This window comes from Hemicordylus capensis, chromosome 2 (assembly GCF_027244095.1).
Source record: "Hemicordylus capensis ecotype Gifberg chromosome 2, rHemCap1.1.pri, whole genome shotgun sequence".
Taxonomy (NCBI): domain Eukaryota; kingdom Metazoa; phylum Chordata; class Lepidosauria; order Squamata; family Cordylidae; genus Hemicordylus; species Hemicordylus capensis.
Window position 1 is genome coordinate 243,397,471 of NC_069658.1, and position 243,605 is coordinate 243,641,075.

The 243,605-nt window shown below is 45.2% G+C and overlaps 10 protein-coding genes, 1 long non-coding RNA gene and 1 pseudogene across 80 annotated transcripts; 1 reads left to right on the top strand and 11 right to left on the bottom strand.

Moving 5' to 3' along the window:
* Positions 1–1,932: 1,932 nt before the first annotated feature.
* LOC128343907 (uncharacterized) lies at positions 1,933–39,293 on the bottom strand. The gene is made up of 10 exons (XM_053293337.1): positions 39,162–39,293; positions 34,082–34,942; positions 31,294–31,417; positions 29,480–29,734; positions 28,929–29,343; positions 27,957–28,270; positions 18,717–19,394; positions 8,347–9,269; positions 6,117–6,246; positions 1,933–3,054 (listed from the first exon to the last, which is right to left on the bottom strand). Exons 2-10 carry the CDS (start codon positions 34,823–34,825, stop codon positions 2,264–2,266), a joined length of 4,374 nt encoding a protein of 1,457 aa, XP_053149312.1. The 5' UTR covers positions 34,826–34,942; positions 39,162–39,293; the 3' UTR covers positions 1,933–2,263.
* On the bottom strand, positions 27,624–28,909 carry LOC128347543 (zinc finger protein 22-like). Its single transcript, XM_053302481.1, has one exon. It carries the CDS (start codon positions 28,813–28,815, stop codon positions 27,853–27,855), a length of 963 nt encoding a protein of 320 aa, XP_053158456.1. The 5' UTR covers positions 28,816–28,909; the 3' UTR covers positions 27,624–27,852.
* A 6,202-nt stretch (positions 39,294–45,495) lies between the features above and the next one.
* Positions 45,496–112,952, bottom strand: LOC128347446 (zinc finger protein 665-like). 4 transcript variants are annotated; one of them, XM_053302137.1, is made up of 6 exons: positions 103,234–103,631; positions 100,253–100,332; positions 93,325–93,451; positions 89,735–89,821; positions 80,066–82,423; positions 45,496–49,813 (listed from the first exon to the last, which is right to left on the bottom strand). In XM_053302137.1, exons 1-6 carry the CDS (start codon positions 103,253–103,255, stop codon positions 49,344–49,346), a joined length of 3,144 nt encoding a protein of 1,047 aa, XP_053158112.1. In that variant the 5' UTR covers positions 103,256–103,631; the 3' UTR covers positions 45,496–49,343. The 4 variants fall into 4 exon arrangements, with proteins under 4 accessions (XP_053158112.1, XP_053158109.1, XP_053158110.1 ...); XM_053302134.1 differs by lacking the exon at positions 45,496–49,813 and adding an exon at positions 112,905–112,952 and having other exon boundaries at positions 77,315–82,423; positions 103,234–103,305; XM_053302135.1 differs by lacking the exons at positions 45,496–49,813; positions 103,234–103,631 and adding an exon at positions 101,537–101,571 and having other exon boundaries at positions 77,315–82,423.
* On the bottom strand, positions 49,713–60,379 carry LOC128347530 (zinc finger protein 445-like). 2 transcript variants are annotated; one of them, XM_053302444.1, is made up of 4 exons: positions 59,825–60,379; positions 54,593–55,633; positions 53,258–53,409; positions 50,095–50,233 (listed from the first exon to the last, which is right to left on the bottom strand). In XM_053302444.1, exons 2-3 carry the CDS (start codon positions 55,400–55,402, stop codon positions 53,341–53,343), a joined length of 879 nt encoding a protein of 292 aa, XP_053158419.1. In that variant the 5' UTR covers positions 55,403–55,633; positions 59,825–60,379; the 3' UTR covers positions 50,095–50,233; positions 53,258–53,340. The 2 variants fall into 2 exon arrangements, with proteins under 2 accessions (XP_053158418.1, XP_053158419.1); XM_053302443.1 differs by lacking the exon at positions 53,258–53,409 and having other exon boundaries at positions 49,713–50,230.
* On the bottom strand, positions 110,734–113,303 carry LOC128343908 (zinc finger protein 664-like). Its single transcript, XM_053293339.1, has 2 exons — positions 113,285–113,303; positions 110,734–111,310 (listed from the first exon to the last, which is right to left on the bottom strand). The coding sequence occupies exons 1-2, from the start codon at positions 113,301–113,303 to the stop codon at positions 110,772–110,774; spliced, it is 558 nt and encodes a 185-aa protein (XP_053149314.1). The 3' UTR covers positions 110,734–110,771.
* On the top strand, positions 113,079–135,019 carry LOC128347479 (zinc finger protein 883-like; annotated as a pseudogene).
* On the bottom strand, positions 124,381–136,816 carry LOC128347611 (uncharacterized). Of its 3 annotated transcripts, XR_008317611.1 has the most exons (5): positions 136,440–136,816; positions 135,010–135,146; positions 134,726–134,843; positions 128,223–128,326; positions 124,381–125,137 (listed from the first exon to the last, which is right to left on the bottom strand). It is a non-coding gene; the product is annotated as an uncharacterized LOC128347611 (long non-coding RNA). The 3 variants fall into 3 exon arrangements; XR_008317610.1 differs by lacking the exon at positions 134,726–134,843; XR_008317609.1 differs by having other exon boundaries at positions 134,726–135,146.
* A 14,231-nt stretch (positions 136,817–151,047) lies between these two features.
* Positions 151,048–163,700, bottom strand: LOC128347501 (zinc finger protein OZF-like). 12 transcript variants are annotated; one of them, XM_053302351.1, is made up of 4 exons: positions 163,334–163,700; positions 161,832–161,952; positions 157,594–157,718; positions 151,048–153,561 (listed from the first exon to the last, which is right to left on the bottom strand). In XM_053302351.1, the coding sequence occupies exons 3-4, from the start codon at positions 157,706–157,708 to the stop codon at positions 151,904–151,906; spliced, it is 1,773 nt and encodes a 590-aa protein (XP_053158326.1). In that variant the 5' UTR covers positions 157,709–157,718; positions 161,832–161,952; positions 163,334–163,700; the 3' UTR covers positions 151,048–151,903. The 12 variants fall into 12 exon arrangements, with proteins under 12 accessions (XP_053158326.1, XP_053158327.1, XP_053158325.1 ...); XM_053302352.1 differs by having other exon boundaries at positions 163,272–163,700; XM_053302350.1 differs by having other exon boundaries at positions 163,075–163,700.
* LOC128347480 (zinc finger protein 883-like) lies at positions 161,885–181,971 on the bottom strand. Of its 16 annotated transcripts, none has more exons than XR_008317573.1 (4): positions 176,176–178,041; positions 171,913–172,037; positions 167,502–169,557; positions 161,885–161,952 (listed from the first exon to the last, which is right to left on the bottom strand). XR_008317573.1 is itself a non-coding variant. In XM_053302236.1 (4 exons), the coding sequence occupies exons 3-4, from the start codon at positions 172,025–172,027 to the stop codon at positions 167,624–167,626; spliced, it is 2,049 nt and encodes a 682-aa protein (XP_053158211.1). In that variant the 5' UTR covers positions 172,028–172,037; positions 176,176–176,296; positions 181,848–181,971; the 3' UTR covers positions 167,383–167,623. The 16 variants fall into 16 exon arrangements, 14 of the variants coding, with proteins under 14 accessions (XP_053158211.1, XP_053158209.1, XP_053158208.1 ...); XR_008317574.1 differs by lacking the exon at positions 161,885–161,952 and adding an exon at positions 165,817–165,831; XM_053302236.1 differs by lacking the exon at positions 161,885–161,952 and adding an exon at positions 181,848–181,971 and having other exon boundaries at positions 167,383–169,557; positions 176,176–176,296.
* LOC128347486 (zinc finger protein 883-like) lies at positions 181,729–196,341 on the bottom strand. 13 transcript variants are annotated; one of them, XM_053302280.1, is made up of 4 exons: positions 196,218–196,341; positions 190,546–190,666; positions 186,279–186,403; positions 181,729–183,917 (listed from the first exon to the last, which is right to left on the bottom strand). In XM_053302280.1, the coding sequence occupies exons 3-4, from the start codon at positions 186,391–186,393 to the stop codon at positions 182,008–182,010; spliced, it is 2,025 nt and encodes a 674-aa protein (XP_053158255.1). In that variant the 5' UTR covers positions 186,394–186,403; positions 190,546–190,666; positions 196,218–196,341; the 3' UTR covers positions 181,729–182,007. The 13 variants fall into 13 exon arrangements, with proteins under 13 accessions (XP_053158255.1, XP_053158252.1, XP_053158251.1 ...); XM_053302277.1 differs by lacking the exon at positions 196,218–196,341 and adding an exon at positions 191,986–192,410; XM_053302276.1 differs by lacking the exon at positions 196,218–196,341 and adding an exon at positions 191,789–192,410.
* On the bottom strand, positions 196,099–207,169 carry LOC128347485 (zinc finger protein 883-like). Of its 13 annotated transcripts, none has more exons than XM_053302264.1 (4): positions 206,759–207,169; positions 204,911–205,031; positions 200,649–200,773; positions 196,099–198,287 (listed from the first exon to the last, which is right to left on the bottom strand). In XM_053302264.1, exons 3-4 carry the CDS (start codon positions 200,761–200,763, stop codon positions 196,378–196,380), a joined length of 2,025 nt encoding a protein of 674 aa, XP_053158239.1. In that variant the 5' UTR covers positions 200,764–200,773; positions 204,911–205,031; positions 206,759–207,169; the 3' UTR covers positions 196,099–196,377. The 13 variants fall into 13 exon arrangements, with proteins under 13 accessions (XP_053158239.1, XP_053158238.1, XP_053158245.1 ...); XM_053302263.1 differs by lacking the exon at positions 206,759–207,169 and adding an exon at positions 206,562–206,740; XM_053302270.1 differs by lacking the exon at positions 206,759–207,169 and having other exon boundaries at positions 196,099–198,284; positions 204,911–205,992.
* Positions 205,016–226,799, bottom strand: LOC128347483 (zinc finger protein 883-like). 14 transcript variants are annotated; one of them, XR_008317577.1, is made up of 4 exons: positions 226,716–226,799; positions 222,353–222,448; positions 210,873–212,942; positions 205,016–205,031 (listed from the first exon to the last, which is right to left on the bottom strand). XR_008317577.1 is itself a non-coding variant. In XM_053302249.1 (3 exons), exons 1-3 carry the CDS (start codon positions 226,753–226,755, stop codon positions 211,033–211,035), a joined length of 2,043 nt encoding a protein of 680 aa, XP_053158224.1. In that variant the 5' UTR covers positions 226,756–226,799; the 3' UTR covers positions 210,754–211,032. The 14 variants fall into 14 exon arrangements, 12 of the variants coding, with proteins under 12 accessions (XP_053158224.1, XP_053158223.1, XP_053158225.1 ...); XR_008317576.1 differs by lacking the exon at positions 205,016–205,031 and adding an exon at positions 209,167–209,199; XM_053302249.1 differs by lacking the exon at positions 205,016–205,031 and having other exon boundaries at positions 210,754–212,939.
* Between the last annotated feature and the right edge of the window lie 16,806 nt (positions 226,800–243,605).

A 243,605-nucleotide genomic window follows, 5' to 3' on the forward strand; every position in this document is an offset into this window, starting at 1 on the left:
TCATGGCTATATTGTCTGATTTAAACATTCACATTGTATTTAGAATAATTGCAAATATGCAGCTTGACTAGGCATTAACTGGATTCTTAGAAGCACAGACAAAATGTATTAATAATTAAAATTCTTTTTGCATTTCTGATAAAATTAAAAAAATAGGAATATTTTCTAATTTTCTCATATTTATATCCTACTCTTCTTCTAAAGAGGTCAGAGCAGCTTATAGGAGGATGTTTCCATGTTATCGTCACAACAACCTTGTGAGGTAGGTTAGGCTGAATGGTAGTCCAGATGAGCTTTAAAAAACTACTCCAGATGAGCTTTAAAAAACAACTGAGCAGGAATTGGAAGAGTAGCCATGGTCTAGCATTCTATGTCCACACACATAATGGGATGCTTCCCCAGATAAGACAGACATTTCTCTCTACTCCCCAACACTAACAGAATTGGATTGGGGGGGCCTGTCCTCTCCCCTCCCTTTCTTAGCTCCAGCACTTGTAGCACCTAGTACTTGTATGCTTTTACCACTATCTTCCAGGGATTCAAACCTATCAAAAAGAGACCAAATCTTGATTGGTACATAGGAAACTGCTTTATACAGAATCAGGCCCTTGGGCCACCTAACTCAGTACTGTCCACTCTGACTGGCAGCAGCTCTCAGTCTCCAGGGTTTCCAACAGGAATCTTTCCCAACTCTACCTGGAGGGACTGAACCTGGGATCTTCTGCCAGCAAAGCAGGTGCTCTACCCCTGAACTACAGCACCGTCCCCACTGCTTTTGGGGAGCAAAATTTCAAACATGATTTGACAGTCTCTCCTGAGCTCCCTTATAGGCATATTAGCCATGATGGTTTGAACTACTGAGTTGCAGCCAGTGCAGAATGCAATGGTTATCAAGCTAGGAGGTAAAGATTCTAGCAGCATAAGGGTAGATGGGGGAAGAGAACTAGATTTAAATCTCATAAGAACATAAGAACAGCCCTGCCAGATCAGGCCCAAGGCCCATCTAGTCCAGCATCCTGTTTTGCACAGTGGCCCACCAGATGCCGCTCAAAAGGAACATCATCAATGCACACACATACACACCTTAAAACAGATTATTTTTAGATCAAGTAATAATCCAGGATCCGTGTAATTTCCCCTGTTTTCCTCCATCTTCTTTCCTCCCTCCTCACGTATTCTAGCTCCCTGTACAAGCTATAGCCATTTCTGATTTGTACATTTCCATGTAAACATATGAAATGCCAGACCACAGTACTGCAATGATATTAATCACCTGACATAGTTTTCTTAAATACATTCAACAAGAGTTTTCTCTAGGGTTGCAACATGTGGGCAGTTCCCTGGTTAAGTTGATTAAAAATGCACCCTCTGTTATGTAGGCACCACGTTTTGTAAAGATGGTCACTAACATCCCTACTAATGGTACAGAGGCTCTGCGTGCAAAGTGCCTGCACAGTATTTAATAATCCAGATCTTAGTAATAATCCAGGAGGTTATAATAATTATTCCTAATTATACAAAGATAATTCTTTCTAACCACCATAGAGATTATTTCTAATAAGCACAGGATGCCAATTTAGAAGAGTGATCCTACCCCCATCTCACTCTCTGGGTTGGTGCTCATCATCTGTTTACAGGGAATCTGAAATCTCCAGGGCGTGCACACATTTACAAGAGATTGGTAATCTAAGATCTGAACTCAATAAATAATGACTTATCATGAAATTGGGGGTGAGGGGAGTTCCAGCTCCTCATAACATTCTCCTCAGGGGCACACATGCCCCAAAGATCTCCGATTGCTGTTTAACAGATTTTGCTTTGACCATGGGAACTAGCCCCTTCCCTCCCTCCCACACACTCACACAAAGGAAGATCTTTGCCAAGATGGAGTTGGCTACAATCACACCAAAAAAAGAGAGAGCGTATCTTCCCCCCCCCAGAACTGTTGCTTTTACTCATATGCAAATATATACATTACTTAACAATTAAAACCAAGACTTCATTAATTGGATGACAGCCCTGCTTATCACACATGCTCATAACCAAGCTAATGTGGACATGTACGTTTTTCTGCATGAACCCAACCAGTTTCGTTCTGGTTTCAAGTGTACCCGACCAGTCGCAGAAATGTTATGGGCCTGGTATGGCTTCAAGCACAGCTGAACCCCAATCGGAACTGAACTAGACTGTAACGGACTGACTCCCATATGAAACAAGGCAGATACTCCAATATGGCTTTTCTCCAATGTGGATCCTTTTTCAGTTAGCTTAGACAAAAGTTTTTCCCCAGATCTGGCTGTTCCATCTGCGGCTTCTCCACAGTGTGATTCCTCCGGTGTCTAATCAAGTGGGACTTGCTAATGAAGCCCTTCCCACAAACTGCACATTTGTACGGCTTCTCCCCTGTGTGGGTCCTCCCGTGCGCGAGGAGGTTGGAAGTGCTGCTGAAGCTCTTCCCACAGGCGCAACACTTGTAGGGCTTCTCTCCAGTGTGCGTCCTCTCATGCAGGATCAAGTGGGAGCTCTGGATGAAGGTTTTCCCACAGTATGAGCACTCGTACGGCTTCTCCCCAGTGTGGGTCCTCTCGTGCGTCACGAGGTGCGACCTGCGGCTGAAGGTTTTCCCACAGTAGGCACACTGGTAGGGCTTCCCCCCAGGGTGGACTTGCGGATGTCTCATCAGAGGATCCTTGCAGCTGAGGCTTTCACCATCCTCACATTGATATGTCAGTTCTTGGATTTCAACCTCTTCACATTTGATAAGGCCAGACTCCTGTTCAAAGCCTTCCTCAGACCCACTGAGTGCCGTTTGCTGCAGCAGGCCTTCATGGAGGGGTTTCTCACTTACCCCACAAGAAACAGGATCCCCCACTCCCATCCGTGGGTGGCTCCCCCCTAGCTGCCTCTTTGGTTCACTCCGATCCTCAGAGGAGTCACCCTTTTTCGGGGTCCTGGAAACATTCTTCAGCACTCTTCTTTGGGATGGTTCTGCTTGCTCAGGTCTTCCTAGCCGACGGTTTCTTTCTTCACACTCGTCTACTTGCATGGAATCTGCTGAAATTAAAAAGGAAATATTCTTGATACAACCAATAACAGAGGTCAAGGCTGCAGTTCTGTGCTGGTTTACCTGCAAGCACCGCAGGACTTACTTCTGAAGAGGCGGGCAAAGTGTAGGGTTGCAAGTTGCACGAACTTCCAGAGAGATTAGGAAGTTGCTTTAAACCGAGTCAAACCACTGGCCCATGTGAAGAAACAGACATGTGTAGAGTGTTGGAGAGAGAGGGCGTGAATGAGTGAGCAGAAGTTGTCATGGAAACCCTATGGAATGTTCAGGAAGGGGTTTTAAATAATGACAGGTGGTGACAGGCTGAAGCAGTTGGGAGATGAACAGAACAGAACTTAAAGCAAGAGTGGTTCTGTGCGGTGATTAAACAAGGGAAATTGTTCAGGTTTTGTGAGAGTTCTTGGTCGGTGGATGTACAGAGACTAAATCGCCAGTGGTGCACTGGTACAGTACTTTGGGATTCTGGAGCAATACGCCTGAGGGGGAATCCTGAGAGTGAAAGGTGCCCAGAGGTCAAAACTCTTTGGGGGGGGGGGAACAGACTAAAAGGTCTGGGTCATTACACCAAGTCCCACAATGCTCAAACACACATCTGCAACAATAAATATATTTTAAAAATAAACAAAACAATCTGATGGAGAATCTGACTTATCTGGAAACATTGTAGTGAAGCTTATGTGCCCTGCTTTGCAGAGATCTTTATTTTCAATCTCTTGTAAATCATACACTTGTTCTTATTTGTTCCTACACTTTAAGCTTTGTTTCTTTAAAAGCACTGAACATACATGCCTATCCTGCTCTCACGAGGCTACATGACCAGCGGGTTAATTACTGAGAGAGAGCAGGGTAATCAATGATCATATGGTGGCAGAGAAAGAAAGTAAGAACTTATGGATATAAAAATCATATAAATCACCTCCCTGGACTTGGGAGGGGCATCAGGGTGAGTTTCTAACAGAGTCTAGCTCAGCATTCTTGATAATGACTAGCAGCCACACTCGGGGGTTTCAGATGGATATTTGTCAGTGCTGCTGGAAGATCTGGGACCTTTTATATGCAAAACAAGGGCTCTTCCCCTGAGCTGTGGTCCTCCCCAATTAAGACTTATTTATTTACTTACAACACTTATCTCCTGCTCTTCCTCCAAAGTGCCCAAAGCAGTGTACATGGTTATGCCATCCTCAAAGCAACCCTGTGAGGTAGGCTAGGCTGAGAGACAAGTGACTGGCCCAGTCACTCAATAAGTTGCATGGTTGAACAAGGATTTGAACTCGGGTTCAAATCCTGACTTGAGATGGTATGAGTTGTAGCTCTACAACATCTGAGGGGGGGGGAGGTTGGGAACCCCCCAAGTCCCAGGATAGTTGACAGTGGTATTTACTTCGTATTGTTTCTTTCAGTGACTACATGACTTGCTCATATAGTCATGGGCTGGATCATGCCCTGATTTGGACAGGAGGGTTGATTGTGGCAGGTTCCCTGGCCTGAATTCCTGTGCTGGCAAGGCTACATGACCAAAGGGTTAATTGTTACCCTGCTCTCAGTAATGAACCCTTTGGTCACGTTGCCTTGTGAGCAATAATATGGTGACAGTGAAAGAACGTAATAACTTATTGATATAAAAGTCAATAAGAAAGATAATAACTTATTGATATACACATCAAAAGTAAAAAACATATTGATATCAAGTTCTTCCTTATTAGACCATTCACGTTATGTTCAACAACGATGAGTACACAGGCATAGTCGTTCAGTCATGTTTTAATTGTAAACCGCCCTAAGCCATTTTGGAAGGGCGGTATAAAAACTGAATGGATAGAATAGAATAGAATAGAATAGAATAGAATAGAATAGGATACGCATGTTATCTTGAACACAGATACAGAATTACTCTTCCTATCCATACCACTCATTTGAAGGGCCTGTACCTGGGTTCAAGTTTGCTTATTCATTCATTCATTCGATTTCTAGATCGATCTTCCAAAAATGGCTCGGGGTGATTTACAGAGAAATAATAAATAAATAAGATGGCTCCCTGTCCCCAAAGGGCTCACAATCTAAAAAGAAACATAAGATAGACATCAGCAACAGTCACTGGAGGTACTGTGCTGGGGGTGGATAGGGCCAGTTACTCTCCCTCTGCTAAATAAAGAGAATCAGCGTGTTAAAAAGGTGCCCCTTTGCCATTAGCAGGAGTTAACTGCTAACTGCAGAATGAACACAGGTACAGTCATTCACACAAGCCTGTATGCAAGTGTACAGACATCTGTACACTTGTACAGAATGTCTGAATCGGGCACTGCACCTTTCAGGGAACAGGGAAGCAGAAGGAGCATTTGAGTTTTTAAAAAGGCAAACACTTGGGGACTTACCCTGGATTCACCACACTTGTGCCTTGCAGCTGGTGTTCAGAGGTATTCCTAATATGTTTTCAAAGATTAATCTGAGAACTAAAACATAGGGATGTGCTGAACCACGGCTGCTGACCACGCAAACAGCCGCCAGGCATGCGCAGAGGCCATCTGAACCGCCTAGAGCCTTCGGAGTCAGACAGTATATAAAATAAATAAATAAAGTTTATAAAATAAATAAATAAATAAATAAAGTTTATTGCGCAGTGCGGCATTGCGCAGGAGCAGCTGGGAGACGCCCTGCTGGTGCACGAGACAGAATGGGGGAGCGCCGGGATTACAGCAATGGTGGCAATCGGAGGAGGAGCAGGTATGGACCTGCTCTCCTCTGCTTTAAAGGGGCTGTGTAAGCCTTCATTTTTAAAAGGGATGTGCCCACGATTCGGCATCCGAATCATGTTTCAAGCACATCCCTACTAAAACAGTTGCGGGTTACCCCTTCCCTCTGCCACTTTAGAGAAGTCCAAGGACAATGAAACTTTTCAGAGGGGTTCCCAGGATAACTGGAAGCCCCTCTGGCCAGCCCTGACATTTCCTTTAAGCTTATAGGAAGCGAAATGTCCTTTGTGGGCTGTGGGGACAGAACAACCCCTCAGGAGCCACAGTGGATACCACTCAGGAAACGTCCACACCCTCCTTACCTTGTGAATTCACATCTCCGCGGTCACCCTCTTGCGTGGTCTCCCTGTACCGCCGCCTGTGGACAGGGTCAGGCAGAGCCTGTGAAGATCGGGAGAAACCCGGGGCTGCCTCCTGAAGTGATGCTGGCTTCTGGAACAGCAGAGAAGATGCCTCGCATGACTGAACAGACCAAGCTGCCTTGTATTGTGTCAGATCATTGGTCCATCTGGCGCAGTAGTCTCTACACCAGGGCTGCTCAACTTTGGCCCTCCTGCAGATGTTGGCCTACAACTCCCATAATCCCTGGCTATTGGCCACTGTGGCTGGGGATTGTGGGAGTTGTCGTCCAAAAACATCTGGGGGGCCTAAGTGGAGCAGGCCTGCTCTACACCAAGTGGCAGTAACTCTCGGGTTTCAGTTAGAGATGAGGCTTTCTCAGCCAGGTTCCATGCCAGGGATGGAACTTGGGATTCTCCGGATACAAAGTAGGTGCTTTACCATTGAGCTATGGATTATCCTGGTGAATATACAAACCTGCCTTTCATGGAGAGACTACCTAGCCCAGAACTGACTGCTCCAACCTGCAGCAACCCAACAGGGGTCTTACTCAGCCCTACCTGCAGATGGTGCCAGGAACTGGAACATAGGATGGAACATAGAAAGCTGCCATATACTGAGTCAGACCATTGGTCTAGCTAGCTCAGTATTGTCTTCACAGACTGGCAGCAACTTCTCCAGGGTTGCAGGCAGGAATCTCTCTCAGCCCTATCTTGGAGAAGCCAGGGAGGGAACTTAAAACCTTCTGCTCTTCCCAGAGCAGCTCCATCTCCTGAGGGGAATATCTTACAGTGCTCATACTTCTAGTCTCCCATTCATGTGCAACCAGGGTGGACCCTGCTTAGCTAAGGAGACAAGTCATGCTTGCTACCACAAGACCAGCTCGCCTGAACTTAGGACCTTCTGCATGCAAAGCAAATGCTCTTCCACTGAGCTGCAATCCCCCCACAAAAAACAAACAGTTTTTGTAGTCAAAACCAAAACAAGTCAAAGTATTAGTCCATATAGCTCAGGTTTGTCTACACTGACTGGCAGCAGCTCTCCAGGATTTCAGACAGAGAGGGGTCTTTCCCAGACCTGCCTGGAGATCCTGGCAGGGACTGAAAATGGGACCTTCTGCATGCAAAGCTGGTGCTCTGCCACTGAGCAATGGATGCATATGCGCTTGACTTCTGCCGAGTCAGACTCTTGGTCCATCTGGCTCAGTAGTGTTTGCAGTGACTGGCAGCAGCTCCCCAGGGTTTGTGGCAGGGGCCTTTCCCAGCCCTACCTGGAAATGCTGACCAGGACAGAACTTGGGACCTTCTACGGGCAAAGCAGGGCCATTGCTTATGGTTTATCCTGTCAAGTCTTGGGGTTTTATGTAAACTTCTCATTAGCAGATTCCAGGCCCTCCATTACAAGAAAAGTAGCCAGTTTTTATAATTTCTACCATCAAGGTAAACCGCCCAGAGACGCAAGTTTTGGGTGATATAGAAATTTTAAATTAAATAAAATATTTTAAATAAAGTGCATGGCAAGCCAATATTATCCTGTACTGAGTTATTCTGGTTCCATCTTTCTCTTTCTGACTGCCCTGCAGTTTGCTATATTGTTTTAACTATTCAGTTTTCGAACATTTTTTGTTATGGCTACAGCTAAAACAATAAAGTGATGGACTGATTGCTATAAACAGGCAGAGCTGGAGCGCTACCATCATATGATGTCCCCTCCCCAACTGCTTCTACATGGGGTTCAGACTGAACCTTTTCTTCCTCTGGGAGAGTCACAGCTTCACAAAGGCCACTGGCACTTGGGAAAGATCCTCAAACCTTTTTCAAGGTGGCAGGCTGACAAGGAATCAGAGAATGCTGGACATTCTCTGAAGGCCTTGTAGGACAGGCCTACAAGGAATCAGAGTTGGAAGGGATGTTGGAGTCCTTCTAGTCCAATCTGCTACTCAGCGCAGAGATCTACTACTGCATGGATTGGAAGGGCTTTATTATCTTATACCCCACCATCCCCGCAATAAGCAGCCCCACTGCAGTCTATGGGGAAGGGATGGAAATTGAGTCATTTTTCAATCCTGGTTAACACCATGAAAAAAAGCAGGCAACAGACTCCCACAAAAGAGTTGCTCCTTGATGGGCCAAGATCTCAACTCACATTCCGCACCTTGGGAAATCCACAAATGTCAGGGTGAAAAGGCCTCACCTGCTTTTCCTGTCTCTTGGCTTCTAGCTGCATCTGCAGGAAATCCTCAGCCAAGGTCACGGCCTGGGAACAGGTCTCTGGGCCACAATCCCGCACCGAGCTCTGGATCTCCGGTGGAAGGATGGCCAGGAAGTGCTCCAAGATAAGCAGCTCCAGAATCTGCTCCTTTGTCTGCTTCTTTACCCTTAGCCACCCATGGCAAAGTTTCTGCAGTCGGATGTAAGCCCCTCTCGGCCCCTCAGCCTCCTGGTAGCAGAAATGCCTGAAGTGGTGACCCCACCTTTCCCGGGCCAGAGCATCCTGTCGTAAGATGGCTGCTTTCACCTTCCCATAATCCTCTCTGTCTCCGATCTCCAGCCTGTCAAAGGCCTTCTTGGCTTCTCCACTCAGAGCTGGCAGGAGCTGGGTCACCCACTCTCCCCTGGGCCATTGACAGGCTTCGGCCACTTGCTCAAAGGAGGCCAGAAAGGCCTTAGTATCATCCCATGGAGCGGGCTCTTCTGTCAGCTGGGGGATTGCCAGTCCAGAGCAAGGGGACTCCACTGTCTTCAGAAACTCCTGCCATTGGGCATCCCAGTGCTGAAGAAGACCCTCCTCTGGTTCCTGTTTAACTTGTTCTCCGGGAATCCTCTGCAGGAATTCCTGGAGCCTTCCAACTTGGAGGACAGCTTTTCCTGTTCCCTCCGATTCCTCCTTTGGTGCAGGGCCTCCTGGGTCTTGTTCCTCCATTTTCACTCCCGGGGACATCCAGTGCTTCTGCACAGCCTGGAATGGGAAGTCCGGCTGCTTCCCCTGCCCTGCGTCCATATCCTCTCTTTCACTCTCTACCAAAAGAAGCTCAGAGGCAAGACTCTCCGAGATGTGTACAGTGAACAGCAGGGCTTTAATGGTACAGCATCTGGATTTCTCCCCAGCTGTCTCACCTTACAATAATTACAATACTGGACGTTTCAGGGTGACAAACACTGAAAGGAGGAGGAGGAGGAGAAAGTGTTCAAACCTGGCTGAAGGGCCTTCCACCTGAGTGACAAAAAAGAGAGCACAGGAAGAAGAAAGAATGGACAAAAGTCAGCATTTGGGGCTCCCGTGAAGATGGCTGCCAATGTCCCCCTCCCCTGTGAAATGATGGAAGCATAAGACACCAGACCATAACATCATAAGATGCTGGAGATGGGGCCATTTCCTATTGTTGTTCCTGGCATCTGGCGTTTAAAGGTATACTTCCTCTGTTCACGAAGGTTCAATTCAGCTATCACGGTTACTGATAAGAGTTGTCTGCCATGAATTTACCTAATCCCAGGATTCTCAAACTAGGGTCCCCATGTGTGGTTGGACTACAACTCCCAGCACAAAGGCAGCAATCGTAGCTAGGGATTATGGGAGTTGTAGTCCAATCACATCTGGGGACCCAAGTTCAAGAACCCCTGGTCTAATCCTGTATAACAGCATAAGAAGTGCCCTTCTGAATCAGATCATACATCAATCTAGTCCAGAGCTGCAAAACCTCACCCTCCAGTTGTTGTTGAACTATAACTCCCATCATCCCTGACTACTGGCCACTGTGTGAAGGGCCAAAGTTGTGCAGCCCTGATCTAGGCCAACATCCTATAGCCAGCCAGGTTTTTCTGGGCATGTTTCACTGACAATGGTCACTAGTCTAGATGGCTTGAAAAGGTGGGGGACAAAATCATGGAGCAGGATAGGTTTATGCATGGCTATTAGGGATGTGCACAAAATTTGCATATATCGATTTGAATCCGAATAGAATCTGAATTGAAATTGATTTGGAACCATTGAATAGAGTTGAGATTTGTTTGAATCGATTCAAAGTTGGGCAAATTCAAATCGATTCGAACTCCACTCTATTCAATGGTTCTAAATCAAATCGATTTGAATCCGAATCAATTCATGCAGATTTCATGCACATCCCCAATGGCTACTAGCCTTGAAGACTAGAAGCAGAATACACCTGAATACCAGTTGCTGGAAAGCATCTGAGAGAGGGCTATTTGTCTGTATGTTCTGCTTCTGGGCTGCCCATCAACTTGGCCCTTTTAGAAAAGAGGATGCTGGGAGAGATGGGTCTTTGGCCTGATCCAGAAACACCCTTCTCCTACTCTTATGAAGCCCACCAGCAGGGCTCGAAGGCAAGAACTACCCGCCATTACTTGCCCTACGCAGCGACATGCTAAGAGGTATACAGCCTCTCCATCTGCAGAAGAGCTGTCCAAAATCTGTCCTCCAACCATTTCCTGGCACTTCTCCAAAAGCAAAGCAAATTGGACAAACTGCCAACAGGTAAGCAATAGCACTGAAACAAAAAGGCAGGAATAAAAAGCAGCCACAGTCCTTTACATCTGTCTCACCAGATTTTGCATTTAGCAGAGGGGTCTGTGGCCCTCCTGCAGATGTTGACCTCCCATCACCCCTGGCTACTGGCCATTATGATTGGGGATGATGGGAGTTGTAGTCCAACAACAGCTGGAGGGCCACAGTTTGACACTGATTTAGTGGCACGTACTGCTGGGAATAGGAAAACCTGCACTTTCCTTGGGCACAATCATGGCGGGCCTTCCCACCTACACCGGACCCCCTAAGACCAAGTCATGAGACTATAACAATAATAATAGACTTTATTTGTTAGCCGCCCCGTCACAAATTGTTCTCTGGGTGGCTCCCAACTCATTAAAAAACATCCATTAAAAATACATGAAACACAAAAAATAAGATACGAAATAGAATTTTTTTTTACAAAACTCTCTTACATTTTAAAAAGTCAATTTTAAAAAGCCTGAGTGACTACATGGTGCACTGAGCCCCTCACCAGCTTAACAAGAAGAACTGATGGGGTGCAGGGAAGGGGATGAAAGGACAACTTTATCAAATTTTACAACAGCATATGCACACATACGCCACTTTCTACTCTACAGTGTGACAGCTGTGGGGTTTGAGCACTCTGGATTTCTAATTCTCAAGGTTGTGCAGCTCCAAACTAGGTTCTTTCAGATCCAGTCAAATATCAGCAGCTACACAGGAAGCTGTTTTATCCGGAGTCAGGTCATTGGTCCATCTAGATCACTACTGCCTACATCAGGGCTGCACAATTTTGAAAAGTATTACTTACAACTTTGAGACTGCCAGGTGCTTGCCTCATATTGCAGGGCATCCATTCATTATTACCCTTGCCTTTTATGAAATAATTTTAGAAGTTGAAATTATTCAAAGGGGAAAAAATTAAGTATGAGAAAATCTTCTGGAAAGTTTTCCATTTTAGAAATTTTCCCACTCCACATCTCTACTGGGCTTTTGAGGGTTTGTTTGTTGTTATTCTGACTCTCACAGCTACAATAAACCTACCATTCCAATTATAGCCTGGTCATTTCTGTGTCAGGGGGAAACGGACAAAATCAGCAGGGGATCAAATACTTATTTCCCTCACTGTACCTTGGAGAGCCGCTGCCAGTCAGAGCATACAATACTGAGCTAGACAGACCAGTGGTCCGATTCAATATGACAGCTACATCTGCTTCTCAGGAGCATCCATAATGTTAGAGCACCGGCTCTGCATACAGAAGGTTCGATCCCTGCACCTCTACCTAAGAGGCTCACAGGCAGCCAGGCTGGGAAAGACCTCTGAGCTCAGGACCCTGGAGAGCTGCTACCAGTCCGAGATGGATCAATGATCAGCTCGGTGTAAGGCAACTTCGGGTGTTCACATCAGACTGTTCTATTTTGGGAAGCAGCCACAGTTCCGTAGTGGAGTTCATAGTTCCCCCGGCACATCCAACTAAAGGCTCTCAAATATCAGGGCAGGGAAAGACACCTCTCTCTACCCATGACCTTGCGGAGCAGCTGCCAGTCAGAGTAGACAAGAAGGCCCAAGGGTCCGACTCACGATAACGCCGTTTCACATATTTTCAATCTAACCCACACCGCATGGTTTTCTGCCTTCAAACTCAATGCCATTTTTATGTTGCAAGAACAGGGGCGGGGGAGGAATCCACACATTTAACATGCACAGCAAAAGGACTTCCCTCCCAGCCAAGGGTTTCCCGGGGGGGGGAGCGTGCAAGCACCCTCCTCTGCACTCACTCAGATCCTCCTCCGAGGGGTATGAACGACCAGGATCCAGCCCCAAAACAACAGCTGCCACTCCCGGGGAAAAAGTACATTCAAAAGAGCCCATTTCCGGGGGAGGGAACACCGCAGGAAGGGGCTTGCCAGTTTTTTTAGCCTTCTTCTTCCTAGGAATCGGGCTCTGCAGTTCCACCCTTTGCTAAAGGCAAGATCAAAACTACCCATCAGGCGAATTTCGTCTTGGTGTCTCCTGATTCCCTCGTCTCTAGGTTGGCCGTCTCTGCACTGGCGATCCTTCCCCTAAAAAGCGTTTCTTCCTTTGCATTATAACGCCAACAAGAGCTTCGTGATAGTCGCAACTTCTCGGGCTTGCAAGGGCTCCTGGGAGTTGTAGTTCGCGGCGGGAAAGCAGGTTTGGGAAGGAAAACTCTTTTAATCGGGCTTCGCTGCAATTGCAAGCCTGCTCCTTCCCCTCTCTCTTCTCTAGAGGAGACTCCACTAAAGTTTGTGGTGGTTGAATTGATGTTGGATCGCAAACCTGTGGGCCAAGCCTTAAGCTTTTAGTAATTATTAGTTACACACAGCTTAATGTGTGTAACTAAATTACTAGCTTTTAGTAATTATTAGTTACACACGGCTTCTAACTGCAGTTTTGTTTTATTTTATTAGTGTGTGCATTCAACGTGGTACCGATTTTGTCATTATGAGCCACCTGAAAGCCTAACTGGCCATTGGGCAGGGTAACTATATTTTATTAATTTATTAATTAACAAAAACCAGAGTAATTATTACTCTTTTATTAATTTAGTAATTAATAAAAACCAGGGCTTAACGTCAAAATTAGGCATTTCACGTTTCCACTTCCATTTGCAGAGATGTGCTTTTACCCCTGGACTTCTGAGCCAAAGTCCAGGGCCTCCACAGCCCTTGGGGGCCCCCCCAAATCCTCTTTAGTCTGTTCTGGGTGTGGTGGTCGCCTGGCCAAGCATGATGATGCTTAATTTGCAGGGGAGGGGGGCCTCCAAAGGCCTTTAGGTCCAGGCTCCAAAATCACCTTGTTGTTCCTCTCTCCACCTCCTTCCTTCTTTCCTCCTCTTATCAGGGTGCCACAAGACTCTTTGTTTTCATTGGTAGCTTAACAGTCTTCCAAAGATCTGTACCTATCCTGGAAATCAATTATTATTTCCAATATGAATAAGCTCTTGATTGATTAAGTACCGTCAAGTCGGTGTTGACTCTTAGCGACCACATAGATAGATTAATACCTGGTTTTAATTATGATTTTATGAATATTTTGTAAACGAGGGGGGGGCAGGATTCAGACTAAATTAGTTACAATTAAGCCCCACTGAAATAAATGAGACCGAAAGTTGATCACAATTAACTTATCTCATTAGTCCTTATAGGACTAATTAGTCCTTATTAGTCCTAAGCTTAGTCCTTAGAATTGATCTAGAAGATCCTGCCCACTCTGTGATTTTGAATTCCATTTTTTAAAATTACATTTATAGGAAGTGTAACACTTCTAATATCTGATTATATGTAATTATTTTGGAAATGTTGTCACTAAATACAAAAACAAATGCGTAGGCAAATTTAGCATGGCATCTCCTCCTCCCTGGTCTCCCCACACATTCTGCCACTGCAGGGGGTTTTGTGTTGTGATTTACCTTAATTTTGTTGCAGATATCCTTTTTTCTTCCCTTCTTCAGCCTTAAAAAATGGGAGTCTGGTTCAGTTGGTAATCATTTTTCCACTCACAAGATCAGCTGTGCTGTTGAAGGCTTAACTGCAGATTTTTCAAACTTAATCCAACTGTCAAACCAACTGTCTCGCTTCTGTTCTGTTCTTTGACCAAAATCTTTTCTCAAACATCCTTGCTACCACATTCCTTTCTGCACATGACCAAACCTTTTCTGCCAATGTTTCTAATTCTTTCACCTTCCAATAACTCTCTGCACGGTTTTCAAGAATGCCGTCATGTATACCTTCATTCCCCTGCTAACTGGGCAAAGAGGCACCTTTAACCGTGGTGATTCTCTTTATTTAGCAGCGGGAGAGTAACTGGCCCTATCCACCCCCAGCACAGTACTTCCAGTGACTGTTGCTGGTGTGTGCCTTATGTTTCTTTTTAGAATGTGATCCCTTTGGGGACAGGGAGCCATCTTATTTGTTATTTCTCTTTGTAAACCGCCCTGAGCCATTTTTGGAAGGGCGTTATAGAAATTGAATTATTTATTATTATTATTATATTATCATGATTTTCCTTTCCCTAATGCTTCATCCTAGGGCAGGGGTTATCAAATTTGGGTCCTCAGATGTTGGACTGCAACCCCCATTATCCCCAGCCACTGTGACTGGGGATAATGGGTTGTAGTTCAACATCATCTAGGGATCCACGTTTGATAACTTCTGCCCTGTAGCGTTAAGGGAGTGGGACTTAGCTCAATTCCTACCCCTCCAGCATGGAGTGATATATTCCCAAGTAGAAATGTCTGATTTCCCAAGAGGAATTGTCTCAAAAGCAACAGGTAGGCAAAAAAGAAGAAAACTCACTTCCCATTGCTGGACTGAAGGCATTGGAATTTCGGCTGGCAAAATTTGGCTGAGAGTTTTGAGTTGGTGGGGTGGGAGGGATATGTCAAGCCCCTTCATCCTGATGTCTTTCCATTCCAGTGAGGGGGGAGGTTTTCCAGTCCAGCTCTCCTGGCATCAGAGAGCTACAGAAAGAAAGATCCCCGTTCAGATCTTAACGCTGTGATACACACCAGATCGCTTTAACTAACAGGGGCACAACTCAAATACCCCAGTGGGCCCAAACCAACCATGACTTGGTGTATAGGGGCCAAGGTATATGTTCAGCACATTAACAATTACATTAAAATTAATTATTAAATAATAATTGTTAACCGCCCAGAGACGGAGGTTTGGGTGGTATACAAGATAAATAAATAATAATATTTATTATTATTATTATTCGATTTCTATACCGCCCTTCCAAAAATGGCCCAGGGTGGTTTACAAAGAGAAGTAACAAACAAAGCAATTATTAGTTACTCATTAAAAATATTAAGGAAAGCCATTATTAGTTACCCGTAACATGAGGAGAGACGAGGAGGCTGCTAGCAACCTTTCTTCCTTGTCCCTTGTGTACTTTCAAGCTTGCAAAGATTAATTTTGAAAGGGGTTTGACCACCCCCCGGCCAGGGCCATGGGGCAAAGCAAGATTTTGCACCTCAGGTACCACAAAACTTTGGTCCACCCCTGGGGCTAGCAAAAAAAGTCCCCTGGACTAGATCCGGCCCCCAGACGTTACTTGTACAGGCCCGAGCTAAGCCAACATACCTATGCCTCAGCCTTCCTATCTGCAATAAGGGGATAATAGTTTGGCTTACCTTACAGGTCTGTTGTCCAGCTTGCCAGAAGTTTTAATGAATACACTAAAAGTCTCAGAGGGGCATCAAATTATTACATTTAGTATGAGACAGGCCTCACCAAAGAGAAGGAGCAGAATGGGGGATGGAGCTGTAGTTGAATGGTAGAACATTTGCTTTGCATGCACAAGGTCTCAGGTTCAATCTGGCATCTCCAGGAAGGGCTGGGCAATACTCCTGCCTGAAACCTTGCAGAGCTGCTGCCAGTCAGTGTAAACAATTCTGAGATAGATGGGCCAATCGTCTTGACACATTAGAATCCAGCTTCCTATGTTCCTAATGATTGTAGACATGGTTTGGAAGCTACATCTCAAAGCCACCCGTACAAATTTCTTCCATTGCTCTAAGGCTTCCAGTTGGATGATATTGATTTATGTCCTGTAAGTCATTACCATGCCCTTTAAGTTCTTATAAAGAAATTGATACAGAAAATTAGTTCAGCAAGCAGATCCTGATAAAACACCAGCCTATTTGCTTAAGGTGCAAAATAGCTGCAGCTTCTTAGGTATAAAATTAAAGTAAAGTGGCTCGTCAAGTCGATTTTGACTCCTGGCTCTCACAGAGCCCTGTGGTTTTCTTTTTGTAGAATACAGGAGGGGTTTACCCTTACCTCCTCCTGCACAGTATGAGCTGATGCCTTTCAGCATCTTCCTATATCGCTGCTGCCCGATATAGTACCAGCGGGCATTTGAACCGGCAACCTTCTGCTTGTTAGCTGCACCCTGCTGTGCCACTTAAGGTGATTTATCAGGTACAGAAACAGTATAATATAATATCAAAAGGAAAACCAGGTCAGAAGTTGAAAGCATTAAACAAAGCACATGCCTAGGGAGAACATGTGTGAGCTGTGTTATGGTCACATGTCCTTGGAACAGGCCTTGACAAATTTTCTTTGGCTCTCTAGGAGCCAGCCCAAAAATTTAGGTACCAGATGATGAACATATGACGAAATCACAGGGCTTAGTGACTGACATTGGAGCAGGGAGGGTAAATGGGCTTCTCTTTTCTCCTTTACAAGTAATACAGAACGGGGCTGCCTGGGACAAATAAATATTTTATTAAATAACTCTGCTTCTGAATACCCTAGTCTAGGCACCACAGTTAAATTCCTAGGCACCATAGCACCTCAGCAAATAGGATTTCCCTTTTCTCGCTCATCACCATAATTACCAGCTGACCATCACAGTTACTGCCACCAGCAGGGAAATACAGGTATTACCAATTAAATGCCCCGAACATTTAATCGCTTCAAATGAGAATAGATTGACTCCATTGCTTTTTTACGATCCCTCCCTTGGGATAATTCCAACTGACTATTGGATGAAGAACCAATCCTTTGATATCCCTTTGGGTGAAAGCAATCACAACACAGAAGGGGTCCCCCTCATTTTCTTTATCTACAAGTTAACGGGATATATAATGTGGTGCAATTCATTTCACCAAGAGCAGCAGCCTAATTAAATGCAACACAACACATCTTCATGAAAAAAGAGAAAAGTTTATTAAGTACATGCTTCTAACCAAAGTTACAAAACAGATCAGCAAAATTCTATTTCACAGGCTCATGAGCTAAAGAAGAAGTCAAACTGGAATTCACTCTGGAGCACAAAGTGCAAAACAAAAAGTTACAGATAACAGCTGTAATTTCACCCCATAACCTGTGGGGTGAGATATATCTCATCACAATGAGTGGACCTATGAAAACAAGAGCAGCAGAGAAACCTGGGGGCCCTTTGAACGTTACCTTAGCCCAGGGGTTTCCAACCTTGGGTCTCCAGATGTTGCTGGACAAAAACTGCCATCATCTCTAGCCAATGTTCCCTGTAAAATGGATTCCCAGAAGTTGACTACAACTCCCATAATCCCTACCCAAAGTTGATGTAGTCATTTGGGAATCCCTCATACAGGGAACACTGTCTCCAGCCCAGGCCTGCTCCCCAGCTGTTTTTGGACTACAACTCCCATCATCCCCAGCCACAGTGCCCAGTAGCCAGGGATTATGGGAGTTGTAGGCCAACATCTGCAGGAGGGCCAAAGTTGAGCAGCCCTGCTCCAGCCACAAGGAGCCATTGTTGTGGCTGGAGATGATGATGATTAATTCAATTTCTATACCGCCCTTCCAAAATGGCTCAGGGCGGTTTACACAGAGAAATAACAAACAAATAAGATGGAACCCTGCCCCCAAAGGGCTCACAATCTAAAAAGAAACATAAGACAGACACCAGCAACAGTCACTGGAGGTACTGTGCTGGGGGTGGATAGGGCCAGTTACTCTCCCCCTGCTAAATAAAGAGAATCACCACGGTAAAAGGTGCCTCTTTGTCAAGTTAGCAGGCAATGATGGGAGTTGTAGTTCAGCAACATCTGGAGACCCAAGGTTGGAAACGCCTGCCTTAGTTGTAGATGTTACCCTATCTATACAGGAGCTGTTTTCCCATGAGTAGGTCCCGTATCACTTGCTTTAACATTTGAATGACCCAGGACCAATGTGATCATTCTCCATCTACGTAGCTGGGCCTTTCGAATGGTAACTGAGTTGCTTGAGAGCTACTCATAGAAAAGGGGCTCAGTATCAGCAAGTGGGTTTTGGAGAGAGAGAGAGCGCTCCAAAAATACCTGGCACAGTTCCGAGCATTCTTTAAGAAGAAAAGGACAAGTTAAGAAGATAATTCCAGCAAGCCACTGATCCCGTCTTGGATCTCTGCTGGATCTTTCAGTGAAGTTTCTAACACCGTCAATTTCTGAACAAGGCCTACTTTCTCCTTTACCGGAGGTTTAAAGCAACACTCCCTGCATTCTAGGCACTTGGGTGGCTCTTGCTGCTGTGGCTTCGTTGATGCTTCTTAAGTGTCACTTTACGCCAGAAACCATTCCCACAGTCCACACAGTCATATGGCTTCACCCCAGTGTGGCTCCTCAGATGGCCATTGAGGTGAGTCTTCCGCGTGAATTCTTTCCCACACTCCAAGCATTTGTAGGGCTTCTCTCCCGTGTGGGTCCTTTTGTGTGCCCCAAGGTTGGAGCTTCGACGGTACCGATTCCCACAGTGTGAACACTTGTATGGTTTCTCCCCTGTGTGGGTCCTTTCGTGCTCAATGCGGTTGGAGTTCTGACTGAAGGTTTTCCAACAATATGAACACTTGTAGGGCTTCTCTCCTGTGTGGAGTCGCCGATGTCTCTTTAGGCTGTCTTTGAGCCATAACCTTTTCCCACACTCGGAACACTGATATGGGGGCTCCGTAACTTGAGCGCTGCCCTGTTCAAGATGGCCCCAAGCCGACTCTTCCTTCTGCTGCTGCGGGCTTTTCTCAAATACCTTTTTAACTGCAGCACGGGAAGTTGATTTCACTGTTCTGTTCTTTGGCTGGTCCTGCTGCTGCTTCTTTGACCTGCGCTGACTCTTGGATGGTTCTCCCCGTTCGTGACCCTGGGAGACATTCACCACCACGCTTCCTGAGGCCTTCCCACAACATTCCAATTGTTTAGAAAATTCCCAATGATTATTTTCCTCCTTAGTCTCATTCTCTTGCCAATAATCTGTTGAAATTAAAGGGGGGGGGGAACATCTTGGCATGAGTGAGAGTCCAGGCAAAGAGGTTATGGCTGCAATCCTCTGCATACTTACCTAGGAGTAAGTCCCATGGAACTCAGTGGGGCTTTCTTCCAAGTAGGCATGCAGAGAGTCAAGCTGCATGACCAGATTAATTGGTAGGAGGAAACTGGCTGGCATCCTAACAAAGCGCTTGTGGAAGGGTGGTAGGACGAAGCTGTTGCACTAGCTATTTTGCGCCAAGTCTGGGGCTTGCACTTGCGCAACTGTTGCGCAACCTAGGGCACACATAAAGGCAACTTTTGCACAGGATTTCCTATAGTGCAAGAGCACAATTCCACAAATCCCCACTTTTTAGCACACCACCACAATCTTCTTGCACGAGTGCAAGCACTTCTTTAGGATGTCAGTCTCTGTATGTGTGTTAGTTACTACATAAATGCAGCCTGGCTGGATCAAACCCAAGGCCTATCTAGTCCAGCATCCTGTTTCCCACAGTGGCCCACCAGATGCCTCTGGGAAGCCCACAAGTGGGAGATGAAGGCATGCCTCCTCTCCCACTGCTGCTGCCCTGCAACTGGTATTTAGAGCAGGGGTTCCCAACCAGTGGTACTCCAGATGTTGCTGAACTACAACTCCCATCACCCCCAGCCACAATAAATTGTAGCTGAGGATGATGGGACTCGTAGCTTGGCAACATCTGGAGTACCACAGGTTGGGAACCCCTGATTTAGAGGCATCCTGCCCCTATTAGTTTAACGCAGTGCAAGACTGAGTTGAAATGGATTGAATACATAACTGACAAGTACCATCAGTGAGATAGTGAGCTCCTGGCCTCCAGCATCTGCACAGAACGCATGAAGACCAGTGAAATCATGGCGTAGTTCATAGCCATTGTACTTGGCTATGAAAACGTATGACTCTGCCTTGTACTGAGTGAGACCATTGGTCCCATTGAGCCTAATATTGTCTACTCGGTTTGGTAGGAGCTGTTCAGGAACTGCCAAAGGTCTTTCTCATCCCCTGCTTGTAACTGCAGATGCTGGGATGACCTTCTGCATGCAGAGTATGTGGTCTGCCATAGAGATAAATGAGAGCCCGATTCTCATCCTTCAAGAATGCACTGCAAAATGTTGGGTGGCAAGAAATTTCATTCATTTAATGTCTGATTTCCTTTTCTGGGTCTCAGAAGTTCTCGGCCTTTGTCCCTGTTTCTCTGCTTTCAGCCAATCTATATTAGATGGAACTTCCATGATCTGAGGCAATATACCTCTGAATACTAGTGGCAGGGATCGCAGCGGCAGGGGAGGGCTCTTGCCTTCGCGGCCTGCTTGTGAGCTTCCTGGAGGCATCTGGTCAGCCACTGTGGGAAGCAGGATGCCAGATTAGATGGGTTTTTGGTGTGACCCACCAGGACTGGTCATATGTGATTACCAACTCCTCCAGGGGTTAGGGGCCTCCTAGAAGTGGGTGATTCGATGGTTAGGGGTATAGAGAGATGGGTTTGTAGACCAAATGGTGACTTGCCTGCTGGTATGAAGGTTACAGACATCATGCGGCATTTAAATAGGCTGATAAGCAGTGCTGGAGAGGAGTCAGCTGTTGTGCACGTTGCCACCAACGATGTTGGAAAATGCAGTCGGGAGGTCCTGGAAGCCAAATTTAGGCTGCTAGGTAGCAGATTGAAGTCTAGGGCCCCCAGAGTAGCATTCTCTAAAGTACTACATGTTCCACGTGCAGGACCAGTGAGACAGGCGGAGCTGAGGGGTCTCAATGCATGGATGAGACGGTGGCGCCAAGAGGAGGGGTTTAGATTTGTTAGGCACTGGGATACATTTTGGGGAAAGCAGCCTGTACAAAATGGCTCCACTTGAATCACAATGAAACCAGATTGCTGGCACTTAAAAACAAAAAGGCTGCCGAGCAGCTTTTAAAACGTCTGGGGGTTCCCGACAGGAACTGGGTAGTATCTGGTTCGGCAAGCAAAATCCTCTAAGGTGGAAGGGTGCAAATGTTTCAGATAAAGAAGAAGGAGACAGAGTAGAACCAGGAGTAGAGCAGATGGAAACACATGACAGCTGGCTAAAAAGGTCAAGTGACATTAAGGGAGAGATCACATGCCAACACCAGGTAAGAGACTCAGTATATAGGTGTCTATATACTAATGCCAGAAGCCTCTTGAGCGAAGATGAGTGAGCTGGACTGCTTGGTTGCTAATGAAAACATAGTAATAGTGGGCATAACAGAAACTTGGTGGAATGGTGAGAACCAGTGGGACACTGTTATTCCTTGCTACAAACTCTACAGAAAGAACAGAGAGGAGCAGATTGGGGGTGGAGTAGCACCAACAAACTAGAAAACCTAGGAGGACTGGGTTCCTCCACAGAATCATAGGAACATAGGAAGCTGCCATATACTGAGTCAGACCCTTGGTCTATCTAGCTAACTCAGTATTGTCTTCACAGACTGGCAGCAGCTTCTCCAAGGCTACAGGCAGGAATCTCTCTCAGCCCTATCTTGGAGATGCCAGGGAGGGAACTTGAAGCCTTTTGCTCTTCCCAGAGCAGCTCCATCCCTTAAGGGGAATATCTTACAGTGCTCACACCATCTCCCATTCATATGCAACCAGGATGCGATGGACCCTGTTTAGCTAAGGAGATAAATTATGTTAGCTATCACAAGACCAGCTTTATTCTCTGATTGTCGCCCATCATTGTGACAATGATGGGTTTTGATCCCCTTCTGGATTAAAATGCTGAGAGTGACCTGGAGCTGGAGAAGTAAATCAGAGAGGCATCAAAAAGAGATGGTGTTGTAATAATGAGTGAGAGCAATTACCCTCACATAGACTGGGCAAATTCATGTGTTGGTACTGACAGAGCCGCCAAATTTCTAGAAATGCTAAAAGATTGTGCCTTAGAACAGTTGGTTGCAGAACCAACCAGAGAGAAGACAACCTTGTACTTAATCCTAAGTGATGCCCAGGACCTGGTGCAAGATTTCAGAGCTGTAAAACCATTGGAGAACAATGACCATAGGACTGGGTCTCACAATCAGTGAGACCCGGTTTAGGGCGCTGAGCGAGAAGAGCGGGCTAAGCCCGCTCTCCCCGCTCACAAGTGGGCAGGGAGCCCTGGGTAGCCGGATCGGCCGCCCACACGATGGCCAGCTCCGAGACAGAGCCGGCGGGGGCTGGGGAGCTCAGCAGCCGCGCGGCCCCCGGAAGCCCCAGTATGCCCGGGGGGGAATACTGGGGAGACCCCCAAGCTGGGAGGCTGCTTTTAAGCCTCTTGGCCAGGGGTCTACTCGCGAGTAGCTGCGGCACGGAGCTGTGCTGCAGCTACTCACGAGCAGATAGCCCGGGTTTGCGGAGCACTCGCTCCGCAAACCTGGGCTAAGGGGCGGGCTACAGGAGCGGGTTAGCTGCTCCAGAACCACCGAGTTTGGCTGCGAGCCCAGTGGTTCTTATGATCACAAAAATCGGGCTAGGATTTTCCTAGCCCGGTTTTTGTGATCGTAAGAATAGCCCCACCGTGTGATCCAATTCAGTTTATATCCGAGTGGAGCATTGCCAAGGAGGTCCAACACAGATGCATTGGTGTCCAGAAGAGCAACCTTCTCAAAAATGATGGGACTGCTGAAAGTGAAAGTTAGGAGGGTCAAATCACTCCAGAAAGCATGGAACTTATTTAAAACCACAATAATAGAAGTTCAGTTGGAATGTATACCAAGAAGGAGGAAAGGTACCACCAAGTTCAAGAGAATGCCAGCATGGCTCACAAGTAGAATCAGGGAAGTTTTTAAAGGGAAGAAGACTTCCTTCAGAAAATGGAAGTCCTGCACAAACAAAGAGAACAGAAAGGAACATAAACACTGGCAAAACAAATGCAAGGAGACAATATGGGATGCAGAAAGAGATTTTGAGGAGTATATAGCTGGAAGTGCCAAGAGGAATAACAAAACTTCTTTAAATATATCAGAAGCAGAAAATCTGCCAGGGAGGCAGTTGGCCCCTTAGATGAAAGGGATTATTGAGGCTAAGGAGATTGCAGAGAAGTTGATTGAGTTATTTGCATCTGTCTTCACGGCAGAGGATACTGACCATATACTATCTCTGGAACTGAGCTTCTCGGGCTTAGAGGCTGAAGAACTGGTCAAATTTGAGATGATGACAGAGGATGTTATAAACTGTCTTGAAAAACAAAAAAACAAAACGCCAGGGTCAGATGGCATCCACCCAAGAGTTTTGAAGGAACAAATGTGAAATTGTTGATCTCATAGCAAAAATATGTAACATGTCCTTACAATCAGGCTCAGTACTAGAGGACTGGGAAGTAGCTAATGTAACTCCGATTTTCAAAAAGGGAACTGGGAAATTATAGTTTGGTTAGCTTAACTTCTGTGCTAGGTAAAATTGATGGAAAGCATATTTAAAGGCAAAATGTTTAAACATATAGAGGAACAAGCCTTGCTGAACGAGAACCAGCATGGCTTCTGCAGGGGCAAGTCTTGCCTCACTAACCTGTTAGAGTTTTTTGAGAGTGTCAACAGGCATGTGGATAAATGTGATTTGGTTCATGTAGTATACTTGGACTTCCAAAAAGCATTTGACAAAGTTCCCCACTCTTGAGGAAACTTACCAGTCATGGGATAAGGGGACAGGTTCATGTTTTCACAATGTAGCAAAGTAAGAAGTGGGGTCCCCTAGGGATCTGTACTGGGACCAGTAATTTTAACGTGTTTATAAATGATCTAGAAGTTGGGGTAACCAGTGAAGTGGCCAAATTTGCAGATGACACTAAACTATTTAGGGTAGTGAAATCCAAAACAGATTGTGAGGAGCTTCAAAAGGATCTCTCCAAACTGGGGGAGTGGGTGACAAAATGGCAAATGTGGTTCAGTGTAAGCAAGTGCAAAGGGATGCATATTGGGGCCAAAAACAAAGCAAACCCCAACTTCACATATATACTGATGGGGTCTGGGCTGTCAGTGACTGACCAGGAGAGAGATTTTGGTGTCATGGTGGACAGCTCATTAAGAGTGTTGACTCCGTGCATGGCAACAGTAAAAATAAAAAATAAAAAAGGCAAATTCCATGCTAGGGATCATTAGGCAGGGGGTTGAAAATAAAAATGCTGATATCATCGTGCCCTTATACAAATCTATGGTGCACCCACATTTGAAGTTCTGCGTACAGTTCTGCCCACCGTAGTCAGTGTCCCCTGCTAAGTGAGCAGAGGCACCTTTCTAAAGTGGTGATTCTCTTTGTTCAGCAGGGGGAGAGCAACTGGCCGTCTAACCCCAGCACGGCATCCCTCCAGTGGCTGTTGCTGGTAGCTCTTGTTTCTTCTTTAGATTGTGAGCCGTTTGAGGACAGGGAGCAAATCTATCTATCTATCTATCATATGTTTATATCTGTAAACTGCTCTGGGAACTTTTGTTGAAAAGTGGTATATAAATATTTGTCATATTCATATCTTAGGAAGGACATTGTAGAAATGGAAATGGTGCAGAAGAAGGCAACCAAGGTGATCAGGGGCCTGGAGCACCTTCGTTATGAGTCAAGGCTCCAGCATCTGGGGCTTTTTATGTTGGAAAAGAGGTAACTATGGGGAGACATGATAGAGGTGTATCGAATTATGCATGGAGAATGGACAGAGAAATTTCTCTCTCACACAACACTAGAACCAGGGGTCATCCCATGAAACTGAAGGCTGAGAACTTTAGGACCAACAAAAAGAAGTACTTTTTCACACAGCGCATAATTAATCTATGGAATTCTTTGCCATGGGATGTGCTGATGGCCACTAGCTTGGATGGTTTTAAAAGGGATTAGACAAATTCATGGAGGACAGGTCTATCCATGGCTACTAATCTGGTGGCTATAGGCCACTTCCAGTCTTAGAAGCAAGATACCTCCAAATACCAGTTGCAGGGGAGCAACAGGAAAAGAGAGGGCATACCCTCGCCTCTTGCTGTGGGATTTTCAGAGGCATCTGGTGGGCCACTGTGTGAAACAGGATGCTGGACTAGATAAGCCTTGGGCCTGATCCAGCAGGGCTGTTCTTATGTTCCAGTTCTAAGCCAGACTTGGCTGCAAACCATGAAAACAGGAGGTACAAGTCCAGACGAAAATCACACAAATTCCTTAAATCATAGCTCTTTTAATCTTCCACCAATGGCCCATCTGCTTGTCGATTTAACACATCTCTCAGTGGTGCAGGCCCCTCCCAGCTTCTCAAGCACTTGTTAACCAGCAAGAAATGAGAACAGGGAAATTCAGTTTCAGCTTGGGCTTCATTCTCACTCTTTCAGTGATTTCTTTTGCACGCAAACTTCTTAAGCAAACTTTTGTTCTTTAGGTGAACCTTTTTTTAACCTTATGCCAGCAGGAGGCAACACTAGTAAAATCTGTGTGCCAGAAGGCCACAAGGTTCCTCCTACACTGTTGGGTCCCCACCTAGGAACGTAGGAGTGAGCAGTTGTGTCTAACCAATGGAATGCATGTCACCATGTTACTATTATTATTATTATTTCAATTTCTATACTGCCCTTCCAAAAACGGCTCAGGAATGTTGCACATCAGAAAATATGTTTTTTAAAACCCATAGTTCACTAGAATTCCCACACTCTCCTTCCATTCCTTGCCTGAAGGCAAAAGGATATGCACCAGCAGAATCCAGACTTTTTATTTATCCAGATCCTTTACCAAGACATAGATTGAGTTGACTCACATTGAGAAAATGCCTATATTGTTGTTTTATCTTTGTTGTGTGAAACTACAGCTCATGGGATACAGAAAGAATGGAATGCTACAGCTTTAGTCATGTAGCAACCTGCTGCCAATGTGTATACAAGGGGCTGCATTAAAGCAACACTAGCAACTCATTTCAAATCAATTTAAGGGAAGTGAAACAGTGTTCCCTCTAACAGAGATTCCCAGATGTTGTTGACCACAAGTCCCATAATATCCAAGCAAAAGCCATTGCAGCTGGGGATTCTGGGAGTTGTAGTCAACAACATCTGGGAACCCCTGTTAGAGGGAACATTGAAGGGAAAGCATAAAACCACTGGTCCATCTAGCACAGGATTGGCACTTCTGTGGAATAGCAGCTTGTCTCAAGGAGGCAATGGCCATTCCTAGCTTTGCTACCCGAGATCCTGACTAGAGATACCACTGAACGTGGGGTTTTCTGAAATCCAAAGAGTGTTTGTCACTACTGAGAAAAACAACCTCAGGAAACAAGAGTCATAGAAGTCTTACCTTACCAGGGTGTTTCAAATTACAGAAGAGATAGCTAAGTGCAGGAGATGATAGAGCATGATAAACTATGGTGGGTGGGTTTGCTGGTACACAGGAACACAGGAAGTGGCCTTATACTGAGTCAGGTCCTTGATACATCTGGCTCAGTAACATCTACACTGAATAGGAGCTGCTCTCCAAGATTTTAGACAGGAGCCTTTTCCAGCCCTACCTGGAAATGCCAGAGATTGAACTTGGGTTCTCTTGCATGCAAAGCAGATGCTTTTCTACTGCACTTTGGCTCCACCCCCTAAGGGGAATATCTTACAGCAGACAGTGCTCACATGTAATCACCCGTCCAAATGCAAACCAAGGTGAACTCTGCTTAGCAAAGGTGACAATTCATTCTCACGACGGAAAGACCACCTTAATTCCAAACCAGCTCAATCCCAATAAGGGCTTAATATTGTCCAAACCTGTTCAGCATTTGTTGGAAATCTGCTGCTAAACAGCTAAAGTGATTGCCAAGTACTGGAAAGCTAAATGCCTCCTTTTGATATCAGAATAGATAAGAAAAGTTTTGAATACCACCAAGATGAATAACCTAATTGGCCAGGCACATGTCCAAAAGGAGACATATATGTGGGTGCTAGGAGTCGAAATTGACTTGACGGCACACTTTACCTTTACCTAACCAGAAAGGAAGCTCTGATAAAGAACTAACTCTAATAAAAAGGTGGGTTCCCTTGGTCCAGTTCTGGGATGGTCTTTGTAAAAGTCCAGGAATAATTTCCTCCCCCAATTGGTAAATCTGATTTGACATCAAGCAAGATGCTCAACATTTATATGAACAGTTCTTTCATATGTTATATTTTCACATTATATAACTGCCAAAGTCTAACAGTGCAAATGAACTCCCAGAGTGGTCACAATTATGTTACTCTGTTGCAGCAAAACCAACAAAGAGTTTCATGGCACCTTAGAGACAAACTGATTTATTGCAGCAGAAGCTTTTGGGGACTAGAAACTACAAAAGAGAGCGAGAGAGAGAGAGAATGAGAATCTCCAATTGGTCCTTAGAAAAGAAGCATCTTCCAAGCACGTCTTTTCCCTATGAAGCAACATTCTGAACCATGTCAAAGACATTTGCTGCATTATTTGTTCATCGGTATATTCCCTGTCCCAGTGCCAAGGCACTGTGCTCACACTGCAGCTTTCTCCACCCATTGAGTGTTCACTTGCATCTTGCATGTATGGATTCTACGATGCTTATTAAGGTAAAACTTTTGACTGAAGCCTTTCCCACATTCCGAGCATGCATATCGTTTCTCTCTAGTGTGGATTAGCTGGTGACGTGCAAGGTTTGAACTGCGCCCAAATTCTTTCCCACAGTAGGTGCACTTATATGGCTTCTCTCCTGTGTGGATTCTCCGATGAACTCGAAGTTGCCAACTGCACCCAAAGGTTTTCCCACAATCTAAGCAGTAGTATGGTTTCTCGCCTGCGTGGATTCTCTGATGCCGTTGGAGGTTAAATTTCCGGCTGAATTCTTTCCCACAGTCCAGGCATTCATACATTCTCTCATCAACATGAATTCTCTGATGAGTGAGGAGATCTGAGCTGTGCAAGAAGCTTCTTCGGCTGATTAAACACATCTGTGATTTTCCTCTTCTGAGAGGTCTCTTGGTTTTCCCATAAGAATGGCTGATGTTTTGCCTCTTGCCAGGGTGGATTCTTTGCTGGACTGCAGTATCCCTGAAGTCCTTGTAACCACTCCCACACAGAAGAGAGGCATCCACTCTTTCCATTTGGTAAATTTCCTGCTTCCTCACAGCTCTGCTAGGATCCTCTGAAGCATTTTTCTGCTTATAAAACTGGAAAACATCCTCTTCCATTCCTCTCTTTGACTTCCAGCCTGATCCCACTCGCTCTGACTCTTCTGGTGCATTTCTCTTCCCCTCATTTATGATCAACCACCCTTTACCTGTTGGAAGAACAAGAGAATCCCAAACACAACTCATTCTCTGGATGAGACAAATATGAAACTCAAGACCAGGAAACCAAGTCCAATTAAACTGAAAATGAAAAACTTGACAGAGGAGGAGACAGCTGAATGGGGGATATGAACATGTAAAATCATAATTACTTTTGCCAAGGTAAATCATATAATCAAACTAGAATATACCCAATAAAATTAACACAGATATTTGGAACAGAAGGACTCCTTTAAAAAGAGAGAGAGAGAGTAAGTTTGTCACATACAAGAGGTTTAGCTCACACTGAAACTTTCCCCATATTCTGAACACGTATATGACTTTTCCCCCATATGGATTCTACGATGCCTATTAAGGTGCACTTTCTGACTGAACCTTTTCCCACAGTCCAAGCACACGTAGGGTTTCTCCCCAGTGTGGATTCTCTGATGACGATTCCGATCCGAACTGCAACTGAATCTTTTCCCACAGTCCAAGCACTCATAGGGTCTTTCTCCAGTGTGGATTCTCTGATGAATGATGAGGTCCGAGCTATAAAGGAAGCACTTCCCACAGACCAGACATTTGTATAATTTTTCTTGTGTATGGATCCTCTGATGACGATTACGGTCAGAACCACGACTGAATCTTTTGCCACAATCAGGACATTCATACGGCCTCTCACCTGTGTGGATTCCATGATGAATGATGAGGTCTGAGCTATAAAGGAAAGATTTCCCGCAAATCAAGCATTTGTTCTGTGGTGTTCCTCCCAAGTGGGCTCTCTCATTAATAATGAGGCCTGGACTCTGACTACAGCTTTTCCCACAAGCACCATATGTGTTTTGCCTCTTACCAGTGCAGACTCCTTGCTGGTCTGAGGTTTCACTGGAGTCCTTGAAAGCACCTCCACAAGAAACAGATCCATCCTCTCGCTCTGTTGGGTGGAGTTCATTCTGCCATTCTTGACTTTCAGAGGCATTTTCCTGCTCACTACAAGAGGAAGCATTCTCTTCCATTCTCCGTACCGAGGATCCACAAGGTTCCACCTGCTCGGAAGCTTCTGCTGTGCTCATCCTGTGTGCTTCCTGTGTGCTCATCCACCTTTTACCTGCCAGAGAAATGAGAAAAGTAGGGCAGCTCTGCTTAGTCAGCTGAGTGGTTAGCTTAACAGATTTTAAAAGTGTACTAAATTTTAAGAGAATTATTCTCAGTTAAAAATTCAAGATAGCCTATGGGCTAAGTACAAAAAAACCAAACCCAGTTATCTATTTATGACCCCTTGTTAGGAAATACATGACTCATCACCTGTGAAAAATAAATATGATAACATTGTAATCTCCTTCTTTAATTAATCATTAACTAATTGTAGTTAACTAATTGTAGTTAACAATGTGGGGGGAAACAAAATCAAAAGCAAAGAGCCCATTTTGATCAACTAAAAAGGTGCCCCAATTAATTAGGCTACAGAATTTTTAGAAATTATTTGTAACACTATTATATTTCTATCCCACCCTTCTGCTAAGTAGCTCAGGGTAGCAGCCTCCCTTTCCCTTTTAACCTCACAACAACCCTGTGAGTCAGGTTAGGCTGAATGATGATGACTAGCCCAAAATTACCCAGTGAGCTTCATGGCTGAGTGGGGATTAGAATCCATGTGCAGAGATGTGGGCCTCAGCATTTTCCAGGGGAAATTTCCCCCCTATATTTTGTTTTTCCTGTGGAAACTTTTCCATTTCTAAAAATTCATTGTTTCATAAAATTCATTAGTAACAATGAATGGATGCCAATGCAATATGAGGCAAGTCTGGCCATTCCAAAGTTGTCATTAATGTTTTTCAGGTGATTATCCCTAGGAAGAATGTGAGAGACTACATTTGTGTTTTATTGATTGATTAAGTATTCCAATAAAGATAATTTCTTTCCACATAAAGCTTTAAATTTGTTTCAGTTTAACATTTAAATCACATTAAATATATTTAATGATTCCCTAACCTTCCTAAAAATATTTCAGTTTAGGGAAAACTCACAAGCACTAACATTTATTTATTTATTCATTCATTTCATTTAGGAAATATCTAACCCTTCAGAAAATTCTCCCAGGGCAGCACACAACAACAACAACAACAACAACAAAGGACAACACAGAAATATGCAATGAAACAATAATATACAAGTGATGTACTTAATTCATCATAGGGGGCAAAATTAAAAACTGATCTTACAACCCTCCCATTCTACCCCCATCCCACATTTTCTTCTTCTTGACAAGTTTCAACTTCTCTACAATCAAAATAAATGTCTCAGGCAGGATGTTTGTAAGTTTGTTGTATTGTTGATCTATTGATATTTTCTTTATTTGCTGTTTACATACTTGTAAAAAACTAAAAGTTTTTTTAATAAAAAATATTCGTTAAAAAACAAAACACAACATAAGACCTTACTGAACAGGTCCAAAAAACCCAAGCAGCAGCTAACTAAAAGCCCAGGCAAATAAAAACGTCTTCATTTGGCACAAATTGTCATGCCTTTTGGGTGCCAGGCAAAGATGTTTTTATTTGCCTGGCTTTTAGACAGTAGCTATTGAATGATGAGACCCTCTTGGTCATTGCCTCTCAGCTCTGGAATTATCTGAGAAAGTTCTCCTGGAACCAACCATCTGTAGCTTACCTGCTAGTCTGATATTCCCACCATCATCTTCCTGCTTGGCCTTCATGCACAGCTGCCTCTGTTCAGCATCAGACGGGGCGCCGCTTGTCTTGGAAAAACTCACAGCCTCTTCCTCAAATGCCACCTGAAACAGCAGAGGGGATCCTTATCAGGTTAAAGCAACTGGAATGCAAGCTGCAAGGGCTTGAATCTCCCTCACACACAATCAGGACCTAGTTAATATTGCATCGCCAGATACCACTCTTTTAGTTTAGAACAAAAGATGACTAAAGGGGAGACCTGATAGAAGTTGATAAAATTATGCATGGTGGGGAGATAAGCTTTTCTCCCTCCCTCACAACACTACAACAAGGGGTCATCCCATGAAACTGATGGCCAGGAAATTTAGGACCGACAAAAGGAAGTACTTTTTCACACCGTACATAATTATTATCGTTCAGTGCAAGCTCTGAATGTTTTTTATTGTGTTTATTTTTGTGAACTGCCTAGAGCAGGGTTGCTTAACCTTGGGCCCTCAGATGTTGTTGGACTACAACTCCCATCATCCCCAGACATGGCCTTTGTGGCTGAGGATGATGGGAGTTGTAGTCCAACAGCATCTGGGGGCCCAAGGTTAAGAAACCCTGGCCTAGAGCCTTTGGAGTCAGGTGGCATATAAATTAAATAAATAAATAATATTTATTTATTTGATTTATGTGCCGCCTGACTCCAAAGGCTCTAGGCAGTTTACAAAAATAAACACAATAAAAACAGAATAAAAGCAACTATTAAACAATTATCATTTAAAACATTCAAAGATTACCAAAATTTTAAAACATTTAAACAGCAATTAAAAATGTAAAACATTCAGAGATTATTAAAAGTCTGGCTAAAAAAAGTGTGTCTTAAATAATAAAAATTAATCTATGGAATTCTCTGCCACAGGATGTAGTGATGGCCACCAGCTTCAATAGTTTTAGAAGGGGCTTAGACACATTCATGGAGGGCAGACTTGATGGCTACAGGCTACCTCCAGGTACAGAGGTAGGATGCCTCTGTATACCAGATGCAGAGGAGCAACAGCAGGAGAGAGGGCATGCTTTCCCCTCTTAGGAACATAGGAAGCTGCTTTCTACCAAGTAAGATCATTGGTCCATTTAGATCAGTATCTATACAGACTGGCAGCACCGGCTTCTCCAGGGTTACAGCCGGCCCTATCATTCAGCACTATCTGGAGATACCAGGCAGGGAACTCAGAACCTTCAGCATATAAGTATACAGGTGTTATTCCCAGACCCTGAGGGGAATATCTTACAGTGCTCACATGTGGTCTCCCATTCAAATGCAAACCAGGGTGGACCCTGCTTAGCAAAGCAGAAAATTCATGTTTGCTACCACACAACTGGTGGGTCACTGTGGGAAACAAAATGCTGGACTAGTTAAGCCATGGGCCTGATCCAGCATGACTCTTCTTAAGTTCTTATGGGAGTGCCCTAGTAAGACTCAGCTCTATCCACTTAGCCTGCACGAAATAACCTGCCATTTTGCTGTGCAGAAGCATACCTTGGCTAGGCCCTTTCCCCTGTTTTTCCCCCCAAGCTGTTGGGTTTATGGTGCAGCAGACAGTCCAAAATGTAGTGGTGGTAGTGGGGAGAACAGGAAGAGATGTGGGGTTAAAAGTTTTCTAGAAATTTCCCCTCTACTTTATTTTTCCATGGAAAATTTCAGTTTCTAAAATGCATTATTTCATTAGTGACAATTTCAAAGTTGTAATTAATGTTTTCCAGGTGATTATCCCTAGGAAGTCTGTGAGAGAGAGTACATATATGTTTTATTGATTTGTAGACAGGAAGATAATGTGGTGAGTGATGGTGTTTTTAAACAACAAACCCTAAATATATAAGTCAAACATAAGAACAGCCCTGCTGGATCAGGCCCAAGGCCCATCTAGTCCAGCATCCTGTTTCGCACAGTGGCCCACCAGATGCCGCTGGAAGCCACAGGCAGCCCTCTCTCCTGCTGTTACTCCCCTGCAGCTGGTACTCAGAGGCATCCTGCCAACAACATCCTGCAAAAAAACATGGCAAATTGGATTACAGTCTCCTTACGGCATCAGGGAAATCTGCACAATAAAATTTTCTGATAAAATATATGCACGTTTTGTGCAAATGAGAGAAATTAATTGATTAAGTGCCATCAAGTCGGTGTCGACTCTTAGCGACTGCATAGCTAGATTCTCTCCAGGATGATCTGTCTTCAACTTGGCCTGAGAGAAATATGAGCAGTAAAACCTTCCAAAACATTTCTGAATTCAAGATTTTCTGAAAATCCATATCTCTGGCAATAGATTCAAATCCTATTTAAGAACCACTTGCTGTGATGCACTCAGATTTTTCTGAGTGATGAGAGGACACAGCGAGACACTAGAACACAGCGAGACATGACCTCGCTTGGAGGCCCACCAGAAGCCCTCCTTCATATTGCATCTCAATGGAAAGAGAGATCCATGGCACCTGTAAGGTTCATTCATGTATTGTGAAATGAGCAAACACAACCAGAGGCCTCTTTCATCAGATGCATGATGATGCACTCATCGGCAGCATGAACTGGGTGCATCTGACACAAGGACAGAGTTAACAACCTTGGTAAACCATACTTGAGAGGTGGGCAACAGACTCTTTCCTGGTGCCCCAAAGAGACCTAGCCCAGCTTGGAGCATCGCTTTCCAAGGATGCTCCAAGATGGACCCAGAGAGGGACAGAGAATCCTATTTGGGTGTCACAGGGCTAGCCTCACAAAATGGTCTCACCTGGCTTTCCTGACTCTCGGCTTCTCGTTGCATCTGCAGGAAATCCTCAGCTAAGGCCACCGCCTGGGAGCAGGTCTCTGGGCCAACGTCCCGGACCCAGCTCTGGATCTCCAGTGGCAGGATGCTCAGGAACTGCTCCAGGATCAGCAACTCCAGGATCTGCTCCTTCGTGTGCTTTTCAACTTTCAGCCATTCGTGGCAAAGTTCCTGGAGGCGGCTATAAGTCCCTCTCGGCCCCTCAGCCTCCTGGTAGCAAAAGCACCTGAAGTGTTGGCGCTGCTTCTCCCTGCCAAGGGCGTCCCCTCGCAAGATGGCTGCCTTCACCTTCCCATAATCCTCTCTGTCTCTGGCATCCAGCCTGCTGAAAGCCTCCTCGGCTTCTCCGCTGAGGGCTGGCTGGAGTCGGGTCACCCACTCTTCCTTGGGCCACCGGCAGGCTTCGGCCACTTGCTCGAAGGAGGCCAAGAAAGCCTTAGTGTCATCCCATGGTGTGATCTCCTCTTGCAATGGTGGCACCCCCCATCCTGGATGAGGGGACTCCACTGTCTTCAGGAAATCCTGCCACTGGGCTTCCCAGTGGTGAAGAAGACCCTCGCCTGGCTCCTGTTTGACTTTCTGTTGTGCTGGCACATTTTGCAGGCTTTCCCTAATACTCTCGGCCTGGGCCACACAAGGGGCTTTCCCTGATCTCTGGGGCCTTTCCGCTGCTGTGGGGCCTCCTGAGGCTTGCTCCTCCATTTTCATTCCTGCCTTATCCCACAGTCACGATTTCCCCCAAAGATCAAAAACTCTAAAAAGGCAGGGGAGTCGGGAATATACTGAATGCTCCCTGTATTTTAGACTGTAGTGGTGGGCTTCTTCCTGGGAAGAGAAATGTAAAACAGGAAACAGAACGAACACATCAGCATCTTCCATAGTCAGCTATCTAGGGGAAACACTGATAAATTTCTCACCAGGGATTTTTTAAAAGTAAATTATTTAGAACATCAGAGCTTTGCTGGATCAGACCAAAGGTCCATCTAGTCTAGCAATCTGTTTCCCACCATGGCTGGCCAGATGCCTTCTGGAAGCTCACGAGCAGGGCAGAAAAACAAAAGGCCTCCTGTAACCTGCATTCTGAGATAGCTGTGTCTGAACATGGAAGCTCCACTTTGATCCTAAACCTGCGGCAGAGTAAGGCACCAGGGGACTCAGACCAGTAGAGCCCATGGGCCTTACTGTTTGTGTTCTCTTCAGATGTTATTCCTTTCAGGGAGAGCTAATGCATGAGAGAGGTAGCAGGGACACACCAGCTGGTCACATCTTATGCACCAATACATTTGCAGGCCATGACCCTTGAGTCTCTACATGTTTGCCACTTGACTGCAAAAGGCAGTGCTGAACACAGGAAAGGTTCCTCCAGGTGATGCGGGACCCTTGAACCCAAGTGCAGAAGCCTGAGTGCGTGGTTAGTGATCATGGTGGTTCACTTTATTTAGCAGGGGAGAGCAACTGGCCCTATCCACCCCGCGCACAGTACCTCCAGTGACTGTTGCTGGTGTCTATCTTGTGTTTCTTTTTAGATTGTGAGCCTTCTGGGGACAGGGATCCATCTTATTTATTTATTATTTCTCTGTGTAAACCGCCCTGAGCCATTTTTGGAAGGGCGGTATAGAAATCAAATCAAATCAATCAATCAATAAAATTGATTTTTAAATTTCTAAAAATGTTTTGCATTGTATTTTGTGTGTGTGTGTGTGTGTGTGTGTGTGTTGTGATTTCTTTGTTGTGTTTTCTGTGTTTTTACTGGATTTTTTTAATGCTGCATTTGAGCCAACCAGAGAACAATTTGTTATGGGGCAGCTAACAAAGATTTACTAATTATTATTATTTTTAATTATTATTTATTTTACACAGTCAGACAGGTGCCATTGACTGGCCTGTTCCATCCAGGCATCGAGTCCTTCCCAAGGACCTGGGATGGCTGAATTTTATGGTCAGTGTTGTTGCTGTTGTTATAGATATCGTCGCAGAATATAGGCTGTTCCCAATAAAGTTGCCTTTTGTAATTGGCTGGTGGTGATTTCTGTGGCCCCTATGGTGTTGAGGTGCTCTTCAAGGTCTTTTGGAACTGCACCCAGGGCGCCAATAACCACTGGGATTATTTGGGTCTTTTTCTGCCACAGCCTTTCAATTTCAATTTGTAGATCTTTGTATTTGGTGATTTTTTTTCTATTTATTTTTCTTCTATTCTGCTATCCCCTGGTATTGCTATGTCGATTATTTTCACTTGTTTTTCTTTCTTCTCGACTACAGTGATATCTGGTGTATTGTGTGGCAGATGTTTGTCTGTTTGTAGTCGGAAGTCCCATAATATTTTTACATCTTCATTTTCTTCAGCTTGTTCAATGTTATGGTCCCACCAATTCTTGGCTACAGGTAGCTTGTATTTTTTGCAGATGTTCCAGTGTATCATCCCTGCTACCTTGTCATTATTTATTTATTATTATTATTATTATTATTATTATTATTATTATTATTAAATGATGCTGGGTGTTTGCCAGAGTTTGCCAGAGGCACTTGCCACTGGCAAGCAGATTTGTAGATGCCTGTCCTCCCCTCATGCCTCGGCTCTCCCCATGAAAAACAATATCTGAAGAGGGCTCTCATTTGAGCAAGTTGCTAAATTGGAGCTGTCCAAGGTCCTGCAACTGAGATTCATTTCATTCATGTATTCATTCATTCATTGTTAAATTTACATACTGGCTTTCATTTAAAAAAAAAATCCCAAGACAGTTCACAACACATCATTATTGTCACAAACAATAAAATCATTAAAAAATGAAACACAAAACCAATAAAACACAGCACACATAAGCACCACCAACTGCAAAATAAACAAATAAAGGGAAAATACTATTTCCTTAAAATACTTTTTCCCAAGCTTATTCATCTTGAGGCCCACTTAAACATAAAAGAGGGAGGCACACTGTTCCCTGAACATAGACTCACCGTGTGATATTTACCTACCTATTTTTGCTCCGTTCCTCCTTCAGTCCATGCATTGCTACTGGGCACAAATAGTGCAGGACTCCCCACAACAGCACAACAAATAGCAATTAGCAGCATGCTGTGCTAATTTGCTCTCAGTTGGGTGGGTGGGGGGAATTAAGTGTCAGCACAGTCCACTAGCCAATTCGAGTGGGGGTGGACTCCTGGTGATAACAGAGCCATGTGGTTTCTTTGGTAGAATACAGGAGGGGTTTCCCATTGCCATCTCCCGTGCAGGTCTTTACCTGCCTCTTAAAGGCAATGAGGGAAATCAAAGAGCAGGTGCTTATGGGAAGAGCGTTCCAAAGCCTGGGGGCAATGACCAAGAAGGCCCTGTCCCAAGTGGGGGACTGGTCTTGTGGTAGCAAGCATGAATTGTCCCCTGTTGCTAAGCAGGGTCCACCCTGGTTTCAGTGTTCCCTCTAATCTTTTTCATCTGTGTGTGGAATGAGTTTTGTTCTGAGTGGAAGTATCAAGGCAGTGTGTGCACACTTGCATTCAGGATGGGGCCTTCCAGATTCAACTTGAGCAGGAACTAAAATTAACTGAGTGGACATCACAAAATATGTGAGCATGTGCATGTCTTAGAGGGAACACAGCCTGGTTTGCATTTGAATGGGAGACTACATGTGTGAGCACTGTAAGATACCCCCTTCAGGGGATGGGGCCACTCTGGGAAGAGCACCTGCCTGCTTGCATGCAGAAAATTCCAAGTCGTCCCCCCCCCCCCCCCCGCCGGCATCTCCAAGATAAGGCTGAGAGAGACTCCAGCTTGTAACCTTGGAGAAGCTGCTGCCAGTCTGTGTAGACAATATTGAGCTAGATCGACCAATGGTCTGACTCAGTATACAGCAGCTTCCTATGTTCTTGTCAGGTGGGCAAAACATATGAAGCTACCCTATAGTTAGTCACACCCCACCTCAGGTCCATTTAGTTCAATAATGCCTGCACTGATAAGCGTGGGCACTTAAAAACAACTAACCTTAACCTATCCCATACCCGTCCCGTCTTACTGTTGTCTCTTCAGGGTAGTTATATGGAACCTCCATGTTCAAAGTCAGTATACCTTTGGATATCACTGCTGCTTTTTATGGACAGCCAGTATGGTGCAGTGGGTTAGAATGTTGGACTAACCACAGAAACCTGGATCCAAATCCCCATGCATGCCATGATGAAGCTTATTGATTGCATTTCTCATTCTAACCTGTCTCACAAGTCTGTGGTGATAAAAGGGAGTAAGCCACTTGCCCTGATCTGAGCTTCCTGGACAACCAGTGGACTATTAATGTGAACCCCTGCTAACTTGGCAAAGAGGCATCTTTTAATGTGGTGATTCTCTTTATTTAGCAGGGGGAGAGTAACTGGCCCTATCCACCCCCAGCACAGTACCTCCAGTGACTGTTGCTGGTGTCTATCTTATGTTTCTTTTTAGATTGTCAGCTCTTTGGGGACAGGGATCCATGATATGTATTTGTTATTTCTCTGCGTAAACCGCCCTGAGCCATTTTTGGAAGGGTGGTATAGAAATCAATCAATCAAATAAATGACTGGAGCAACAATTTTGTTTTCAGCGCAAGTAAACAGTTATTCAAAACCGCATCTAGTGAGCCCCAAACGTCCCGTCTGTCAAGTGCTATGGGCAAAGAAAGACAATCCATTTTCTTTCAACCCACCATTGCAAAAGGGTGAACTCAGGGCAAGAAGTGAAGAGAGCTCATCAGCTTTTAGAGGGTCCTGGTCTCCATGAGGTCAGCTGTGCTCTGCCTTTGGATTGCTAAGTACCCAGCTACCTAGGATTTTTGTTTTATTTTTTTGCAGCGGTGCCCACAGAGAAAGAGAGGAAAGGACACTTGTAAAAGATCTTTGCTCCTTCCAAAAATCTGGAAAGAGCTGTGTGTGGTGGGGGAGCAGACCCTGCCTGATCCAGCAACAGACACCCCTTGCTGTCATCATAGGGGGCGCGGGGGTCTTTCTCTCTGGCTGTGTTTATCTCTACACTTTCCTGCTGCTTCCCCAAACCTTGGGGGGGTGCCCCTCCATACTCACCTACCTAGTCCAGCTTCTCCTTCTTTTCCTCCTCCTCCTCCCCTTTCTCCAGCTGCAGAGAAATTCAAAACCAAGTCCCTCCTCTAACAGGAAAAGAGCCTTCATGACGTTACACACACTCCGTCCTCACATCCTTGTTTCCGCTTTTCTACGAAGCCCAACTCGGTAGGCTTAACCCTTTAACCATGGAGGAGAGGGGAGGGTTTACTACCCACCAGCTGGGCAAGGAAGAATCCAGACAGAGACGTCTTCCTTTCCATGAAGCAAAGCTTTGCTTATTGTGTCTCTGTTGAAGGAAAGTGTCAGGTTTCTAACCAGGCTGCAGAAGCCGTATCTTGTGCGCTGGGAACTCTGCTAAAAGGGTTTTCAAGTTGGGTAGGAAGTTCGTCTTGGAGAGAAGCTATCTATGTGGTTGCTAAGAGTCGACACCGACTTGATGACACTTAATCAATCAATCAATCAATCAAAAAGATCGTAGCCACCTAATGGCGCAGCAGGAAATGACTTGACTAGCAAGCCAGAGGTTGCTGGCTTGAATCCCCGCTGGTGTGTTTCCCAGACCATGGGAAACACCTATATTGGGCAGCAGCGATATAGGAAGATGCTGAAAGGCATCATCTCATAATGCACGGGAGGAGGCAATGGTGAACCCCTCCTGTATTCTACCAAAGACAACCACACGGCTCTGTGGTCACCAGGAGTTGACACTGACTTGAATGCACGCTTTACTTTACTTTAGTAAGATTGTGCTTGAGAAGAAACCATAGCTCAGTGTCAGAGTGGGTATTTTGCAAGCAGAAGGTCTCAGGTTCATTTTCTGGCATTTCCAGGTCTGGGTGGTTCAGGGTGCGAGAGTTCTCTGCCTGAAACCATGCAACGCTGCTGCTGCTATGTTTCCAAGCAAAATACAAAGTGCTGGTTATTAGCTAAAGGTAAAGTGTGCTGTTGAGTCGATTTCGACTCCTGGCGCCCACAGAGCCCTGTGGTTTTCTTTTGATAGAATACCGGAGGGGTTGACCATTGCCTCCTCCCATGCAGTATGAGAGGATGCCTTTCAGCATCTTCCTATATCGCTGCTGTCCTATATTGGCAGGGATTCGAACCAGCAACCACCTGATTTTTATTTTATTTTAGTTTAGTTTATTCATTCATTCATTTGATTTAGTCAAGCATTTAGTCAAGCATTTCCCTGCTGCGCCACTTACACCTACAAAGCCCTTAACGGCTTGGGTCCAGGGTATTTAAGAGTGCCTCCTTTGTCCTGAACCTGCTGCTTACTGAGATCTCATGGGGAGGTTTGGTTACACTGCCATCAGCTGGTTTGTGACTTGGGGCCAGGCCAGTATGTGGCTGCCTCAGGGCTTTGGGATGTGCTCCCTGTCAAAATAAGAGCTTCTCCATCTCTGGCTGCATTCAAAAAATCACTTAAGACACACCTGTTTTCTCTGGCCTTTTTCTAAACTATTTTTTAAAAATGCTTTTGTTAAAACTGTTTTTTTAATGTTATGATTTTGAAATTGTTTTGTTTTTATTGAGTTTTATTTGTTTAAAATAATGTACACTGCCTTGAGATTCAGGTGTTAGGCAGTTCATAAATGTAATAAATAAATAGCAGGATTGCCTCCTAATCCTTTCTGCCACCTATTGAATCTTTCAAGCTAATCCAGTTATGTCTGTGTAAAATCTCCTTTACTCCATCTTGTGATAAACTGCAGGATTGACCCAGCTCTCTCCCCCATAACCCGTTTTGCTAATTTAGGCTGAAAAAGGAATCTGGGACATTTCAAAAACCATGTCATGACTTTGTGACATTTTGGTTGATTCAAATAAACACATTATGAGACTGTAACTTTTGGATATTTCCTTATGGACCAACCCGGCTACCTATGATTTCTGTCTCTCAAGTAAGTGTGCACAGATTTACAGTCTGAGATGCTAGAATATACCCTATTTCTGATTGACCCTTTCCTCAAATAAAGTTGTTCTATAATTTTACACTTCTGATCAGAAGGCACATTCTTGTGATCTCCAACATACATTTATTAATGTGTGTGGTGCTATTTTACAGCCATTCTTAGTTGTACACAGAAATTTAATCTGAATAATTCCTCCTTTTCCCATTGCATTCTTATCATTTATTTACAAACTTCCCAAAATACTACAAAAGTTTAAAATGACAGGACCCTGCCCTAAGGCTTACAATCTAAACGTAAACATATCAGGGAGTAGGGTGGGAGAATCAGAAGAAGTGTCAGAAGGCAAGTTCATAAACACAAAGCAGTAACAGAAATCAGGATTCAAGAGGAAAATGCAACACAAATGAGATTAGTTTTTACAAGTTTTCCAAAAGCAGATGAAAAAAGAGTTTGGGTAGATACCAGTGTCATGAATATTACAAATAAAATAATTCCTAATCATTTGATTCAGCTCTGGCCTAGGAAAGGATCGCCTTATTACCTGGAACCTTTTCACCTGAAACGTTATACTTGTGTTTTGCAGGATGTTTTTTCTAATGTAGTTAGCTATCTAGCTGTTCTCCTTCCTCAAATATAATGATTAGTGAAGGAATTTATATATACATGAAAGAGATTAATTCAGGAGCTCTTAAACTTGAGTCTCCAGCAATTGTTGGACTACAACTCCCATCATCCCTGACCACAATGGTTAATGACCATTATATATCTGAGTTGGAGTAACAATAGGTCAAAAGGAAGGACAATGGAAGGCTCTAGTTTTCTATTAACAGAAGGCCTGGAATGCTCCTTACCTAAGTTACTATGTTTTGCTTGATCATGAGAAATATTAAGATGTAAGAATTTAACTCCCAAATGAGGAATCAGGTCAGTGTTCTCTCGAACAGGGATTCCCAGATGTTAACTACAACTCCCAGAATCCCCAGCTGCAACGGCTTTTGCTTGGGGGTTATGGGAGTTGTAGTCAACTACATCTGGGGATCCCTGTTAGAGGGAACACTGAATTGTTTTTCAGCACCTCACTTGACTCTTTTGCAGTTTGTATGGTTGTAATAAAATTTTGAATTTGAGAGTACGCTTATTGGAATTATCTTTAATCAATTCTGTTTTGATGTTTTAGGGTTTGTGTGTAGAGCTGTTCAGACCTGTGTTCAGATGTCTGCACACTCATACATGTTTTTGTGTGAATGACTGCAGCTGCATTCATTTGAAAAGCGAACCTGGGCACAGTTCCTCTGAAATGCATGGTGCAGACAGGAAGTTTATTACTGCACGTTCTACATAACATGATATTGTACCTGAGTACCAATCTTTTCCTGTATACACTATACACTCATAGTACGAGTGCTGAAAAGAACATGTGAACAGGACTTGGGTTTTATATTCAATAAATGTTGTACTAGAAGCTGTATAGAACTAGAATTTTAACAGAAGCGTTGTTTTAACAGAAGCGTTGTCTCTTCAGTTTTTAATTTTGAAATTGTCAGTACAATACCCTATTGCCAGGGGCTTCCAATCTAAGGTCCCCATTTATTTTTGGACTACAACTCCCATCATCCACTGCCATAATGGCCTTCAGAGAGGGGGACGATGTGAAGCAGACCTGAACCAGCAAGAACTCATGCCAGTGATTCTGCAATATCAACAGTAAAAAATAAATCTTACTAATACTGAATAAGAAATCCTGGAAGGTTTTAGCTGCATAATGAGTATGAGAACAGAGAGATAAGAATCAAACAAAATACTGCAACGTTATAAATACTGGAGGAGGGGTACCATCAATATTAACCGCCTTGGGATTGTTTTTTTAATGAAAGGCGGTATATAAATTTAACAATAAATTTAAAAATAAATAAATTAAGCATTACTGGCAAAGAGCGGGGAAGCCCTTAGAACAGTGAACTCACATGCAGTTCTTACACACCGCAGATGAGGGGAGAAACCTGTGTCTGGACTGTAACACCGGAGACTGCAGGTGGGGATTCCCAATACTGAATGCTCCTCCATATAAAAGCACTCTCTTCACTCAGAAAACTAGCCGTCAGGAAGAAAGCACCCATTTTCTTCACATGCTAGTTTTCTGTGTGGAGGGAGTATTTTTGTATGGAAGAACATTGTCACTTTAGCCCCCACCTGCAGTCTCCACCCAGAAACCCATTGACTGCCTTATCTGGAGAGCCAGTGTGGTGTAGTGGTTAGAGTGCTGGACTAGGACCGGGGAGACCTGAGTTCAAATCCCCATTCAGCCATGAGACTTGCTGGGTGACTCTGGGCCAGTCACTTCTCTCAGCCTAACCTACTTCACAGGGTTGTTGTGAGGAGAAACTCAAGTATGTAGTACACCGCTCTGGGCTCCTTGGAGGAAGAGCAGGATATAAATGTAAAAAAAAAAAATCAAAAAAAAAATCTGCCGTTTGTCAGAACGAAGCCTCTGGTTTAACCAGGAGGAAATTGCTTCACTGGCCCTGTCTTACCTCCTCTTGGTTTACTTGATATGCAAAATGCAAGAGAGTCACTGGCTGATATCCAGGTGGGGCGCTTGCACAAATGTTTTGCACTAGTGCCATGCTGTTGTGCTAGCTAGTTGCCCTCAGTCTGGAGCTTGCCTTTCAGATGCATGTTGCACCAGTGCAAACATGTTGGTGCAACAAGGTGCACGACGTTTGCACAGTCATTGCGGTTTCAAGCATCCTCGGGACTTCATGCAGCTATGTGATCTGTCTGCCCTGATATCACCAGCAGACATACCAATGCACTCCTGGCACATCCTTTAATTGCATGAGAGAGGCGTTTGTCTCTCTCAGTTGAAGGGGAGTAACAGCAGGGGAGAGGGCACACCCTCAACTCCTGCCTGTGGCTTCCAGTGGCATCTGGAGGGCCACTGTGAAAAATGGGATGCTGGGCTAGATGGGCCTTGGGCCTGATCCAGCAGGGCTGCTCTTATGTTGTCTGAATTGCCCTGCTGCATGTGCTCCAAAATCCAGATGAACGCCCCTCTCGTGCAATTAAAGGACGCACCAAAAGTGCACTGGCGTATCTGCCAGAGATATCAAGGCAGGCGTGCTCTTGACATGGCCCCGATGTTATTATGTTTGCAAGGCCGTGTTCGTTTGAACCAACCCCCAGTTGGATGTGCAAATGCTTCATGAGCCTGGATGTCAGCCACTGAGCCCTTTTACACGATCAGTAAGAAGGGCTGGAGGGTGGGTGACGGGGAAGACTGCTTAAACCTACCTTCCCAGCAGATGACTGCTTCTCCGTTGCTGGGCACCGCACATCCATACGATCCTCCGCTGCCCCAAGCAGCACAGAGGGTCAAGGCCGGGATCCCATAATGCACTACACGAGTGCACAGTGGTGATCCCAAGAGTGCCAGCTAAAAGAAGCCAGTGTTGCATACAATAAAAAAAACAAGGCTAAGGGGCTTAAGCGAAGCTACTTAACCTTGTTTGAGTAGCGGGCTCCGCAGGTGGGTTTACCGCTGTAAATGGCACCATTGGCACCCGGTCAGCTCCCGCAGGTTCACACACGCAGCCAAGAACCAGCTGGGCTGCCTTAGCCCACTCTTGGCTGCATGTGTGAACAGCCTCACTGTGTTATTTACCTGCAGAAAGATTTTTTTGAAGGGGAGTTTTAATCTTGCTTTTAAAAGTTTTTTTTTTTTTTTTGGTTAGTGTTAACACAACTGTAAATCATCCTTTATCACACACACACACACACACACACACACACACACACACACACACACACATTCATAAACAGAAAATACAAGGAGCACTTCATGGTCATCAGAGATTTTCTCACTTTTTCAGCCTCTGCCTTTTTCAGTTTTTCTTTGGATATATTGTCCGAGGTTTTTGTGGCATTGATGACCTACCTTTCAATCTGATCTCTGGATATAAATACCTCATGAAGGACTCTTGGGCAATTGCTTCCCAGTATTTATGACCTGCCAAATTAACACTTAAAAGGTTTTTAAAGTTTTTAAAAACTTGGTGGAAGCACATGGCACTCCGCAGGGATCGTCACAGGCATTATTCAGACATCTGTGAAAGCTTGTACAAAAAAGAAGTGCACTTTTCCCAAGAGAGGGAAATCGACAAGAATATTGCAAATGGAGAATGAGGTGGGAAGGAGGACCCCTTACAAGGAAGATGTCGGCATGCCATACACTCAATCACTAACATGTGCATCCCTTGCATTACAAACAAATCACATGGAAAGGCCTCAAATCACATGGAAAGTGAAGGCTAGCACACCTTAGAAACTGATGGAAGCCCTTTTGTGGGTAACAACCTTGCTAAGGTGGCAAACATGTCATCTGCTGAACTTTTTATCATCACTGTGGGACTCCACATGGGTATACACGGTGTTAAGAGGTTTATTAAACAGGTATATATACAACTCCTACCAGGACTCCTAACACAGCCCTACATCAGGGTTTCCCCTACTCCAAGGGTAGGGAGAATGCTGTGCTGTACTTGATATATGGGGGGAAGTGCATAGTTAATTAACTGTGCCCAAACACCACATTATAGGTACCACATTTTGTTGAACAGAGGAAACTCATCTATCAATCCTCCCCTCTCTTTCTTTAAGGAACTGCAAACTTTAAATTATTTAACTGGAAACAAATTTCAGTAGAGATTTAAAGGACATACTTTCTGAAGCTATTCTGGTCCCAATGTATTACTGTAATAGAGTGAAGTTCTTTCAGATAGCTTTTACTTCTAAAAATAAAATAGGAGGGTATTTTAATTAATTGTAAGCTCTCTCATGCTTCCTTCAATAGCCACATAAAGCCGCCTGTGCTGCAGTTGTGGTAATATGCAGACATATTTGAATTTAATCAGATTGTTCATAAAGTTTTTAACTGATTAATCAGTGGAGGGGGATGGGAAACCCTTTTAATTAGTGGGCAACCAAAATATATACACACACCCCTTCCTCCTCACCTTCTGAGGATTGCTAATGTGTGTGAGGAAGAAACACCAAAACACTATTCTGCTGCATATGTGGCTTGCTTCACTCTCTGCTGAGGTGCTGACTGCTGTTATGACAGATATATCATATAACACATTCAGCCCTTTAGAGGGGCTATCATTTTTTTTAATGCTTCGATATGAAAGAAAAATATCCTCCATAACAACCAGTCCAGAAGAAAGTGAACCTTTCTTCCTGATTTGCTGCAGAGTTTTCACATGGATTGGCCGCCTTCAGAGCTCCATTCAGACATTATTTTGTACGAGTGTTCAGATATTTGTACACTCATACATGTTTTTGTGTGAATGACCTTATCTGGGTTCATTTTAAGTGAACCTGGTAACAGGCCTTTCAAATGTGTGGTAAAGATAGAAAGTGTACTGTTGTACCTGCGTTCAACATAGCATGTGAATCACTATACCTGTGTACACTTGCTGTATGAGTGTTAAACATAACATGTGAATGGGGCTCAGGAGTAATGCTCTCCAATCTATCACCTGCTGCATATGTAGGTCAGGCTTGAATCTTCACTGTGATATGCAACTCGAGTTGAGGTGAGCTGGGTAGTCCAATGCAAATGTGGTGAATACAGGACAAGTGAATTCAGTGGCTAAGATCCAGACTAATGCTGTGCTAATGCTGCAACAAAGAAAAGTGCACTCATGAAAGAATATTGCATAGCTGAGTGGATGCTTAAAACTGCACAGTCTCTTGCATTTGAAGTCGCATGCACAGCAAGGACAGGGGCTCACTTTTGCATCATACCCTGAAAAACTTATGGACCGAGGAAAAGATTTCAGAGCGGAAGGCGTGCCGTTGCACCAGTGCAATGCTAGTCTGGAATGCCAGCTCCCGAATTAGCAGAACCAGCAAATGAAGTAGCCTTGCATTAGTGAACATGTTTGCACTAGCACAACATTTGTCTGGATGTCAGCCAGTGTGTGTGGTTATGTATATGTCGGGGCTAGAGTTAGTGGTGCTGTGTAATTAGTTCAGAGCTCATCCACCAGGGTTTTGTCTAGAGTGCAGAGAGTGGATAGTATAATGCCAATCCTATATCAGCTTCACTTTATTTATATCTATGCAAGCCACTCTGGGAACTTTGGTTGAAAAGTGGTACATAAATATTGTTTGTATTCACTGGCTACCAGTTTGTTACAGGGCTCATAGGAACATAGGAAGCTGCCATGTACTGAGTTAGACCATTGGTCTATCTAGCTCAGTATTGTCTTCACAGACTGGCAGCGGTTTCTCCAAGGTTGCAGGCAGGAATCTCTCTCAGCCCTATCTTGGAGAAGCCAGGGAGGGAACTTGGAACCTTCTGCTCTTCCTGGAGCGGCTTCATCCCCCGAGGGGAATATAGCAATAGCAATAGCAATAGCACTTACATTTATATACCGCTCTATAGCCGGAGCTCTCTAAGCGGTTTACAATGATTTAGCATATTGCCCCCAACATTCTGGGTACTCATTTTACCGACCTCGGAAGGATGGAAGGCTGAGTCAACCTTGAGCCCCTGGTCAGGATCGAACTTGTAACCTTCTGGTTACAGGGCGGCAGTTTTACCACTGCGCCACCAGGGGCTCCTATCTTACAGTGCTCACACTTCTAGTCTCCCATTCATATGCAACCAGGGCAGACCCTGCTTAGCTAAGGGGGCAAGTCATGCTTGCAGCTCTCCTGGCCAAAATTTAGACTAGGGGATCACAAAATTCCCCTCTCTGTACCATGAACCTGGGCATGACCTCCACTCCCCTACAGAAGGGTATATATAAGGGATAGGGCCTTTTGGGGGACAGTACCTGAGCTACGAAATGGCCACCATAGGAAGGGACACACGGTATCCCAGGAGGAGTCCAAGTTACTGCATTGCCCGAGGCAGGGCTCAAAATGCTGCCTTGCCTCATCTCTTGGTGGGGGCCAAGTCCCTTTCCAAACCAACCTTTGTCAGCTTTGAAAGTGCAGGGGGAGGAAGGAGGGAGGGAGGAATGAAGTTTGCTAGCAGCCTCTTCTTCTCTCCTCATGCTTCTTGAAAGCTTGCAAGAGCTGTGAGGAGAGGTGCTCCTGGCCAAGTCTGCAAGGGTCAGGTTGAAGACCCAAAGAGCTGCTCTGTGGGTGAGGGTGGGGGAGCATCTTGCTGCTGCCGCCGTTCCAATCATATGCCACCAAGGACCAATGCCTTCGCTTGTCTCATGAAAGGGCTACCCCAGGTCCCCTCCACTGCTCACCTTCAGAAGGCTAGTGGAGGCTATGGATTGCATCCAAAGTTTTCACCCTGTGCACAGAACGAGAATTGTGCTCTTGCAAGGGCTCCCGTTAGAAGCAAAACCTTAGATACAACCCACTATTGGTTCAGGGAGCTTTTCAGACCTTTCAAAATGGCCTTCCTGGGATGTAGCTTTATTCTGCTGTGTTTTTGTTAGGATGTCTGCTTTTGTAAGAGTGTGATTTTAATTTAATGTAAGCCGCCTCGAATGACCTTGTGGGAAGAAAGACGAGATGAGGCCATAGCTCAGTAGAAGAGCAACTCCTTTGGATGCAGAAGGTCCCAGGTTCAGTCCTTGGCAGCATCTCCAGGTAGGGCTGGGAAAGACTCCTGCCTACAACCTTAGAGAGCTGCTAACAGTCACTGCAGGCCAGGAGTTCTCAACCAGTGGTACGGCAGATGTTGCTAAACTACAACTCCAGTCAGCTGCAGCTACAATTTATTGTGGCTGGGATTATGGGAGTTGTTGTTCAGCAATATCTGGAGTGCCACCAGTTGGGAATAATGTTCTCTCTAACTTTTTTCATCTGTGTGCGGAATGGGTTTTGTTCTGGGCGGCAGGATCAAGGCAGTGTGTGCGCACATGCATTCAGAATGGGGCCTTCCTGATTCAACCTGAGCGGGGTCTAAAATTAACTGGGCAGACATCCAAAAACTTGTGAGCACAGGCACGTGCGCAGGCCTTAGAGGGAACACTGGTTGGGAACCCTTGGTGTAGGCAATACTGAGCAAGATGGACCAACTGTCTAATTCAGTATGAGACAGCTTCCTATGTTCCTAGGGTACAAACTAACAAACTGCTAAGCTTTCTCCGTATTGTGTTGGCAGTTGGAAATTATACATACTGGGAGTTGTGGCAGAATATCTCCCCCGTATGACCACCATTTCAGTTCATAAAATGATTCATGGACAGTGAAAGGCAAAATGACAAGCATTAGTTATACATATACACTTAGAAATGAAATCAGACCACTGGAGGTTGGAGGTGGATCCTCTGATGTCTGATAAGATGTTTGCTCCGATAGAAGCTTTCTTCACACTTGGCACATTTAAAGGGTTTCTTTCCTATATGACTCCTCTGATGTCTAATCAGGGTGGATTTGTCACAAAAGCTTTTGCTGCACTGTGAGCACTCAAAGGGTTTCTCTCCCGTGTGATTCCTTTGGTGCGTAATAAGGTGCTGGCTCTGGTTGAAGCTTTTCCCACACTCGGAACAGGTAAAAGGCTTTTCTCCCGTGTGGTTCCTCTGGTGTGTTATGAGGTGCTGCCTCTGACTGAAGCTCTTCCCACACTCGGAACACGCGTACGGTTTCTCCCCTGTGTGGGTTCGCCGATGTCTTATGAGGCCAGATTTGTGACAGAAGTTTTTGCCACAATCTGCACATTTATATGGTTTCTCCCCCGTGTGAATTCTTTGATGCGAAATGAGGTTGGTGCTCCGATTGAATCTCTTCCCACAGTTCAAGCATGTATATGGTTTTTCTCCCGTGTGGGTTCTCTGGTGGCTATTAAGGTCCGAGCGCCGACGGAATATTTTCCCACAAACTGAACATTCATGTGGCTTCTCTCCTGCCTGGGCTCGATCAAGGTTCGATTCATCTCGGAAAAATTTCTCACGCGCGGCACCCTTGCCCCTCCTCTTCCTTTTAAGTATCCCCGGTTGAACTGAAATTTCACAGATGGTCCCATCCTGGCGAGTGATGAATTTATTCCTCCACTTCTCTGTTTCATGCCCCAAAAGCTTTCCTGGCCAGTCTCGGTTTCCAATATTTGCTTCCAGTTCCTGACCCATGGCTCTGGCCAATGGCACCCAGTATGGTTCCCCATCATTCTCTCTCTGCCTGCCATCACCTGCTAGAAGAGAGAAGGAGAAGATGGGTAGGGATGCACGGGAGAAACCAAGTCCTGCCATTTTAATCACTTTGGAGGAGGGCAGATTAGAAGAACAGCTTTGCTCAGACCACTCTGCCACTTACACATGGGGAGGCAGGCTCTACATGGAAGAGACCACTAGCTAATAGACAGGACCAGAGAGGCAACATTGGACATTTTCTTCATTTTCCTGTGGAAAGTTTCCCCCATCCAAAAATTCATTATTGCATAACATTCACTGGAAATTAATGGATGCCAATGCAGTATTAGACAAGCCTGGCCATTTCAAAGTTGTAATTAATGATTTTCAGGTGATTCTTCCTAGGAAGTGTGTGAGACAGTACCTATATATCTTATATAGCAGTTCAATAAAAGTAAGTCCTTTATACTGGAAGCTTTGAATTGGTTTCAGTTTAACATTTAAACCACATTAAATGCCTATACTCAACTTTCCCCCAACCAAGTATTTCAGTTCAACTACTTGGCTACTTGAAAAACTGACATACAGTGTGAAAAATTAATATACTAGGGGGTGGTTGGGTGGGGGTTTTTTTACACTAAAAACTAGTGATAGATAGATGTTAAACAACATGCCAAATCAGATCATAGTCTATTTATGACAAATTTTCTGAGGAAAAATTATGTAAATTTTATGTAAGACTTCCAATTTAATTTTTTCTGGAAACCCCCACATCTCTGGTCATGATAGCAAGATGAAACCTCTGAATACCAGCTACTGTCACATTTATGCCCTACTTGTGGGTTTCCCAGAGACACCTGCTTGGCCACTTTGGGAAGCAGAATACTGGATTAGATGGATCTTCGGTCTCATCCAGCATGGCTCATCTATATCAATTTCCGAAAGAGCTGGAAATTAAATGATCTTTATGGACACAAAACCGGATCACCTGCAGGCAAGAGGGAGGAACTAACAACCTCAGGGGAACCTCACATATGTCAGTTCCATAAAAATCAGAAGGAAAGAGAAAGACAAAGGGGGCTAAAAACCCCTCAAACTCAATGGAACGGAATGTTTGCTAACTCAGTGGGAAGTTAACAGACAACCAGGTGGGCAAAGCTAATAGAACTCAGTGACAAGGAGGGTGGGTGGAGAAAGAGGGCTTGAACAAAAAAGAGCAGGAGGTTTCTCAGCTTGGAGAGTACTCCCTCAAGACAGTCACAACAGGATGAAAAGGAGCTGGGACTGAGCACCACTGCCCCCAAGTTTGTTGCTAACTCTACCACCCGCCATGCCCAGCCAAAGGCTCAGGTAACACTTGCATATCAGTGCTATATTGCAACATTTTGTTGTGAGTCCATACTTGTGCCTTCATATGAGACAGACTCCAATGGCTAAATTGTGTCCATCTTGCTTTAATTGCCCAGATAAATCTCACTGGTTAGCTGGAGCAGCTGATCACCTCCTAACCTTTTTCAAGCTAGGTTTTCAACCAGAATTTAGAGAACAGCTGCAAGCCTGAATTACAAGAGGCCCAAACCGTGGCACTCATTCAGTCTGTGAGCAGCACAGCAAGTGAAGTGGGGGGGATGAAGTGCAGGCCTGAGCTCAAGACTGACTCAACACAAGAACTGGGGCAGCTGATCTTCCCATTCCCTACGAGCTGCAACTGCAGTCTAGCTTAGGCCAGAGAAAAAGCTATGGATTGGCTGAACCGTACATTCAAATTTTATTATACTTATACTAAGAGAGAAAGGCAGAAGGAGAGAGAGAGAGAGAGAGAGAAGGGTTGAAGAAATTTGTTTTAAAATGGCTATCTCGTCCTACTACTATAAAAGACCTCAAGGTGACTTACAATAAACATGAAAAAACAACAGTCCAACCATGCTGGAAAAAAGCAGTAGTACAATCATCCCTCACCAACTGCGGGTATCCCAATCGTGGTTCTGAGTATCCGCGACTGGGAAATTGTGGCAGGTCTCGCCAGCCATGAACCAAGTTTCCACGGTCTGGCTAGATTTTTTGGCAATCTGGGGTTGTTGTTTTTTTCATGATTTCTTGGGGTGATTTCCGGGGGTTCCCCTTCACTCCTCTGACTGACTCGTGGCAATTTTTTTCTAATTTTTACTGTATTTTGCAGTCCTTTCACGACAGCGATTCCCCTAACCCCGTTTGGCATTGCTTTCAGTGGCTCGTCAACTGCGAATTCACCAACTGCAAGGTTTTCCTGGAATGGAACCCTCTCAGTTGGTTAGGGCTGACGGTACTGTTTTGTAAAAACCCAGTAGTACAAGATAAAAGCAGGAAAAACCACCAATGTTAATTAAAAGAATGAGTGAGCAGGAATAATTTAGCCATCCAACAGTTGCAAGAGAGAAAGAAAGACAAAGAGGTCATTCACACAATCAAAAACTGTTCTACCCAAGTTTGGGAGCTCTGTGTGCTCCCAATTTTTGGTTGTGTTGAGGTTGTTGTTATCATCATCATCACATTTATATCCCACTCTTCCTCCAAGGAGCCCAGAGCAGTGTACTACATACTTGAGTTTCTCCTCACAACAACCCTGTGAAGTAGGTTAGGCTGAGAGAGAAGTGACTGGCCCAGAGTCACCCAGCTAGTATCATGGTTGAATGGAGATTTGAACTCAGGTCTCCCCGGTCCTAGTCCAGCACTCTAACCACTACACCACGCTGGTTCTTAGGTAGGAGGTTAGGTTAGGTTAGGTAGGAGGAAAACCTAGGTAGTTTTTCCTCCTACCTTGCTCCCACACAATCATGTCTACTCAAGTTTTCCTCCTACCTTGCTTCCACACGTCCGAAAACTGGGAGCACACACAGCTTCCAAACCCAAGTAGAACACAGTTTCTGATTGTGTGAATGACCTCAGAGTCAGACAGTATGTCTGTTTGAAACCCTGGAGAGCCATAATGCATCTTCTTTCTCTATCCTGGTATGACCCTTGCTGTTTCATTTCATGGGATGGAAATGATGGAAATGGAGAGAACACCCTTTAAACACCCCCGAAATTCAGAGGCAACCAATCCTTACCCATTTCACTCACATCCCCTTCATTTTCTCGCTTGACCTCCCTGCTGAGCTGCCTCTGGGTGGTTTCCAGTGATGTCCTCTCTTTACCAGTGAGTGTCATGGTGATCTCCTGGAACAGGCCTGGCACCTGAAATGCACATGAATGCTTGGGCCTAGTGACACAGAGAAGGCATTTGCTTCATAATACATCATTCATTGTCCCCAACTGAGCTACCCACAACTAGCAGAAAGCAGAGATGTGGATTTTTCAGGAAATTATGGATGGAAAACTTGCCAGAAAAGTTTCCAATGCATTTTTCCCTCACTTGCTTAAAATTTCCTCTCAGAAAATTTCACTTTGCACATTTTCCTGATACTCTGCACAACTTTGGCCCTCCAGCAGTTGTTGGATTACAACTCCCATTAGCCCCAACCACAGTGGCCAACAGGCCATTGCTAACTGAGCAAGAGGCACCTTTCAAAGTGGTGATTATCTGCTATATAGCAAGGGGAGAGCCACTGGCCCTATCCATCCCCAGCACAGCATTCCAGCAGTGGTTGTTGCTGGCGTTCACTTTATGTTTCTTTTAGACTGTAAGCCCTTTGGCGACAGGGAACCATTTGCTTTATATTCTTCTGTGTAAACCACTTTTGAGAACATTAGCTGAAAAGTGGTATATAAATGTTTGTAGTCAGAGTAAGGGATGATGGGAGTTGTAGTCCAGCAATAGCTGGAGGGCCAGCATTGTGCAGCCCTGCCCTAAACAGGCTGTGACCCAAGCAATCGTGTTATTTGACCTATATATTTAGTGCTTTCCCTTCACAAGTCCACCATACTCCCTTCCTGTTTACAAATCAATAATCATATATGGACTCTCTCACACACTTCCTAGGGACAATCCCCCGAAAATCATTAATTCCAACTTCAAACTGCCAAGTTTGCCTCATATTTCATCTCCCTGCTGAACTAAGAGCCTCCCCACCTCTGGCAACATTTAAAAAGGCAGTTAAGACACATTTAATTCACCTGGGCTTTTAATTAGACTTACAGTTTTTAACATTGTGTTCAATTTTAAAATTATTTCAACATCTTAATGTTTTAATTTGTACTGTTTTATTGTAAACCGTCTCTGGACACAAGTATTGGGCGGCATATAAATACGTTGAATACATAAATAAATAACTACTCTGGCATCCATCCGCTGTTACTACTGTGTTTTTAATGAAGCAATATATTTTTAGAAGTGAAACATTTTTTCCCCACGGAAAATTAAAGTATGGGAATTTTTTCCCCAAAAAAAGGTTTCCGTGGAAAATTTTCTATCCCACACCTCTGTCAGAAGAAGATGCTCTCACCTGCCGCTCGGGTTTCTCAGCCTCTCGGGGCCTCAGAAGGAAATCCTCTGCTAAGGCCACAGCATGGAGGCTGCTCGCAGAACCACGTTCCTTCACCCACCTCTGCATTTCTGAGGGCAGGATGGCCAGAAACTGCTCCAGAACCACCAGCTCCAGGATCTGCTCCTTGGTGTGTCTCTCTGGCATCAGCCACCGATGGCAAAGCTCCCGGAGTTGTCTGTAAGCCTCACGGGGCCCCTCCGCCTCCTGGTAGCAGAGCTGCCTGAAGCACCGGCGCTGCATTTCCGAGCTGATGGCATCCTCCGCCTTGATCTCTTTGGTCGGCCCATGGTCACTCCTGCCTGCGGGGTCTGGCCTCCTATTGCCTTGCTGCCCCACTGCAGGCAGAAGTCTGATCCTGCTCTCTTCTCTAGTCCACTGGCTGGCAGCCGATGCTGCCTCAGAGGGAGGCAGGGAAGCTTTTGCCTCATCCCTTGGCACAGTTTCTGGCAGCTGCAGGACTCCGTCTCCAGAGCAAGGGGTCTGCACGGTTTTGAGGAACTCCTGCCATTGCGCTTCCCATCGCTGTGATGACAGCCCTTCTTCTGGTTCCTGTTTGATGCCGTGACGCTCTGCCCAGCTCCGATGCTGCCTAACAGCCTCCGGCTCAGCAGCAGGAGAGGCATTGCGTGTTCTGTCCGGGCCCGTGTTCTGTTGGTGGCTCTCTTCCTCCTCTTGCTCCGCTTTCATTTCTGGATTCGCCTCTTCCTCCAGGGCAGACGGGAGGGGGAGACTTTGGGGCAGGAATTCTTCCCCTGCCTCTGCAGCCATTGCCACTACAGGGGATGTCTTCGCTTAGTTCCTCGGCTCTCTGCTGAAAAGGTGGACAAAAAGACCTGGGGTATGAACTTGGAGCCTGCAGTTTGCTTAGCAGGAGGCTCCACAGCGGAGAGGGGAGGCGGGGATCCCCTCAGGGATACTTCATCGTATCGGGTCCCTGGCCAAAGAGAGGGTTGTACTGAAACTGGTGGCTCTTCCCCAATGTCAGGCAAGCCATTCCCCCTGAAGGAAAGGAACAAAAAGAGCAGTGAGGCAATGCACAAAGCAGGGTGATTCTGGACAAGAGCATGTTTAGCCTAAATAAGGGGCTGCAGTTACCTTATTTAATTTATTTATTTATATTATTAATTTTTTATACCGCCATTCCGAAAGGCTCAGGGTAGTTTACATTAAAACACAATTAAAATCAATTAACAATTAAAAGAGAAATGATAAAACAGCATAAAACAATAATTAACAATTAAAACATCACAAAACAATTTAATAGCCAGAACAATTTAAAAACAAGTTTTAAAAAGCTGAGAAAGCTTGGTTGAAGAGATGTTTTCAGAAGTGTTTTTTTTTTAATTTCCAGAGATGGGGAGGCTCGTATCTTAGTAGGGAGCGCATTCCAAAATCTCAGGGCAGCAGCCGAGAAGGCCCATCTCTGCATGGCGACCAAATGAGTTGGCGGCAACTGGAGACAGATTGACACTTGAGTCCCAGCCCGGTTTTGCCTGCTTGAGAACTGCTAGGAGCTGCACAGCTCCTGGCAGCAACCCCACAAGGGAACCCCAGCTGCTTAGGGGATGGAGCTGCTCTGAGAAGAGCAGAAGGTTCAAGTTCCCTCCCTGGCATCTCCAAGATAGGGCTGAGAGAGATTCCTGCCTGTAGCCTTGGAGAAGCTGCTGTCAGTCTGTGTAGACAATACTGAACTACATAGGAACATAGGAAGCTGCCATATACTGAGTCAGACCATTGGTCTATCTAGCTCAGTATTGTCTTCACAGACTGGCAGCGGCTTCTCCGAGGTTGCAGGCAGGAATCTCTCTCAGCCCTATCTTGGAGAAGCCAGAGAGGGAACTTGAAACCTTCTGCTCTTCCCAGAGGGGCTTCATCCCCTGAGGGGAATATGTTCAGTGCTCACACATCAAGTCTCCCATTCATATGCAACCAGGGCAGACCCTGCTTAGCTATGGGGACAAGTCATGCTTGCTGCCACAAGACCAGCTCTCTTCTCCTCTAGATGGACCAATGGTCTGACTCAGTATATGGCAGCTTCCTATGTTAGCCAGAGTTAACGGTGCAAATGCACCATTAGCCCAGGTGAACTGGTCGTATGTTAGTGCCACGCAGCTCCACATGGTACCCACACAGCAGCAGCCTCCTGGCTGGCATCAAAAGGCTCCCCATAAGGCACCATGCACTGACACAGTGCATTATGGGAGTACCATGGGTCTCCTGTCCCCCAAAACTCCCTGCTGCCAGCAGAAGTGGGTAATTGGGCGGCTGATCCACCTGCCCAACAACAAGGAGGTGCTGGGGGTGGATAGTACTGTGCTGGGGGTGGATAGGGCCAGTTATTCTCCCCCTGCTCAATAAAGAGAATCACCACAGTAAAAGGTGCCTCTTGTGTTAATAAAAATTAACACAAACTGAACAATAAAAACCAACTTACAGCTGATCAAAGGCTTGATAAAATAAATGCAACTTGAGAGCTCTTTTAAAACCTGCTAGAGAAGGGGGAACTCTCACAATAACAAGGAGTTCGTTCCAAAGCCTTGAGGCTATACTCATTTGATCTGCTGCTGTTTCTTCTTAATCTTATTGATGATACAGGACTTCTAGAAGACAAAGCAAATATCTTATACCATTATAGAATTATGAAGATATCACGGAGGCGGGGAGACATGATAGAGATCTATAAAATCATGCATGGTGTGGAGAAAGTGGATAGAGAGAAATTCTTCTCCCTCTCACATAACACTAGAACCAGGGGTCATCTCATGAAATTGATTGCCAGGAAATCTAGGACCAGCAAACAATGGTACTTTTTCACACAATGCATTATCCACTTGTGGAATTCTCTGCCACAAAATGTGGCGACAGCCAACAACCTGGATGGCTTGAAGAGGGGTTTGGATAACTTCGTGGAAGAGAGGTCTATCATTGGCTACTAGTCGGAGGGTTATAGGCCACCTCCAGCCTTGAAGGCAGGCTGCCTCTGAGAACCAGTTGCAGGGGAGTAACAGCAGGAGAGAGGGCATTTTATTTATTTGTTTATTTATTTATTAGATTTATATACCGCCCTTCCAAAATGGTTCAGGGCAGTTCACAGCATGCCCTCAACTCCTGCTGTAAGCTTCCAGTGACATCTGGTGGGCCACTGTGTGAAACAAGATGCTGGACTAGATGGGCCTTCTTGGGCCTGATCCAGCAGGGCTGTTCTGATGTTATGTCTTCAAGTCCGGGCTTCCTGCCCAGTGCACAAAACTGCTTTAGAATTCGTGACAGCCTCCATTTGAAAACCTCTAAAGAAGGAGAGCCACCATGGCATGAGGCAGACTGCTTCACGGGTGAATAGCTCTTACATTTAGGAAATTCTTCTTAATGTCTAGTCTAAATCTGCTTCCCTGTAATTTCAACCCTTTAGACTATGCCAGATATTGGCATCAAGTTAATATCCCCCAGTTAAAAGAATGATTGGACAAATTATGGGAATACTCCAAGATGGTGAAAATCGCCAGTTATTTACTGAATGTAATAAAAAATGAGCAAGGCTGGGTGTTTATAAAACTAAGTCCTTTAATCAATTTTTGTAATAACAACCAGTGTTCCCTGTAAGAGGGAACCCCAGATGATGTTGACTACAGCTCCCAGAATCCCTAGCTGCAGTGGATTTTGGCTGAGGATGCTGGGAGTTGTAGCCAAGAACATCAGGGATTTTCTGTTAGAGCGAACACTGATAGCAATGTATTCTGATGATACAAATTAGCTTCCATTATAAACCTTTTGTAACTTCAGAAAATAATAAATCAAATCAAATTTAAAATTAAACACAGAACAAATAAGAAACACCAGAGCTAGACCAAAGCTGGCAACATTTCCCCCAAAATGGTTGGGGGCAAAGGAAAACAGCAGAGCTCCAGAGCTCCTTCCTCTTAAGCCACCTAATGGCACAGCAGGGAAGTAACTTGCCTAGGGAGCAAGAGGTTGCTGGTTTGAATCCCTGCTGGTATGTTTCCCAGACTATGGTGGAACACCTATATCAGGCAGCAGCGATATAGGAAGATGCTGAAAGGCATCATCTCATACTGTGTGGGAAGCGGCAATGGTAAACCCCTCCTGTATTTTACCAAAGAAAACCACAGGGCTGCGTGGGTGCCAGAGTCAATACCAAAACGATGGGACAACTTTACTTTTACCTTCCTTTTAATATGGTGTCGAAGAAGGATTTTTGGCAAGTGAAGTTTGTCACGCAAGATGGAGAGCAGGGCTTTTTAAAAATGTGTAGCCAGTTACAAAACATGCAATTCCCCCACCACTATCAAAAAGTGCAGCTCCTAAGGAACATTTGTGCAGTTCAAAAAATGCAAAAGCGGTATCATGTTAGATGATGTAAAAAACAGCTAATGAAAAAAATCATGCAAATAGCCCAGCCTCCTCTAGAACCCAAAATCTGAACAAGCATACCCATTTCTCCCCACCCCACCCCACCCAAGACACTTCCTGCAGATTCCACTGCTACTCCCCCAAAAAGTCATCCCCACTGAAAATCCCACTCTTCTGCAACAATGCTGTCAAATTCCAGGTTCTGAGGATTTTATTTTTCTCTTACTCTATGTACGCTTCTAAATGATATCAAATATGGGTCAGGGCAACAAAGTTTGTGCATGCAGAATGGGAAAACAGACAGGTGCATGCTCTGACAGTGCACAGATTACACCCACAAACCACTGTGCAGTTCTGAAACTTCCTTTGCCTTGATGGAGATAAGCTTAATTCCCTCCTTTGCAAATGGCCACCCTTACTTCCTCCAAATTCCTTTTTAAACCAATTTCCCCACAAAACCTTTAGCACAACCTCTAAGTTTCCATACCCTACTATCTTTAGTAATTAAGCTTAAACCATTTACAAAAGCACTGAATCCACTGCATAGTTTCCCATTCCCCCCTACCGCTAGTTCCCTTCCCTTCATCTATTGTATCAATATCTAGAACGCAAGCCCTTTGGGGCAGGGACCTGTCCTGTCATTGTTACTAAAGTGCCGTATACATGGATGGCGCTACAGAATAAGCAAAAATCATCTCCTCATTTCCCTTTCTCACTCTTGACTACCAAGATCTGCCACTCTCAGGCTGAAGAAAAGGGACGAGACACCAGCCGAGCTCCACGTGGTTCTTTTTCATTAAGAAGACTGAAAAAGAGACCTACCTTTCTTCTTTCTTTTTGTCCCAAGATGGGCAGCAAGATCTCTCCTTGGGACAGCGTCACAGACCAGGCAGCCCCTCCTGCGACAATGGGGGCAGGCAGTACCTGTGGGTCCTCTCTCTCTGTCTTTTGATCTCTGCAGTGTGCTTAACCTACTTCACAGGGTTGTTGTGATGAGAAACTTAAGTATGTAGTACACCGCTCTGGGCTCCTTGGAGGAAGAGCGGGATATAAAGTGTAAAAAATAAAATAAAATAAATAAAAATAAATAAATCTATTCGCTACTCAACCTTTCCATTCTCCCAAGAAAAACCAGACGCCCCTTCTCTCCCCACTGACTGACCTTTACATGCATCTTTTAGTCGCTGCTTACATCAGACTCCAACCTACAGCTTCCCCGTAAGGAAGCTCAAAAGCCCCTTTTGCAGTGCAGAGGGGTGGTAAACTCCGAGGCAGGAAGGTGCACCGACTATTGACACCCCCCTTGTCTCCAACTTCCTTCCTCTCTAGGAAGCCGACCTCGCCATGCCTGGAAGTAAACATTGCTTTTAACCGGCGATTACGATTAATAAAATCGGGGCTTCTTCTTCTTCTTTTTTTGCAAAATGCACGCACGCTTTCTCGCTCTTGCAGTTTCCCCATCGAGGTTGTGATCCTCTGCACGCTTGCTTGGGAGTAAGCCCTCTTGGAAATAACAGTGTGACTTGCTTCCTGTCCGAGTAAACCCGCATAGCACCGGGTTGGATTTTATGGGTGAGAAGCGGGCATTCTCTGCCTCTTGTTTAGTTTCCTGGAGTTGACAACAAAATCTGTGCATTGCATTGTCAAAGAGCACAAAATCTGTCCAATGCATCCTTAAACAGAATCAGTGCACTGCATCCTGAAACCTTGATTCTTCCTTGGCGGTGGATGATGGGCATGAAAATTATTATTATTACATTTATATCCCGCTCTTCCTCCAAGGAGCCTAGAGCAGTGTACTAGTACATACTTAAGTTTCTCTTTCACAACAACCCTGTGAAGTAGGTTAGGCTGAGAGAGAAGTGACTGGCCCAGAGTCACCCAGTGAGTTTCATGGCTGAATGGGGGATTTGACCTCGGGTCTCCCGGTCCTAGTCCAGCACTCTAACCACTACACCACTCTGGCTCTCTGAAGCTGGCTCTCTGAAAATGAAGAGACAAAAGTCGCACGGCTATAAACAGGTTTATTTAAGCCCAATGTGTGTCAGCCGGAGCCGCCTTCAGGGGCAAAATATTATCCAATGTAATCCTGTTACAAAAACACTTCTTCAAAAACAGGTAACAATATCTTAGAGTGGCCAAAGCTAATGAAGCACATTTGCTGATATCTTCCCCCTTTCCCCCATTAGCTTTGGCTACTCTTTGCATACCATTTACCTTGAAGTCACCAGCCACTTGGGCAATTACCTGTTCACAGGCCACCGTGCCAGGCTGTGTTCAGTTTTTCATACCACTCTCCAGATCGGCTTTCTTGCCTAGCCTGATCTGCCCAGTCTTCCTCGCAAACACAGGAAGCTGGTTCCACAGAGGAAGCACCCTCACCCTCGTGGATTCAGCTCTATCAACTAACCCTTCCAACCTTCTCACCCCTGCCTCTGACTGAGCTGTTTCTGAGGAACGAGGTCCTTCAGTTGTGGAATGAGGGGAAAATGCCTTTTCTGAGAGCTGCTTTGTAATTACTTTGTTCTCATGGAATGGAAAAGTGTCTTTACAATCCAGTGTCTTCGTAATTGTTCCATTCTCCATTTTCCGAGAAAGAAACTGCTCGAAGTTTTAGGGCGGTGGTTCAGCCGCAAAGCGCGTGAGACAGAACTCAGGTTTGCACTGGTCAAGAAATGGTTAATAGGGTTTGTAAGTTGCCTTGCCTGATTGCAAGTTGTAAAACCATAAATTTGCTGACCTGGCTAGAATGTGAAAAGAGGCCCCTCTTATAGTATCTCCTGATAGCCGAGCCTGAAAAATAACACCTCAAGGACACATCTGGCTGGAGGGGGGTGGGAAAGGGAGATGGTTTTGCTTATCAATAGGCAGTAGAAAAGGCTTGATTGTAATAGAGGAATGTTGTCTAATTAGCAAATGATTATATTTGTAATATGACAGACAATGATGCTAACCAATGAAATTTGTACCCACTGAATGTAACTATGCCAAAGTATTAAAAACCTGAGACAAAGGCAGCTGCGCGCGTCTCTCTGGCAGGCCGTGAGGCACAGGGAGAAGCCACCAGCACTGGTTTACTGGTAAATAAAAGGTGATTTTGCTTCCTTCAATCATCCTTGTCGTCTGGTTTATGGGAACTGGGTTCTCCAGGTAACACAGTTGTTCCAGGAGCCCTGAGGTCTCTTCGTCCAGATCAGGTGATATGAACATTTGCCACTCACTGGGCCCATCTCTATCCCATTTTTCTAAATCCAGCCACCTCCCTCTCTAAAAAGCCTCTTTCTCTTGCCAGCCTGGGAATTTATACAAAGGACTTTAAGCTAAAATGCCTCGTTGCAGTTAAATGTATTTTTAATATTTATGTATTTATTATTTAATGTATTTATTGCTTTAACCACACATTTCTTTCCACTGTACCCATAGGAACATAGGAAGCTGCCATTTACTGAGTCAGACCATTGGTCTATCTAGCTCAGTATTGTCTACACAGACTGGCAGCGGCTTCTCCAAGGTTACAGGCAGGAATCTCTCAGCCCTATCTTGGAGATGCTGCCAGGGAGGGAACTTGGAACCTTCTGCTCTTCCCAGAGCAGCTCCATTCCCTAAGGGGAATATCTTACAGTGCTCACACCTTAAGTCTCCCATTCATATGCAACCAGGGTGGACCTTGCTTAACTAAGGGGGAAAGTCCTGCTTGCTTCCACAAGACCCTCCCTCCAATAAAGACTTTCTTTTGATTTTGAAACATAAATCTTTCCTCAGTCCAGTCATTTCCTGGGTCACACATATGTATGTGTGTGTGTGCACACACACACCAGGGATTCTTAAACTTGTTGAACCTACTGACACCCCAGATCCTCTAATATTACCTATAGATCCCCACCCTATTTACATATTTTTATGAACCACCTAGATCTTCCTCATGGATGGGCTTCCAGAACTGGAGCAGGAGATCACTGGCAGCAAAGTAGCACATTATTGAGTGGTAGCTCTGGGCCCTTTTCATTTGCATGGGCTGGGAACAGTAGAGCCCATTATACTCTAGTGTCTCTTTTCAACAAGGGAGGCAAAATTAAAATTCAAGAACAAGTAATGATATGCCGTATTTGATTATAAAATGATGTTTTGGGGAGGTACCTTTAAATACATTTTTAATTTTCCACAGATGGCTATCAATATTGATACCCTGCTTTGAATAAAAAGGTTTTATGATTCTGTCCCAAAATAGCTCATAATCTGAAATGAAACACAAGGCAGACACTAGCAGCAGCGGCTGGAAAAATGATGTGCTGGGGTTAATAGGGACAGTTCCTCTCCCCCCACCCCCATGTCGCCTTAAGTGGCGCAGCAGGGAAATAGCAATAGCAATAGCACTTACATTTATATACCACTCTATAGCTGGAAGCTCTCTAAGCGGTTTACAATGATTTAGCATATTGCCCCCAACATTCTGGGTACTCATTTTACCGACCTCGGAAGGATGGAAGGCTGAGTCAACCTTGAGCCCCTTGGTCAGGATCGAACTTGTAACCTTCTGGTTACAGGGTGGCAGTTTTACCACTGCACCACCAGGGGCTCTTCACCAGGAAATGCTTGACTAACAAGCAGAAGGTTGCCGGTTCAAATCCCTGCTGGTACTATATCAGGCAGCAGCAATATAGGAAGATGCTGAAAGGCATCATCTCATTTTGCACGGGAGGAGGAGATAGTAAACCCACTCCACAGCGTCCCATTCCTTAATCATATGAGAGGAAAAGTATTGCCAGAACCAACCCAATGATTCCCACCCCCCAAAGTGCAATTTATCTGACTTGCAACATTCCCCATTGGTTCACTAGACCCAGATTTTTAATAATGGTCTTTGTGTCTCATATAAAAGTGTTGTTGACCCCTTTTCGCTAAGATATAGGAAAGTAGGTTATCAGTAATCTGAGACAAATTTGAAAGCAAGCTGGCTTTAGTTCAATTGCATTATCTTCATATAAGCCCAAAGAGTAAATTATTCAGTTAGCTATAGCAATAATGGCTACATTTATAATACCTCCATATCATCAATCAAAACAATCATCTTAATATCCTATATTAAAACTAACTTTATTTCCAGCTGTCTACTCTATTTTTATTTTTATTTTTATTGCTTTTATTAGTATTATAATTAGAAACAGAAAGGTTACATCTCTGAGAGTCAAAACCATACAAGTTTACAAACAAGATCTTATCCATCAAACCATACAAGTTTACAAACAAGATCTTATCCATCAAAACCAAGATATAAGAAAAATACAATAGTATTAATTGTGTCTAAAAGGCCCAAAACTAGGCATCAATAGTTATTGATAAAGAATCTTGAACTCCTCAAGGGGGGGGGGGAATCTCCCCCAACCTGATTGGACATCATACTGTCAGGCAGTCTAAAGAGGAGAGAACCAACCCAGCTATGACATACAAAATAGAAATAATGTGAATAATTCGAGCACAGAACCAGATATCCCCAATGCTCTGTGGTATGGGCTCCACCCCACAAACCCACAAGCTCAAAAATGTTGTTAAGTATTAATGATTAGTTTCTATATTCTATAGGAGAGTATATAAGTTCCCTTGCTCCAATTTTGTCCTACATCCGATTTAAAACCTGTATAAATAGGAATAAGGAAACCTAAAATTTATTCAAAAACTTTCATTAGGTGAATTAATTGAATCTTATAATGTATATGTTTAATAAAATATGTTTTATTATGTATTATTCTCCGGTACTAAACAAAGAGGAGATTTCTAAAAGGTCTTGGATCTTCTAATATTTCTGTCCCAGCTGCATTAAATGAAAAATATAGTATATTATCTTATATATTAAGCTGATGGACAGAGAGAATCTAAAATGATCAGAAAACATCCACGAATCTAGCAAAACCAAAAATGAGTTCAGTGAATTTTAAAATCCGTGTTCTATCAAAGCAAGGGTGTAACAAGTTTACGACAGGAACCTCAGCAGCAGACTTCACCAGCAAAATGCTATAAAGTTCAGTTGCACCTTTCTTCCACTTGAATTTCAATGTTATAAATAACAGATGAAGGAGTCTAAATGGAATTCATGAATTCAATCCTGCTAATAAGTACTCTAAAACAGAGATGTAATTTTAAATGTATCTCAAATGTATGTCTCAAATATGTCTTACTATGTAATTTTAAATGTGCTTCAATACACTTTTTAATACCAATACAATAAAGGGGGAGGATCCCTCAGGCAGAACATAAGCTGGTTATGAATGGCTCTGTGCCCAAACCACACCATAGATCACATCAATCACTTCAAACTGGCTCTCTTCTCCAAACACAGTTCAGCACAGCTACCTCCTAAAAAGTCCATGAGAGGTTCAGAAAACAGCAATTAAAAAAAAACACATTAGTATCTGTAGGCTCGACTATAAATCTAATCGTCAGATAAAATAGGGCTTGAACCTCTCACAGAACACTCCCCCTGAGTTTAAGTAGTTATTATTATTTATTTATTATTTATTTATTATTAAAAATTTTATACTGCCCTTCCAAAAGGCTCAGGGCGGCCTACATTAAAACACCATTAAAATCAATTAACAATTAAAACAAAAATTATAAACTGCATAAAATAATAATTAGCAATTAAAACATCATAAAACACCAATTAAATAGCCAAAACAATTTAAAAACAAGTTTTAAAAAGCTGAGAAAGCTTGGCAACTATATATTCAAACGATTCCAATCCAGATTAATCAATGGAGAAGAAAATAAGAATTTAAAAAACCACTAAACTATCTTATTAGGCAACTGCCACATTTCCTTAGGCAGGATAAGGAAAGGATATCAGACAGAAGCTTTGAATCTTTAACACTAGTGTTATAATCATACATAATAAATCATTTTCCTGATCACACAGGCATTATTAAAAAGCATGCGCAGGTTATCTTGTGATAAAAACGTCCAAGGTGGTTTATGGGAATTGGGGGGTGGCAGGGAGACACCATGCCAATTTAAAATAGCATAGGAAAGCCAATAAATCAAGGGTGAAGAGCAGCAAGCTGTTTTAACCAGAGCAGGCAAAACATCCCCAAAGTCTTCTGGAGAGGGGCTGCCTTGACTGACTGCCTCAAGGCCACCCAGAAATGATGCCTTCCCTCAGGTGAGGAGCTGTTCCTACATCTTGATTCCCTTCCTTCATGGGAAAGCAGGGAGAGATGGGAGTGGAGCTGCCAATATTTACAAGTCCCTCCAGCTTTCCTTGTTCATTGGGATAGTGGTAGGAGGGAGACCTCTGGGCTTCTCAACAGCCAGTCAGCGGCTTCCTGTGGGAGCCAACATACTAGGTTGCCAAGTAGGCTTGTGCTTGGTAAAAAATATTGGATACAGTTATTGGGAGGCGTGGCATGCTCAGGGGTTAAGAAGCGTTGGCTCTGTTCACCAGTCAGACAAAAATTGTACTCATCAAGCTATGGTGGTACATTACTTGTCAGGAATTTTTTCCACTTGTGAGGCATCATTTTTCACTCATCACAGACAGAGTAGTGGATATCCTGAGCCTGGGATAAGGTCCCAACAGAACTGTTGGATTGGAATGGAACCAGCCTTGTGTTGGACCCTTCCCTTCTCCCACACTGCCCTCCCCCTTCTCCTGCTTTCCCTTGCCCTCTCCCCATGTCCCTCCCTCACCTGGACCTGAGGACAGAAGCACAAGGTCCTCTTCTGGAGGCTGAGGAAAGTCACCTGGCCACGACTTCCATTTTAAAAGGCACATTTCTTTTTATTTAAGGTTTTTGGAACCCTGGCTGGCCATAAAAAGATCTAGGATTCCCACAACCACTGTGCTAGCCAGAGTCCTAAAGACCTTAGATGGGGGAAAAGATGTGCCTTTTAAAACGGGAGTCATGGCATAAGGAAACAAAGGATATTGTGCTGCCGTCCTCAGGTTCAGGGAAGGGAGAGGCCAGGGGCACACAGGGGAAGGGATGGGGAGAGGGCAATATGGGGGTTGGGGTTGGTGACGGACTTCCTCAATGAGAGGAAAGAATTTCACTGGAATTCAGACAGTTTGAGCCCCCTCCTGCTGTTGCAGAATTCATTTCAATACGGTCTGACAGGGTAGATTGAGTTCAACTGCACAGCCCTGGTAGCCAGCTTCTTGGCCATTTTTGGCCGCCTTTCCAGTAGGCTTCTGACATAATCCAGCATGGTGTGTGTGTATGTGTGTGTCCATTTATGTCTGTGTCCCCATCAACTTCACAATACATGGACCAATATAAACCAAATCAGGTGCAGTTGTAGGGACACTTCAATGGCGTAGTTTTGTGATGTCATCCACCCCAATTCAAGATGGCAGATACATGAATTCTTGAAGTGCAAGTGGGAACCCATTTGGACCAAATTTGGTACAGTTATAGGGACATTTAGGGACATCTCAAACACATAGTTTGTGATAATATCATCCACCCCAATTCAAGATAGCAGATGCATGAATGTTTGAGGCACAAGTGGGCTAACGAGTGAACTGCCAACCAATTTGGATCAAATTTAATCCAGTTGTAGGGATGATGCAAGAAAAGTAGGAAGATTAATTCTTCTAAGTGGTCTCTGTCCATCACACAGATGGGCTTCATGCTTGCGTGGAGAACCTACCGGAACACTCACAAGCTCTTTTTTAAAAAAAAAGGGTAGCTAGGCTCCACCCACTCACACCTTAGTCACATGATCTACACCCTTCTCCTCAGTTCTTTTTTGTCCACCGTAGAGATAGCCTATAGGGACGCTCACAGGCTTCTGTCACGTGACATATATATAGTTTTTCTCTTCAAATTTGTTTTAGTTTCTATACTTTTATTTCTTTCTGTCTTACCCTTGTATATTTCTCTCTTTGAATTTTGCATATTTGTTTTCCCTCAAGTATACTCCTAACTCCCCCTCCCCTCCCTCTCCCCTGTCAGGAGATCGCTGAGGGGAACTTTGGTAATGTATGGCCAGTAAGCTGGCTTTTAAGCGCTGCTTACAGTGTAAGGCATCTTTTCCCTCGTCAGATAGCCATAGTTCGTGCCTAATTTGTCTAGGAGAGTCTCATAGAACCTCAAGTTGCCTACACTGTCAGAAGTTTTCAAGACAGGCCAAATGTAACCGGGCCTCCTGTCAAATCTTTCGCAAATTATATGTCATCCATGGCCAGGTCCCTGCATGTACAACTGCAAGAAGTAGCCCCTTCCACGAACCCTTCACCTTTGGGAAACAGCTATGTCGGCAACGGGTCCAGCAAGCAACGTTCTACCTAAACTGCTAACCAATGTTGGTGCTGTTTCTGCAGCGGTTCCAATGCCGCCAGGAGGGCCTGGGACTCCCTCAGGGACTTCCTCTACCTTCACCGTGCCAACAACTCCAGTCTCGCAACAAACCCTGGAACCATCGGCACAGCCTCCGGCCCCACCTGCATCTGGATCCTCAACTAGATCGATCCTTTGTGGTCTGGGAAGAGCTCTTCTTCTTCTCACACTGCCAAAATCCATAAGAAGGAGAAGGAGAAAGCTCAGTCTCATTTGGCACCAACCGATAAGCTGGACCCGAGATCGGCAGAGTGCAGGTCCCTTGTTGCTGCTTCCACGCATGCGCATTCCAGCTCAAAGTCATTGAAGCACTCTGGACACCTATTGGAGCCCACGAACCCTAAAAAGAAGCGCAAGCACACTCATGGTGCTAAGCACGACAAGCAGAGTGCTTTGGTACCCTCTCAAGACATGTTAGCAGTACCAAGCACTGCAGACGCTCCTCTACCTGCCCCTGTTCCTGCCCAGCAAGCTCTCAAGGCGACTGACAGGGCTTCTCAGTATGAGCAAGGGGACCTCTTTCACTACTCTGATTTAGAGCGCAATTGTTCTGCCTCTGGGGATGACTCTTATTCTGTGGTTAACGTGCCTAGCAATAGGCAGCTGCCTCCTCACCACTATATCAAGTATTATCCAACCCACACTTTCAAATCTTTGGATGAAAGTGAGCAAGTCTATTCTGAGGACAAGAGTTGCTATCACAGTTCTAGGGACTATTATGCCTCCCCAAAAGGGTATAACATTGAGTCTGCAAGCAAGAGATATGGATATCGCATGAAGTCTCCTTTGAAATTCTATAGATCAAGGTCCTGCTCTCCTGTATGACAATCATGCGCTTGTTCTGCTTATAGGAGAGGGTCCCCTTCCTACGGATACTCACTCTTCTCCTGTTGCTCTAAGAGACTGGGAAGTACTGGCCACTGGGACGCGTGGGGCTGCTCGTTCCCCAACCACTCTACCATCCCAGCAACGCGATCCACGGGCACTGCCACATTTGCATGTCCCCAACACTCACCTCCTTTGTCTATGATCCCTGTCTTTCAAGCATGCGGCTCTGCAGTAGCCCCAGCTCTTCAGTCAGCTTGCTGTCCTACTGCTCCTACCACAGAACCTGTTGGTCCAGTTCTACCAGAAAAGATTCTGAATTCATCTGATTCGTCATCCAACGCCGAGACTGATTCTAGCTCCTCTGCTTCTGCTGGTGATACCCCCTCTGCGAAACTATGAAAAAAGGACGTTTCTTTGGCCCCTCCTTCTCCATCAGGGTAGGTCAAATCTTTTGCAAATTATATGTCATCCATGGCCAGGTCCCTGCATGTACAACTGCAAGAAGTAGCCCCTTCCACCAACCCTCTTTTTGATGTACTGGGCAATGGCTCCTCTCTGGTGGCTCTACCCATAAATGAGGCACTGCTGGAGATTACCCAGAGTCACTGGGACAAGCCCTCTGTAGTTCTTCCGACATTTAGGAAGCTTGAGCATTTATACAGGATCCAACCGGAAGGCTCACAGTTCCTTCTCAAACATCCTTCACTGAACTCCATAGTGGTGGAAGTTGCACAAAGTAAATCCAAAAACAACTCCTGTGGATAAGGAAGGACGTAGACTCGATCCGTTCAGCAAACGAGTATATTCAGGCATATCTATGTTTATCAGGATAGCAAATTACCAGGCCTTCATGTCCAGGTAAAATCATCTTCTCTGGGAAAAGTTATCTGAACACTTGGACTCACTCCCACCACCAACAAGAGAGACTGCTATTTCCTTTTGGTTAAGCCAGCAGCTTCTTCATACCTCGAAGCACTCTACCGATTGTGCTGCAAGGTCTCTTACAACATCTGTGTCGTTGCACTGCCATGCTTGGCTTCGATCGTCTGGGTTGCATATGGAAGCTCGTTTCCATATTGAGGACCTGCCCTTTGATGGAACTGCCCTGTTTGGATCTCTGACTGATGAGACGATAGAGAGGGTTCAGAAAATGCGTAAGACCGCAAAATCTATGAGCTTCTCCTCTTCTGGGTTGATGCCTCGTTACAACAGGTCTTTTCGTTCCCAACGTCCGTATCAGTAATATATGTCATCCAACCCAGGCTACGACCATTCCTTCCGCCAGCCACATTTTGGCCAGTCCAACCAACAATACAGAAAGTGTCCATACCAGACCTCTAAGAAGGGACACCAGAAATATAAGTCCACCCTTCCCCCTAAGCAGGCCTGACTATTCTTGAATGACTTCCAGGTTGAGGCCTTACCTCGACCATTGAGAGGCCATTACATCAGATGCTTGGGTTCTGACTATTATACGCATTGGTTATGCCATAGAGTTTTTGGAATGGCCTCCCAACTCCGGCATAAAGCTTACACCTTCCACTGCGGTACTGGAAAAAGAAATACGTACCCTTCTCCAAAAGGGGGACATAGAGAGGGTACCTTCCCATTTACAGGATGGCCTTTTCTCCTGTTATTTTACTGTTCCAAACGGGACGGGGGTCTACGCCCCATCCTGGACCCCCATCTCCTCAATACCTACTTTCGTTATCATCGTTTCCATATGTTAATGATGTCAGAGATCTGTTGTAAATCTGTTAGCTCAGCTAACCCAACAGGATTTACAACCCCCTTCGCACTCCCTAGTAAGATAACAGAAAGCTGCAGCGGAACTGCACGAGTGAAAAATAAAAGGCTCACAAAGAAAACAGTAAATGAATTAAGTCCCCTGAACTGCACTAGGTACCCCACTCTAACAATAACTGAGTAATAAGTGAAAAAATACAGAGCAAAGGAATGAAAATAGCGAAGGACAACAGAGAAAGGAATTAACAGAACAAAGCAAGAAGCATAAACAAGGCAAACTGGAACTTGGACAAAGTTTGGGAATTCAGTGGCACACTGTCTGCAGCCAGCGAACGTGCAAACAGCCCTGAGCAACTGAGAGAGTACCAAATATATAGGGCTCAAGGGAACCAGCAGCCAATCAGACTTCCCTGAGTCAGCACTTCGGCTTCCTCTCTAGTGATCTCCTGTGCCTGCATGACTTCCACTGAGCCTCCCTCTTGAGCCGTCTTCTCAAGACAGGTGAAATCTCAGGCTCCTCCCCATCAGAAATCATGTCTGGCAGCTGTTGCAAATCCTCAGCTCCAGAGTCTGGGCTCCCTGCCAAGTCCTGTTGCTGTGCCTCTGAGCCCTCACCAGCAGGCAAATCCTCCAATTCCTGCCCTGACTCCTCTGAGTCAGAAGTCTGAGGCATGACAAGATCCTACCCCTTCTGGGTGTTTACAAAGGTGATGGTGGTTGTGGTCGGGCACCTTCAACAGCAAGGCATGCAAGTCTTTCCGTATTTAGACTATTGGCTACTGGCTGTGAGCACTCCAGAACATCTGTTAGAGGACCTCCAAATGACAGTCTTGCTTTTGCAGGACTTGGGACTCATGATAAATTACAAGAAATTGCAACTGCAACCAACACAGAACATAAGATTCTTGAGCCTAAATTTCGATTTGGTGGCTGCAAGGGTGTCCTTACCGCAAGATCGAATAAGAAATATTCAGACTCTGGCACAAAAACTGATTCAGGACCCACTCCATGCAGCACGCGAGGTGCAGCGCATATTAGTTTACATGATTTCTACCACTGGGGTCATTCCGATGGCCAGACTCTTCATGCGTCCCCTTCAAAGATGGTTTTTAGATTCCTTCCATCCACTCCGGGACCCCAACTCCAGGAGACTACACATCCCAGACCAGGTCCGCAAGTTGCTTGTGTGGTGGTCACTGGAACACAATCTGGAGCAATCAACTCCTTTCAGAAAGGTTCCTCCCCAGGCCGGCTTACAACAGACGCCTCAGAAGATGGCTGGGGAGCTCACCTGTGTCAGCTTTCCCTCAATGGACATTGGTCTCCACAGGAGTCCGGTCATCACATAAATTACTTAGAACTGTTGGCAATCTTCAAGGCCCTAAAGGGTTTCCTGCCAGAGGTGGAGGGTCGCTATGTACTCGTGATGACGGACAATACCATCGCGAAGTCTTACATCAACTGGCAAGGGGGTACGGGCTCCTACTCTCTCCTTTGCCTTACCTTAGAGATGCTGCATTGGTCTCTGTTCCATGCCATAACACTCACGGCAATGCATGTGAAAGGTCTTGCCAACACGGTTGTGGACAAACTGAGCTGGACAAGGGGTTCCTCCCACAAGTTGCAGTTGAACCCAGAGATTCTGTTGGCCCTTTTCAGTCGCTGGGGATTCCCGAGTATAGATCTTTTCGCCAGCAAGGACAACCATCAATGCCCCAGGTACTGCTGCAGGGCAGGGCAGGGCAGAGGTTTGTTGGGGGATGGTTTTGCGAGAGAGTGGACAAGGGCTTCTTTTACCTGTTCTCACCAATCCCACTCCTACCCCGGATCCTCCAGAAGATGCATCTCAACTCGATGAATTGCATCCTGATAGCTCCTTGGTGGCCATGTCGACTGTGGTTTCTATACCTCTTGCTTTTGTCTTGCAACCAATTTTCCCATCTGTCTCCCTTGCCAAGGTTGCTGTCCTTACAAAAGGGATGGATACTACATCCTCCTGATGTGGAGACACTGCACCTGATGGCATGGAGAAACCTGCCATCTGGCCTTCACAGTTAAGGACCATTCTGGCTGCTTGTAGAAAGCCTTTGACACTGGGTTCTTACAGGTCCAAGTGGAGATGTTTCTCAAGCTTTGTATCCACGGAAGGGAACTGTGATCCTTCCAAAGCATCTGTACCTAGTATACTATCTTACTTGTTGGACCTGAAGCAATCTGGTTTATCTATGTCTTCTGTTCGAGTTCATTTGGCTGCTATTTCTGCCTTTTGGGTTCCTTTAAATAATAATGTTTCTTTGTTTACGATGAAAAAGGTTAAGCAGTTCTTAAAGGGTTTGGCCTATCTGCATCCAGATAGCCCATTGATGGCCCCTTTGTGGGACCTGCCTCATGTTTTGTCTGCTCTTATGGAAAAGCCTTTTGAGCCGATGGCAACCTGTGATCTTAGGTTGTTAACATTAAAAACAGTGGTTTTGGTTGCCATTACATCAGCAAGGAGAGTAGGAGAATTGCATGCTTTGCGCTGTGATCCCACTTACTGAGTATTCCAACAGGAAAAGATGGTTTTGCGAATTGATGTTTCTTTTTTTGCCAAAGGTGGTCTCTACTTTTCACCAGTCCCAGCCAATAAACTTACCTGTGTTTTTTCCTAACCCAGTGACACCTCTGGAACAGAATTTGCACCCCCTAGACAGGCCTTAGCCTTTTATATAGAACGCACAGCCTCTTTTAGGTCTACTACAGCGTTGTTTGTAACCTATGGGCCTGTAAAGGTCAAGGGGCTTCCTCTCAGTCCCTCTGCTTGGATTGTACATGCTATTAAGTCAGTATATGAGGTTTTCTGGGTTGCCCTCTCCCATGGCCGTAAAGGCCCATTTAACTACGGCAGTCGCCACATGTACCGCTTTTGACAGGGGTCTACCCCTGGCTTCTATCTGTCAGGCTGCGACTTGGTCCTCCCCTTCCTCTTTTGTTAATCATTGCACCTGGGCTAGGGGTGAGGCTGCTTTCGGAAGCTCTGTTCTGCAGGCTGTCTGCCCTTGGAAAGTTTCTGTTAGCTATGCCTCACCTGTTTATATGCCATTATATTCCTGTATTTTGTTCTAAATATGTTGAACTAATAATAATATGAACCTTATCTGATATCTGGTGTGCCTTGTTGTTATTGACTGTCGATTACTATCTCACACATTCTGGTGGGTTATTCCTTTCTGTGATTTTTATGGTTGCGGCTCTGCCCCTCCTCCATGGTTCTGGAGCCCAGCTGTGTGATGGACAGAGACCACTTAGAAGAACTGCAAGTTGCTTACCTGTAACTGGAGTTCTTCTGGTGGTCATCTGTCCAGACACACACACACCCAGCCTTCCCCTCTGCAGAGCCTTGCTCGGCGGACTCCAGAACTGAGGAGAAGGGTGTAGATCATGTGACTAAGGTGTGAGTGGGTGGAGCGTAGCTACCTTTTTTTTTTTTAAGAGCTTGTGAGTGTTCCGGTAGGTTCTGCACACCGGCATGAAGCCCATCTGTGTGACTGGACAAATGACCACCAGAAGAACTCCAGTTACAGGTAAACAACCTGCCGTACTTAGTAGAACACTTTTTTGTTCTCCAATCTCATTTCCATGAGGAAGCTCATTTCCACGAGGAGAGGAGAGCTGGTCTTGTGGTAGCAAGCATGACTTGTCCCCATAGCTAAGCAGGGTCTGCCCTGGTTGCATCTGAATGGGAGACTTGATGTGTAAGCACTATAAGATATTCCCCTCAGGGGATGGAGCCGCTCTGGGAAGAGCAGAAGGTTTCAAGTTCCCTCCCTGGCTTCTCCAAGATAGGGCTGAGAGAGATTCCCGCCTGCAACCTTGGAGAAGCTGCTGCCAGTCTGTGAAGACAATACTGAGCTATATAGACCAATGGTCTGACTCAGTATATGAAAGCTTCCTATGTTCCTAAGCTTCTGGGACAGGCTTGCTTCTGAGCCCAAGCAACTAAGAGGCCTGATTTGGCCAACAACAGACAGTCTTTGCTTCACCCTTCACTCACCTGGCCAGAAACTGCATTGGACACATGAATTCTGGTAACACACTTTCATTTTATAAAATGGTACCCAGTAGGGGGAGAGAAGGAATGCAGATTTGTTTCCTGACCTCCTGGCTCCTGCCCTAGACCGTTTGTTTTTCAAAATAAAACAATTCAAAAATGCGCACTGCCACCATCTAGTGGTCCCAACTACCGTACCAGACTGCCTGCAATTCATCTTACAAAAAGAATCAAAAGATCATTTGGTGCACATGCACTGCAGCAGTAATATGGAGTAGGCAGAGGGGGAAATCAAGGCACATCATTGTAATTAGCATAAGGAAACCAAATTTGCAATAAAGAAAATAAGTATTTACAAGACATTCAGACATTAAAGCAAGAAAATATCTAAAACTGGCAAACAAGTTAAAAACTAGAAATATACAAGATCCTTCAGTAAATATTTTTTCATGCTGCCTTGTTCTGGGCAGGATTTCAAAAAACTGGCATAGCTTCAAGAATCCTTTGTTTTCAAGCAATTTCAAAATGGAGACAGGCACGTATTACTTACGCTTCTATATGCCCAGACCAGTATGGACTGCATCTAAGTAGGCATCCCACTCTTTAGACCTGACAAGGAATTGAGTAGCTTTCCCAGATTTAAAAATCTATTCTGCCAGAGAAAAAGGATAGTTTTGATCAACAAGGGACTGAGATCTAGCCAACTGAGGAATAATAGGTAGGGCTAGGATTGTCAACACCCTTGTATAATGAGAGAAATGGATCTTCTCCACTTGTTCAGGTGCCAGGAAATCCACATAAAGCTCGTTGTACATGACAGGCTTTGATATGGGACATGCAACCCCCACAAATACTAATGGACAGGCTCATTAAAATGAAGATCTCAGTTTTTGGTGATTAAAAAAGACAGAACCCAATAAAGTTAAGCTGACCAAACCTGCTGTCACTAATACAATCAAGTCATTCCTTATTACTATATTCTTTACAGTGGCCTCCTTTTGCCTTCTTGGATTCTCTTTAAACTTCTCCTAGCAACTGTAAATGCTTTCCAACTTTTGCCTTATTACTATGACTACGACGAATATTTATATATATCTCTTCAACAAAATGCTCAAAGCGGTTTACATTTAAAAATAAATAATACCTAAATAAGATGGTCCCCTGTCCTCAAAGGGCGCACAATCTAAAAAGAAACATAAGGTAGACACCAGCAACAGCCACTGGACAGATTAGTAGTTATTAGGCAAAATTGCTGTAGAATTTTTTAAATACAGTATTTCACACCACTTTTCTGAGACACTCCTCCTTCAACAGACTAGAATTCTGTCTTCTGGACTCAAGTCTGCTGTTTCTCTTCCTACTCTCATTTTCCTTTTAAAAATTGATTTATAGTAGTCTGTTTTTAAACAACTGTGCCACACAGAATTCTTTGCTTTGCCTTCACAATGGTAGAAATCTAAAATGGTGGAGATAACAACGGACACGCAGACATCAAGTTCTGTACCCAGAGGGATTGATTCTAAGATTTGAACATGACTTGATTCAATATGGGGATGGGGCCAATTTTAAAAGAAGATTATGTTGAGACCACTTCTGGGCTTGTTTATGCTTTTATTATCCTCTATAATAAAACCCTTGAGTGTGATCCCGTGCCGCCTGTGTCTTTTTCGGCAGTTCTGGGCATGCGCAAAGCGCATGCCCAGAACCGCCAAAAAAGATACGGCCGCCCAGACACAGGCGGCCATGTTGGCCAAATCGTCCCAAACAATTCCCGCCACCGACCGCCCGCCCTCCCAGCTGCCCGAGTCCTCCTCTCCCGCCCCCCCCCATGATTAAGGGCCAAATCGGCCCAAACAATTGCTGCTGCCGCCGCCCGCCCACCTGCCCTCCCTCCCAGCTGCTCGAGTCCTCCTCACCCAGTTAGGCCCCCGTCAGTCGGCCGATGAAAGTCCATATTCTGAGAAGGAGAGAGGAGCTCGCAAACAGAGCTCCTCTCCGTGCAAAGCCTCTGCCCAAACTGGTGCTATGGACGCAACAGGCGTCCTTTGCGCCCAAAGCGCCAGTTTGGGGAAAGGCTTTGCAGAGAGAGGAGCTCTGCTTGCGAGCTCCACTCTCCTACTCAGAATATGGTTTTAGATCGCCCGACTGACGCGGGCCAGGGTTGAGGATGACTCGGGCAGCTGGGAGGGAGGGCCAGTGGGCGACAGCCGCGGCAGCAATTGTTTGGGCCGATTTGGCCCTTAATCATGGGGGGGGGCCGGGAGAGGAGGACTCGGGCAGCTGGGAGGGTGGGCGGGCGGCGGCAGCAATTGTATGGGCCAATTTGGCCCTTAATCATGTGGGGGGGCGGGTGAGGAGGACTCGGACAGCTGGGAGGGCGGGCGGAGGGAAATGTTTTGGACGATTTGGCCCTTAAACAGGTGGGGGGCCCCCGAGGACTAAGGCATAAAGGGGGAAAAGCTGAAAAATACTAGTCATGTAAAAACCTATGAAAACAGCACCACAATTGAGGCCAGATTTATCATAGGGCTGGTAAAGAGAAGCAAAGAAAATATATTAGTACTCAACTTTTAACCCTCTCCCCCATTTTAATGTATATGAAATTTTATTGTATTAACTTTTGAAACCACCTTGGGAGAAGTTCTATAAACGACGATATATAAATTGAACAATTAAAAAAAAACAAACTTCTGAATTCTCTGATGTTATGATTTGAACACTCACTGAAGTTCCTTCCCAACTCATAATTTCTACAATTTTCCCCTCTTGGTGGATTCTGTGTGTCATAGGAAAGTTTGATAGATTACAAAAGCTCTTACCATGGTCTGAAGATTTTATAGTATCTCCCCTGCTAACTGAGCAAAGAGGCAAATTTTTAAAGTGGCGATTCTCTTTACTGAGAAGAGGGAAAGCAACTGGCCCTATCCATCCCCATCATTGCATCCCTCCAATGGTTGTTGCTGATGTCTATCGTATGTTTCTTTTTAGATTGTGAGCCCTTTGAGGACAGAGATCCATCTTCATTTATTTTTATTTTTCTATGTAAGCTGCTTTTGGAACTTTTGTTGAGAAGCAGTTTATATATTAATGAGAGGAGAAGCATATGGGCCACCTGAAACTCTTTCAACATTCCAAGCATTTAAATTTTCACCTCTTTGTGGATTCTTTGTCGTGACTGAGCTCTGACTGCTTTTCTTTCTGTATTCTAGGCATGTTTCTCCCCTGCACAGATTCTCTGGTGTGAAGAAACACTTGTGCAATGACCAGAGCTCTTTTCACACTTGAAGTGTTTAAATTTCACCCAGATGTGGGCTTTCAGATGCTTACTGTATTTACCTCAATAAAAGATGATGGAATTTAACGCTACCCTCACACAAAATACAGCTTAAATCCAGGTTATATCTGTATTTACTGAAAATGAAGAGGATTCTGAATTTAAGATGACACCACCACCACCCACCCACCTCCATTTCTAGCATCAAGGAATTTGGGAGGGAAACCTAGCCTTGGACTCAGGTAGATATGATAGTTTTCAATTATGCTTAGCCACAGTTAATTTTCTTTGGATACAACCAAGTGTCTTAATCACAGATATGGCCAAAAAGACGATCTGTTGGGCAAGATCAGTTGACATTTCAGTTGATTCCCTATCATCATCATCATCGAGGTGAGGTAGTGGCTCCCCCCACCAAAAGCGTATTTTGTTACATGCCTCCTACACTGAGCTTATGACAAAATAAATGTGTAAGTTTTTAAGGGGCTACAGGATTGCTTGTGAGTTTGGGCACAGTAGATTAAATGTGGTTCTTTTCTTGGAATTCCTTTATACCACAAATTTTATCCCTGGGCTCTGAAATGTATTATAAGTAGAGCTAGTTCCACACTCTGGGCATATCTAAGACTTCATCCCTGTGTGAATTCAGGGGCGTTTAACAAGGGCTGCCCTCTGATAGAAGCACTTTCTACCCTCCAAGCATTTTTTTGGCTTTGCTGCAGTACTGTGGATTTTTGCTGTGTGGATTTTTGGATGCAAAGTGAGGTATGTATTCACACTGAAGCTCTTTCCATCCTTATAGAATTTCTTCCTTGTGCACTTTCTGATGTGAAGAGCTGAACTCTGGCTGAAACTCTTTCCACATTCCAAGCATCTATATAGATAAAAGGCTTAGGTGGTCCATGGCAAATCCCACCCACACAGTGCTTTACCAATCGGAGGTAAAAGAGCAGAAGCACCATGGTGATTGGGCAGTGGGAATTCTGTATGCAAATAGGGAAGAGGAGCCTGTGATGGTTAAGGTCAGTTGGAATGCAGCCGTTATTAGTGGAAAGATTGTAGAAGAGAGAAGAATCTCTCTATCTATAAAAATAAAAGGATAGCGGGTAAGGGTCTGCAAAGAAAAGGGTTGTGAGGGAGGAAAGAGCTCCTTCAGGAGCAGGAGGCTGCCACTGTGCAAATTAGATGAGGAAACAAGATCCGAACTCAGGAAGGAAGGAAGCGAGGAGAAAGACAGAGGGGAAGAGCAAGTGGAGGAGAGAAAAGAAGGGAGCGGAAAAGAGAAAGAAGGAAAAGTGAAGGAAAGGCCTGGGTCCATCAACGGCCTGAGGGGAATGAGTGGCCATGGCGGTGGCAGCAGCAGTGAGGATGGGCCCAGTCAACCATCACTGCTGCTCAGAGCTACAGAGGCCATTGGCGGAGGCAGGGAGGCAGGCGAGGGATAGGCTCAAGCCTATCAGCATCCTAAGGAGAATGAGCAGCCATGGCAGCAGCAGTGAGGAAGGACAGTCGACCGCTGCTGCTACTCCTTCAGGGAGGAAGAGGAGCAGAACGTGGGTGAAGGTGGGGAAGTCTCTGGGGTTATGGGGCTACAGCTAGACTAATCGGCGCTGGGGTGAGGGCGATGGAGCAACAGGATGGAGGAGCGACCAAGAGGAGTGAGGGGGATAGAAGTAATGGCATGGAGGAGCAGGAGTGCAGCTCAGGTGAGGGTGGAGAGATCTCTGAGGGGAGTGGGCTGTGGCGGGGGTGCGGGGGAGCAATCCAGTAAAAGCACACAGATGCTCTGCGCGAGTTAAGCTAGTTTATAGGTTTCCCTCTTGTGTGGATTCTTTTATGTGAAGCAAGGGGTGAGCTTTGACTGAAGCTCTTTCCACACTCCAGGCATTTATATGGTTTCTCTCCTGTATGAATCCTTTCGTGTGATTTCAGACTTGAGCTGTTACTGAAGCTCTTTCCACACTCCAAGCATGTATATGGTTTTTCTCCTGTATGAACTTTTTTATGTTGAAGGAGATGTGAGCTCTGCCTGAAGCACTTTCCACACTCCAAGCATTTATACGGTTTCTCCCCTGTGTGAGTTCTTTGATGTGCTCTCAGGCTCATGCTGTGACTGAAGCTCTTTCCACATTCAAAGCATTCATAGGGTCTCTCCCCACTGTGGGTTTTTTTATGAGAAACAAGGGTTGTTTTCATTCTGAAGCTCTTTCCACATTCCAGGCATTCAAATGGTTTTGCTCCTGTGTGAATTCTCTGATGGAAAATAAGGCTTTGCTTACGACGGAAGCTCTTTCCACACTCCAAACACGGATGTGGTTTCTCTCCAGTGTGGATTTTTTGATGAGAATTAAGAAACCCTCTCATTCTGAAGCTCTTTCCACACTCCAGGCATTTATATGGCTTCACTTCTGTATGGATTCTTTTATGTGTAGCAAGGGCTGAGCTTTGACTGAAGCTCTTTCCACACTCTGGGCATTTATATGGTTTCTCCCCAGTGTGAGTTCTTTGATGATTACGAAAGGTTTTATGTTCAGTGAAGTGCTTTCCACACTCCAAGCACTCATATGGTTTCTCCCCTGTGTGAATTCTTTCATGCAATTTAAGGGCTGAGCGCTGACTGAAGTTCTTGCCACACTCTGAGCATTTGTATGGTTTTTCTCCTGTATGAATTCTTTGATGGGAAGTAAGTTGTGTGCTCACACGGAAACTCTTTCCACACTCCGAGCATTTATATGGTTTCTCCCCAGTATGGATTCTGTTATGTAAAGCAAGGTTGGAATTTTGTCTGAAGCTTTTCCCACATTCCAAGCATTTGTATGGTTTCTCCCCTGAGTGTATTCGTTCATGTGTAGTGAGATTTACTCTCTGACTGAAGCTTTTTCCACACTCCAAGCATTTATATGGTTTCTTCCCTGTATGGATTCTATGGTGTGAAGTACGGCTTGATTTTTCAGAAGAACTCATCAATCCTTTCTGTGGTTTCTCCCTATTATGGATTCTGTTATGTTCATTAAGGTTTGAGCGCTGACTGAAGCTCTTCCCACACTGCAAGCATTCATATGGTTTCTCCCCAGTGTGGGTTCTTTGATGTACAGTGAGGGCTCCCCTCTGACTGAAGCCCTTTCCGCACTCCAAGCATTTAAATGGGTATTCCCCTGTATGAATAATTTGATGTGCACTGAGGGCTCTACTTTGACTGAAGCCCTTTCCACACTCCAAGCATTTAAATGGGTATCCCCCTGTATGAATAATTTGATGTGCACTGAGGGCTCTACTTTGACTGAAGCTTTTTCCACACTCCAAGCATTCATGAGGTTTCTCCCCAGTGTGGGTTCTTTGATGTTCAGTAAGGCTTCTTCCTTCACTGAAGCCCTTTCCACACTCGAAGCACTTATACGGTTTCTCCCCACTGTGAATTCTTTCATGGTTCTTAAGAGCTGAGCTCTGACTGAAGCTCTTGTCACACTCTGAGCATTTGTATGGTTTCTCTCCTGTGTGAGTTCTTCGATGTGAAATAAGACATTTTTTCATACGGAAGCTCTTTCCACAATCTGAACATTTGTATGGTTTCTCGCCAGTATGGATTCTATTATGTGAAGTAAGGTAGGAACTCTTCCTGAAGCTCTTGCCACACTCCAAACATTTGTATGCTCTCTCTCTGGTGTGGATTCTTTCATTTCTTTTAAGCTTTGACTTCTCACTGAAAGACTTTTCACATACCTGGCGTGGACGCCTACTCTTTCCATTAATTTTTTTCTTGTTTGGTTGGCATGACATAGAAGTCTTATCCTGAGATGTACTGGATTTTTTCCTCTTATTCTTTGTTTGGTTTTCATCGCGAGAGTTTGAGCCACCCTGACTCTCACCATTCTCTGCTGGATGGGCTCTTCCATGTGAAATAAGGTGTGTGCCTTGACTGACACTCTTTTCCTCTTCTACACATTTATCAGATTTCTCTCTCATGTGAATTTTCTGATGCATCTTAAGGCTTGATTTATGGCTGAAAGTTTTTGTACAAACACAGCATTGATTTCCTCCCTTGCCTTTGCGATACTCTTGTAGGGCTGGCATTTCACAGCAGAAACCTTGGTTTACCTCCTGCCTCCTTGATCCCTTGTGATGCCTGGAGATCTCTTCCTCCACTTCATCAGAATCAGTTTCCAACAAAAACTCACACAGTTTCATATAATCCTCACTGTCTTTTTCATCACCTGCCAGGATAAAGAAATAAGGCGAATTATGCCTGTGATTGGAAAATTGAGCTTTAAATCAATGAAAATCGAGCTTCACAAGCGAATCAGTTGATGTGCAGACTTTTTATTCATTCATTCGATTTTTATACCACCTCACCAAAATGGCTCTAGGCAGTTCACATTCACAAATCTAAAAACAGACAAATAACTTATTTAAACAAAAGTAGAACCACTTCAAAAATATTCACACAAGTGTGGTTGCTTGGCCCATTCTAGTCTGGTTTGTGACTTTTCATGTGATGACAGCTGCTTTGGTACACCATTTTTGCTTGAAAAAGTGAGGAGAGGAATGCCACACTTTTCATTCTCTTAGACCTTCTAGGCCCTGTGGATCATCTATTAAAATACTGCAGGCTGCTCACAGAGGATGTGGATAGGCACAGGGTCTCTGCAAGCTCCCATAAAGTGGGAGTAGGGGTTAGGAAGGGACTACAAGGCATGCCCCAAAAGCTGATCTTGGAGGGGAAGCCCAGGGGAAGCCCTTTAAGAGGGCCTTGGATAACTTCATGGAGAAGAGGTCTATCAACGGCTACTAGTTGGAGGGCTATAGGCCACCTCCAGCCTCAAAGACAGGATGTCTCCGAGTACCAGTTGCAGGGGAGTAACAGCAGGAGAGAAGGCATGCCCTCCACTCCTGCCTGTAGGCTTCCAGTGACATCTGGTGGGCCACTGTGTGAAACAGGATGCTGGTCTAGATGGGCCTTGGGCCTGATCCAGCAGGGCTGTTCTTATGTTCTTTTCCCCAAATTAACCCCCTGCCAACCAAAGGAAAGCATGTGCTTACTTTGCAGTCATGGAATGTTCCAACAAAGGCTGTGGTTATTTCTTCTATCAACAGGGCACAACCAATAATACTGGAGTGACAGCAGGTTCCATACAGTATGTACTATCTTACAAGAAGGACTGGAACACCTGGCTGCAACAACTCCAAGTGTACTGTGTGCAGTTTCACTCCTTTTTATCAAACAAAGCAGTTCTTATTGGTGAAACGAGTTCAGCTTGTGTGGAGTTTTGACAGATACATGGGGTCACATCCTGGAGAGAAAAGATCTAGCACACTCTTGTAGCCAGGGGCGTAACGATGGGGGGGGCAGGCAGGGCACGTGCCCTGGGTGCCACTTTTTTGGACCACGTGGGGGGCGCCCGCCTTTCCGGAAAAATCTTTTTTTTTGTTCAACTTTTTTTTTGTGCGCAGCAGGCAGTGCGGGATGCATTGAGCAGTCCCCATCCCCCTCCCCGGGTCCCAGCACCCCCCCATTGCTCCTGGGCGTGGCGGCGCGGCACGGGCGCCTAAATTTGCCTGCCTGCCTGCTTGCTGCTGCTTCGGTGAATCGGCGTCGTCAACGGACCATCATTCATACTCTGCTCACTCCCCGCCCCTGGTCGCCTGCATTCGCACGCGGCGACCACGAGGCAGGGTGTGGGAGTCAGACCAGAGCGTTTTGCTGCAGCACATACAGGAGCGGAGGAAGGATTTGACGAAGGATTCATCATCGCAAAGCAAGCGTAGTGGACAAGCCAAGGACAAGGAGGTGTGTGTGATGATCTTTTACTGTTTGTGTGCTCCTTGTGGAGGAGGGGGCTGAGACAAGACAGCCGCGCCGCGGATGGCAGCGACTACCAAAAAAAGGAAACTACACATGCGTGGTGGGAGCTTGAAACTTTGAGAGAAAGAGAACAGAGGGCGTGCGACAAACACGGTGCGCGCTTCTCTTCATTAAGACTGCAAGCGGAGGAAAGGAGGCTGCTCAGCTAAGTCCTCCACTGGAGACTTCATCCGAGCCAATAGCCAATCAGTGAGTGGAAATGCCGTGCTCGCTCGCGCGCGCTCTCTCTCTTTCCCGGCACCTATGTCTCCCACCTCGGTCGGTCCCCGCCCTCCTCCAAAGTTTCCTCACAGCTGGGTCCCTACTTAGGCCATACACATAAGTTCGAGAGAGGTGACATACAATATGTGACAAGGATGCATGGGAGGGAATGCTGTTGGGCACAGGCTTCGGAACAGAACCCAGCAGAGAGGCGTATATATTAGGCTCTTCCTGCTTATCGGGATTTGGCGGGGAGGAGTGGGGAGGACGAAAACCTTTGCCAAGTTTGTGCAGCTACTGGGGAGGATAGCAATGTGAACGATAAGCACATGAGAAGAGCTTTGCTGGACAGAGGGGGTGCAGGTCCCCCAAGCATTTGAGGAGTTCCTCCTCATTTTACTGACTCCCCCCTCCCCAACCTAATAGCGCGGCTCCAAAGGGAAGAAGAGAGCGGGAAGGGCGAGGGAAGCGCTCGCGCTGTATCCAGAGGGGAGGGGGTCTCGTGGCCTCCTTGCTGCTTGTGTTTTGTTTCCGTTCCTTGTGAGTGTTGGGTGGAAAACTGCGAAGCAAAGCGAAATGCAGCCGCCCGCCCCACATAAAGGGAGGTTTTAGGAAGGGAAGAATCTGATCATGTCTTCAAAAGTCCGTTGTGCACAATAAAATATGGGTGGCGTCTTCTAGGGGGAGGAATGGGACATAACACATAAGTCAGTTCCCTCCAGAGGCGACACAGAAGAACTGTGATTTCCGCCCCCGCCCCTGCATACAGACAGGCTCAGCATATTTCCCGGCTCTTTGCCCGCTTTTCTCCCCCCTAGCTAGTCTGGCAAGATAGACAGGGCGTGCGGTGCGGGTGGCAGGGAGGGAAGGAAGGACAGCTACTTGCAGGTGGAGTCGTGCGCCGGGCTGGTGCTTCTTCTTCTTTTCCTAGACCAGAGAGACCAAAATGCTTGCTTCCTCTTTCCAGCCCAAGATTCCGCATCTTCTACGCATTTTCATGTTATGTATATAGTGCTTTCCCCTTCAGAGCTTGTGAGATTTCTCCTTCACTAAACTATGTAGTGGGTTACCAGGGTCTCCCGTCCCTTCTCGAGGTAAAATGGTCTTTTAATTCCAAAAACCACAACTGAAATTTTGGACTGCCAGTCCAGATTCCTTGACGTTACCTTTCCCTCCCCTGCCCCACTCCAAAGTACAGCCTCTGGCTGAGTTTGTGTCCCACTGGGGCACTTGTTCCCTGCGAGGTATGTGTAGTAGCTTAAAGCTGTTATTACAGTATGTGTTTGATGGCCACAGTTATCTTGCAAGTGGCTTACCACTTACATCTATTAGTAAAAGCCATGTTAGAAATTTGATTTCTCCCTAGCTTCTTCTCATTTTATAAGTGAAGCATGCAATATTGGCCTTGCTATGGCTTAGACAGAACATGAGTGTTATATTTTCTGATTTCAGTGGTGGCTTTTGTGTTGTTAGCATAGCAAGCATGCAACATTCTTCTCTCTCTTCTGTGCATACTGGTGTGGTTCTGAGTACACACAGTTGGAAGTAGGGTTTGTTCACTGGAATTTACCATGAGGTATGTTCTCAGATTGGGATGTCCATTCCTGCTTTAAAGGGCAGGAACTCAATTTGTCAGCAGTAATGTGTTGTCTAATGTGGAACCAGGGCTATATGATAGCCATAGAACAAGTCTGGAAACAAAAAATTGCTGCGGTTTCTGTTGGACAATGCCAATTACAGCAATGTGCATACTTAGCCATGCATTACAAATTTGAATTATGAATGTGTATTCTTGAGTACAGAATTATCTTATCCCAAGGTCTGAGACTTCTTAACACTTGAATGGACTCCATCATAATTGTATAACTTGAGGTGGAAGGTAGGGTAACAGAGTATAGTATAGTATTTTACTTACTTACTTATTTACTTATTTGATTTCTATACCACCCTTCAAAAAACGGCAATTTACACAGAGAAATAATAAATAAGATGGATCCTAAAGGGCTCACAATCTAAAAAGAAACTTGAGACACCAGCAACAGTCACTGGAGGTACTGTGCTGGGGGTGGATAGGGCCAGTTACTCTCCCCTGCTAAATAAAGAGAATCACCACATTAAAAGCTGCCTCTTTCCCTAACAGGGAAAACTATTTAAAAGATTATGTGCACTCATCTTTGATATGCACTCATCTTTTTAGCGTTATATAGGAACTTCCCTTTTCAGCCCATGGTAACTTTGGGGGGGGGGCAATTTCAGTGCTTGCCCTAGGCACTGTTTTCCCTAGTTACACCTCTGCTTGTAGCCATGGCATCCTCAATCAGACTTGTACCGAAAATGACCATGGTTTCCTACACAGGGACCCTGCGCTTGTATTTGTGTTTGATGACTGCAATGTGTGTTACATGGGGCTGCCCTTGAAGAGAACTTGGAAACTACAGATGGTGCAAAATGCCGAATCGACCCATCTCTGTGCAGATGTAGGGACGTGGGAGCACATTCAACCTGTTAACTGAGTAAAAAAGGCACCTTTTTAAAGTGGTGATTCTCTTTATTTAACACAGGGAGAGCAACTGGCCCAATCCATCCCCAGCACAGCATCCCTCCAATGGCTGTTGCTGGTGTCCATCTTAGGTTTCTTTTTTAGGTTGTGAGCCCTTTGGGAACAAGGAGCCATTTTATATATTTACTTATGGAAACTGCTTTGGGACCTTTTTTTAAAATTTAAAGCAGCATATAAATATTTGCCGTATTCGTGTTCTGGAACAATTCTGCCAGCTGCAAGTTAGCTTCCAATTCCAAGTGAAGGTACTGGTATTTATATCACAAGCTTTTTAATCTGATGCTGCTGTTTCTGTTGCACTGATTATGAGAACACTTCTCACATTCATTTTTATACGTGGGCTTCACTAAGCTTAATGAAGTGACAGGAGAGAGCCGCTTTCATAAGGCAATGAAGTGTGGGATATTTAAAGGGTGAGGAGAGCTGGTCTTGTGGGAACAAGTAGGAATGTGCGTGCCAGAAACATCGGCCTTTCACTTTGGAATTCCTGCCCCCCACCACAAGGAGGCAGCCATGCACAGAGCAATGGGCCCCGGGTAGGATGGGGATGGCTGGGTGGGTGTCCTTTAAAAGCCACCCCAGCACTGACACAAGGAAAGCTGGGTGGCTGTGGCAAGTCTCAGGAGTGTCCAGTGAGGGGGAGTGACTCAGGGAAGACTAGGTAGCTGGGAAGCACAGAGATTGGGGGGCGGGGTCATTTCTCCCAGCGCTTCTCCACAGGAGGGGAGGAGCCTTCCTCTAGGAGAACTACATCCCCCAGACATCCCTGCGCTTCCCAGCCACCTCACACATGCCCAGCCTCCTCTGGGTCCCTCCCCACAGATGCTCTCAGCACACCTCAGCTGCCCAGCTTTCCCCACACCAGTGCTGGGATGGCTTTTAAAGGACCCCCCACCCCTCATCCTAGCTGGGGCAGCTGCCCCACAGATGGCTAAAAGCGGTATATAAACAGTTGTTATTGCGGTATAAAAGCGGTATATAAACAGTTGTTATTGTTGAAGTAAAATTCTGATATGTCTGACACACACAACCCTAGTAACAAGCATGAACTGCCTCCTTTGCTAAGCAAGATCAACTTTGGTTTGCATTCGGATAGGAGATGACATGTGAGCACTGTGAGATATTCTCCTTAGGGAATGGGGCCCCAGAACGCCCCAGGTGGGGCTGGGAGAGATCCTGCCTGTAACTTGGAGAACTGCTGCCAATCAGTGCAGACAATACTGACCTAGATGGACCAATGGTGTGGCTCAGTACAAGGCAGCTTCCCATGTTCCAAAGCTTTGACACAAACTCCAAGCACAATCTTACTCCCAGTACACATGCTGCTGCAGGCTTCTGCGCTACCTCTTAGGGCAATCTTACCTTCTGTACACACCAAGCGGGTTGGGGTGATGGGAGGTGAAGCCCAACATCCCCTGGGGCGGAGACCCAAGCTTGGGCACTGCTTGGGAATTCCCATTAATTGGTTGCTCATACCCTTTTAAAATCAGCTTCATTACAAAGAAAAGGAAGGAAGAAGAATAAGAGGCAGCTGGGGATAATGGGTGTTTTAAGTCCAAAAGCATCTGGTTACGCAAGTTGGAGAACACCACTATAAGAGATAAAATCTGCAAAACTAAAAAAAGGTGGGGAAGTCAGGGGAATCAGACAAATTGGACTGGTTGGCTCAGGGTCTGGAAGAAGAATGGACAATCCTGGACGGTTGCAGGTGCACTTTTGTGTTCTAACAGTAAACTCTGGCTGGGGTGGGCATTTCACAGAGACTAGTGGCAATGTATGTTCAGTTCTGCGTTTAGGGTGGTAGATGGAAGTCCACCTCTTCCTGCTTGTTTTGGAAGGATCCCTTCAGTGCAGAAGATTTTGCGCGTACAGGCATGCCTGTCTCACTCTGTGTGCGCTGCTGACATAAACACTAAAGTGGATACAATTTGTGTATACCAAAGTAAGATGGGTATTGTATGGGAATCTGGGAATAGTGGCAAGGAGATTTCTTTTATTTTTTAATTGCATTTATATCCAACCTTTCCTACAAGGAGCCTAGGGTGGTGTACATGGTTATGTTTATCTTCACAACAACTCTGTGAGGTAGGTTGGGCTCAGAGAGAAGAGTTTCATGGCTGAGTGGGGATTTGAACTTGTGACTCCCCAGTCCTCCCCAGCCTTGCTGGATCAGGCCAAAGGCTTATCTAGTCCAGGATCTTGTTTCACACAGTGGTCCACCACATGCATCTGAGAAGCCCAAGGGCTAAAGGTGAGAGCATGCCCTCTCTCCTCCTGTTGCTCCCCTGAAACTGGCATTTAGAGGCATCTTGCCTCTGAGGCTGGAGATGGCCTACAGCCACCCAGACTAGTAGCCACTGATAGACCTGTCCTCCATGAATTTGTCTATCATACTTTGCCTAGGCCACCAAAAATCCTGGGGCTGGCTCTGGGGAAAGCCACTGGAAATTGAAGCAGGGAGCCAGAGGGCTCACACTGCAGGGCAGAGCCAGAGGCCATCTCAATGCATGTAAATCTAATTGTCCTCACAGACCTTCAGCCAATCTGTTTTGCCAGCATCAGATTCTTCACAACCATACATCTTTCTCTGTTATAGTTGGTTTCTCTTATTGTTCTGGATTCCTCCCAAATCCTGCTGCATCTTCCATTTCCACATTCCCAAGACAGAAACTCAGGCTGTGCTCTGCAGGCCTTTATTAAAGACTCCTGCCTGGTATAACATCTTCCCATCTGTTCTGGATAGCACAAAGCTATAAGAAATGTCCATCAGGAGAATTCAAACCTAACGGATCAACCTGCCCCTTATGAAACTAAACCCAATTCAAGGAATCTGTCTGACCTACAAAGAAACTGCACAGCTTCCAGATCACAAAGGGTCCCATTGCATATCTAAGCTGCTACCTGATGCTTTCTCTTCTTCGTCGGAGCTCGAGGCGAACCAATCTTCCCCTTCTTCCAGCCGGGAGACGAGGTCAGGTTTGCTAATTTCTTTGCAGGAGGAAACAAACATATCAGGCACATCCAACTACGTAATATCCGGGCATCCCAAACCACTTTGTTTCTGTGCCTCCTACCTCCTTCAACTCATTGAAAATATCAACCCAGTGCACAGCAGTTGTGAAAAACGTGAACTCCTTCATAGGGATCATCAAAAAGGGGATTGAAATAGAACTGCTAATGTTATAATGCCTTTATACCAATCTACAGTGCGGCTACATTTGGAATATCCCTGCTAACCAAGCAAAGACGCACCTTTCAGAGCAATGATTCTCTCATATTTAGCAAGAGGAGAGCAACTGACCCTGTCCAACTACAGCAAAGCATCCCTCCAGTGGCTGTTACTAGTGTCTACCTTATGTTTCTTCTTAGATTGTGAGCCCTTTGGAGACAGAGAACCATGTTGTTTATTATTTATTTTTCTATATGTGGTTTCACTTTGAGGACTTTGTGAAAATCAGTATATAAATATTTGTGGGTGTAGTAGTGGCATGCAGTTCTGGTCATCATGCTGCAAACTGAATATTATGAAACTGGAAAAGGTGCAGGGGAGGGCAACCAAAATGATCAGGGGACTAGAGCACTTTCTTTATGAGATAAGGCTCATAATATTTGGAGCTTTTCAGCTTTGTTCAGGTGACTAAGGGGATAGAGATTTATAAAATTATGTATGGTGTGCATAGAGCAGGGCTGTTCAACTTTGGCCCTCCTGCAGATGTTGGCCTACAATTCCCATAATCCCTAGCTAATGGACACTGTGACTGGGGATTATGGGAGTTGTAGTTCAATAACAGCTGGAGGTCTGAGTTGAGCAGGCCTGGCATAGAGTGAAGTCCCCCTCTAGAACAAGGGATCATGCCATGAAACTGATTGAGAGGAAATTTAGGACTGATAGAAGGCATGTCTTCAACTCTTGCCTGTGGGCTTCCCAGAGGAGTCTGGTAAGCCAATGTGGGAAACGGGATGCTGGACTAGATACAAATATGAATATGACAAATATTTATATACCACTTTTCAACAAAAGTTTGCAAAGCAGTTTACACAGATATAAATAAATACAGAAAATGGCTCCCTGGCCCCAAAGGGCTCATAATCGGGGGGGAAAGAAACCTAAGAGAGACACCAGCAACAGCCAGTGGAGGGATCTTGTGCTGGGGATGGATAGAAAAGACTTTATTTACAAACTTTGAAAAGGTGCCTCTCTGCTCAGTTAGCAGGGTAAAGGATAGGGCTTGGCCTGATCCGGCAGGGCTGTTCTTATGTTTAAATCTCACAAAGCAAGGAGGAGGAAACCAAACCCATTTAACTCCTGCATGCAACAGGACTGTGTGGATGCAAAATCATTGGTCTGGTGCTGGGAAGGATAACAACAGAACTCATGAAACTTGGATTGAAATGTTATTGAGAAATTCAGCTGTAGAGTTAAAACCAGCCATGTATCTATGAGTAGGGGTGTGCACGGAACTGCGGAGCTGCGGTCCGGCACCGGGGTGGGGGGTTCCATTGATGGCGGGGGAGATTTTACTCACCCCTCCCGCGCTTTCCACTTTTGTCACCGTATTTACTTTAGCAATTGGGCGGCAGGATATTGCCCTGCCGCCCCTTTCTCCCCGCTTGGCTGCTCCGGCTGTTAGAAATGGGGGGGGGGCAGGATATCGCCCTGCCGCCCCTTTCTCCCCACTTGGCTGCTCCGGCTGTTAGAAATTGGGGGGGGGAGGATATCGCCCTGCCGCACCTTTCTCCCCACTTGGCTGCTCCGGCTGTTAGAAATTGGGGGGGGGAGGATATCGCCCTGCCGCCCCTTTCTCCCCGCTTGGCTGCTCCGGCTGTTAGAAATGGGGGGGGCAGGATATCGGCCTGCCTCCCCTTTCTCCCCACTTGGCTGCTCCGGTTAGAAATCGGGCGGCAGGATATCTTCCTGCCGTCCGTTTCCCCGCTTGGCTGAAAAAGGCAGGGAGGTATCCTGCCCGCCCCCCCCCCCCATTTCTAACAGCCGGAGAAGCCAAGCGGGGAGAAAGGGGCGGCAGGGCAATATCCTGCCGCCCAATTGCTAAAGTAAATATGGTGACAAAAGTGGAAAGCGCGGGAGGGGTGAGTAAACCCTCCCCCTGCCCTTAATGGAACCTCCCACCCCATCTTCCCGAACCAAACCACCCCATGTCCGGACCGGTCCGGAGGCTTATAGAATAGCCTCCGGACCGGTCCGGGCACATCACTATCTATGAGCCACACCTTGGTACACAGAAAGGAAGCCCCCAACGAATGGAGTCCTCAGTGTTTCAGGTCAGTGGATCCCTCTCAAAACAAGCACAAACTGCTAATTAACAAAGAGGGGTTTAATAAGAAAACAATAAGATCTGGTTATGCAAACAAGGATTTTGCCAATTTGCTTTTTTGAGGAGGCTTTTCTTATTGGCTTGTACGATGCAATTCAAAGTCCTTTCTTTATACCCAAAGAGAATAAGCCCAAGATGGCATCAGCCACATGCCTGTAGTCACTCCAGTAACACTACCTGGAGTCTAAAACCGCCTAAGCTGGCATCGGGTGAAGGCCAAAGAATCTCTCCCACTTGGGTCCCTCCCCTTTTTCAACATAAAACCTCTCATGTTTTGAGTATCTGGATCAGGTCGGCAGTGCAACGGGCCAATCACAGTCCACTGTGTCACCGGTGACATCAGGCAGAGGAGCTGAGTAACTACGCCCCCTTCAGGTAAGCCTGGCTATTCACATTGCCAGTGAGGAGAGGGACGGCCTCTCTCCTCAACGGGACCAGGCCCTCAACAGTTTGCCAGTTCACTTGCTTTTGCTTTTACTGTTGCATCAATTTCTTTCGTTATTTGACTAGCCACCTTAAACATCTGCAGAAAGGTGAAAGGTTAATTTAATTAATTAAAATTAATTAATTAGACTGAATAGGCCAAGACAGGGCTGCACAACTTCAGCCCTCCAGCTGCTGTTGGACTACAGCTCCCATCTTCCCCATCCACAGTGGCCAATAGCCAGGGATTATGGGAGTTGTAGGCCAATAACAGCTGGAGGGCCGAAGTTGTGCAGTCCTGGGGTAAGAAATTAGATAAGGTAGTAGAGAAAGAATTAAGAGGTCTTTCAGACATGATCAAAAGACCAAAAACAAAACACAAAAACCACCAACAGAAGACTGACTTTGCGAGTTTCTCATCTCCCAAAATGGGTATCAGGCAGTGTTCTCTCTAACAGGGATTCCCAGATGCTGCTGACTACATCTCCCAGAATCCCCAGCTGCAATGGCTTTTGTTTGGGGATTATGGGAGTTGTAGTCAACAACATCTGGGAATCTCTGTTAGAGGGAACCCTGGTATCAGGCCAAGTTCAGGTCTGTAATATCAAAGCAAAGCATACGTGTGCCGAGGACATGGTCTGGCCACCCATTTCCATGGTGAGCTCTTTACGTTGCAGGGAAAAACAGCAATAACCGCCATTCACACCTAGGGACAAAGAGCAGAGAGTGCCTTACCCAGAGAGACCACGTTCTCATAATTCTCCAACATGACTTGCTTGTACAGCACCCTTTGGTCTGCATCCAGCAGGGCCCACTCCCCCTCGGTGAAATACACAGCCACCTCATCAAAGGACACCAGATCCTGAAAAAAGAAAACGAAGACTTCTTGGAAATAATCCCCCCCACACACTTTCATTCACAATCTGAAAGGAGATGCAAAGGTCCTTTCACCATCTCAAAAGAGATGCACTGGTATCAGCGTCGCTAGCACTGGGCACAGGGAGCACATGCCCTAAATTTCTGGCCAGGTGCCTCAAACATCTTGCCAGCCTGACCCCTGCCCAACCTGGTGCTGAAAGGGGACAATCTGGGCTGGAATTTTAAAAATGCACCTCAGCAGGTATATTTAAGAGAGTGCCTTCTTCATAAGCCCGGATGCCTATTAAGGTCATGGCAGAGGAGGTCCAGTTGTGGTTATCACGGGCTCATTAGGTGGTGGCCCAAAACCAGGCCTTCTCTAGGGTTGCCCCAGGGCTCTGGAATGTGCTCCCAAACTCAACCAGAGCCTCCTCATCTGACTGTTTTTAAGCAACATCTGAATACACACCTCTTTTATCCAGCTTTTGGTTCATAATGTTTTATTGATGGTTATTTTAAATCAGGGGTTCTCAACCTGTGGGACTCCAGATGTTGCTGAACTACAATTCCCATCATCCCAGCCACAACAAGTTGTAGCCGGGGGTGATGGGAGTTGTAGTTCAGCAACATCTGGAGTACCACAGGTTGGGGACCCCTGTATAAAATGATCTGTTGTTTTAATGGTTGCTCAGGTTTTAATTTGTAAACTGCCCAGAGGTTTGTTTATGGGGCGGTATAGAAATTTGAAAAATAAAATAAAAATACCTCAGCGAGTGCTCCCCACTGCTACCTGCTCAGTCTCTGAGCCTCCCTGGGCTATCACTTGTAATGGAAAGGGGGAGGGATGGAGCCAAGATGGAGCCTTCTCCCCATTCCCTCTTCCCCTCTGTCCCTCTTTTTCCCATTTGCCCACAAGGGGGAGGTGGCTGTGACCAGGCCTGGCTCTTTCAGTGCATGTTGGGGCCCTCAGCTTCCTGCCCAGCAGCACCCCTGCTACCAGGTTTACTGGCTGCCTACCCCTGCTCTGGGGCAAGGATTTGTTTTATGATGCTCAATTTAAAGGTCAAACAAGCTGCCCAAACCCAGATTGGAATTAATAATTCTCACAAAAACATATAGCTTCGGCTGCTACGCCAGCTGTGTCCATTTCTTGAGATAAATGACCAGTATGAACAGTAGTACATCTGCTGGTCACCTCCAGCCTTGACTACTGCAATGCACTCTGTGTGGGGCTGCCTTTGTATGTAGTCTGGAAACTGCAGTTAGTCCAGAATGTGGCGGCCAGATTGGTCTCTGGGTCATCTCGGAGAGACCATATCACTCCTATCTCAAAACCCCTACACTGGCTGCTTGTAAGTTTCCGGGTAGAGTACAAGGTTTTGGTTATCCTATATAATAAAGCCCTTGAGTGTGCGCCCGTGTCTCTGGTGTCTGCGCCCATGTCTCCCTCGGCTGTTCTGGGCATGCGCAGCGCGCATGCCCAGAACAGCCGAGGGAGACACGACCGCAGGCACCAGGTGGCCATGTTGGCCGGCCCGGCCGAGGGGAGGCCGGAGGCGGCCACGGAGAGGGCAGAGGCGGCAGCGGCGGGTCCAGCCCGGCCGCTGCCGAAGCCAGGCGGGGGGAGGAGGTGGGGGAAGCCGGCCGAGGCAGAGCCGCGGCCTCGGCCAGAGAACACGGTACGGCCAAGCGGCCGCGGCAGGGAGACTGGCCCCGCTGGTGGCGGTGGCTGCTGCGGGGTGACTGGGGCCAATGGTGGCGGCGGCGGCGATAGGACTGGGCCCAGCCTGCTGGAGGCAGCCGCCGCACTCGGCCCCGCCAGAGACGGAGGGAGTGGGAGGAGAAAGGAAGGAAGCTGCATCTGAGCAGCGGACTCGGGGCCCAAGTGAGTGGATGTGATGTGGGGAGGGGGAGGGGGAAGGGCAAGAGTGGGCAGCGGGGAGGGGAAAGGGCAAGAGGGAGTGGGTCAGGAGGCTGACAGGGAGGGGAGGGTGAGAGAGGGGTGGGAGGGCAAGAGAGTGGGCAAGTGAGTCTTCTCTACTAGCGTCTGTTAATGAAACGGGCTTAAAGCTACTAGTAACCTATAAAGCGCTAAACAGCGTGGGCCCTGGGTATTTAAGGGAACGCCTTCTTCGCTATGAACCACACCGCCCATTGAGATCATCTGGAGAGGTTCATCTGCAGTTGCCACCGGCTCATCTGGTGGCTACTCAGGGACAGGCCTTCTCCATTGCTGCCCCGAGGCTTTGGAACACACTTTGTAACACACATTTCCTGCTGAAATAAGAGCCTCCCCATCTCTTACAACTTTCAAAAGGGCAGTCAAGATGCATTTGTTCATCGACGCTTTTAATCAGATACTGTTTTAATTGTGTTTTAATAATTTTAACTTTTTAATTTTAATTGTTGAAATGTTTTAATATTTTATTGTCCTGTAAACCACCCAGAGAACTTACATTTGGGGTGGTATATAAATAAAATAAAGAAAGAAAGAAAGAAAGAAAGAAAGAGAAAGAAAGAAAGTCCAAATCTAGTTTGGATGCTTGACAGGCCCATGAGGAATGATATGGGCTAATATGTCTACATAGAGATAATTCTGCCAGGAGCCCTGGGAGCAGGTTACATGGGGAGGTGGGATTCAGCTTTCACTGGACACATACAGCCTCCCCTAGGGAACTCAGGGCAGCAGCCAGCCCCAACAGGCAAGTGCCACAGGGATACTTTGCAATTATGGACTTTGGCGTTAACAGTTGACAAGTTTATCTCTTGTTTCAATGGACCTGAGTCATTCAGTTTATATATGTGTTTCTGACACTGAATAGTTGCAAGCAAGGTTGTCTTCCTTAGATTTTTGATCTTTGTTGGTTTACTAGAAACTAAGGAACCTCTCCTCTCTGCTAGTTAATTGAAGACACAGCCAACATTGCCCTGGAGAATATAACCCTTGGCTTTTGTATTTACAGAACATTTGGCCATCGAGGGTCATTAGAAGCTGTAAATCTCCTCACAGGAGAGCCGGGAGAGAAAATGGATTCTAAAAATGTATGGCTAGAAGCCTAGGGAAGTTTGCTATCCTCAGGCTTCTGTGATCTCAAGATGGGAGTGCTTTGGAGCACTGATTATTTTTGCATAATTCTCTAAACAGATATTTCCTTTTACACCTATTTTAAAATAGTGACTGTCCTGCCTGGGGGCCCTGAATTTTGGTATCATTGACATCCTTCGGATCCAACAACTGATTGGTTGGGCAACTCTTTGACACAGGTTTGTCTAAACAACATAGCTTTCTGGAAAGCTTACTGCAATCCTAAACGCAGGTCTCTGGCAGCTACCCTGAAAAAGGACCATATGTGATAATCGCTTCAAAAGTATCCTGAAAATTGGCACCAGCCATTCTTCCTGAAGGGTACACAGGCGTGTGTGTGTCCATTCATGACAAATGCACAAGGTACAAATATCACCATGACACCCATTTTATATCTGACTAGTAACTTTAAGCCCATTAGAGGCCACGGCTCCGCCGCCACCTCGGCCACACCGCGTCCTCCTCCACCCTGCCGGGCCCACTGCCTCCTCTGGCCGAGAGTTGGGGCCCTTTTCCGAGAGTACTGCCCCACTCTCCCTCCCTCCCTTCTGCCCCACACTCTTGCCTCTCTTCCCCTCCCTCCCACCCCACTCCCTTTTGCCCTCCCTCCCCCTCCCACCCCTCTTTCTCACCCTCCCCTCCCTGTCAGCCTCCTGCCCCAGTCCCTCCTGCCCTCCCACCGCCCCACTCCCTCTTGCCCTTCCCTTCCCCCTGCCCCACTCCCTCTTGCTCTTCCCCCTTCCCCTCTCGCCTCCCCTACTCCCTCTTGCCCTTCCCCCTCCTCCCTGCCCCACTCTCTCTTGCCCTTCCTCCTCCCCCCTGACCCACTCCCTCTAGGCCTTCCACCTCCCCCCTGACCCACTCCCTCTTGCCCTTTCCCCTCCCCCACTCCCTCTTGCCCTTCCCCCACTCCCTCTTGCCCCTCCCCCTCCCCCTGCCTCACTCCCTCTTGCCCCTCCCCCTGCCCCACTCCCTCTTGCCCCTCCTCCTCCCCCTGCCCCACTCCTCTTTAGCCTGTTATATTAATGGGCTCGTTCTTTGGGGCTGGCTGTTCCCTTCTCTCTCCTGCCCCATTCTCCCTCCCTCCCTTCTGCCCCACACTCTTGCCTCTCTTCCCCTCCCTCCCACCCCACTCCCTTTTGCCCTCCCTCCCCCTCCCACCCCTCTCTCTCACCCTCCCTTCCCTGTCAGCCTCCTGCCCCAGTCTCTCCTGCCCTCCCCACTCCCTCTTGCCCTTCCCCCTCCCCCCTGCCCAGAAGAGTCGTGCGCTCCAGGCCCCGCCGCCGCCATTCCCCCTCCGCCAGCCTCCGTGCCACCGCCGACCTCCCCGGCCAGGCCAGGGCCCCCGCCACCGCCGGCCTCCCCTTTCTGGGCCGGGCCGGCCGCCGCCTGTGGCCTCCGCGGCCGGGCCGGGCCCACTGCCACCTCTGTCCCCCCGCCCCAGTCTCCGGCCAGGCCGCTGCCGGCGTCCACAGCCGGGCCCTTTTCTGCCGGCCTCCACTTCGCTGCCAGCCTCTGCAGCCGGGCCGGGCCCTTTGTCACCAGCCTCCGCCGGCCTCTGCAGCCCGGCCGGGGCCAGGCCGGGCTTTTCGCCGCCGGCCTCCGCAGCCGGGCCTTTCACCACCGGCCTCCACCGGCCGGGCCTTTCACCTCCGGCCTCTGCGCCGCCGCCGGCACCAACATGGCGGCCAGCGTCTGCATCCGTGTCTCCCTCGGCGTGTTCTGCGCACGCACACCATGCATGCCCAGAACACCCGTCAGAGACACGGACGCAGACACCAACCATCGTCAGAGACACGGATGCAGACACCAAGGATCTTATTATATAGGATATGCTTTGGCCTGGGGCATTGCTAGGGTCCTATGGGAATTGGGTCCATGGCACACAGTACTTCATTTTCAAAATTTCCTCCTCTTCGCAATCACTTACTGCAGGCCTGCTCAACTTCAGCCCTCCTGCAGATGTTGTCTTACAACTCCCATAATCCCTGGCTATTGGCCACTGTGGCTGGGGATTATGGGAGTTGTGGCCCAGAAACAGCTGGGGGGCCAGAGTTGAGTAGGTCTGACTTATTGTCATGACCTTGCCCCTGTGTGAAAGCGGGCAGGGGAGACAATTTATTGTACTTTTAAGATCTCCAACCTTTCTCTCTGCTTGTTTTGAGGTGGCATTGCTGCATCACATTTTTTTTAGAACAGAGTTTTGATGCAGAGGTTTGAAGTATTTGTTTTTTACAGAAGGTACCTGCCTCCTTTAACCCACCTAATGGTGCAGCGGAGAAGCAACCTGCCTAGAGAGCAGGAGGCTGTTGGTTCGAGTCCCCGCTGGTGTGTTTCCCAGACTATGGGAAACTCCTATATCCGGCAGCAGTGATATAGGAAGGTGCTGAAAGGCATCATACTGCACGGGAGGAGGCAATGGTAAACCCCTCCTGTAGTCTACCAAAGGAAACCACAGGGCTCTGTGGGTGCCATGAGTCGAAATCGACTTAATGGCACACTTTACCTTTTACCCCTTGTTAGTGATGTGCACGGACCGGTCCAGAGGCCATTCTACAGGCCTTCAGACCGGTCCGATCATAGTGCGGTTCGGCGGTTTGAACACCGGGGTGAGGGTTCCTTTAATGGTGGGGGGAGGGTGTACTTACCCCTCCCGCCACTTTTTCCCCGCCCGCACGCGCTTTTTAGTAAGCATTTGGGGTGGCAGGATACCTCCCTGCCGCCCCTTCCCCCTCTCAGCAGCAAAAGGCTTCAGAAAGCCTTTTGCGTGCGCGCTGCATGACACACGCGCGCAACATGCGCACGCGCAAAAGGCTTTCTGAGTCTTTTGCTGCCAAGAGGGGGAAGGGGCGGCAGGGAGGTATCCTGCAACCCCAAATGCTTACAAAAAAACGCACAATGGTGGGGGAAAAGCGGTGGGAAGGGTAAGTACACCCTCCCTTAAAAGAACCCCCACCCCAGTGCCGGACCACAGCTCCGTGGTTCCGTGCACATCCCTACCTTGTATGCCAGAGCTAGCAATGCTGCTGAGTGACTCCATGATGCCCTCACCCAGGGAGGCTGCCACTGAGACAAGGCTATTCTTGACTCCAAGGAATATCTGACAAGATCAAATCCCAGCCAGACAACGTGGTCAACATCATTTGGCTGGTCAATTGACTAGAGCCCCAGCTGCTCCTTTCATGCAAGAAGCTCAGACAGCACCTTGGATTAGAACTGTGCATGTCAGAATTCCATTTTGGAATTCCCCACCCCTATCATAAGGAGGCAGCCATTCACGGAGCAACTGCCCTAGGTTGGAGGGTGGTGGTGGCTCTTTAAAAGCCACCCAGAAGAACTACATCTCCCAGACATCCCTGCGGCTCCCAGACATCCCACACAAATAATGAGCTTCCTCTTCAACACTCCCTGTTTGCTCACCCACAGATGTTCCCAAGGAGTGTTGTGGCCACCCAGTTTTCCCCACACCAGTGCTGGGCGGGGCGACTTTTCAAGAGCCCACCACCACCCTCCTACCTGGGACAGTTGCCCCATGAGCGGCTGCTTCCTTGTGGTGATGGCTGGGAATTCCAAAACGGAATTCTGACATTTACCAAAGCTTTGATATCTTGTTGCACCAGGAGTCAAGATATGTTCTTTTTAAGTACTTGTAAGTCTCATGACAAAGAATGCGACACTCAAACTGTTCCTTCTGGGCATCCCTGACAATCTGCCTCCTACCTGTGGCTTCACAGGGGCTGCTTTTACTCCATCCCCAAAAAGAGAAGATTCAGAATGTGGCACCGGTGCCCTTCCACTGCCTGCAAGGGAGAGAAAGAGGATGGAAAGACTTTCATTCTCCTTATGCATTTATTTCCATTCTGCAAGTTTCATTCCTCTTCCTGTTTGCTTCAGGGTGCTGGTTCCGAACTAGAAATGCCTGAGAAAAGTGAAACATACCTGGACTGTTTTTCTCCCATTCTGTTCTGATTTCTAGATAGTTCTCATGCTTCTCTGCTCCCCCATTCACCTTCCTCCCCTCCTTGAAACCTCTCTTCAAACCTGACCCCAGGAGAGTAACTGCCAGTCAGTGCAGACACTCCTAGGCTAGATGGAACAAGAGTCTGACTCAGTATTAAGGACGCTTCTTATGTTCATAATTTGCTGCTACAAAGCCTTTCCTGGCCCACCAAAGGGTCACTTTATTTTGTGCTTCACAACAACTCCCTTCTTACAATTTTTTTTAAAAAATCAGGCTCAGTCAACTAGGGATGTGCACAAATTGTGCATGCACAGAGGGCATGTGCACGCTGCCGCCATGGAGGGGTAATGAGAGAGCATGCTCTCCTCACTTTTAAAGGTGCCTAGGCTGAGTGTTGAATCAGTGCACATATCTCGATTTGTGCACATCCCTACAGTCAACAAGTCTGATATGTCCCAGTGTGTCACTGCATGTCTTGTCCCTCAACTAGGACTGCTAGCAAAACTGTGTAACAGGGAAGAGGCCACAGCTCAGAGAACATGGGGAGAGCCAGCATGGCGTTGTGGTTAGAGTGCTGGATTAGGACCGGGGAGACCCTAGTTCAAATCCCCACTCAGCCATGAAACTAGCTGGGTGACTCTGGGCCAGTCACTTCTCTCTCAGCCTAACCTACTTCACAGGGTTGTTGTGAAAGAGAAACTCAAGTATGTAGTACACCGCTCTGGGCTCCTTGGAGGAAGAGCGGGATATAAATGTAAAAATAATAATAATAATAATAATTTGCATTATTATTATGAAAATGATTTCTAACACATTTCTCAACAACTTCTATACCAAGATGATCAGGAGCCTGAAGCAGCTTCCTTATGAGGCAAGGCTACAGTATCTGGGGCTTTTTAGTTCGGAAAAGAGTTAACTACAGGGAGACATAGAGGGAGTTTATAAAATTATGCCTGGAGTAGAGAGAGTGGACAGATAGATTTTTCTCTCTGATCCCATGAAACTGAAGGCCAGGAAATTTAGGATTAACAAAAAGGAAGTACTTTTTCACATAGCACATAATTAATCTATGGACTTCTCTGCCAAGGGATGTGGTGATGGCCACTGGCTTGGATGGCTTTACCAGGGGCTTAGACAAATTCATGGAGTACTAGTCTGATAGCAATAGGCCACCTCCAACCTCAGAGGCAAGACGCCTCTCAATACCAGTGGCAGGGGAGCAACAGCAAGCGAGAGGGCATGCTCTCAGCTATAAGCTGTGGACTTCTCAGGGGCATCTGGTGGGCCACTGTGTGAAATAAGATGCTGGACTAGATAGGTCTTGGGCCTGATCCAGCAGGGCTGTTATGTTCTTAAAGAAGTTCACAAAGTAGTTTACATAGCAAAAGGTTTCTGGTTCATAATCTGAACATCTGAGAACAAAGCTTGAATGGAATTCTATATAGCCCTCTTCAGGATTGTCTTACACACGGACTAGCAATAGTTTTCCAGTTTCAGTTAAGGGTCTTTCCCAGATTTTCACATTTGAACTCTATACAAGGGAAGTGGACAGACTTAAGGCTTCTAGGAGTGCTCTCTCTCTCTCTCTCTCTATATATATATTTGCCAGAACCTTGGGAGTGACAGGCACACAAAAAAGCAGCTGGAGGTGGCAGAGTTAGTCCCAAGAGAGAAGTTTGTACCCACACAAAACCAGAATAGGGGATCCTAACACCTGAATTTCCTGGGAATATTGCTGGAGGGCAGGAGTGGAGGAAGAGGGGCTGCTTTGTGGATGAAGAGCTAGGGGGGTATATTCATAATGCCTGCCCCTGCTCTAGAAAGCACCTTCATATATGTTCAAATGTTAACACTGTTTGGGGAGATGCTGGAGTTAGAAGTCGCCTTCAGGCCTTTTGAGCGCTCTCTGGGGTCACTCCTGCTCCCAGGGGAAACTTGACCAGTCAAGGAATTTAAAAAATGTTTTCCAAGCCAAAAGGCAGGAAGACAACTCTGCCCACTGCCCAAGCTGCTCCCTCTGCAACAGGAGCCCCCTCCCCCAATCAACCCCTGGAGAGCAAGGGAGGTCGTGACATGAAAACAAGTCACAGGCCACTTTGCTGCTGGAATGCACAGCCCTCCCCCACAGACCCCATTTGTCCGTGTCTTTTTCACACACTTCCCAGGAAACTCTGAGGAGGACAAAGGAATGGTCAAAGTTCTCCAACTCTGGAGAACCAGAGCATAAGATCTATTCCCACCCACCCCCAGGCATAACTACTTCTTCTATTCTAGAGCAAGCCAAGGCACCCCTCCCCGCAAATGCCCCATGGAGACCGGATTGAGCTCCCACTCATCTGCAGCATGGCAACCCCTTGCACATTGGACGCTCAAGAGGGTGCTGGGGAAATTGCAGGGAACGCTGCTGAGAGATTGTTAACTGAGCAAAGAGCACCTTTTAAAAGTGGCGATTCTCTTTCTTTAGCAGGAGGAGAGCAACTGGCCCTACCCAACCCCAGCACAGCATCCCTCCAATGGCTGTGGCTGGGGTTTCTCTCTCTTAGATTTCTTTTGTAAACTGTGAGCCCTTTCGGGGGGCAGGGGGCCATTTCATTTATTTTTTTTTAAGTGTAAACCACTTTGGAAACTTTTGTCAAAAAGTCGTATAGCAGTAGTAATAGTCATTGCACGCTCTGCGATTCGGACGGGGCACTTGGGATGCCTTCCCCGCCCCTCCATAGCCCGTTCCCTTCCCGCTCACCTTCCCAATTCTGCATCCTCATCTGTGTGCTCCAGACCAGTCAAGGAAAGAGTTCTCGGGGGCGATGCGCTGCTGCTCTCCCACGCGGCCAGAACAGAAAAGAGCGTCGAATGAGGATCGCAGTCAGAGCAGAGGTTGAGCAATTAGACACGCCGAGCGCTCAGTTGCGTGACCGTTTCCTGTTTGAATCTGCAGAGGAGGGGCGGCTTCTCTAAGTAGACCCTTCCCCGGGCCTCTTTCTTTGCCTTGGGGTCGCCTCACGGTCACTTTTCCTCAGATGCTGAAGCTGGTTTCCTAGCTAGTTCTTTATTCCTCACAGAGACCAGGAACAGCATGAGCAGCAGCTTGAATATGGGGTTAAGTTTTCATGCCGTTGCACCCCAAAATCAGCTTTGGGTTTACTTATTTATTTATTGTTCCATCTCTAAACCGCTTTTCATTAAAATAATCCCAAAGCTGTTTACAAGAGAATTAAAACGATGTGCAATCAAAGTACAAAATACAAACAATATCTCTCTATTTAAAAGTTTGAAAACCTATATAAAACAGTAACACACAAAACACAAAGCAGCAGTTGCAGCATATATTTGTATTTATTTTATTTATTGTTGAACTTATATACCGCCTTTCATTAAAAACAATCTCAAGGCGGTTTACAAAAGTTTAAAAAAACATACAATAAAATGACAATAAAAATATGAAGCTAAAAATATGAAAACAAACCAAATTTAAAATCTATAAAATACAAGCATAAAAACTATACACGGGTAAAAACACATAGAAGCAACAATAAAAACAACCATGTAAAAGCCTGGATAACAAGCCAAGATTTAACAAGCTTTCTAAAAGCTGTGATGGAGTCCGAGGAGTGAATGGCCACTGGGAGAGCATTCCAGAGCTGGGGGCAGCAACAGAGAAGGCCCTGTCCTGAGTGCACGACAGCCGAGCCTCCCTCATTGTTGGCACCTGGAGTAGAGCCCCCTCAGATGACCTCGTCAAGAGGGCAGCAACCATTGGGAACAGGTGGTCCCTCAGGTACCCCAGGCCCAAACCGTTAAGGGCTTTAAAGATAAAAAACAGCACCTTGAATTGGACCCGGAAACGAACTGGGAGCCAGTGCAACTCTTTCAGAATGGGTGTGATGTGCTCCCATTGGGCAGCTCCGGATAAAACCCTAGCTGCCGTGTTTTGCACTAGCTGCAGTTTCTGGATATTCTTCAAGGGCAGCCCCACGTAGGGGGCCATGACATGACTAAGGCATGGGTAACCGTGGCCAAATCTGCCTTCTCGAGAAAGGGACGCAGCTGGCGCACTAGCTGAAGCTGTGCAAAGGCACCCATGGCCACCACCTCCACCTGAGCTTCCAAAAGCAGAGCTGGGTCCAGTAATACCCCCAAGCTGCATACTTGCTCCTTCAAGGGGAGTGCAACCCCATCCAGAACCAGTAAAATCTCCTCATCCCGATTGGCTCTCCTACTGACCAACATTACCTCCTTCTTGTCTGGATTCAGTCTCAGTTTCTTAGCCCACATCCAGCCCATCACGGCCTCCAGTCCCCAACTCGCCTCCCTAGGATCAGGTGACAAGGGCCAGCGTGGTGTAGTGGTTAGAGTGCTGGACTAGGACCGGCGAGACCCGAGTTCAAATCCCCATTCAGCCATGAAACTAGCTGGGTGACTCTGGGCCAGTCACTTCTCTCTCAGCCTAACCTACTTCACAGGGTTGTTGTGAAAGAGAAACTCAAGTATGTAGTACACCGCTCTGGGCTCCTTGGAGGAAGAGCGGGTTATAAATGTAAAAATAATAATAATGAGAGATAGAGCTAAGTGTCATCCGCATATTGCTGACAACTCAGTCCAAGTCCCCGGATGACCTCTCCCAGCGGCTTCATGTAGATGTTAAACAGCATGGGAGACAAGACCGAACCCTGCGGAACCCCACAGGCCAATGGCCACGGGGCCGAGCAGTAGTCCCCCAGCACCACCTTCTGGACCCTCCCCCCAAGAAAAGACCGGAACCACTGCAATGCAGTACCTCCGATTCCCATACTCGAGAGGCGACCCAGAAGGATACCATGGTTGATGGTATCGAACGCCACTGCGAGTTTCAGCAGAACCAACAGGGACGCACTCCCCCTGTCTAGTTCCTGGTGTAGGTCATCCACTAGGCAGTCTCAGTCCCATATATGGGGCGGAAGCCAGATTGAAAAGGGTCCAGATAATCCGTATCATCCAAGACCCTCTGCAGCTGGGACGCCACCACACGCTCTATCACTTTGCCCAAAAAGGGAAGGTTAGATAAAGGTCTATAGTTGTCCAGGTTGGAGGGATCAAGGGAGGGCTTTTTTAGTAGTGGTCTTACCACCGCCTCCTTGAGGCACGGTGGCATCCTGCCCTCCCTTAATGAAGCATTAATGATCACCTCCAACCATCTGCCTGTACCCTCCCTGGCAGCTCGTATTAGCCATGAAGGGCAAGGGTCAAGAGCGCATGATGTTGCTTGCACACTGCACAGGATCTTGTCCACATCCTCAGGCCGCACCAACTGAAAAGAATCCAACACAACAGGACCAGTTGGTACCAGAGGCACGTCTGCCGGAACTGCCAAAACTCTGGAGTCCAGGTCAGCACAGATGCGAGCGACTTTATCTGCAAAGTGGCAGGCAAACTGATCACAGTGAGCTGTAGATGATTCCTCCCTCATTACCTGGGGGGATGTGTGGAGCAACGTTTTTACCACATGAAACAGCTGTTTGTCTGCACTGAGCAGATGCAATGGAGGCAGAGAAAAAACATTTCTTCGCCACCCCCACCGTCACGTAGTCCCTAAAATGGGCTCTAGCCCGTGTTCGGTCGGATTCGTCACGACTCTTCCTCCAGCATCATTCCAGCCGTCGCCCGAGTCACTTCATTGCCCTAAGCTCCAAGGAAAACCAAGGAGCAGATCGGGCTCCACCAAGCCAGAGAGGGCATTTAGGAGCAACCGTGTCAACAGCCCGTGCCGTCTCTCCATTCCAGAGATCAACCAGGGCCTCGACAGGGTCACATATAATACATATATATATATAATTATATACGTATATATACATATACGTATATGACCCTGTCGAGTATATATACGTATATACTCGACAGGTTCATATGAGTTTTCTCATATAAAAGCCTGGGTGAAGAGCCACATTTTTACTTGTTTTCTGAAAACTGTGACAGAGACTGAGGAGTGGCTTGCCAATGCCTAATATGAGAAGAGAGGAGAGGAGAGGAGAGCTGGTCTAGGAGAGGAGAGCTAGTCTTGTGGTAGCAAGCATGACTTGTCCCCATAGCTAAGCAGGGTCTGCCCTGGTTGCATATGAATGGGAGACTTGATGCGTGAGCACTGCAAGATCTTCCCCTCAGGGGATGGAGCCGCTCTGGGAAGAGCAGAAGTTTCCAAGTTCCCTCCCTAGTTTCTCCAAGGAAGGGCTGAGAGAGATTCCTGCCTGCAACCTTGGAGAAGCCGCTGCCAGTCTGTGAAGACAATACTGAGCTAGATAGACCAATGGTCTGACTCAGTATATGGCAGTTTCCTATGTTCCTAAGATATATACCCCCATAACCAGAAGGTTGTCCTCTGTGTGATGCACAAGGATTTACCTGACGCAAAGTGTGGTCTTTGCGCTAAATGCATTGAGACATGGTGCCCCCAAGCAGCACCTACAAATAAGGCATTGGGGTGATATGCCTTCAAACACCCCAGTTTATGCCCCCATACAATCAAGAGATTCTCCCCTACAAGAAGCCCTAGTCCAATGCTTCCCAATAACGTCTGTCTGGTGCCACTGGGACATACTGGGGCCCCAAACCTACCCCTTTTTTGTGCAGCAAACACACACTATGCATGCAGGTTTTTGTTCTCAGTTTTTAGCTTTTTAAAATAACTGAAGTGGAAACTTTTTAAAAATTAATTTTAAATGTTTTAGCTTGGTCTTTTAACTTGTTTAAAGAGGCACCTTTTTCAAGTGGTGGTTCTCTTTATTTAGCAGGGGGAGCGTAGTTGCTCCTAACCGTCCCAAGACACAACACCCCTCCAGTGGCTGCTGCTGGTGTGTCTACCTTATGTTTCTTTTTCGATTGTAAGCCGTTTGGGAACAGGGGTCCATCTTATTAATTTATGATTATCTTCTCTATGTAAACCACTTTGGGAACTTTTGTTGAAAAGCAGTATATATCAATATTCATCATATTCATATTAACCTACTTGTTTAACTTTATTAGTGTTTTATTTTACATTGTATCTATTTTATTAAGGTTGTGAGCCACCTCGAGCAGTAGTGTGCAGGAGGGGTGGGGGTATAAATGTATTAATTATATGTATATACTTAGAGCCAACTTGCTCCCTTACTTGCAAGAGACATGTCTGTGTCATGTAGGATATACTTTCCTCCACGATGGCCATCCCTATCCACTAGGGGGAAATGGTAATAGGCTGCTCAGCCAAATACAGCCCCAGAGCCTGCTTCTTGTGTGCTTAGGGGAAGGGTGGAGGAGGGCAGGTTCTATACTATAGCCTCCTTAGGCCAGCTTGAAACACAACAAAGTGACAGTACAGGACTTGGAAAAGAGGGACACATTCCTGTTATTACTTATACTCCACTTTTCAAATAAAATAAAATAAAACGTTCTCAAAACAGTTTATATAGAAATAAAATAAATACTAATAAGATGGTTCCCTGTCACCAAAGGACTCACAATCCAGTAGCAGCACCGGGGGGGGGGAGAAAAGTGGGGGGAGGGAGAAGGGGCAAAGTGGGTCTATGTGTGGTCCGTCTTGGCAAGGTTTGGAACCTGCTTGCAAAAATGGCATGTTTCTATCTTTGGTGGTCTGGTCTGGTCTGGTCATTCCATATCAGAGTGAGTAACTGAGTCAGTCAGAGAGGCCCAAGCAGCTTTGCGTGATAAATCTGGCCTAATTTATTCTTCTGTTATTATAGATTACTAGTAACTTTAAGCCCGTTAAAATAACGGGCGCTAGTAGACCTTTGGGGCCAGCTAACTCCGCCTCCTCTGGCCAAGGCCGCGGCTCCGCCGCCGCCGCCTCGGCCACACAGCATCCTCCTCCACCCGGCCGGGCCCACCGCCTCCTCTGGCCAAGAGTGGGGGCCCTTTTCTGAGAGTACTGCCCCACTCTCCCTCCCTCCCTTCTGCCCCACACTCTTGCTTCTTTTCCCATCCCTCCCACCCCACTCTCTTGCCCTCCCTCCCCCTCCCACCCCTTTCTCTCACCCTCCCCTCCCTGTCAGCTTCCTGCCCCAGTCCCTCCTGCCTCCCCCCCTCCCCACTCCCTCTTGCCCTTCCCTTCCCTCTCCCCCTGCCCCACTCCCTCTTGCCCTTCCCCCTCCCCCTGCCCCAATCCCTCTTGCCCTTTCCCCTTCCCCACTCCCACTTGCCCCTCCCCCTCTTGCCCCTCCCCCTCCCCCCTGACCCACTCCCTCTTGCCCTTCCCCCTACCCCCTGCCCCACTCCCTCTTGCCCTTCCCCCTCCCCCTGACCCACTCCCTCTTGCCCTTCCCCTCCCCCACTCCCACTTGCCCCTCCCCCTCCCCCTGACCCCCTCCCTCTTGTCCCTTCCCCTCTCCCCCTGCCCCACTCCTCTTTAGCCTGTTATATTAACGGGCTCATACTTTGGGGCTGGCTGTTCCCTTCTCTCTCCTGCCCCACTCTCCCTCCCTCCCTTCTGCCCCACACTCTTGCCTCTCTTCCCCTCCCTCCCACCACACTCTCTTCCCCTCCCTCCCCCTCCCACCCCTCTCTCTCACCCTCCCCTCCCTGTCAGCCTCCTGCCCCAGTCCCTCCTGCCCTCCCCAGTCCCTCTTGCCCTTCCCTTCCCCCTCCCTCTGCCCCACTCCCTCTTGCCCTTTCTTCCCCCCTCCCCCTTTCCCCTCCCCCTCTCACCCTTTCCCCTCCTCCTGCCCCACTCCCTCTTGCCCCTCCCCCTCCCCCTGCCCCACTCCCTCTTGCCCTTCCCCCTCCCCTGCCCCACTCCCTCTTGCCCTTCCCCCTCCCCCAGCCCCCCCCCCAAATCACATCCATAATATACCCGTACACACAAAGCGCGATACACATCAAACAACTCATTCCACCTTCCCAGGAAATGACATTGAAGCCAAATATGAAATACTTGGTGCAACAGCTGACTTCAGGGCCTTTATAGTGCTTCCCGGACATCCTTGGGGTTCATGAAGACACTTTATTTGCTGCCAGAGTTGGGGGGGGGGAACCTGAGGAGCAGTAGCAGCAGCAGCAGATAAAGGATGATGCAGGAGCGAAGAGCCGGGCGAGAGCCGGACTGGCGAGGGCAGATTAGAGGCAGTGCTGGGGAGGGAGCGGGCTGCTTCCCTGTGTGGTCGGTTTAACAGCCGTTTGGTGGCGAGCTACCGGGAGAGTGCGCAGGCGGCGAGAGCCGGAGATGCAGACGCCGACGCCGCCAAGCCCGACGCCGGTGCAGACACCGGCGCATTAACGGGCGCTAAAAGAGTGCCGCCGCCGCTGCGGGCGGCCAGGCCGAGAGGGCCGCCATCGCTGTGGGCGGCTGGGCAGAGAGTTCCGCCGCCGATGCCAAGAGTGCCGCCCACCAATGCCGCCTCTGGCCTCCCGGCCGGGCGGAAAATTCCACCGCCGCTGCCGCGAAGACTGCCACCCGCCGCCGACGCCTCTGGCCTCCCTGCGGCAGGGCCGGACCCGCCGACGCTGTAGTGCCGCCCGCCAACACCGCCTTTGGCCTTCTGGGTGGGCGATGAGTTCCGCCGCCGCCAAGAGTGCCACCTGCCGACCCGCTGGACCCGCTGCCACCTCTGTCCTTTTTGGCGGGCGGGCCAGACCTGCCACTGCCGCCTCTCCTCTCCCCGCGGCCGGGCTGGACCCGCTGCCGCCACCTCTGCCCTCCCCGTGGCCGCCTCCGGCCTCCCCTCGGCCGGGCCGACCAACCGGCCAACATGGCCGCCTGGTGCCTGCGGCTGTTTCTCCCTCGGCCGTTCTGGGCATGCGCTCTGGGAGGCACGGCCGCAGACACCGGAGGACACGGGTGCACACCCAGGCACTTTATTATAGAGGATTATCTATAGCAGTGGTTCCCAGTCAGGGTTCCTCCAGATTGCTGAATTATAACTCCCATTACCCCCAGCCACTACCCCCAGTAAATTGCAGCTGGGAATGTTGAGAGTTGTAGTTCAGCAACATCTGGAGGAACTCTGGTTAGGGTCTGTAATAACAGAAGCATATGTTAAGCCAGGTTTATCACACAGGGTTTGCACCGGATAGAAAAATTTATATTAGTGCTCAGCTTGTGAATTCTCCAATGCTACTGTCTGAGAACGCACTGAAATTCCTTCCTAACCAATAATTTATACAGTTTTTCTCTCTCTGGGAAGTATTTGATGTTTTGGGTAGCCTGATGTATTACAAAAGCTCTTACCATCATCTTAGCATTTTATGATATCTGTGTGTTGTGAATTCTTTGGTGAAAGGAGAAGTCTTTATGCCACCTGAAGCTCTTTCTGCACATCAGGCATTTATATGGTTTTTTCTTGTGTGAATTCTTTGATGCACAATAACCTGTGGACTACTATAAAAACTCTTTCCACACTCCAAGCACTTATATGGTTTCTTCCCTGTGTGGATTCTTTTATGTATAGTAAGGGCTGATCTCTGCCTGAAGCTCTTTCCACAATCCAAGCATTTATATGGTTTCTCTCCTGTGTGAGTTCTTTGATGTGAAGTGAGGTGAGCCCGCACAAAGAAGCCTTTTCCACACGCTAGGCATTTATATGGTTTCTCCCCAGTATGGATTCTCCTATGCACATTAAGTTGCGAGCTACGACTGAAGCTTTTTCCACATTCCAAGCATATAAAAGGTTTATCCCCTGTGTGGATCCTTTCATGTGAAATAAGTTGTGAAGCATGAGTGAAGCTCTTTCCGCACTCTAGACATTTATATGGTTTATCCCTAGTATGGAGGTACGCTGCCACCCCGAAGGTTTTTAGGGGGAAATGGCAACGGCAGGGGGAAAGTGGCGGGAAGGGTGAGTGCACCCTCCCCTGCCCTTATAGTGCCAACCCCCGAGGCCTTTGAACTTCGAACCAGCCTCATGTTCGAACCTGTTCGGAATCCCGTAACAGGGCCTCCGAACAGGTTCATGCACATTCCTAATGGAGAGCACTTTGGATGCTCTGTAGACAAACTGCCTGGTGGAATGGCAAGAGAAATACGTACCCCTCTCTTGATTCTCTTAAACCAGGCCTAGTCAAAGCCCCTTGGCACCTGAGGTGGCATGGTGAGCCACTGCCCCAACTCTTTGATTAATTTCCCTCCACCCCCATATCACTCCACCCCTCTTTCCGACCAGGCTCTCTTACCATCCCTGTCCAATCTTTCACTACATAAGCCCAATTCAGTCATTATGCTGTACGTTAACAGATGCCTGTACACTCATTCATGTGTTTGTGTGAATGACTGTACCTGTGTTAATTTTAAAAGTGAACCTGGATACAGGCGATTCAAATGCATGGTATAGATAGGAAGTGTACCTCTGTACCTGTGTTCAGCACTACATGTGAATGACTGCACCTGTGCACAGATCTGTACCTGTGCACACTGTACACTTGTTGTATGAGTACTGAACATGGAGAGGCAGAAACAGATTCGACACTTCCTATTGTTCCATGCCTCTTGAGGCAGCCATCTCACCCAGCCTTATCAGAGGGCTGGTTGTTTCTTATACCTCTATGCAGCTTTAGATATGCAGACCATAGCATCTTAATGCAAGGTCTAGAACATAAAACTGGTATACCACAAGTATTCCATGAATAGTTTCGTGCTCCTTTTTCAAACTAAGCACCTTCTGGAGAATGCTTATTTGCAAAATTAGTGTGTGGTACCATATGTGGAGCTCCCAAGTGGTCTTTTTATCTCCAGTATTGTCCAGTACCTAAACAAAGTCATAGAGAGAAATCACCTGGAGCTCTGGAGGTGGGGGATCATCAATGAAATGATGCCACCCAAGATATCCAGGTCTTTTATCATTTTAGATTGTGAACCCCTAACATAAGAATAGCGCTGCTGGATCAGGCCCAAAGCCCCTCCAGTCCAGCACTGTGTTTCACACAGTGGCCCACCGGATGCCACTGAGAAGCCCACAGGCAAGAGGTGAGGACATGCCCTCTCTCCTACAGTTGCTCCCCTGCAACTGGTACTTAGAGGCATCCTGCCTCTGAGGCTGGAGGTGGCCAATAGCCACCAGACTAGTAGCCATTGATAGACCTGTCCTCCATAAATGTGCCTAAGCCCGTTTAAAGTCATCCAAGCTAGTGGCCATCACCACATCCCGTGGCAGAGAATTTTACCATTGGGAACCATAAGTGTTCCTATATCTTCACTGAGTAAGTTTGTGTGCGAGTGACCCCTGAGCCATATTACAAAGTTTAGAGAATTCTGAAGGGATTTCCCATTCATTGAAGGAGAAATAGTAAATACACGTGTGTCACAAGTGTAGCTCCTGGTCTTCCCTAGCAAGTGGATGAGTTGGGGAGGATTTTTCTTCTCACTTCCCACCACCTGCAACCCCCACTACTTTTCTTTCCATCTTCTGGCCGGGCATCTTCCCACCCTCTCCCACCTCAACGCGGGTATGAACTCACCAGTGAAACTCAGCAAGACTCGTGGGGCAAACACAAAGTTCACTTTCCAAACTGAGGGGCGGGGCGTGAAATGACGTCGCATATAATGTGTGCGCATGCGGAGTGTGAGCATATGATGTGACGTGAGCAGTCCCTCCCCTCGCCAACCTGCCACTTTAGGGACATGTTGGACTCTTTCCAGAGACCAAAGAGGACTGACTTGGCTACACCATCATCCATGCCCCCAAAGCGAGAATGAAAGAAGTGCGTGCATGAACGTGGAGAACACACTCCTGCAAAGGAAGAGGACAGAGAGAATAGCGGCTTCCTCCACTCTGCACAGAACGCCTGATGGGCGGAGTCGGGATGGGCACCCGAAGTGGAAGTTGTGCGTGTCTCACTCTTGTCTTCGATGTCCATAGTCCTCTTTGAGTTGCACTTGCGTTTAGTTAACCCTTTAGAAGACCGACCAGCAGCCGGCGCCTTGTTCTCGCAAGGCAGGCAGGATCCAATGCCGCGTGTGCAGTGATCGGGCTGCGCTGCTCTTGGTCTCTTCTGGGTACTGACTGAAGTAGTGTTTTGCTCCTGAGGTACAGTTAGGAGGAAGCTGGCAACGGAGCTCTGTTTTGTATGCCACGCCAGTCAAACTTGGCCAGCGGTCTGCGCTGAGAAGAAAGAGGACAGCGCAGTACAGGTATCCTAGAGAGCTGCTGTGCCATCCCATGCCGCATGTAGACCTTGCCCAGCATATGGTGGTGTGCAACCAGGAACCTGAGATGTGGGTTGTGTGTCGAAGTCCTCTTTTTTCTATCTCTTTGATCTTGCCCCAGGCTATGTATCCTTTCGCTTGCATCGGATTGGCGAAGTTCTTCTGCTGACTTTCCCAGGCGGCCAGGATCCGTGGTTAACGCCTAAAGCAGGGGGACGAAAAGAGTTCCAAGTGCAGCAGTTGGGAGGTGAGTGAGAACAGCTGGTGGGGCGAAAGACCCCAAACTCTCCTATTGGCAGGGCTTTTTTTTTTTTTTAAAGGAAAATTCAGAACTATGCGATGGTGTGTGTGCGTGTGAGAGTCTAATTGGCGCACATCGCATGTGCTCTTACAACACACGCATGTGCATTTTCCTTGTTTGCACACACATCCTTTCTTGCCTAGACTCAGAGTCCATGAGTGGGGAAAATCCCCATAATTTATAGCGCTGTTTCAGAAGCCGGCTCCACACACACACACCCCTCACACACATATTGTTATGCCGCCCAAAACTTGTGTCTCTGGGCGGTTTACACAAAGTTTCATTGGTTTCATTGATGGAGATGCTCTGGGAAGTAGCAGTGGAGTCTGCGGGAGGTAACTTTGGGGTGGGGGAAAGAAATAGGTACGTTGTGTTCAATCGGGGTCTGGGTCAGTGTTCCTTCTAATTTTTTTCATCTGAGTGCAGAATTAGTTTCCATCAGGGCAGCAGTGCACAAGTGCATGCAGAGTGAGGCCTTCCTGATTCAACCTGAGCAGGACCTAAAATTCACTGTCTGGGTTTTAAAGGCCCCTGGACGACTTACCTAAGTTACTTGCTTTTTCTTATGATTAGCAGTCACTTTTTAAATCATCCAAGACAATGCAACTTTTACAGGACTTGAATTTTTGAACTGCAGAAGTGCCCTTTGAGAACTGCACTTCCTCTTTTTTTAAGGGCTTCTTTTGTCTGGTTGCACCCTTTGAAAAGCCCCAAGCTGCCGCCTTTCCTTTGCACAGCCCTCCTGCTGCAAACCCACCTTGGAGTTATCTCCAGTCTCCAAGGAATATTTGGAAGGTGGGGCATACAGCGCACCAATAGCTTTGCTGCCTTTGTGTGCCAGAGCTGGGCCGGGGGGGGGGGGGGCGCTTTTGTTAATTCACTTCCTCCATCTCTTCTTCATTGTGAATTTTGCTGGTCTCCACTTAGCATGCCTGACATTTGGGGTTCCTTTCAGGCAGGGGAGAAAATTTTGACTTCAATTCTCCTTTTTTTTTTTTTAATAGTTGGGGGAAATTTTGTTGTTAATTTTTAGCACCTTCCAGTCGCAGGTGCTGGAAGGTTCCTCTTTTCTGCTTCCTCTACATGCTGCTAAGTGTCAATTTTAAGACGTTTAACTTGTTGAAAGAGCAGCAACAGGGGGGTTGGCTTGGGGCAGGGAATCCAGTGTAAGCTGAGGGGGCTTCCCTTCCCACCCTTGTTCGGGTCTCTTGGTTAGGTAATTTGCCAGACACCAGTATCAGAGTTTCAAATCAAAGTTTATTGTGTTAGCACAGAGCTCAAAAAGGGTGGCGGCCACCCAGAGAATTTAGGGCAACCTCCTTATATAGTGTGCCGTATACAACTTATTTTCGCACCTGCGCACCTTAGCTCAACTGATACCTACGTCCATATATGGTTATACACTTGGACCTACAAGCCTTGATTTGCTGAGATAGCTCTTATTGTATCTTTCCTATACAGGTGTCTAATTCCTGCCACTAAAAAAAGGTCAGGCCTATTCCTTGCAATTTCTGTATTGCTGCATATTGGCGTAGTAGCATTTTAGCAAAAGCTACGTCTCGCGCCTGCATAGCAAAACAGTCATTTCCTGGAACACTTTAGTGGTTAAGCTACATTCTGTCGCAGAGACGGTCAGTAACCAACGGCATCCTGTTACAGAGAGACTAATGTCAGCTAATATCACATCAGCTTAAGCTTGAGCAGGAAAATGTTTTAACTTGAGCATGTTTTGAAAAGCTATCACAAATCCCATCAGCACAGAAGGCTATCACATATCCCAACACCAGCAAGAAAGGTTGATCTTGGATGGAGAAGGAAAGGTTTGGCAGAAGCACATTTTTAAAAGCATAAGAAAAGCCCTGTTGTATCAGGCCAGGGTCCACCCAGTCCAGCATCCTGCACAACCAGGTGCATTTGGGAAGCCCACAAGCAAGGGAAATAGGGCAACCATCCCTTCTGTTGGTGTTGCCATGCACCTGAAAACAGGGGCGTAACTATAATAGGGCAAGGGGAGACAGTTGTCTGGGGGTCCACTGCCGGGGGGGGGGCAGAGGCAAGTCACATGACTGACTCTCCCAGCCACGCACCCACCCGGACTTCCTTCAGTTGTATTCATCCTCCGAAATTGATGTGAGTGTTAAGACCTGGAGCTACCAGAACAGCATGTCTTTCTCTAGTACCATTAAATGACTTGCATCGTCCACAATTTACAAAACCTTTTTTGGATGATGATCTATTGTGGCACATAGGTTTGTGTGTGTGTGTGTGAGATAGATAGATAGATAGATAGATATAATTTTACTATGCTTTTTGTTACCACTATTTAGCCTCATTTAAGATTTCTTTACTTCATGAGCTGAGCTTCAGTGAGGGGGTGGCATTTTAAAATCTTGTCTCTGGGCCCACTCCAACCTTGCTACGCCCCTGCCTGAAAAATTTTCACACCTGGCTTCTAGTTCGCTTCTCCTCCGGAATGGAGGTGTGCGTTCACATGTGTTCAACATATCAGCAAAATTTACTCCAAAGACCAAGCAAGCTTTTGGGGAGAACTTCACACACACTTCAGGTTTTTCATTGCACATTAGAGGGTAGCCCAATTTATATCTGGGGTTTTAAAAAATCCACTTTCTGTGTCAGTTTTTTGTGGCAGCTTCAAACTCTACTGTAAAGCCTCGCAGTAAAGCTGCTATCAAGCCTGCTGTCTGGGAAAGCTCCTGGTGGTGTACAGGGGTCTGCCTCCTCTGATCCTGATGGAAGCATACAGCTACCAAGGCTAATTGCTGCTGATAGCCCTATCCTCCATGAATTTGTCTAATCCCCTTTTGAAACTAGATTGGCCATAATGGAATTGTAAGCAGTTTCAAGGACGGGAGGGAGGTAAGTTGATGGGCAGAAAGAGAAAGCACTGCATGGATACAGGAAAAAGGTGGGAGAGAATAATCCAGATGGGTGTAGCTCATCCCAGTCGGGCATTTCTGGATCAGAACCAGTGCCCTGAAGCAAATAGAGGGACTCAAATTGTTGTCATATTCCTCCTTACAGGTCAGAAGATGGTATTGATAAAGCTGCCCCCACTTCACCTTGCATACTGATGTTTCAGTCTTATAGGCAGGGCTTGATTAAAGAACAACAGTGGGAGGGTTAACCTGAGGCACGATGCCTCTCAATACCAGTTGCAGGGGAGTATCAGTAGGAGAGAGGGCATGCCCTCAGCTCCTGCCTGTGGGCTTCTCAGGGGCATCTGGTGAGCCACTGTGGGAAACAGGATGCTGGACTAGATAGGCCTTGGGCCTGATCCAGCATTCTTGATGAGGCAGAAATGCAGCAGGAGAAGAGTTAGAGTTTTGGAGAAGCAAGCCAGTAAGAGCAATTGTTCAAAGAGGGGGAGAGAGAGGAGAAGGCCGGTCCAGGGCATAAGAACAGAGTGGGAGAATGTCAAGCAAGGGCCCACCCCATTCAGCCATTTCAAGATGAGAACCACGACACTGAAGCAAATGGGAAGACGGACTCAGATTCCACAAGGAAATGAAATACTAACTGTGTATGAAAAGATAAAAAGCCTCCCCATCTCCTTTGAAGAGGCTGGACTAGAAGACCCCCAAGGTCCCTTCCAACTCTAAAATTCTATTATTCTGCCTCTCACAGGTAGCAGGATGGCATTGGTGTCGCATTCTAGATCGTCTCCTTGTTGGGCTGGAGTGGAAACAGCTACTATGCAGCCTGCTCAGGTGAGGGGTGAATCACCAAGGAGGGATGCAGATTGGGGGCATCCTTATTTGTTATAGCGGGGCTGAACCAGAACTTCCACTGCACATGCCCTGCAAGTCTCTCTGGATAGATCTTGCCTTTTCGGTTTAGCTGCTCCAATGGGCCCTTTGCTTCACTGCTGGCATGATCTCAAAGAAGCATGGAGCAGAACCACCGTCCATGGCCACAGGTCTAGGGTTGCCAGCTAGCCAGATCTTTGAATGGGACTGGTGGCTGCCTTTCAGTGGTCGTGCTCGTATAGAGATTTATCTGTTGATTGAAAAACAGTTGCCACTGTTTTCAGTGGCAAAAAAGAGCTCAAGTCAGGTTTACATAGTAAAATGGGGTGGGTGGGTGGGTGTGGAATCAACATGTCATGAGACAGCATATGTGAACTGAATGTATAATCAAATATATGAAATAATCCATATTAAAAATTACTGGAAATCAATTGAAATCCATTACATGTATAATCAGAATGAATGGTTGAATGGAGATTTACCCAATGTGCTTGGGAAAGAAGGCATGAGAGGGAAACACCAACACAAGACTAAAGATAAGCAGGAAGGGAAATATGTGGATGCTAATAAGGAAGAAATAAAGCAGTCTTTGTGGCCAAGGGATAGTGAAGATCAGGGAACTAAAGGAAACAAGATGAGTTGTTTTCTGAGAAACAACTGAATCATTTGTTTTACAATGCAGCCAACTTGGGCTCACAATTATGAATCATTCTCACGATCACTGCTGGTGCCCCCAATATTGTATTTAACCCTCACATGAGCAGGAAACAGGAGCATACACAGCTGCTGAACAATCGTGAGAACAAGACTTTTGTTTTTGGGGAAATCAACATGGCAATTTGTTTCCAAAGAAATGACACGCTCTGAGAATAAGGAAGCTGGAGACCAAAAGGCAACAATCACTGAAAGAAAGACCCATCTTCTTAGAGAGGCTTTAAAAATGTTTGTTTTTTCTCTGTTTTAGTGGGTTAAAACAATATAATGGTGATGAAATGTGCTTGACAAAACTTCACAAAAACTTCAAAACAACCTCTTTAATGTGCAAAAACAAGCTGTTAAAATAAACTTACAAACATGTAAGCAAACCAGACTTTTTGGCGTAAAACACCATCACCAAATCAAGGATTATAAACTTCAACTGTGTAGAAGTAGGAGGATAAAGTTTGAGAAAGGGTTGACGGTTTTAAAAATTCCATTTATAACAGATTTACATGGCAGGTACAGGAATTCTTAATAGATATGGTGTTAGGGCTAATGTAGCCACCTTAAGTGGCGCAGCGGGGTAATGCTTGACTAACAAGCAGAAGGTTGCCAGTTCAAATCCCCACTGGTACTGTATCAGGCAGCAGCGATATAGGAAGATGCTGAAAGGCATCATCTCATACTATGCGGAAGGAGGCAATAGTAAACCCTTCCTGTATTTTACTAAAGAAAAACCACAGGGCTCTGTGGGCGCCAGGAGTCAAAATCGACTTGACGGCACACTTTACCTTTATGTTTAGGGCTAATTTATGCACAGCACCTAAGATATTAAAACAACATCTAGTTAAATCCCGATTATATCATGATAAATGTGAGGGGAAGGATGGTTCCATCTGTGAGGAAGATAAGGGGTGGTGTAAGGTGAAGGGGACAACCTATAAGACAAAATGTGTGGAATGCGCAGCATTTTATATTGGGGAAACAGGAAGGCCATTAATGAAAAGATATTAAAAACATTTGGCTGATATGCAGCATAATAAAAATTGAATTAAATAATGGGCAATGCACATGAGGGAAAGACATCAAGGAGAAGTAACAAGAAAAGAAGTGTCAATATTGTCAGTTGAAGGGAAATTAATGGGATGTAAGATTGAAAAGCAATGTTTATAAAGCAGTTTCAGCCAAATATTAATGTAAAGGAAGAGATGAAAGAAGCTATGAGATATATTGGTCCTTGAAAAGATTAAAGGGTTTGCCTGCTTCCTCTTTCTCATCTCAGTTGTTTCTACTTTCTGTTTGATTACTGTATTTAAGGCTTAAAAGCAGTGTTCCCTTTAAGGTGTGCGGATGTGCCTGCCCGAACAAGTTTTTTGATGTCCACTCAGTTAATTTTAGACCCTGCTCAGGTTGATTCAGAAAGGCCCCATTCTGAATGCATGTTCAGTATCAAGGCAGTTCTGAACACACCTTCCTGAATCAACCTGAGCAGGATCTAAAATTAACTGAGCGGACCTCAAAAAACTTGTGCCCAAAGCTTTCTCTCTGGCCCTCTTGCTCCTTCATCAGGCCTGTGGTGTTCACAGAGAAATGATGCTCCCGCCCTGGAAGTGCTTCCCAAGCACTTGAGCCACTGAGCTTAAGATGAGGAGCAAGATAGTACCCGGGGCCATTTTGCAGGGTCTTGTTGGCAGGGCTGCATATGTGCTTGTTGGTCTCCCAGATGCCACCCAGTCAAGGGTAGAGCCTGAGCTTCTTCCTCTCACCTGAAGCACTATCTCACATCTCTCATATGGTCACTTCTTATCAGGGAATAGACAAATTCATGGAAGGTGTTTCTATCAATGGCTACTACGGTAGTATTGATGGCTCTAGGCTACCTCCAGGTCTGGAGGCAGGATACCTCTGAATGCCAGTTGTAGGGGAGCACCAGTGGGAGAGAGGGCATGCCTTCATCTCCTGCTTGGGGGCTTCCTAGAGGCATCTGGTGAGCCACTGTGGGAGAGAGAGTGCTGGACTAGATAGGCCTTGGACCTGATCCAGCAAGACTCTTTTTTCTTATGTTCTTACTTCCCAGGCTGGGCAGTGTCTGTGGCACTGCTGCCCCTTATGTGTGCAGGCTGAAAATGATATGCAGGACACCAGGTTCCACAGGTTAGGGGAGGAAGCATTCCCTTTGCAAGAAAAAAACACTCTGCATGTGTGTGAGGGTGCTTTGCACTGAGATCCTTCTTAGAGAGGCCTCTTGCCCTTGGAATGGAATTCTGTACGTACTCTGAGGCATGCAGGTTGGGGGTGCAGCATGTGCAGAGTTGCTTTCCAAGATCACAAGTGCCCCAAAAGTCAGAACTGCCCCGGACATCCTTGCATCTGCTGCAGGCAGTGGTGCTTCTATATGCAACTTGGCCTGACAGTCTGTAAAGCTTCACAGGGGGAGGGGCTGGATGATGGAGTCCTCCTAGAGTGCTTGAGGTTGGTGTCCTTTGTGTTTTTTTTAAATACTTGAGTGTTTTTTAACAGCCTGGGGTTTATTAGTCCCAACATATGTTGACCTTCCGTGAAGCTTTGAGTCCTGTGAGAAAATATGGTTCCCAGACCTTCCTTGTTCCTTTTGGATTGTGAGTGAAAGTGTGCATCTGTGTGAATTATTTGTGAGGAGAGACTATTTCCATTTTTTTTCAGGGGCTGGTGACCTTTGAGGAGGTGGCTGTGCGTTTCACAGAGGGGGAGTGGGCCCTGCTGGATCCAGCCCAGAGGGATCTGTACAAGGGAGTTATGCTGGAGAATTATGAGAACGTGGCCTCCCTGGGTAAGGTGCTCTTTGCTGATCAATGTTGAAAGCGCCTGCTGCTGCTGCTGCTGTTTTTCACTGTAAGAATCCCCACTGCCCCCCTGGGGAAATGAGTGGCCCAGCCATGCATCCTGGAGTCACCTGCTGGGCTCCAGATTACAGACCCGAATTTGGCCCGAGTCCCGTATTAGGAGCCGTGAAGCTCACAAAGTTTATGTATCTTATAATGTTTACAAGACCTCTTCATTCTCCTTCCTCTGCTTTCTTAGCCCATTTATTTATTTATTTATTTATTTTTACATTTATGTACAAATAAATATGTATATACTTGTAAATATAAATAAATCAATTTATTTATAAATAAATATGTGTATAATTGGCAAGCTGCCTAGGGCCAGCACTGCTGGGGAGAGATGTCTTAATATCCCTTGTGCCCTTCCTCTCCCCACTGGCAGTGTGTAAACAACCAGACTTACCTGAAGGGGGCGTAGTTACTCAGCTCCTCTGCCTGATGTCACCAGTGACGCACTGGACTGTGATTGGCCCATGGCAATGCAGGTCAAATCTGGATAACCATGTGAGAGTTTGGGGTTGAAAAAGAGGTGGGCCCGGAATGACAGATGGTTTTGCCTTTACCTGATGGCCATGGGGGGCAGGGTGTGTGTGTGTTGAATTCAGGTAGAATCACTGGAGCAACTCCAGGGTATGTGGCTGCTGCCATCTTGGGCCTTTCATGTTTTGGTGTTTAAAAAGAACATTGGGCCACTTAATGGAAAGCAATAGAGGAAACCCCCCTTAAGTAATTCTTCACTCTCTTTTCCCATATCTTACTTTCTCTACTTATTGTACACTTCTTTGTTAATTTAAGATATTGTACTCATTTTACGGAGGGAGGGGGGCATTCATAGGTGCCTACACTCTACTTGTGGCAAGCAATAAAGCAAACTTTGCTCTTGGCTTTAGCCTGCCGAATAAGGAGAACTGCCTTCATAGAGGGGGGAAGAAGAAGAGTAGCTTTTTGTCTGGGTCCCCTGCTAACTGAGCAAAGAGGCACCACAACAGGCCCTATCCATCCCCAGCGCAACGTCCTTCCAGTGGCTGTTGCTGGTGTCTATCTTAGGTTTCTTTTTGAGATTTTGAGCCCTTTGGGGACAGGGAGCCATTTTATTTTTTTATTTATAGCTATGTAAACCACTTTGGGAACCTGAGATGAAAAGCGGTATATACGTATTTGTCATATTAATATATTTCCCTTCTATATTAACCCCTGCTAACTTGGCAAAGAGGCACCTTTTAACCTGGTGATTCTTTTTAATTAGCGGGGGGGGCGGGTGGAGTAACTGGCCCTATCCACCCCCAGCAAAGTACCTCCAGTGACTGTTGCTAGTGTCTAGCTTATGTTTCTTCTAGATTGTGAGCCCTTTGGGGACAGGGATCCATCTTATTTCTTTATTATTTCTCTGTGTAAACTGCCCTGAGCCATTTTTGGAAAGGCAGTATAGAAATCAAATTAATAATAATAATAATAATAATAATAGTAGTAGTAGTTATAGTAGCCGCCAATATGTTTCCGGGCAAAATACAAAGTGCTGGTTATCACCTTTAAAGCCCTGGATGGCTTAGATCTCATCTGAGGAGGTCCGTTTCCAGTTACCACTGGTTCGTCTGGTGGCGACTCGGAACCAGGCCTTCTCTGTAGCTGCTCCTGGGCTGTGGAATGCAGTCCCGGCAGAAATTCGCAGTTTGGAATCATTGTTGGCCTTCAAGAGAGCCCTTTAAAACCTATTTGTTTGGTCTGGCTTTTCAGGGTTTTTAAACGGCTTTTAAATGTTTTCAGTTGTGTTAATTAATTATACTAGGGGTGTGCATGGAACCGCGCCTCTGTGGTTCAGCGCCAGGGGGGTAACTGCTTTCCCCTCGCCGGCACTCCTTTTTTAAAAAACTCCTTGGGGTGGCAGCGTACCTCCCTGCCAGCCCTGCCTCCATTTGTGGCTGGAAGTACTGTCCGCTCATGAACGCACCCGTTTGACAAGTGTGTGCGCGCGACTTGCGCATGCGCGGATGGTACTTCTGGCCACAAACAGGGGCAGGGGCGGCAAGGAGGTACGCTGCCGCCCCAAGGAGTTTTTTTTAAAAGCGCTGATGGGGAAAAAGCGGCGGGAGGGGTAAGTGCACCCTCCCCCGCCCTTAAAGAGCTACCCCCGGCACCGAACCTTAGAACCGGCTCCTGGTTGCATGGCCTTCAAACCAGTTCATGCACGTCACTAATTTTATACCCCACGCCTCCAGTACACTACTTCTCAGTGCGGCTCATAATAATAAAATAGATGCTCTACACAATAAAAGTAATAAAATTAATCAAAGTGAGTAAACAAGTTAAAAAGTCAGGTTAAAAACCATTAAAAGTTATTTTAAAAGCTAAAAACTAAGAATTAAAAGCTTTTAAAAAGCTAAACACTAAGAAACCGCCCTGAGCCATTTTTGGAAGGGCGGTATAGAAATCGAATGAATAAATGACTAAATAAATAAATAAATAAGAATTAGCCACCAGTGGTTTTAAACTGCTTTTTAAATTTGTTTTTGTATTGATTGTTTTAAATGATTGTTTGGGGTTTTGTTGTTGTTGTGCACTGCCCAGAGCCTTTGGATGGGGCGGTATAAAAATGTAATAAACAAATAAATATGTCTGAAAAGTGCATGGCTATTTTCAGTTCCATAGCTGAACTGCTCACCTGCATTTCAGTCTAGGTTTCCTGAGCTCTGTGAATATTCTCACCGTGGTGATTCCCTTAGGAGTCTCCCCTTGTTAACTTCTCATGGATGTTCCTTTATCTATATATTTAATTCTCCTGGGTGTGCCAGGCAAAAATGCATCCCGGAAGCCCAGCTGATTGGCTGGGCTGCAGGGGCACCTGATTGGCTGGCGCACCCAGGAGAACAGCGGCAGCCATGGCCGGGGAGCCAGGCGGGCCCGGCCGCGGAGGCAAGGCGGCAGGGCTGGGCGGGCCCGGCTGCGGAGGCAAGGCAGCGGGCCAGCTAGAGGCACAGATGCTCTGTGCCCGGGCCCACTAGTAAAATATATTACTTCTCTTTATGATCGTGCTGCCACCATTATTCTTTAATTCTGGTTAATAATTCTTAAACACCTTTTGATGAGCTTTGGGTATAGGAAAGAACCAAGACCAATAAAGGAGACTAGGTGTCTTTTGATCAGAGGGTATAATGTTTCTTATTATAGAAAAATACCATCTCCTCCCAGTGGTCACTCACACGCACAGGCCTGTGGGTTCCTTGATGCAGGCCTCCGGAATGTGAGCTTAAAAGGCTGCTCTTCAAGGCCATAGTCCAGTCTTCCTTCAATGCAGGCTGTGTTCAGGCCAGACTTTTCAGTCAGGCCCTGTGTCCCCTTGCCAGCCAGGAACCTGGTGTCACCTTCTTCTTCCTGGTCTGACTGGCTGCAGGTTGTCCCTGCTGCAGCAGATATCTTCTCCTTCCTCCTGTCCTTTTGTCAGACTCTCTGCAGCCTCAGGCACAGACCCTGGGAGGCTGCTGTGATTCCAGCTTCTTCCTTCCTCCTACCAAATCAGATCATTGGTCCCTCTAGTTCAGTATTGCCTACACAGACTGGCAGAGGCTTCTCCAAGGTTGCAGGCAGGAATCTCTCTCAGCCCAATCTTGGAGATGCCAGGGAGGGAACTTGAAACCTCCTGCATGCAAGTAGACAGGTGCTCTTCCCAGACTGGCTCCATCCCCTGAGCGGGGTATCTTACAGTGCTTGTTCAGTCTCTTCTTCTAGCCTTCTCCTCTGCCTCAATTTGCCTTCGACCTCCTCAGCTGAACTTCACGGCCTGTGTTAAGCAGCCTTAATCACCTTTTTCTCTCTGGAGCCCCTTTAGCCTCCCTTGGCAACTACTGTCAGCACCTTCTAGCCACACCTCCTGCTTAGCAACCATATCATCCGTGAGTGCTGCTTAGCAGTGGAGTTACCTGTGTCAATAAAGAGTGGCATAGCCTTTCTGAACAGTAAACACAAAACAATGAAGTATCCTTACTGAATTTACTCTGAGGCATAAATGTGACTTTTAACCTCAGAGAATCCTTTTAAAAGCAGATAGATCCCCATGTTCATGAAATGGATGCTTTCGTGCCCACACAATTCTGTTGCCTGTGGGAATTTAAAGACCTTGCCTACTCTCCTCTTGCCTTATGGGATTTCGGTAGGGGGAGGTTGCCTGGATGTTTTGTAATCAGACATGCCTAATCTGCCTGTTTCTTCTCGCAAAGAAATTCCCAAACCTGGTCTTATCTCCTGGCTGGAAGATGGGCTTCGAGATCCATCTGTCTGGAACGTCAGTGAAGAAGAGAAATCATTGGGCAGCTGCTTAGGTATGTAATGGGACCCTTTGTCTGGGAATCGTGCAGATGCCTTGCAAGGCTGGTGGGTTGTTTCAGATTGTGTGTAGTTTTGTAAAAGGCAGGTTGACCCCATCCTGTCTGAATTCTCCAGATGGCTTTTTGCTCTCCCTATCCAGAGCAGATGGGGAGATGCTCTATTAGACAGTAGTCCATAGTAAAGGTCTCCAGAGCACAGTCTGGATTTCTGTTGTGGATATGGGAAGGATCTCTTGTGGTCACAAGCATGAATAGTCCCCTTTGCTAAGCAGGGCCCACCCTGGTTGCATTTAAATGGGGAACTACATGCAAGTACTGTAAGATATTCCCCTTAGGGGATGGGGCTGCTCTGGGAAAAGCATCTGCATACTTGCATGCAGAAGGTTCCAAGTGCCCTCCCTGGCATCTCCAAGAGAGGGCTGAGAGAGACTCCTGCCTGCAACCTCAGAGAAGCTGCTGCCAGTCTGTGTAGACAATACTGAACTAGGTGGACCAATGGTCTGACTCAATATATGGCAGCTTTCTATGTTCCTATTTTGGGGATGCTGAAATGGGAGAAGCAACAGGATTTGGGAGCCACTTGGACATGGGAGGGAAGGAAGGAACCTGTCCCAGCTACAACAAAACACTTTCTTGGGTGATTAAAGTAGTCCTAGGTAATGTCCATCAGTCCATTAGTGTGGTTCACACAACTGCTACAATCAGCATAGGAAGTGGGCCACCACGATTTGCATGATTGCAAGAATGCATGCATTTTCCTCCGCCCTAGGTTGCTCCTGGCAGGACTATCCAGCTTTTATGTTCAGGTTTCTACCAAGGGAGGAGAAGAGCAAAGCCCTTATACCCAGATCCTTCAGTTGTGTGAACCCGAACATTGCTCCCACCTGGACTACCAGTATGTGCCACACCCACACCTTCATGGCAGCCATAGATAACTAAGCCCAGAGCAGCCATCGGCAAGGGTCATGCTAACCGCCAAAGCACATTCTATGCTCCCCCAATCCCCTGCACCTCCAGCAGAAATCTGCCTGGAAACATTCCACATCACCTTTGCCAACCACACCCATCCACATCTGCCTCCCCAAGCAGTCTCTAGCAGGCCCACAACTGGAGCAGATCTAATGGGGTCTGATGTAGGGAGCCCCTGTGTACCCACTCACTGCATCCCATCATGGGGTTCTGAGGCTGCCCCCTGTGATGACTGGATGGGCACCTGCAGTACAGGTACCTGCTCCCTTCCTGAACAGTCCTCATGGGTGGCATGGCCACAATGTCACCTGTGCAGCAGTGGCTTCCTCACTGGAATCCCAGGGCTCACTGTACCAGTGTGGGATGCAGATGAGGATGTGGGGAAGAATATGTTGCCTCTGGATTGGGCAAGGGGTGGCAGGGTTGGGGTGGGTACATGCCACCCACTGGGGTGTGCAGGGTGGTTGTGTGGCTGCACTGTGTGGGGAGGGATGGAGTGGAACAGCAGACTCTACTTGCTCCTAAGTTGTGTGTGTGTGTGTGTGTGTGTGTGTGCGTGTGCTATTTTTGAACCAGAACAGTGGAGACAGAAACCTTCTTCCAAAAATTTGTTTCACAAACTAACTGTCATGCTGAGGAATGCTTGGAAGAGGGGGATCACAAGCATGGTCACTCACTGGGCTGGAGAAGGGTGTGGGCACCCAAGTTGATTAGGCTGGCGGGCACCCACATCTGTACAAGTTCAGCTGCAGAGCAGTGGGACTGCTGTTGACCTCCCCCCCCCCATTTCCTCTGGGCATCTCTGTGTTTCAAATGTGTGCCTTGTGGGATGGGACCTATGCCCCCCCCCACTTACATCTGGCAGTGCCTCTGCTTCCATGGAATGCAGGTGTGCCAACCACCGTGTGCTGTGTGGGTTCAGTTGGCCTATTCCCACCTGGGACTTGTGTGCATGTGGTTTGTGATTGGATTGTTGGGCTGCCTGTGTAGTGTGGGAGTGGCCCTCTTTTCCTGCTGTCCTCCCAGCAATCAGAGGTGGGTCAGAGCAGAGTTCACTACCTCACGAGCCACATGGAGGGCCAGGAAAAGGTTAAGTGCCTTCTCTCTGGGTTCCAGAGGCAGCTAGGAGGTGGGGCTGGAGCATACATCTATATCCACTCAGCAGGGCTGCATCTGTCTCCTGCTCTTTCAGGGCCAATGGGAGGGCAGCTGCTGATGTCATGAAGCTTTTCCATTCTGCTGGCAGCACACAGGTTGCTGGGAATGCATCCAGACCCTTGGAGGACCTTGCATGGAGGGAGGGGGCTTGCAGCTTCTGATTTCAGGCAAGGACCTGCCACCATCTGTGATTGTGGGCCAGCAGAGCCAGCAGAGATGTTGATCACACATGGCTTACAGGGTAACATCTCGCCTGTGCTCTTTTCCACCCCACAACAGTTGTGCGACCAGCCCTAATTTGTCTTATGACTGCTGTGTTTCCTTGGGAAGTGGGAAAAGATAAATTAATTAATTCATTTGCTGCATTTCTGTCCTGTCAGTTCCTAAGCTCAATGAGGCTCCCAACATCTAAAAATGAATATAAGCATACAAATAATAAAAATAAAGCAGTAGCATCAGATTAAAGGACCTTCAGTATTAATATCATCATCTTGATTTGGTACTGAAAGCCAGTGAGATTGTCCCAAGACAGGCTGAATATGCTCCCACCTACCTGCAAGGAGATGGACCGCTGGGGTATTTTGCACCTTTTGAAGCTTCCATGTCATCTTCAAGGGCAACCCCTACAGCATACATGGCAGTAGTCAATCCCAGAGGCTACAAGAACAGGAAGAGTGTGTTAGACCTTTTCACTCCAGGATATGACACCATGTGTCAGCTGTGGTTAAGAAATATTTAGTACTAACAGGCAAGGCCTGTTGTTGACCGCGCAAAGTCATTTTGCATAGATTACATTTATAGGAATTAAGAACAAATATGAAAGCTGAAAAAGGTAACTCCTATCAAGTAAATCTTCCGTTATTCTTTCCGTAATTAATTTGAATTGTGATTTGTATCAGTAAAAAATTTTCTTGCACTAAAATGACAGTTGAATAGGTAACTCCATTTTAATTTTATTAGCAAATATTTCTTCATGAAAATTAAGCATAATGGTCATGACTTGTTTCCAATTAAAAGAACCAGGAAGAGGCTGCTGGCATAGATGGGCTCCTTGGCTCTGCTTTAATTAAAAATAATTTAAAGTAATTATTTATACCTTCCACCCCACATTTCAGTGTTAAAAGCAGAGCATTCAGGTAATTTAAGTGACAAGGTAGTTGATGCAACATTTGGTGTCCATACATCATCATGAATTATAACTATATTTCATATAAACACATCCAGAAACAAACCCTTCTCAAAATATATAATCCATCCAATCACAATAGTCATGACTTTAAAGTATTTACACATTCACCCAGCATATTCCAGTGTCAAAGGTAGTGCACTCAGCTAATATAAGTGGCAGGACTGTGACTGCCAAATTTGGTATCGGTAGGTAATTGGGAAGTATGACTTTATTTCACACAAACTCACTCTCTTCAAATTCTATAATAGATTGGTAAATATTATTGGAGCTGATATAAAGCACTCGTGGCCAGAGGCATAACTAGGGAAAACGGCGCCCGGGGCAAGCACTGCAATGGCGCCCCCCACGCCCCCCCAACATACTACATTATACTTAGGTTTTTCCTCACAAGCGCCCGCTGCCGCCGCCAAGCCAGGCCACTGACTGGCCGCCAGGCGCCAGCAAAGCAATGGGGGGGGGCACAGGCGGCGCGGAAGGGACCGCTCGTGGGGAAGGGGGCACCGACGCGCTCCCTTGACTGCTGCAGCGCTGCTGCACTGAGCAGGAAACATTTGTATTAACAAAAAAAATTTTAAAAACTTTTTAAAAATTTGGTCATGGCGGCGCCCCCCACGTGACCAGAAAAGATGGCGCCCGGGGCACGTTCCCCCCCTGCCCCCCCTATAGTTACGCCTCTGCTCGTGGCAACCAGTTTTCTTCTTGTCCGAGCAAGAAAGAACCTAGAAATGTCTGGCTGGCATGGCACTTGTACCACCACTACCATCTCATCCGCAGGTCAATCTACCCTTCTTCCGTAGCACTGTATTTCCCCACCAGCATCACCTCTGTCTTCTTGTCTGGTCTCATTTTCCATTTAGCCTCATTGGCTCAAAACTGCTTCCAAATCCAGGTTCCAAATCTTATTATTTGTATACTGCTTTTCAACCAAAATTGTCACAGCAGCCTACATACCAAAAAGAATGAGAAGATGGTCCCAAAGTGGGAGCTCACAATCTAAAAAGTAATAGACCTGAGTTATTCTAGACTTCTTGATGACACCCACCTCTGGGGCTCCAGGTGATTTCTCCCTGTGGTGTCATATAGATATTAAATGAAATAGAGGAAAAGGCCACTTGGGATCTTAACTCATGGCTCCTCATATGGGACTGAACTTGTTTGGCCAATAAATGTCCTCCAGCTGGTGGTGTGTTTTGTTTTTTAAAGAGTGAAACCACTCACAAACCATTTGGATTAAATGGATCACCTATTCCAGACCTAGCAATAAGATAGAATGTTCTACAATGTCAAAAGCTTCTGGGAGACCTAAAACACAGCACCAGGAAGAAGAAAAACACCTGAGGGAGGGCACAGAAAGGGCACTGTGCATTTATGGATGGCTGAGCTGTATCCTACATATTAGATTTCTGAAAGAGAAAAGAGATGGGGGCAAGTCACATTTCTGTGGGACCACTTGCCCATCCCTGTCCCCTCCCTCTGGAGCCACCCTTGAGACACAACCAGCCCTCTGATGAGACTGAGTGAGGCAACTGTTTCAGATGGCAGTTTGGTGAAGGTGGCAAATAGCTCACCTACTCTCTCCCCTAGACTGCAGCCTCCAGCTGCCTCAGCAGGCCCACTGCTTCTCCCAAACATTGCCTAGCAATGCATGACAGCCCATCTAGTCCTCCTCCTCCCTCCTCCCTTTCTGCTCATCCCACCCTCTTCCCAAAAAAGCAGGCGGCAGCATGGAGCAACACAAAATGTCTTGAATCTCTCTCTCTCTTTTTAAGGTAGGACAAGAGAAGCAGCAGCCACAGCTGTTCCTGCCACCGCCACCGCCACCAACATCATATAATAGAAGATTGTCAGAACATGGGGCAGAGATGGGAAGAGAGTCGGTGGGGTAGGGGGGAGACTGGGCAGGGGTTATGGGGGAGGGGTTATGGCAGTGGTTTACTGCTGGTGCAGAGGGTGGTCTTGGTCTAAGTCTGGTCTAAGAGAATCAATAGGTAGGAATTTCCCCTGTCAGCTGTCCAAGCAGATTGTCCACAGGCCTACCTATGCTGTCTCCATCTCTTGACCTAGTAAAAAACCTATACCTATGCTGTCTCATGACCAAGTAAAAAACCAGATTAAAAAGAGCAAAGCAATTTGTGTGAATTCTCCACAACTTTCAATTTGCTATTGACCATTGATTTGAGGCTGAGTTTCTCAGTTAATCAGCATCACTTCTTTATTCCAGCAGGTGATGAAAAGGACAATGGCATTTATATGGAGCTGTGTGGGGGCTTTTTGGAAACATCCACTGATGAAGTGGCAGAAGAGACATCCAGAGATCATAAGGGATCGAAGAGGCAGGACATAAACCAAGCAGAAATCCCAGCCCAAGAATATCGCAGAAGGAATAAGTGGCATGTTACTACAAAGACCATCAGTCATACATCAAGTCTTAAGATAAAGCATATACTTCACACAAGAGAGAAAATGGATAAAAGCTTAGCAAATGAAAAAGGTTTCAATCAAAGAAGACTCCTGACTTTGCATCAAAGAATCCACACAATGGAAAATGTTGAAAGTCCAAATAGAGCAAAGACACAGGATGGAAACCAAAGAGAGAATAAGAAGAACAAATCAGATTCTTCTCAGGATGAGGACTTTCAATTCACTCAATGTGCAAAGACGTTCACTAGAAAACCACAGCTTAAGAAACATCTGGGTATCCGCACAAGAGAGAGACAATACCATGGTGGAGACTGTGGTGAGAGCTTTCATCAAAGACTACATCTTCTTAGGCATCAGAGAATTCATGCAGGAGAGAAACCATATCAATGCTTGGAATGTGGAAAGAGCTTCAGAAGAACTGGAAAACTTACTGTGCACCAAAGAACTCACACTGGAGAAAAACCATATATATGCTTGGAGTGTGGGAAAGGTTTTTGTGATAGTTCAGGCCTTAAGTCACATACAAAGATCCACACAGGGGAAAAATCATATAAATGCTTGGAATGTGGAAAGAGCTTCAGTCACAGCTCAGGCCTCACTACACACCAAAAAATCCACACAGGCGAAAAATCATATAACTGCCTGGAATGTGGCAAGAGCTTCAGTCTGCACCACAGCCTCACTTCACATCAAAGAATCCACACAGGGGAGAAGCCATATAAATGCTTGGAATGTGGAAAGAGCTTCAGTCACAGCTCAAGCCTCACATCACACCAAAGAATTCACACGGGGGAAAAACCCTATGAATGTCAGGAGTGTGGAAAGAGCTTCAGTCAGGCTTCACATCTGGTTTCACATAAAAGAATACACACGGGAGATAAACCATATAAATGTTTGGAGTGTGGAAAAAGCTTCACCCAGAGCTCACATCTTAAGGAGCATAAGAAAAAGCATACTGGGGAGAAACCGTATAAATGCTCAGATTGTGGAAAGTGCTTTCGTTTGAGCACATACCTTACTTTACATCTAAGAACTCACACAGGAGGGAAACCATATAAATGCTTCGAGTGTGGCAAGAGCTTCAGTCAGAGCACAAGCCTCACTGAACACCAAAAAATCCACACAGGTGAAAAATCATATAAGTGCCTGGAGTGTGGCAAGAGCTTCAGACAGAGCTCAAGCTGCACTTCACACCAAAGAATCCACACAGGGGAGAAGCCATATAAATGCTTGGAATGTGGAAAGAGGTTCAGTCACAGCTCAAGCCTCACTTCACACCAAAAAATCCACACAGGTGAAAAATCATATAACTGCCTGGAATGTGGAAAGACTTTCAGTCACAGCTCAAACCTCACTTCACACCAAAGAATCCACACAGGGGAGAAGCCATATAAATGCCTGGAATGTGGAAAGATCTTCAGTTACAGTTCAAGCCTCACATCACACCAAAGAATTCACACAGGGGGGAAAACCCTATGAATGTAAGGAGTGTGGAAAGAGCTTCAGTCAGGGTTCACATCTGATTTCACATAAAAGAATACACATGGGAGATAAACCATATAAATGTTTGGAGCATGGAAAGAGTGTTAAGTGAGCTCACAGCTCAATTTTTATTGGTTAATTTACACAGGAGGAAAACCATTTGCATCCTGGCATGCAGAAAGAGTTTCTGGCAGATTGCAGACTTCTCCTCTCAGAGAATGTATAACACAGGGATACCATAAAATGCTCCCCTTGTGGTAAAAATTTTGTAATGCATCAAGCTTTCCTAGCATCAATGGATCTACAGGGGAGAAACTATATAAACCATTAATTAGGAAGAAACTTCAATTACTACTTAAACCATAACATCAGAAAATTCATATGTTGAACACTAATGTCATTTCTCTATTGGTCGCAAACCTTGTGTGATAAACTAAGCCTCATTTATGATGCTGCTGTTATAGATTGTTATACAATTATACAATAATTGTATAAATGAAACCAAAAATCTTCAGTGCCACATTGGCTGATTAGTATAAATGGATTTGCGATATAGCGTTACTAATGAAATTGATATATATTCGCTTATCGATGAGCTAAGGAGAATATAGATGCAGACAAATTTAAGATTTTGATTTTTGTATGTTGAACATTGGAATACAAAGTTCAGTGATTCATATCTATTCTATCCATATATTTTTACATTTTTAGTCCACTTTGCTGTAGGCTTATGAGATCACCTGACATCCCATGTGTCCGTCTGTGTGTCCCCCACTATCAACTTCGCAGCGACTGGACCAGTATGAACCAAGTCAGGTACAGTTGTAGGGACACATAGGGACACCTCAATGGTGTTGTTTGTGATGATATCATCCACCCCAATTCAAGTTGGTGGATGTGTAAATATTTGGGGCACAACTGGGCTAACTTGTGAACTGCCTATCCAATTTGAACCAAATTAGGTATAGCGGCAGGGTTTCTGGCAGGGCTCTTTCCCAGACCTACCTGGATATGCCAAGGATCAAATGTGGGACCTTCTGGTCACTGAGCTGTGACCGTTTCCTTTGCAGCAAACCCAGGGTGGTTTGTGGTGGTATCCCTAAATCAGTTATTTTAAAAAGTAAAGGAGTAGGAATAGGGAAAGGGATGAGCCAAGTGCATAAGATTCCCAGATGTTGTTGACTACAATTCCCAGAATCTGTGGCCAAAGGCCATTGCAGCTGGGTATTCTGGGAGCTGTAGTCAACAACATCTGAATATCCCTGTTACGTATTTCTCTTAGGATTTTCTTGTTGATTATTAGAAATTTTAGGATAAAAAGAGTGGCGGTTCAGAGAAATGTCAGATTGCTTTTAGCACGTCGCTTTATTTTAGTTTGTAAGTAATAAATTATCCCTGACATTATCTTCCATGTCAAGCTCTTTATAATGAATTCTATTTTGATGTTTTATGCTTTGTCTACATTTATTGTCTATAGAAGCTATGTAAGTAAATGAGTATTTTTATGGAAGCTTTTTCTCCACAGTTTTTATACACCTTTAATGACTGTCAGTACAATACCCTACTGAAGATGTACTCATGTTGTATGTATTTTCTAGACTGGGGATTTTGTACTCCTTGGCTAGCTGAATAGTATAAGGCTGGTCTAAATACTAAAGTAAAGTGTGCCGTCAAGTCGATTTCTACTCCTGGCACCCAGAGAGCCCTGAGGTTTTCTTTCTTTTCCCAAGGTAGAATAGAGGAGGGTTTTACCATTGCCTCCTCCTGCACAGTTTGAGATTATGCCTTTCAGCATCTTCCTGTATCGCTGCTGCTGCCCAATACAGTACCAGCAGGGATTTGAACTGGCAACCTTCTGCTTGTTAGTCAAGCACTTCCCTGCTGCGCCACTTAAGGTGGCCTGGTCTAAATACTAAGGATATGAAAATCTATTTGAGGCAATCCACAGCATTAAGATTCTGTACCTTGGGCCACTCTGATCCTTGTATTTTTGAACAATACATTGTTGCCCATGGAAGCACAGGAGATGAAGATGGATAGACATACCCAAGTCCGCAGCTGGAATCTTGCAACAGCGTCCTCCTTAGATATATGAAACTATTGTTTTAATGGAGTTTGGGATTTCACTGGACCTGAATATACCTGTGCTGGATTGTGACTCAAAAAGATATTGATAACTGCCAGGTATTTCCTACATTTTTCAGTGTTTTTATTTGTGCACAGTGAACACAATTTAAATAAAACTGACCTTGCTTTCAACACCTGTCTCTGATTATTGGGAGAAAGCCTTTCACAACCTGGGTATATAGAGCTGAAGACTTTACTTTTGGCATAAAGAGGGCTGTTGGGTATCTGGACAAGGTAATTCATGCAGGAGAGGAAATCCTAGAAAATATTTAATGAAGGAAAAAGTTCTATCAGAGCAACACCATTATATTATGAATCAAGAAAGCCCTTGGGAGTAAGACTAAATAAATGTACTGGGGTGTGGAAGAGCAGCTTCATATAGAGCCAAGATCTTATTGGACATGATCAGAGATACCACCAAAGAAAAGGAATATCAGTATGATGGCACTGCAAATAATTTTATGGTGCAGCTGGCATTACTTTTATGCAGCTGCGCAAAATGGCTCCATGCAAATCAGAAATCAAAATTCCGTGATTGGCAAAGCTGAGCTGTGCAAAATAACCCCCCAGAAAGATAATTCACTGCTGTGTGCACGAGGCTGCTGAGTAGTGATGTGCACGGTCCGGAGCAGTCCGGACCAGCACCGAAGGGGGGCCTTCCTTTTAGGGCGGGGAGGGCTTACTTACCCCTCCCGCCTCTTTGTCCCCTCCAGCGCCCGTATGTCACAGAGTAACGGGGCGCTGGAAACCAGCCCCCCCCCGCCACGAGCAGATTAAGCTAAAAGCTACCACTGCTGTCGCCCGCCAGCCCTCCCTCCCAGCCGCCCGCCCGCCCGAGTCCTCACCGATGCTATTGAAAATAAAGAGAGGAGCTACCGAACAGAGCTCCTCTCGCTTTCAAGTCCTGCAGGCTACTGAGGCTTTGCGCGCGCACATGCACACGCCACAAAGGACACCGATCGCCGGAGGCCCGGTCTACCCGCCGGGAAAAGGCCGGGTAGACCGGGCCTCCGATCGCCTTTTCCCGGCGGGTAGACCAGGCCTCCGGTGATCGGTGTCCTTTGCGGCGCGCGCATGCGCGCACGCAAAGCCTCAGTAGCCTGCAGGACTTGAAAGCGAGAGGAGCTCTGTTCGGTAGCTCCTCTCTTTATTTTCAACAGCATCGGTGAGGACTCGGGCAGGCAGGCGGCTGGGAGGGAGGGAGGGTTGGCGGGCGACGGCGGCGGCAGTGGTAGTGGTAGCTTTTAGCTTAATCTGCTCGGGGCGGTGGGGGCGGCTGGTTTCCAGCGCCCCGTTACTCTGTGACATACGGGCGCTGGAGGGGACAAAGAGGCGGGAGGGGTAAGCAAGCCCTCCCGCCCTTAAAGAAATACCCCCCACCCGGACCCGGACCAGCCAGGTCCGAACCGGTCCGGCAGTTCGGCCATTCTTTAGAATGGCCTCCGGACCGGTTCGGACACACCCCTACTGCTGAGGACGTAACTGGAGGTCTGGCTCCTGTCATAGATCTTGGCAGCTGAGGTGCTCCCTATTCAGAAGTGAGTAAACAACCTGTTAATGACGACATGTCCCTGAACACCAGGTGCTAGAGATTGCCAACGGGAGGTGTGGGGGTGGGGGGTTTACTCGCTTTCCCCCAGTTGTGGGCTGTGGAGAAATGTTGGTTGAATGTAAGTTCCGGTTTGTGTATGGCATCTTGGTTAATGTGGTTTGCTCTTTAAAGAGAAGCAGAATATGGGGTGTGCTTTTTAGTAGAGCAGCCCCTGTGTTGCTAAGGAAACCCTGTATGGAATGTTAGCAGGAGAGGGCAGTTCACAGGCTTTGTCATGAGAAGTTAGTAAGATTTGGTGCCTGACACTCAAGAGATATGCTCTTTGAGAGAAAAGAGCTGTTTTGGAGTTAAGCCTTTACTTCAAGCTGACACCCTTCTCTCCATTCCCTTGGCAACCAAAATGGCCACCTAGCAACCAATGTAAAGAGCCAGTCCTAAGTATAGAGATCTAGCAGTCAAGAAATACGCTGCAGACTAGCACTTGGTAGGGTTGCAATGAAAGCCTTGGAAAGGATATTTAGATCCTGTGACATGTCTACACCTACAAAAATTAGAATAGTTTTGATGTGAATACCGGTTCGTCCCTGGGTCCGCCTTAAGCCAATCAAACAGACACAGTGGGAATCAATTAGAGGCTTGGTTTAATGCTCTGCAGAAGCAGGTAGACAATGGGGCTCACGCTCCACATTGAATACAAATTGGTTATAGGTGCATCTTACATTTATACAGACAATCTGAATGATGCTGACATCCTAGACATAGTATACTTGGCAACAAAATGGTGGACTAAGTATCTAGTACGCATGCGAATGATTCATTGTTCATCTGGTGATCACTCCTTATTTGGTTACATCCTGTTTTATTAACTTGTCAGCAAAGAACAATGAGAATCTTGTGAGAACCAAGTTTCATAGATACATTTTAGTGGAGAGAGATAATGACATTGGCCTGATGTCTCTGAGCTTGGCTGGGGTTACTTTAAGTTAGAATTAGGTTTTCTAAGCAAATTTGGAGATGCTTTGGTATTCTAAGTAAAATGGAGTTACTTTGGTTTTCTAAAACACATCAGTTTGGACAATGGTTTTCCCCGTGACCCTCTATGGATGCGAAACCAGGACTTTGAAAAAGCAAGATAGAAAAAGCATTGACCCTTTTGAACTTTGGTGCTGGAGAAGACTTTTGAGGATACCATGGACAGCCAGGAAAACAAACAAATGGATCATAGAACAAATCAATCCAGAATTTTCACTCGAGGCACAAATGACCAGGCTCAAATTATCATACTTGGGGCACATTATGCAAAGACCCAGCTCTCTTGAGAAGTTTATAATGCTGGGAAAAGTTGAAGGCAAGTGAAGAAGAGGATGACCAGCAGCAAGGTGGATGGACTCGATTACGACAGCAATGAATGCACCACTGAGAGACCTTAAAGGCCAAATTGAAGTCAGATCATCCTGTAGATAATCTATCTATGTGGTTGCTAAGAGTCGACACCGACTGGTTGGACTCTCTATACACAGTTCCCCATTCTACACTGTAACATTGATACACAAAGCCTCTACCCAAACAATACGTTTTCTATCTTGCTTCTTCAAAGTCCTTGTTTCGCATCCACAGACTGTCATGGGAAAAACCATTGTCCAAACAATTCTAATCTTTGTAGTTATAGACACGCCATGGCATCTAAATATCCTTTCCAAGGCCTTCATTGCAACCCAACCAAGTACTAGTCTGTGGCATATTTTATGACTGCTGGATCCTTTACAGTTGATAGTTGATCCCAAAAGGCAGAAGCTATACACCACTTCAATGTCTTCATTATCAATTCTAAGGCTGGTTGCTGCACCCGTTGTCATTAGTTTAGTCTTCTTTGGATAACTTGGTTTGGATAACTTCATGGGGGAGAGGTCTATCAACAGCTACTAGTCGGAGGGCTATAGGCCACCTCCAGCCTCAAAGGCAGGATGTCTCTGAGTACCAGTTGCAGGGGAGTAACAGCAGGAGAGAGGGCATGCCCTCCACTCCTGCCTGTAGGCTTCCAGTGGCATCTGGTGGGCCACTGTGTCAAACAGGATGCTGGACTGGATGGGCCTTGGGCCTGATCCAGCAGGGCTGTTCTTATGTTCTTACTGGTGACTAATGGCTTCAAAACATAGAAGAGAATTTTGATTTGCTTTAGAGAGCATGGAAAGTATACATTATCAAAACTGGAGAGGAAGAGGCTGTGGGCCTGAGCCAAGCCCTGTGAGTCCAGGTCCTGTATCTTTTGTAGTCAGTGCTGAACTCAATGGACCAAGGGTCAGTGTGAACAGAAACCAGCTTGATATGAGGGCACACATGCAGACACACAGTTGGGAATGCAGTATATACTCACCAAATGCCATGTTCCCCTGCTCCGACTCTCACACACGGCATTCTGCGAAACCTGTCCCAGAATACATGACTACATACATGTGAAATAAAGTATATTTTTATTCTTTGTTTTCAACAGAAAAATGCAAACATTAAACAGAGGAAAGAAAAGCAGGAGATATTAAATATTCTGCCATTTTACAACATAGGAATGCATAAGGTTACACTCTGCAATAAAGAAAACAGCAAATACAGTATGAATAGACATTCTCTTGGAACCTATCATTTTAGAACTAGATTAAAAGAAAAACCATTTTCCAATAAAATGGACCCCTGCATCTTTACCTATAATACATGGGCTCCATCAGAAACACTGCTAGACCTCCAGTCTTTAAAAGTTGAAGGACCCAGATTTTTCAGAGGCTGTACATGTTATGGCTGAGATAACTGATGGGTGATCAATTCCAAAGAAGAAGAAAAGACTAAAGTAAAAGGGAGATATGACAACTGTCTTCAGCTGTCTGAAGGGCTGACCCATAGAAGGAGGGCTGTTCTCTGTGGTTCCTGAGGGCAAGACTAGAACCAATGGGGGGATATAATAAAGAAGAAAACCTAGGCTGGATATTAGGAATAAATTCCTAATTAAAAGAGCACCAGCAGTAGAGACTTCCTTGTTGTCACTGGAGATTTCCTAACACAGGCTAAATGAGCATCAGACTGTCAGGAATTTGGTAGCAGTTTCCTGCTCTGAGCAGTGGGTTGTACCAGTCACCCTCCAAGCTCCCTTCCAGCTCTAAAATTCTGTGATTGTATACATGATGTAATCAAACCTCTGTGAGAAACAGCACACAGAACCACTCCAGAAGGTCTTGTGTAGCAGACAGACTCACTCAGGAGTAGGCAGTCCTAAAACTATCTAGGGCCTAAACCACTCAGGGCTTGCACCTTGAATTGTACTTAGAAACAGATCAGACGTCAGTGCAGACCTTTCCAAATTTGAGCGATAGGCTCACTCTGAGAGAAAGAAGAGCCTAGCTAGCCACCACATTTTGCATCAGCTGTAGCCAGGGGTGTATCTAGGGGTAGGGCAGGCAGGGCACGTGCCCCGGGCGCCACTTGAAGGGAGCACCATTTTGTAACATTAATTTAAAAAAAAAAAGGCTGCCAAAATCAAAATGGCCACCGTGCATGCTCAAATGGCCTCTGTGAGGCTCTAGGTCATGCCAGGCTTTGCAGAGCATGCGCGGTGGCCATTTTGTTTTCAGTGGCCTTTAAAAAAAAAAAAGATTATTTTTTAAAACGGCCACTGCACATGCTCAAATGGTCCCTGCGAGGCCCTAGAAGCCAGTGGGGTGAGGGGGAATCTTTGCAAACCCCCCCAGCCTTTCTTTGCAAAAGCCCCCCAAAGGGGCTACGGGTAAAAATAATAATAATAAAAATATAATATAAGACACTGTACACATATTCAGATTGGCACTATGTACAGAGAATCAGGGCTTGTGAATACTGAGCTGACTCTTATGACCTAGGATTGTATTCATTTGCTCTTACTTTGCTTCTTGTGATAAGTGAGTTAAATGTGATGTCTTGCTAATATGGCTGTTAATGGTGAGTTTGTCTTTGAATCAGTGTGAAACCCTTAATATTAAGGCCCACTGGGAGTCTCTTGCTCTCTTTCTCTCATTTTAACTGTCTTTCTGAAAGACTAGAATATATTCCAAGCAGTGACACAGTTTACTCTGCATATCCTTTAATTATGTACAGAGAATCTGGGAAAAGTCAAATTCTCCATTGATTTTTAAAACTTATGTAATGGTGATGCTACAATGCATAGTAGAGAATTAGGCACTTCTGTTTAGTTTTCCAAGAAATGTGTAGTTTTCCAGCGTTTTTTGGTCTGACTAAGTCCACTGCTAAAATAGTTTTTGAAATATTAAAAGATTAACGAGCTTGACTTGTATTTTTCAGCTGATATTATGGTAAAGTTATCTGAAAGATGTGTGTCAGATGCTTGGACGGGGGCACAATTTCATTGTTTGCCCTAGGCGCTATTTTCCCTAGATACGCCTCTGGCTGTAGCTTCCAAATACCTTTCAAGGGCAGCCCCCTATAAAATGGCATGCAGAAATCTTATCACAGAATGGCCGATAGTGACCCAATCAACCTTCTGAAGGGTCGTAGCTCATGGACCAGTGCCTCCACTCACTGTAAGGCAGTTTCTAAGGAACAGAGGCTTCCCTAGGCGGATTTAATCTGGGCTCTTGCCCCTCACTCTGTGCCAGATGAGCAGAGTGTGCTGTGCACCTGGCTGGGTTGAAGTGCAGCAGCCCTGGGTGGGTGGTGTGCCCACCAGTGAAGCTGAGGCTGGCAGAGGTGAAACCTGACACAGCTCCACCGTGGCTGCTTTCCTCTCCCTCTGCTTTTGCCCAGCCTTAACGTGGGCTGAGGGGGCTCTGCATTGACACTCAGCTCAAGTTACAGCCAGAAGAGAAAAGAAGCAGCTACAGATGCCGATTCTGCCCCTGCCAGCCCCATCCCACTGGGACAGGAATCTCCAGGCTGCCATACCTTGCTGGGAGCCCCACACCCCAGTCCTGGGTCCTGCAGCACCATAGGGATGACCCTGTCAAGGATCCTAAAATGGAGGAGAGATCTACAATGGTGGAGATGAGAGACGTCAAGACATTAGATTCTTTGCCTGGAGAGAATGGTTCTACAATCCAAAACTTATTTGATTCAATACAGTGATGAGCCTTTAGCTCTGCCTGAAGACATAAAAGACTGCTGCCAGTTAGTGTAGAGAATACTGAGCTAATTGGACTAAGAGCTTGGCTCAGTTTTTCAAAAATGAAGAAAAACATATGGCTAAGTACTGCACTGAACTCTGTACTCCAAGGATCAATACATAAAATCAAATTATTAAGAAAATTTATTTATTTATTGACTTCCGGTTGGACTGCCAACGAGGCTGCACGCTTCCCGATAGGGGAGACCGAGGAGGAGTATTTTGGGTTTTTTTGAGCCTTCATAACCCCCTCCACACCACCCTGGATTAGAGGGTTTGGATCAAGATTGACCACTGCATCCCCCCGGAGCCTGCTCCTTATCTCAAGGCTGCGCTGGAAAGTACAGCTTTGATTTAAGTTGAGTGGTGGGGGCTGGGATTCATCAAGCTACACTCCTTCATTGGAAATCCAATGGACAGAAGCCGGTCTGGCGTCCAATTTCTTTCGGTTTGGATTATAATTAATGGTTAAAGTTCAAGAAGCTCACCTCTCAGCATGATTAGTGATAAAGTTCTGGAATTTTACCTGCTGTTGCTATAAAGATTGGACAGATCTCAAGCCGTTGCTGTGAAGATGTCTTAAGTCTGCTAACCATAAATTAAGGATGGCTATTCAATCTGTGCATTAAATACTGGAACTTAAAAACTGAACTGAAGTTTCAAAACTTAAAAAACCAAAGCAGTGGGAATTATTAGTTTGGTTTTTTTAGTACCTCCTGAGAGAGTTTAACTTTAAAAAGTGCTTAGTGAGGAACTTGCATTACTTTTGGGAATTACAAGTGAAGAGATGAAACAGAAGAAGACAGAAGGAGAACAGCTTGGGTGGGGCACTGACTGACTGCTGTCTTTGCCCCTGCCCCACCTTTCCTCAGGTGTGTGTAACATCTCCTTGGGCTGCTGCTGGGGCTTTGGCTGCTGCTGCTGCTGCTATATAGGGCAGGCTAGCCCAAGGGCTCTCGTCCTTGTGGCTCTCTGCCGTGGGGCGAGCTGCCTGAGGCCCAGAAGATCTCTCTCCTTCTGCCCTGAAGAGCCATCTTCTCACAATTAAGAAGTCAGCAGGAGACTACGCAAGCCTGGTTTTGTTTTGTTTTTAATTAAGCCAAGAAGCCGTGGTGGGTTAGTCTGGGGAGATGTGTCTGGGGGAGCAAAAAAGTGGGTCTGGAGTGGGGGCAGCAATATCACAGGTAGCGGGCAGAGGGAGGTATGGCGGTGGGAGTTGGGCAGGCCGTTACAGGGGAAAACGGTCCTGTTCCTTTTTCCGGCCCTTCTCCCAACCCTCTGACCCTAGGGAGCTCTGAAATCACTCCTTCGAGGATTAGGGTGCTGCTGCTGAATGCCAGGTCAGTTAACGCAAAAACATCTCTCATCCACGATCTGATTGTGGATGAGCGTGCTGACCTGGTCTGCGTGACGGAGACCTGGTTGGATGCGCTGGGCGGGGGTCGGTCTCTCTCAGCTTTGTCCTCCAGGTTTCCAGCCCTGCCTTGAGGGTCGGGGAGGAGGTGTTGCAGTCATCTTTCGAGAGACCCTCCCCGTTTCCAGGTGCCCAGTCAGGCAATCTCAGAATTTCGAGTGTTTGTCCTTGAGGGTGGGCCTCCGAGATAGGCTGGGGATTCTGTTGGTGTACCGACCACCCCGTTGCACTTCAGTCTCCCTACCTGAGCTGGCGGGGGTGGTCTCGGAGGTGGCCTTGGGTTCCCCCAGGCTTATTGTTTTGGGGGATTTCAATGTCCACGCTGAGGCCCCCCTAGTGGGTGCGGCTCAGGATTTCATGGCCTCCATGGCAACCATGGGCCTGTCTCAATTGGTATCGGGCCCTACCCACGTGGCAGGACACACTCTGGATCTGGTTTTTGCCGACCGGGAAATAAATGATCTGGAGGTGGGGGAATTTGAGACCACTCCCTTGTCATGGACAGATCATCACCTGGTGGGGTTTAGTTTGACTGCTCCGTCTGCCCTCTGCAGGGGTGGTGGGCCGATTAAGATGGTCCGCCCCCGGAGGCTTATGGATCCGCTTGGATTTCAGACAGCCCTCGGGGAGTTTCCAGTGTCCAGAGCTGGTGACCCTGTCGACGCCTTGGTTGATCTCTGGAATGGAGAGATGGCCCGGGCTGTTGACACGGTTGCCCCCAAGCGCCCTCTCCGGCTTGGTGGAGCCCGTTCCGCTCCTTGGTTTTCCTCGGAGCTTAGGGCGATGAAGCAACTCGGACGACGGCTGGAGCGACGCTGGAGGAAGAGTCGTCATGAATCCGATCGAACACGGGCTAGAACCCATTTTAGGGACTACGCCATGGCGGTGGGGGCAGCAAAGAAACATTTTTTCTCCGCCTCCATTGCGTCTGCTCAGTGCAGGCAAACAGAGCTGTTTCGTGTGGTGAAAACATTGCTCCACACATCCCCCCAGACAATGGGGGAGGAGCCATCTACAGCTCTTTGTGATCGGTTTGCCTGTCGCTTTGCAGATAAAGTCGCTTGCATCCGTGCTGACCTGGACTCCAGAGTTTTGGCAGTTCCGGCAGACGTGCCTTTGTTACCATCTGGTCCCGTTGTGTTGGATTCTTTTCGGTTGGTGCGGCCTGAGGATGTGGACAAGATCCTGGGCAGTGTGCGGGCGACTTCGGTTAGGGTTAGGGTTAGACTTCGTGCGCTCTTGACCCTTGCCCTTCATGGCTAATAAAAGCTGCCAGGGAGGGGACAGGCAGATGGCTGGAGGTGATCGTTAATGCTTCATTAAGGGAGGGCAGGATGCCATCGTGCCTTAAGGAGGCGGTGGTAAGACCTCTATTAAAAAAGCCCTCCCTTGATCCCTCCAGCCTGGACAACTATAGACCTGTGTCTAACCTTCCCTTTTTGGGCAAGGTGATAGAGCGTGTGGTGGCGTCCCAGCTGCAGAGGGTCTTGGATGATACGGATTATCTGGACCCTTTTCAATCTGGCTTCCGCCCCGGATATGGGACTGAGACTGCCTTGGTCGCTCTAGTGGATGACCTACGCCGGGAACTAGACAGGGGGAGTGCGTCCCTGTTGGTTCTGCTGGACCTCTCGGCGGCGTTCGATACCATCGACCATGGTATCCTTCTGGGCCGCCTCTCGAGTATGAGAATCGGAGGCACTGCGTTGCAGTGGTTCCGGTCCTTTCTTGAGGGGAGGGTCCAGAAGGTGGTGCTGGGGGACTACTGCTCGGCCCCGTGGCCATTGGCCTGTGGGGTCCCGCAGGGTTCGGTCTTGTCCCCCATGCTGTTTAACATCTACATGAAGCTGCTGGGAGAGGTCATCCGGGGATTTGGACTGAGTTGTCAGCAATATGCGGATGACACTCAGCTCTATCTCTCCTTGTCATCTGATCCTAGGGAGGCGGTGGATGTCCTGAACCGGGGGCTGGAGGCCGTGATGGGTTGGATGTGGGCTAACAAACTGAAATTGATTCCGGATAAGACGGAGGTACTGTTGGTCAGTAGGAGAGCCAATCGGGATGAGGAGATTTTACCGGTTCTGGATGGGGTTGCACTCCCCTTGAAGGAGCAAGTACGCAGCTTGGGGGTACTACTGGACCCGGCTCTGCTTTTGGAAGCTCAGGTGGAGGCGGTGGCCAGGGGTGCCTTTGCACGGCTTCGGCTGGTGCGCCAGCTGCGTCCCTTTCTCGAGAAGGCAGATCTGGCCACGGTTACCCACACCTTAGTCACGTCACGGCTGGATTACTGTAAGGCGCTCTACGTGGGGCTGCCCTTGAAGAATATCCGGAAACTGCAGCTAGTGCAAAACGCGGCAGCGAGGGTTTTATCCAGAGCTGCCCGTTGGGAACATATCACCCCCATTTTGAAAGAGCTGCACTGGCTACCGGTTCGTTTCCGGGTCCAATTCAAGGTGCTGGTTTTGACCTTTAAAGCCCTAAACGGTTTGGGCCCAGGGTATTTGAGGGACCGCCTGCTCCCAAGGGTTGCTGCCCGCTTGACGAGGACATCTGAGGGGGCCCTGCTCCAGGTGCCGACAATGAGAGAGGCCCGGCTGTCATGCACTCGGGACAGGGCTTTCTCTGTTGCTGCCCCCAGACTCTGGAATGCTCTCCCAGTGGCCATTCGTTCCTCGGACTCCATCATGGCTTTTAGAAAGCTTGTAAAGACTTGGCTTTTTACCCAGGCTTTTACATAATCGTTTTTACTGCTGCTTCTGGGTGTTTTATTTGTTGTACTGTTTTATGCCTGTTTTTATATGTTTTTATACTCTTAGCATGTTGTTTTTATTGTGTTTTTATTGTATGTTTTTAACTTTTGTAAACCGCCTTGGGGCTATATTTTGACGAAAGGCGGTATAAAAATGCAAAAATAAAATAAATAAATAAATAAATAAAAAACACCAGATAGATGCAGCTTTTCGTCTGAATTCTGAATTTGCCACAAAAAACAAATTACCTAGGGATTGCATGGTTCAATTCAACTCCAAATCAATTACAGAGCGGATACTGCAAGCACATTTTGCCAAAGCCCTTACCATTGAAGCTCAACAGGTAAAAGTTCTGAAAGAAATACCATCCAGGATTTTAAGGAAACGTAAGGATTACAAATTTTTAACAGATGCTTTAAACCCCAATGGAATATGTTTTAGATGGGAACTACCTGAGGGGCTCTCCTTTTTTTACAAAGGGAAGAAGAACAAATTTACAGAGCTCCTCAAAGCTCAAGAATTTTGGCAGAAATACAAAAAAAACTTTAACCTCTGAGCACCCAGTGCCTTCAACACATAATTCTAATTAGACAAGATGGATCATAAAATAGCTTCATGGAACATTAATGGGTTAAATGACAGAACCAAAAGAGCAAAAGTTTTTCATTTTCTTAAAAAACAAAGTTTGGACATTCTAAGCGTACAAGAGACACATATTAGAAAACAAGACAGAAAATATTTGGTCAATAAGACCTTGGGACAAGAATTTGTTTCCTCTGATAAGAAAAAAAAAGAGGGGTAGTGTTTTATGTGAAACAACAATTTGAACCCAAGTTGATTTTTAAAGATGAAGAAGGTAGGGTGCTAGCTTTGGAAATCTTAGTTTCTGGAATTAAAACAGTGATAATTGGAATTTATGCACCCAATGAAAAAAAAGTAGAATTCTATAAATATCTAGAACAGAAGATGGCTGAGTTATCGAATGTTAATTTAGTCTTACTGGGAGATTTTAATGGAGTTGTCTCTACATCCTTGGATAGAAAATCTGATACGTCTGAAAAGAATCTGCAAGGCAGGCTACCTAAAGCTTTTTTTGATCTAGCAGAACATATGGATCTCTATGACTTGTGGAGAATCAAAAACTCAAATGCAAAGGACTATACTTATTTCTCTGAAAGATACAAATCTCATTCAAGGATAGATATGGTCTGGACATCTAAATCTATTACGCCATGTATAAAAAGAATGGACATTTTGCCCAGAACCTTTTCAGATCATAATGCAATTTGCTTTACATGGAAGAAGAAGGGAACAGTTCCCTTTAGCTGGAGATTGAATGAATACTTGCTGAAAAAAGCAGAAGTTTTGGAGAAAGCCAAAAGGAAGTTAAAGGACTATTTTGAATTGAATTTAAACCAAGGAATGGACAATAAAATTGTTTGGGATGCTGGAAAAGCGGTTATGAGAGGTTTTTTTATACAACAAAATGAATGCCTTAAAAAACAAAGGGGACTGAAAAAAGAGGGATTACTGATGGAGATTTCTAAAAAAGAAAGAGAACTTCTATGGGCTAAGGACAAGAGGAAGACTATTCAAGTCATTAAAGTGCTTCAGCAGCAGCTCTCTATGTTATTATTAAATGAAGTTGAACGGAACCTAAAATATGTGAAGCAAAAGTCATTTGAATTTGCAAACAAACCAGGCAAGTTGTTGGCTTGGAAAATTAGAAGTGAGAAAAAGAATAAGTATATATCCAAAATATTAACAAAAAATGGGCTTTCCTATGATGAAAAGGAAATAAAAAGGGAATTTTTTAGATATTATTCTGAATTATATAAAGGAAACAAAGCAGAAAATACAAAAATTGACAAATTTCTCAAAACACAAAATATTCCAAAATTTTCTAAGGATCATATAGAAATTATGAATGCACCGATATCAATAATGGAAATAACAGAAGTAATAAATCAAAGCAAAGCTAATAAGGCGCCAGGCCCCGATGGGTAACCAGCTTCGTACTACAAATCTTTTAAAGATCAAATATTACAGCCTTTACAATGGACAATGAATGATATTTTGCAAAGAGGAATTATGATGGAGTCTTGGAAGTATGCCAATATTGCAGTAATTCCAAAACCAGATCAAGATTTAACGCAAGTCAAGAACTACAGGCCAATCTCACTCTTAAATAATGATTATAAACTGTTTGCTGCCATTTTGGCAAGGAGAATGAAGGTTGTATTAAGACTTTATATTCATGAAGATCAAGCAGGCTTTTTGCCAAAACGGCAATTAAGAGACAATGTGAGAACAGTCTTGAATGTACTGGAGTATTACGAAAAACATAATGATAAACAGATAGCTATGATCTTTATGGATGCAGAGAAAGCATTTGATAATGTCTCCTGGCAGTTTATGTCAAGGCTACTGGATGTAATGGGAGTTGGAAATAATTTTATTAGGGCTATTAAGACAATATATTCAGAGCAATATGCTAAAATTATTATAAATGGGGAACTATTAGATAATTGTAAAATACAAAAAGGAACTAGACAAGGCTGTCCACTCTCTCAATTACTTTTTATATTAGTACTGGAAGTGCTTTGTAGAAGTATTAGAGAAGATGATCAAATACAAGGCCCAAAAGTTGGGAAACAGGAGTATAAACTTAGAGCCTTTGCAGATGATGTAGTGTTCTTTCTAGAAAATCCATTAGAGAAGATCGAAAGACTCTTAGAAAAAATACAACAATTTGGCCAACTGGCCAGGTTTTATAGAAATAAGATTAAAACGAAGGTGTTGACAAAAAATATGGATCAGAAATCCAAAGACAGACTTTTTGAAATAAGTGAGCTGAAAGTTGAGAAGAAAATTAAATACTTGGGCATCTGGTTGACAAACAAAAACTCTTTTGTTGTTTTCAAATAATTATATTAAAATATGGAATACAGTAAAAACTGACCTGCAAAGATGGACTAGAATGAACTTATCTTTAATGGGAAGAATTTCAGTTGTGAAGATGAATGTTTTACCTAAAATGTTCTTTCTTTTTCAGACCATCCCTATAATTAATACCTTAAGCAATGGCAAAAGGACATAACCAAATTTGTTTGGCAAGGGAAAAGACCAAGAATTAAATTTAAAAATTTAACAGATGCTAAAGAAAGAGGTGGTCTTACCCTGCCAGATTTAAGGTTGTATTTTGATGCTGTTTGTTTGACATGGTTAAAAGAATGGATAACATTAAGAAATCCCAGAATACTTGATCTGGAAGGATTTGATAGAAGGTTTGGATGGCATTCATATCTGTGGTATGATAAAACTAAAGTGCATAAAGATTTTCTTAACCACTATGTGAGAAGGAGTCTAATGAGAGTGTGGGTAAAATATAAAAAATGGTTGGAATTTAAAACTCCATTATGGCTATCTCCAACTGAAGCTTTAGCACGTAAAGAGATAAATATGCAACCTCATTGGGGTACCTATAGGGATTTGTTATGTTTCCAAGAAAAGGGCTGTAAGTTAAAAAACCTAACTGAAGTACAAAATCTGGTTAGTAACTGGTTTCACTACCATCAGTTAAATGATATCTATAAGAAGGATCTTAAAGTTGGATTTGAGGATCAAATGTCGAGATTTGAGAAGGAGCTGTGTGACAATGATGAAAAATTAGTTTCTAAGATGTATAAGCTGCTGCTTCTGGAGGAGACAAGAGATGAAGTGGTTAAAACGACTATGATAAAATGGGCTCAAGAACTGGGTCACAATATAGATATGGCAGCTTGGGGGAAATTATGGAAAATGAATTTAAAGTTTACCGCATGTTATACCTTAAAATAAAATTATTATAAGATGATGTACAGGTGGTATTTTGTAGAATTATGCTAGCTTTGTAATAGTAGTGATATATAATGTACTTGGCTAACTTGCAAGTTATAAAATGCAGGAATATATTAACAATAAGCAATGTATTAATGTTTAACATAGAAATAACTAGCTGAACTGCAAGCTCTCAATCTAAAGATAAGAAGCAATGTATCAATTGTACTAGCTCACTTCTGTAACCCAATGAGCCATGTGATCTTGACAAATTGGAATGCTTAGGTAGTACTTACGAACGGTATGTATGGAGGAATGCATGAGTGAGCAACATGAAGAGCGCCCCTGGCCCCCACTCCCTCTCTAACATAGACAATGTTTGGAAAGACGCCAAGGCCCGAAGGGAACCAGGGAGGACTGCCAGTGACACTGCACGGGAAGAAAGAGGTGAAGGAGACAGGATGGGTACATCTTGTAATCACAGAGATGAAAGTGGACTGCAAATGTACCAACCGGAACTGGACTGGAAACTTCCCTTTATAAGTCAGGCAGGAAACCAGAAGACCCCGGAGAAGCACTAACATCCCAAGCGAGGCCTCTACGCTTCTTCCAACACCCCTTTCAAAGACTGATCACCTTTGGAGTGGGGCTGGGTGAGTATGTGTGTGTGTGTGCATGAGTTAGAAGCTAGCTTGCTGTTTTGTTGGCTATAATAAACATGGATCCTTGATTGAGTAAAACCAGCTGGTGTCTGTGTCTGTTTCCTGGGGCTACCTTGTTGTTGGTGGTGCAGTGCTAAAAGGACTTAGAGTGAATAAAGGTCCCACAATTTGACACCCAAAAAATTAGCATTAATGTATAAAAATGTTCCAAACAAATGCTGGAAATGTGGACACTGTGAAGGAACTTTTTTTCATATGTGGTGGTCTTGCAGGAAGGCAAAGGCTTTCTGGGATATGATATATAATGAGAAAAGTTTTTAAATGACATATCCTAAGAAACCAGAATCCTTCCTGCTGGGAATAATGCAAGGAGAGTTTTCCAGAAGGAATTTAACAATCTTTATGTATGCAACCACAGTGGCTAGAATAGTATATGCGCAGAAATGGAAGAACAATGAAATGCCCTCAAAAGAAGATTGGCTGATAAAAACTTTGGAATATGCTGAGATGGCAAAACTTACAGTACTGATAAGGGATGAAAACCTGGAATGTTTTAAAGAAGATTGGAAACCATTCTTACTATACTTAAAGAACTATTTCTCTAATACTGATTTTTCAGCAGGGTTTGAAATTTAGTAATAATAGCAGGTTGAGTAGAGTAAAATCGAGTTTGTAAGGTATAGGATATATGTTTTGAATTACTATAGCAATGGTTGAATTGTATAATTAGTGATTCGCACAGATTGGCGAGCGGGAAGAACATTGGTTTAATTGGAGATTGTTAAGATATTGTAAAAACCAATAAAATTTTAAAAGCAAAAAAAATATTTTTTTAATTTATTTAGCATATTTTTATACCACCCAAAATGCAAGTTCTCTGGGTGGTTTACAAGACAATAAAAACAACCAATAAAAAGATTAACATATTTCAAAAAATAAAATTTAAAACGTTAAAACTATTAAAACACAATTAAATTTGTCTGCATTTATATTCTCCTTAGCTCGTCCATAATCCATAATAAGTCAATTTTATTAATAATGCTAAACCACAAATCCATCTATACTAATCAACCAGTGCTGGCACTGGAACATTTTTTAGCCACCTTTATGGAGTTATTAATAGAACAACATATACAGCAGCAGAATAAATGAGACCAAGCTTATCATGCAGGGATTGCAACAAATAGAGATATGACCTTAGTGTTCACCTTGTGAATTCAGCAATAACTGTTTTCTTCCTAACATATCATTAATACAGTTTCACACTCTCTCTGTAGATTCACTGATACCAATCAATCAGCTTTTATTTCGATAAAGGACCAGAACAAAAAAGAAAAGAGACATCATAAAATGGCAATACACAACTTGCATGCAATATAGAATTAGTACTCACAATTACTACTCACAATATCAAATTTAGACAATAATAAATCAAGATAAAAGTCATCTGAGCGGCCAGGAAAAGACTTCAACAAAGGTGAAATAAAATCTAAACGGGCATCCCTGTAGAGGTCACAGTAAAGAATAAAATGTGCAGTAGACTCTTTCACTGATACCTAGGAAGGTTTGATACATTGTGAAAGCTTTTACCATTAGGTGAGCATAGTGTCTCTGTGTTGTGCATTCTTTGATGAGAGATGTGTATAGCTCACCAGAAGCTCTTGCCACGCTCCAGGAATTTCTATGGTTTCTCTCCTGAGTGAATCTTTTGGTGTGAAGTTAGGCTTGTGCTGTGACTGAAGCTCATCCCACACTCAAAGCATTTATATGGTTTCTCTCCTGTGTGGATTCTGTGATGTGAAGTAAGGTCTGAGCTACAATAAAAGCTCTTGCCACACTCAAAGCATTTGTATGGCTTCTTCCCTGTATGGAGTTTTTCATGTGTAGAAAGGGCTGAGCTCTGACTGAAGCTCTTGCCACACTCAAAGCATTTATATGGTTTCTCTCTGGTGTGAGTTCTTAGATGTAAAGTAAGACATATGCTCAAACGGAAACACTTTCCACACTCTGAGCATTTATACGGTTTCTCCCCAGTATGCATTCTCTTATGCTCCTTAAGGTGTGAGCTCTGGGTGAAGCCTTTTCCACACTCCAAACATTTATATGGTTTATCACCTGTGTGTATCCTTTTATGTGAAACCAGATGTGAACCCTGACTGAAGCTCTTTCCACACTCCTTACATTCATAGGGTTTTTCCCCTGTGTGAATTCTTTGGTGTGATGTGAGACTTGAGCTGTAACGGAAGATCTTTCCACATTCCAAGCATTGATATGGCTTCTCCCCTGTATGGATTCTTTGATGTAAAGTGAGGCTTTGGCGCAGACTGAAGCTCTTTCCACATTCCAGGCAGTTATATGATTTTTCGCCTGTGTGGATTCTTTGGTGTGTAGTGAGGCCTGAGCTGTGACTGAAGCTCTTTCCACATTCCAAGCATTTATATGATTTTTCCCCTGTGTGGATCTTTGTATGTGACTTAAGCCCTGCACTCACACAAAAGCCTTTTCCACACTCCAAGCATATATATGGTTTTTCTCCAGTGTGTGTTCTTTGATGCACAGTACGTTTTTTACTTGTTCTGAAGCTCTTTCCACATTCCAAGCATTCATATCGTTTCTCTCCTGTGTGGGTTCTTTGATGCACAGTAAGATTTCCAATACTGCTGAAGCTCTTTCCACCTTGCAAGCACTTATATAGGTTCTCTCCTGTGTCAACTGATTGATGTCTAACAAGTTCTGCTTTTTGACGAAAGCTGCCACCACAATCTCCACATTTGTATTGTCTCTCTCTTGTGTGGATATTTTGATGTCTCTTAAGGCTTGATTTACGACTGAAGGTATTTCCACATATTTGGCACTTACTCCTCCTCTTTTCATCTGTTTTTTCTTCCTCAGTTGGAATGTCATGCAAGTTCCCACCCTGACAAGCATCAGATGTGTTCCTCTTATTCTTTGTTTGGTTAACATCCTGTGCCTTTGATCCACCCTGACTCCCAGCATTCTCTGCTCTCTGGGCTCTTTGATGCAAAGGGGACTGTGTGTTTTGAATGACGCCCTTTCCATATGCCAAGCATCTGTCTGTTTTCTCTGCTGTGTGAATCCTGTGATTTATTTTAAAGCTTGGTTTACGGCTGGTCTCTGTAGAAACACGGGACTTATTTCTTCTACCACCTTTGTAATATGCATGCTGGGCTGGAATTTCATGGAAGTCCCTTTGGTTTATCTCCCGCCTCTTTGATCCATTTTGTTTCCCAGAGGCCTTTTCTGCTGCTTCATCATTGGTCGCTTCCAAAAATAGCCCACACAGTCTCATATTGTCCTCATGGTCCTTTCTATCACCTGCTGGAATGAATAGATGGATAGATAGATAGACAGATAGATAGATAACAGTGGTCAAATCACTGATTTGTGGAGTGAACAAATCATGCAGTTGTTTGGTTAATTACTACATGGTTTCTGACTTGTTCTTTAGAGATGGATAAAGATTTGGTAGCCCTATGTACTCTCTGCCTGGAGAAATGCAAAATACTGCCACAATTCCCACCCCCGCTGCCCACTCTAACCCACAGTCTCTCCTCCCCTACCTGCCCCATCTTCTGCCCGCCTCCCATTACTACTAGTAATACTCCTTCTACTATGACTACTTAAATGCAGGAGGTGTGGCTAAAAGGTGCTAACAGTGGTTGCCAAAATGGGCTAAAGGGGCTCTGGAGAGAAAAAGGCAGTTAAGGCTGTGTATGACAGGCAGTGAAGTTCAGCTGGGAAGGTTCAAGGGAGATTGAGACAGAGGAGAAGGCTAGCAGAAGAGACTGTGAGGCAAGACTGCGGAGGGAGAAAGAAGCTGACATCAGAGCAGCCTCCTAGGGTCTGTGCCAAGGAGGCTGAAGGGGGTTCAGCCAAACAAAAAACCAGGCATCTGCAGCAGCAAAAGGCACAACTTGTAGCCAGGTAGACTATAGTCCCATTCTCACCCTCCCAGCAATATTGCAGCTTCCCAGCATCCCATGCGTAGCCTCTGATTCTGATGGAAGGCCCCCCCCACCTTGGAATAGTACCCTGTTTCCCCGAAAGTAAGACCTACCCCGAAAGTAAGACCTAGCAGTAATTTCTGATGTACCACTAATTGCCCTAATGCATTTTTGGGGGCTAAAATTAATATAAGACACTGTCTTATTTTCGGGGAAACACGGTAAGTATTGCCAGTAGGACCCGCCTCTGCATGGCGCCAGTGAGATGTGCATTTCTGTCAGAGATTCTGATGCACAAGCCTAATGAAAATTAATTCCTTTCCACTTAAAGTGTTTTATTTTTCCAGTATAACATTTTATTTTATTTTATTTTATTTTAATATATTTTATACTACCCAAAACTTACATCTCTGGGCAGTTTACAATAAAACAAAACAAATGACAACAGGAAAACTTCTAACATTACAACAATTTAAAATTTTAAAATGATGTTAAAACTATTAAAACAGTATTTAATTAAAAGCCTGGGTGAACAGATGCATCTTTAAAGACTTTTAAAATGTTGACAGAGATGGGGAGGCTCTTATTTCAACAGGGAGCGCATTCCAAAGTTTTGGGGCAACAGCAGAGAAAGCTTGTCCCAGGGGCATAGCAAAGTTGGAGTGAGCCCAGAGACAAGATTTTAAAATGGGCCCACCCCCCACTGAAGCTCAGCTCATGAAGTAAAGAAGTCTTAAATGAGGCTGAATAGTGGTAACAAAAAGCATAGTAAAATTTACACACACATACACACACACACACACACACATCCATCTTATGTGCCACAACAGAACATCATCCTAAATTATTTTTTAAAAGGTTTTGTAAATTGTGGACGATGCAAGTCACTTAATGGTACTAGAGAAAGACATGCTGTTCTGGTAGCTCCAGGCCTTAACACTCACACCAATTTCAGAAGATGAATACAACTGCAGGAAGCCTGGGCGGGTGTGCAGATGGGGGGGTCAGTCACGTGACTTGCCTCTGGGGGGGCCCCCAAAGCAGTGGGCCCCCAGACAACTGTCTCCCCTTGCCCTATTATAGTTACGCCCCTAGCCACCAGACGAGCTGGTGGCAACTGCAGACAGACCTCTGATTATCTCAATGGGCCGTAGTGGGGCTCATAACAAAGAAGATGTTCTCTTAAATACCGAGCCTAAATTGTTTAGGGCTTTATAGGTAATTACTAGCACCTTGTATTTTGCCCAGAAGCTTTATCAGCAGCCAGTGTCGCTCTTTCAATAGAGGTGTAATCTGGTCTTTCCGAGATGACCCAGAGACCAACCTGGCTGTGGCATTCTGGACCAACTGTAGTTTCCAGACTACATACAAAGGCAGCCCCACATAGAACACATTGCAGTAATCCAGTCTGGTGGTTACTATTTAAATCACATTAAGTGTCTTTAGTGATCCCCCCATGCCTTGCAAATAAAATATTCCAGCTGCTGGAAACACATTTGAAATAGCATGGGAAACTAATAACGGTGAGGGGTTTTTTCTCTAAATAATAACCGTCTTGTTCTGTTTATTACATGCTCCTCCGCCCGCCCCCGGGGGCAGGGGGAATTAGGGAGAAGGGGAGTTAGGTTCCTAGATGCCCCGGTGGAAAACCTCCCCTTTTCACCATCTCAAATTAGGTAGGAGTGGCAGCATTTCATTTCCTATAAAAACCAGAGGTAGTTCCCTCATGTCCCTCTTGTAGGTGCGTATTATGCATGCAGGCATTTTAGAATCAGAAAAATATGGTAGTCCAAATAACCTGCCAGATCAGATAATAATCTGTTTAGGGTATCAGGAAAAACCACTTGTCAGGACATTTTGGGCAGACAAAAGGAAGTACCTTTTCACACAGTGCATAATTAACCTATGGAATTATCTGCCACAGAATGTGGTAATGGCCACTAGCTAGGATGGCTTTAAACGGGGCCTAGACAAATTCATGGAGGACAGGTCTAGTCTGATGGCTACAGGCCAGCCTCAGATGTTTCCAAAATACTGGTTGCAGGGGAGCAACAGCAAGAGAGAGGGCATGTCCTCACCTCTTGCCTGTGCGCTTCTCAGAGGCATCTGTTGGGCCACTGTGTCAAACAGGATGCTGGACTAGATGGGCCTTGGGCCTGATGCAGCAAGGCTGTTCTTACGTAAATGCAAATTTTATACAAATGAGGAAGAATTTGTATGAGAAAACCTCCCAGAAAACCCACACCTCTGATGCTAATATAATGACAAGATGGCATCAGCCACATGCCCAGGAGTTACTCTGGTGATTCTGCCTGGATTCTAAGACTTCCTAAGCTGACATCAGGTGAAAGCAAAAGAATCTACCTCACTCTGAGTTCTCCTTGTTTATTTCATTTCTTGTTTCAACACAAAGCTATCATGTGTGTATCCAGATCAGACCTGCAGTGCAACAGGCACAAGCCAGTGTGTCAGTGGTGCCATCAGGCCGGGAGGGCATGAAGCCCATCGCTCAGGGGCAGAGCATCTGCTTGGCATGCAGAAGGTTCCAGGTTCAATCCCTGGCAGCATCTCCAGGTAGGGTCGGGAGAGACTCCTGCCTGAAACCTTGGAGAATCACAGCCAGTCAGTGTAAGCAGTACTGAGGTAGATAGGAACATAGGAACATAGGAAGCTGCCATATACTGAGTCAGACCATTGGTCTATCTAGCTCAGTATTGTCTTCACAGACTGGCAGTGGCTTCTCCAAGGTTGCAGGCAGGAATCTCTCTCAGCCCTATCTTGGAGATGCTGCCAGGGAGGGAACTTGAAACCTTCTGCTCTTCCCAGAGCGGCTTCATCCCCTGTGGGGAATATCTCACAGTGCTCACACATCAAGTCTCCCATTCATATGCAACCAAGGCAGACCCTGCTTAGCTATGGGGACAAGTCATGCTCGCTACCACAAGACCAGCTCTCCTCTCCCTTGAACTATAGATGAACCATGGTCTGACTCAGTATAAGGCAGCTTCCTAGGAGCTGTGACCACACCCCCTGCAGGTATGGCTGGCTATTCACATTGCCAATGGGGAGAGGGAGGGCAGGTAGGATATTAAAACAGCTTTCCTCAGCAGAGCCTGGCCTTAGACATCTCACTGATTCATGGGGGAAGAGAGCAAATCAGGCAAAAGGAAGGGGAAAGATGAGCTCTTGCAAACATTCTCAGTTACGAATGACCGACTGCAAGCTTCACATTTCCCAAAATGGGAGTCAGCACATGTAAGTTCTGGTCTGACATCTGGAGGCAAAGCAGGTACTTCCAGGGCATGTGGCCTGGCCATCCATTTGCTGCAGGGGAGATCTTTACAATGGAAAACAACCCCAGCAGCAACTGATACCTTCCAGCATCTCAGAGCAAAGAGAAACTTACCCAGGGAGGCCATGTTGCCGAAACTCTCTACCGTCACTTCCTCGTGCAGAGCTCTTGGGTCTGGATACAGCAATTCCCCCTCAGTGAAATGCACCACCAGCTCCTCAAAGGTCATTCATTACCTCCTGAAAAAAGGAAATCGTATATTCTCCTCACAAATCATATCTTCCCTCTCCCTCTCCTATACATGTATGCATTTCTGTGCACATTTCTGTACCCTGCTCTTTAAGGGTCAAAACATCAGGTGATGATACAGGCTTGTCCAGTAGGGGCCTGGGACTACCAAATATGGTGGAAAAGGTGCAGCCCTCCTCAGAGGATACAGAGGCCTGGTGAAGAACGTTCCTGCATAGATTGCTCCTGTGGGCTGGTTATTTGTGAAGCCTATATTTATTACTTTCAGGCTTTCAAGAAGGGGAGACAGAAGCAGACTGTGAGGAGAGGAGAGCTGGTCTTGTGGTAGCAAGCATGACTTGTCCCCATAGCTAAGCAGGGTCTGCCCTGGTTGCATATGAATGGGAGACTTGATGTGTGAGCACTGCAAGATATTCCCCTCAGGGGATGAAGCCCCTCTGGGAAGAGCAGAAGGTTCCAAGTTCCCTTCCTGGCTTCTCCAAGATAGGGCTGAGAGAGATTCCTGCCTGCAACCTTGGAGAAGCCACTGCCAGTCTGTGAAGACAATACTGAGCTAGATACACCAATGGTCTGACTCAGTAGGTGGCAGTTTCCTATGTTCCTATGTATATTTTAATGCCACAGCAAAGAAAGAACGCCAAACAAGGCAACAACAACACCAAAAGGAAAAACCTCCGTTTGGACACATGAGTCTGAGCAAGTCTCCGTAACCCTTTTTATTTTATTTTGCTAATTCTGTTGTTTGTATTAAGAAAGACATTTTAAAAGTGCAATTATAATTTAATTGTTGTTATGGTTGTGTTTCATTTATATGGAAAGTTAAAGAAATCACACAAGGCAGGATTACACTGCCAGTTGAAAGATAACTCATGCATGGTGTAAAGAAAGTGTTATATACACACACACACACTTTCACTCACAAGCTGAAAATATAAATGAAGGTCAGATAACAGTATTTACAGACTAAAAACTTCATGAAAGGTTTGCATGTATTAGGCTAATGAACACTCAGCTTAATGATGTCACATATTATCAGATCATACTCACATATTTAAAACACTGGTGTAGTAAATGGCAAAGGACACTGATCACGAATGCGACTGTCTTCTAGAAAACTCTACAGTCCAGGCCCTCCCCCTGTGAAGCTTTACAGCCCACCAGCCAGAAGCCCCTCTTCCCACAGCACAGCCAATTAACTCTTCGGGCAGTCCCAGCTCCTGGCACTTGTGACTTTAGAAAGGGATTCTGCACATGCTCAGAGAGCTATCCCCCCCACCCAGGCTGTGTGCCTCAGAGCTTGGGCAGAATTCTTATAGAAGAAAGCAGGTTTCTTGAAAAGGACCCGAGTGCAACGCTCTCCCAGGACATGAACAGAGTGCCTTTGCCGTGAAACGGGAATGCTTCCTCCCCTGTGTTTTGGAACCTTTGCCTTCCCACATAGGGTGGCAGTGGTACCACAGGCACTGCACCTCATGAGAAGGGGCTGGGGGAGAGGAGTGAGGCAGCCCTTCAGGTGCGAGGAAGAAGCTCGGGCTCTGCTTTCTGCTGGCTGCCTCCAATGGGTGACATCTGGGAGACCACCAAGCACATCTGTAGCCCTGCCAACAGCGCCCTGCAAAATGGCTCCAGCCACTTCCAGGCTCCTCATCCTATAGAGGGGGGGACTGATTGATAGGGAGCATTGCAGTGGCCGTGCTGCTTGGGATGCATCGTTCTTCTGTGGCTGCTGCAGGGCAGACAAGGCTACAAGAGGGCTGGAGAGAGGACTTGGGACCCCCCTGCTCCCCATGTACCTCCATCAAGAGTCCCCAGAGGCAAGAATCACTCATGCTATTGCCTGGTGAGGCCTAAAGCTACAAGGAAGAAGGCAAAGAAACATTAGAGAGAGAAAAGGAAAAGGAAAGAGAGACAATCTGATTATTGCTGCCCAGATTTACTATATACACCTGATCTGAAGTTATTATGTTGAAAGGCATTTCTGGTTCCCAGTTGGACTCTGCCATGTATGGGAAACAGCGTCATGCAAAAAAACAAACCCCAAAAAACCCTTCTACAAGCAGTACACATCAGGGCTGCCCTTGTTCTCTCTCTCTTCACATTAGAGGCCCTCCTCAAGACCAGGCTCTATTTATTTTATTTATTATTTTTATTTTTACATTTATATCCCGCTCTTCCTCCAAGGAGCCCAGAGCGGTGTACTATATACTTAGGTTTCTCCTCACATCAACCCTGTGAAGTAGGCTAGGCTGAGAGAGAAGTGACTGGCCCAGAGTAACCCAGCTAGTTTCATGGCTGAATGGGGATTTGAACTCGGGTCTCCCCGGCCCTAGTCCAGCACTCTAACCACTACACCACAACAGTGAGCTAAATGGTCTGATCTGGGATAAGGCAGCTTCCTATAAGATGGTGGGTGATGTTAGCAGAGCTGGTTCTGAAAAATCCAGACAGAAAAATGTAGTGAAACCTAATCGTGCTGGATGAGACAGCTAAGCTAGATGTGCTGGGATAGAGGAAGTCAGCCTGCTGGAATGCAAGAATTGATTAGCATGTCCAAGGTTGCTTGCCAGGCAACACACACCCCAGCTTATGTTACCTCCAAAAAGTAAGTTAAGCCTTTACTTCCTGGCTGAAAATAATCCATTGCTATCAATTGGATTGTTTTAACACTTTTAATCACGTTAAGTCTTTAAGAGTAGTTTTTAATTTTTTGGAAAACCTCATGGAGACACAGTGAGTGTATAAAAATTGAATGAAAAAATAAATATATGAAATAACCCCTGCTAACTTGGCAAAGAGGCACTTTTTAACGTGGTGATTCTCTTTATTGAGCAGGAGGAAAGTAACTGGCCCTATCCAGCCTCAGCACAGTAGCTCCATCTTATGTTTCTTTTTAGATTGTGAGCCCTTTGGGGACAGGGAGCCATCTTATTTATTTATTATTTCCCTGTGTAAACCTGCCCTGAGCCATTTTTGGAAGGGTGGTATAGAAAGTGAATAAATACATTTTAAACAAAAATCCTACCAAGCATCCCCTCTCATTTTGAGCACTTGGCCTCAGTAACAACAAACACTCTTAGGAGAAGGGGTCATACACCAACCTCAACAACCCATCTGGATTACTTGCTGTTTATCACATTGCTCGGACAGCAGAGCAACCCATCACCTTTGCTTCTTTCCCCATTCGATATTAAACTCACAGCATCAGCAGACTTGCCTAGTGTGTACTGAATCTCAAAGAGGGACTAAATTGCCTATTATGAAAACTGCTGAAAAGTAGTGCATCTTTATGAATGCTGATAAAGAAGTGTTGTGTGTCGCAAGCTAACATAGGTGGAAACAGGGCTTCCCCTCTAGGAATTTACCACATTCCATAGGAGTGCCTGAACCACCTAATGGCACAGCCGGGAAGTAACTTGCCTAGGGTGCAAGAGGTTGCTGGTTCAAATCCCTACTGGTATGTTTCCCAGACTATATTGGGCAGCAGCGATACAGGAAGATGCTGAAAGGCATCATCTCATACTGTGTGGGAGATGGCAATGGTAAACCCCTCCTGTATTCTACCAAAGACAACCACAGTGCTCTGTGGTTGCCAGGAGTCTACTAGAGGGCACACTTTAATTGGATTGCCAACTTTATTACTAGCTGTTGTTCCTGTGCCTATTTCAGCTGCTAAAAAACTATACCCTGTAATCACAGTCACTTTACTTGTGCACCTTTTTTCTACACACATTGCTCATCTTTACGCTTCTGCAGAAATCAGCTTCATTTGCTGACTTTCAGTTATTAAGATGCATAGGAGCAGGCAGAGGTGGCTTTGCTCAGGAAATGAGGAAATCCAGTGAATTTAAAACACTTTCCTTAAAGCTATGAGAATGCATGTTTTCTTTAAAATATTTATTTTGGGGGGAAACTGATGGGAAGTTCTCCTGCACAAGCGCTGTTTAAACATATTTATTTGTCATTTCTTTCACTTGTAACCTAAAACCAGCCGGCACCAGCAGCACACAGAACGTAACACAAACATAATACATGCAGGATCATCAAGGAAGAGGTTTTCCAATAAAAAGAAAATGTACGACACATGAAGATTAATTTCTACTTACATTCCAGAATGGAAATCAGCAATCTTCCTTGCAGATGGATTTCCCCCTCAGTCACAGCAGTCAGGAAAAAGAGCTCTGTCCTCCACAGAGACCAGAGCAGAACGAATACAATCTTTTAAACCTAGGAGTGAATGGTTCAACAATTGTCCAGCTATATCAGACACAATCAGGAGATCAGTCAGACAATACAGGGAGATCATCTGACCTCTCCTTGGAAGACAATAACCTCAATAGGAAAATGGAGGAATTCAGCTATCCTCAGGATGCAAGAGATCACAATTTGCCTTAGGCAATGATCAGTGGCCAAGAAAAATCACACAGGTAATATGTCACCTGGTTGCATCTCTTTGGGCCTGGGTGGAGGACAGCCCAGAGATTGATCAGAGTCATGGCCACAGAATTTTTGGACTCAGCCTGGCACAGTATGGCCAGGCCTGGCTACAAACCTGAGGATTTCTAGTGCAACCCTTTGCTCAGCACAGGAAACTGCCAGAAGATTCCTAACAGATGCTCATGCAGCCTCTGTTAGGAGATCTGCAGTGACAAGGCAGACTGTTCCACTCTCAAACAGCTCTTACAGGTTTTCATTTATTTAAACATTTATATTCCACTCTTCCTCCAAGGAGCCCAGAGCAGTGTACATTATGCTTATCATAGAGTTGCCATGCCCCCCCCCCCGCCGAAATTCCAGGTTTCACCCGGATTTTACGCATCTCACCCAGATTGCTTAGCCCACCCAGATTCTCCAGGATTTCAGCTTTCATTAAAAAAGAAAGAAAGAAAGAAAAAAGCTAATCTCTAGCCCTTGCAGAAGTGGAGTTATGGAGCAAAATGTGCACTATTCTGCTCAAAAATTATTTTCAAGCCAATTTACATAATATGCAAGTTAGGCACCCAGATCTGTAAAACCAGAATATGGCAACCATAGCTTATCCCCACAAGAGCCCTTTGAGGTATGTTAGACTTGGAACATAGGAACACAGTATATGGCAGCTAAGGAGGAGGATGAAGCAAAATGGATGCCAACTAAAAGTCAAGGCTTCATCTGGCAAGGAATTCCTGGTTAGAAGCCATTTATTATTTGAGAAAGAATAAGTTCCAGTGGTTCTCAGCCTTAGGTTCCCAGATGTTGTTGGAGTACAACTCCCTTTCTCCCCAGGCTGTTTTCGCTGGGGGTGATGGAGCACGTTCTAGGAACCACGCTGGGGCACTGTCCCAGCAGCCAAAGACCTGCTGCAAACACCTATTTTGAGGGAGGAGTCCAGGGAGGGCATCTGGGGGAGCTCCCTCATCAGGGAAGGGTTCCAGGAGATGGCCACTTCAAACCCCGAGTGTTTCAGACCCGGGGTTCCAGAGTTCCAAGTGAATCGAGGCCTACACAAACTTTGGACACAGCAAAGCCTTAAGTTCCCATGGGCTAGATTTGTCAGGTTCAATTACTAAGTGAGGGGTTTTCTTCATTCCTGGAGCTGCTATAGACTCGCGGTTTGTTGCCACCCCACCTCCACTGGGAGCCAGAGATGATGATGACACAGAGATAGTCCAGGGTCCCCTGGATTTGGGTTAAAAAACCTCGAGAATTTTCAGGTGTGGCCCCACTGAAAACAATGAAGATTTGCAGCAAGGGGCCTCGGTCCATGGCTTATAACCTGGCGACCGTAACTCCAATCACAATGGGAACACCTGTGTTACAAAGAGAGCCAGGAGAATCCTTGGATACCATGCATGGTCTGGTACCCCTTTTGGGATAACAATTGGAGGGATTCAGAATTCCCCCATGCTGGCTCTAGCTTTCCAGAGGTCCTGAGAACAGCACTCTCAAAAGGAACAATACTGTCGTATATCTGTAAAGTTTATGTTACATCATGTGAATAGTTTTGCCCTCACCAAAAGGGGGAGACTCCCCTCCCGGAAGTGATGCAAATCCTGGCCATGGATGGAAGAAATTACTCCGCCAATTACCTGAATGAAGGCGTGAGAGTTATCTCCCCCGCCCCATACTTTTTGTGGTTGAACCTTTAAAAATCTATAGATATGTGATCTTTAGCTCCATGCCACCTTCTGATGTTTGTAACCTGATTCTCTGTATATATGTATCCTAAAGCAAGTTCTGATCAATAAAGCTGATTTGAGTCCATGCATACACGGATGCTGTGTGTGTGTGCAGGTATCGGGTGCAGGGGAGCTGGGAGGAGCGCTGGTTTTATGGAAGTGGCACCAAGCGGTTATGGACATTCTCTTAAGTTATGGTCTGAGCACTCATTAGTTTTTCCTAATGAAGAATCATTTTGAAAAATGATTTCCATCATTTTTAAATGATTAAACATGTAATCATTTTTTACAGTTTCTCTCTGTGTGTTGATTCACTGATGTCTAGAAAAGTGTGATGCATTACCAAACCTTTATGATTGTATGAGCATTGTATGGTATCTCTGTGTTGTGCACGCTTTAGAGAAGTGTGTGGCTCTGGTGCAGTCTGAAGCACTTTCCACACTCGAAACATTTATATGGTTTTCTCCCCCAAGTGGATCCTTGTATGCATTTTAAGGCCTGTATTCACACTAAAGTTCTTTCTGCACTCCAATCAAATATATGGTTTCTCTCCAGTGTGAGTTCTTTGATGCTTAGTAAGATTTAACTTCTCACTGAATCTTTTTGCAGTCCAAACATTCATATGGTTTCTCTCCTGTGTAGTTTATTTGATGCACAGTAAGTTTTCCAGTTCTGCTGAAGCTCCTTCCACATTCCAGACTACAATTCCTATTATTCTTTGAGGCCATATTCCTGTTTGCAAATATTAGTCTGATCCTTCACCTAATCCTTGAAGATGACCCATATCGCACGACTAGACTTCTGGAAGATTCAGTTCAGTACACGTTGGCTCTGCAGTTTATTAAAAGGTTTTGTAAATTGTGGACGGTGCAAGTCATTCAATGGTACTAGAGAAAGACATGATGTTCTGGTAGCTCCAGGTCTTAACACTCACACCAATTTCAGAAGATGAATACAACTGAAGGAAGCCAGGGTGGGTGTGCAGCTGGGGGAGTCAGTCCTGTGACTTGCCTCTGGTGGGCCCCCCAAGGCGGTAGGCCCCCAGACAACTGTCTCCCCTTGCCCTATTATAGTTACGCTCCTGGGGATGAGATATTAATGCACAGTAACCCCTACCACTCCAATTCAATGCAGTGGTAGGCTGCTGTAACAAGTGATTGCAAAAGAGAGAAGAATGTTAAAATAAAGCAAGTACTGTGGACCAAACGTGCCAGCTGTAACAACGATGTCCTGGTGACTAATGGCTTCAAAACATAGAAGAGAATTTTGGTTTGCTTTAGAGAGCATAATGGCGCAGCAGGGAAGTAACCTGCCTAGAGAGCAGGAGGCTGTTGGTTCAAATCCCCACTGGTGTGTTTCCCAGAATATGGGAAACTCCTCTATCAGGCAGCAGTGATAGGAAGATGCTGAAAGGCATAATCTCATATTGCGCAGGAAGAGGTAATGGTAAACCCCTCCTGTATTCTCCCAAGGAAACCACAGGGCTTTGTGGTTGCCAGGAGTTGACACTAATTCAACGGCACAACCTTTCCAGTCCTTCAGAGAGCATGGAAAGTATAAATTATCAAAAATGGAGCTGGGAGGTTATGGGTCTGAGTCAAGCCGGGTGATTCCAGGTCCTGTATCTTTTGTAGACAGTGCTGAACTCAATGGACCAAGGGTCTGTGTGAACAGAAGGCAGCTTGATATGAGGGCGCACATGCAGACACACAGTTGGGAATGTAATATATACCCACTAAATGCCATATTCCCCTGCTCCGATTCACACACAGCATCCTGCGAAAACCTATCCCAGAATACTTGTCTACATGTATGTGAAACAAAGGATTCCCTTTTTATTCTTTGTTTTCCACAGAAAAATGGAAACATTAAACAGAGAGGAAAGAAAAGCCGTTGATCTGAATTTTTCTGCCATTCTACAACATAGGAATGCATAAGGTTGCACGCTCTACAATAAAGAAAACAGCAAATGTGAATAGACATTCTCTTGGAACCTATCATTTTAGTACTAGATAAAAAGAAAAACCATTTTCCAATAAATTGGACCCCTACATCTTTACCTTTGAAAGGTCTATAATGCATGGGCTCCATCAGAAACACTGCTAACCCTCCATGAATCAGCCAGTCTTTTAACAGTTGAAGGACCCAGATTTTTCAGAGGCTGTACATGTTATGGCTGAGAAAACTGATGGGTGATTAATTCCAAATAAGATGATAATACTAAAGGGAGATATGACAACTGTCTTCAGTTATCTGAAGGGATGTCCCATAGAAGGGCAGTTCACTCTGAGAGAAAGAAGAGCCTAGCTAGCCGCCACATTTTGCATCAGCTGTAGCTTCCAAATACCTTTCAAGGGCAGCCCCCTATAAAATGGCATGCAGCATTCTTATCACAGAATGGCCGACAGTGACCCAATCTACCTTCTGAAGGGTCGTAGCTCATGGACCAGTGCCCCAACTCACTGTAAGGCAGTTTCTGAGGAACAGAGGCTTCCCTAGGTGGATTTAATCTGTGCCAAGGCCCCTCACTCTGTGCCAGATGAGCAGTGTGCTGTGTGCCTAGCTGGGTTGGTGCAGCAGCCCTGGGTGGGTGGCGTGCCCACCAGTGAAACTGAGGCTGGCAGCGGTGGAACCAGACACAGCTGACTCTCTCTCCCCGCCACCCCATCGCTCCACCTTGGCTGCCTTCCTCTCCCTCTGCTTTTGCCCAGCCTTAACGTGGGCTGAGGGGGCTCTGCATTGACACTCAGCTCAAGTTACAGCCAGAAGAGAAGAGAAGAGAAGACATAAAAGACTGCTGCCAGTCAGTGTAGAGAATACTGAGCTAATTGGACTAAGAGCTTGGCTCAGTTTTTCAAAAATGAAGAAAAGCATGTGGGTAAATACTGCACTGAACTCTATATTCCAAGGATCAATATGTGAAATCAAATTATTAGCAAAATTTGTCTGTATCTGTATTTTCCTAAGCTTGTCCAGAATAGGTCAATTTTATTAATAACTAGCTGGGCCGAATAAGTCAATTTTGTTAATAACTAGTGGCAGCCTATCCACCACCGCTGCCTTTTTCTCCCCCCGCCGCAAGCCCACTCGGCTTTCTGGCCAGCCTGCTGGTCCGCTTCTCCCCCCCCCCCTGCGGTTTCTGGCTGGCACTTCCTCCCACCCGCCCGCCCGCCTCCTTCCCCCGGCTGGACCGCCATGATACCTCCTGCTATTCCCGGCGGCCGGCCTGGCCTGCCACAGCCTCCTGCCGGTCTGGCCCGCCGCCGCTTCCTCCTGTGGCTGCCAGCCAGTATCCCTATTTTCTCCCCATCCCCGTCACTATCCTATCCGCAGCTGCTCGCAAACTCTCACGAGAGCTGCCACACATGGGATTAGTGACGGGTACATCTAGGAGGATTAAATATATAGTTTGCTGGTAATGACTGTAACAATAAAGATTTGATTTGATTTAAATATATACATGCTAAACCACAAATCCATCTGTGCATTGGCACTGGAACATTTTTTAACCACCTTTATGGAGTTATTATTAGAACAACGTATACAGCAGCAGAATAAATGAGACCAAGCTTATCATGCAGGGACTGCAACAAATAGAGATATGACTTTAGTGTTCACCTTGTGAATTCAGCAATAACTTGTTTTTTCCCCTAGAAAGCAGTGATTGGTTTCTATACAGTTTCACTCTATCTCTGTAGATTCATTAATGTCTAGGAAAGTCGGATGCATCGTGAAAGTTTTTACCATAGTGTAAGCATTTTCCACACTACAAGCATTTCTATGGTTTCACTCCGGTGTGAAATCAGGCTCCTATTGTGACTGAAGCTTTTCCCACACTCCAAGCATTTATATCGTTTCTCTCCTGTGTGGATACCGTGATGTGTCACAAGGTCTGAGCTACAATTAAAGCTCTTGCCACACTCAAAGCATTTATATGGTTTCATCCCTGTGTGGAGTCTTTCATGTGTAGAAAGGGCTGAGCTCTGACTGAAACTCTTGCCACACTCAAAGCATTTATATGGTTTCTCTCCAGTGTGAGTTCTTAGATGTAAAGTAAGACATGTGCTCAAACGGAAACACTTTCCACAATCTGAGCATTTATACGGTTTCTCCCCAGTATGCTTTTTCTTATGCTCCTTAAGATGTGAGCTCTGGGTGAAGCTTTTTCCACACTCCAAACACTTATATGGTTTATCACCTGTGTGTATCCTTTTATGTGAAATCAGATGTGAACCCTGACTAAATCTCTTTCCACATTCCAAGCATTTATATGGCTTCTCCCCTGTGTGGATTCTTTGGTGTGAAGTGAGGCTTGAGCTGTGACTGAAAGTCTTTCCACATTCCAGGCAGTTATATGATTTTTCGCCTGTGTGGATTTTTTGGTGTGAAGTGAGGCTTGAGCTGTGACTGAATGTCTTTCCACATTCCAGGCAGTTATATGATTTTTCGCCTGTGTGGATTTTTTGGTGTGAAGTGAGGCTTGTGCTGTGACTGAAGCTCTTTCCACATTCCAAGCATTTATATGATTTTTCCCCTGTGTGGATCTTTGTATGTGACTTAAGGCCTGAACTCACACAAAAACTTTTCCCGCACTCCAAGCATATATATGGTTTTTCTCCAGTGTGAGTTCTTTGATGCACAGTACGTTTTTCACTTGTTCTGAAGCTCTTTCCACATTCCAAGCATTGATATGGTTTCTCTCCTGCATGAATTCTCTGATGCTTAATAAGAGCTGATTTCTCATGGTAGCTCTTTCCACATTCCAAGCATATATATGGTTTTTCTCCAGTGTGAGTTCTTTGATGCACAGTACGTTTTTCACTTGTTCGGAAGCTCTTTCCACATTCCAAGCATTCATATGGTTTCTCTCCTGTGTGAATTTTCTGATGCTTAGTAAGAGATGATTTCACATGGAAGCTCTTGCCACATTCCAAGCATTCATATGGTTTCTCTCCTGTGTGGGTTCTTTGATGTACAATTAGTTTTCCAGTACGGCTGAAGCTCTTTCCACATTCCAAGCACTTATATGGGTTCTTTCCAGTGTGAACAGTTTGATGTCTAACAAGGTCTGCTTCTTGATTAAAGCTGTCACCACAATCTTCGCATTTGTATGGTCTCTCTCTTGTGTGGATATTTTGATGTCTCTTAAGGCTTGATTTATGACTGAAGGTATTTCCACATATTTGGCACTTACTCCTCCTCTTTCCATCTGTTTTTTCTTCTTCAGTGGGAATGACATGCAAGTTCCCATCCTGACAAGCATCAGATGTGTTCCTCTTATTCTTTGTTTGGTTAACATCCTGTGCCTTTGATCCACCCTGACTCCCAGCATTCTCTGCTCTCTGAGCTCTTTGATGCAAGGGGGACTGTGTGTTTTGAATGATGCCCTTTCCATATGTCAAGCATCTGTCTGTTTTCTCTGCTGTGTGAATTCGGTGATTTATTTTAAAGCTTGGTTTATGGCTGGTCTCTGTAGAAACACGGGACTTATTTCTTCCACCACCTTTGTAATATGCGTGCTGGCCTGGAATTTCATGGAAGTCCCTTTGGTTTATCTCCCGCCTCGTTGATCCATTTTGTTTCCCAGAGGACTTTTCTGCTGCTTCATCATTGGTCGCTTCCAAAAATAGCCCAAACGGTCTCATATTGTCCTCATGGTCCTTTCTATCACCTGCTGGAATGAATGAATAGATAGAGAGATAGATAACAGTGGTCAATTCATTGATTTGTGGAGTGAACTCACACTAATGCAGTTGTTTGGTTCATTACTACATGGTTTCTGACTTGTTCTTTAGTTGGATAAAGATTTGGTGGCCCTGTGTACTATCAGCCTGGAGAAATACAAAATAAATGCTTCTCTGTTGATTCCCTTAGACCAGGTGTAGATCAAGACCCCACATGCTGCCACAATTCCCACCCCTCCTGCCCACTCTAACCCACAGTCTCTCTTCTCCTCTGTGCCCAATCTTCTGCCTGCCTCCCATTACTACTGCTACTACTTCTTGTTCCAAGACTACTTATATGCAGGAAGTGTGGCTAGTAGGTGCTAACAGTGGTTGCCAAAAGAGGCTAAAGGGGCTCCAGAGAGAAAAAGGCAGTTAGGGCTGTATATGACAGGCAATGAAGTTCAGCTGGGGAGGTTCAAGGGAGATTGAGGTCCAGCACTCTAACCACTACACCATGCTGGCTCTCATAGAACACATTGCAGTAATCCAGTCTGGAGGTTACTATTTAAACCACATTAAGTGTATTTAGTGGTCCCCCCATGCCTTGCAAATAAAATATTCCAGCTGCTGGAAACACATTTGAAATAGCATGGGAAACTAATAACGGTGAGGGGTTTTTTCTCTAAATAATAACCGTCTTGTTCTGTTTATTACATGCTCCTCCGCCCGCCCCCGGGGGCAGGGGGAATTAGGGAGAAGGGGAGTTAGGTTCCTAGATGCCCCGGTGGAAAACCTCCCCTTTTCACCATCTTAAATTAGGTAGGAGTGGCAGCATTTCAGTTCCTATAAAAACCAGAGGTAGTTCCCTCATGCCCCTCTTGTAGGTGCATATTATGCATGCAGGCATTTTAGAATCAGAAAAATATGGTAGTCCAAATAACCTGCCAGATCAGATAATAATCTGTTTAGGGTATCAGGAAAAACCACTTGTCAGGACATTTTGGGCAGACAAAAGGAAGTACCTTTTCACACAGTGCATAATTAACCTATGGAATTATCTGCCACAGAATGTGGTAATGGCCACTAGCTAGGATGGCTTTAAACGGGGCCTAGACAAATTCATGGAGGGCAGGTCTAGTCTGATGGCTACAGGCCAGCCTCAGATGTTTCCAAAATACCGGTTGCAGGGGAGCAACAGCAAGAGAGAGGGCATGCCCTCACCTCTTGCCTGTGCGCTTCTCAGAGGCATCTGGTTGGCCACTGTGTCAAACAGGATGCTGGACTAGATGGGCCTTGGGCCTGATCCAGCAGGGCTGTTCTTACGTAAATGCAAATTTTATACAAATGAGGAAGAATTTGTATGAGAAAACCTTCCAGAAAACCCACACCTCTTATGCTAAAATGATGACAAGATGGCATCAGCTACATGCCCAGGAGTTACTCTGGTCATTCTGCCTGGATTCGAAGACTTCTTCAGAGCATCTGCTTGGCATGCAGAAGTTTCCAGGTTCAATCCCTGGCAGCATCTCCAGATAGGGTTGGGAGAGACTCCTGCCTGAAACCTTGGAGAATCACAGCCAGTCAGTGTAAGCAGTACTGAGGTAGATAGGAACATAGGAACAAAGGAAGCTGCCATATACTGAGTCAGACCATTGGTCCATCTAGCTCAATATTGTCTTCACAGACTGGCAATGGCTTCTCCAAGGTTGCAGGCAGGAGTCTCTCTCAGCCCTATCTTGGAGATGCTGCCAGGGAGGGAACTTGAAACCTTCTGCTCTTCCCAGAGCGGCTTCATCCCCTGAGGGGAATCTTTTGCAGTGCTCACACATCAAGTCTCCCATTCATATGCAACCAAGGCAGACCCTGCTTAGCTATGGGGACAAGTCATGCTCGCTACCACAAGACCAGCTCTCCTCTCCCTTGAACTATAGATGAACGATGGTCTGACTCAGTATGAGGCAGCTTCCTAGGAGCTGTGACCACACCCCTGCAGGTATGGCTGGCTATTCACAATTCCATTGGGGAGAGGGAGGGCAGGTAGGATATTAAAACAGCTTTCCTCAGCAGAGCCTGGCCTTAGACATCTCACTGATTCATGGGGGAAGAGAGCAAATCAGGCAAAAGGAAGGGGAAAGATGAGCTCCTGCAAACATTCTCAGTTACGAATGACCGACTGCAAGCTTCACATTTCCCAAAATGGGAGTCAGCACATGTAAGTTCTGGTCTGACATCTGGAGGCAAAGCAGGTACTTCCAGGGCATGTGGCCTGGCCATCCATTTGCTGCAGGGGAGATCTTTACAATGGAAAACAACCCCAGCAGCAACTGATACCTTCCAGCATCTCAGAGCAAAGAGAAACTTACCCAGGGAGGCCATGTTGCCGAAACTCTCTACCGTCACTTCCTCGTGCAGAGCTCTTGGGTCTGGATACAGCAATTCCCCCTCAGTGAAATGCACCACCAGCTCCTCAAAGGTCATTCATTACCTCCTGAAAAAAGGAAATCGTATATTCTCCTCACAAATCATATCTTCCCTCTCCCTCTCCTATACATGTATGCATTTCTGTGCACATTTCTGTACCCTGCTCTTTAAGGGTCAAAACATCAGGTGATGATACAGGCTTGTCCAGTAGGGGCCTGGGCCCGCATGTTGAATAGGGACTACCAAATATGGTGGAAAAGGTGCAGCCCTCCTCAGAGGATACAGAGGCCTGGTGAAGAACGTTCCTGCATAGATTGCTCCTGTGGGCTGGTTATTTGTGAAGCCTATATTTATTACTTTCAGGCTTTCAAGAAGGGGAGGCAGAAGCAGATTGTGAGGAGATGAGAGCTGGTCTTGTGGTAGCAAGCATGACTTGTCCCCATAGCTAAGCAGGGTCTGCCCTGGTTGCATATGAATGGGAGACTTGATGTGTGAGCACTGCAAGATATTCCCCTCAGGGGATGAAGCCGCTCTGGGGAGAGCAGAAGGTTCCAAGTTCCCTCCCTGGCTTCTCCAAGATAGGGCTGAGAGAGATTCCTGCCTGCAACCTTGGAGAAGCCACTGCCAGTCTGTGAAGACAATACTGAGCTAGATACACCAATGGTCTGACTCAGTAGGTGGCAGTTTCCTATGTTCCTATGTATATTTTAATGCCACAGCAAAGAAAGAACTCCAAACAAGGCAACAACAACACCAAAAGGAAAAACCTCCGTTTGGACACATGAGTCTGAGCAAGTCTCCGTAACCCTTTTTATTTTATTTTCCTAATTCTGTTGTTTGTATTAAGAAAGACATTTTAAAAGTGCAGTTATAATTTAATTGTTGTTATGGTTGTGTTTCATTTATATGGAAAGTTAAAGAAATCACACAAGGCAGGATTACACTGCCAATTGGAAGATAACTCATGCATGGTGTAAAGAAAGTGTTATACACACACACACACTTTCACTCACAAGCTGAAAATATAAATGAAGGTCAGATAACAGTATTTACAGACTAAAAACTTCATGAAAGGTTTGCATGTATTAGGCTAATGAACACTCAGCTTAATGACATCGCATATTATCAAATCATACTCACATTTTAAAAACAGTGTTTTAGTAAATGGTACAAAGGACACTGATCACGAATGCAGCTGTCTTCTAGAAAACTCTAGAGTCCAGGCCCTCCCCCTGTGAAGCTTTACAGCCCACCAGCCAGAAGCCCCTCTTCCCACAGCACAGCCAATTAACTCTTCGGGCAGTCCCAGCTCCTGGCACTTGTGACTTTAGAAAGGGATTCTGCACATGCTCAGAGAGCTATCCCCCCCCCCCGCCAGGCTGTGTGCCTCAGAAAATGGGCAGAATTCTTATAGAAGAAAGCAGGTTTCTTGAAAAGGACCCGAGTGCAACGCTCTCCCAGGACATGAACAGAGTGCCTTTGCCGTGAAACGGGAATGCTTCCTCCCCTGTGTTTTGGAACCTTTGCCTTCCCACATAGGGTGGCAGTGGTACCACAGGCACTGCACCTCATGAGAAGGGGCTGGGGGAGAGGAGTGAGGCAGCCCTTCAGGTGCGAGGAAGAAGCTCGGGCTTTGCTTTCTGCTGGCTGCCTCCAATGGGTGACATCTGGGAGACCACCAAGCACATCTGTAGCCCTGCCAACAGCGCCCTGCAAAATGGCTCCAGCCACTTCCAGGCTCCTCATCCTATAGAGGGGGGGATTGATTGATAGGGAGCATTGCAGTGGCCATGCTGCTTTTGACGCATCGTTCTTCTGTGGCTGCTGCAGGAAAGACAAGGCTACAAGAGGGCTGGAGAGAGGACTTGGGACCCCCCTGCTCCCCATGTACCTCCATCAAGGGTCCCCAGAGGCAAGAATCACTCATGCTATTGCCTGGTGAGGCCTAAAGCTACAAGGAAGAAGGCAAAGAAACATTAGAGAGAGAAAAGGAAAAGGAAAGAGAGACAATCTGATTATTGCTGCCCAGATTTACTATATACACCTGATCTGAACTTATTATGGTGAAAGGCATTTCTGGTTCCCAGTTGGACTCTGCCATGTATGGGAAACAGCGTCATGCAAAAAAACAAACCCCAAAAAACCCTTCTACAAGCAGTACACATCAGGGCTGCCCTTGTTCTCTCTCTCTTCACATTAGAGGCCCTCCTCAAGACCAGGCTCTATTTATTTTATTTATTATTTATATTTTTACATTTATATCCCGCTCTTCCTCCAAGGAGCCCAGAGCGGTGTACTATATACTTAGGTTTCTCCTCACATCAACCCTGTGAAGTAGGCTAGGCTGAGAGAGAAGTGACTGGCCCAGAGTCACCCAGCTAGTTTCATGGCTGAATGGGGATTTGAACTCGGGTCTCCCCGGCCCTAGTCCAGCACTCTAACCACTACACCACAACAGTGAGCTAAATGGTCTGATCTGGGATAAGGCAGCTTCCTATAAGATGGTGGGTGATGTTAGCAGAGCTGGTTCTGAAAAATCCAGACAGAAAAATGTAGTGAAACCTAATCGTGCTGGATGAGACAGCTAAGCTAGATGTGCTGGGATAGAGGAAGTCAGCCTGCTGGAATGCAAGAATTGATTAGCATGTCCAAGGTTGCTTGCCAGGCAACACACACCCCAGCTTATGTTACCTCCAAAAAGTAAGTTAAGCCTTTACTTCCTGGCTGAAAATAATCCATTGCTATCAATTGGATTGTTTTAACACTTTTAATCACGTTAAGTCTTTAAGAGTAGTTTTTAATTTTTTGGAAAACCTCATGGAGACACAGTGAGTGTATAAAAATTGAATGAAAAAATAAATATATGAAATAACCCCTGCTAACTTGGCAAAGAGGCACTTTTTAACGTGGTGATTCTCTTTATTGAGTAGGGGGAAAGTAACTGGCCCTATCCAGCCTCAGCACAGTAGCTCCATCTTATGTTTCTTTTTAGATTGTGAGCCCTTTGGGGACAGGGAGCCATCTTATTTATTTATTATTTCCCTGTGTAAACCTGCCCTGAGCCATTTTTGGAAGGGTGGTATAGAAAGTGAATAAATACATTTTAAACAAAAATCCTACCAAGCATCCCCTCTCATTTTGAGCACTTGGCCTCAGTAACAACAAACACTCTTAGGAGAAGGGGACATACACCAACCTCAACAACCCATCTGGATTACTTGCTGTTTATCACATTGCTCGGACAGCAGAGCAACCCATCACCTTTGCTTCTTTCCCCATTCGATATTAAACTCACAGCATCAGCAGACTTGCCTAGTGTGTACTGAATCTCAAAGAGGGACTAAATTGCCTATTATGAAAACTGCTGAAAAGTAGTGCATCTTTATGAATGCTGATAAAGAAGTGTTGTGTGTCGCAAGCTAACATAGCTGGAAACAGGGCTTCCCCTCTAGGAATTTACCACATTCCATAGGAGTGCCTGAACCACCTAATGGCACAGCCGGGAAGTAACTTGCCTAGCTAGGGTGCAAGAGGTTGCTGGTTCAAATCCCTACTGGTATGTTTCCCAGACTATATTGGGCAGCAGCGATACAGGAAGATGCTGAAAGGCATCATCTCATACTGTGTGGGAGATGGCAATGGTAAACCCCTCCTGTATTCTACCAAAGACAACCACAGTGCTCTGTGGTTGCCAGGAGTCTACTAGAGGGCACACTTTAATTGGATTGCCAACTTTATTACTAGCTGTTGTTCCTGTGCCTATTTCAGCTGCTAAAAAACTATACCCTGTAATCACAGTCACTTTACTTGTGCACCTTTTTTCTACACACATTGCTCATCTTTACGCTTCTGCAGAAATCAGCTTCATTTGCTGACTTTCAGTTATTAAGATGCATAGGAGCAGGCAGAGGTGGCTTTGCTCAGGAAATGAGGAAATCCAGTGAATTTAAAACACTTTCCTTAAAGCTATGAGAATGCATGTTTTCTTTAAAATATTTATTTTGGGGGGAAACTGATGGGAAGTTCTCCTGCACAAGCGCTGTTTAAACATATTTATTTGTCATTTCTTTCACTTGTAACCTAAAACCAGCCGGCACCAGCAGCACACAGAACGTAACACAAACATAATACATGCAGGATCATCAAGGAAGAGGTTTTCCAATAAAAAGAAAATGTACGACACATGAAGATTAATTTCTACTTACATTCCAGAATGGAAATCAGCAATCTTCCTTGCAGATGGATTTCCCCCTCAGTCACAGCAGTCAGGAAAAAGAGCTCTGTCCTCCACAGAGACCAGAGCAGAACGAATACAATCTTTTAAACCTAGGAGTGAATGGTTCAACAATTGTCCAGCTATATCAGACACAATCAGGAGATCAGTCAGACAATACAGGGAGATCATCTGACCTCTCCTTGGAAGACAATAACCTCAATAGGAAGATGGAGGAATTCAGCTATCCTCAGGATGCAAGAGATCACAATTTGCCTTAGGCAATGATCAGTGGCCAAGAAAAATCACACAGGTAATATGTCACCTGGTTGCATCTCTTTGGGCCTGGGTGGAGGACAGCCCAGAGATTGATCAGAGTCATGGCCACAGAATTTTTGGACTCAGCCTGGCACAGTATGGCCAGGCCTGGCTACAAACCTGAGGATTTCTAGTGCAACCCTTTGCTCAGCACAGGAAACTGCCAGAAGATTCCTAACAGATGCTCATGCAGCCTCTGTTAGGAGATCTGCAGTGACAAGGCAGACTGTTCCACTCTCAAACAGCTCTTACAGGTTTTCATTTATTTAAACATTTATATTCCACTCTTCCTCCAAGGAGCCCAGAGCAGTGTACATTATGCTTATCATAGAGTTGCCATGCCCCCCCCCCCGCCGAAATTCCAGGTTTCACCCGGATTTTACGCATCTCACCCAGATTGCTTAGCCCACCCAGATTCTCCAGGATTTCAGCTTTCATTAAAAAAGAAAGAAAGAAAGAAAAAAGCTAATCTCTAGCCCTTGCAGAAGTGGAGTTATGGAGCAAAATGTGCACTATTCTGCTCAAAAATTATTTTCAAGCCAATTTACATAATATGCAAGTTAGGCACCCAGATCTGTAAAACCAGAATATGGCAACCATAGCTTATCCCCACAAGAGCCCTTTGAGGTATGTTAGACTTGGAACATAGGAACACAGTATATGGCAGCTAAGGAGGAGGATGAAGCAAAATGGATGCCAACTAAAAGTCAAGGCTTCATCTGGCAAGGAATTCCTGGTTAGAAGCCATTTATTATTTGAGAAAGAATAAGTTCCAGTGGTTCTCAGCCTTAGGTTCCCAGATGTTGTTGGAGTACAACTCCCTTTCTCCCCAGGCTGTTTTCGCTGGGGGTGATGGAGCACGTTCTAGGAACCACGCTGGGGCACTGTCCCAGCAGCCAAAGACCTGCTGCAAACACCTATTTTGAGGGAGGAGTCCAGGGAGGGCATCTGGGGGAGCTCCCTCATCAGGGAAGGGTTCCAGGAGATGGCCACTTCAAACCCCGAGTGTTTCAGACCCGGGGTTCCAGAGTTCCAAGTGAATCGAGGCCTACACAAACTTTGGACACAGCAAAGCCTTAAGTTCCCATGGGCTAGATTTGTCAGGTTCAATTACTAAGTGAGGGGTTTTCTTCATTCCTGGAGCTGCTATAGACTCGCGGTTTGTTGCCACCCCACCTCCACCGGGAGCCAGAGATGATGATGACACAGAGATAGTCCAGGGTCCCCTGGATTTGGGTTAAAAAACCTCGAGAATTTTCAGGTGTGGCCCCACTGAAAACAATGAAGATTTGCAGCAAGGGGCCTCGGTCCATGGCTTATAACCTGGCGACCGTAACTCCAATCACAATGGGAACACCTGTGTTACAAAGAGAGCCAGGAGAATCCTTGGATACCATGCATGGTCTGGTACCCCTTTTGGGATAACAATTGGAGGGATTCAGAATTCCCCCATGCTGGCTCTAGCTTTCCAGAGGTCCTGAGAACAGCACTCTCAAAAGGAACAATACTGTCGTATATCTGTAAAGTTTATGTTACATCATGTGAATAGTTTTGCCCTCACCAAAAGGGGGAGACTCCCCTCCCGGAAGTGATGCAAATCCTGGCCATGGATGGAAGAAATTACTCCGCCAATTACCTGAATGAAGGCGTGAGAGTTATCTCCCCCGCCCCATACTTTTTGTGGTTGAACCTTTAAAAATCTATAGATATGTGATCTTTAGCTCCATGCCACCTTCTGATGTTTGTAACCTGATTCTCTGTATATATGTATCCTAAAGCAAGTTCTGATCAATAAAGCTGATTTGAGTCCATGCATACACGGATGCTGTGTGTGTGTGCAGGTATCGGGTGCAGGGGAGCTGGGAGGAGCGCTGGTTTTATGGAAGTGGCACCAAGCGGTTATGGACATTCTCTTAAGTTATGGTCTGAGCACTCATTAGTTTTTCCTAATGAAGAATCATTTTGAAAAATGATTTCCATCATTTTTAAATGATTAAACATGTAATCATTTTTTACAGTTTCTCTCTGTGTGTTGATTCACTGATGTCTAGAAAAGTGTGATGCATTACCAAACCTTTATGATTGTATGAGCATTGTATGGTATCTCTGTGTTGTGCACGCTTTAGAGAAGTGTGTGGCTCTGGTGCAGTCTGAAGCACTTTCCACACTCGAAACATTTATATGGTTTTCTCCCCCAAGTGGATCCTTGTATGCATTTTAAGGCCTGTATTCACACTAAAGTTCTTTCTGCACTCCAATCAAATATATGGTTTCTCTCCAGTGTGAGTTCTTTGATGCTTAGTAAGATTTAACTTCTCACTGAATCTTTTTGCAGTCCAAACATTCATATGGTTTCTCTCCTGTGTAGTTTATTTGATGCACAGTAAGTTTTCCAGTTCTGCTGAAGCTCCTTCCACATTCCAGACTACAATTCCTATTATTCTTTGAGGCCATATTCCTGTTTGCAAATATTAGTCTGATCCTTCACCTAATCCTTGAAGATGACCCATATCGCACGACTAGACTTCTGGAAGATTCAGTTCAGTACACGTTGGCTCTGCAGTTTATTAAAAGGTTTTGTAAATTGTGGACGGTGCAAGTCATTCAATGGTACTAGAGAAAGACATGATGTTCTGGTAGCTCCAGGTCTTAACACTCACACCAATTTCAGAAGATGAATACAACTGAAGGAAGCCAGGGTGGGTGTGCAGCTGGGGGAGTCAGTCCTGTGACTTGCCTCTGGTGGGCCCCCCAAGGCGGTAGGCCCCCAGACAACTGTCTCCCCTTGCCCTATTATAGTTACGCTCCTGGGGATGAGATATTAATGCACAGTAACCCCTACCACTCCAATTCAATGCAGTGGTAGGCTGCTGTAACAAGTGATTGCAAAAGAGAGAAGAATGTTAAAATAAAGCAAGTACTGTGGACCAAACGTGCCAGCTGTAACAACGATGTCCTGGTGACTAATGGCTTCAAAACATAGAAGAGAATTTTGGTTTGCTTTAGAGAGCATAATGGCGCAGCAGGGAAGTAACCTGCCTAGAGAGCAGGAGGCTGTTGGTTCAAATCCCCACTGGTGTGTTTCCCAGAATATGGGAAACTCCTCTATCAGGCAGCAGTGATAGGAAGATGCTGAAAGGCATAATCTCATATTGCGCAGGAAGAGGTAATGGTAAACCCCTCCTGTATTCTCCCAAGGAAACCACAGGGCTTTGTGGTTGCCAGGAGTTGACACTAATTCAACGGCACAACCTTTCCAGTCCTTCAGAGAGCATGGAAAGTATAAATTATCAAAAATGGAGCTGGGAGGTTATGGGTCTGAGTCAAGCCGGGTGATTCCAGGTCCTGTATCTTTTGTAGACAGTGCTGAACTCAATGGACCAAGGGTCTGTGTGAACAGAAGGCAGCTTGATATGAGGGCGCACATGCAGACACACAGTTGGGAATGTAATATATACCCACTAAATGCCATATTCCCCTGCTCCGATTCACACACAGCATCCTGCGAAAACCTATCCCAGAATACTTGTCTACATGTATGTGAAACAAAGGATTCCCTTTTTATTCTTTGTTTTCCACAGAAAAATGGAAACATTAAACAGAGAGGAAAGAAAAGCCGTTGATCTGAATTTTTCTGCCATTCTACAACATAGGAATGCATAAGGTTGCACGCTCTACAATAAAGAAAACAGCAAATGTGAATAGACATTCTCTTGGAACCTATCATTTTAGTACTAGATAAAAAGAAAAACCATTTTCCAATAAATTGGACCCCTACATCTTTACCTTTGAAAGGTCTATAATGCATGGGCTCCATCAGAAACACTGCTAACCCTCCATGAATCAGCCAGTCTTTTAACAGTTGAAGGACCCAGATTTTTCAGAGGCTGTACATGTTATGGCTGAGAAAACTGATGGGTGATTAATTCCAAATAAGATGATAATACTAAAGGGAGATATGACAACTGTCTTCAGTTATCTGAAGGGATGTCCCATAGAAGGGCAGTTCACTCTGAGAGAAAGAAGAGCCTAGCTAGCCGCCACATTTTGCATCAGCTGTAGCTTCCAAATACCTTTCAAGGGCAGCCCCCTATAAAATGGCATGCAGCAATCTTATCACAGAATGGCCGACAGTGACCCAATCTACCTTCTGAAGGGTCGTAGCTCATGGACCAGTGCCCCAACTCACTGTAAGGCAGTTTCTGAGGAACAGAGGCTTCCCTAGGTGGATTTAATCTGTGCCAAGGCCCCTCACTCTGTGCCAGATGAGCAGTGTGCTGTGTGCCTAGCTGGGTTGGTGCAGCAGCCCTGGGTGGGTGGCGTGCCCACCAGTGAAGCTGAGGCTGGCAGCGGTGGAACCAGACACAGCTGACTCTCTCTCCCTGCCACCCCATCGCTCCACCTTGGCTGCCTTCCTCTCCCTCTGCTTTTGCCCAGCCTTAACGTGGGCTGAGGGGGCTCTGCATTGACACTCAGCTCAAGTTACAGCCAGAAGAGAAGAGAAGAGAAGACATAAAAGACTGCTGCCAGTCAGTGTAGAGAATACTGAGCTAATTGGACTAAGAGCTTGGCTCAGTTTTTCAAAAATGAAGAAAAGCATGTGGGTAAATACTGCACTGAACTCTATATTCCAAGGATCAATATGTGAAATCAAATTATTAGCAAAATTTGTCTGTATCTGTATTTTCCTAAGCTTGTCCAGAATAGGTCAATTTTATTAATAACTAGCTGGGCTGAATAAGTCAATTTTGTTAATAACTAGTGGCAGCCTATCCACCACCGCTGCCTTTTTCTCCCCCCGCCGCAAGCCCACTCGGCTTTCTGGCCAGCCTGCTGGTCCGCTTCTCCCCCCCCCCCCCCGCGGTTTCTGGCTGGCACTTCCTCCCACCCGCCCGCCCGCCTCCTTCCCCCGGCTGGACCGCCATGATACCTCCTGCTATTCCCGGCGGCCGGCCTGGCCTGCCACAGCCTCCTGCCGGTCTGGCCCGCCGCCGCTTCCTCCTGTGGCTGCCAGCCAGTATCCCTATTTTCTCCCCATCCCCGTCACTATCCTATCCGCAGCTGCTCGCAAACTCTCACGAGAGCTGCCACACATGGGATTAGTGACGGGTACATCTAGGAGGATTAAATATATAGTTTGCTGGTAATGACTGTAACAATAAAGATTTGATTTGATTTAAATATATACATGCTAAACCACAAATCCATCTGTGCATTGGCACTGGAACATTTTTTAACCACCTTTATGGAGTTATTATTAGAACAACGTATACAGCAGCAGAATAAATGAGACCAAGCTTATCATGCAGGGACTGCAACAAATAGAGATATGACTTTAGTGTTCACCTTGTGAATTCAGCAATAACTTGTTTTTTCCCCTAGAAAGCAGTGATTGGTTTCTATACAGTTTCACTCTATCTCTGTAGATTCATTAATGTCTAGGAAAGTCGGATGCATCGTGAAAGTTTTTACCATAGTGTAAGCATTTTCCACACTACAAGCATTTCTATGGTTTCACTCCTGTGTGAATCCTTTGGTGTGAAATCAGGCTCCTATTGTGACTGAAGCTTTTCCCACACTCCAAGCATTTATATCGTTTCTCTCCTGTGTGGATACCGTGATGTGTCACAAGGTCTGAGCTACAATTAAAGCTCTTGCCACACTCAAAGCATTTATATGGTTTCATCCCTGTGTGGAGTCTTTCATGTGTAGAAAGGGCTGAGCTCTGACTGAAACTCTTGCCACACTCAAAGCATTTATATGGTTTCTCTCCAGTGTGAGTTCTTAGATGTAAAGTAAGACATGTGCTCAAACGGAAACACTTTCCACAATCTGAGCATTTATACGGTTTCTCCCCAGTATGCTTTTTCTTATGCTCCTTAAGATGTGAGCTCTGGGTGAAGCTTTTTCCACACTCCAAACACTTATATGGTTTATCACCTGTGTGTATCCTTTTATGTGAAATCAGATGTGAACCCTGACTAAATCTCTTTCCACATTCCAAGCATTTATATGGCTTCTCCCCTGTGTGGATTCTTTGGTGTGAAGTGAGGCTTGAGCTGTGACTGAAAGTCTTTCCACATTCCAGGCAGTTATATGATTTTTCGCCTGTGTGGATTTTTTGGTGTGAAGTGAGGCTTGAGCTGTGACTGAATGTCTTTCCACATTCCAGGCAGTTATATGATTTTTCGCCTGTGTGGATTTTTTGGTGTGAAGTGAGGCTTGTGCTGTGACTGAAGCTCTTTCCACATTCCAAGCATTTATATGATTTTTCCCCTGTGTGGATCTTTGTATGTGACTTAAGGCCTGAACTCACACAAAAACTTTTCCCGCACTCCAAGCATATATATGGTTTTTCTCCAGTGTGAGTTCTTTGATGCACAGTACGTTTTTCACTTGTTCTGAAGCTCTTTCCACATTCCAAGCATTGATATGGTTTCTCTCCTGCATGAATTCTCTGATGCTTAGTAAGAGCTGATTTCTCATGGTAGCTCTTTCCACATTCCAAGCATATATATGGTTTTTCTCCAGTGTGAGTTCTTTGATGCACAGTACGTTTTTCACTTGTTCGGAAGCTCTTTCCACATTCCAAGCATTCATATGGTTTCTCTCCTGTGTGAATTTTCTGATGCTTAGTAAGAGATGATTTCACATGGAAGCTCTTGCCACATTCCAAGCATTCATATGGTTTCTCTCCTGTGTGGGTTCTTTGATGTACAATTAGTTTTCCAGTACGGCTGAAGCTCTTTCCACATTCCAAGCACTTATATGGGTTCTTTCCAGTGTGAACAGTTTGATGTCTAACAAGGTCTGCTTCTTGATTAAAGCTGTCACCACAATCTTCGCATTTGTATGGTCTCTCTCTTGTGTGGATATTTTGATGTCTCTTAAGGCTTGATTTATGACTGAAGGTATTTCCACATATTTGGCACTTACTCCTCCTCTTTCCATCTGTTTTTTCTTCTTCAGTGGGAATGACATGCAAGTTCCCATCCTGACAAGCATCAGATGTGTTCCTCTTATTCTTTGTTTGGTTAACATCCTGTGCCTTTGATCCACCCTGACTCCCAGCATTCTCTGCTCTCTGAGCTCTTTGATGCAAGGGGGACTGTGTGTTTTGAATGATGCCCTTTCCATATGTCAAGCATCTGTCTGTTTTCTCTGCTGTGTGAATTCGGTGATTTATTTTAAAGCTTGGTTTATGGCTGGTCTCTGTAGAAACACGGGACTTATTTCTTCCACCACCTTTGTAATATGCGTGCTGGCCTGGAATTTCATGGAAGTCCCTTTGGTTTATCTCCCGCCTCGTTGATCCATTTTGTTTCCCAGAGGACTTTTCTGCTGCTTCATCATTGGTCGCTTCCAAAAATAGCCCAAACGGTCTCATATTGTCCTCATGGTCCTTTCTATCACCTGCTGGAATGAATGAATAGATAGAGAGAGAGAGAGAGATAACAGTGGTCAATTCATTGATTTGTGGAGTGAACTCACACTAATGCAGTTGTTTGGTTCATTACTACATGGTTTCTGACTTGTTCTTTAGATGGATAAAGATTTGGTGGCCCTGTGTACTATCAGCCTGGAGAAATACAAAATAAATGCTTCTCTGTTGATTCCCTTAGACCAGGCGTAGATCAAGACCCCACATGCTGCCACAATTCCCACCCCTCCTGCCCACTCTAACCCACAGTCTCTCTTCTCCTCTGTGCCCAATCTTCTGCCTGCCTCCCATTACTACTGCTACTACTTCTTGTTCCAAGACTACTTATATGCAGGAAGTGTGGCTAGTAGGTGCTAACAGTGGTTGCCAAAAGAGGCTAAAGGGGCTCCAGAGAGAAAAAGGCAGTTAGGGCTGTATATGACAGGCAATGAAGTTCAGCTGGGGAGGTTCAAGGGAGATTGAGGTCCAGCACTCTAACCACTACACCATGCTGGCTCTCATAGAACACATTGCAGTAATCCAGTCTGGAGGTTACTATTTAAACCACATTAAGTGTATTTAGTGGTCCCCCCATGCCTTGCAAATAAAATATTCCAGCTGCTGGAAACACATTTGAAATAGCATGGGAAACTAATAACGGTGAGGGTTTTTTTCTCTAAATAATAACCGTCTTGTTCTGTTTATTACATGCTCCTCCGCCCGCCCCCGGGGGCAGGGGGAATTAGGGAGAAGGGGAGTTAGGTTCCTAGATGCCCCGGTGGAAAACCTCCCCTTTTCACCATCTTAAATTAGGTAGGAGTGGCAGCATTTCAGTTCCTATAAAAACCAGAGGTAGTTCCCTCATGCCCCTCTTGTAGGTGCATATTATGCATGCAGGCATTTTAGAATCAGAAAAATATGGTAGTCCAAATAACCTGCCAGATCAGATAATAATCTGTTTAGGGTATCAGGAAAAACCACTTGTCAGGACATTTTGGGCAGACAAAAGGAAGTACCTTTTCACACAGTGCATAATTAACCTATGGAATTATCTGCCACAGAATGTGGTAATGGCCACTAGCTAGGATGGCTTTAAACGGGGCCTAGACAAATTCATGGAGGGCAGGTCTAGTCTGATGGCTACAGGCCAGCCTCAGATGTTTCCAAAATACCGGTTGCAGGGGAGCAACAGCAAGAGAGAGGGCATGCCCTCACCTCTTGCCTGTGCGCTTCTCAGAGGCATCTGGTTGGCCACTGTGTCAAACAGGATGCTGGACTAGATGGGCCTTGGGCCTGATCCAGCAGGGCTGTTCTTACGTAAATGCAAATTTTATACAAATGAGGAAGAATTTGTATGAGAAAACCTTCCAGAAAACCCACACCTCTTATGCTAAAATGATGACAAGATGGCATCAGCTACATGCCCAGGAGTTACTCTGGTCATTCTGCCTGGATTCGAAGACTTCTTCAGAGCATCTGCTTGGCATGCAGAAGTTTCCAGGTTCAATCCCTGGCAGCATCTCCAGATAGGGTTGGGAGAGACTCCTGCCTGAAACCTTGGAGAATCACAGCCAGTCAGTGTAAGCAGTACTGAGGTAGATAGGAACATAGGAACAAAGGAAGCTGCCATATACTGAGTCAGACCATTGGTCCATCTAGCTCAATATTGTCTTCACAGACTGGCAATGGCTTCTCCAAGGTTGCAGGCAGGAGTCTCTCTCAGCCCTATCTTGGAGATGCTGCCAGGGAGGGAACTTGAAACCTTCTGCTCTTCCCAGAGCGGCTTCATCCCCTGAGGGGAATCTTTTGCAGTGCTCACACATCAAGTCTCCCATTCATATGCAACCAAGGCAGACCCTGCTTAGCTATGGGGACAAGTCATGCTCGCTACCACAAGACCAGCTCTCCTCTCCCTTGAACTATAGATGAACGATGGTCTGACTCAGTATGAGGCAGCTTCCTAGGAGCTGTGACCACACCCCTGCAGGTATGGCTGGCTATTCACAATTCCATTGGGGAGAGGGAGGGCAGGTAGGATATTAAAACAGCTTTCCTCAGCAGAGCCTGGCCTTAGACATCTCACTGATTCATGGGGGAAGAGAGCAAATCAGGCAAAAGGAAGGGGAAAGATGAGCTCCTGCAAACATTCTCAGTTACGAATGACCGACTGCAAGCTTCACATTTCCCAAAATGGGAGTCAGCACATGTAAGTTCTGGTCTGACATCTGGAGGCAAAGCAGGTACTTCCAGGGCATGTGGCCTGGCCATCCATTTGCTGCAGGGGAGATCTTTACAATGGAAAACAACCCCAGCAGCAACTGATACCTTCCAGCATCTCAGAGCAAAGAGAAACTTACCCAGGGAGGCCATGTTGCCGAAACTCTCTACCGTCACTTCCTCGTGCAGAGCTCTTGGGTCTGGATACAGCAATTCCCCCTCAGTGAAATGCACCACCAGCTCCTCAAAGGTCATTCATTACCTCCTGAAAAAAGGAAATCGTATATTCTCCTCACAAATCATATCTTCCCTCTCCCTCTCCTATACATGTATGCATTTCTGTGCACATTTCTGTACCCTGCTCTTTAAGGGTCAAAACATCAGGTGATGATACAGGCTTGTCCAGTAGGGGCCTGGGCCCGCATGTTGAATAGGGACTACCAAATATGGTGGAAAAGGTGCAGCCCTCCTCAGAGGATACAGAGGCCTGGTGAAGAACGTTCCTGCATAGATTGCTCCTGTGGGCTGGTTATTTGTGAAGCCTATATTTATTACTTTCAGGCTTTCAAGAAGGGGAGGCAGAAGCAGATTGTGAGGAGATGAGAGCTGGTCTTGTGGTAGCAAGCATGACTTGTCCCCATAGCTAAGCAGGGTCTGCCCTGGTTGCATATGAATGGGAGACTAGAAGTGTGAGCACTGCAAGATATTCCCCTCAGGGGATGAAGCCGCTCTGGGGAGAGCAGAAGGTTCCAAGTTCCCTCCCTGGCTTCTCCAAGATAGGGCTGAGAGAGATTCCTGCCTGCAACCTTGGAGAAGCCACTGCCAGTCTGTGAAGACAATACTGAGCTAGATACACCAATGGTCTGACTCAGTAGGTGGCAGTTTCCTATGTTCCTATGTATATTTTAATGCCACAGCAAAGAAAGAACTCCAAACAAGGCAACAACAACACCAAAAGGAAAAACCTCCGTTTGGACACATGAGTCTGAGCAAGTCTCCGTAACCCTTTTTATTTTATTTTCCTAATTCTGTTGTTTGTATTAAGAAAGACATTTTAAAAGTGCAGTTATAATTTAATTGTTGTTATGGTTGTGTTTCATTTATATGGAAAGTTAAAGAAATCACACAAGGCAGGATTACACTGCCAATTGGAAGATAACTCATGCATGGTGTAAAGAAAGTGTTATATACACACACACACACTTTCACTCACAAGCTGAAAATATAAATGAAGGTCAGATAACAGTATTTACAGACTAAAAACTTCATGAAAGGTTTGCATGTATTAGGCTAATGAACACTCAGCTTAATGACATCGCATATTATCAAATCATACTCACATTTTAAAAACAGTGTTTTAGTAAATGGTACAAAGGACACTGATCACGAATGCAGCTGTCTTCTAGAAAACTCTAGAGTCCAGGCCCTCCCCCTGTGAAGCTTTACAGCCCACCAGCCAGAAGCCCCTCTTCCCACAGCACAGCCAATTAACTCTTCGGGCAGTCCCAGCTCCTGGCACTTGTGACTTTAGAAAGGGATTCTGCACATGCTCAGAGAGCTATCCCCCCCCCCCCCGCCAGGCTGTGTGCCTCAGAAAATGGGCAGAATTCTTATAGAAGAAAGCAGGTTTCTTGAAAAGGACCCGAGTGCAACGCTCTCCCAGGACATGAACAGAGTGCCTTTGCCGTGAAACGGGAATGCTTCCTCCCCTGTGTTTTGGAACCTTTGCCTTCCCACATAGGGTGGCAGTGGTACCACAGGCACTGCACCTCATGAGAAGGGGCTGGGGGAGAGGAGTGAGGCAGCCCTTCAGGTGCGAGGAAGAAGCTCGGGCTCTGCTTTCTGCTGGCTGCCTCCAATGGGTGACATCTGGGAGACCACCAAGCACATCTGTAGCCCTGCCAACAGCGCCCTGCAAAATGGCTCCAGCCACTTCCAGGCTCCTCATCCTATAGAGGGGGGGACTGATTGATAGGGAGCATTGCAGTGGCCGTGCTGCTTGGGATGCATCGTTCTTCTGTGGCTGCTGCAGGGCAGACAAGGCTACAAGAGGGCTGGAGAGAGGACTTGGGACCCCCCTGCTCCCCATGTACCTCCATCAAGAGTCCCCAGAGGCAAGAATCACTCATGCTATTGCCTGGTGAGGCCTAAAGCTACAAGGAAGAAGGCAAAGAAACATTAGAGAGAGAAAAGGAAAAGGAAAGAGAGACAATCTGATTATTGCTGCCCAGATTTACTATATACACCTGATCTGAAGTTATTATGTTGAAAGGCATTTCTGGTTCCCAGTTGGACTCTGCCATGTATGGGAAACAGCGTCATGCAAAAAAACAAACCCCAAAAAACCCTTCTACAAGCAGTACACATCAGGGCTGCCCTTGTTCTCTCTCTCTTCACATTAGAGGCCCTCCTCAAGACCAGGCTCTATTTATTTTATTTATTATTTTTATTTTTACATTTATATCCCGCTCTTCCTCCAAGGAGCCCAGAGCGGTGTACTATATACTTAGGTTTCTCCTCACATCAACCCTGTGAAGTAGGCTAGGCTGAGAGAGAAGTGACTGGCCCAGAGTCACCCAGCTAGTTTCATGGCTGAATGGGGATTTGAACTCGGGTCTCCCCGGCCCTAGTCCAGCACTCTAACCACTACACCACAACAGTGAGCTAAATGGTCTGATCTGGGATAAGGCAGCTTCCTATAAGATGGTGGGTGATGTTAGCAGAGCTGGTTCTGAAAAATCCAGACAGAAAAATGTAGTGAAACCTAATCGTGCTGGATGAGACAGCTAAGCTAGATGTGCTGGGATAGAGGAAGTCAGCCTGCTGGAATGCAAGAATTGATTAGCATGTCCAAGGTTGCTTGCCAGGCAACACACACCCCAGCTTATGTTACCTCCAAAAAGTAAGTTAAGCCTTTACTTCCTGGCTGAAAATAATCCATTGCTATCAATTGGATTGTTTTAACACTTTTAATCACGTTAAGTCTTTAAGAGTAGTTTTTAATTTTTTGGAAAACCTCATGGAGACACAGTGAGTGTATAAAAATTGAATGAAAAAATAAATATATGAAATAACCCCTGCTAACTTGGCAAAGAGGCACTTTTTAACGTGGTGATTCTCTTTATTGAGCAGGAGGAAAGTAACTGGCCCTATCCAGCCTCAGCACAGTAGCTCCATCTTATGTTTCTTTTTAGATTGTGAGCCCTTTGGGGACAGGGAGCCATCTTATTTATTTATTATTTCCCTGTGTAAACCTGCCCTGAGCCATTTTTGGAAGGGTGGTATAGAAAGTGAATAAATACATTTTAAACAAAAATCCTACCAAGCATCCCCTCTCATTTTGAGCACTTGGCCTCAGTAACAACAAACACTCTTAGGAGAAGGGGTCATACACCAACCTCAACAACCCATCTGGATTACTTGCTGTTTATCACATTGCTCGGACAGCAGAGCAACCCATCACCTTTGCTTCTTTCCCCATTCGATATTAAACTCACAGCATCAGCAGACTTGCCTAGTGTGTACTGAATCTCAAAGAGGGACTAAATTGCCTATTATGAAAACTGCTGAAAAGTAGTGCATCTTTATGAATGCTGATAAAGAAGTGTTGTGTGTCGCAAGCTAACATAGGTGGAAACAGGGCTTCCCCTCTAGGAATTTACCACATTCCATAGGAGTGCCTGAACCACCTAATGGCACAGCCGGGAAGTAACTTGCCTAGCTAGGGTGCAAGAGGTTGCTGGTTCAAATCCCTACTGGTATGTTTCCCAGACTATATTGGGCAGCAGCGATACAGGAAGATGCTGAAAGGCATCATCTCATACTGCGTGGGAGATGGCAATGGTAAACCCCTCCTGTATTCTACCAAAGACAACCACAGTGCTCTGTGGTTGCCAGGAGTCTACTAGAGGGCACACTTTAATTGGATTGCCAACTTTATTACTAGCTGTTGTTCCTGTGCCTATTTCAGCTGCTAAAAAACTATACCCTGTAATCACAGTCACTTTACTTGTGCACCTTTTTTCTACACACATTGCTCATCTTTACGCTTCTGCAGAAATCAGCTTCATTTGCTGACTTTCAGTTATTAAGATGCATAGGAGCAGGCAGAGGTGGCTTTGCTCAGGAAATGAGGAAATCCAGTGAATTTAAAACACTTTCCTTAAAGCTATGAGAATGCATGTTTTCTTTAAAATATTTATTTTGGGGGGAAACTGATGGGAAGTTCTCCTGCACAAGCGCTGTTTAAACATATTTATTTGTCATTTCTTTCACTTGTAACCTAAAACCAGCCGGCACCAGCAGCACACAGAACGTAACACAAACATAATACATGCAGGATCATCAAGGAAGAGGTTTTCCAATAAAAAGAAAATGTACGACACATGAAGATTAATTTCTACTTACATTCCAGAATGGAAATCAGCAATCTTCCTTGCAGATGGATTTCCCCCTCAGTCACAGCAGTCAGGAAAAAGAGCTCTGTCCTCCACAGAGACCAGAGCAGAACGAATACAATCTTTTAAACCTAGGAGTGAATGGTTCAACAATTGTCCAGCTATATCAGACACAATCAGGAGATCAGTCAGACAATACAGGGAGATCATCTGACCTCTCCTTGGAAGACAATAACCTCAATAGGAAGATGGAGGAATTCAGCTATCCTCAGGATGCAAGAGATCACAATTTGCCTTAGGCAATGATCAGTGGCCAAGAAAAATCACACAGGTAATATGTCACCTGGTTGCATCTCTTTGGGCCTGGGTGGAGGACAGCCCAGAGATTGATCAGAGTCATGGCCACAGAATTTTTGGACTCAGCCTGGCACAGTATGGCCAGGCCTGGCTACAAACCTGAGGATTTCTAGTGCAACCCTTTGCTCAGCACAGGAAACTGCCAGAAGATTCCTAACAGATGCTCATGCAGCCTCTGTTAGGAGATCTGCAGTGACAAGGCAGACTGTTCCACTCTCAAACAGCTCTTACAGGTTTTCATTTATTTAAACATTTATATTCCACTCTTCCTCCAAGGAGCCCAGAGCAGTGTACATTATGCTTATCATAGAGTTGCCATGCCCCCCCCCCCGCCGAAATTCCAGGTTTCACCCGGATTTTACGCATCTCACCCAGATTGCTTAGCCCACCCAGATTCTCCAGGATTTCAGCTTTCATTAAAAAAGAAAGAAAGAAAGAAAAAAGCTAATCTCTAGCCCTTGCAGAAGTGGAGTTATGGAGCAAAATGTGCACTATTCTGCTCAAAAATTATTTTCAAGCCAATTTACATAATATGCAAGTTAGGCACCCAGATCTGTAAAACCAGAATATGGCAACCATAGCTTATCCCCACAAGAGCCCTTTGAGGTATGTTAGACTTGGAACATAGGAACACAGTATATGGCAGCTAAGGAGGAGGATGAAGCAAAATGGATGCCAACTAAAAGTCAAGGCTTCATCTGGCAAGGAATTCCTGGTTAGAAGCCATTTATTATTTGAGAAAGAATAAGTTCCAGTGGTTCTCAGCCTTAGGTTCCCAGATGTTGTTGGAGTACAACTCCCTTTCTCCCCAGGCTGTTTTCGCTGGGGGTGATGGAGCACGTTCTAGGAACCACGCTGGGGCACTGTCCCAGCAGCCAAAGACCTGCTGCAAACACCTATTTTGAGGGAGGAGTCCAGGGAGGGCATCTGGGGGAGCTCCCTCATCAGGGAAGGGTTCCAGGAGATGGCCACTTCAAACCCCGAGTGTTTCAGACCCGGGGTTCCAGAGTTCCAAGTGAATCGAGGCCTACACAAACTTTGGACACAGCAAAGCCTTAAGTTCCCATGGGCTAGATTTGTCAGGTTCAATTACTAAGTGAGGGGTTTTCTTCATTCCTGGAGCTGCTATAGACTCGCGGTTTGTTGCCACCCCACCTCCACCGGGAGCCAGAGATGATGATGACACAGAGATAGTCCAGGGTCCCCTGGATTTGGGTTAAAAAACCTCGAGAATTTTCAGGTGTGGCCCCACTGAAAACAATGAAGATTTGCAGCAAGGGGCCTCGGTCCATGGCTTATAACCTGGCGACCGTAACTCCAATCACAATGGGAACACCTGTGTTACAAAGAGAGCCAGGAGAATCCTTGGATACCATGCATGGTCTGGTACCCCTTTTGGGATAACAATTGGAGGGATTCAGAATTCCCCCATGCTGGCTCTAGCTTTCCAGAGGTCCTGAGAACAGCACTCTCAAAAGGAACAATACTGTCGTATATCTGTAAAGTTTATGTTACATCATGTGAATAGTTTTGCCCTCACCAAAAGGGGGAGACTCCCCTCCCGGAAGTGATGCAAATCCTGGCCATGGATGGAAGAAATTACTCCGCCAATTACCTGAATGAAGGCGTGAGAGTTATCTCCCCCGCCCCATACTTTTTGTGGTTGAACCTTTAAAAATCTATAGATATGTGATCTTTAGCTCCATGCCACCTTCTGATGTTTGTAACCTGATTCTCTGTATATATGTATCCTAAAGCAAGTTCTGATCAATAAAGCTGATTTGAGTCCATGCATACACGGATGCTGTGTGTGTGTGCAGGTATCGGGTGCAGGGGAGCTGGGAGGAGCGCTGGTTTTATGGAAGTGGCACCAAGCGGTTATGGACATTCTCTTAAGTTATGGTCTGAGCACTCATTAGTTTTTCCTAATGAAGAATCATTTTGAAAAATGATTTCCATCATTTTTAAATGATTAAACATGTAATCATTTTTTACAGTTTCTCTCTGTGTGTTGATTCACTGATGTCTAGAAAAGTGTGATGCATTACCAAACCTTTATGATTGTATGAGCATTGTATGGTATCTCTGTGTTGTGCACGCTTTAGAGAAGTGTGTGGCTCTGGTGCAGTCTGAAGCACTTTCCACACTCGAAACATTTATATGGTTTTCTCCCCCAAGTGGATCCTTGTATGCATTTTAAGGCCTGTATTCACACTAAAGTTCTTTCTGCACTCCAATCAAATATATGGTTTCTCTCCAGTGTGAGTTCTTTGATGCTTAGTAAGATTTAACTTCTCACTGAATCTTTTTGCAGTCCAAACATTCATATGGTTTCTCTCCTGTGTAGTTTATTTGATGCACAGTAAGTTTTCCAGTTCTGCTGAAGCTCCTTCCACATTCCAGACTACAATTCCTATTATTCTTTGAGGCCATATTCCTGTTTGCAAATATTAGTCTGATCCTTCACCTAATCCTTGAAGATGACCCATATCGCACGACTAGACTTCTGGAAGATTCAGTTCAGTACACGTTGGCTCTGCAGTTTATTAAAAGGTTTTGTAAATTGTGGACGGTGCAAGTCATTCAATGGTACTAGAGAAAGACATGATGTTCTGGTAGCTCCAGGTCTTAACACTCACACCAATTTCAGAAGATGAATACAACTGAAGGAAGCCAGGGTGGGTGTGCAGCTGGGGGAGTCAGTCCTGTGACTTGCCTCTGGTGGGCCCCCCAAGGCGGTAGGCCCCCAGACAACTGTCTCCCCTTGCCCTATTATAGTTACGCTCCTGGGGATGAGATATTAATGCACAGTAACCCCTACCACTCCAATTCAATGCAGTGGTAGGCTGCTGTAACAAGTGATTGCAAAAGAGAGAAGAATGTTAAAATAAAGCAAGTACTGTGGACCAAACGTGCCAGCTGTAACAACGATGTCCTGGTGACTAATGGCTTCAAAACATAGAAGAGAATTTTGGTTTGCTTTAGAGAGCATAATGGCGCAGCAGGGAAGTAACCTGCCTAGAGAGCAGGAGGCTGTTGGTTCAAATCCCCACTGGTGTGTTTCCCAGAATATGGGAAACTCCTCTATCAGGCAGCAGTGATAGGAAGATGCTGAAAGGCATAATCTCATATTGCGCAGGAAGAGGTAATGGTAAACCCCTCCTGTATTCTCCCAAGGAAACCACAGGGCTTTGTGGTTGCCAGGAGTTGACACTAATTCAACGGCACAACCTTTCCAGTCCTTCAGAGAGCATGGAAAGTATAAATTATCAAAAATGGAGCTGGGAGGTTATGGGTCTGAGTCAAGCCGGGTGATTCCAGGTCCTGTATCTTTTGTAGACAGTGCTGAACTCAATGGACCAAGGGTCTGTGTGAACAGAAGGCAGCTTGATATGAGGGCGCACATGCAGACACACAGTTGGGAATGTAATATATACCCACTAAATGCCATATTCCCCTGCTCCGATTCACACACAGCATCCTGCGAAAACCTATCCCAGAATACTTGTCTACATGTATGTGAAACAAAGGATTCCCTTTTTATTCTTTGTTTTCCACAGAAAAATGGAAACATTAAACAGAGAGGAAAGAAAAGCCGTTGATCTGAATTTTTCTGCCATTCTACAACATAGGAATGCATAAGGTTGCACGCTCTACAATAAAGAAAACAGCAAATGTGAATAGACATTCTCTTGGAACCTATCATTTTAGTACTAGATAAAAAGAAAAACCATTTTCCAATAAATTGGACCCCTACATCTTTACCTTTGAAAGGTCTATAATGCATGGGCTCCATCAGAAACACTGCTAACCCTCCATGAATCAGCCAGTCTTTTAACAGTTGAAGGACCCAGATTTTTCAGAGGCTGTACATGTTATGGCTGAGAAAACTGATGGGTGATTAATTCCAAATAAGATGATAATACTAAAGGGAGATATGACAACTGTCTTCAGTTATCTGAAGGGATGTCCCATAGAAGGGCAGTTCACTCTGAGAGAAAGAAGAGCCTAGCTAGCCGCCACATTTTGCATCAGCTGTAGCTTCCAAATACCTTTCAAGGGCAGCCCCCTATAAAATGGCATGCAGCAATCTTATCACAGAATGGCCGACAGTGACCCAATCTACCTTCTGAAGGGTCGTAGCTCATGGACCAGTGCCCCAACTCACTGTAAGGCAGTTTCTGAGGAACAGAGGCTTCCCTAGGTGGATTTAATCTGTGCCAAGGCCCCTCACTCTGTGCCAGATGAGCAGTGTGCTGTGTGCCTAGCTGGGTTGGTGCAGCAGCCCTGGGTGGGTGGCGTGCCCACCAGTGAAGCTGAGGCTGGCAGCGGTGGAACCAGACACAGCTGACTCTCTCTCCCTGCCACCCCATCGCTCCACCTTGGCTGCCTTCCTCTCCCTCTGCTTTTGCCCAGCCTTAACGTGGGCTGAGGGGGCTCTGCATTGACACTCAGCTCAAGTTACAGCCAGAAGAGAAGAGAAGAGAAGACATAAAAGACTGCTGCCAGTCAGTGTAGAGAATACTGAGCTAATTGGACTAAGAGCTTGGCTCAGTTTTTCAAAAATGAAGAAAAGCATGTGGGTAAATACTGCACTGAACTCTATATTCCAAGGATCAATATGTGAAATCAAATTATTAGCAAAATTTGTCTGTATCTGTATTTTCCTAAGCTTGTCCAGAATAGGTCAATTTTATTAATAACTAGCTGGGCTGAATAAGTCAATTTTGTTAATAACTAGTGGCAGCCTATCCACCACCGCTGCCTTTTTCTCCCCCCGCCGCAAGCCCACTCGGCTTTCTGGCCAGCCTGCTGGTCCGCTTCTCCCCCCCCCCCCCCGCGGTTTCTGGCTGGCACTTCCTCCCACCCGCCCGCCCGCCTCCTTCCCCCGGCTGGACCGCCATGATACCTCCTGCTATTCCCGGCGGCCGGCCTGGCCTGCCACAGCCTCCTGCCGGTCTGGCCCGCCGCCGCTTCCTCCTGTGGCTGCCAGCCAGTATCCCTATTTTCTCCCCATCCCCGTCACTATCCTATCCGCAGCTGCTCGCAAACTCTCACGAGAGCTGCCACACATGGGATTAGTGACGGGTACATCTAGGAGGATTAAATATATAGTTTGCTGGTAATGACTGTAACAATAAAGATTTGATTTGATTTAAATATATACATGCTAAACCACAAATCCATCTGTGCATTGGCACTGGAACATTTTTTAACCACCTTTATGGAGTTATTATTAGAACAACGTATACAGCAGCAGAATAAATGAGACCAAGCTTATCATGCAGGGACTGCAACAAATAGAGATATGACTTTAGTGTTCACCTTGTGAATTCAGCAATAACTTGTTTTTTCCCCTAGAAAGCAGTGATTGGTTTCTATACAGTTTCACTCTATCTCTGTAGATTCATTAATGTCTAGGAAAGTCGGATGCATCGTGAAAGTTTTTACCATAGTGTAAGCATTTTCCACACTACAAGCATTTCTATGGTTTCACTCCTGTGTGAATCCTTTGGTGTGAAATCAGGCTCCTATTGTGACTGAAGCTTTTCCCACACTCCAAGCATTTATATCGTTTCTCTCCTGTGTGGATACCGTGATGTGTCACAAGGTCTGAGCTACAATTAAAGCTCTTGCCACACTCAAAGCATTTATATGGTTTCATCCCTGTGTGGAGTCTTTCATGTGTAGAAAGGGCTGAGCTCTGACTGAAACTCTTGCCACACTCAAAGCATTTATATGGTTTCTCTCCAGTGTGAGTTCTTAGATGTAAAGTAAGACATGTGCTCAAACGGAAACACTTTCCACAATCTGAGCATTTATACGGTTTCTCCCCAGTATGCTTTTTCTTATGCTCCTTAAGATGTGAGCTCTGGGTGAAGCTTTTTCCACACTCCAAACACTTATATGGTTTATCACCTGTGTGTATCCTTTTATGTGAAATCAGATGTGAACCCTGACTAAATCTCTTTCCACATTCCAAGCATTTATATGGCTTCTCCCCTGTGTGGATTCTTTGGTGTGAAGTGAGGCTTGAGCTGTGACTGAAAGTCTTTCCACATTCCAGGCAGTTATATGATTTTTCGCCTGTGTGGATTTTTTGGTGTGAAGTGAGGCTTGAGCTGTGACTGAATGTCTTTCCACATTCCAGGCAGTTATATGATTTTTCGCCTGTGTGGATTTTTTGGTGTGAAGTGAGGCTTGTGCTGTGACTGAAGCTCTTTCCACATTCCAAGCATTTATATGATTTTTCCCCTGTGTGGATCTTTGTATGTGACTTAAGGCCTGAACTCACACAAAAACTTTTCCCGCACTCCAAGCATATATATGGTTTTTCTCCAGTGTGAGTTCTTTGATGCACAGTACGTTTTTCACTTGTTCTGAAGCTCTTTCCACATTCCAAGCATTGATATGGTTTCTCTCCTGCATGAATTCTCTGATGCTTAGTAAGAGCTGATTTCTCATGGTAGCTCTTTCCACATTCCAAGCATATATATGGTTTTTCTCCAGTGTGAGTTCTTTGATGCACAGTACGTTTTTCACTTGTTCGGAAGCTCTTTCCACATTCCAAGCATTCATATGGTTTCTCTCCTGTGTGAATTTTCTGATGCTTAGTAAGAGATGATTTCACATGGAAGCTCTTGCCACATTCCAAGCATTCATATGGTTTCTCTCCTGTGTGGGTTCTTTGATGTACAATTAGTTTTCCAGTACGGCTGAAGCTCTTTCCACATTCCAAGCACTTATATGGGTTCTTTCCAGTGTGAACAGTTTGATGTCTAACAAGGTCTGCTTCTTGATTAAAGCTGTCACCACAATCTTCGCATTTGTATGGTCTCTCTCTTGTGTGGATATTTTGATGTCTCTTAAGGCTTGATTTATGACTGAAGGTATTTCCACATATTTGGCACTTACTCCTCCTCTTTCCATCTGTTTTTTCTTCTTCAGTGGGAATGACATGCAAGTTCCCATCCTGACAAGCATCAGATGTGTTCCTCTTATTCTTTGTTTGGTTAACATCCTGTGCCTTTGATCCACCCTGACTCCCAGCATTCTCTGCTCTCTGAGCTCTTTGATGCAAGGGGGACTGTGTGTTTTGAATGATGCCCTTTCCATATGTCAAGCATCTGTCTGTTTTCTCTGCTGTGTGAATTCGGTGATTTATTTTAAAGCTTGGTTTATGGCTGGTCTCTGTAGAAACACGGGACTTATTTCTTCCACCACCTTTGTAATATGCGTGCTGGCCTGGAATTTCATGGAAGTCCCTTTGGTTTATCTCCCGCCTCGTTGATCCATTTTGTTTCCCAGAGGACTTTTCTGCTGCTTCATCATTGGTCGCTTCCAAAAATAGCCCAAACGGTCTCATATTGTCCTCATGGTCCTTTCTATCACCTGCTGGAATGAATGAATAGATAGAGAGAGAGAGAGAGATAACAGTGGTCAATTCATTGATTTGTGGAGTGAACTCACACTAATGCAGTTGTTTGGTTCATTACTACATGGTTTCTGACTTGTTCTTTAGATGGATAAAGATTTGGTGGCCCTGTGTACTATCAGCCTGGAGAAATACAAAATAAATGCTTCTCTGTTGATTCCCTTAGACCAGGCGTAGATCAAGACCCCACATGCTGCCACAATTCCCACCCCTCCTGCCCACTCTAACCCACAGTCTCTCTTCTCCTCTGTGCCCAATCTTCTGCCTGCCTCCCATTACTACTGCTACTACTTCTTGTTCCAAGACTACTTATATGCAGGAAGTGTGGCTAGTAGGTGCTAACAGTGGTTGCCAAAAGAGGCTAAAGGGGCTCCAGAGAGAAAAAGGCAGTTAGGGCTGTATATGACAGGCAATGAAGTTCAGCTGGGGAGGTTCAAGGGAGATTGAGGTCCAGCACTCTAACCACTACACCATGCTGGCTCTCATAGAACACATTGCAGTAATCCAGTCTGGAGGTTACTATTTAAACCACATTAAGTGTATTTAGTGGTCCCCCCATGCCTTGCAAATAAAATATTCCAGCTGCTGGAAACACATTTGAAATAGCATGGGAAACTAATAACGGTGAGGGTTTTTTTCTCTAAATAATAACCGTCTTGTTCTGTTTATTACATGCTCCTCCGCCCGCCCCCGGGGGCAGGGGGAATTAGGGAGAAGGGGAGTTAGGTTCCTAGATGCCCCGGTGGAAAACCTCCCCTTTTCACCATCTTAAATTAGGTAGGAGTGGCAGCATTTCAGTTCCTATAAAAACCAGAGGTAGTTCCCTCATGCCCCTCTTGTAGGTGCATATTATGCATGCAGGCATTTTAGAATCAGAAAAATATGGTAGTCCAAATAACCTGCCAGATCAGATAATAATCTGTTTAGGGTATCAGGAAAAACCACTTGTCAGGACATTTTGGGCAGACAAAAGGAAGTACCTTTTCACACAGTGCATAATTAACCTATGGAATTATCTGCCACAGAATGTGGTAATGGCCACTAGCTAGGATGGCTTTAAACGGGGCCTAGACAAATTCATGGAGGGCAGGTCTAGTCTGATGGCTACAGGCCAGCCTCAGATGTTTCCAAAATACCGGTTGCAGGGGAGCAACAGCAAGAGAGAGGGCATGCCCTCACCTCTTGCCTGTGCGCTTCTCAGAGGCATCTGGTTGGCCACTGTGTCAAACAGGATGCTGGACTAGATGGGCCTTGGGCCTGATCCAGCAGGGCTGTTCTTACGTAAATGCAAATTTTATACAAATGAGGAAGAATTTGTATGAGAAAACCTTCCAGAAAACCCACACCTCTTATGCTAAAATGATGACAAGATGGCATCAGCTACATGCCCAGGAGTTACTCTGGTCATTCTGCCTGGATTCGAAGACTTCTTCAGAGCATCTGCTTGGCATGCAGAAGTTTCCAGGTTCAATCCCTGGCAGCATCTCCAGATAGGGTTGGGAGAGACTCCTGCCTGAAACCTTGGAGAATCACAGCCAGTCAGTGTAAGCAGTACTGAGGTAGATAGGAACATAGGAACAAAGGAAGCTGCCATATACTGAGTCAGACCATTGGTCCATCTAGCTCAATATTGTCTTCACAGACTGGCAATGGCTTCTCCAAGGTTGCAGGCAGGAGTCTCTCTCAGCCCTATCTTGGAGATGCTGCCAGGGAGGGAACTTGAAACCTTCTGCTCTTCCCAGAGCGGCTTCATCCCCTGAGGGGAATCTTTTGCAGTGCTCACACATCAAGTCTCCCATTCATATGCAACCAAGGCAGACCCTGCTTAGCTATGGGGACAAGTCATGCTCGCTACCACAAGACCAGCTCTCCTCTCCCTTGAACTATAGATGAACGATGGTCTGACTCAGTATGAGGCAGCTTCCTAGGAGCTGTGACCACACCCCTGCAGGTATGGCTGGCTATTCACAATTCCATTGGGGAGAGGGAGGGCAGGTAGGATATTAAAACAGCTTTCCTCAGCAGAGCCTGGCCTTAGACATCTCACTGATTCATGGGGGAAGAGAGCAAATCAGGCAAAAGGAAGGGGAAAGATGAGCTCCTGCAAACATTCTCAGTTATGAATGACCGACTGCAAGCTTCACATTTCCCAAAATGGGAGTCAGCACATGTAAGTTCTGGTCTGACATCTGGAGGCAAAGCAGGTACTTCCAGGGCATGTGGCCTGGCCATCCATTTGCTGCAGGGGAGATCTTTACAATGGAAAACAACCCCAGCAGCAACTGATACCTTCCAGCATCTCAGAGCAAAGAGAAACTTACCCAGGGAGGCCATGTTGCCGAAACTCTCTACCGTCACTTCCTCGTGCAGAGCTCTTGGGTCTGGATACAGCAATTCCCCCTCAGTGAAATGCACCACCAGCTCCTCAAAGGTCATTCATTACCTCCTGAAAAAAGGAAATCGTATATTCTCCTCACAAATCATATCTTCCCTCTCCCTCTCCTATACATGTATGCATTTCTGTGCACATTTCTGTACCCTGCTCTTTAAGGGTCAAAACATCAGGTGATGATACAGGCTTGTCCAGTAGGGGCCTGGGCCCGCATGTTGAATAGGGACTACCAAATATGGTGGAAAAGGTGCAGCCCTCCTCAGAGGATACAGAGGCCTGGTGAAGAACGTTCCTGCATAGATTGCTCCTGTGGGCTGGTTATTTGTGAAGCCTATATTTATTACTTTCAGGCTTTCAAGAAGGGGAGGCAGAAGCAGATTGTGAGGAGATGAGAGCTGGTCTTGTGGTAGCAAGCATGACTTGTCCCCATAGCTAAGCAGGGTCTGCCCTGGTTGCATATGAATGGGAGACTAGAAGTGTGAGCACTGCAAGATATTCCCCTCAGGGGATGAAGCCGCTCTGGGGAGAGCAGAAGGTTCCAAGTTCCCTCCCTGGCTTCTCCAAGATAGGGCTGAGAGAGATTCCTGCCTGCAACCTTGGAGAAGCCACTGCCAGTCTGTGAAGACAATACTGAGCTAGATACACCAATGGTCTGACTCAGTAGGTGGCAGTTTCCTATGTTCCTATGTATATTTTAATGCCACAGCAAAGAAAGAACTCCAAACAAGGCAACAACAACACCAAAAGGAAAAACCTCCGTTTGGACACATGAGTCTGAGCAAGTCTCCGTAACCCTTTTTATTTTATTTTCCTAATTCTGTTGTTTGTATTAAGAAAGACATTTTAAAAGTGCAGTTATAATTTAATTGTTGTTATGGTTGTGTTTCATTTATATGGAAAGTTAAAGAAATCACACAAGGCAGGATTACACTGCCAATTGGAAGATAACTCATGCATGGTGTAAAGAAAGTGTTATATACACACACACACACTTTCACTCACAAGCTGAAAATATAAATGAAGGTCAGATAACAGTATTTACAGACTAAAAACTTCATGAAAGGTTTGCATGTATTAGGCTAATGAACACTCAGCTTAATGACATCGCATATTATCAAATCATACTCACATTTTAAAAACAGTGTTTTAGTAAATGGTACAAAGGACACTGATCACGAATGCAGCTGTCTTCTAGAAAACTCTAGAGTCCAGGCCCTCCCCCTGTGAAGCTTTACAGCCCACCAGCCAGAAGCCCCTCTTCCCACAGCACAGCCAATTAACTCTTCGGGCAGTCCCAGCTCCTGGCACTTGTGACTTTAGAAAGGGATTCTGCACATGCTCAGAGAGCTATCCCCCCCACCCAGGCTGTGTGCCTCAGAGCTTGGGCAGAATTCTTATAGAAGAAAGCAGGTTTCTTGAAAAGGACCCGAGTGCAACGCTCTCCCAGGACATGAACAGAGTGCCTTTGCCGTGAAACGGGAATGCTTCCTCCCCTGTGTTTTGGAACCTTTGCCTTCCCACATAGGGTGGCAGTGGTACCACAGGCACTGCACCTCATGAGAAGGGGCTGGGGGAGAGGAGTGAGGCAGCCCTTCAGGTGCGAGGAAGAAGCTCGGGCTCTGCTTTCTGCTGGCTGCCTCCAATGGGTGACATCTGGGAGACCACCAAGCACATCTGTAGCCCTGCCAACAGCGCCCTGCAAAATGGCTCCAGCCACTTCCAGGCTCCTCATCCTATAGAGGGGGGGACTGATTGATAGGGAGCATTGCAGTGGCCGTGCTGCTTGGGATGCATCGTTCTTCTGTGGCTGCTGCAGGGCAGACAAGGCTACAAGAGGGCTGGAGAGAGGACTTGGGACCCCCCTGCTCCCCATGTACCTCCATCAAGAGTCCCCAGAGGCAAGAATCACTCATGCTATTGCCTGGTGAGGCCTAAAGCTACAAGGAAGAAGGCAAAGAAACATTAGAGAGAGAAAAGGAAAAGGAAAGAGAGACAATCTGATTATTGCTGCCCAGATTTACTATATACACCTGATCTGAAGTTATTATGTTGAAAGGCATTTCTGGTTCCCAGTTGGACTCTGCCATGTATGGGAAACAGCGTCATGCAAAAAAACAAACCCCAAAAAACCCTTCTACAAGCAGTACACATCAGGGCTGCCCTTGTTCTCTCTCTCTTCACATTAGAGGCCCTCCTCAAGACCAGGCTCTATTTATTTTATTTATTATTTTTATTTTTACATTTATATCCCGCTCTTCCTCCAAGGAGCCCAGAGCGGTGTACTATATACTTAGGTTTCTCCTCACATCAACCCTGTGAAGTAGGCTAGGCTGAGAGAGAAGTGACTGGCCCAGAGTCACCCAGCTAGTTTCATGGCTGAATGGGGATTTGAACTCGGGTCTCCCCGGCCCTAGTCCAGCACTCTAACCACTACACCACAACAGTGAGCTAAATGGTCTGATCTGGGATAAGGCAGCTTCCTATAAGATGGTGGGTGATGTTAGCAGAGCTGGTTCTGAAAAATCCAGACAGAAAAATGTAGTGAAACCTAATCGTGCTGGATGAGACAGCTAAGCTAGATGTGCTGGGATAGAGGAAGTCAGCCTGCTGGAATGCAAGAATTGATTCGCATGTCCAAGGTTGCTTGCCAGGCAACACACACCCCAGCTTATGTTACCTCCAAAAAGTAAGTTAAGCCTTTACTTCCTGGCTGAAAATAATCCATTGCTATCAATTGGATTGTTTTAACACTTTTAATCACGTTAAGTCTTTAAGAGTAGTTTTTAATTTTTTGGAAAACCTCATGGAGACACAGTGAGTGTATAAAAATTGAATGAAAAAATAAATATATGAAATAACCCCTGCTAACTTGGCAAAGAGGCACTTTTTAACGTGGTGATTCTCTTTATTGAGCAGGAGGAAAGTAACTGGCCCTATCCAGCCTCAGCACAGTAGCTCCATCTTATGTTTCTTTTTAGATTGTGAGCCCTTTGGGGACAGGGAGCCATCTTATTTATTTATTATTTCCCTGTGTAAACCTGCCCTGAGCCATTTTTGGAAGGGTGGTATAGAAAGTGAATAAATACATTTTAAACAAAAATCCTACCAAGCATCCCCTCTCATTTTGAGCACTTGGCCTCAGTAACAACAAACACTCTTAGGAGAAGGGGTCATACACCAACCTCAACAACCCATCTGGATTACTTGCTGTTTATCACATTGCTCGGACAGCAGAGCAACCCATCACCTTTGCTTCTTTCCCCATTCGATATTAAACTCACAGCATCAGCAGACTTGCCTAGTGTGTACTGAATCTCAAAGAGGGACTAAATTGCCTATTATGAAAACTGCTGAAAAGTAGTGCATCTTTATGAATGCTGATAAAGAAGTGTTGTGTGTCGCAAGCTAACATAGCTGGAAACAGGGCTTCCCCTCTAGGAATTTACCACATTCCATAGGAGTGCCTGAACCACCTAATGGCACAGCCGGGAAGTAACTTGCCTAGCTAGGGTGCAAGAGGTTGCTGGTTCAAATCCCTACTGGTATGTTTCCCAGACTATATTGGGCAGCAGCGATACAGGAAGATGCTGAAAGGCATCATCTCATACTGCGTGGGAGATGGCAATGGTAAACCCCTCCTGTATTCTACCAAAGACAACCACAGTGCTCTGTGGTTGCCAGGAGTCTACTAGAGGGCACACTTTAATTGGATTGCCAACTTTATTACTAGCTGTTGTTCCTGTGCCTATTTCAGCTGCTAAAAAACTATACCCTGTAATCACAGTCACTTTACTTGTGCACCTTTTTTCTACACACATTGCTCATCTTTACGCTTCTGCAGAAATCAGCTTCATTTGCTGACTTTCAGTTATTAAGATGCATAGGAGCAGGCAGAGGTGGCTTTGCTCAGGAAATGAGGAAATCCAGTGAATTTAAAACACTTTCCTTAAAGCTATGAGAATGCATGTTTTCTTTAAAATATTTATTTTGGGGGGAAACTGATGGGAAGTTCTCCTGCACAAGCGCTGTTTAAACATATTTATTTGTCATTTCTTTCACTTGTAACCTAAAACCAGCCGGCACCAGCAGCACACAGAACGTAACACAAACATAATACATGCAGGATCATCAAGGAAGAGGTTTTCCAATAAAAAGAAAATGTACGACACATGAAGATTAATTTCTACTTACATTCCAGAATGGAAATCAGCAATCTTCCTTGCAGATGGATTTCCCCCTCAGTCACAGCAGTCAGGAAAAAGAGCTCTGTCCTCCACAGAGACCAGAGCAGAACGAATACAATCTTTTAAACCTAGGAGTGAATGGTTCAACAATTGTCCAGCTATATCAGACACAATCAGGAGATCAGTCAGACAATACAGGGAGATCATCTGACCTCTCCTTGGAAGACAATAACCTCAATAGGAAGATGGAGGAATTCAGCTATCCTCAGGATGCAAGAGATCACAATTTGCCTTAGGCAATGATCAGTGGCCAAGAAAAATCACACAGGTAATATGTCACCTGGTTGCATCTCTTTGGGCCTGGGTGGAGGACAGCCCAGAGATTGATCAGAGTCATGGCCACAGAATTTTTGGACTCAGCCTGGCACAGTATGGCCAGGCCTGGCTACAAACCTGAGGATTTCTAGTGCAACCCTTTGCTCAGCACAGGAAACTGCCAGAAGATTCCTAACAGATGCTCATGCAGCCTCTGTTAGGAGATCTGCAGTGACAAGGCAGACTGTTCCACTCTCAAACAGCTCTTACAGGTTTTCATTTATTTAAACATTTATATTCCACTCTTCCTCCAAGGAGCCCAGAGCAGTGTACATTATGCTTATGCATTTTAAGGCCTGTATTCACACTAAAGTTCTTTCTGCACTCCAATCAAATATATGGTTTCTCTCCAGTGTGAGTTCTTTGATGCTTAGTAAGATTTAACTTCTCACTGAATCTTTTTGCAGTCCAAACATTCATATGGTTTCTCTCCTGTGTAGTTTATTTGATGCACAGTAAGTTTTCCAGTTCTGCTGAAGCTCCTTCCACATTCCAGACTACAATTCCTATTATTCTTTGAGGCCATATTCCTGTTTGCAAATATTAGTCTGATCCTTCACCTAATCCTTGAAGATGACCCATATCGCACGACTAGACTGTTCCACTCTCAAACAGCTCTTACAGGTTTTCATTTATTTAAACATTTATATTCCACTCTTCCTCCAAGGAGCCCAGAGCAGTGTACATTATGCTTATCATAGAGTTGCCATGCCCCCCCCCCGAAATTCCAGGTTTCACCCGGATTTTACGCATCTCACCCAGATTGCTTAGCCCACCCAGATTCTCCAGGATTTCAGCTTTCATTAAAAAAGAAAGAAAGAAAGAAAGAAGCTAATCTCTAGCCCTTGCAGAAGCGGAGTTATGGAGCAAAATGTGCACTATTCTGCTCAAAAATTATTTTCAAGCCAATTTACATAATATGCAAGTTAGGCACCCAGATCTGTAAAACCAGAATATGGCAACCATAGCTTATCCCCACAAGAGCCCTTTGAGGTATGTTAGACTTGGAACATAGGAACGCAGTATATGGCAGCTAAGGAGGAGGATGAAGCAAAATGGATGCCAACTAAAAGTCAAGGCTTCATCTGGCAAGGAATTCCTGGTTAGAAGCCATTTATTATTTGAGAAAGAATAAGTTCCAGTGGTTCTCAGCCTTAGGTTCCCAGATGTTGTTGGAGTACAACTCCCTTTCTCCCCAGGCTATTTTCGCTGGGGGTGATGGAGCACGTTCTAGGAACCACGCTGGGGCACTGTCCCAGCAGCCAAAGACCTGCTGCAAACACCTATTTTGAGGGAGGAGTCCAGGGAGGGCATCTGGGGGAGCTCCCTCATCAGGGAAGGGTTCCAGGAGATGGCCACTTCAAACCCCGAGTGTTTCAGACCCGGGGTTCCAGAGTTCCAAGTGAATCGAGGCCTACACAAACGTTGGACACAGCAAAGCCTTAAATTCCCATGGGCTAGATTTGTCAGGTTCAATTACTAAGTGAGGGGTTTTCTTCATTCCTGGAGCTGCTATAGACTCGCGGTTTGTTGCCACCCCACCTCCACCGGGAGCCAGAGATGATGATGACACAGAGATAGTCCAGGGTCCCCTGGATTTGGGTTAAAAAACCTCGAGAATTTTCAGGTGTGGCCCCACTGAAAACAATGAAGATTTGCAGCAAGGGGCCTCGGTCCATGGCTTATAACCTGGCGACCGTAACTCCAATCACAATGGGAACACCTGTGTTACAAAGTGAGCCAGGAGAATCCTTGGATACCATGCATGGTCCGGTACCCCTTTTGGGATAACAATTGGAGGGATTCAGAATTCCCCCATGCTGGCTCTAGCTTTCCAGAGGTCCTGAGAACAGCACTCTCAAAAGGAACAATACTGTCGTATATCTGTAAAGTTTATGTTACATCATGTGAATAGTTTTGCCCTCACCAAAAGGGGGAGACTCCCCTCCCGGAAGTGATGCAAATCCTGGCCATGGATGGAAGAAATTACTCCGCCAATTACCTGAATGAAGGCGTGAGAGTTATCTCCCCCGCCCCATACTTTTTGTGGTTGAAACTTTAAAAATCTATAGATATGTGATCTTTAGCTCCATGCCACCTTCTGATGTTTGTAACCTGATTCTCTGTATATATGTATCCTAAAGCAAGTTCTGATCAATAAAGCTGATTTGAGTCCATGCATACACGGATGCTGTGTGTGTGTGCAGGTATCGGGTGCAGGGGAGCTGGGAGGAGCGCTGGTGTTATGGAAGTGGCACCAAGCGGTTATGGACATTCTCTTAAGTTATGGTCTGAGCACTCATTAGTTTTTCCTAATGAAGAATCATTTTGAAAAATGATTTCCATCATTTTTAAATGATTAAACATGTAATCATTTTTTACAGTTTCTCTCTGTGTGTTGATTCGCTGATGTCTAGAAAAGTGTGATGCATTACCAAACCTTTATCATTGTATGAGCATTGTATGGTATCTCTGTGTTGTGCACGCTTTAGAGAAGTGTGTGGCTCTGGTGCAGTCTGAAGCACTTTCCACACTCGAAACATTTATATGGTTTTCTCCCCCAAGTGGATCCTTGTATGCATTTTAAGGCCTGTATTCACACTAAAGTTCTTTCTGCACTCCAATCAAATTTCTCGCCAGTGTGAGTTCTTTGATGCTTAGTAAGATTTAACTTCTCACTGAATCTTTTTGCAGTCCAAACATTCCTGTTTGCAAATATTAGTCTGATCCTTCACCTAATCCTTGAAGATGACCCATATCGCACGACTAGACTTCTGGAAGATTCAGTTCAGTACACGTTGGCTCTGCAGTTTATTAAAAGGTTTTGTAAATTGTGGACGGTGCAAGTCATTCAATGGTACTAGAGAAAGACATGATGTTCTGGTAGCTCCAGGTCTTAACACTCACACCAATTTCAGAAGATGAATACAACTGAAGGAAGCCAGGGTGGGTGTGCAGCTGGGGGAGTCAGTCCTGTGACTTGCCTCTGGTGGGCCCCCCAAGGCGGTAGGCCCCCAGACAACTGTCTCCCCTTGCCCTATTATAGTTACGCTCCTGGGGATGAGATATTAATGCACAGTAACCCCTACCACTCCAATTCAATGCAGTGGTAGGCTGCTGTAACAAGTGATTGCAAAAGAGAGAAGAATGTTAAAATAAAGCAAGTACTGTGGACCAAACGTGCCAGCTGTAACAACGATGTCCTGGTGACTAATGGCTTCAAAACATAGAAGAGAATTTTGGTTTGCTTTAGAGAGCATAATGGCGCAGCAGGGAAGTAACCTGCCTAGAGAGCAGGAGGCTGTTGGTTCAAATCCCCACTGGTGTGTTTCCCAGAATATGGGAAACTCCTCTATCAGGCAGCAGTGATAGGAAGATGCTGAAAGGCATAATCTCATATTGCGCAGGAAGAGGTAATGGTAAACCCCTCCTGTATTCTCCCAAGGAAACCACAGGGCTTTGTGGTTGCCAGGAGTTGACACTAATTCAACGGCACAACCTTTCCAGTCCTTCAGAGAGCATGGAAAGTATAAATTATCAAAAATGGAGCTGGGAGGTTATGGGTCTGAGTCAAGCCGGGTGATTCCAGGTCCTGTATCTTTTGTAGACAGTGCTGAACTCAATGGACCAAGGGTCTGTGTGAACAGAAGGCAGCTTGATATGAGGGCGCACATGCAGACACACAGTTGGGAATGTAATATATACCCACTAAATGCCATATTCCCCTGCTCCGATTCACACACAGCATCCTGCGAAAACCTATCCCAGAATACTTGTCTACATGTATGTGAAACAAAGGATTCCCTTTTTATTCTTTGTTTTCCACAGAAAAATGGAAACATTAAACAGAGAGGAAAGAAAAGCCGTTGATCTGAATTTTTCTGCCATTCTACAACATAGGAATGCATAAGGTTGCACGCTCTACAATAAAGAAAACAGCAAATGTGAATAGACATTCTCTTGGAACCTATCATTTTAGTACTAGATAAAAAGAAAAACCATTTTCCAATAAATTGGACCCCTACATCTTTACCTTTGAAAGGTCTATAATGCATGGGCTCCATCAGAAACACTGCTAACCCTCCATGAATCAGCCAGTCTTTTAACAGTTGAAGGACCCAGATTTTTCAGAGGCTGTACATGTTATGGCTGAGAAAACTGATGGGTGATTAATTCCAAATAAGATGATAATACTAAAGGGAGATATGACAACTGTCTTCAGTTATCTGAAGGGATGTCCCATAGAAGGGCAGTTCACTCTGAGAGAAAGAAGAGCCTAGCTAGCCGCCACATTTTGCATCAGCTGTAGCTTCCAAATACCTTTCAAGGGCAGCCCCCTATAAAATGGCATGCAGCAATCTTATCACAGAATGGCCGACAGTGACCCAATCTACCTTCTGAAGGGTCGTAGCTCATGGACCAGTGCCCCAACTCACTGTAAGGCAGTTTCTGAGGAACAGAGGCTTCCCTAGGTGGATTTAATCTGTGCCAAGGCCCCTCACTCTGTGCCAGATGAGCAGTGTGCTGTGTGCCTAGCTGGGTTGGTGCAGCAGCCCTGGGTGGGTGGCGTGCCCACCAGTGAAGCTGAGGCTGGCAGCGGTGGAACCAGACACAGCTGACTCTCTCTCCCTGCCACCCCATCGCTCCACCTTGGCTGCCTTCCTCTCCCTCTGCTTTTGCCCAGCCTTAACGTGGGCTGAGGGGGCTCTGCATTGACACTCAGCTCAAGTTACAGCCAGAAGAGAAGAGAAGAGAAGACATAAAAGACTGCTGCCAGTCAGTGTAGAGAATACTGAGCTAATTGGACTAAGAGCTTGGCTCAGTTTTTCAAAAATGAAGAAAAGCATGTGGGTAAATACTGCACTGAACTCTATATTCCAAGGATCAATATGTGAAATCAAATTATTAGCAAAATTTGTCTGTATCTGTATTTTCCTAAGCTTGTCCAGAATAGGTCAATTTTATTAATAACTAGCTGGGCTGAATAAGTCAATTTTGTTAATAACTAGTGGCAGCCTATCCACCACCGCTGCCTTTTTCTCCCCCCGCCGCAAGCCCACTCGGCTTTCTGGCCAGCCTGCTGGTCCGCTTCTCCCCCCCCCCCCCCCGCGGTTTCTGGCTGGCACTTCCTCCCACCCGCCCGCCCGCCTCCTTCCCCCGGCTGGACCGCCATGATACCTCCTGCTATTCCCGGCGGCCGGCCTGGCCTGCCACAGCCTCCTGCTGGTCTGGCCCGCCGCCGCTGCCTCCTGTGGCTGCCAGCCAGTATCCCTATTTTCTCCCCATCCCCGTCACTATCCTATCCGCAGCTGCTCGCAAACTCTCACGAGAGCTGCCACACATGGGATTAGTGACGGGTACATCTAGGAGAATTAAATATATAGTTTGCTGGTAATGACTGTAACAATAAAGATTTGATTTGATTTAAATATATACATGCTAAACCACAAATCCATCTGTGCATTGGCACTGGAACATTTTTTAACCACCTTTATGGAGTTATTATTAGAACAACGTATACAGCAGCAGAATAAATGAGACCAAGCTTATCATGCAGGGACTGCAACAAATAGAGATATGACTTTAGTGTTCACCTTGTGAATTCAGCAATAACTTGTTTTTTCCCCTAGAAAGCAGTGATTGGTTTCTATACAGTTTCACTCTATCTCTGTAGATTCATTAATGTCTAGGAAAGTCGGATGCATCGTGAAAGTTTTTACCATAGTGTAAGCATTTTCCACACTACAAGCATTTCTATGGTTTCACTCCTGTGTGAATCCTTTGGTGTGAAATCAGGCTCCTATTGTGACTGAAGCTTTTCCCACACTCCAAGCATTTATATCGTTTCTCTCCTGTGTGGATACCGTGATGTGTCACAAGGTCTGAGCTACAATTAAAGCTCTTGCCACACTCAAAGCATTTATATGGTTTCATCCCTGTGTGGAGTCTTTCATGTGTAGAAAGGGCTGAGCTCTGACTGAAACTCTTGCCACACTCAAAGCATTTATATGGTTTCTCTCCAGTGTGAGTTCTTAGATGTAAAGTAAGACATGTGCTCAAACGGAAACACTTTCCACAATCTGAGCATTTATACGGTTTCTCCCCAGTATGCTTTTTCTTATGCTCCTTAAGATGTGAGCTCTGGGTGAAGCTTTTTCCACACTCCAAACACTTATATGGTTTATCACCTGTGTGTATCCTTTTATGTGAAATCAGATGTGAACCCTGACTAAATCTCTTTCCACATTCCAAGCATTTATATGGCTTCTCCCCTGTGTGGATTCTTTGGTGTGAAGTGAGGCTTGAGCTGTGACTGAAAGTCTTTCCACATTCCAGGCAGTTAAATGATTTTTCGCCTGTGTGGATTTTTTGGTGTGAAGTGAGGCTTGAGCTGTGACTGAATGTCTTTCCACATTCCAGGCAGTTATATGATTTTTCGCCTGTGTGGATTTTTTGGTGTGAAGTGAGGCTTGTGCTGTGACTGAAGCTCTTTCCACATTCCAAGCATTTATATGATTTTTCCCCTGTGTGGATCTTTGTATGTGACTTAAGGCCTGAACTATCACAAAAACTTTTCCCGCACTCCAAGCATATATATGGTTTTTCTCCAGTGTGAGTTCTTTGATGCACAGTACGTTTTTCACTTGTTCTGAAGCTCTTTCCACATTCCAAGCATTGATATGGTTTCTCTCCTGCATGAATTCTCTGATGCTTAGTAAGAGCTGATTTCTCATGGTAGCTCTTTCCACATTCCAAGCATATATATGGTTTTTCTCCAGTGTGAGTTCTTTGATGCACAGTACGTTTTTCACTTGTTCGGAAGCTCTTTCCACATTCCAAGCATTCATATGGTTTCTCTCCTGTGTGAATTTTCTGATGCTTAGTAAGAGATGATTTCACATGGAAGCTCTTGCCACATTCCAAGCATTCATATGGTTTCTCTCCTGTGTGGGTTCTTTGATGTACAATTAGTTTTCCAGTACGGCTGAAGCTCTTTCCACATTCCAAGCACTTATATGGGTTCTTTCCAGTGTGAACAGTTTGATGTCTAACAAGGTCTGCTTCTTGATTAAAGCTGTCACCACAATCTTCGCATTTGTATGGTCTCTCTCTTGTGTGGATATTTTGATGTCTCTTAAGGCTTGATTTATGACTGAAGGTATTTCCACATATTTGGCACTTACTCCTCCTCTTTCCATCTGTTTTTTCTTCTTCAGTGGGAATGACATGCAAGTTCCCATCCTGACAAGCATCAGATGTGTTCCTCTTATTCTTTGTTTGGTTAACATCCTGTGCCTTTGATCCACCCTGACTCCCAGCATTCTCTGCTCTCTGAGCTCTTTGATGCAAGGGGGACTGTGTGTTTTGAATGATGCCCTTTCCATATGTCAAGCATCTGTCTGTTTTCTCTGCTGTGTGAATTCGGTGATTTATTTTAAAGCTTGGTTTATGGCTGGTCTCTGTAGAAACACGGGACTTATTTCTTCCACCACCTTTGTAATATGCGTGCTGGCCTGGAATTTCATGGAAGTCCCTTTGGTTTATCTCCCGCCTCGTTGATCCATTTTGTTTCCCAGAGGACTTTTCTGCTGCTTCATCATTGGTCGCTTCCAAAAATAGCCCAAACGGTCTCATATTGTCCTCATGGTCCTTTCTATCACCTGCTGGAATGAATGAATAGATAGAGAGAGAGAGAGAGATAACAGTGGTCAATTCATTGATTTGTGGAGTGAACTCACACTAATGCAGTTGTTTGGTTCATTACTACATGGTTTCTGACTTGTTCTTTAGATGGATAAAGATTTGGTGGCCCTGTGTACTATCAGCCTGGAGAAATACAAAATAAATGCTTCTCTGTTGATTCCCTTAGACCAGGCGTAGATCAAGACCCCACATGCTGCCACAATTCCCACCCCTCCTGCCCACTCTAACCCACAGTCTCTCTTCTCCTCTGTGCCCAATCTTCTGCCTGCCTCCCATTACTACTGCTACTACTTCTTGTTCCAAGACTACTTATATGCAGGAAGTGTGGCTAGAAGGTGCTAACAGTGGTTGCCAAAAGAGGCTAAAGGGGCTCCAGAGAGAAAAAGGCAGTTAGGGCTGTATATGACAGGCAATGAAGTTCAGCTGGGGAGGTTCAAGGGAGATTGAGGCAGAGGAGAAGGCTAGCAGAAGAGACTGTGAGGCAAGACTGCGGAGGAAGAAGGAAGGTGACATCAGAGCAGCCTCCGAGGGTCTGTGCCTAGGAGGCTGAAGGGGGTTCAGCCAAACAAAAAACCAGGCATCTGCAGCAGCAAAAGGGACAACGTGTATCCTGGAAGACTAGAGTCCTTTTCTCACCCTCCCAGCAATATTGCAGCTTCCCAGCATCCCATGCGTAGCCTCTGATTCTGATGGAAAGCCCCCCCCCCAACCTTGGAAAACAAGTACTGCCAGGAGGATCTGCCTCTGCATGGCACCAGTGAGATGTGCATTTCTGTCAGAGATTCTGATGCACAAGCCTAATGAAAATAATTCCTTTCCACTTAAAGTATTTTTTATTTTTCCAACATTTTATTTTATTTTAACACATTTTATACCACCCAAAACTTACATCTCCGGGCAGTTTACAATAAAACAAAACAAATGACAACAGGAAAAATTCTAACGTTACAACAATTTAAAATTTTAAAATGACGTTAAAACTATTAAAACAGTATATAATTAAAAGCCTGGGTGAACAGATTCGTCTTTAAAGACTTTTAAAATGTTGACAGAGATGGGGAGGCTCTTATTTCAGCAGGGAGCGCATTCCAAAGTTTTGGGGCAGCGGCAGAGAAAGCCTGTCCCCAAGCAGCCACCAGAGGAGCTGGTGACAACTGCAGACAGACCTCTGATTATCTCAATGGGCAGTGGGGTTAATAACAAAGAAGGTGTTCTCTTAAATACCCGGAGCCTAAACTGTTTAGGGCTTTATAGGTAACTAGTATTTTTTAGCCCGTTAAAATAACTGCACTAGAATCTTTTTGTTTGTTTGTTTCCTTTTTCCTTCTCCCTCTCTCTCTCGCCCTCCTTTCCTTCCCTTTTTTTTCCTCGTCTCTCTCTTTCATTCCTTCCTTTTCTCTCCCTCTTCTTCTCTTTCCTTTCCTTCCTTTGTTCTATCTCCCTCTCCCTCTCTCTCCTTTCTGTTTTCTTTCTCTTTTCCTCTTTTCTTTCTTTAACGGGCTAGCTCTTTGGGGCTGGCTGCTCCTCCCTCCCTTCTGTTTTTTTTTTGTTCTTCTCCCTCACTCCTTTCTCCTTTTTCTTTCTTCTTCCTTCCTTCCTTACTTCTCTCTTTCCTACTTTCCCTCCCTCCCTTCTTGTTTCTTTTGTCCTTTTCCTTCCCTTCTCTCTCTTTTCTTCTTTCCATCTTTCTATTGTCCTGGCTCCCTCCCTCACTCCTTCCTTCCTCTTTCTCTCTCTCTGTCTTTGCCTTCCTCCCTCAGTCCCTGCCCATGGTAGCTAGGCGGGCGGCTGGGCCCGAGAGTGTCGCCGGCGCATGCCCAGAACGCCCGAGAAAGACACGGGCGCAGAGACACGGGCGCACACTTTAGCTCTTTATTATAGAGGATTACCAACACCTTGTATTTTGCCTGGAAACTTATAAGCAGCCAGTGTAGCTCTTTCAATAGGGGTGTAATCTGGTCTTTCCAAGATGACCCAGAGACCAACCTGTCTGTGGCATTCTGGATCAACTGTATTTTCCAGACTACATAGAAAGGCAGCCCCACATATTATTATTATTATTATTATTACATTCACATCCCACTATTCCTCCAAGGAGCCCAGAGCGGTGTACTACATACTTAAGTTTCTCCTCACAACAACCCTGTGAAGTAGGTTAGGCTGAGAGAGAAGTGACTGGCCCAAAGTCACCCAGCAAGTATCATCATGGCTGAATGGAGATTTGAACTCGGGTCTCCCTTGTCCTAGTCCAGCACTCTAACCACTACATCATGCTGGCTCTCATAGAACACATTGCAGTAATCCAGTCTGGAGGTTACTGTTTAAACCACATTAAGTGTATTTAGTGATCCCCCCACGCCTTGCAAATAAAATATTCCAGCTACTGGAAACACATTTGAAATAGCATGGGAAACTAATAATGGTGAGGGGTTTTTTCACTAAATAATTAGTGTCTTGTTCTGTTTATTACATGCTCCCCCCAGACCGCCCCCAGGGGCGGGGGGAATTAGGGAGAAGGGGAGTTAGGTTCCTAGATGCCCCGGTGGAAAACCTCCCCTTTTCACCATCTCAAATTAGGTAGGAGTGGCAGCATTTCAGTTCCTATAAAAACCAGAGGTAGTTCCCTCATGTCCCTCTTGTAGGTGCGTATTATGCATGCAGGCATTTTAGAATCAGAAAAATATGGTAGTCCAAATAACCTGCCAGATCAGATAATAATCTGTTTAGGGTATCAGGAAAAACCACTTGTCAGGACATTTTGGGCAGACAAAAGGAAGTACCTTTTCACACAGTGCATAATTAACCTATGGAATTATCTGCCACAGAATGTGGTAATGGCCACTAGCTAGGATGGCTTTAAACGGGGCCTAGACAAATTCATGGAGGGCAGGTCTAGTCTGATGGCTACAGGCCAGCCTCAGATGTTTCCAAAATACTGGTTGCAGGGGAGCAACAGCAAGAGAGAGGGCATGTCCTCACCTCTTGCCTGTGCGCTTCTCAGAGGCATCTGTTGGGCCACTGTGTCAAACAGGATGCTGGACTAGATGGGCCTTGGGCCTGATGCAGCAAGGCTGTTCTTACGTAAATGCAAATTTTATACAAATGAGGAAGAATTTGTATGAGAAAACCTCCCAGAAAACCCATACCTCTTATGCTAATATGATGACAAGATGGCATCAGCCACATGCCCAGGAGTTACTCTGGTGATTCTGCCTGGATTCTAAGACTTCCTAAGCTGACATCAGGTGAAAGCAAAAGAATCTACCTCACTCTGAGTTCTCCTTGTTTATTTCATTTCTTGTTTCAACACAAAGCTATCATGTGTGTATCCAGATCAGACCTGCAGTGCAACAGGCACAAGCCAGTGTGTCAGTGGTGCCATCAGGCCGGGAGGGCATGAAGCCCATCGCTCAGGGGCAGAGCATCTGCTTGGCATGCAGAAGGTTCCAGGTTCAATCCCTGGCAGCATCTCCAGGTAGGGCTGGGAGAGACTCCTGCCTGAAACCTTGGAGAATCACAGCCAGTCAGTGTAAGCAGTACTGAGGTAGATAGGAACATAGGAACATAGGAAGCTGCCATATACTGAGTCAGACCATTGGTCTATCTAGCTCAATATTGTCTTCACAGACTGGCAGTGGCTTCTCCAAGGTTGCAGGCAGGAATCTCTCTCAGCCCTATCTTGGAGATGCTGCCAGGGAGGGAACTTGGAACCTTCTGCTCTTCCCAGAGGGGCTTCATCCCCTGAGGGGAATATCTTGCTGTGCTCACACATCAAGTCTCCCATTCATATGCAACCAGGGCAGACCCTGCTTAGCTATGGGGACAAGTCATGCTCGCTACCACAAGACCAGCTCTCCTCTCCCTTGAACTATAGATGAACCATGGTCTGACTCAGTATAAGGCAGCTTCCTAGGAGCTGTGACCACACCCCCTGCAGGTATGGCTGGCTATTCACATTGCCAATGGGGAGAGGAAGGGCAGGTAGGATATTAAAACAGCTTTCCTCAGCAGAGCCTGGCCTTAGACATCTCACTGATTCATGGGGGAAGAGAGCAAATCAGGCAAAAGGAAGGGGAAAGATGAGCTCTTGCAAACATTCTCAGTTACGAATGACCGACTGCAAGCTTCACATTTCCCAAAATGGGAGTCAGCACATGTAAGTTCTGGTCTGACATCTGGAGGCAAAGCAGGTACTTCCAGGGCATGTGGCCTGGCCATCCATTTGCTGCAGGGGAGATCTTTACAATGGAAAACAACCCCAGCAGCAACTGATACCTTCCAGCATCTCAGAGCAAAGAGAAACTTACCCAGGGAGGCCATGTTGCCGAAACTCTCTACCGTCACTTCCTCGTGCAGAGCTCTTGGGTCTGGATACAGCAATTCCCCCTCAGTGAAATGCACCACCAGCTCCTCAAAGGTCATTCATTACCTCCTGAAAAAAGGAAATCGTATATTCTCCTCACAAATCATATCTTCCCTCTCCCTCTCCTATACATGTATGCATTTCTGTGCACATTTCTGTACCCTGCTCTTTAAGGGTCAAAACATCAGGTGATGATACAGGCTTGTCCAGTAGGGGCCTGGGCCCGCATGTTGAATAGGGACTACCAAATATGGTGGAAAAGGTGCAGCCCTCCTCAGAGGATACAGAGGCCTGGTGAAGAACGTTCCTGCATAGATTGCTCCTGTGGGCTGGTTATTTGTGAAGCCTATATTTATTACTTTCAGGCTTTCAAGAAGGGGAGGCAGAAGCAGACTGTATATTTTAACGCCACAGCAAAGAAAGAACTCCAAACAAGGCAACAACAACACCAAAAGGAAAAACCTCCGTTTGGACACATGAGTCTGAGCAAGTCTCCGTAACCCTTTTTATTTTATTTTGCTAATTCTGTTGTTTGTATTAAGAAAGACATTTTAAAAGTGCAATTATAATTTAATTGTTGTTATGGTTGTGTTTCATTTATATGGAAAGTTAGAAATCACACAAGGCAGGATTACACTGCCAATTGGAAGATAACTCATGCATGGTGTAAAGAAAGTGTTATACACACACACACACTTTCACTCACAAGCTGAAAATATAAATGAAGGTCAGATAACAGTATTTACAGACTAAAAACTTCATGAAAGGTTTGCATGTATTAGGCTAATGAACACTCAGCTTAATGACATCGCATATTATCAAATCATACTCACATTTTTAAAACAGTGTTTTAGTAAATGGTACAAAGGACACTGATCATGAATGTGACTTTCTAGAAAACTCTACAGTCCAGGCCCTCCCCCTGTGAAGCTTTACAGCCCACCAGCCAGAAGCCCCTCTTCCCACAGCACAGCCAATTAACTCTTCGGGCAGTCCCAGCTCCTGGCACTTGTGACTTTAGAAAGGGATTCTGCACATGCTCAGAGGGCTATCCCCCCCCCAGGCTGTGTGCCTCAGAAAATGGGCAGAATTCTTATAGAAGAAAGCAGGTTTCCTGAAAAGGACCTGAGTGCAAAGCTCTCCCAGGACATGAACAGAGTGCCTTTGCCGTGAAACGGGAATGCTTCCTCCCCTGTGTTTTGGAACCTTTGCCTTCCCACATAGGGTGGCAGTGGTACCACAGGCACTGCACCTCATGAGAAGGGGCTGGGGGAGAGGAGTGAGGCAGCCCTTCAGGTGCGAGGAAGAAGCTCGGGCTCTGCTTTCTGCTGGCTGCCTCCAATGGGTGACATCTGGGAGACCACCAAGCACATCTGTAGCCCTGCCAACAGCGCCTTGCAAAATGGCTCCAGCCACTTCCAGGCTCCTCATTGTATAGAGGGGGGGACTGATTGATAGGCAGCATTGCAGTGGCCTCGCTGCTTGGGACGCATCGTTCTTCTGTGGCTGCTGCAGGAAAGACAAGGCTACAAGAGGGCTGGAGAGAGGACTTGGGACCCCCCTGCTCCCCATGTACCTCCATCAAGAGTCCCCAGAGGCAAGAATCACTCATGCTATTGCCTGGTGAGGCCTAAAGCTACAAGGAAGAAGGCAAAGAAACATTAGAGAGAACAAAAGGAAAAGGAAAGAGAGAGAATCTGATTATTGCTGCCCAGATTTACTATATAAACCTGATCTGAACTTATTATGGTGAAAGGCATTTCTGGTTCCCAGTTGGACTCTGCCATGTATGGGAAATAGCATCATGCCAAAAAAAAAAAAACACCCAAAAAAACACACCCCACCCTTCTACAAACAGTACACATCAGGGCTGCCCTTTTTCTCTCTCTCTTCACATTAGAGGCCCTCCTCAAGACCAGGCTCAATTTATTTTATTTATTATTTTTATTTTTACATTTATATGTAAAAGATTATATATCTTTCTCCAAGGAGCCCAGAGCGGTGTACTAACATATTTAAGTTTCTCTTTCACAACAACCCTGTGACGTAGGCTAGGCTGAGAGAGAAGTGACTGGCCCAGAGTCACCCAGCTAGTTTCATGGCTGAATGGGGATTTGAACTCGGGTCTCCCCGGCCGTAGTCCAGCACTCTAGCCACTACACCACAACAGTGAGCTAAATGGTCTGATCTGGGATAAGGCAGCTTCCTATAAGATGGTGGGTGATGTTAGCAGAGCTGGTTCTGAAAAATCCAGACAGAAAAATGTAGTGAAACCTAATTGTGTTGGATAAGACAGCTAAGCTAGATGTGCTGGGATAGAGGAAGTTAGCCTGCTGTGAGGGAACAAACAAGGCGGAAACGGTGTCAATGCAGGACCTCCTGAACATCAGAAGGGTGCGTTTATTTATAGAGTACAAAAGAGGTGGTGCAAATGTATAGGGAGAGAGCGTGGAAAGAGCGGATTGGTTCTATTTTGCCGCAGTATGGGAAGAGTGCTTATCAGGGTGCGACCGCCACATTCCAGTATGGTATGCCAGTCCTGGGTGGGGTGTTTACCCTTATCAGCCTACATCTCCCCCTTTTCTGTTTTCACACGGTGATATGCATAATAAAGCTCTCGGCGTGTAGGAGTGTGGGGTCGGAGAAGGGTAAAAAAGGAGGGGACACATTGTATACAGCAACATAACAGAACCCCGACACTCAATACACCGACGATAGTCAGGAGGACATAGCGAAGCCAAGGGAGGCCAGGCAACCAGTCCCAAAGCCAGGCGAAGGGATTCTGGGCGCCTGCCACATTATTTGTGATCAGGGATTGCAGATGAGCAAGCTCATCTTCAATTGTGCGGTTTAAATCATGGTAGTGTACCTGACAGCCGGAGGAGCCTACAACAGAGCAGAATCCTCCACTCTTAGCTAAAAGAAAGTCTACTGCAAATCGAAGCTGCATTTGATCTTGGTGGAGGCCAGCTAGTTCCTCCTGGAGGTCGCGAGCTATGCGTCCAGTAGCATTGATGGTTTTTTCTAAGCGGCACGTGAGACCAATAATGGACCGCCAGTTTTCCTGCGCTATGATTCCTGGATAGGAGCCAAGAGTCAGAAATCCAGTAAACAACCCTGCTAAGGCCCACCCTTCCGAAGAGCCCTCAGAGAGTTGAGGTCCCACAATGACCTCATCTTGGCACTGTGGCCCCATGGCCTCCCTACGGGCTCGTTGCGGGCTGGGACGGGTTGCTGCCGGTGTCACAACTTGCACCGGAAGCGTTAGGTAGCCCACTGCCGCGCACAGGTATTGGCCGGGATGATAATTTGTGGCAGTGGAGTTAAAAAAGAACCATAAGTTGGGGTCCTTGATTTGCCATCCGTTGCAGATGGAGCCCCCAGAGAGGCCAGTCAAGTTGGGTGTGAACATGGGGAAGGCGGTGTAAAGATCATCTAAAGAGCCATTCAAAGCTGTTACATTAAACACGTAAGAATTATTATACGTTCCATACAGATAAAACCGATCAGTACATCCCGAGTAGTTGCCTGCGCCTTTTCTCCAATAGCCCGCCTTTTTATGACCTTTCCACTTGTTATCCCAGGTGCCAGAATTATGGCAACAGAAGCAAAGGCCTGGGAGCGCGCGACGATACCGTAAAAGACGGAACGTCATTGCATTCAATTCACCTGGGGGGTCGGAAAATAGCATGGACCGATTAAGGTTCTGCGACTGGTTCTGCAACGTGGAAAGAGCGGATTGGTTCTATTTTGCCGCAGTATGGGAAGAGTGCTTATCAGGGTGCGACCGCCACATTCCAGTATGGTATGCCAGTCCTGGGTGGGGTGTTTACCCTTATCAGCCTACACTGCTGGAATGCAAGAATTGATTAGCATGTCCAAGGTTGCTTGCCAGGCAACACACACACCAGCTTATGTTACCTCCAAAAAGTAAGTTAAGCCTTTACATCCTGGCTGAAAATAATCCATTGCTATCAATTGGATTGTTTTAATACTTTTAATCATGTTAAGTCTTTAAGAGTAGTTTTTAATTTTTTGGAAAACCTCATGGAGACAACAGTGAGTGTACAAAAACTGAATGAAAAAATAAATTCTTACAGGTGGAAGGGATAAGCTACAGAAGAACAATATAATGCCCCACAATCATAAGGGCAACGGATGTGATGGGGTAAGGAGAAGTTTGAGTCCTCTTGTATATGATTTATTACATCACATATAGAACCACAGAATTTTAGGTTTAGAAGGAATCTTGGAGTGGGCAATGACAAATAATGGGGTGGGGCAGGTCCATCTTTGGTTGTCCGGCTAAGCTTATATGGCCTTTTAAATACAATTTGCACTACTTATACTGAAGTAGTGAAAAAAAGGCTACAGAAATTGCAATTCTCGAAGTCAATGCCTTTAATAAAAGTCAATACCTTGAAATGAGGAAATCCTATGAATTTGCTAACTTGTGTTTTAAGGGCAAGGTTTCTGTATTTTCACAGCTCCACTTCAAGAACAAATTCAAATGAAGCTTTCCTCATCACTGTATCTCTGTGCTGGGAAAATAATCTTGTGCTAATCTCTCCTTCATCCATCTGTGAAACAGGCCACTGGAGACCTTCAAGAAAAAAGGTGATCCCAAGAAATAATGAAATAGCCAGTGATAATTCACTCTCTAAAGGTTCTGCAGGTTATCTGCTTCCATTTGATATTTATATGAAGCACCACTAAGCATAAAGTATAGAGAATGATGGTGACCTAATTAAAACACTTTCCTTAAAGCTATGAGAATGTATGGTTTCTTTACAATATTTATTTTGGGGGGAAACTGACTGGGAAGTTCTCCTGCACAAGCGCTGTTTAAATATATTTATTTGTCATTTCTTTCACTTGTAACCTAAAACCGGCCGGCACCAGCAGCACACAGAACGTAACACAAACATAATACATGCAGGATCATCAAGGAAGAAGTTTTCCAATAAAAAGAAAATGTACAACACATGAAGATTAATTTCTACTTACATTCCAGAATGGAAATCAGCAATCTTCCTTGCAGATGGATTTCCCCCTCAGTTACAGCAGTCAGGAAAAAGAGCTGTGTCCTCCACAGAGACCAGACTAGAGCAGAATGAATACAAACTTTTAAACCTGGGAGTGAATGGTTCAACAATTGTCCAGCTATATCAGACACAATCAGGAGATCAGTCAGACAATACAGGGAGATCATCTGACCTCTCCTTGGAAGACAATAACCTCAATAGGAAGATGGAGGAAGTCAGCTCTCCTCAGGATGCAAGACATCACAATCTGCCTTAGGCAAGGATCTCTGTGTGGGACCCTTTATTTACTCTAAGTCCTCTAGCATTGCACGGCCCAACAACAAGGTAGCCCCAGGAAAATGGACAAAGACATCAGCTGGTTTTAGTCAATCAATGATTCATGTTTATTATAGTCAGTTAAACAGCAAGCTAGCTCCTAATTCACACACACACATACACACACACACACTCATACTTACCAGCCCCACTTCAAAGATGATCAGTCTTTGAAAGGGGTGTTGGAAGAAGCGTGGAGGCCTCACTCTGGGTGATGATGCTTCTCAGGGATCTTCTGGTTTCCTGCCTGACTTATAAAGCGATGGTTCCACTCCAGCTAGTACATCTGCAGTCCACTTCCATTTCCGTGATCACAAGATGTACTCATCTTATCTTTTTGTTCTATTCCCAGTTCTTTCTCCTTTACAATGTCTTTGGCAGTTCTCCCCGGTTTTCACCGATTCTTCAGGCCTTTGACATCTTTCCCAACATTGTTCGTGTTCGAGAGGGAGTGGGGCTGGGGCACACTTGATGTTGCTCACTCATGCATTCCTCCATACATACTGTTTGTAAGCACTACCTAAGTTTCTTAATTTGTCAAGATCACATGGCTCATAGGGTTGCAGAAATGAGCTATTACAAATTAGTATATTGTTTCTTATCTCTAGATCATTATAAGCTTGCGATTCAGCCAAGTATTTCACTGTTACAAATTAATATATTGTTTCTTATTTCCGGATCTTTATAAACTTGCGAGTTAGCCAAGTACTTTATGCATCACTACTATCACAAAGCTAGCATAATTCTACATGTGGCCTAGAAAAATCTCACAGCCTCACACAGGTAATATGTCATGCCTAGTTGCATCTCTTTGGGCCTGGGTGGAGGACAGCCCAGAGATTGATCTGGGTCATGGCCACAGAATTGTTTGGACTCAGCCTGGCACAGGGCGAGTCTTGCCAGAAGTGATGCAAATTCTGGCCATGGATGGAAGGAGTTACTCCGCCAATTACCTGAATGAAGGTGTGAGAGTTATCTTTCCCCCCATACTTTTCATGGTTGAAACTTCAAAAATCTGTAGATATGTGATCTTTAGCTCTATGCCACTTTCAGATGTTTGTAACCTGCTTCTCTGTATATATGGATCCTAAAGCAAGTTTTGATCAATAAAGCTGATTTGAGTCCCAAGGTTGAGAACCCCTGGATTAGTGTTAACATCCTTTAAAATAATAATAATTATTATTATTTTTACATTTATATCCTGCTCTTCCTCCAAGGAGCCCAGAGCAGTGTACTACATACTTGAGTTTCTCTTTCACAACAACCCTGTGAAGTAGGTTAGGCTGAGAGAGAAGTGACTGGCCCAGAGTCACCCAGCTAGTTTCATGGCTGAATGGGGATTTGAACTCGGGTCTCCCCGGTCCTAGTCCAGAACTCTAACCACTACACCACACTGGCTCTCCTGATAAATAACCCCCCCCCACACACACACACTAGGGATGTGCCCAAAAATGTGATTTGGCTTCCGTTGCTCACGCAACTATGACCGTCGTGCATACACACATGCCGTGTGTGTGCAGGCATCAGGTGCAGGGGAGCTGGGAGATGCTTGGGGTGCAGAGGAGCTGGGAGGAAGCCCTCATAACAGGTTCCGCCTGTTATGCAGCTGTTAAAAACACTGAAGTCTAGCCAGTTGTGTATGTGCCAAGATGTGATTCGGATGTGACAGGGATGTGCCAAGATGTGATTTGGCTTCCGAATTGCCAGCACAAACCCTTTAAAAATGAGGGCTTCCTTTAACCAGGGAGGGAACAACAGGCCTATTGAGTTCTAACCTCAATAAGAAGTTAGCACCTGCTAACTGAACAAAGAGGCTCCTTTTAAAAGTGGTGATTCTCTTTACTGAGGAGGGGGAGAGCAACTGGCCCTATCCATCCACAGTACAGTATCCCGCCAGGGACTGTTGCTAGTGGCCAGGGCTGCTCAACTTTGGTCCTCCTGCAGATGTTGGCCTACAACAGCTGGCTATTGGCCAATGGCCATTGTGGCTAGGGATTATGGGAGTTGTAGTCCAAAAACAGCGGGGGGGGGCCTACGTTGAGCAGGCCATGCAAAGTTTGCAATATATATAGAAATGACCTTAGTGTTCACTTTGTGAATTCTCTGAAGTTATGGTCTGAGCACTTATTAGTTTTTCCCTAATGAAGAATCGTTTTGAAAAATGATTTCCATCATTTTTAAATGATTAAAAATGTAATCATTTTTACAGTTTCTCTCTGTGTGTTGATTTGCTGATGTCTAGAAAAGTGTGATGCATTACCAAACCTTTATCATAGTATGAGCATTGTATGGTATCTCTGTGTTGTGCACGCTTTGATGAGAGGAGAAGTGTGTGGCTCTGGTGCAGTCTGAAGCACTTTCCACACTTGAAACATTTATATGGTTTTCTCCCCCAAGTGGATCCTTGTATGCATTTTAAGGCCTGTATTCACACTAAAGTTCTTTCCGCACTCCAGTCAAATATATGGTTTCTCTCCAGTGCGGGTTTTTTGATGTTTAATAAGGCTTGCTTTGCCACTGAAGCCCTTCCCACATTCCAAACATGTATATTTTTTTCCTGTGTGAGTTATTTGATGCTTAGTAAGATTTAATTTCTCATTGAATCTTTTCACATTCCAAGCATTCATATGATTTCTCTCCTGTGCGTAGTTTCTTTGATGCACAGTAAGTTTTCCAGTTCTGCTGAAACTCCTTCCACATTCCAGACTACAATTCCTATTATTCTTTGCAGTCATGTTCTTATTTGCAAATATTAGTCTGATCCTTCACCTAATCCTTGAAGATGACCCATATCACACAACTAGACTTCTGGAAGATTCAGTTCAGTACAGGTTGGCTCTGTAGCTGTTGTGTGGATCTTGAAACCGGTAGCAACCCAGCTGCTGGGCTCTGTGGAGGAGGAGATGGCAATGACCCAGGAGTAGGGAGGTGGATAGCCGTCCCCAAAATAACCATCTCCCCCCCAAACTCTGTTTTTTTTTTTAAATTACAGTAGCAAAGTTGTGGCAAATAAAATAAAGCTTGAGGGATAAGATACTAATGCACAGTAAACCCCAACCACTCCAATTCAATGCAGTGGTAGGCTGCTGTAACAAGTGATTGCAAAAGGGAGAAGAATGTTAAAATAAAGCAAGTACTGTGGACCAAACGTGCCAGCTGTAACAAGGATGTCCTGGTGACTAATGGCTTCAAAACATAGAAGAGAATTTTGGTTTGCTTTAGAGAGCATAATGGCGCAGCAGGGAAGTAACCTGCCTAGAGAGCAGGAGGCTGTTGGTTCAAATCCCCACTGGTGTGTTTCCCAGAATATGGGAAACTCCTCTATCAGGCAGCAGTGATAGGAAGATGCTGAAAGGCATAATCTCATATTGCGCAGGAAGAGGTAATGGTAAACCCCTCCTGCATTCTCCCAAGGAAACCACAGGGCTCTGTGGTCGCCAGGAGTCGACACTAATTCAACGGCACAACCTTTCCAGTCCTTCAGAGAGCATGGAAAGTATAAATTATCAAAAATGGAGCGGAGAGGTTATGGGTCTGAGCCAAGCCTGGTGATTCCAGGTCCTGTATCTTTTGTAGACAGTGCTGAACTCAATGGACCAAGGGTCTGTGTGAACAGAAGGCAGCTTGATACAAGGGCGCACATGCAGACACACACAAACATCTGGGAATGTGGTATATACCCACACCAAATGCCATATTCCCCTGCTCCGACTCACACATGGCATCCTGCAAAAACCTATCCCAGAATACATGTCTACATGTATGTGAAACAAAGGATTCCCTTTTTATTCTTTGTTTTCCACAGAAAAATGGAAACATTAAACAGAGAGGAAAGAAAAGCCGTTGATCTGAAATTTTCTGCCATTCTACAACATAGGAATGCATAAGGTTGCACGCTCTACAATAAAGAAAACAGCAAATGTGAATAGACATTCTCTTGGAACCTATCATTTTAGTACTAGATTAAAAGAAAAACCATTTTCCAATAAATTGGACCCCTGCATCCTTACCTTTGAAATGTCTATAATGCATGTGCTCCATCAGAAACATTGCTAATCCTCCATTGTTAAACTGTCTTTAATAGTTGAAGGACCCAGATTTTTCAGAGGCTGTACATGTTATGGCTGAGATAACTGATGGGTGATGAATTCCAAATAATAAGAAGGTAAGTCTAAAGGGAGATATGACAACTGTCTTCGGCTATCTGAAGGGCTATCCCATAGAAGGAGGGCTGTTCTCTGTGGCTCCTGATAGGCTCACTCTGAGAGATAGAACAGCCTAGCTAGCCACCACATTTTGCATCAGCTGTAGCTTACAAATACCTTTCAAGGGCAGCCCACTATAAAATGGCATGCAGCAATCATTTATTTTTTTTTAACGGAGGAGTCAAGATGGCAGCTAGAGAGCTCTGCTCCTGGTATGTGCTCTTCTCTGGAATCTGCATTTTCCCCTTCATTTCTCCTTTTTTCAGCTGGATGACTGTTTTATCAGTTGGATTTTAATTGCTGTGTATTTAATATCTATTTTGGATGTTTTTATGATGGGTTTTTGACCTGGCTGGCTATAATTTTTTGAGGGACTGGTATGTCTCCTCCTCAGCCAAAAATGGGAGGCAAGAAATGCTGCAGAAATTAGCTACTGGGACACAAACTTCCTAAACAACCTAAAATTGACATCCCATGACACTGTAAATAATAATATTACACTAGCAAATAGATTTGAAGTATTAGAAAATGTTTTTTCTTTGACTTCTTCCATGAAAGCTAAATCTGCTAAGACTGCAAAACCCTCCCTTTTGGATATTTCTTCCCAGCCAGACCTTGGCATCAATGATTTACCCTCAGACCTTGAGCATTTACCTTTTGGGGAGGACAGCTCGGCTTATCAGGAGGCTTTAAAGAGCATAAATGGGTTTAATCAGCTAAAGATTCTGCCCAGATTGCTTCAAGCCACTTATGCCATCCCGCCTCTTACTGACTCAGAGACAGACCCTCTCTTAAAACTCTCAGTTCTAAGGACAGAAACTTTGATTTGTCTTTTTCAAAGGCTATCATCTATTTTGTTTAAATTGGATGAAATCAAGGCATTGTTGGAAGCAGCAAATAAACCAAAGTCAAGGCTAAGGGATACTTCATTTGTTAAATATATTTCTGATTATGACCTTTTGTTCCTGCAGGAGACATGGCTATCTGAGGAACCACATCTGGCTGGCTTTATGTCTTTCTCAATAAGAGTAACCCCAGGTGCAGGAAGAGGTTGACTTTGTGGAGGGTTGAGCATGCATTTCTGATCTTGTGGTAGCATGGATGTGTGGTCTTGTGGTAGCATGGATGTGTGGTCTTGTGGTAGCATGCATGACTTGTCCCCTTAGCTAAGCAGGGTCTGCCCTGGTTACATATGAATGGGAGACTACAAGTGTGAGCACTGTAAGATATTCCCCTCAGGGGATGGAGCCACTCTGGGAAGAGCAGAAGGTTTCACATTCCCTCCCTGGCATCTCCAAGATAGAACAAGACTTTTTTTTTAATAGGACAAATATTGAACCAACAAACTACCAAAGCATACAGTATGTTGCCAAAGCACAATTATATACAAAGTGGTTGTTTGTACATCATATATCTACAAAGATTTACACACAAGGATTTGGAAACCCACAGGGTTATAAAGTATATGCAGGCAGTACTGTAACTCGGGGATGGGGGAATACAAGGCACATCAGGTAATTGGGGGGGTTACGTCCAACGTCCATTTCCATAATTTGTCCCATTGCTGTTTAGAAGAGATACACTTGTCTCTTTGCACATAACCATACAAACTTTCCCAGAAGAGATTTACTGTCTCATCTGCGTGAATCTCTTGGTCACGTCTTCCCTCCCTATTCCTATGCAGGAGTATTGCATAAATGACATACAAGTCTACTAACCTGATTACGAGAAGGGGAACGTTCCAATTCCCTAGTATGAGGACACCTGTTCCGTCCCGTTTCCTTGAAGGTTTCTTTCTGGGACCTTGAAAAGAGGTTGTAACGCTCAAACCCGAGGTTAGTTCTTCCCAAGTCTGTTTTTCCAAATCAGGCCACTCTAACAACTTGCTTACTGCCACACTCTTTTGGCTACCACACACTCTTTTAAGAAATGTGAATGGGTTTCCCTGAATGTTTTGCCTAGCTCACTAGCTTTCTGTTTGCAGGTGATTTTAGGGCACTCTTGCTGGTCCTCTGGGAGCCATGGCGTAGCCGTATTAAGCGGTAGTACTTGGTGGTATAAACGCCACCTCGTTTCCCATAAATGGAAAAGGACCTTTTTCTCCTTAAAGAGAGCGATAGGGTGATCGGGTTGCAACAAGTACTGTGAAGTATTTTGTTTGTTTGTAGCATTTGTAGCGTTTACGTTCTAAATCAGGTTTTTAAAAACCCACTTCTAGAATCTCTCCATAAATTGTTTTCCTTAGCGGCTTAACTGAGGAGGATCCTTTAAATAGATCCGGTTCAACCTTCCATTTTTAAAGTGTGAATAACAAATCTCTCAAGTAGTCTGGGTGTTCTCTTTTTAATACTTGTGTGATATTACCATTGAAAAATCCTTTCCCTCACCATGCTATGCCCCATGCTGACTTGCGCCAATGCAGAGCGAAAAGCAAGACCCAGGTTTTTTTGCAGGAGGTTGGACATATTATGGACATTCATGAAAACTTTCATTCTGTATAGAGTAAAAAAGTTCTCTCAGCAGACACAATGAGTCTGTCATCTTTCTTCCCGAGATGGCGTTTGTCTGCAAGCTGTGGACCAATTTAGGGGCCACTTTCGCCAATTTATTATTTAGGATTTTGGCAAAGATTCTGTAATCAACATTTGTGAGGGTTATCAGTCTCCAGTTTTATGGTAAAGTGGTGTCACCTTTCTTGGGGGGAAAAATTAAGAGGCCATCCCCAAAAGACCTATTTAAATGCCCATTGTCTAGGACAAAATTAAATAATTTTACTAAGACTGGTAGTAGCTGGTCTGTGTAAAACTTATAGAAAGGCCATGTCAGACCATCAGGCCCTGGGGCCGATGTGTTCTTTCCCGCTGAGATAACTGCTCTGACCAATTCTATCATTACAGGATAGGTCAAAGAGCATTTCCCCCCCTCAGTGAGGGAATAGCCGAGACCATATTCATTCAGACTGCAGAACCTATCTAGATAAGATTGAATGTCCTTTACAGAAATATCCTTCAATGCATACAAGTTTGTATAAAACTGGGCCATGATCTTTAACGTATCGTGGGGGTCGGCCTTTAGTGGGCTACTTCCATCCGATTGCAGGCCTTGGAATGTCAAACTAAATGCATGCATCTTGTCCTTTGCCCACTCCCCTTTTTCAACTACAGACCCTTTGAAGCGATACAGCTTATTTTCTAAACGCCTGTGCCGCAGCTCATTTTGAAATGTCCTGATTGTCTCTTTGTAGCGGTGGCATGATTCCACATCGAAGGCTTCTCCCCTGTTCATCTTATTGACAATTCTCATATGTTGGGTGATCGCTTTCTGATAATTTTTGACCCCTATCTTATATGTCCGGCTGGTCACTGCCCTAGTATGGCAGCCCACCCTCTTTTTAAATGTCTCCCAGGCTCCCAAAAGATCATCTTCTGCATCTAATAGCCGAGGGGTCTGTCGCCTCAGTTCTGATAAAAGGACACCTTTGAGATATTCATCACTTAAAATCCTTGGGTGTAATCACCACAAGGGCTTACCATGTGGCATTACCTCAGAGAGATTACAAATAAATCCCACAGCCACATGGTCTGACCATGGGGTAAATACTAGTTTACACCTGTAGACTTCAAAAGAAGGGGGAGCCCAGAGTCTATCTAGCCGGCTAGCTGATCTCGGGTGGTAATATGTAAATTTGACTCCAGATTGAAATTTATGTCTATACTGCGATTTAAAATTATTTTCGTGACGGATTGGGGAAAAATCAAAATCATTATATGCCCCCAAGGCCTTATCCTCTAAACCCAGAGTCTCACTCAGAAAACTTTGGAGAGCTTTTTCCTCATTCGTTAGAGAGGGATTTGAGGGGGAGACTGGGAGACCTCCCGAAAAGACTTTACTGTCGCTCAGTTGGGCTCTCTTATTAAAATCCCCCGCGATCAGAAGGTGGTGTTTGGTGTCACATATATCTTTAATTTAGCCCAAAGAATCTTCCTAAAGTGTGAATGTACCGGGGCATATATGGTGCAGAGTCTGAAGGCTCGGTCAAGCCTTTGAGTGGTTGCCGAGCTTGGGTCACCCCTGACAGTAAAATCTACATACATTAGTCTGCCCTGATCAATTTCTAATACCCTCTCGATTTTGAGATCAGGTCTGTCTTTAAACAATATCGCTAAACAATATCCCTCGGCCAAAGTATGAATACAGCTCCTATATGGAGCTCAGCTTGGCATATTAACTTCTCTAAGGTTGAAGCTGTGCAATCTAAGTTCCTGAAGAACATTTTTCAGGTACCCTGGTGTGTGACCAGTGCTGTCTTTGGTATGGAAGCAGGATTGCTAAAAGTAGAAGCCAGAGCATGGATCAATATCTTTGAATTCAGGCTGAAGCTGGTTTTCCAGCCTGCAGGCCTAGCTCCACTTGTGTTAAAGGATGGCTATCACTCCAGGTGGAAAAGAGAGCTGGATCAATGAAAGGCTGCATCATTATGGTTTCTCCCCTAACTCCAGGGTATGAAAATGCCAAGGTCAAACTCAGACAAAGAATATGATATGGAGCATCAAGTTGATCAGGGCTCAGTTTCTGTTGGTGTCCATTTGGACAACCAAGTTCTGAGTTTCAGCCCTGCCAGATATCTAAACCAGATAATCGTGCTAAAATACCACAGAGCTCTGACACAGGCATGATGCAATGCCTTGCATTCAGTAATCCCGGAAGGGAGATATCAAAAAATCCCCTACAAAGAGCGTACTTGTCCCTGCAAATTGGGAGATATCGAGACAATGGCTCATGTGCTCCTTTACCGTCAATTCTACCAAGATATGTGGCGTAAAAATATAACCCCTTTTATTAATTGCCATCCAGGTTGTACAGATTCTTTTTATCTTGATAATCTTTTAAACGACCAGAATGACCTGAGATTCTATAATGTGTCTAAATTCTGTTTGATAGACAGTAAAATCCACCAGGAGTTCATTAAGAATCATTGTTATGCTAAAGTATGTGCTTAACCACTGTATTATAAATCTGTAGGTTATGTAGGGTTGGTTGTTTTTTTTAAATGTAGGGTTTTTAAAACTTCTGTGTGTAAACTGTGCTGGTCTGTGACCGTAATAAAGGAATGGAATGGAATGGAATGGAAATTTATTTATTTAAAGAAATAATAAAGAACAGCCAACAAAGAAAGAAAAGGGAAAAAAGAAAAGAAACACATATGACATCTCACGATAATCTAATACATCAACTTGGATTCCAGCTCCCTATCATATCTCCTCCTGATGTGTTTAGAAAACCAAAGAAACTCCATGTTTGCCCAGAAGACCTTATTCTAACTTAAAGTAACCCCAGCCCAGCTCAGGGACATCACTGCCTCTCATGACTGGAGTCATTATCTCTCTCCAGCTAAAATGTATCTATGAAACTTGCTGAGACAGCCAAGCTTCCCATTGTAAGAAAAATGGATATAACCAAATGAGGAGTAATCACCCGATGAACAATGAATCATTTGCATGTGTACTAGATACTTAGACCACCATTTTATTGTCACGTATACTATGTCTAGGGTGTCAGCATCATTCAGATTGTCTGTATAAATGTAAGATGCACCTGTAACCAAACTGTAATCGGTTCGAGAGCGTTAGCCTATTGATTACCTATTGCTAAACTGCAGTAGCAATAAAGCCTCTAGATGATTCCCACTGAGTCTGTTTGATTGACTAAGAGGCGGACCCAGGGACTAACCATGTTCACATCACTCCCAACAATTAGTTCTAACCTGATTGATAACCCCCTCCCCTTAAACAAGGTTAATGGAGCACCCGCTGGGAGATTCCAACAAGCCTCCTGGCCTTGGGGGTCTTTCCAGGACGCCCCGTGCACTTGCGCAGGGCATCCTGGGACTTCCAGGGGCTGGCTGGCCTCCAATCCCCATCGCCCCTACCGGCTCTGTGACAGAGCCAGCAATCGTGTGGGCAGCGGATCCAGCCACCCATGGACTGGGTGGATCCATGGACTGGGTAGATCCACCCATGGACTGGGTGGATCCATGGTGGATCCAGCCACCCTGCCTGTATGTGGGGAGAGTGGGCTAAGTGCTCTGAGCCATTTTGGAAAGGTGTTATAGAAATTGAATAAATGAATGAATAAATATTTAAGAGAACGTCTTCTTTGTCATGAACCCCACCGCCTATTGAGATCATCGGGAGAGGTCCGTCTGCAGTTGCCACTGGCTTATCTGGTGGCTACTTGGGGATGGGCCTTCTCTGCTGCTGGCCAAAAGCTTTGGAACGCGCTCCCTGCTGAAATAAGAGCTTCCTCATCTCTTACAATTTTAAAGAAATCTTTAAAGATGCATCTTTTCACCCAAGCTTTTAATTAAATGGTGTTTTCATAGTTTTAACATTTTTTAAAAACATTTTTTAAAAATTTTAAATTCTTGTAATGTGTTAACTTTTTTACTGTCATTTATTTTAACTAATGTTTTAATGTTTTCTGTTATCATTTATTTGTTTTAATTAACATTTTAATTGTTCGGTTGCCATTTATTTTGTTTTGTTGTGAACCACCCAGAGATGTAGGTTTTGGGCAGGTATAAAAATATGTTAAACAAACAAACAAACAATATTACAAACCTTATATACCTGTAAAATATACTGAACTCTCTTTATATATGATTACTGCTGCTAGAATTATCTATGCTACATATTAGAAAGTTAGTTTAATTCCATCATTAGAAGACTGGCAACTTAAACTTTGGGCATATGCATCAGTGGCTAAGATTACTTCATACTGTACATAAAGAACAAATCAGAGGATAAATTTGTTTCAACGTGAGAACCGTAATGCAGCAATCTTATCACAGAATGGCCGGTAGTGACCCAATCTACCTTCTGAGGGGTCACAGCCCATGGACCAGTGCCTCCACTCATTGTAAGGCAATTTCTGAGGAACAGAGGCTTCCCTAGGCAGATTTAATCTGGCCCCTTGCCCCTCGCTCTGTGCCAGCTGAGCAGAGTGTGCCCTGTGTCTGGCTGGGTTGAAGTGCAGCAGCCCTGGGTGGGTGGTGTGCCCACCAGTGAAACTGAGGCTGGCCGAGGTGGAACCAGACACAGCTGACTCCCCCCCCGCCCCCATCGCTCCACCGTGGCTGCTTTCCTCTCCCTCTGCTTTTGCCCAGTCTTAACATGGGCTGAGGGGGCTCTGCATTGACACTCAGCTCAAGTTACAGCCAGAAGAGAAGAGAAGAGAAGAGAAGCAGCTACAGATGCTGATTCTGCCCCTGCCGGCCACATCCCACTGGGACGGGAATCTCCAGGATGCCATACCTTGCTGGGAGCCCCACACCCCAGTCCTGTAGCCCCATAGGGATGACCCTGTCAAGGATCCTAAAATGGAGGAGATATCTAAAATGGTGGAGATGAGAGACGTAAAGACATTAGATGCATTGCCTGGAAATAATGGTTCTACAATCTGAAACTTATTTGATTCAATACAGTGATGAGGCTTTAGCTCTGCCTGAAGACATAAAAGACTGCTGCCAGTCAGTGTAGAGAATACTGAGCTAATTGGACTAAGAGCTTGACTCCGTTTTTCAAAACTGAAGAAAAGCATATGGGTAAATACTGCACTGAACTCTGTACTCCAAGGATCAAAACATAAAATCAAATTATTAACAAAATGTATGTATGTATGTATGTATGTATTTAGCATATTTTTATACCACCCCAAATGCAAGTTCTCAGGGCAGTTTACAAGACAATAAAAAGATTAACATATTTCAACAATTAAAATTTAAATAGTTAAAACTATTAAAACACAATTAAATTTGTCTGCATTTATATTCTACTTAGCTTGACCATAATAAGTCAATTTTATTAATAATGCTAAATTACAAATCTATCTATACTAATCAACCAGTGCTGGCACTGGAACATTTTCTTAGCCACCTTTATGGAGTTATTAATAGAACAACATATACAGCAGCAGAATGAATGAGACCAAGTTTATCATGCCGGGTTTGCAACAAATAGAGATATGACCTTAGTTTTCACCTTCTGAATTCAGCAATAACTGGTTTCTTCCTAACAAATCATTTATACAGTTTCACTCTCTCTGTGTAGATTCACTGATACCTAGGAAGGTTTGATGAATTGTGAAAACTTTTACAATAGGGTGTTTTGATGTTCTGTTGTAACATCACAGTCCTTTATACTGATTCAGCAAGATTGATATACTTTTACCATCTTCATTATTCTGTGCTCTGGGCTACTTTGGATATTTTTTAGTGTTCCTTTGAAATATGTATGTTTATTTAAAGAATTTAGCACACATATATACAAAAATATTTATTTAATTTCTGAATTTGCATGTTTATAGTTATTTGCTGTTTGCACATGGTTTATTGCTAGTTTTGGTTTGTTCTTTACAGGTGTGGCCCTTTTGTTACATTTACAATAGGGCGGGCATAGTGTCTCTGTGATGTGCATTCTTTGATGAGAGAAGCTCTTGCCACACTCCGGGAATTTCTATGGTTTCTCTCCTGAGTGAATCCTTTGGTGAAAAGTCAGGCTTGTGCTGTGACTGAAGCTTATATATGCATATATATGGTTTTTCTCCAGTGTGGGTTCTTTGATGCTCAATATTTAGTTTACTTTTTCTGAAGCTCTTTTCACATTCCAAGCATTCATATGGTTTCACTTCTGTGTGAATTCTCTCATGCTTAGTAAGAGATGATTTCTCAAGGTAGTAGATGGGAGTTGCTTGGATGATGGCGTTGTGAGAGCAGCTTGGAGGCTTGCCTCCAGCTGCATTTCGCTCTTCGACATGTTTATCCCAATTTCAATCTGGAAGGATTGATACCAGAGGAATAATGGTGCTTGCCCTCCTGGGAGCTGCCTTTGGTGGTCTCAAGGTGAGAAACGTTTTGAAGAATTGTATTAGAAACAACCATGAAGTGCCTTGAAGAACGCCTGGCGAACCCGGGAGAGACTTTGCCATTCCCCACTCGAAGAGAAGAAGGCATCCACCTGCCTATTAACAACAGCCTCTCCACCCAACCCACCCTTTATTCTTTATTTCTCTCTCCTTTCTTCTGCTTTTTGTTCTCTAAGCCTCAATAACGCTCAACTATTTGTTTCTCTAATCTCTGGGACTGAAGATCTGCTTGAAGCTAACTTTTAGTAACCTGGAAAAGAACGTAAGTTTTAGTCTTTGGAGGATGATTTTATTTGCAACCAAATGGCTTTACAATCTAAATGAAGGATATACTACTTTTGGGTAATGAGCCTTGTTCAACCTTTTGGAACTTTTTTGGAACTTTTTGGATTGGTTTATGGCATTGCTCTGAGTAACCAGCTTAAACCAGAAGAAGCAACTAGCACGTTTAGTCAAGGTTTGTTTGTTCCTCTTTTATAAGTATGCAGATTTTAACTTTTTTCCCCCCCTTTGCCTTTGGAACACCAATGGAGACATTTCTTGAACACTTTACTATAATAAACAGTGGAGTAATGATCAACATTTTATTACATTTTACTGGATCAACAATGATTAACATTTTACTATAACAATGATGTTTTTCTTGATGTCTATTATTGATGGATTATAGAAGCCTTCAACTGTCTTAACCAGGCTGTCTGAGGATTCTGATGTCAAACTTTATTGTTATTAACCGAACGGAACTGGATTGTGGACTCAGCTTTCAGTCAGTAACTTTATTTTGGTTAATTGGAGAATGACTTTATTGGCAAATAAATGGTTTTACAATCTAAATGAAGGATTTATAACTTTTGGGTAATGAGTCCTGCTTAACTCTCTGGATTGGCTTATAGCACTGCTTTGAGTAACCATCTTAAACAAGGAAGAAGCAATTAGTCTGTTAGGTCAAGGTTTGTTTTTCTTTTATAAGTATGCAGTTTTTAACTCTTCTTGTTTTTAGAACACCGACGGAGACAGTTTTTGAGACATTAATCAAGATTTAAACTTTTCTTTACGCATATTTCAGATATCAGACATTGGACTTAAGCTATTTACCCAGCATTGTTACATTTTATGTCCACACTATGTGCGTTTTTTAGATGATTACTGACATGAAAAGTTGAAAGTTAAAGATTCTTTAAAGCCTTAAGTACAAGAATATCTTCTCATTAACATATCAAAGTTTTTTGTGATCTTACAGGAACATTATATGCCAGAAAGGTGAAGGACACCAATTACTTTAGGACTGATCATAAGTCGATGTCAAGTTATTTTATTATTATCCAAGTGTTACTGTATGGATGATCATTGAGAAAGAGAAGGAATTTTTCTTTGTTTTGTGGGAGGTTTCTGACTGTGAGAATTTCCTTGCTGTACATCAAAGAGGAACAGGTGTAGTCTGTTTTCTATATGGGAATGCCTTCTGGATGATTATTCTATTATGCTACTACATTAAAAAGAAAAACTCTTTTATGGATGTCATATGAACATTATATGGCAGTTAAGCGAAGGATATTATTCTTTTCAGAACTGAGGATATCTACTATTTCAGGACTGGTTGGATGGTTGGAGTCGAAACTTTCTGGCTTCAGAGATCTATTTCCTCCCCCATCTTTCCTTGTTTTTTATTGAAAGAACTCATGGAGGCCTTGGACCTTTTGTTATGAGAACTATCCCTCCTTATCTTCCTGTAGAACAGCTGTAGACTGTGACTCAAAAAGATAAAGCAATCTGAGAAAGCTATAATTCCTTTTCCTGGGACAGTTTGCTTGTTTTGTAAACATTCAGTCTAAAGCCGCTGAACTCTTTTCTCACGAAGGATTGTTCTCATTGTTATTTACCAGATTCAATGGATGTGTATTAATCTGACTTTTATTCCTAAAAAGCCTTATATGCATTGAACTATGCTATTTTAGTATAGATGTGTCAGAGATTTTCCCAGTGTGTAGATATTTGATGCTCTCTCATTACTAGGGAATTCATTTTTGGCACTTTTTGTTTGTTTTGTTTTGTTTTGTTAAAGGCAGTGTTTTGTGGGCCTTACAAGAATTGAACATTTGATTCCCTGTGACAAAAATTTTAGTCAGACAAACTAGGGAATTAGAATTTTGCCCAGCTTCTTGGTTATGAGAACCCTTTCTTCTTATCTTTAGGCAGTACAGCTACAGACTGTGGTTTATAAGAAGACAAAGCAAACGGAGAAAGTCATTATTGTCCCAGCTGGGACAATCCAATTTTTTCTTTGTAAACATTTAAGTTTGAATTGAAGGAGTTATCTCTTTCTGTTTGGGATTGTTCTTATTGGTAACTACTAGATTTTAATGGATGTGTCTGGACTTGTATTTTTACTGTAATAGACTATTTGATGTGATACTTACTTTTGGGCATATCATTTATACTAATTCGAATAACTTTTTAAAGGGTAGTTTCTTGAAGGCTACACATGCGCATAACTTTTTATTCCCTGTGATAAAAATTTCTGTCAAACAAAGTAGGGAATAAGGACTGGCCATCTCAATTTTTGTCTCTCTTGCAGACGGTTACTTAAAGAAGAACCTTTTATAAAAGACTACTTTTGGTTAGGGATCATTAAGCTTGTAAAACAATGTCTTACATTCTTTTTTTCCAGACAGCTGTGGAGGAGCTTAACAAGATTTCTCTGCAAATAGATAAGTTGAGTGCAAAGATATCTTTAGATCAGGAGGTGTCTCAGACAGATTTAGGGACTTATACCTAGATGGTTCTGGAAAAGGAAATACAATCCGAACAATGTAACACCATTCTGCAGGTTAACTGTGTTGACAGTCAAGTTTATGTACCGGATTTTGGTGATGAGCACATGGTGGGTTTACAAGTGGCAAAGAATATGCATTTAATACTGTTCACAGCTGAATTTTTCTCTAACCGAATCAAACATAGATGGACACTGACCTTTGGGCACCCTAACCCTTTCATGTATTTAGAAGAAAGTGGATATTTTTGTTTTAGATTCAAAATAAGTTTTGGCTGTATGACCTTTCCTTTTTTTTAAACTTATAGACGGCTCTGACTATTGGACTGGCTGATTGACAAAAAATCTTTTTCATTTCTTGGTCTACAATGTAGTTGAGTTTGCAGACTGACTGTTTCAGGCAGTCTTTTGGTTATGCACCTTTTTATGATACATAACCTTATCTTTTTATGTTAATCTTTCTAAGATAATAATTTTAAGATTCCTTCTTTTTATTTTTCTTTCCCCCGCCTCTTTTTTAGAATGTACTAACTAATGAAAAGCTGCACTGGAGCAATTATTTAATGTCTGTTGGTTGAAACTCGGTTTGATATCTGAAAGAACACATAAACCAGTCCTAAATCTGATTGTTATTACATGGTCAATTCTTATGATATAGACAGTAAATCTGTATTTTTTCAATTGTATTTTACTACAGTATATAGAGGCTTAGAGATGTTCCCCCCCCCAAAAAAAGGGGGGGGAGAAATGATTTCTCACTGAAGCTCCTGCCACATTCCAAGCATTCATATGGTTTCTCTCCTGTGTGAATTCTCTAATGCTTAGTAAGAGATGATTTCACATGGAAGCTCTTGCCACATTCCAAGCATTCATATGGTTTCTCTCCTGTGTGGGTTCTTTGATGCACAGTTAGTTTTCCAGTATGGCTGAAACTCTTTCCACATTCCAAGCATTTATATCGGTTCTCTCCTGTGTGAACAGTTTGATGTCTGCTTCTTGACGAAAGCTGTCGCCACAATCTCCACATTTGTACAGTCTCTCTCTTGTGTGAATATTTTGATGTCTCTATTTATTTATTATTTATTATTAAAACTTTTATACCGCCCTTCCAAAAGGCTCAGAGCAGTTTACATTAAAACACCATTAAAATCAATTAATAATTAAACAGAAATTATAAAGCATAAAACAATGACTAACAATTAAAAACATCATAAAACAACAATAAAATAATCAGAACAATTTAAAAACAAGTTTTAAAAAGCTGGGAAAGCCTGGTTGAAGAGATGTGCTTTCAGGTGTTTTCTGAAAATTGCCAGAGATGGGGAGGATCGTATCTCAGCAGGGAGCGCATTCCACAATCTTGGGGCAGCAGCCGAGAAGGCCCATCACTGTGTAGCCACCAAAGGAGTTGGTGGCAACTGGAGACAGACCTCCTCAAGTGACCTCAGCAGCCGGTGGGGCTCATAGCGAAGAAGAGGCTTGATTTACGACTGAAGGTATTTCCACATATTTGGCATCTGTTTTTTCTTCTTCAGTTGGAATGACATGCGGGTTCCCATCCTGACTAGCATTAGATGTGTTCCTCTTATTCTTTGTTTGGTTCCCATCCTGTGCCCTTGATACACCCCAACTCCCAGCTGTCTGGACTCTTTAATACAAAGGGAGGTTTCTCTTTTGAATGATGTCCTTACCATATGCCAAAAAAGAGAAAAGGAGGGGAGGAAAATCCCACTGGGAAAATCCCAAACATATACAAATAATATAAAGCAACCAAACTGTGGAAATATATATTGCAAACAATGAACCAATAGTAAAATAATCTCTAATTACTGATACGCATGAACCAAAAATCACAGAATTGGGCAATAATAATAATATGTACAATAATATTCAAACCATCACATAATACAAAATAGAAGAATATAAACATATGCAATAACACTCCAACATTTCCAGAGGAGGTGTGACCAGCAAGACAAAATAGGGCTGCTGAATAAATGGGTAAAGTTCAATGTTATCCATACAGTAATGAAAGTTCCAAACTGCAGAAAAGCCGCATCAAACGTAGTCTCAATGAGGTGTGGAAGTCAGCATTCACTTGACTTAACCCTCATGGCCATTCAAGAGAATACACACTAAACGTGTAGAGAAGTAGTTGAGGGCAAAAGAAAGAGGGGTGCTGCCTAGTAAGAAAATGCTCAGTGTCATCCACACAGGAGTGAAAATTCCCAATAGCTAACACGCAAATTGTAGAGAACCAGTTGAACGTGGCTTCAAAAGATGTTGTAAATCAAAGATAAAGCCCACTGTGGAGGAATGTAAACTAAACAAGTCAAAGTAGAACAGCTATTCCGGATACTCGCCGTTTCGCGGGCAAAGCTTCATCAGCCTGTTAATAAACATAAATACAGTCAGCCGATAGTGAGTCCCAACAGTGAATATGTCACAAAGAAGGTACCCTGATACAAAATTACATACAAACCTCCTTCATACCAGTACCTCATTCCTAGAGCTAAATAACGCCTTACAGTATTAGCCGGTATATGTGCTTGTGAAAACTTCTCTAATTTATACTCCTCTAGAAAGGGTTTTCCACAGCTGTATGTGATGTCATCAATCAAACATGCACGCATATAGATAGATGACTCAGCAATAAATCAAATTATCACCTCAGGCATTAAAGGCACAGAGCCCACAATACTACACTTCAGGGAGCTGAGGACATCCTGCATCAATAACAACAGAACAAACTTTGGTTTGAGTTTTGTGCCTACCCCTACGTACCAGACGTTTAGAACTCGGGTTGACTCGTATAAGTTAATAAGAACAATTAGACTCAAAAGTCATTTTGGGGATAGGCAAACTTGAACTTTGCCCCTCTGCTTTGGAATCTGGTGTGGGATATAAATGTAAGGTAAAGTGTGCCAACTCCTGGTGACCACAGAGCCCTGTGGTTGTCTTTGGTAGAATACAGGTTTGCCTCCTCCCGTGCAGTATGAGATGCCTTTCAGCACCTTCCTATATTGCTGCTGCCCAATATAGGTGTTTCCCATAGTCTTAGAAACATACCAGCAGGGATTCAAATCCGTAACCCCTGACTTGCTAACCAAGTAATTTCCCCGCTGCACCATTAGGTGGCTGAGCCAGCGTGGTGTAGTGGTTAGAGTGCTGGACTAGGACCAGGGGGACCCGAGTTCAACTCCCCATTCAGCCATAATACTAGCTGGGTGACTCTGGGCCTCTCACTTCTCTCTCAGCCTAGCCTACTTCACAGGGTTGTTGTGAGGAGAAACTTAAGTATGTAGTACACTGCTCTGGGCTCCTTGGAGGAAGAGCGGGGTATAAAATGTGAAAATAAAATAAATATAAATGTACTAAATAAATATATGTAGCCCTGCCAACTACATCCTGCAAAATGACCCCAATCACCTCCACACTCCTCATCTTATGGAGGGAGGGATATGTAGGAAGCATGGCAGTGGCACTGGTGCTTGGAATAGACGCATTTCAGGACAGGAACATCATTCCTCTGTGGCCTCTGCAGGCCTGTCAAGGCCACTTTTGGACACCACTGCTCTACTAAGAGTCCTGAGAGCCAAGAACCACTGGTGCTAATGCTCCGTGAGGCAATGAAAGTGTTTCAAACTTTTTTTTTTTTTGCTCTGTAATGTTCTTTACAGAGTATTGTTGCCCAAGGCTGTTCCCAGATGGTGATCTTACTTTGCTTCCCCACAGAAGGCCAGGTGTGTATTCACATATCGTCCAGGTTTATGCAAAGTCCCTGCAAACTACTGGGAAACATTCAATTACACGATTTGGGTTTTCCCATTGCACAGTGGAACCTGATTTAGGTCTGGGGTAAATAAATCAAGTTTTTGCATCTTTTGGAGGGGTGGGTGGGTTGGCTAATAGATTTGCTCTTTCCCACATTTAAGTCCACTGTCTGGGAACACACACCAGGTTTATGCTATAAACCCAATATGGACTTTTTGTGCTGAAAAGAAGCATATATGCTGAATAAAAAGATCAATCGCCATGTGAGCACAAGCACTGAAAGGCAGCCACCAGCCTGTGCGAGGATCTGGCTAGCTAGCAACCCTAGACCGGTGGACTGGCCACAGGGCGTTTGCTCCAGCCTTCTTCCAGATTGTGCTAGCAGCGACACAGAGGGCTCATTGGAGCAGCTAAGCCAGAGGCCTGGATGGGGAGGGGAGAGGGCAGTAGCTCTCCAGAGAGATTTGGTGCTGTATACCTAGTCTCCAAAATAAACCCATGCATGCAGAGCGAGGAAGACCATGCAAAGACACGTGGCAGTGTGGGTGTCTGCTTTGGAAGGCAAGACTCCACCAGCCAGGTCTCCTTCCCCTGTCCCGTTTACTCCTCTCACCTTCCAAATATTGCATCTTGAAGAAGAACCCCTTTTTTCTGCTCTAGCTCCCCACCAAGGAAAGCCAGCAGGAGAAGAATCCCCCTCTTTCTAACGTGACAACACAGGCATTGAGAACCATAGAGGTAGAAAAAGAGAACGCTTAGTGCCCATTTCCAGTTCGCTGTTGCACTTCACCATATACTGGAACAGCGGCATGTGAAAATACGAGAAACAATTCTATAGGTAAGTACCACATCTCTGGGGTGCCTTGTTCTCGTGCTTCGCATTAAGTGCCCTTCTCGAGGCCAGGTTTGATTCAGAAGAGTCCCTATATTGTAACCTGACTGAGTGTGAGACCCCTTAGGCCAGTTGTCAGAGGCATATCTAGGGAAAATAGCACTGAAATTGTGCCCCCTGTCCAAACATCTGACACTCATCTTTCAGATAACTTTACCATAATATCAGCTGAAAAATACAAGTCTGAAGGTCACATACAAGTCACATATCTGAATATGTGTACAGTGACTTATTTTATTTATATATATATATATATATATATATATATATATATATATATATATATAGGCTATGGGGGGGTCTGCAAAGTCCCCCTCCCACCCGCTGGCCTCTAGGG

Coding starts and splice junctions, on each gene's coding strand:
- LOC128347543 (XM_053302481.1), bottom strand. CDS start 28,815: ATGATTTACCTTGGCAAAAGTAATTATGATTTTACATGTTCATATCCC.
- LOC128347501 (XM_053302351.1), bottom strand. CDS start 157,708: ATGACCTTTGAGGAGCTGGTGGTGCATTTCACTGAGGGGGAATTGCTG. Junction 153,562..157,593: donor CGGCAACATGGCCTCCCTGG/GTAAGTTTCTCT, acceptor TATTCATTCCAG/CAGGTGATAGAAAGGACCAT.
- LOC128347446 (XM_053302137.1), bottom strand. CDS start 103,255: ATGAGGATGCAGAATTGGGAAG. Junction 93,452..100,252: donor CAGCCCCTGTGAAGCCACAG/GTAGGAGGCAGA, acceptor TTCTTTTTTCAG/GATCTGGTGTCCTTTGATGA. Junction 49,814..80,065: donor AAAGAGCTTCAGTCAAAGCT/CACCCCTTGCTT, acceptor TCAATCGGAGCA/CCAACCTCATTTCGCATCAA.
- LOC128347530 (XM_053302443.1), bottom strand. CDS start 55,402: ATGGCTGCAGAGGCAGGGGAAGAATTCCTGCCCCAAAGTCTCCCCCTC. Junction 50,231..54,592: donor CTGAGAAACCCGAGCGGCAG/GTGAGAGCATCT, acceptor CTCTTCTAGCAG/GTGATGGCAGGCAGAGAGAG.
- LOC128347485 (XM_053302264.1), bottom strand. CDS start 200,763: ATGACCTTTGAGGAGCTGGTGGTGCATTTCACTGAGGGGGAATTGCTG. Junction 198,288..200,648: donor CGGCAACATGGCCTCCCTGG/GTAAGTTTCTCT, acceptor CATTCATTCCAG/CAGGTGATAGAAAGGACCAT.
- LOC128343907 (XM_053293337.1), bottom strand. CDS start 34,825: ATGAAAATGGAGGAGCAAGCCTCAGGAGGCCCCACAGCAGCGGAAAGG. Junction 31,418..34,081: donor CCGAGAGTCAGGAAAGCCAG/GTGAGACCATTT, acceptor CTGCTGTTTCAG/GTGGCATTTGAGGAAGAGGC. Junction 28,271..28,928: donor AATATGGGGAAAGTTTCAGT/GTGAGCTAAACC, acceptor CTTCTTGCACAG/CTCAGATCTCCTCACTCATC.
- LOC128347480 (XM_053302236.1), bottom strand. CDS start 172,027: ATGACCTTTGAGGAGCTGGTGGTGCATTTCACTGAGGGGGAATTGCTG. Junction 169,558..171,912: donor CGGCAACATGGCCTCCCTGG/GTAAGTTTCTCT, acceptor CATTCATTCCAG/CAGGTGATAGAAAGGACCAT.
- LOC128347483 (XM_053302248.1), bottom strand. CDS start 226,755: ATGTTTCTGATGGAGCACATGCATTATAGACATTTCAAAG. Junction 222,449..226,715: donor GCATTATAGACATTTCAAAG/GTAAGGATGCAG, acceptor ATTCTGCTCTAG/TCTGGTCTCTGTGGAGGACA. Junction 212,943..222,352: donor GCTGATTTCCATTCTGGAAT/GTAAGTAGAAAT, acceptor CATTCATTCCAG/CAGGTGATAGAAAGGACCAT.
- LOC128347486 (XM_053302280.1), bottom strand. CDS start 186,393: ATGACCTTTGAGGAGCTGGTGGTGCATTTCACTGAGGGGGAATTGCTG. Junction 183,918..186,278: donor CGGCAACATGGCCTCCCTGG/GTAAGTTTCTCT, acceptor CATTCATTCCAG/CAGGTGATAGAAAGGACCAT.